At 41.1% G+C, this 288,358-nt stretch overlaps 1 pseudogene; it reads right to left on the bottom strand.

Moving 5' to 3' along the window:
• Positions 1–102,243: 102,243 nt before the first annotated feature.
• On the bottom strand, positions 102,244–112,593 carry LOC114698515 (annotated as a pseudogene).
• Between the last annotated feature and the right edge of the window lie 175,765 nt (positions 112,594–288,358).

Here is a 288,358-nt window from a genome sequence, read left to right as displayed (position 1 = left end):
CAGAAAAATACAATGAGAGAATTAGAAGAATTTCATGAGAGAAGAATGCTTCCTGGAGTCGCATATGCTGTTGTCCACAGGCGTGCATCATGAGAACCAGCTGGCTGATATCAGGAATGATTATTTTTCCTTTGTGGAAAATACAGAAAACCCTCAAGAAACAACATAAATTTGGCTCAATGTAATCACTTAGTTGCATTGATACACTTTCTACTCAGTATGTAAAGCAATCTAAAGTGAGTTCAGGCCCAGCTTTTCCACTTAATGTTAGGTCATTAGCACATCTCTGCTGTGGAAATGCACCATGAAAGGACTGAAAAGATGCTCAGTGGGTAATAATGCTTTCTATGGAAGCATGAAGACCCGAGTTCAAATCTCCAGCATTCACAGAAAAGGCTGGGCATGGCTGTGCACCTGTAAACCTAGGGCTGAGATGGAGACAGGAGAATGACTGGCAGAGCTTTGTTGGCTACTAGCTTAGCTCCAAGTTCAGTGAGAAACCTTGTCTCAAGGGAATAAGGGAGGGTGAGTGATGGAGCAGGATGCTCAACGTCATCCTCTGGCCTTTGCTTGTGTACAGGTATGCGTGTCTGCACACACACACACACACACACACACACACACACACACACACCTCTTCACAAACACGTTTAGAGGCTATATCATATTCCATACTTTAGATCTACTATATATGTTTTTTAAACCTTCACTTGTGTTATTCAGTTAAAGCATGCATGTGTTGTTGGCAAGAATTCACTCCTTGGTTCTGTCTCAGGGCCTAAGCAATGCCTTACTTAGGTTCCCAACCCACCTGCAAGAGAGTCTGATGTCCGGGCAGTGGGTCAGTGGCAGCCACCTCCAGCCTCTGTTGCTCACATCCGGTCACACACCTCCAAGGAGAGTTTTTGGCGAGACTGTCACTTGGGGGTTATTGATCTCATGGATAATTTAGCCTGCAGCCAGGGCAGCCGCAGTGAGAAAATTGCTGTCAAAATGGAGCATGTCCCTGGAGTGCTGTCTTGTCTGTGAGTCCTCAGAGACTCACAGAGGGCACAGGGAGGGAGGTCACACTGCTGTCCACTCAGTAAAAAAAATGAAAGGGGAACAAATGGCCCTCGAGAAATTACCACTCTTAATTGCTGCAAAATGGACAAAGTGCTCCACCCCCCTACAAGGTGATCAGCAACTGAAAACCATCCATTTAGTTTATAAATGAAGCAAAGGAAGATAGACATTCCATTTCGGAGGTAATAAGCCCAGAGTGCAGATTGCTTTCTGGGGGTTAAGGATGGGAGGCCTCTGCTGGCCTCCACACTGCTGACCCCTTCCCTCCTTTCGGCATTTACCTTTCCCTCCTCCCAAATGAATTACAGTCCTGAAAGACATAGTTTCGGAAAACAAAAAAATACAAGTCAAAGTAAATGCTTACTATTTCCAACATAGTCCTATACATTTGTTTTTGTCTTCTTTTATAAGAAAACTAAAGATTCTTACTTTGCTTCTTCTGGGCTTTTTGGCTAAGATCCAATGTGAAGATTCTCACAAAATTATCCGAGCCCTTCTAAGGAGTAGATTTCTTTCTTTTTTTTTTCTTTTTTCTTTTCTTTTTTTGTCTTTTCTGTTTTTGTTTTTGAAACAGAGTTCCTCTGTGTAGCACTAGCTGTCCTGGAACTCACTCTGTAGACCAGGCTGGCCTTGAACTCAGAGATCTGCTTGCCGATGCCTCCTGAGTGCTGGGATTAAACTGATTGGCAGATTAGATTCTTTGCTGGTGTTTTGAGTATTGAATCATTACCCCATTGATATCAGGATGGTAAAGTCATGTTTAAAAGACTCTACATTATTCTCTAATGAAAATCTGTGAGCATTCACTCACATGAGAGAGTACCATAGCTCTTTATGTTTTGTGCTAGAGAGAAGGCTCGATGGCTATGAGCATTTTCTGCTCCTACAGAGGCCTGGAGCTCAGTTCACAGCATCTGCAATTGGTGGTTCAAAGCCTCTTGTAGCTCCAGCTCCTGGAGATCCACTGTTCCCATGGACACACTCACCCCTGCCCCATGCACACAGAGACACACAGACACACGCACACCATTAAAAGAGCGACCGGCTTTCTTTCTTTCTTTAAAAGCCATGTATAAATATATGGTTTATATGTCAAATAACACTGTAGTAGAATAATTTGGTATCCTTTTAAACCTTTGCTACTATTATTTGCTATTTTATGTGTATGGGTGTTTTGGCCTGCATGTATGTCTGTGTACCACAAGCATGCAGTGATTGTAGAGACCAGAAGAGGCATCAGAGCCCCAGGAACTGGAGTTGTAAAAGGTGGTGAGTTGCCCTGTCTGTGCTGGGCATCAAACCCAGGTCCTCTGGAAGAGCAGCCAGTGTTCCTAACCACTGAACCATCTCTCCTTTCAGTGTTTGAAAATGACTTCTATTGACAATGCCGACAGAGGATCCAGCACCCTGACAAATAACATCTCATTTAACCCCCACTTGGAACACTGCGTCATCTCTACAGCTGATCTCTTTGTCTTTTCACAGCTAGACAAAAACAAGGCACAGAGAAGTCAATTAACTTCTGTAACATCACACAGCTAGTATATCTGGAAAAACCTAAAACCTTTCACTGTTTTTGGTGTGGATTCCTTCTTCAACTCGGGTCAATAAACATCCATTTCTTCTGTTATTTCCAGGTCCATCTGCCCATGTGGAGATTAGGAGTGTCAATGTCAGTGATTTGTGAGAGAGCTTTTGTCCTGAGCTAAGCCTTCACTGGGGAAGGGTATTGTAGTGTGTGACACATTGAAAGTGTTTTTCTTAGATTAAGGCAAGAACATAAAACACCAGAAAATTATTTTTAATTGCACTGTTCTTCCTGGTATTTGCTGCTGTAGAAGGAAATTTGAAGATAATGCTGAATATAGAGTTTTTTTTTTAAGGTTATTTAGTACCTGTTGTTGCTCAAGGCCCATGTATAAGACATAGTAGAGAAAACCATGAGTGATAATTCATTTGAGGGGGAACGCATCCTGGTATGTTTCATTAATACACATTTCAGTATGTGTTTTAATTTGGAAATGTGTGTTGTTTTCAGGATTGTGATTTTCATCCCTAGATATTTGTGATACTTTTTTCCCCCTGAAAATTGGTGTCATCTTAGGTGGAAATAAAAAGCCAATTATGAAGGCAGCTCTTGCTGAGACTTTGCAAACACCAGCTAACTGGCTGAGGCAAAGCAGGTAAATGTGAGAGAAATCACAGGCCTCGACTCTAGCCTGGAAAACCAAAGAAGCTTGATACTATACAAGAGTGGATGGTGGACCAGGGGCTGATCCTGCTTCGACGCAGTGTGACCTTCCACAGACCCTCTGACCTGATGGAGCTCTCTCCTACTCTTCCAACATAGCTCAGGTGACAGGTAGCTTTTAAGTGAGAATGACTATCCCACGGAGCTACATTTTTACCGTAGTCTGAGGTGTATGCAGGAGCCTTTCTTCATGAACAAGGATGCTTGATTTCCCCCTTTCTTAGATTTCCCTTTGACAGTGAAAAAGAAAATGGAGTAGTGTGAACTACGTAACATTATCCTTTCTTAAAAACCCTGACTTGTTTATGTGTTGAATCTGTTCACTCCATGTTACATGTGTGATCTATATGTTTTCTGACCTGTGCATACAGGCGACATGGGAAAGCTGGAGCCCTCAGAGGAGGACATGGGCTTTGTAGTTGGACAGCAGGGGACTCAGTCTTTGAGGGCTTCTAATTTCCACTCAGCAGCATGCATAACAGCTCATCTTACAGCAGCCTCAAGGGACAGGCCTTTCCCATATCATTAGCTGCATCTCTTCTTGTAATTGAGTGTAACCTTGCTGTTTGTGTCCAAAACATAGCCCCTTAGACAGCAGTTGCAGGCAGGTGGACCTGCATAGCTTTGTTTCTCTTCTATCTTGAAAACCTTTCTTACCTACTGGACATTGCTCTGGTCCAGGGTAATAGCAGTAAGAGTATCCAGGTGGCACTGCCCACCCCCCCTACCAGAAGAAAGAGCTTACCTTGCCCCAAGGGTTGATGGGAGCTGGTGTGCAAAGACCCCAGCTTTCCCAACTTTTTTTTTTTGAAACACAATTATTTTCTTTCTTTCTTTTACATCCTGACCAGTTTTCTCTCCTTCTTCTCCTCCCAGTCCCTCCCCCTCATCTCCCCTTTGCATCCTCATCTATTCCTCCTCCATTTCTATTAATAAAAGAGCAGGCTTCTCATGGATATTAACAAAACATGGCATATCAAGTTGCAGTAAGACTAAACACCTTGCCTTGTATTAAGGCTGCATGAGGCAACCCAGTATGTGGAGTAGGGTCCCAAAAGCTGGCAAAAGAGTCAGAGACAGCCCCTGATCCCACTGTTAGGAGACCCACAAGATGACCAAGCTACACAACTGTCACATATATGCAGAGGACTTAGGATCAGTTCCATACAGGCTCCCTGGTTGTCGGTTCAGTCTCTGTGAGCTCCTATGAGCCCAGGTTACCAACTCTCAGTCTTCTTCCCATGTTTTGTGAATATCATTCTGATACTAGCCTACCATTACTAACCTCCATGCTTCCTTCTACTCACACACCAGTGTTTCTTGAGTACTAAGAAGTACTAAGCAGTAAGAGTGTCCGGGCAGTACCCCTTCCCTGCAAGAAGGAGCTTACCTTTCTCCAAGAGTTGATGGGAGCTGGTGTGCAAAGACCCCAGCACACCTCAACAAACACATCAACAAGTTGCACTGCTCAGGTCTCTTCCCTCCAGGTTAGGCATCCTGGCTCATTGGCGAGCCAGCAAGGAGCACACACACACACACACACACACACACACACACACACACACACAAACATACACACACATGTACATACACACTTATATGCACACACACACAAACACACACATACACACTCACATGTACACACATACACACACACTTTGTAGTTACTTTTTTGAATTTCCATGTTCTCTCCTATGTCTCAGTGATCACACAGCATCCTGAGATCCCAAGGAGACAGTAAGCATTCTTACTTCTCAGCACATTTTCATGTCCTGCCTGTGTTGCAGATCACACTGGCTAAGCCATAGGTTCAGGACCTGTTTCTTGGCCCTACAAAAGACTGTAACTCTGAGGGAGATGGGGCAGAGGTGAACACAAAGCAGAAAGTCAACAGATGGCACTGAGGAAATTTTGAAAATAATTTTCTCAAAAATGGGACAAAGGTCTGTTTGTTAGCATCGAGTTTCACAACACTTTGGACATGATTAGCTGAAATACCAAATTTCTTATCATCCCTTATTCCAGTGTGTGTGATGTGTGGGAGTCGCAGCAGCACTAGCATGACCCCCATGTACAGGAGCCTTTCCTATCACATTCCAGGTACTCATAAGAAACAGTAAGAGAAAAGCAGGTTAGAACTTTGGTATTGGCATTGCACTCAGCTCAACACCCCTAAGTGCCCTCAGGCATGGATCTGACCTAGGACCACTCTAACAGCTCCTTAAGGGGCTTTAATTTGATCACTGATGACACAGAACTGATATGTCCTAATGCCCCTTTTAATTAGTACCTTCCGTATATGTCTCCCATTCCAGAAAAGGGAATGGAAGACTGGAAGAGCCAGAGGATGGGGAAGCACTGTCTTTTGGACACAGCAGGACTACTGCCCTCATGAACTCACAGCAGCTGTGGCTGCCGGCACAAGACCTGCACAAGATGGAGCCATCCACATTCCAGCATGGAGTGGGTGGGGTTTGTGATCCCACCCCTGGCTGAGGCGCTTTTGGCAGCTGATGGCTGCTGGAGCAGGGAGAATCAGGTTTTGTTCCATGGTGTGGCTCTCTGTAGGTTGACCAATGGCCCCATACCCATGTGCTGGATTCGGTGAATTATTAAAAAAAAAAAAAAAGTCCAAGATATGAAGTTGATGGGGAGATGTGGTGAAAAGTGATCTGGGAGGAGGAGGAGGAAGGAGAGTGAAGGGTGGATATAGGGTCAGAGTATATTGTATACATTATAAGATGTCTCAAGAATAAACAAAGTTAAAAAAAAAACAAACAAACCAAAGCAACAAACTTGAAAATAATGTTCACTTTGATCTTTGTAGACACTCAAAAGGAAAACAAAGGCAGCGGTCTTCATTACTGCTTCATAGAGCAAAGAATTATCTCAACATTTAAATGAAAATTTAACTGCATTGGTTAAAACAGCAACAACCTAACCAATATGTTTAGTACTTCATTAACCAGGAAATTGAACTAAGAAATCTGATAAATTGATATTTTCATCGAACTAATTCATCATTTAGTTCCTTTAAGACAATTTTTTTTAAAAAAAAATTTAAATCTTAAATAACTCAGAATAGTCAGGACATTAAAGTCACCAACCATCTTTTCTGTAGTCTCTCATCCACTTGCCTAGAAGGCAAACATCCCCAAAGCTATGGGAAGTGAAACTGGAAAAGAAACTTCAGGTTCCTCCATGGACGGTAAGAGCATGAAGGAAGATTTCTATTCTGGAGCTGTTGCGCGTCTTTGAAGGTTTTTAGTGGGAGAGCAGCTTGTTCTGAACCGTAGGAGATTAATTTGACATTGGTGTCTGGAATGCATTGGATGGAAGAAACAGCCGCTCGGCATTTACTGTGTGGTCCAGGTGAGCATCGTCAGTGAGCATGTGAACGAGAATGGCGGGAGTGGAGAGGGGCCAGTGCATCAGGAAACACCCCTTGCCTGATGGGGTGATGCTGGATGGCTACCGAGATGTCTTTATCATTCTTGGCTTTATGTTTCTGAGATAGGGTCTCTGTAGAACCTGGAGTTGGCTAGGCTTGCTTGGCCAGTGTGGTGTTTTGAGTAAGAATGGCCACCACAGGCTAATATAATATATTTGAATGCTTAGTTACCAGGGACTGACACTATCCGAAAGGATTAGAAGGGGTAAGAGGTGTGGCCTTGTTGGAGGAGGAAGCGTGTCACTGAGGGTGGGCTTCGAGGTTTCAGAAGCTCCAGTCAGGCTCAGTCTGTCTCTCTCTGACTATGGATTAGGATATAGCATGCCAGCGACCTCTCCAGCACCTGCCCGTGTGCCACCACGCTCCCTGTCATGGTGATAGGCGACTGAACCCCTGAAACTGTAAGCCGGCCCCTAGTTAAATGCTTTCCTTTTATGAATTGCCCCGGTCATGGTGTCTCTCCACAGCAATAAAACCAGTGACTATTGACAACCATGCAATCCCCAGGATCTTCCTGTCTCTGCTCCCGCAGCACTGGAATTGTAGGAGCACGCCATAGCACCAGGCTTTCTATGTGGGCGCTGGGAACCCCAACTCAGTCCTTGAGGTTGCATGGCAAGCACTTTACTACCTGAGCTGTCTTCCTAGCCCCTCCCCCCCAAAGGAGGAACTACTTTAACTACACAGAGAAGTACAGAAAGTGCCAGCCATGTAGACTAAATTTGCTTAAAGTTTCTTTAAGGGATCTCATCCATCTAAAGCCAACTCGATGATCTCAAGTTCTGCTTGCTTTTGCAAAATGGTCAGGAAATTATTTCATGACTCTCATTTTATTGACAAGACACAGATTAAACAGTGCGCTCAAATGTTTCCAAGTGGTCCCAGAGTGGATGCTTGCCTAGCCCTTATATCACATCAGACAGGTTTTGGGGAAAAAAAAAAACCCAGAAGCCTAGAAATGGATAATTATATCAACTTTTAAAAATGGAAAAATTTGGATTTTAGAGTCTAAAACTATTAGCTTGATGCAGATCTAGACATGCAAATTGATTATTAAATAGTTTCTGAACACTTATAAAAGGATTCAATAAAGGTTAACATTGCTTTGTGAGTCCAAATTTTCAGAATTCTGGCTCTCCAGAGCCTGCTTGGTGTCATTTTATGCCTGAGATCACTGCACAGACTGCAGGGTCACTTCCTCAGCTCTGACTGTAAAACTCACTGCTCTGTTGGGCAGGCACCAAGGAGCTGTTTTCGTCTATTCTTGCCAAGATGAATATCATGTAGGAGTCCACATTCTTGATAGTATTCCTGCTAGGTCTGCACAGGACCCTGGTGTAGCTCATGGGACCAGCAAACACTCATCCATAATGTTGGGTAAGGTCAGGAGTAGAAGGTGCATGTGTGTTTGCACTTGTAGATAACAGAAGACATTTTTGTCAGTGAGCGCAAGTCGGGCCAATGGCTCAGTGGGTAAAGGTGCCTGCCCCCAAGCCTAACAACCTGAGTTCAATTCCCAGGGACCCACATGGTAGAAAGGGAGAGCTGACTCCTGGCAAATTGTCCTCTGACCTCCACATTGGTGCTGGTATGAAGTGCATACCTTCTCCCTCCCCAAATAAGTAAGTAAACATAATACAAAGTAAAACAAAAAGAACAAATCATGAATTATAAGAAAACATACATGCACACATGCATACTGGACACAAAATTAATTTAGATACTAGATGGGAAAGATGTTTGACCACAAGTTCTATGAAAAACTCTAAATTTAGTGTGATTTCTGTTGATGGAAGTATAATTCCTCAATCAAGGGATAATCAACTCCCATCTGTCTTGATAGGTTTCATCCTGGCTACAAGCTTTATTCAAAATTTCAGCAAGCTGAAATATGGCAGGTGAGTGAGTCAGCCTTCAGAAGGAGTGGGAAGCCAGATGGTTTGGCAATGGCTGGAGAATCTGGAGATATGTGGTCGGAATAAGTAAGGGGAGGCTGTAGGGAGGAGAATGGGGTTCTAGTATAAGACTATGTAATGGACACAACCTGGCACCTGGAAATGCAAGCCACATGGGATTTAAATATTCCAGTAGCCATACCGAACAAAGTAAAACAAAAAGCCAGATGAACTTTAAGAGTGAAATCTATCCTGTTTAATACATGCAATGCATTTCATTTTGTAAACACTAAAACATGAACGAGGTGTTTTGCACCCTCTGTGGTTGTAAAAGCATTCTCGGTCTTGTGTGTACAGATCCAATGCATGCTTCAACTCTGAGAGCTGCATTCTGCATAATCAGCAGCCAGCTACCCTTCTATGGGGAAGTGTCACTGGTTGTTGTTACCCAGAAAGTAAATGTGTCCTTTTCTGAAGAGCTGTCATAGAGGAGATGGCACTGAAGGATGAAAGCAGAGGGTTTTAAAAACAGAGTGGAGTTAATTTTCTCCGTGTTTACTTGGGTAAGAAACAAATGGCTCAGAATGTGACACTGAGAACTTCATTGTACTGGATTTCCTGAAGCAAAGACTGGGTGACCCTCACTAGAGGAAGATTCCTGTAGTGGGGAGAACTTAAAATATGAGCCTCCCAGTTTATATAACGAATATATACAAACCAGCAACTCATTCATTGTGGAGCGAGCTTGTTAGAATCCCAAGTTCAAGAGAAAGCTCAAAAGGCTCATTGCCCCAGTAAGAATGCTGAAATAAATTCACAAATGAATGCAGAATGGTCAGTGGTGTCCAAGGAGTTGAAGATAGCAATACACCAAACCAACAGGCGCTGCATTCCTCTTCGCTTCCTGTTAGGTTTCTTCTACAGAGATGTAAAATGGCCTTGTTCACAAAAGGAGGACAGAACCTAGACTGAATGGTTATCCATGGCAATCACTAACTGCCACAACTTTTCTCATCAACAGTGTGGGGGTGACGGCGGCCTGATTGGGGTGATGTCAGGCTGCAGAGTGTCTGCCTATGCCTGCACTGTGGTGACAATGTGGGGATTAATCAAGAAAGCCCGGATGAATCATATCCTCACGCAGATGATGAGTCCCTGGGACTATGAAGAGTCTCCCAGGTCACAAGTCCCAGCAGGTGTAGAGGGAGTGGGCATGCAGCTGTTCTAAAGTATAGGGCAGCACGATGAGCAGAAACACAAGTTAGGGCATCTAACTAAAAGCGGGAAATTCAAATTGGTAGGGAGGATACATCTTGACCCCTCTTTACCGGTTATGGTCAAGAAGATGTCGAAACATATAGGATCTCACCAACAACACTTATGTAGAAATCATTGCTGTGATATCCTTGTTAGTTAGGGTCCAAGGAACTTCATTTGTGGACATGTTTACCCTGAGATGATGTAGCACCTCTGGATGCCCTGGTTTGAACGCCAAGTTGTGTAAGCTCTCCCTTGTTGGGACTCACTTCGCTGTAATTTTATTGAAAGTTCGTAGGGGAGGACAGGGCCTCTGCAGACATCCGGGGAGGAGGAGTGTGTGTTCCTCATTAGTTCTCTAATTGTGTCTTTTAATGGGATTTTAAAATGCACCCAGGGAAACCATTTTAAAGACGAATTTGGTTTCTGAATCTTACTCTTATATTTGAAGTCTTGCAATGGGGTGCAGAAAAGGGCTGAAATGTGTGTCTAATGAGGATGAGGCCTTTTTACTTCTGAGTCTAATTCTGCCTTTGTAGCACGGTGGCATTGATGATGGACAAATGATACCACCTTGTGCTCTCTCTCACATGGGAACAAATGGTACCATCTCAGTCTCTCTCTCACATGGGAATACTTCCCCTAAGAAGGGTTTACACAGCCTCAAACCAAACTCAATACAGCACTGGCTGTGCAGAACCCCCAGAGGGTAATGTTTTGTGCAGTGGGAACTGCTGCTGGCCTTTGCTGCAGTTTTCAGGGCAGCCTGAGTCCTCACCCACACGTTCCACGTCTCTGCTTGTACTTGCTGAATTTTGCACACCACTTTCAGTTCTATTGTATGGTTAGCAGTTCAGCTTGAAGTACTCTCCTTGCCCTCTTAGGTGAGCTCACCGGCTCCTCAGGAGGTGGCCCCTTTGCTCCTCGTTAGGTACAGGGTACCTGCAATGTCTCATTCCTGCTTAAAAGCACCAATGGCGTCTTTGCATTGGATTTGCCGTGAAGCCCAGACTCCTTTCCTAAAGTGAGCCATTTCATCTTCCTCTTTGCCCTCCTGTTTTCCAGGCATACCTTCTCATTTGGGTCTCCTTATGCTACAAGCAACAAAAATATACAAAGTAGGATTTCAGCTGATTATGACAAAGCTAATACCTGGAAGAAGCCAAGGGCCTTCCAGAGGTCAAGTTGAGGCTCAAGGAGCCTTGGTGATATTTGGCTTTTGATTATTGAAAGACCCTAACTCTTCAGGCTTACACCCCCAAGCCCCAGGAAATGAGAAACTAAAAATCTAGTTCCAAGGGTAAGCTGACTCAGCCATTGTTCAATCTCCCCTGCAACCATATAACAATGTAAAAAGATTTCTGTTAAGAGATGTGCTCAACTGTGACTGGGATAGTTGCAGGTGTTCCAGGAAGGACCACTGTGACCTTTGTGTAAACTCCACTCCCGCCCTGATACCCCCCTTGAGGTTTCAGGAAGAATGTACATGTGGACGTGACTGCACCCACTCTGTGATCAGGCCATGAAATTGTATGGGAATTGTAATCTTGTGGGTTTTGTGGGTTTTTCCTTTATAAGCACCTATGTGGCTACAGTAAGATGGGACTCTTGCTCTCAGGACAAGAGTTTGCCCATCTGTACAGATGCTTAAATAAAATCCTCATGCTGTTGCATCAACTGGACTGGAGTCTGGGTTCTTGGGGCACCCACTCCGAGACCCCCAGATTTTGGGGTCCAACAATTATTAGCTATTTCCTGCTGTTTCTTGTGTGCTATTGTAGTTTTTCCATCATTTATTGGGCACCATTTCCCCTCTTCTAAAGGAATTTTTAGATATAACCTGTGCGCTGACAGCTATGCACAGCCAGAACCCCAGTTCAAGCCTCCCTGTAATTATCGTCATTGACATCATCTGGCCAGGTTCATCCCCAGACGGAGGTAAGTACTTTATCAGAGATACCTCTGTACTCTCTAAGGACAGACTTAAGCATCCAGACTAACCGTTTGAGAAGGCCTGCCAGATGTGCCAATTAAGCTTAACTTCCTCCTTCCCCAAATCTTACCTCTAGTTCCAGACCTCCCTTTAACTATCACCAGAGGCATCTAGCTGTACACAGGTTGCCTAGTGACTGAGCACACTTTCCCCCACCCCGCAGAAAAATGGCAGATAGCTTGCACGGATAGGATCCACAGGAAAAAAGAAGGCAGTTTTATTTTCTCCCATTGACCTAGCAACTTATAAATTCTTAACATTTCCTACCAATTACATTTAAGACGGTAGTTGAGCACATAGATTCCCTCTTCTTGGATATTACCCAAATTTAGCCGTTAGTTAATTCATTTCCCCATTAGTCACTTCCCTTTTGGGTTGCAAATGATAATTAACAATTACTGCCTCTCTGTGTGATTCTTATCACCCCCCCGCTTGACCCTGGAAGCCTGGTTTTGCACTGCCAAGGGATGACTGCTTGTAAGTGTATAAATATACTGGGACTCCCAGGGCATGGGAGGACCGAGAAGAAGACTTGGAAGAATAAATGACTGGATTAAGAGCTCGGTGTGCTGAGATTCTATTTCCCGAAAACAGTCCTCACCGTTTGTAGTTCTCTCTCCTGAGCCCCTGGGATGTGTAATATTAAGGTTGGTTCCCTCTAATATTATGCAAGATCCTAAGACAAGTGCTTTCTTATTGTAGCAGTTTTGTACTGGAATATTCTTCCCTGTTCCTTGGATGTCTGTTTCTCTGTGTTTCTGTCTTAGTTTAAAATGTACATTCTCCAGGAAAGTGTACCCCACTCACCCACCTGATGTGACCCATTTATGTTCTATCTTGTTTTTACTCAGCCCTTATATTTTCTATGGTTTGTTTGAAATACACTTTATATTTTATGAGTAAATCATCTATATCTATATAGAGGTTTTTTTTTTTTAATTTAAAAAAAGCCTGATTCCTACCTCCTTATTGCCCATTCCATCTCTCTCTCTGTACCAATAGCAACTACTGCCTGGAGATGCCAGACTTAGCTTAGTACAGGGAAGATGAAAGCAGGATGTAGGATACAGAGAGTTTTAAATTAGCCAAAGGTTCACAATAAAGTTGAGGAGAAATCAGTGAGATTGCCAATGTAACTTCCCTTCCTCTATGCATCGGCAACTTCCTAGTCTATCAGTGTCTCCCACCAGAGTGGCTCATTTGTGACAGTTAATGAACCTACATTTGGCATGCCATTATCACCCTAGTGTGCATAACGGCTCGCTCTTGGTGTACGTTCTGTGGATTTTGGCAAATATTCAATGACATGTATCAATCATTATAGAACCACAGGGAATCATTTTATTGCCCTAAAACTTCTCTAGGTCTTTTCTGTATTACAAAAGGGAAAATTTAAAACTTCTACCAGTAACTGAAAATTTCCACTAAGGTAAATAAGTAATTGTGTGAGTGAATGAATATGTGACTCATAATGTGGTTATAATGCCACTGTATAATGTGGTTCACTCAGACAAGGCTGATTCCATGATGTGTAGATATTGAGACAGTTTTTGTGACTTGGCTTCTGAATGAATGTCTGATTAGAAAGCCCACATAGGAGGAAGCGTCCACTGTGAGAGAAGACACAGTTTCCATCATGGTGTATACAATTCTGAGGTGTTCCCCACCCTCTTCTTTTGCAGTGGAATCAACTTCTATGCAAGGCAATGTGAAAACGGTCTAGTCTAGATACACAATAGTGTGACTAGAAGGGAGAGAGTCACCCATTGTCAAGTGGGCACATAAAATATGGAATGAACAAGTTTTAGTGCAAAGATCATGGAGACAGTCCCCAGTCTTTCAAATTAAAATCTTTTGGTTAAGTAAGTCAAATATATTAAAACATGTCAATAGAGCATCAATCTATTTAAAGCATCTGTCAAACTTGTTCTGGTTGTAAGGATTCAGGAACAGATGAATGAACCTTTTATTATGGCCCCCTGGTCTGATGGAGTGATCGACACACACGTAGTTAATTGGTAGAGTGTGCATTTAAAAATACTGACAATGTGGAAAAACAGCATGAGCTGCCCCAAGAAGTTTTTGGCCCAAGCAGGCTCTTTATATGGTGTGGATATATAAAGATTTCCATTCATTTAGAGTAGAGAGCATTCCTGTCCATGAATAAAATTTAGTATCATCACTACTGGATACTCAGTGTCCGTGTGAACACAAATACGCTACAGCTCTTCAAGTACGCAGGTATCTAAGAGGGGCGTTAAAATGGCTAACAGTTAGAAAAATGGCTGAACTTAGTGTGGAAACCATGAGAAATGATACAGAACAACTGAGCCATTAGAACAGATGTCAGACAGTAGAAATGAAGTGAACGTCTATGGTGATGAAGTGTAACAGATGAAACGAAGTGAGAAAGATGTAAGAACAAGACACAAAGGACTACATCAACAGAGGCACCAGCTGGGAGCCTCTTTGACCAAAGGAACAGCACAAAATAGTAAAAACATACTTCAGTTCGAACCAGGTAGTAAATTCTATTTTAAAAGTAGTGCTTTTTCAGGCTGAGGTAACTTTTGGTTTGACATATCCCTAATAGCTAAAAGATGACAGTGTTAAATGATTTTCTAACATTTACTACCAAGCTGTGGCTACAAAAGTTTTGACTAAGTAGTTAGTATATACTTTCATGGATTTGTATTGAGTCATAGATAACCTGTTTTTCAAGTGTTTGCTGAAGCTATTTACTGGAAAATGAATAGGTAGCATTTATTTAGGCTGTTTAAGAAAATCATGTTATTTTAAGTAGAAATATAGACATTCCTATTAATTCCTTGAAAATATTTTAAGTCGTAACCTGTAAATTAATGTGTAGACGCTGAATCTAAAGGTAAATTTATGTCAAGATAACCTGACACTTGTGATTGGAGCCCTAAATTGAGTGATTAGTTATGGTTTGGGTTATTATAGTAACTGTTAAAGAGAAATGAAGAGGATTTGGAGTCTGAATGCTACATTTTTCCTCCCCAGGTGAATTAGATGAAAACGGTGATGAATTTCAATTTCAATTTCCATGACTGTTGATAGAATTCTGACTCTTGGTTTCACACTCTTGCTCTAACTCATTATGGATGCATAGGCATGCCTTTCCTCATGCTTTAGGCATCTTTTAGTTCTTGCACTAGCCATGGCAATACTATGCTGGTCTAAGAAACCACACCAAGATTAAAAAAAAAAAAAGAAAGCCTCAGTGGTTTGAATCCGGTTTACGTTTACTTCTCACTCACCATGCATCTCCAAAAGATGCCAGCAGGAGGCTCTACTTATCTCTCGACCTGGTCAATAGGAGCTCCATGGACAGACAGCTTCAGTGGTAGTTCCCATTGACCACAACAGCTGTTGCCCATAGTAGGCATGGATGCTTCCATTTATGTGGAAGCCAGAGGCAGGCAGATGAATCTAGCTGGGAGGCTGTGAAGATTATTCATTGGTAGGAAAAAAATGTCTGATTTATGTAAAGTGGGTAGTGCATATATATAATATTATGACATATATTATATTTATTTATAATATATAATATATTATATTTATTTATAATATATAATATATTATATTTATTTATAATATATAATATATTATATTTATATATAATATATAATTAAAATGTGTGGCTCCTTTAATATTGTGAGATGTTTTATCAGGAATTATTTTTCTTCATTTTAGTAAGCCTAAAGATGGCCTCACCTCAGAGTGAGGACAGAATCACAGACTCGTTCCAAACATGTTGCCCATAGCTGCTGGGTGCTTCAATGATGGAGATGGAATCAATGTAGAATTGTTAAGGTGGGGTGGGGTTGAGGGAACACATTATCTCACTGATGGGACATTTGATTAAATTTGATTTAAACTCTTCAAGTTGTTGCTTTGAATACTTGAGAATGCTCTAGACAGCCAGGAAAGGTAATTATCCTAGTCAGCGTGAGACAATGTACGGCCTGCCCTTTAAAATGGTTTCTTTGCCATATTTGGTTTATCTAATTACACTGTAAAAGCAAACTGGAACTTGTTTTGGGTGTCCATTACCAGGCTTTATGTAGGCACACCTAGGAAAGGGCTTATTGTTGCTTTGTAACTTTCCACAGTTAAAACAATGTAACCATTTAACCAGCTTTTTCTTAAAGTAGGTGCAAAGAACTGATGAGTCTGGGGAGAAAGGATGGCGTTTCTCAGAATGTTCACACTCAGGCGAGAGCAATAGCACACTAATTCCACAAGTAAATAGTGATAGAGACAGCCCTGATATTGCCCTCGGAGGATTTGTGAAATGGACACTTTAATTCTGGAGACATCTTTTAACTTTCTCGCTCATTAAGCACCCTGTTCCCCAGAAGACAGGAGACGTTCAGTTCCTGAGAACTATGTCTACATGGAGATGAGACATCTGTTGCTTTTAGCAGACTGATGTCTTAGTGAGACTTACGCGCTGTGTAGACTCTTATTTTAAGATGGCGCTAGCTGGATAAGATCATTTGACGTGGCATTAAGTTTTACTCACCCGGTAAGGTGCAATTAACACATATTCATGTTTGCTTTCCTTTCGTCTTCTCTCATCTTTGCTGAGCACAATGTCTTCCTTTGTTCTGCACAAGGAATGAGTGGTTTCTTGTTGGGCTGTGGGTAGACGGTCCTTGCCTGAGCTCCATGCCATGTTATTAATCACTTTTTCTTAGAACTGTTGCATATCAGATGCAAATGTTCTGAGTGTCTCATCACATAGTATATCTTTCTAAACTCTTTTAGAAAAGAAGAGTTCTTCATATTGACCCATTATGCACTTTGTAGGCAATAATTTTCTTTACTGTACCATGTTTAGGGGTGTTGGTGGTACTTGGGGCTGAGTCCAGCAACTTGGCCATGCTAAGCATATATCCTACCACTTAAGTAACAGCACCTATGGATTTCAATAGACATCCCATGATATAGACTTTGATATGTCATCACTTTCTCTTACTTATTTTAATTTGGCTTAAAGTTTTGTGATAATATTTTAAAACACACTGAACGTGCTATTTTACTGTCCTACATGGACAACTTTAATAGTTGTTTAAACATTTAATAAAATACAAGCCCCCACATCTGTAATTGCAGTTTTTGGAAGACCAGTGGTTCGTGAAGCAATTTGCACTTCAGCCATCAATCAGGAAGATTCCTCGTTTAACTCTAGGGACTGTAGAAACAGATGATGGCTTGACCCAGAGACTCCAGTGCAGCCCATTTACCACTTCCATCTACATACATGATTAAAAGCCTCATCAATCTCCAAGGCATTGCAGAGAAAAGTTTTAAAACCCCAGGACCTCATGCGTGAAATGCTTGAATATTTTCAGCCTCATATATTTTAGTTTTGTAGAGAATATTAATGTGGCACTACAGAGGAACTTCAGATTGGAAGGAACATGGAGACCTTTCCAGCCATTTTTATTTAAATTGTAGTTCCTTGTGATTGTAAAGTTTTAGTTTTTTTTTTTTTTTTTTTTTTTTTTTTTTTTTTTTTTTCCTGGTTGATAGCAGTATTGTCTCACCATTTGGAACAGGAATTGGTACACGGTCAAAGACATGAGGGGAAGGTCTGAGGGAAATGGGATGGGATGTTAAGCTGGGGTTTTCCTCGTAGTTCAGACATGACTTAACACTCCAGTCATCCCAGACGTTCTCCCCACTGTATCTGGCTGTCTGATACAGGTTTTAGGAATCAACTTTGGGCGCTGCTTCAGAAAGTCTTCTGAAACTTTCAAGACTGGTTTGCTGTTTGTAATTACATTAAACCATTAAAACAAAATGATTTCGCGCTGCCCCCAATCTTTCACAGTTCATCTCACTTAGATTATAATGGCTTACTTCCTTGGTATATGCTTCCTTAGGCAAAAAGAGCATCCTACTCACCAATGCCAAGTCCTTGGTTGTTAGGACAATTGTTCAGTGAAGAATTGTTGTGCAGCTTAGAGGAACGGACTAGCTGCCTGTGCTGGGCTGCAGTGCATTCTGGGTGCTGTAACCATTAAAAGTGGTAGATGCACTGAAGAAAGAAAATATGGCTGGAGAGTCAGTTGAGAACAGTTGGAAAGGAGTTTTTCCTCCTTGTGAATTCATATGCAGAACAGTGGAAAATATTATTAACCAAAAATCAGCCTTTTGACTGAGATCGAATTCTCGTTGTCAATGGCTTCTGTGTCTGTGTGATGTTGGACAAGGCTTCTAGTCACTCTGACAAACAGCTTCCATCTTTGTTAGAAGCAAACCCTTCATTCGACTCCCAGCCTTTCTTAGGGTGGTCCTCCTCCTCAATGTTATTACTGCATAAAAGGCAACTTGTGACATACAGGCAATGTGAGATACCATGTATGGTGGACTGAATAAGAATGGTCCCCATAGGCTCCTATATTTCAATGTTAAGTTACCAGGAAGTGATATTATTGGAGAATAATTAGGAAGTATGACCTTGTTGAAGGAAGTGTGTCACTGGGGGTGGGCTTTGAGGTTCCAAAACCCCATGCCAGGCCCAGTGTCTCTCTCTGCCTGCAGATCAGGATATTGCTCTCAGCTTCTACTACAACACCTGTCTGCATGCCCTCATAGTCCCTGCCATGATGATAATGAATTAAAACTCTAAAACTATAAGCAAGCTCCCAGTTAAATACTTTTTCATAAGAGTTACTTTGGTCATAGTGTCTTTTCACAGCAATAGAACAGTGACTAAGATACCATGAAAAACCAAACTTTTGAATTATAGGCATAGATGAGAGAGAATCCCAAGTCAATGGCATAGACCAGATCCTCAGCAAGACCATAGAAGAAAAACTTCTCCAAACTAAATTAAAACATATACATACAAATACAAGAAGAACATAGAATACCAAACAGAAAAGACCAGAAAATAAAATCCCTATGGTATATCAAGGTTAAAACACCAAGTATATATAGTAAAGAAAATTTATTGAAAGAAAAATATGCAAGTCACATATAAAGGAAAACTCATCACAATAACAGCTGATTTCTCAATGGAAATGTTGAAAGCCATAGAGCTTGGGACAATGCTGTCCAAGTTCTAAAAGGCTTTGATGCCCAGCCTAGATTAATATACCCAGAAAAACTATCCACCATAATTGAAAGAAAATGAATAAATTTTCACAATACAAACAACCAAAGAGTTTATATCCAACAAACCAAATGTGAAGGAAATATAGCAACTAATATTTCAGACTGAAGACTGGAATAAGAATACCAGAGAGACCATGGATATCATAAATAACACCAAGAATCAATAATACAATGACCACAATGAACACACACATTTCAATAATAACTTTGAGTATCAGTGGCCTCAATTATCCAACCAAAGGACACAAGCTTATAGAATGGATAAAGAATACAAATATACCCATCTTTGTCTATAAGAAACACATCAGAGCTTTGAAGATAGGCACTGTCTTAGAATAAAAGGGGGGGGGGACAAAAATACTTCAATCAAATGGGATCAGGAAGCAAACAGGCATTTCTATCCTAGTATCTGAAGAATAGACTTCAAACTAAAATTAATAAGAGATGAAGAGGAACACTTCATTCTAAACAGTTAACCAGAGACATCACTATCCTAAACATACATGTTGTGAACTCTGGGGCATCTAATTTCATTAAAAATCTACCACTGGATATAAAGACACAGATTAACATCAGTGTATTATTATGAGGTGATTTTAATACCCACTTTCTTTAATAAACAGGATAAATGGGCAAAAAACAGAAATATCCAAATTAATTGATACCATACATCAAATGGACTTAAATGATGGATACAGAATCTTCTATCCAAATGCTAAAGAATATACATTCCACTCAGCAGCACAGGGAAGCTTTTTTTAAAATAGATCACATCCTGGGACACACAACAAATTTTTACAAATTCAAAATTATTGAAATCACTCCTTATCTGACCTATCCGACCACAGTGCAATGAATTTTAAAACTGAAGGCACAAAAAAAAGTATGCAAACTCATGGAGATTAAGCAACTCATTACTGAATGATGAATGAGCCAAAGAAGAAATCAAGAAAGAAACAAAAAACCTCCTGGAACTAAATGAAAATGAAAACAAAACACAACAAAACCTCTGGGACACACTCAAAACATGATGGAAAATTACAGTTCTGAATGCCTACATTAAAATATCAGAAAGAGCATACATAGACAGCATAAGGGTGAAACTCAAAAAAACTGGAAACACAAGAACAAACTAAAATCAGAGCCAGATAGAAACAATGAAAATCAGAGCAGAAATCAACAAAGCAGGAACAACAACGAAACAATACAAACAACAAATCTAAGAGCTGGTTCTTTGAGGAGATAAAATTGACAGACCCTTGACTCAAGTAATGAAAATAAAGAAAAGACCCAAATTAACAGAATCAGAAATGAACAGAGAAACATTACAAGAGACACCAAAGAAATTCAGAATATTATAAGGGAATATAAAAAAGGTACTCTACTATGCTGTGGAATATTTGTTTAATGATGCAAAGATATGTTGCATTCTTTTATGTTGCCTGTGTTGAACTCTGTAAAGCTGTGTTACTTTGTCTAAAATACCTGGTTGGTCTAATAAAGAGCTGAACAGCCAATAGCTAGGCAGGAGAGGGATAGGTGGGACTACCAGGCAGAGAGAATAAATAGGGAAAGAAGAAGAGGGAGGAGCGAGAAAAAGGAGAAGGAGAGGAGGACACCAGGGGCCAACCACCCAGTCACACAGCTAGTCACAGAGTAATAAGTAAAGAAAGATATATAGAATAGGGAGAGGTAAAAGTCCAGAGGCAAAAGGTAGACTGAGTAATTTAAGAAAAGCTGGCTAAAAATAAGTAGCTGAGGCCGGGCATTCATGAGTAAGAATAAGACTCTGTGTATTTACTTGGAAGGTGGGTTGCAGGCCTCCAAAGAGCAAAGAGTAAGACAAACAAACAAACAAACAACAACAACAACAACAACAAACCCAACTACACCATTAAGATGGAAAACCTAAAAGAAATGGATGACTCTCTAGATTTCTAGATGTGGTTGAATGGCCAAAATTAAAGCAAGAAGAATTCAACAGCCTAAACAGACCTGTAACAAATTCGGAGACTGGACAGTAATAAAAAGCCTTCCAGCAAAAAAAAAAAAAAAAAAGGTCCAGGGCCAGATGGACTCACAGCAGAATTCTACCAGACTTTCAGAGATTTATAGCCAGGACTTCTGAAATGTACTCAAAAGAATCAAAACAGAAGGAGACCCTCCAAACTTCTACAAAGATATATCATTTTAATACCCAATTCAGGTAAAGCCACATGAACAATAATGTCAAAAGAAAACTACAGGCCAGTATCCCTGATGGACATAGACTCAAAAATGCCCCATAACATACCTGCAAACAGAATATGGACATATATCTCTATTGGGGGAGCAGTAGAGGGCGATAGAAGTTACAAGTGATCTCATTAGGGAAATAAGAAAGGGGAGGAGGATGGTAAATATTGAAGAAAAAAAGAGGATTAAATAACAGTAGGGATATCTGAAAAATCATTGGAAATCACAGTACTAACTATTTGTCTAAAAATGCACCCAGAATACAGGTAAGTCTGTGTGTAAATATGCATATATAGTTTAATGAAAATTTCTTATCTAGGTTGATGGTGTTCCCTCCAAGAGTTAAAGCCTAGTCAACAAAAACCCTAATACCAGACACAAGGAGTCCTCTTCCGAGCTGTTTTTCAAGGTATCCAAGAGGCTCCCAAAGTATTCTGGGCTGTTGCTATTGTCCTTGGTTGTCCCCAACACCCAAGGTGGAAGGGAAGTCTCTTTTGTCGAAGACACCATGAACTTCAGGAACAGTCCTCACAGACCTCTGATCTGGAACTGACCTGAATGTCTCCCCACTCCCCACTGACTTTCATGGTACCAGAAGGTCACATGCAAATTTCCACAGAAGGGAAGCAACCAACAGTCCTACCCAGCTATGAAGCCCATGAACCACATCATCAGCCAGCATGGCATGCATACTTTGATGGTTGCGAACAGCTCCATAGTTGGACTTGAGACTGACTCAACAAGAGGAATACCATGCCTACTACTGGGAACCTAGCCAACTCCCCAGTGCTGGTGAAGTCATGCACATTGGAGGAGAATCTACAATCACCATTTTACTAGACCAGCATAATTCCTAACTACACTCTAAATATTTGCCCTCATACCTGCAGATATGGTATAGTCCTCACACATCAAGATAAACCACTCATTACAACAAATGGAGACCCGTTACAGAAAACCATATCCAATCAAAATGCAGAGATGTGGAGCTCAGTCCCTGGGGATACATCTAAGACTCAGGGAACATTTTGGAAGTGGGGGCAGAAAGACTTTAAGAGCCAGAGGATCAGGGAGTCGGATATGAGTCTGTCTCCTAGTAATGTCAGAAAGCTACACCCATGAAGTCTCAACAAAATGACTGCTCAAACATGAGCTGAGCTGTGATGACACCAACAGACGTGCCAAAGTGGACAATAGAAAGACCATGAGGCCTCAACCCTACACAAAGAACTACAGGCAACTAAGAAATTCTGAGACTGGGAGAAATAGCCTTCCCTGAGGAAGAACACAGCAATTGATTATCTAATACTGAACGGTCAGCTTCCACACATACATACAATATTACATAGACCGAGCAGGTTATATCTATATATAAAACAATTAATGAAAAGGAGACCATGAATTTGAAAGAGTGTAGGGAGGGGCACATGGGAGTATTTGGAGGAGAAAAGGGAAGGGAGAAATGATGTAATTATAATCTCATAGTAAAATGATCAAATATACTCAGAATATAATTTGAAGCACTATTATTGTGTGTCTCTTTGATTTATCATGTTGTTACTATAAAGGTCTATGTTTAAGTGCAACATTGTCATACAAGAGAATGCTTCGTAATCTTTAACACCCTTCTGTGGAGGGATAGATAATAAAATAGGAATGAGGACACAGAGTTCACTTTAGCAAGTTATTAAAAAAGATTATGAAGTAAAATCATCTCTATAAGAGTATCATTTGGTTAAGTGGAGCCAAATGATCACAAAGACAGGTAAGTAGGTTAGTGTTCACTGTTTGCTGGTGTCATCTAGGTGATGTCTAGATTTTGGTTTTATTTTTCATTTCGGTAACTTTATTTTCTAGGTTTTCATGTTTCCTGGGGCGTTAAGCAGAAATCAGTAAATATTTATATTTAATGGAGGCTTTTATAGATGAAGTTGTTAAATTTATCCATATTCAGCTTCATCTACTGATTCTGGGAGAATCAGCAATCTCTATTAATAAGTGGGTAGGTTTGCAAAGATGGCATGATAGAAAACAGTGTATTGAAGTCAGTGGCAATTGTATCTTGTGTTCCTCCTCTGGCATCAGAGTGCTCATCAGAGGTAAAGAACACACACTGTACCATATGCATATGAGGTCTTGCCAGACTTCCCCAAACCAGTGAAGCATAATGTTCATTTTTTTTTTTTTAAAGACAGGGTTTCTCTGTATATTCCTGACTGTCCTGGAACTAACTCTGCAGACCAGGCTGGCCTTCAACTCAGAGATTCATCTGTTTCTGCCTCCCAAGTGGCTGGGATTAAAGGCGTGAGCCACCACCTTGCTCCTAAATGAGTGCACAATTTGAAAGACGAGTCTCCGTTTTTCCTTATTGAAGTATCCCAGTTGGTTGAAAATTTAGCCATTTATTATTTATCTTCCCCGAGTTTGAGTATCTGGTGACTTTTGGTCATAATCAAATTAAACAAGGGAGCATGCTTTTTTCCTCACAGGCAGTTTTTGTCTCTTATTGTTTCTTGATTTTGGGGAAATCTGTGTTCTTCCAGGTCAGTTTTCTACATGATTTTGGCAAGTGATCACTGTAAGTGATTTTTACTTTTCAACATGAAAATGAACGAGCATTCATTTTCCTTTATCGACTGAAAGCCAACCAGGCTGATAATGAAGCCATGATGTTCCTACTTGTGTTCTCTTCTTTCATGTAGTGATATACATCTATTAGAAATGTGCATATGAATATATAGATGCTCCTATTAGCAATGTGCACATGAGAGTGTAGATACATCTATTAGAAATGTACATATAAATGTGTAGATATGTCTGTTGGAAATATGCATAGGAATGTATCAATATATGAACAGGTACATTTATGAATGTATAGAGGTATGTCTATTATAAGGGCATATATATGTATGTATATATATATATATATATATATATCTATTATAAATGTGACTATGAATGAGTACTTTAGCCAGCATGGCTAAAGCCATCTGATTTGCTCTATGGTCCCTCCCTTGCTGACTGTTCTATATCTTATGAATAGAAGCAGTGTCCTTTAACTTGTAGGTGTAATTCAGTCTGTGACACAAATGTTCTCATTTCTGTAGTCCTTGACCTGTTCTTGAGTTCACAGAGTCCAGCCATAGCACAGAGTCCATCCATGATGCCCTAGGCAAGGGCCCTGTCTTTGCCACAGTCAAGAGATGGTTAGGAAAAAGGAATATCTTTCCTATTGGTCTCCTCTCGGGGAACCACTTTTGGGGTTCAGTGAGTGAGCTTTAGCTTTTATCCTGTGTTAGAATTCCCAAATCTGCTATTTGGATCACCTATGGCTTAGTGTTCAAGAAGCTGAATGCCCACAGACGGACTTTCAGTGTCTCGTAATGTCATTGTTGACACATTGTGTGTGACATGGAGTTTGGTGCACTCAGAGAACTTGATTTATTCAGTCATTTCATTTGTGTATTCCGAAAACAAGGACACTAATGCAGAACACACTTCAGAACTTTGAGTTGCCTCTGAAGTCGAGAGTGAGTATCTCTTTTCATTATTATTCACTCACAGATAAACTGTTCGACTTGCAAGGAACTCTGATCTGTTTTACCATGTTCAAATAATGCAGAATAATGTTGTCTCCAGAGGCTGGCGAGCCTGACAACTTGAGTACTATTCCTAGACCCCCATGATGAAGGGAGGGAGGGAATTGACTCCTGCACATTTTCCACACATGTGTCATGGCATGAACACACACACACACACACACACACCCCACCCAAATAAGTTACACTCAAAACAGAACAATTTCATGTGTTGACTTTTCCCTTGAACAAGTGTGTAAAGAAAATCAGATGATTCCACTATAAAATTCCAGCTTTTGCAGTACAGAGTTTACCCCAGTTTGATACAGGACCTGGAGTCAGGCAGACTAAGGAAGGAATCTCCCTGCCGTGGCTTTCTTTCCAGATAACAGCTACACTTGGGATTTTTCAGAGCTCTTTCCATCTGGCTAGCAATCTGGGGATTGGCAGGAGCAACTTCAGGTTTGATAGTTCACTAAAATGGCTCAGGGGTCAGGGAAGTGCAGACGTTAAAGTCTGGTTTATTATAGCAAGAGAACACAAACTAAGACATGCAAGGCAACAAGTCTGAGAGAGTTCGGCATATGAGGCACGATCATTAATTTTTGATATGTTAAATTTGACATGGTTATTAAACATATAAGGCTGGATATACATCTCACCTAAAGGGAGTAATCTGAACCAGAGATAAGCAAATAGTAAATACCTTACACCTCCGCACATTTTCACACTCATGGGCAGAGTGAACGTGTACCAGCCTGCACTCATAGGATGCAGCCTCACTGTCACCTACCCTCCCCCCACCTTGACCATGAATAAGTCACTTAACCCTTTCAGTTCTCAGTGTCTTCCTCCTTATATTTAACATAGCAACTATAGTAACTGAAGCACAGGGCTGTCTCCAGGATGAAATGAGTGAAGTTATGGGTAGACATTTTGGGAGGAGGATCAGCTCCACGGCCAGTGTGTTTTGAGTGATATTATTGTCACTGTTCTGTTAAATGCTTCCTCATTAAAACCTCAAAGCAACTTGAGAATGTTGCTGTCTTGCAACTTTGCATGAATAAATATCACCCAATCTCCCAGAAAACCCTTTGCTTGTCATTTTTATCTATGTATAATGTGTTTTCCTAGTTAAATTTCCATAGAAAGAAAGCTGTTTGACGTTGAGTGCAGCCATTGTATCACAAAAATTATCAGAGCAAAGAATTTCAAATACATCCAAGTAATCTTCAGTAAACTTTTGCTTCCCATTCATGTAGCTCCACGAATCGCCTCTTAGGAAAGGGACTGTGGAACAGTGGTGGGTGAGACAAAGAGGAAGGTGACATTTGCTTTGGTGTGTTTTACAAGGAAGGGATGCCTTGAGACCTGATTCTGTTCTCTTTGGCTCAGGTTTCGAGAGATTGATGCACTAGAGGACTCCGTGAATTTCAGAATTTCCTCTAGGAATAGAGACTTGAGGATTCTCAGGTTGTGTGCTGGGCTATTCTGTGAAATAGGAGTCAATGGGACTGGGTTTCATGTCCCTCATTGTCCATCAACCCAGTAACATCTATTTTTTTATCTTTGTCATTGCTGGTTGAAAACAAGGTTCTTGAGCTACAAAATGGTCTGAAAATCACGAAAGGAAGTGCCCCCCTGACCACATTACACCTACTGTTACTGTGATTTAGGCATCACTAGGATTAAAGCATGAAAGTACCTGGGATGGGGTGATGGGGTCAGGCAAAGAGAAGTGTTGCATCACAATCACTTTGCTCAGGTATTGGAGCACTTATCAGCATGCTTCCACTATACAGCCACACAAGCAGTGCGGGCCTTTGAGACATGCAGTAGTGCTTGCTTTAAATTTGGGCTTTATTAACCAGAAAAATTAAGAGAGATCATTGCTAGGATGGGGGGTTGGGGAGCAATAGAGAGGGGGATAGCAGGGCATGAGAAATCTGATCAGGAGAATGTGGAAGAGGGGGATCCTTGGAAAGGGGGAAGGGAGGTTAATACAGAAGGTGGCAGGGGAGGGTGGGGTAAAGGGGACTGGTAGGATACTGCTGGGGATGTCTTTCTGTATGCTGTGAATGTGTTGCTCTGATTGGTTGATAAATAAAATGCTGACTGGCCAGTAGCCAGGTAGGAAGTATAGTATAGGTGGGATAAGGAGAGGGGAGAATTCTAGTATGATATTTTATTTATTTACTTGAGAAATTTATAGATGCATACAATGTATTCCATTGTATCCACTCCCCATTTCTTCTCCAACTATCCCCAGGTCCTTCATCCCTTGTCCCCTCTAAACTTCACGTTCCTATTTTTTTGAACCAATTGGGTCCAATCAGTGCTTCCCATAAACACATGGGTGTGGGACCTGAGGTGTGGTTAAACTATCGGGGATCATATCTCTGAAGAAAATCTGCTTCCCCTCCCCTGGCGGTCATCAACTCTCACTAACTAGGGGTGGAGACTCTTGTACCCACCCCCAGCAAACAGTGTCTTCTGGATAGGACAGGACATTGTGTTCATGAACACACCATTGTTGTGGTTGCCTTCACATGATCTGAACAAGATCAAGCCAGGCAACATTCCAGCGTGGGTGGTGGATTGCATATCACCATTCTTAAATATTTAGGGAATATGTGGTCATCCAATTTAGATCCTTCCAACTCCTGTTATGACTTTGCGATTTCACTGCTTTTTTTTTTTGCTTGGCTTCTTTCTGGCCCAAGACCCTATTCTTCATGCTGTAATGGAAGTCTTCCACATGGAGGCTGCAGACAAATGTATTGTCAGGGAAAGAATGAGGAAGACAGAGCCATCTCATGCTCTCATTCTGTTTGTTACCATCAAGAATTACTTTACTGTGGTCCCCTGCCTCTTCTCCTCTCTTGAGCATAGTGTCATGAGAGCAGAGACCCTCTACTCTTGTGCTTGCCATATCCTCAGAATCTAGAAGCCAGACGGATGTTCTTCAATGCTCAATACATTAAGGAGGGGCTAGTGTAAGACATTTTTTATGAAGAAAAATTTTTTGATGTGTTCCAATCAACATCCTGTAGACAGGAGAATTATGGTTGCAATTGGAACAAAAAATCATATCAAATGGAATGAAGATCCTATTTTTTCTTACTTTGCCAATGAAATGATAGAGCTTGGCAAGGATCACCAACCCTGCTAATGTTACAAAGACCATCAGGTGACTTAATATGACTTTCCTGATGCATTCACACACCTATAGAGTAGGTGTTCTTGCCCCAGATTTAACCTGACTCAAGTAAGTTTCCAAATTTAACTAGCCGTTTGCAGGAAACATGGCACCCAATTAGGTCACACAGCAACATTGCGGTTGAATTGGCAAATCTAGAGTGACGGGGCCTTCTAGAGGATAAATGGCCATGATTTTATGCCTATGGGTGCACTAACTCACACAGGACAGGGGACATTGACAGATGTCTTCTTATATAACTCTCAGCCTCCTTTGCTTGAGAAAAGGTTTCTTACTGAAGCTGGAGCTAGCTAGGCTGGCTGGCCGGGAAACCCCAAGACCCCTCCTTACCTTTGCCTAGATGCCCTCCATCTCCTAAGTGCTGGGATTACAGATGTGCACAGCTACTTGTACGTAGGTAATGGAGAGCCAACCTCCTGCTTGAGACCTCACACACTGGACCATCTCTCCAGCCCTCAATTCTATGCCTTTAATAAGTAAATTGAAATGGACAGAAAGAAAAAGGACATGGTGTAGTAAAGGAAGTTAGGGGGCACCACAATTGACTACATTGTGGATTTTTGTTCCCATCAGGAAAAAGTCACTTATTTAATGTTTATAAATTCGCTATAATTTTTGTTATATTTTAATGGCTATATAAGAATATCAAAACTGTATAGATAATGTGATTTTTTTTCCCCTTTGAAACAAAATTTCTTCGGCTGTCCTGGAACTCACTTTATAGACCAGATTGGTCTCTGCCTCTGCCTCCCGAGTGCTGGGATTAAAGGTGGCACCACCACCACCCAGCTTAATGGGGTGTTTTAAAAAATCTTTCTGGGTGGTGGCGCACGCCTTTAATCCCAGCACTAGGGAGGCAGAGGCAGGCAGATCACTGTGAGTTTGAGGCCAGCCTGGGCTACAGAGTGAGTTCCAGGAAAGGCACAAAGCTACACAGAGAAACCCTGTCTTGAAAAACCAAAAAAGAAAAAGAAAAAAAAAAACCTTTATTTTTTGGGGGCACATGTATAGCAGCATATTTGTGGAAGTCAGAGGGCAACTAGTCAGAGTCAGCCTTCTCCTTCCACTATGTGGGTCCCAGGGATTGAATTGAGGCCATCAAGCTTGGCAACAGGAGCCTTTACTCACTGGCCCCTAATGTGGTGTTTGTTTGTTTGGTTTTTTTTTTTTTGGACTCACATATAAACTGTAGTGTTTATACCAGGTGATGTGTATGTCCTCTCACATTTATCTTTTTCGGTGGTCAAAAATCCTTTCTTCTGTGAGATCAGCTTATTTAGATTCCCAATATATAGGAGAACCAGCTGAGCTTGCTGGACAATGCAAGGTCTATCTTTTTCAATCAACTCATGACTTCCATTCCCACTCCTGTAGCAAATGCCTGGATACTCTTGCTTTTCTATGGAAAAACAAGCCAACAGGAGGAGTTAACTTAAAATATCTTGAGAAGAAAAGGGAACATTGTTGCCAGTTATTGCACACTTTTAAATCAGCGTTGGAATGAGGAAGGCTGTGCTTGTGAGGGTTTTACGTTGTGAACAGGCTTCAAAGCAACAGAGGAAACAGTTTGAGCTTGGCCTTGGACAAATGCAGAAATATGAACATTTTGTCACTGTAAAGTCTTTCTAAATCTTAGTAACATTTTCCCTTTAGTTTAGTAGGGGGCTGGAGAGATGGCTCAATGCTTTGGAGTGTTTGTTGCTCTTGCAGAGGACCCAAGTTCAGTTCCCAGCACCTATCACATCGATCAGCCGGTTAACTCCAACTCCAAGGGATCTAGCACCCTCTTCTGGCCTCCATGGGTACCCACACATGTGTGGCATATGCACACATATACAAACATACATATAAATAAAAGCAAAATAAATCTTTAAAAAGTCTACTTTGGTAATTCCAGCTTTCTTTTTGTATGGAACATAATTTTCAAGCTTTATTTTCAACTTTGCTTTATAAACATATTTCTACTCATCCAGTTTTCCCCATCTTACCTCTTTATAGGATTAAATTGATTTTTATGCCAAATACTCATCAATATATTAGAATTTAGATATATCATTCTAACAAGTATTTTGTCAATTACCTTATAATCTTTTAATCTTATTGTATTCCTTTTGGATTCATTTTCTTTTAACATATGGGAAGTCATACATTTTTTTATTCATCTTAGTGGTCAGACTAAATGTCATGATGTAAACTCTTAGTTTATCAAAGACTATTATAAATTCATGACTTTACCTCCTTCTTAAACACAGCTGCCTTTTAACACAACCCACTTCTGTTTGCCCTCCCTGACGGCTTGCTAAGATGAAGACCTTGAACCTTTTTTCAGTTAGAAAAACCTGGTTTCACTACTCTCATTTTTTAAAGAATTCACCCCTGGATACAGAATTCTAGTACAAGCGTTCTTCCTCCCTCGTCATGTTAAGAGAGTTACAACTTAACTCTCCTGCTGCATTTTGTATGTGAAGACAGTTCAGCCACTTTAAAACGTTTAAAAAGAGGTCTTGTCATGGATGATCTCCAATTTTAGTCCGTTCTGAATTATGTGGTAAGTTATAGTCAGCCTGGGGTACAGAGTGAGCTTCTATCTCATATATGTAGGTATAATGTTTTTTAAAATTTTTTAATGTTTCTATGTGTATAGGTGTTTTGTCTATGTACCATGTGCATGCCTTAACCTTCAGAGGCCAGAGAAGTGTGTCAGATCCCCTGGAACTGGAGTTGCAGATAGTTTGTGAACCACCATGTAGGTGCTGGGAATTGAACTTGGGTCCTCTGGAAGAGTAACTAATGCTCTCAACCATCTCTCCTCCAGCTCCACTAAACAAAACAAAACAAAACAAAAAACAAACAAACAAACAACAATAACAACAACAAAAAACCCTGTTCTCCTTTTCTCTTTGGTGTTAGCAATTTGGAGAGGATAAATTTAAATTTTCTTTTCTTTGTATTTCTTTTCCTTGGAGTTTTCAGAGCTTCTTAGATACATGGATTGGCATCATTGGATATTCAAGAAAATTATTGGTAATTGTTTGCATTTTTTTCTGCCTCATTTTAAACTGACTCCTCTCTGGAAAGCCAATTATAGTTAAATAAGACCACTTGATATTCTAGAGATTTTAAATGGTTTTCTAACTTAATTGTTCATTTTCTATGTTTTACTTCTGATAATTAAAAAATATTTATTTTATTTTAAATTATGTGTATATATGTGTATGTGAATGTAGGTGGAATACTTATGGAGTCCAGAAGAGGGCGTCAGATCAATGAAACTTGTGTGGGTATGCACATGTAGGTGTGGTGCTCCTAAAGTCCAGATGAAGGTGTTAGATCCCTGAAACTGAAATTATATGTAGCGGTGAACCCCTTTTCTGAAGTTCAGGGTCTTCTCCACATGTTTGTCTTTATTTTACTAGCTATATCATTCTATATTATATATATATATAATATATATATATATAATCTAGATATATATTATATATATGATATATATCATATATATATATATGATGTCTTCATTAAAAAAGGCAAAACAAAGTGATTATTTCATTTTCGTGCTTCCTTGTTTGTATTCCATCTATTCCCCATGTAACAACAGTTCCTTACTCTGATTTAATCAATGTGTTGTTTTTAAATCCCATGTTAAAGTCTTTATGATGCTTTTATTTCATGTACCAACATCCTCTGGAGCCACTTTGCTTTTAGATGACCCACTGTTTTGTCTGGTTTTCAATCCTAGTAAGGACAGATCGCAGAACTTCTTGTGTTTAGGTAGGCATTTTTTTTTTTTTTTAAATTTTAAATTTGGGTTTTGAGAAAGGGTTTCTGTTGTAGAATATTATTTTAAGGTGTGTTACTTTTGTTTATGTTGCATTTGTTTAACTCTGTGAAGCTGTGTTACCGTGCCTGTCTAAAACACCTGATGGTCTAATAAAGAACTGAATGGCCAATAGTGAGGCAGGAGAAAGGATAGGCGGGGTTTGCAGACAGAGAGAATAAATAAAAGGAGAAATCTGAGAGGAAAAAGAAGTAGGCAGAAAAGGAGGGGGACTCCAGGGCCCAGTCACCCAGCTACACAGCAAGCCATGAAGTAGGAGTAAGATTTACAGAAGTAAGAGAACGGGAAAAGCCCAGAGGCAAAAGGTAGATGGGATAAGTCCCTTGGCTATCAGATTATTGAAACAGTGGATCCCAAGAAATTAGAATTTCCACAGGAATCTCATGCTGAGAGCCTGTGGTCAGCTAAAGCTAGTTTGTCTCTCAGAAAAACACTTCATACTGTTGTAATAATATTTCAGATGACCTTGCAGGGCAGACCTCACTGAAACAGTGGTGGGTCAGTGATGGGCAAGACTATACAATGACTAGGACTGCTTAGTGATGCACACCTCTTGCCCTTATTTGAAGATGAACTTGGGGCTGGTATGAGTGGGTATCACTGGACCTTTTCCTCTTTTGAGAGTGGCCACACTGAATGCATCTCTGCTTTTTACTGTTACCTGTTTCTTTAATTGGCTAATCGAGATCAGGTGGTTTACTCTACATTGTTTGGCTGCCAGGGCCTGGGCTCTGACCCTAACAGCTCCAGCAACTCCTACTTCGGAATATCTTACTGTTTCCTCAGGTAGTTGAGTACTTGCCTAATATCTTTACATCCACTTCTAAATACTGTTTATTGAAAACCACAAATATACTATTTGGCTCATTATTGGATTCAAAAGCTAGCTTTTAAAAAAAGCTTAAATTAACTCGGAGGATCTGCTGATGTTGTAATATCGGCTTTTCAGATAATGATAACTGTAGCTAGAATTTTGAAAGAGACCAGAACTATCAATTCTCATTTTCACTGATGTTGAAATTTTATGTTGCCTTCTTTTTTCTGTTATTCTTTGAACATCAGCCTGCCTAAAGTCTTTGAAAAGAAGTAATGAAGGTCTTTGTATGTAGAAAAACCTATTCTTGCTCACAAATGTGTTTCCAGAATAGGCTAACTGTGATTTTCTGCTAGTAGGAGTAAATAGTCAATTCTTCAGAGAAATTGTTTTGTTTTGTGGTTCATTTTAAATTTATTTCCTTTACAGACAATGGTTTTCAGCCCGAGAAAAACGATCTGTTTCTGCCCTCATGCTGGCTGGTCTCCCTCCTCTCCACTGTACCACTGTGCGTATGTGTCAAGGCAGGTTAGCACTTTAGTGTTTCCAGGGTGTCCTGGCAGTGTCCAGGGTGTTAATGAAACATCGGTGGCTTCTGGAGAGAAGCTTGATGTCTTAAGTATGTTTCTTCAATGCCTCAGAAGACCTGCCAGGAAAGGTTGGTAGAGTATTTCGAAAGTCCTGGGTCAGAGAGCTGAGGGTCAATGCTTTTTGCTGACTAGTCTTCAAGATGAAGTCTGATGTGTGGGCAGGAAATCTGGCTGCTCAAGACAGGCCTTCTTGCTCCACAAATTGTTCCATAATTGGGTTGGATACATTCTTGTTACCAGACTGCTAGTGAATCTACATCTCATTGTGTTGTCTGAGCACTGAGGAATCCTGGAGGATGGGCTTCACCCTGACTGTGGGTAGAATCTCCTCTGGTTGCTTGTGGCTCTTCACCATGACTGTGGGGAGAGTCATGGTTAGAAATATTGTGGTTGTTTGTGGTTCTTTGTGGTTGTTTGTGGTTCTTCACCTTGCCTGTGGGTAGAGTCTCCTGTGGTTGTTTGTGGTTCTTCACCCTGCCTGTGGGTAGAGTCTCCTGTGGTTGTTTTTGAGTGAACTCCTCATGAGTGTATTGTAGTAGCTCTCTATTTTCTGTAGTGTATTACTGCTTTCTTGATGGTACATATATTCCTGTTATTAATGATGTTGTTGTTATGCTGGGGATGGAATTCATAACATTGTGCTTGATGGTCAAATCTTTGGCACTGAGGTACTTTGAAGGGAAGATGCTGTTGAATACATTGTACCTGTGGATGTAGATAGATGAACTTAATACTGACTTTGAATACAGTTTTGAAAGAATTAAGCTTAAAGGTAGTATATGGGGACTATGTATGGAACAGAAATGAAATAGTCCCCAAACCCATTCTCATCTGGTGGGTTATGAAGGAGAATAACTAGGGTGCAACAGGAAGGTAGTATCTGATGAGTGATATACAAAAAGGAAGGGACCCAGGCCACCAAAGAGACATGTGGCCTTATGTATATTTTTTTTCATGGTGTGTCTTAACGAGGTGCTAATATATTTCTAATACATTAGGAACCACTATCAGTAGTAACTTTAGGAATATTTATTTTAATTTGTGTGTGTATGGGGTGGGGAGGGGTGGTGAACATGAGTATAGGTTTTCTCTGAGGTCAGAAATGGATTGGATCCTCTGGAGCTGGTGTTATAGGAGGTTGTGAGCCACTCAATGTGGGTGCTAGGAACCCTGCAAGACAGGCTCTTAACCACTGAGACATCTCTCCAGTCCCTGGTAATGTTTTCATCATAGAAATCAATGGTTAAAATGATTTAAGATTTAAAAATACTAGTGTATTTAAGGACCATTGTAGTTACTCCATACTCCCTCACATAATAGCATGGCATTTGCAGGTTGGTGATTGGGACATTGGTGTCTGTGAACCATACCCATACCAGTACCATGATTTTAGTAACAGATAATAGTGATTGATCATCTTCTCTCATCACTCTGCTTGTATATGTGTGTGTGTGTGTGTGTGTGTGTGTGTGTGTGTGTGTGTGTGTGTGTGTGTGTTTAAACCTCCTGTCTTATTAGCAAAGCAATGAGAAGTAGGCATTCCAATGGACTTCATTTTACAAATGAGGTCATCAGATACTAGAGCTAAATACTCATCCATAGCTATATACTAGGTGGCAGGGGTTGGTTTCCTGTGCCTGGCTCGTTTTGCTGAATGCCCTTGATGTTCAGAGATGTTATCCCAAATGACAGGACCTTGCCTTTTCATGGTTGACCAGTTCTTCATTGTATCTATGCAGCATCTTTCCTTTATGAATTTGTTTGATGACTGAATTCATTTGCTCTCATATCTTGGCTATTGGCAACAGCTTGACAATAGATATGGGTGTGCAGCTGTGTCTCTTGTGATCGTTAGCTTTCACAGTCAACTTCATATAACCTAGAGTCACCTGGGAAGAACCTGTCAGTGAAGGATTGTCTACATTGGGTTGGCCTGTAAACATGTTTTTAGGGCATTGATGTAATTAAATTAATTGATGTAGGAAGACCTAGCCCACTGTGGGCAGCGCTATTCCCTAGGCCGGGGGTGCTATATTTGTGTAAGAAGAGAAACAGAGCAAAAAGCAAGCACATGAGTGTGCATGTATTTGTTTTCTTCTCTGTTCAAGACCATGGGTGTAATACACCTGGCTGTCTCAAGATTCTGCTGCCGTGACCTCCTCATGGAGATGGACTGTAACCTGGAAGCGTGAGCTAAAAGGCACCTGTTGTCCCCTAAATGGCTTGTTACCACACAATTTTATCACAGCAACCTATGTGAAACTAGGACATCTTTGAAATACTGGTTTAATTTCTTTTGGTAAATGCTCAGCATTTACCCTTATATTGGATGACTTCGTCATAGAGTCGTGAATATTTTCTTTGGGAAACTTCAATACTATTTTTCAAAACATGTTCACAGCCTCACAAACATGCTTCTGTACAACAAGAGACATAAATGGTAGAGCAGAGAGATTCCAACTGAAAGAACAGCAGAAAATATTTACAATCCTTTGTCTCATAAGGGGCTAAATGTGCAGAGGGAGGTAGATTCACTGTAAGCTTGATAAAAGGTAGGCACTAAACCTAAAAAGACATGTCTCGAAGGAAGATGTATGAATGGACAACCTGTATAGGGAAAAATGTCCCATGTCCTTAATTGGCAGGGGACGAAATCAAAACCACAAGACATCCTCACCTCACCAGGTCAGAATGCTACCACCTTCTCTCTCTCTGTGTCCTCTGGAGAGAAGAGCTACCTTTAATTCCCAGTGTCGTAGATAATGTGTCCTGTGTCAAAATGCTGAATTATCCACATAGGTTCAGGGCTCCCACCCAGGACAATTGAGGATTTGGGGTGACTGGTCACAGAGACCACACTCATCTCTGTATTCCAGGAGGGCACCTGTCCCACAGCTGGTGCCTTTCCTTTCAAATAATCCTTAACCCTCAGAGCAGAGGAAGATGATGAAATGTCTGTATTGTAATGCTTCAACTGTGCAGTAAAAAGGGTGATTTTCCCCCTGTAAAAGCTGAACTTTTCATAATGGCATGTATAAAACACCAGGAAGAACCCAGCTATTATTACAATAAACTCTAACATGATGGCAGTACATATGTATTTCTTCAGACTTACAAAAAGGCCCTGGGGGAGACTAAATGCAGGTCCAAGTATTGTAAAAAATGAGATTCATTTGAGAGAATTTGCTTCTCATAGTCTTTCATTTGAAACCCACCAGCATTACAGTGTCACAGAAAAATGAAAGAATGATGTGTGCACACAATACTGGTGACTAGCATCCTTTACTTCTTTTACTAATAAATAGCCAGATGTTTATTTAAAAATCCCCTTTGCATTTAGTCTGGAACAAATGGCTTTTTGTGATAATTCCTACATGCAAAGCCTTTCAATGTGACTATTGTCTGGCAACTAATGACCCTAAATGAGTTTCTCTAAATCTCAGGGGTCCTCAGAGCCCTCCAACTAGGTTGTCCCCACTGCTCCTGTTCTGATACGATAAGACATCGACACAGAGACAACAAAGCCATGCACAGGACACAGCATTTCCTACCGACTGTCTCATTTAAGGAGAACAATGCATGTCTCCAGGAGAATCCTTCAATGAATGACCCCCTTGGCCTTCAAAGCTCCTCTCCACGTGGAATTTCCAATCAGCTGAAATGAAAAGAATCAGGTGGTCTAACTTCATAACAAAAATTCTAGTTTATTATTACTTTAAAAAAAAAATAGTCCCAGGCTGACCTGGGACTTCCTATGTAGCTGAAGAGGACTTGAACTCTGGATCTTCCCTGCCTCTGCCTTCCAATGGCTGGGGTTATATGCTTATGCCACTGGCATGCCTGGTTCGTGTGGTCCTGGGGATTGAAGCATGCTTGGGAAGCTGTGCACCAACTGAGTACTCCATCTCCTGCTCAGGTCATTTGATGCTGATGCTGAGCTCATTGAGAATGGGCACAGAGGAGAAGGCTGTCTGCCCTTAGTGAAGATGGTCCTCTCTTACTCTTAGACAACAAAATAAATAATTCGAGACTCTTGGAGAGTCTAGAAGAGGACAAACACTTGTCATTATCCCTTTACTATCAACGTCCATTAGAAGATGGAAGAACGGGCTATTGAGAATACCCACAGGACTTAGCCAGAAAGAGTGTATTAATTTCCTCACAAAGCCCTAGGCCCTTGACCATGTTCTGGCTTGTTTGAAAATGTCAGGTTCAGTTGAACACGTTTTCTTTCAAATGCTCGAGTCATTCTGTGAGTGCTGCCTTAACATTCTGTTCCAGTTAATTGCCTTAAGTCAGATGGTGAAGAGGAAAAGCTTTGATTGCTTTCCTTTCTAACTAAAAATGGGCATAATGAGGTGTACTTAGGATAGTAGACCATTTGCCGTCTCAGTGATAAATGCACACGTCCCAGGATGCTCCTCCTTTGAACTCGCAGGTTTTTCACTCAGTGAAGGCCATGGAGCAAATTTATCATGAAGCACAACAGACTTTATTCATTTAAAAAACGATTACACTTATTTGTTTATTGTGTGTGTGGTTATGTATGTATGTGGATGCATGTGTATGACAGCACACGTGTAGAGCTCAGGACAACCCGTGGAATCAATTCTTTCACTCCACCATTCATGTTCTGGGGATGGAGTTGAGTTGCCAGGCTTAGTGGCAAGTGTCTTTATCTGCTGAGTCAGTTTGCTCGCCCACAATGTCCTGATTTAGGGTGTGACTATATAAGGATGCTACCGGCGTCTGAGCAACTTGCCTAGAGTCAGAAACCTAGTAAAGGATACTCATGAGCTGTTCTGACAGTTGCTCAGATGAGTCTCAAGTATGGATCGTTCCTGGTTTGTTAGACAAGTCCTTAGATATGCTCCTCCTGATGGTATTTGGTGTGGGTTTGCTCATGTCTCTCCTTTTGGTTTTAGCACATCATCTTCTGTCCTTTTTGTCTTATAAAAAAGGGAACCCTTTTCGGTTCCCTCTGACTTCAGTTCATAGATATAAAACACGTATGAGCTGACAATTCCTAGAAAAAGCCACTTGAGTGCTCGAAAGTTTCCAAGACTGACTGGATTGGCCCATCAGGAGCTCTGTGATTGTGAGATTGAAATGCTGCTGATCTGGAGCCAAATCATCTTGATTTATCTTTAGCCCAACCACAGGCATTCACTTCCCACATCTCTGTTTGACCTAATTTCATTGTGAAGATAAGGGGGCTCCTCAAGGTTTCCTAAAAAATTTATTTGTGTGTGTGTGTGTGTGTGTGTGTGTGTGTGTGTGTTTGTGTGTGCACGCACGCATGCTGTGGCTTGCATGTGGAGGCCAGAGGATAACTAGCAGGAGCTGATTCTCTCATTCCACCATTGAACTCAGGTTGTTAGCCTCAGTGGCACGTACCCTTACCTGCCGAGCTATACCTCACCCAGGTAATTTTCTTGAAATGTACTAACTCTCACCATTTTGGAATGTACTAGTTTCTACCAATTCAGAAGCAAAATTGTCGTCTGTTAGCATCTGAGGCTTACAGCCTATGGTTCTCTTTCTCCGCTTCGATGCAACTGCTTACCCAGTGTTCTCTCTGAGAATTTAAAAATTGCCTGATGTATGACAAGTTTGGTTCTAGTGCTGTCTGGGTACAGCCGGGCAAGCAACACTTTGCAGTGTCACATTCCTTGCTTTAGCATGTGGATGAAGTTTTATTGAAAGTTCTACAAATCAGAGACATAGCCTTTGTTTGCACTTTCTTTTTTTTTAAGTTACAAGTTTGTTGTATCCTTTTTCCCTCAAATCAGTTCCACCTTTTTCTTTACATTGCAACATCAATGAAATACCAGAGTTAAAATTTACTCTGAAGACATGCCCAGGGACTCCAAAAGGCCACAAGAGGATTTCAACTAAAATACAAAAGCCACAGAGAGGTCTCCTGACAACCCACCAAGGGGAAAAAAACCAAAACCCTCTGCCTCGTTCACCACCACACTAGCCTTCTGTGTTTGTATATCAACCCTGGCTCTTCATTTTGAAGGGGAAATTAAATGTAAGTTACTTGTGACATTACATAAGTAGGCTCGAGAACTTATTGGTTATAGCATTGACCAACTCAGGCACCCTCTGTGCACCCATGTTCCACCATTTTTTTCTACTCATATAAAGTGAGGAGGGATGGGTAGAGTACTTCCCTAGCATGCAGGAGGCTGACCTTTGGTTGCATCAATGGCACTACCTAAAGAAACTGGAGGCAGGAGGATCAGAAGTTCAATACCATCCTTGCCTATTTAACGAGTTTGAGGTCAGCCTAGAAGACACAAGATCCTACACAAAGGAAATTAGTAGTAACAAGATAGAATGCTGTGCAGAAAACCACAAGCATCGGCTATGCAGAATTAAGCATAATGAGGCACTAGACCAAGGGAACCTACAGAGGTAGCCAGCATCTAAGCCACCCGGCAGATTGCTGTCTGGGTGATTAATTTTAACTGCATACCAGAATGTTCCGAGGTGTCATGAGCTCTGTGGGCTTTTAGCAGAAAGACTGGTGTGTAGTTTCTTATTATGGCTTCAATGTCATGGTGAACAATCTCCCCTTAAGACAAATTTTTTGAACTTTGGGTATTTGAGTAAGGATATTGAGCTTTTTAATCTCAAAAGTGCCTTGGCACCTCACATGGTTCACAGAGAGTTGAGGCTGGATGCTTCTGGAAGGCACTTCTCTACGGTGTCTTGACAATGAGCCTTTGATCTTTGGGAGTACAAGACCAAATCGAGACTTGTCATAAAATTATGAATAGCACTGGGATTAGAATGTGGGCTTTGTCTAGAAGAGCTTTTCACCTGCTGTGTATCTGTAAAGCAAAAGTCTTTCGGATATAAAATTGTTTGAGATACCATTGAGTAAGATTTTCCTCCAATTCTTTGACCAAAAGCCTCTCTAGCTTTTCCTCTTGGTTCTAAAGCTCTCTTTAAATGCAATTCTGTGTGACCTTTTGAAGGGCTAATCTGAGTCCCAGCAGCATTGCCGGCCTCTCATTCAGGTGACCCACAAAGATGGTCTGTGGCATACTGAATGATCTCTCATGATCGTGTTGGTCCAAGAGATTCTGTGGAGTTCAGTGCTGGGAGATGTCAGTCATGGTATAACCATGGGGGTGGGGTGGTTAGTATTTTAAATGCATTTTTCTTTTAGGGTTAACAACAACTTTCTTTTTAGGAGAAATTGCAGAATTGATGCCTAATGGGACAGAGAGCAAGCAAAGGTGTTTTTGGTTTTTGCTTCGTTCTGTTTTCTAGAAGCAGCTGATGTTCCAGTGCTTGTTGACATGAGGCATGAGCCAGTTCTGCTGACCTACTCATCTCCTGGGGTTCTATTAGCTGGGATGTAGACATGAGCTTGGCCAGGGGACTTCACCTATCTAGTAATTAGGAGACTGACTGCCATGGAAACAGCCACTCATTTCTATCTGAAGACCTAGCTTTCACCAGGTTACAAAAAAGCAGCTTCTAGATGTTTTAAGCCCCAACAAATGCAATTTTGAAGAAATCTTATATTTTTTTTGTGGGAATTGAGGTTAAAGTTCCTTCAATTTTCAAGGCCTTTCAGAAATCTTCTGAATATGATGCTCGTTATGAACAGCTCAATGAGAACTCTCAGATGAATGCATTGTTGGAGGTTATGAAGTAGCAGTGAACTCATGGACCTACAGACATCAGGCTGAGTCTTTGGTGATTGTCTATTTGGCTGATGCATTTAGGCAAAGACTAGATACAAAGCAAGAAGCCTATGGAGCCATCTACAGAAGTGGCAGATTTGTTGAGGTTGCATGAGACTAGGCTGCCATCTATTTTCTTCATCTTGTGTCTGTGGAACTGTAAGCTCATGAGGACATTATGTGGAGAAGGTAGACATTTGCCCACAAACTGTTCATCATGGGGGTGGTGGTGGTGGTGCATAATGCATCTGGGCAGCTGTGCTAGTTGCTGTGACTTGTCAAGATATCTGGGTCACAGTAGTCAAACCACTGAATATGTGATGAGAGGGCCATGAAAAGGTAGGCGTTTGACTAAGTGAAATCCCAAATGTGGATCGGATCTAGTGACAAATTGAAAGGCATTAAGGCACTTGGGATATGGGGAGACACCCTCCAATCTCTTTGCTGAAATTATCCATTACTGACTCTCTCACTGATGTGTGGCCTGCTTCCTCAAACCCCATCTCTTTCTCTTTCCCGAGGGTTAGCACGATGTGGCTGCCAAACCAAATGGAGAGAAACCATGTCGTTATATAGGCTGGAAATTCTACTGCTGTTTCTCTAATTCAATTTCCCATCACTTTACCTTTATCTACTCTGAGAACAGATTTCCTGGTCAGTATCCAGGGTATTAAAGGTTCATATCTAGGCATACAACCTCGGGTGCCTCAGCATTGTTGCAGCGTGACACGTGTGAACTTGAAGTTAATGGGCTGGTTTCTTTGTTTAGTTCTTATTCTGCCAGATGAGGATTCCTTGGAGGGCAATTTAGACCCTCTGCAGAACTATTCACTGTTTACTTTCGCAGACGGTAGCCACTCTGGCTTCCATAGGCTTTTGCATCTTATACATTTAATTAAGTCACTGCCATGGGCTCTTCTGTCTTTGGCTTTCTTTTCCAGAGCAGGTCCGGAGATCCCCTCTCACAGTTGCGTATTGGTTACCCAGGTCACAGGACTGGCGGGGGGGGGGGGGGGGTGTCACAGCTTTGCAGTCACAGCTCCCTAAGGCATTTGTGTACTTGTACTTGGCCCCTCCCCCTACTGCTTTTTTTGCCCTGTCTCTGCTCTTATTCTTGTTTTAAGTAGAGCAGGAAAAACTCACATGTGAAGAAACAGCATTCGTTCATGTCATGATCCAAGCAAATTTGGTTTTGACTAGAGAATAATTTGTTTCATATTAATTTGCGACTGATGAGGAAGTGAGGATTATAAATTTTGGACAAAGATTCCCATTGAGATTTTTTTTTCTAATCTGTATCTGGTGATAATCTTATCTACCAGGCATAATTTGTTTTGTTTTTTTTTAGCTACAGTTACAAATGATTGAAATCTGGAGATTAAATGTCAGCGTTGGTTGGCTGCCCAATACAAATGGTTTTTATATGCTGAGAACCTAGACACTAACGTGTATTAGAGGTAATGGATGATTTTATTTTAAAATATTTATGATTTTAATATTACCTGTGATAAAAGGCCCCCCCCCATTGAGCTGTGGCTAGGTAAAATTTCATTAAAAGTGTAAGTGCTGTATTTTCTCTGTAGAAAAGCTGAGAGGTTAAACCTTATTAAACTCTCAGTAAAATGTCATAGAAATTTAGCTGCACCACAAATCTAGTGATGCTGTGAGCCCCATTATGGGGCACCGGTGTACAGACAATGCTTGAATTGGTAAACACTATAACCAATAGGTTCTCATGCTTGGCTATGTAATGCTACAAATACCTTATAGCTAATTTTCCTTTAAAGTGAGCAGCCTGAGTTGAAAGAAACATATAAACAGAGCAACCTCAGCTGAGGAGGTTGCAGGGGTGAATGAAGTGGTGGATTTTCCTCAGTGCGTGGTTATGAGACCTCTGTGTAGGTTTTGAATTTTGGTTGAAATCCCTTCTGTGGCCTTTTGGAGTCCTTTGCTGTATCTCTGGTGGGATCCTGGAGAAGTCACACAAAAGACTATCATCCACGTATGCAATCAGCAAGAGCATTTAATTTCAGCATGCTGGTACCTGCCATCCCACAGGAAGGCAAAAAGGCGAAGACCCTGAGAGGAGCCCACAGGCTTCTTTTAAGCACAGCCAAAGGGAGGTCCTAGAGCAGTTAGGTAGTATAAGATGGTGTCCCTTCCCTAAGATGGAGTCTGTATTGCCTTCACAACTCCTATAAACCTGTGGTGAAAAAACCACACCATCTGGTGATCTGCCAAGAGACCCACATGATTTGACAAGCCTTTGCGTCAGTTCTCTAGCAGGACAAATGTCTAGCTTGCCACTTGAAAAGCCAAACTCTGCTTCCCTGATGTCATTTCCTGTCCTGACAAAAAGCCTTTCAGGATTCCACAGCCCTTTGCCCAAGCAGTAGTCTCTACTGTGTCAGAAAGTCTTCCTCAGAGCTCCTCCCCTACAAGCCCAGAACCTCAGATACTGCATAGTCAGAGGAACTCTGGTCCAGCAGCAGGCCTGAGCAGGTCCTGAACCAGTACCCCCAACCTAGGAAATGGGCAGCCGACTATTCCAGCCTCAACAGGGTGGTCTAGGACCCTAAGCTTCTGCACCACTGCCGGCACTGTGACATGTACTCTGTAGACAATATCCTTCACACTATTCACATGGGATGCCATGGGTAGGAAGATCCTTTTCAACGTAATATATGTGGATACAGATGTTAAAACAAGTATGATTTTGCCTGTTTTGCAATATGGATGCATAACTAGGACTGAACACAGTCAACACTGTTCTCAATTGGTTTGGCTTTTGAGGGGCTTGTAGTTTGGGTTTTGGTTTTGACGTAACCCCCCAAGAGAAAGCTACAGGCTACCAGGCTTTAGGAAGCCAATTAATATGTTGAGTGCTCCAGCAGGCTGATCAAGAGCAGACTTAGACCTGGGAAAGACTCTTGATGCTGAGACAAGGGGGAACAGGAGTTTTAAACTCAAAAGGCTGTAGGCATGTCACACCTGGTGCAGGCCAGGGGTTCTTTACAATGTAACCCCTGCTCTTTCTCAGCAGCACACACAGCAATCCCTCCTAAGGAACCAAACTGTTTTTAAACATCAGAACCCTTTCTCATCAGGGAAGGGGGGCCCTTTGGGTTATGTAAAACACTTTATCAAGTGAAAAGCCATTTGTTTTCAGGAAAATATGGCTCTCAAGGTGCCCTGACCCTTCCTACACCATTTGTTTGCAGGCAAATGTGACTCCTAAGTGGAGGAGGTGCTGGGACAGGGCAACCTGACCTCTTCTAAGTCATTTCAGTTTTGATCATCCTTGATCATTTATCTGCTAATTTAAAAATTACACATTCTATTCATAAAATATAAATTTGATAGTGAAAGAAGGTTTTGTTAGCTTTTCATAAAAGTCTAGTCAGGGTTATTTATGCATTAGACAGTTAGATACATTGGTACATTTTTCATTTAGACCTGTGAGAGTTGAAATACAATTATCTTACCAGGTGTTCAGTTTTCTTTTTTTTTTTTTTTTTTTTTTTTTTGGTTTTTTTCGAGACAGGGTTTCTCTGTGTAGCTTTGCGCCTTTCCTGGAACTCACTTGGTAGCCCAGGCTGGCCTCGAACTCACAGAGATCCGCCTGCCTCTGCCTCCCGAGTGCTGGGATTAAAGGCGTGCGCCACCACCGCCCGGCGGTGTTCAGTTTTCTATACTTCTTGTCCATAGTCTCCCAGGGTTATCTGTACTCCTGCTGCTTCAGTATATACATTGCAACTATATATATATATATATATATATATATATATATATATATATATATGCAAAAAAACCACACACACACATATAATTTCAGTATGGTAGAATAAGCTTTTTTCTCTTGTGAAATTTGTGTCATAGTTTGGGTTACTCTGGCTATGATGAAAGAGCATAGCAAAAGTAAGGTGGGGAAGATTTTGTTTGGCAGGCACTTCCACATACATGCACATACATGCACATACATCACTCAGGACAGGAACTCAAACAGGGCAGGAACCTGGGGGCAGGAGCTGTTGCACAGGCCATGGAGGGGTGCTGCTTACTGACTTGCTCAGCCTACTTTCTTACAGAACCCAGCACCACCAGCCCAGGGATGACCCCACCCACAATGGACTGGGCTCTCCCCCACTGATCACTAATTGAAAAAAATGCTTTACAGGCTTGCCCACAGCCCCACTGTTTATAGACACGCTCTCAGTTGGGATTCTCTCCTTTCAGATGACTCTAGCCTGTGTTAAACTGACATAAAATTAGCCAGTGCATGGGGCTGCAGAGATGGCTCAGCAGTTAAGAGCACTGGCTGCTCTTCCAGAGGTCCTGAGTTCAATTCTCAGCAACCACATGGTGGCTCACAGCTATCTACAATGGGACCTGATGCCCTCTTCTGGCATGCGGGCATATAGGTAGACAGAGCTCTCACACGTTAAAAAACAAAATAAAAAAATTAGCCAGTGAAATCTGTTACAACCTATTTCAGTGTTTATAAAGCAAGTGCCTATAAATATGTCTAAACTAAAGCATTATTTTTATTCCTGTAAATTAAGGCAAGTCAAGTGGTTTCATTTCAACCTAGAACAGTGCTGTTATCTTGGGGTAATAAATATTTTTCTTCATGTGAAAAACATAAATCTTTTTTTTCAAATTTAAATTATGAAAATGAAAGTCCTAAAAGTTGAAATTCTGGTTTAAGTTGAAAATTGTGTTTGATATTTAAAATACATTTATGGGATGTCTAGTCCAAATATGTTAGATTTTCATTGATTTTTTTTTTTCTGTTTCCAAGTAATGTTTTAAAGCTACAGGTAAATACGCTAGTGTGCTAGATGCCTTTTTCCATCTGAATCTTTCATCTAAATTCTGCATCCTGATATTATTAGTGTCAGGTAAGATAGATAACCATATTCATCATCTTATTCTTCCTAGACTTTGGTGACCACAGAGGAAGAGGAATTCATCCATCTTATTAAGACACTTCAAAAAATAAAATCTCCAAAGTTTCCTTTGGAAAATTTTGCCTTCTGTCCATTTAGTGCCCATAATTTCCAAGAAGATGGGTATAGAAAACACAGGAGAATGTGACAGTGAGGAAGTGGATATAAAAGTGACTATATGCCCAAACAGATCACAGTGTCCCCTCCAGAGGAGGCCCAGTGAGATTCTTTCTGTGTGTTCTGATGGCAATTCTTGTTGGCAGTTTTTGGTCTCCATGGGCAATGGCAATGGAGTGTGGCTTTCACCACAGCGGGAGAGGACAGGAAGGGAGAGTTGACATAAGCCACATTCAAACACGACATTTAATTTGTTTATGAAAGTATGACTTGCTAAATGAATTTGGAGTAGTCCATTCAAGTAGGAAGCTGGGGTGTGTGTATGTGTGTGTGTGTGCATGTGTGTGTATGTGTCCGTGTGTGTGTGCATGTGTGTGTATGTGTCTGTGTCCATGTGTGCATGTGTGTATGTGTCTGTGTCCGTGTCTGTGTCCATGTGTGTGTGTGTTGTATAATAGTTAGCTTTTTCTGAAGAGAACTTGGCAAACTGATAACACATTGTTACTTACTGTTGGTTTCTATGTACTTTGTGAAAATTTCATTTTTGAAATTCGGTTACTATCTTGTAATTACTGCTCATTGGCTTCTTAAAGAAATATCCTGCTAAGCATTTGTTAACCGAAAATGACGTCTTACAGTGAAGAAGAGGTAAGTATTAAGGTATCCACCCATTAAACCCCAAGTGCCCTCCCTCCCTGCTCTAGGAAGCCATTCAGGGGGTACCCATGCTTGCATAACCAGTCTTGGCCCATCCTGACTGCACTGTTTACAGTGTAGCACCAAAGACACAACCTCCAAAGGTGAACTCTCTGTGACCCTAGCTCTCTAGTCGTTTTGGTCTGTTGCTTAAATCACTCACAAGTTCCATTACTTTTAGTACCACACTTTCCAAATACATAACCTGACTTACCAGTTTCCAGAAACAAAATAAAACAAACAAACAAACAAAAAAAAAACAGCAACAGGTTGTCATTTGGAAACTTTGCTTTTTTTAAAGTTTTATTTAGCTGAAAGGAATATTCCCAAATAAACAATGAAAACTGTCCCAGAAGAAGAAGTCCAGAGTGCTATTGCATGCCTTTAGTTCTCACTGCTTGGGAAGCTGAGGCAGGAACATTGCTAGAGCCCAGGAGTTCTCTGCCAGGCTGGGAACCCTTGCAAGGTGAACAGGAAAGAACCCCCCTTAAGCCAGCTTATTACTGATACATTCTGGGCTGAACAGTGACATGTGTATTTACCTAACAACTAAAGATGAATGTTTTAATGGGGTTGGGGATTTAGCTCAGTGGTAGAGTGCTTGCCTAGCAAGCGCAAGGCCCTGGGTTCGGTTCTTAGTCCTGAAATTAAAAAAAAAAGATTAAAAAAAAGATGAATGTTTTAAAGGTACATTTCATTTTAAATATTGAAAATACTTTTCATAATTACAAACTATAAAAAAAAATCCCAATTTTCCAATAACTTAAAGAGCACAGTTGGTGATCTCTGTGAGTTCGAGGCCAGCCTGGTCTACAAAGTGATTTCAAGGACAGCCAGGGCTGTTACACAGAAAAAACGCTGTCTCAAAAAACCAAAAAAAAGAAAAAAAAAAAAAAAGAAAAAAGAAAAAAAGAAAATGGTCCTAGTTGTGAGTGGCACTATTAGGAGGTGTGGCTTTGTTGAGTAGGTGTGGCCTTGTTGGAGGAAGTTGGGGATGGCTTTGAGGTCTCCTATGCTCAAGCTACACTCAGTGTGATACACAGTTGCTTTCTGCTGCCTGAAGATATAAGAACTCTCAGCTACCTTTCCAGCATCATGTCTGCCTGTCTGCTGCCTTGCTTCCCCTCATGATAATGGACTAAACCTCTGAACTGTAAGCCAGCCCCAATTAAATGTTTTCCTTTATGAGAGTTGCCATTGTCATGGTGTAATAGAAACCCAAACTAAGATAGTGTGCCAAAGATGTTGATGTGTAAAGCTACAAACACTTCTAAATGGGTGGGAATTTCGGATTTGCCTAAATATTCTGAGTTAAAATCTATACTACAAAAATTGTTAGATTCTTTCCTTACACACTAAATAGGTTCCTTATTTTAACCAAGTGCTTTATAGAAATGAGTTTTTAAAAGTTTAATATGAACTATTTATGAACTATTTCAATTAACAGCCAGTGTTCTGAAACTAAGTTTATTTTTGTACTGTGAACATGTTTAGATTTTTAAAGTTGGCAATTTATCTATACTAATACATTTTTAAAAAGAAACTGTGAAGAGATTAATAAGTTTGCTTCAGATTTTGCTAATGTAGCTACAACTTCTTGAAGGCTAGACTTATACTTTGAAATTTTTTCATTGGGTGTTTTGTTCTAGAACTGTGTTTGCCATTAATCTGCAAAATTGTTTGACAAAGGGAATAAATCCAAAAATGAAAGCAAATAACAGAGACAACTCTAAGTTCTGCAAAATGTTTATCAAATGAATGAACTGTTAGAAAATTTTAAACTCCCTGATAAAGACCCTTTTGTTAGTCTTAGGGGGTATATGTTTTCTAGTACTTGTTTTTGTTGATACTTAGGTAGGTATATGGACCTGTTTTGTGTGCAAAGCATAAATATTGCATTATAGTTGTAAGATATATGATACCATTTGGGCATCAAGAAAGCAGTTTAATGCTAAGTAATTTTATCTAACATGCAGATCCTATTGTGATTACTGCTTTTCTTTTTTAATATATAAGTAAAACATAATGACCTCAATTTTTCTTTTTTTGAAAGATAGAATCAAATTAATTTTTTAGTAAGTGTATGCTATGTAAAAAATGTTAATGGCAAAAAATAAAAATTGATGCAGAAGCTTGAAAGATGGCTCAGTGGTTAAGAGTATTTGTTGCTCTTGCACCGAACTGGATTGTGGTTTCCAGAACCCCCGTTGGGAAGCTCACAGTCACCTGTAACTCCAGCTTCATGGGATCCAACACCCTCTTCTGGCCTCCCTGAGCACTTCACACACACACACACAGACACAGACACACAGACACACACACACACACACACACACACACACACACACACACACACACACACACACGAGAGACAGAGAGAGTGTGTGCAAAGGTTTGTAGTTTTGGTTTAAATTGCTAATTGTCTTCAAAGTGTGTGCCCTGGCCAGTATCCATAGTCTCCTAGATATTGTTTCTCTACTTGTGAGCTATAGTATATAGTAGGAAATATAGCCTTGTATTTCTTAAGGTAAGTTGCCTGAAAATTACCAGTATTTCAAGTCATTGCTAATATGATAGGTGATGAAGTTAATCTTGTTTTAATTTTAATCTTTTTAATTAAGTGGAAGCATTTTTTAAGAAAGATATATGTGCTGAGGTCTAATTTATAGATGGTAAGATTCATGCTTTTTAGAAGTTCAGGTTAGTGAATTTTGACAAGTGTGTTTCCTGTAACCAGGACCATGATCAGATACCTCAGTAATTTGCTTCTAGATGTTCCTGCTGCTGCTGAAAGCAGTCTGTTGGCCTAGTCCCTTTCCAAACACCTTGAGGGACATTCATCTAGAATGTCCATCTCTCCAAAATGCATTTCTCTTCACTCTATAATTTCCCACACCCTGGTGACCTTATCAGCGCACTGTCTTCTGCGCTAGTTAGCTTTTGTTTACTTGACACAAGCTAGGGTCACCTGAGAAGGCACCTCACGTGAGAGAATACGTCCATCAAATTGGTCTGTAGGCAAGTCTATGAGTTATTTACTTGACAGATGGCTGATGTAGGAGGGGCCGGTTCCCTGTGGGTGGTACCATCACTGAGCAAGTGGTCCATGGGGTTTATAAGAAAGTAAGACATCAAGTAGCACTCCTCTGTGGTCTCTGCTTCAGTTCCCAACTCCAGGTTCCTGCCTGGAGTTCCTGGCCCGATTTCCCTCAGTGATGGACTATGAAATAGGAGTGTAAGAGGAAAGAAACCCTTTCTAACCCAGGTTTGGTCATGGTATCCTATCACAGAAGTAGAAACTAGACTGAGACATGGTCTTTAATGGTTTTGTGTTTTATGTAGCCTTTTCAGTTGATCTTGGCAGGTGACTTGGTATGTTAACAAATAGACCTTGCTTTTCCTCTTCATTACAGCAGCCCCCTGTACCAAGATTTCATACTGGGATGGCGATGATGATAGAACAGTTCCCAGTATTTGACCAACTGAGAAAACACATGGCTGCCTCAGGGCTGCCTGTCCCTCCCTGGGTGGTCACCTGAGGGACCTAGTGATAGAGACTCTTGCATCGGGTAGTTGGGTAGTTCCCTCGCTGGAGCACAGGCTTCCTGGGCTGTAGTGACAGGGATACCCAGGTGAGTTCTTATCCCTATGCTCCTAGGTTGTGGCCAACACTTTGTTCCATGGCATCCCGGTCAGAACTAGTCTCATGGTTCTGCCCAAATGAAAAAGGATGGGAATACAGCTACCATAGGAGCCAATGATTGTGGAATGTCTACAGGTTTGCACATAGAAGTTCTGTCATTTTTAAACATTTATTTCATTTTTCTTTTTGAGAATCATTTCCACATCACCCTCTCTTACTCCAATTTCTCCCATGTCCCGCCTACTCTCTCTCAAATTATTAACCTTTTTTCTTTAGTTATTGTTGTTAAATTATATATATGTATGTATATGTGCATATGTTCACATGTGTGTGTATATGTGTATATAGACCTATTGAGTCTTTAGTATTGCTTATATGTATACATGTTTAGGGGTGATCACTTGGGATTGGATAACCTATTAGGGGCTCACCCTATGGAAGACTGATTCTTTTTTTAAATGAATGAATGAATGAATTAATTAATTATGTATACAGTGTTCTGCCTGCATGTATGACTGCAGGCCAGAAGATGGCACCAGATCTCATTACGGATGGTTGTGAACCACCATGTGGTTGCTGGGAATTGAACTCAGGACCTCTGGAAGAGTAGTCAGTGCTCTTAACCTCTGAGCCATCTCTCCAGCCCGGAAGACTGATTCTTTCTCAGCAGCCATTAATTGCCTGTAGCTCTTCATTTAGGGGTGGGGCCTTGTAAGAGTTCCCCTATCAACACTGATGTATCCACTGGTACTATCATTGGGCAGTATCTTTTTTTGTTGTTGTTGTTTGTTTTTTGAGAAAGGGTTTCTCTCTGTAGCCCTGGCTGTCCTGGGTCCTCGAACCTGGAGATCTGCTTCCTCTGCCTCCCAAGTGCTGAGGTTAAAGGCATGCACCACCACCACCCAGTATGTGCAGTCTAGTTTATGTGGCTGTGATGCTAAGATTCTAAGGGTACAGCTCTCTGTCCTTTGGACTGGTTATTAGTGACTTGTTTTTATGATGAGGAGCCTGTGGACTGTATACGTCTGGGATGCGTGGGCTGTGCTCAGCCTGCTGCACAATGGGAATTTGAATTTAGCATGCTTCTTACCCTCCAGTCTCTTTGTTGCTCCTTCATACACAAATCAACCGTGCAGTAGTGGGCTGCTAAATTAAATAGCTAGTATATGTTATAGTAGATGGCTCAGTCTTACTTAAAACTGACTAGTGAAAAATGTCAAAAAGCAATCTGTCACCCATAGGATGGGTTTATTCTGTTGTGGGGGTACATTCAAGGACAAATTACTTGCTCTGGCTTTAGTTAATCAGAATTTATCCTGATGTCTACAACTACAAAAAATGAGAATTACTTTTAATTAGAAAGGGTTTGTGGACTGGAAATATGGAGAATAAAATATAAGATGTGACTAAAGCCAGCGTATCCTCTGTAGGTAATTGTGGCCTATTTTACAGGGATTTTTATTGTAAGTAGTATGGTACAACAACAGCTGTGAGTTGTAGTGGTATTTGCTCCGCCCATGACCTTCGGCTATACAGCCAGAAGGAGGTCATGTTTCTTGTCTTCCAAGGAGAGAGGGGTCATGTGTTTCCTCCTTCTTCTTCTTCTTCTTCTTCTTCTTCTTCTTCTTCTTCTTCTTCTTCTTCTTCTTCTTCTTCTTCTTCTTCTTCTTAACCCTAGCATGATCGGACACCAGACAGCACTGAACCCGGGTCCTCTGGAACATCAGTCAGTGCTCTTAACCACTGAGCCACCTCTCTCCTCTCCTTTTAAGAGGACATGTAGGAAGGCAAGAAGCACTGCCTCCTTCTGGCTGTATAGCCCAAGGTCATGGGCAGAGCGAATACCATTACAACGAGTGACCCATTACACTCTTGTAATGACATAAACACTAAGAGACTTGGGCCTTCGATATGCCTTGCCAGAAGATATATTCCATCTGACAGAGTACACAGAGTAAAGGAGGAGACTACGACTTAAACACGACCCTAAGGAACCGCTTTCTCCTTTCCCCCCCTGGTGTTGAGAGATGTGTTCTGGCAGCTGAACAGGTGACGTTAGAGTTTGCTTTGCTGTTTTGAAGTGCTTTTTATGTAGAAGGTTAATTATCATTTCACCTGAGTTTGCAACATGAAATTGGGACTTAGGATGACATCATTGGGGGTGATAAGAACAAGGGAGGAGGTATTCTGTCATGCATCGGGTGCTAAACCAAGTAGCTTTTGGTGTGGTCTCTAACAAAGTTAAGTCCAGGGATTGGAGAGTTGGCTTTTGAAAGTGCTTTCTGCACAAACATGGGGACCTGGGTTTTGATCTGTGTTGCCCATGTAAAAAGCCAGGCTCAGCTGTATATGTCTGTCTCCCAGTGCTGAGAAGGCAGATACTGCCAGCCAGACTGCCTACATGTGTGCTTCAGGGTCAGGGAGATACCATGTTCAAAAAATGAGGTAGAGTGTAGCTAGCTGAAGAAAACAATCAACACAGACCTCTCGCCTGTAAATGCATACAGGCACATGTACACACACACACACACACAGATATACACACACAGACACGCACAGATATACACACACAGACACGCACACACAGACACACACACACACACACACACAGACACACAGAGACACACACCCCTAGACAAATCCAGTACTCCAACAATAGTCTCAGAATCCTATAGCCTCAACATATTTGTGCCTACAAGGGTACAGAAGTGTCTGGTGAAGGTTGATGAAGTCAGGTTTAAAGAAATTCAGGAAGGTTCTGTAGAATTTAATCAAGTGTCAAAAGAGTCCTTGGGGAAGAAGAATGGAAAATCATTGCTATTGTGGCCCTTCCGGGCCGATGTGGCAAATTGCTTTATAGCTTAGGAATTACCTAACCTGAAGGGAAGAGAGGCTGTGATTTTCATTTTGCTAACTCTTTATTTACAAACATCTTGGCAGATGTCATATCTGGAGATGATTTTTAGCCTTGTTCTTTTGTTCCGTTCTTTGGAGAGGTCACCACAGAAGACTGCTGTCAATAGAGAGAGATTCATCTTTTGAGCCGAGCTTGAACTTGCCTGCTCTTGCTGCAAGCAGACATTGATCGCAGCCTGAAGTACTCACCCCTTCTCCTGTAAGGTCCGGCAGCCATTGTTCTCTGCTGTTAACGAGACCAAGTTCTGTTCTCTTTCTCATGCAAGGCTCTCAGTGACACACAATTCTGCACAGTGGATTTTTCTGTATCATCTTGTCTTGTGAAATCCCCACTCTGTCGTCTTTAATCATTGGACTATTACCAAGTATCACAGTTTAAATTTTATGGTGGGTTGGTGGATCTTATTAAAGCTTTCTTTGGAAGTGGCCAGTAGTGACTTCCACCCTTATTTCTTTAGCCAAATCAACAATCTCAGGCTCTGCTTTATTTCAGACAAGGAAGGAAATTTCATCCCTGCTGTGTTTTCCAAATAAGAGATCTAGAAACTGTCCCAGGACAAGTTCCCTAGTACTGATACTTTCCTAAGGCATACGCAAATTTGAGGACTTTTTAAGTAGACCGTTGACACCCTCTAATCTTACAGGATTATTTTTAAAGCCAATCTGACATGAAAAAAACAATAGTGTTAACCAGGAAGATTATTCAAACTCTGTAAAATGTGCAGATTGTCAGGTCTGTCCTTGTGAGCATAAAGATCCTAATGAAGACAGCCTGGGATCATTTGTTTCTTTTCTCCAATATTTTAGATTGATAAAGTTCAGATACGCCGACAGCTTCAAGTGATTTAATATTGAAAGAACATTCCTCGATCAGCTAGGTTCTACCAATGAGCATTTTCTCTACTTACTTCATCATATATCTACCATCTATCCATCTGTCTGCCTGTCCATCATGCTGTCTTACCTTTTGATGAATTTCGAAGTAAGTTCCAGACATCAGTTCACATCCTCTTACACACTTCAGCACACTTGCATTAAGCAGATTCTCATGGTTGGTTCTGGTCATTTCCACTGGGACATAGAAAGACATCAACATTCCATTCAGTGGCTTTTGATAGATGCTTTATCTACCCATAGCACTTTTTCAAGATTCCAAAAGTAGCTACCACCCTGAATATCCCTTTCTCATTTGTAGTAAATTATCTTTCTGCTCCACATTCTCCTCTTCAAAAAAAATCAGTTTTTTCCCCATAAACTTTGTTTTTGCCTTGTTGAGAATTTTGTACAAATTCTGTGATTTAGCACTTTTGTATGAGGCTTAGCATGCTTTGAGACTCAACTATTGTGTTCAGAGCATGCTAGTTTCTTTTTCTTATTGCACAGCATTCCACTGCACACCAGACTCTTCATTATTAACACACTCCTGGGTTCTTGCCAGATTTTAACTCTTTGAAAATGGCTTCCAACTCATTCTTGTTAAGAAAATATCTAGGCCAGCCTGGTCTACAAAGTGAGTTCCAGAACAGCCAGGACTGTTACACAGAGAGATCCTGTCTGGAAAATAAAATAAAATAAAAGGATTCTTTTGGCATATTTTCTTTTTTTTTCCCTTGAGAAAATATCTGCGATTTGGAACTAGGTATGATACATGCCTGTAATTCTGACACTTGGTGGGTAGAATAAGGAAGGTTTTCTTTGGAATGACCACTTCAGCTACATAGTAAGACCCTGTCACAAATGAAACAAATGAACAACTAAAAAAAAAGAGCAAACTAAACTAAGAGACATCTAAAATGAAGATTTCTGGGTCATGGGTAGGCCTTTATACTCACCGGGAATCTTCAGAGAAGCTGAACCCATGGATATAGGAGCTAGTGCTTGTCCATGTGTGGGCACATGCACACACATGTGATTGTAAGAGGGATTTTATTAGATTGGTTTAGAAGAACAGAGGCTGGGTCCTCCCACGGTAGTTATTTATGGGCTGCATGTCTGGGGAGAGCAGCAGCTACTCTGTCCTGAAAGATTGGGCCAGTGATGTATGCAGTCCCCCTCTGAGGCTGAGGACCTGGGAGTTCCCTGCAGTGTCACCGATGCAGGGTTACATCCAGAAGCTGAATGTTCTGGAGTCCAGTGTTGACTAGCCGTGGCAGCAGCCCAGACTGCACCTGCTTAGGAAGAGTCCAGTGCAGGCTCGGACATGCTTTCCCATCTTCTGCTTTGGATTGCCTCTAGGCTCCCAGCCCACTGGAGAGTGCCACCCGCCTTCGGAGCCGATCTTCCCAAATCCGTCCTCTCACCTACATGCATGGCGGTCGTTTGTGGGACAACCTCATAGACCCACCCAGAAGTGTGCTTTGCTGATTCTCTCAGTGTGTGTATCTGGCCAAATGAACAACCCAGAATAACCATCATGTCTATGCATATTTGTGTGTGTGTGTGTGTGTGTGTGTGTGTGTGTGTGTGTGTACCTGTACAGGTTTGTGTGTACACGTGTGTGTGTCTGCTAGGTTTATATTGTACTGAAATTCCACTCCCAGTATGAACATTCTCTTTACCCACTGTCTCCCCTACATTAAGTGCTGCCAGTCATCTGATTTCTAGCAGTTCTTGTGGGTCTATGTAGGGAGACTGCTGTGGTTCCACTTTTCTGGGAGCTGACATGAGTGTTCCCACACTTCTTTCTGTATCTACTGGACACATTGTATCTCCTTTTGAGAAACATTTACTTTATTTCTTACTTTATTTTGCTAGAATATGGTACACGCCTTTAATCCCAGCACTCGGGAGGCAGAGGCAGGTGGATCTCTGTGAGTTCAAGGCCAGCCTGGTCTATAGAGTGAGATCCAGGTCAGGCACCAAAACCACACAGAGAGACCCTGTCTCAAAAAACTAAAAAAAAAAAAAAAAAAAAAAAAAAAAGAAGAAGAAGAAAGAAAGAAAGAAAAAAAATAAGAAATTTGTTCTACAAGCATTTTCTTTCTAGGAGGGATGTCAGCAATGAAGCTTCTCTTGGTATTTTTGGGAAAACAAAATCTTTTACATTTCAGTTACGGCTTTTTAAAGAGGACTCATCCAGTCTCAAGACACAGATATATCCTGCATTTTCTTCTCGAGTTCTTCTTTTTGTAAAATAATAAATTTAGCTTTCACATTTCGGCTGATAGCTTACCTTAGATGATTTGTATGTGTGCAGTATGAGCCAGGGCTTAATGGCCATTTGCTGTTTCCTTGTCAAGTTGTCGTGTTACACCGCTGACTAAAACTCCCTTCCTCCAGCATTGCTGTGACAACTCTAGGTTTTTGGATGTTGCATGGCAGCCGGTCTGTAGTCTAGTACCTCATTGTGCTGTGTCTTCTGACTTCACAGGCATTCTCAAAGCGAGGAGGCCTAAGTCCTTCAGCTTCTCTTGACCATTTTAAAAATTATTGTGGTTTCAGAAGGCTCATGGTCACCAGACAGAAATTAAAATTCTTTGTCACTGCAAGCAAATGATGCAATATCTTTGTTGGTTTCTGCACAAGATCTTGTTAGAAGGGGGGTCGTGAGATGGCTCAGCAGGAAAGGCATGTGTTGTGATTTCTGATAGCCCGATCCCCAGGACCCACGTGGCGGAATGAGAGAACCAGTTCCCACAAGTTGTCCTCTGACCCCGATGTGGTATGCTGTGGCATATGCTTCAGGCTCCCCCAAAACATAAATATAATTTTTTAAAAAAGTAAGGAGATTAAAGGAATCACATCATGGATTATGAAGAATCCACAGGAAAGTTTGGGGAGTAGCGATATCTGAACAATAGGAGCTTCTGGATCCATGCCCACAGTGTCTTTCTAGTCACTGAGATTCTTTGAGAATTCGGTTCAGACGATGGTCTGTTGCACGTGACCTCAGGTTATTGCAGTGTCTGGCTTGTGCACCCCCCTGCACCCCAATAGTCCAGTTCCTAGGACTTCATTTGAGCTGCTTCAAATCTGCCGCATGTGTTCATTCTTCAGGGACCAATAGTGGCGTAGACAGAGGGTACGCCTGGAATTTCAGTATCCTCTCTGGCTTCATCTTCTCTCTGCCTTCTCTCCCCACTGTGGAGTGGCTGTGGAACCTTGAAGTCCTAACCCCTGGTTCTCAAGGGCAGCAGGGGACTCGTGTCCTCCTGGCAAGACAGCCACTGAATATGGGTATGGCAGAGACAGGGCTCCTCTCAGGCTGCAAGTGCTGAATAGGGATTCAGTCATTGCTGGCCCTGCTTCAACTGTCAGCTCTGGAGAATATGCCTGCTTTTGTTTATTCTCTAACAGACTCAGACAACTTAAAACAGACTACTAGAATTAGTAGTCGCCATCTGTGGGACAGTCAGACCTGTAGGGTTTTATTAGTAGAAGCCAGTTCATCTGGTTCAGACATCTGAGTTCTCGTAATACATAAATGGATTCCTTAACTCTTGACTTTAGCATCAAGAAACAGATTGATTGTGACATATTAAACAGAAGTACTATCCAGGGAGGCGATGCACACCCTGTTATCCCAGCATTTGAAAAGACAAGGCAAAAGGATTGTGAATTCAAAGGTAACCTAGACTATATGATGAGATTATTTTTTAAACAAATAAACAAGCAAGCAAGCAAACAAACAAACAAAAACAAATGAACAAGTAGACCTACTGACTGACAGACAGACAGACAGGCAGACAGACAACAGACAGATAGGAGCATTCCCCCAAACCCTCAAAACCCCCAGTTCAGAAATTCCAGAGCCCTGTGTTCTTTTTTTTAAAATAGATATTTACATATCCTGTAATACAGAGTTCTGTGCTTCATTGACTCCAGAATCCAGTGAAGCCCTCAGCTGGAGGCACCTATGGAAGCGTTCTCTCTGGTTCTTCATTTCCTTCCTTAAGCTTTCTGTGTCTACCTTTGGTCCACAGCTGCTCTTCTGGATCATCTCACCTGCATTATTTGCATACATGATTTCAAGGATCTTGGTTTTTTCCCCCCCTTGCTGTAAATTGGAGTTGTACACAGGTGGAAGTCTTAAGGAACCGTGCTTATGGACTATTTCCTTTTCTATGAATTGTATCACAGCTTACGTTTCTGAGACTTATACGCTGCAAGGCACCTGATGTCCTCTGTCTGTGTGGCTTTCCTCCTCCACATCTCCTCATTTCCTATCATTGTTCTTTCTGACACCACTCTATTCCTGACATCCTGGGAGAAGAAATGAGAATTTACTTCAAGCATGACCTCACAGTGACTCTTGTCATATTCCTCTCATCATGGCCTCAGCTACTTTACACACTGCAAAGACAAACACCTTTTTTGGTGGCAAGTGTTTTAGGAGTGTATTGTATATTTATTTTCTAAATATTATGGGCGGAGGGCGTTTGTTCCTAAAGCAATTCATATTTTTTTTGTATTTCAAAAAAAACTTTAATCTAGTTAAATTGCTCAGAAAAGACTTTGAACTTTAGAAGTACACTATCAATCTAATGGATTGCTTCCTGGAAGAGAGATTTTGATGAAATAAATCTTGAGTGAGAATTGGAAGGAGTTTTTGTTGCTCTACACGGTGATTCTCATATCACTGTATGCCCTGCATTTCTGTAAGGCACATGCAGCCTCCCAGGTTACTAGATACGGGCAGGTGTATCTGTGCATCTGGTGTCGATGGAGAACTTGGAGCATATAGAAATTCAGTGAAGGGTTCAAGAGATTTAAAATTCTGGCGCATTGCATGGCTTTCCCAGGGACTTGGGAATAAACTTCTGCTCACCTCAAACTGTTGGGTACCCACAAGCGACCTAAAAAAGGACTCCACTCAAAGCTAGCTTATAGCCAGTGAGCCCACTGCTGTTAGTTCCAGGTATGTGGGTGACTCAACAGAGATGCACATCGAAAGCCCACCCTAGTGTGGTTAGCTCAGGACCACAGACTCCCTAGAGCCCTCAGCAGGTCTTGCAGGCAGCTGCCCAGAGTCTTTTCCTCTAGAGCAGATGTTCACTACTCATACAACCATGGAGAAGACCCAATTGAGTCTGAAGTCTTATGAGTCTTTCAGTCCTGTCCCTTCTGCAGCTTCTTGAGTTCTACTAACCTGCCATCTTCCTCTAGGCGGGAATAGTTTTTAATTCAGATGGACTAGCTATACAGTTTCATGTCTGCTTGTTTTAGCTTCCCTTTCCTCCTCTAGAAAGGTGGGATGTTCCTTGTCATGCTATCAAAATAACGAAGTGATATAATTATGTGCCTGGTCCCTATGGTACTTGAATTCACACAAAGATAAAATCCAGTAATTGGTAGAAGAGGTGGATTGTAGCTCCCTGCTCTGAATTAGTGTTCATGGATGCACGTGCTGAGATCCCAGTGGGACCTTTGCTAGTGGTCCTTATTGTGCTGGGTACCACAGGCACTTTGGATTCAGTGGACTCAACTCCACCAAAGAGGAAACTACTGGATCCAATTTTTTTTAAGTTATAATTTCATTTTTATGTTATTTGTGCCTTTGTGTGTGTGTGTGTGTGTGTGTGTGTGCACGCATGTGTGTGTGTGCGCGCGCGCATGTGTGTGTGTGTGTGTGTGTGTGTGTGTGTGTGTGTGCGCGCATGTGTGTGTGTACATGCCATTTATGTGTAGGTACCTGCAGAGATTAGAAGAGGGTGTCAGATCTCCTGGAGCTGGAGTTACAGGCAGTTGTGAGCTGCTCGGCAGGAGTGTTAGGAACTGAACTCGGGTCCTCTAGAGAGCAGCAAACGTTCTTTATCACTGAGCCGGCTCCCTCAGCGCCAGACCTTATGCTCTTCAGGTGTTGTCTACTAACAGTGTTGCAACACAGAAGACATAGAAGAGGTGCAGGTAGCTATTAAACAAATGTACCCCCCACCCCCCACCCTCCACCCTCCAGGTTCTTGTTTTCCAAAGTCTCTTTGCTGTGCTTGTGTTCTTCTTTGGTTTTAGTATTCCAGACCACTAGGAGGGTAAGAGACTGCTACAGGTTAGATAACTGCCTTTGACCAGCGGGTGTTTCCTGTGATTGGAGAGGCATTAGCCGAACCTCTTGATTTATGCCTGCAGTGTTTTGTGGAATTATGGAGGGGGTCCTCTCAGATGTCAGCATAAACTTTTCTTGCCCATCTTGATTGTGTGGGTCAAGCTCTTAGACCACATCTGCACATGCTTGTTTGCCACGGCTCTGTGTTGCCAGGATCCTGCGGTTGTGTGAGCAATGGCTTCTGATTTGACGCTCATTCTACAACGTTCTGTTTATTCTACTCTTTAATACCGAAGGACCATCTTTAGCCACAGAACAAACCCCACACATTTGAAATGCTTATTCCTAGCTTTGCCTATGTTTCCCAGGGTTATGCTCTTCATTCTAGTCCCTCAGTTTAAATACTACAAACAATGATTGGATTATTGAACAGAAAGTACTAGCAATAGGCACTATAGTAAGTGCTGGTGCTAGGTATCAGACATTGAACTAAGTGCTAACATTAGGAACTAGACATTGGATTAGCTGCTAACATTAGGTGCTAGGCATTGTGATAAGTGCTAGCTTTAGATTCTATACACTGTGATAAGTACTCAAACAAGGTGTTAGACATTGTGCTGAGTGCTTACATTGTATACTAGACATCATGCTAAGTGCTAACTCTAGGTGCTAGACATTTCACTAATTTCTCAAACAAGGTGCCAGATAGTATGCTAAGTGTTAGCACTAGGTGCTACACATTATGCTCAGTGCTCAAACTAGGTACGAGACGTTGTACTAGGTGCTAATACTAGGTGATAGACATTGTGCTAAGTGCTAACACTAGGTACTAGACATTATACTAGGGGCTAAAACTGGGCCTCAGTGCTATGCTTCCTTATGAAGTAGGTTTGATTATTATCTGCACAGCACACAGAGACCATCACTTTAGAGGAGTCATTTAAGGCAAGACTCCGTGTGGTTATTCCTGGAAAGAAGAGACACGAAGCAGTTAAGGGGAGCTGGTGGTGGTCCAAATCTGCTTTCTGCTTGTCTGGGCTGTGCCACCGAATGCGTCAGTGAGGAGTGTGTGGGCCAGCGTGGAAGCCGTTATCTGTGCGAGGCAGTGGCAGTCTTATTTGTTTCATTTGGGGCGAAAATTGACAGAGCAAGAGACAGGTTGGTTCTAGAACGTGACATGAGCTCTGAAAATGCAATGACTTTCTATCACCCACACCTTTCCATAACAGAGGATGGAAATGGGCTGTCATTGCTGATGTATGGGACATTATCACCGTGCCATATAGTGGCTGTGTGATCCACAGTGGTGTAATTTACTTCTTCATAGTTTCACAAGGAATCACTTGACTTCTGGGTTGCCACTAATTAAAATGGAGCCGCAGTGGAAATTATTCTGCAGGCAATTTGTCTGTTATGTGTCAAACTGGAGGTACAGACTCTGAAAACAGGCCCTTTAATGTTACTCTTCTAGAACCATCTCCCAGTGTAATGTTCTTAATGGCGTGATTTTAGCGGAAGGAATATTTATGTGTACCTTCAAAGTTAAGAGTTATTTTGATGGCATGAAAACTTTTGAAAAGCCTTGACAGTATTTTATCAAATGTTTCCAAGATTTGTATTTTCTTAAAGGAAAGCTCATAGGTCATGCCATAGCAAGCTGTCTGAAAGACCTCTGGGTAATATGTGTCACGTGACACTCCTTGCAGACCTGAAGCTCCAGTCAGAAATCTGAGGCCACAGGGACCATCTGATTTAATGCTCTGTGGAAACAGTAGCCTGAACACTATATAGAGCTAAATATCAGGAACCTGCTAGGTGTATAGTAGCCTGAACACTATGTATAATTAAATATCAGGAACCTGCTAAGAATGTCTACAGTAGCAGTTCTCAACCTGTTGGTTGAGAACATTTACATTACATCAGATATTTACATTATGATTACATTACATTACATCAGAACATTTATATTATGTTACATCAGACATTTACATTACAATTCATAACAGTAGCAAAACTGCAGTGTGGTGGTATTGTGTTCCCCAAAATATTGTGTACCCTAAGAAACTTATCTGGGGTCAAAGAACAGAACAGCCACTAGATACAGAGGCTAGAAAATGGTGGCACACATACCTTTAATCCTAGCATCCCAGAGGCAGAAATCCCTCTGGATCTCTGTGAGTTAAAGGCCACAATGGAAACAGCCAGGCATGGTGACACACCCCTTTAATCCCAAGAAGTAATGGCAGAAAGTAGAAAGATATATAAGGCATGAAGACCAGAAACTAGAAGCATTTTGGCTGGTTAAGCTTTTAGGCTTTTGAGCAGCACAGTTCTGCTGAGATTCATTCTGGATGAAGACTGAGAGGCTTCCAGTCTGAAGAAACAGGCTCAGTTGAGGAACTGGCGAGGTGAGGTAGCGGTGGCTTGTTCTGCTTCTCTGATCTTGCAGCATTCACCCCAGTAACTGGCCCCAGGTTTGATTTTATTGGTAAGAACTTTTAAGATTCCTGCTACACTGCAGATATGAAATAGCCACAAGAATAATTTTATGGTTGAGGGGTCGCCACAACATGAGGAACTCTATTAAAGCGTCGCAGCACTAGGAAGATTGAGAACCACTGTCTATAGCATGCTTGGCTTTGTGTAATTTTTTGTATGATTAGAAAAGAAATATAAACTACAAATGTGTTTTACTTAGAAAACATGAGTAATGTGTTTTTTTCAATGTTAAGATGTGCACACAGGTTTATAAATTGAGCAGTTCTAAATATCTAAATAAAAAGATTCCCTGTGTCTCCTGCCCCTTCATGCCAACCATTCTTAACTCCACAGGCTATTTTTTTTTTTTTTAGTGCATGATGCCACATTTCTGAAAGATTCTCTTCCATCTTCTCATTTGCTTTACTAATTTTAGATGTGTTGCTTTTTCTCCTCCACCCATGTCATACGTGTAGAGTTTTAGGATGAACAAATGTCCTTGCCAATACTGATTATCTTTGACCTACAACAATATAGTGTTCTGTAGCTAAGCATTTAAGATGGTGTCTTAGCTAGGGTTTCTATTGCTGCAAAGAGACACCATAATCACAGCAGCTCTTATAAAGGAAAACATTTAATTGGGGATGGCTTACAGCTTCAGAGGTTCAGTCCATTATTGCCATGGCAGGAGGCATCACCATGCAGGTAGACATGGTCTTGGGGAATTCTACATTTGGATTCACAGGCAGCAGAAGGAGACTGAATACCACACTGGCCATAGCTTGAGCATAAGAGACCTGAAAGCCTGCCTCTACAGTGACACACTTGCTCTAACAATGCCACATCTACTCCAACAAGGTCATATCTCCTAATAGTGCCACTCCTTATGGGCCAAGTATTCAAACACATGAATCTATGGGGCCCATACCTAGTCAAACCACCACAGATGTACTTAATAATTTCTCTTGCAGAGTGTTTGAGCCAATAGCTACCTCATATATTCTGTAAGTTTCAAAAGCGTTCCTGAACTTTTCCAAACTATAGTTACAGCTGCTAGAGTACCCGTCATTTTCATGCTCTCCTTTATTGGAGGACTGCCCTTCATAACTTTTTTCTTCATGCTCCTGCTCCAGTCTTTGGTAAAAAGACGCTCTTTAAAGATTATTTATTTTTTAAAACTCTGTGGTGTGTGTGTGTGTGTGTGTGTGTGTGTGTGTGTGTGTGTGTGTGTATGTGTGTGTGCATGTGTATGTCTGTGTGTATTTATACACATGAGTGCAGTGCCTGTAGAGGCCCAAAAAGGAAACTGGATCTCATGGAGCTGGAGTTACAGGTAGTTTGAAGTGCCCCATATGGGTCCTAGGAATTGAATTCAGGTCCTCCATAAGAGCAGTATGCATTCTTTTTTTTTTTTTTTTTTTTTTTTTTTTGGTTTTTCGAGACAGGGTTTCTCTATGTAGCTTTGTGCCTTTCCTGGAACTCACTTGGTAGCCCAGGCTGGCCTTGAACTCACAGAGATCCGCCTGGCTCTGCCTCCCAAGTGCTGGGATTAAAGGCGTGCACCACCACCGCCCGGCCGCAGTATGCATTCTTACATGTGAGCCTCTCCTCTCTGTCTTATGAGGTTCTTTAAGATGTCTTTTTTTTTTTTTTGCTTCTTATGCATCTTTGTTTCTTAAAAAATATTTATAGGTAATAAATTCTCTTTAGATCTTCTTTGAAATATCTTCACCCTGCTTTCTTCTTTTAATGGTAAGTTGTACTGGATTTAGAATTATTTTTAGATGTTTATCTCTTTTTAAGTGTGCTGTGTGCGTGTGCGCGCGCGCGCGTGCGCGCGCGCTTGTGTGTATTGATATGTGCACATGAAGTGCTCAAAGAGGCTAGGAGAGGGTGCTAGGCCATCTGCAGCTGATGTTACAGGCAGTTGTGAGCCACGCAACATGCATATGAGAACTGAACTGAGGTCTTCTGCAAGAGCAGCCAGTGCTCTTAACTGCTGATCTGTCTTTCCAGCACCCCCACCCATCACAATCTGGAATTCTGGAAGCCAAAGATACTCTAATTGTCTTTGTCCAAAGACTGATTGTTTCGAGCTCTGTGTAGTAGTTCTCTTATCCCTATCAAGTCAGGTGGATTAAAGTCCCACACTGTGTTATCCACAGGTACCATAATCATAGAGTGAGCAACAGGAACGACAATCCATGAGTAGGTCCAAGTTGGGTAAGTTTTAGAATTATGGATTTTCATATTTGATCTTTGGTGGTATTTGCAAACTTTCATATCTCTTCATAGTTTTCCTGCTATGTGTCATATTTTGTATTTAAATGGGAAATGTTTTCTCTGAGGCTAGCAATAAAACCCAGTTAGTGTCTCCACATGAGGTATTCATCCCTGTTCTGTTTTATGAATCTCTTCTCCTTGTCGAGAAAAAAGACCTACCTGTGCTCCCGAGGAGCCACATTTTCATTTCAAACAGTTCAATGCTGTGTTTAATAATCTCACAACTGGAAGTGATGTGTAAGGCAATAACAATCCTCCAGTTTCACGAACTGTGAGATGTGACTATGGCAGCAGGTTGTAGCCACTGCTGAATGGGTTCCCACTGACACAGAATGCTATTCAAACGAACCAAGGCAATACTGTGCAAATGAACCGCTGGAACAAGGGTAGACAGACTTTTGTTTCACTCTTTAAGATCTTTATAGACAAAATCTGAAGAAATATATTCAAAGCAGTAGAATCAGTTATTGGTGGAGCCTGTTGCTGCTCCAAACACCAGGTTCAGAAATGAGTATCAGAGATAAGAACTCAGCTGTCTCCCACAACGAGGCAGGGAGGATGATAGATCCCTCAAACCTATGTAGCAGGAGGCTCAGGAGAAACCAGACACATGAGAAGGAGACAGAACTAACGCTGTCCTCTCACTGAAGCTCAGCCTCGGACCATTTGGCCTGACAAAATGGCTCTGTAGGTAGAGGTGCTGGCCACCAAGCCTGACAACCTGAGTTGGGGTGTACATGGTAGAAGGAGAGAACGGAATACCTCAAATTGTCCTCTGACTTCCACACATATGGTGGTATGGCACATGCATACACACACAAGATACACACATAAAATTGTAACTAAAAAAAAAAAAAAAGAATTAAATTACTAATTTTCTTGCTGCACGTTAACACTCTGCTAAGTTGGTGTTTGACCAGGAGTGTACAGATTCCATTCATTGTGCAATAAAACATAAAAATGCTATCTGCTGCAATCATGTTACACATGGGAGTATTAACATCCTGACTCTGGTGTGGCATGAATCTTAAATGGTTTTATTAAAAAATCAAACCTGAGGCCAGTTATTGGGGTGAATGCTGGAAGATCAGAGAAGCAGAACAAGCCACAGCCACCTCACCTCGCCAATTCCTCAGCTGATCTTTTTTCCTCCGACTGGAAGCCTCTCAGTCCTCATCCAAAATGAATCTCAGCTGAACTGCTGCTAGAAGCCTAAAAGCTTAATCAGCCAAATGCTTCTAGTTCCTGGTCCTCACGCCTTATATATTTTTCTGCTATCTGCCATCACTCCCTGGGATTAAAGGCTCACTTCGTGGGATTAAAGGCGTGTGTCACCATGCCTGGCTGTTTGCAGTGTGACCTTGATCTCTGCCTCTGGAATGCTAGGATTAAAGATGGGAGTGCCACCATTTTCTGGCCTCTATGTCTGTCTAGTGGCTTTTCTGCTCTCTGACCCCAGATAAGTTTATTAGGGTGCACAATATATTTTGGGGAACATAATATCACCACACTCTGGAGTTGCAAATGTAGCCTTAATTACCTTCTTTTAAATGTTACATATGTATGTATGTATGTATGTATGTATGTATGTATTCATAAAGGCAAGGTTCTATGTAGGCCTGGCCTCAAACTTCTGACTCTCCTGCTTCCACCTCCTGAGGGTTAGCATTATAAACTTGAGTTACCTCATTTACTTTTATGCAGGGCTAGGGATTGAGCCCAGGGATTCTCCCAGGCTGAGCAAGTGTCTACCAACAGAGCCCCAACTCAGTCCTATGGCTCTTCCCTTATTGCTCCTTTTTGCTCTTTCTAAAGTAACATCTCTCTCCTCTGTTTCAACGCTTTTCTGTCCTGGACCTACACTTTCTCTCTCTCTCTCTCTCTCTCTCTCTCTCTCTCTCTCTCTCTCTCTCTCTCTCTCTCCTCTCTTTCTCTCTCAGGTAACAAGCTCTGTTTGTTTTGGTTTTTTGACAGGCATGGGTAATCTAACTATGCATTTAACTTTCTTGCGAATCACACAAAGATAAATTGTAGATGTCTTGTCACATATTGGTTCCTGCACTGTTTGCTGAGCAGTTGATCTAGAGAAACACAATAACAATGTAAACACTTCATCTATTGATTATATATAATGTATAATATAGGTATTATTATATATTATAATAGGTTACAGAATGTGTTGTGGTGTGGAATTAGCTTTTATAGTTGGAGAACAAGGGAATCCCTGCTTTCTCTTCAGCTATAAGGAAGTTGCCGCGGTTACATTAATGAAAGAATATGCTAATTTAGAAGATGGCTATGCCCTAGGGCTTTGGCTAGGCCCTGCAATAAGACCTTAGTGTTTAACTGATTGCAATTTCACACAACAGTTACTTACTGACAAAGCTTGAGCCACATGCAACGTTAGCATTTTATTGGACAAATATGTGGGTTTTTACTAACAGGCTCAGTCCACCAGTAAAGTGTCCCATAGCACAATGTTAGAAGCTAAGGGGTTGATCAAAGATCCATTCATCAGAGTATTGTTCTGTTTCCCAATAATTATCACTATTCTTTAGTTGCAGCTTATTTCCCATAGTTAAGTTCAACAAATATATTTCTATCAAGTCAACTCATATTAGGGAGTGTATATCTCTTGTGCCCTTTTGATGGGAGCGTCTCTCATCCCTACTCATCCCAGACAATTACTAATCTCATTGCTACCATTTTGCCTCCTCCAGAAGTCCCCATAAGCAGAATCCCTGTATAATCACTTGTGTAATCCTTGTAAATGATCCTTGCCTCTTTTACTTGGCTTAACATGCATGTGTTTTCCCACGTTACTTCAGTAACCATGTTTATTTATTCATGATTATCTGCATTCCTCTCACTGCCGAGGTGTATCGAAATGAGTGAAAAAAAAAAAAAACACAAACACATGCATCCATGCCCTTTGTGGGAGATACTTTTAGTTTTTTTTTTTTTTTTTGTTGTTGTTGTTATTGTCCATTAAGACCAAGTTGGTAAGGACATCTGTGTACAAGTGTTTGCACTAACACATTACTTTAATATACCTCTAGTAAATATACAGAGTGATTTTGCTGCTTAAAGTGAGTGTAATTTTAACCTTGTATTGAATAAACCACTAAGCCATTTAGTTGGCCTTACTCAGATCATCAATACATGGAAATCTGGTTTCTCCCTTTCCCTAGTTGTCAGTAATTGCCAGTCCTTAACTCTAGCCCTGTGTCAGGTAGAAGACATATCTCAGTGTTGCTAACTAATGCTTTATGGAGGATAATTAGCCAGGATCATTTCTCATAGGCTAAGTAACAATTTTCAGTGTGTGTTTATGGAGTATGCTCAGATGTTTAGTCCTGTTCTTATGTTTTTTTCTCTTATTATTATCATCTAGATTTTTTTAACATATATGTTGGAAAAAGCCTTGGTTCTTATATTTAGGATATTTTATCCCCAAGGAGCTTGCTGTTTCATTTCCCTAATGGTATATTAGAAAAAGGTTTTATGGTTTGCAAAATGACTCAATCGGTAGAATCCTTGCAATGTGAACATAAGGGCCCATGTTCCACCTCTGGCACACAAGTAAAAAGCTGGGTAGGATGATTCATGCTTCTGTTACTTGGATTTTGTTGCTGCAACAAATATATGAGACAGTTTAAAGGGATTACCTTAGCTACTGATTTCAGAGGTATCAGTTCATCAGCAGCTGGCTCTCTTGTGTTTGGCTCAGGTGTTGAGATGGAATATCACAGCAGAAGGCTGTGAGGTCAAAGGTGACCAGAAAGCAGAGTGGGATTGAGGGACGACGAAGAACCTACACAAGCCCACCACCTGCCATCGACTTCAAGATAACCTCCACCCCAAAGCTTTCACATCTCAAAATATCATTACCAGCTATGGACTGCGCTTGTAACACAGGAGCCTGTGGGGGGCTTTTCAGATCCACACCTTAACAGTCCTTCATGAATGAAGTGGAAGCTCTCTCAGAACTCATGTTGCTCTTTTGTGTTCATGGGATGAGTGCAAATTTGTAGTAGGCTCCTCTGGTGTAGTCCCTGAGCAATGGGTTCCTCTCCTGAGAAGTCTCCACAGTTTTGAAGAACCTTAGAGTCCTACACAGGGTCTCCAGCCTTAGATTCCTGCACTGAGTCTCCAAAGCCTTAAAGTCCTGCACTGAGTCTCCAGAGTCTTAGAGTCCTGCACTGAGTCTCCAGAGCCTTAGAGTCCTGCACTTGGTTTCCAGAGCCTTAGAGTCCTGCACTGAGTCTCCAGCCTTAGAGTCCTGCACTGAGTCTCCAGCCTTAGAGTCTTGCCCTGGGTCTCCAGAGTCTTGGAGTTATGCACTGAGTCTCCAGCCTTAGAGTCCTGCACTGGGTCTCCAGAGTCTTGGAGTCTTGCACTGGGTCTCCAGAGCCTTAGAGTCCTGCACTGAGTCTCCAGAGCCTTAGAGTCCTGCACTGGGTCTCCAGAGTCTTGGAGTCCTGCACTGGGTCTCCAGAGTCTTAGAGTCCTGCACTGGGTCTCCAGAGTCTTAGAGTCCTGCACTATGTCTCCAGAGTCTTAGAGTCCTGCATTGGGTCTCCAGAATCTTGGAGTCCTGCACTGGGTCTCCAGAGTCTTAGAGTCCAACACTGGGTCTACAGCTTCTGTGGCAAGACCACACAGGGAGACTTTTGAGGCTGTGCCTGAAAGTGTCCCTTCATCACCTAAGCTCACCCTCCATTGAAGAGAGATAAAGATCCACTCTGACTTATGAGTTCTATCTCAGTAACAACCAATGCAATTGGAAAATATGACTGAGATCATCTGTATAAGCCTACTTAAATTGCCATTTAAGAAATGAATGCCCGTAGTAGCATTCTCCATACTATTCATGGTCCAAGTTTCCGTTAAATAAAAACTTGAAAAATTAAAGAATTACACGTTTTCAAAATCCAATAAGCAAAGGACAGATGTAGACTTACCATTTTTGGAAGGCAAACTCACACAATGTTCAGTGTAGCCATTGGCTTGCATTGTAGAACATTGTCTGGGTACACTGTGGGCGTTGGCTTCCAATAACGAGAGCAGCTTTGCTCACCTGCACTCATGGGACTGCCAAAAGATTTGCCTTTTATTCCCTCATGAGATGGGGAGAGTCGTAAGACCCTCACTAGCAAGCTCCCCATCACTCCTTTCTTCCTGCATGTGATCTCAGGAGACACTAGAGTGGCCATGAGGAGGAGAATAACTGAAGTGGGGGTTCCATTTATGCATCTTCCCTCTAAGTCTCAAGCATGAGGGATCGGGACCTTTTGGTGATGCAGTTTGTTTTAGCGACAAGTGTTCTCCTTCCTGTAAATCAGCCCAAGAAACATGTTGGTTCGCTACGCTGGAATTGGATCTATCCATTGCTTTATTGTGTCTTGACCTCCCTGTTGGGGTGAAGATGTGTAGATTCCCCAGGAGCAGTCACATAAGAGCTCAAGAGTTGGAGGAAATCATCAGCATGATGGACCAGAGTTGAGTGAAACATGTTTATGGAGCTATGCATGCTTTTTTTCTAAATGCTGTGATTTCTGTTCTATTTAACTTAGACGAACCCATGAAAAACTAGCCTTGTGTTTTAATACTTGCAAAATACAATTTCAGTATTATACCATGATTTTTATATGCTGTATAAGAGATTTCATGAATCCAATATTTTACAAAATATTACCTTCTGTCTTTGTTAACTTACTTTTGGTTCCTGAATAAAATTTCAGTTTGGTTGGCATAATCTCACATTTGTCTCAATATTACTAGTTAAGTGAGTGCTTTACTGTTCTATCATTAACTGATCTTCAGTGTCTTTTGGAAGGCACCTTCTACAATGGTGACAATGCTTCCTTGCATACTTTTAAAATTTCCAAGTTTGTAGTTAAAAAAAATCGAGCTATGCATTGCATACAGATTTGGTACCCATAAACATGAATTCCTTAATAGCAATAATGAATATATTCATAGGAATATCTCAGTTTTCTTTTAATTAATAAGCTTGAAAGTTTCTGAGCAGAAACCAATAAAAGCAAATTTAGACTTCACGTTTTTTTTATTATTTTGTTATTTCGACTTAATCATGTGCTTATTTATTGTGCTTTTGTGAGAATTGGTTATTAACTAGCAATCCAAATTGAGAGTGATAAAAATTGGCTTCTAATTAAGAATTAAAAATTTAGGCCCATACTTAATGTTGCTGTGTGCATATTTACACATTAGAAAGAGCATCGATTTCTAAAGCTCATTAAAATTTCATGTTGAAATCCTACTAGCAACTTTTATTTCCTATGAATGTTTTTATTTATTTATCAAATAATCCAATTGTCCTTCAGAGCTTGTTAGTCTTGAGTCTCCAACCACCACTTGGGGGATGTGCTTTGCAGATGCATTTCTTGACATTGCTTTGTTGTTCTCCCCTGAGATCTTTTGCCCTTGTGTCTCCTTGTAGGGTTGGGAAGATGAAACACCTGTAGCAATCAGCACTGTGGCAATACCACCCACTCTTTATTCTTTTTAACTTAAAATTGCATCTATTTATGTATTTTGGGGCCAGCCCGGGCTGGGGGTGGGGGGGATTGCCAGAGTTGGTTCTCTCCTTCCACTGTGTGGATTCTGGGGACTGAACCCAGGCTGTCGGGTTTGGTGGTACAAAACCATCCGTTTTTTTTTTTTTTTTTTTTTTTTTTTTAAATAACCTAGATCTGCAAGTTCATGAAGTCCTTCTGCTTTACACAAATCTTCTCTATGTGAAGATGAATTTGGAGTTAGGTCTGGAGGGTTACAGGGGGGCGTGGCAGCTGGACACTTGTCAGGTCTCTGAGGGAAGTACAGGATAAGGAACAGATACATTGTACAAGATCAGCACCGATTCCAGCACCAATACCACTTCTCGAACAGCTTTGGTGGCACAGATTTCTGTCTAGCTCATGATTCTGGAAGGGAGTTGACTGGTTCCATTTTTCCTCAAAGTCAAGACTGAACCAACAATGTATGCCAGATGATTTTGGAAAGAAGTTACCTGTTTTTGAAAGGGAAGTCATAGAGGACCAGTCAATTTGTAGAAAGGGATGGGAGAATCGGGACACCTGCTGTGGTGTTCTGAGTTCCAGAGTTCCAGGCTGTTGTGGGGTCTTCTCTCCCTCCTCATTTGGATTTTTCTGAGGCAATCAGCATCCTGAAGATAAAAATGTTCCCTATTTTAGCTTATTCAAGATGAATATCTGCTGTGTAACCTGGTACCACTCTCCTTTTCAAAATAGTGAATTCAGGATCTTCTTGAGGACATTACCTAATATCTCATGTTCAAATAAAAACTTGGGATCGATCCTCCCAGGCACTCACTAGCTCCTTCCCTTTATTCTAAGAACATTGGGGAAACAGTCTTGACTCCAGAAATTCTGTTAAAGGCTTGCTTTTTCAGTAAGAGCCAGAGGTTTCCACTTGACCCATTTGTCTTTGATGTGGCCTTTTCCTCAGCTACATAACCTGTTTGCCATCTTTCAATGAGTGTAGTTAAAAGAAAAATAACTAATCATAAAGAATATGTTCTAAGCTTACTTGGAAGCCAATAGTTTTTATAACGTAAGGTCATATGTCTATTTCAGTCACAAATCAAGAGGAATCGTGTTTCACACTGTGACCCAGCTATGTAGAAACACTTTACTGTTTTTAGATTTACCCCTCTTATGTGTATAAAGGTTTTGCTTGTATGTATGAATTTGCATCACATGTATGTCTGGTGCCTACAGAGATCAGAAGAAGACATTAGGTCTCATGGGATCAAAGCCAAAGATGTTTGTGAGTCACCATGTGGATGCTGGGAACCAAACTCGGGTCCTCTACAATAACAGTAAATGCTCTTAACCACTGAGTCATCTCTCCAGCTTTCAGGAATATTTTAAAAAGAATCTTTACCTTTTTCCCTTTTCCTTAACAAGGAAGACTCTCTGATCCCCTCTCAGGGAAAGTTCTGGAATTGTCTGTGGTGGAAAGTGCATTAGGTCGGAAATTGTAATTGTAAACAGGATGAGATGTATCCAAGCATCTTGTTTTCTTCATGGAGTTAGGTGACGTTACATGCCTCAGACCTGTGTGTCATATATGATATTTACATATATAAAAGGAAGACTTCTGGACTTGTCATCACTCTCTCTGCCATAACCAAAGAAAAAGGAAACAGAATCATTGACATAAGAGATATTTTATTGATGGTGATTCATTTAAGAGCCAAGCATTAAGAAAAAAAATTTTTTTTTCTGATTTTTGGTTTTAACAAATACTCAGTTTAGTAACTGATTTTTACCAGCAGAACAAGAGTACTGTCAGGGAGGTAGAAGTTGATCCTTAGTGAGAGAGGAGTGATTGGCTGCATACCTGTTAGGGGCATCGCTGGGTGATGGCTCTGATCCCTGATATGTCAGTCACTGACTGACCTTTTCGGTGTCTTCCAGACTCTGAGCTGACTTCATCCTTCCCGTGGACAGAGCTGCAGTACCGCTGTCGGGCTCCAGACTTGTCTTCAGACTTGGTGAACTGGGCAGATGCTTAATTCCTTTGCACAAGGCTTTGAATCAACTAAGCCACTCACTCTTCTCACCTTTCTGGCTCTTTCCAGAAAGGCTTATACTCGTGTGTGTGCATGTGCGTGTGCGTGCGTGCATGCGTGCGTGCGTGCGTGCATGTGTGTGTGTGTGTGTGTGTGTGTACTTACCTTTTACTTACCTCTGTGGAGAGCAGTTATAGGTCAGACGTTGACACGAGGTATCTTCCTCAAGTCTCTTACTGGGTCTGGAGCCAGTTGGCCATCGAGGCTCCAGAATCTGCTGGGCTCTTTAGGTCAGGCTAGTTGGCCATGGAGGCTCCAGAATCTGCTGGGCTCTATACCCCCAGCACTGGAACTATAGATTTGGACCACATCCCTAACTTTTACATGGGTTCTGGGGACTCAAACTTCAGTGCTTCTGTTGGTGCAGCAAACACTTTCCCCACTGAGACATCTCCCCACCCAAACCGTTGCCCCTTTGTCCTCATGGACGTGGCAACAGAGAGCTTTGTAAGGCCAGCGAACATGGTGGAAACAGCCTCCCAGCAGACAACTTCAGTGAGACAGCTCAACTCTGTTCCAGAGTGAGGGGAGATATAAAGGATGGGCACAGAGGCTGGGCACAGAGGCTGGGACGTCACCTAATTTGCATTAAACAGCATGTCCTGATCCTAAGGCTCCTAGTACAAACCTAATTACCATATGGGCAGCAGGGGGAAAACTTCTGCAGGGAACTGTGTCAAGGGCCACACTAGAGACAAGTCAGGTATCCCGACTTAGGAACATCCTCCAGATAAGGTCAGGTAGAGAAGCAGGAAGCCCTCCACGCTGGGCATGGGGAGGGGGCAGGGAACCTCCATATTACTGAGCTCAGAGGGCTTCCAGGCATGGTAGACTGCAACCTCGGAACATCAGGGCCTCCCAACAGCTTTTGGCATTTCTTAGCTGCTGCCTCTTGTGGGAAGCTCTTCCTGAGAACTCAGACCTAAAATGTTGGTGCAGATGGGTGATGGCATCTCTGTGTGATGTCCCTTTTCCCCCAGTGTCACTCTACTGGGTACATTTGTGTCTTCTGTGCCCTCAAAGTTCTTAATTCGTTCCTTTTGACTACAAGCACTGATACAGTGGCCTAGCATAGAAAAGACACAGAATTTAAAAACACAGATTGGTTTTGTTGATGGTGTGTTAGGACAATATCACCAGGTCATTTTCCTAAAACCTGTGGCCGGGGGACACATGCCACCTCAGGTTTTAGTTGATATTGGTAACTGCTATCTCTAGACGTTGGTGGAGCCACCAGCGATGCAGAATGTGGCTTCTGCATCAATAGGACAATATCCTGCACTGCAAAAGGGAAGGCAGGTGTAAACTATCTGTAAAGGTTTTCTCACAGCAGGACTTCTTGGATGTATTTATTGTTTTTCTTCTGGCATGGATACTTAACCAGTGCAACAAGTTTTACTCTATCATGTCCTCAGGGAAGGGTTGAAAAGTTGGTGATTCAAACCATTTAGAACGAGGGGCTTCCCTCAGTTTATGTGCCTGATATAAATATGAACTGGACAGTGAATTTTGACCTCACAGGTGCTATGATGAGCCTAACTATTCGTGGAGCAAATTGCTCCTGACTCTTCGGAAGTCAGAACAAGGATCAGATTGCAACAAACTCACATAAAATATAATAGTAGTCCGTAGGTGAATGTGATTTAAAAAATATATATATTTATTTTATCTTACGTGCATGCATGTTTGGGTGTATGTACCTATGTGATTATGTGCACAAATGTGTGTGCAGGTGTCGATGGGGGACCAGAAGAAGATATCAGATCCCTTGGAGCTTGAGTGAAACTAGCATTTGTGAGCAGTCTGATATGAGTGCTGGGACTTGAACCTCAATCCTCATGACTAGTCAAAAATCACTGTTATTCACTGAGTCATCTCTCCAGCACCCACTGAGCTTGATTTTACAGCAAAGTAATCTTTTATAATTTAATACATATCTACTTAAAATAATTGCCCCTGCTTAAATACAAAATTGTCAACACCACATTGATAATGTTTTACGGATGGAATAAGCATCCATCAAGTTTAGCAGTTGCTACTGCCTTTGAGGCCCAGAGACTACACATACAAATCCCCACAGCTACCACAATCAATCAAACACAGCATCCCCTCAAGGTAAAGATCAGTTCTAATCAAATCTAAGAACAATCTGCTCCTCTCCATTTGTGAGCACTCACAGTTTTTGACTGGTAGCATCATTTCCAATTGTAAAACATGAATAAAGAACATAAAGAGGATGAGATTTATCAAGGTGGATGCCACCTTTGAATCTGAGATGTCCCTGTGGGATCACGTTTTGAATGCTTGCTCCAAGTTGGTTGTGCTATTTGGGAGAAGTTCTAGAGTCTAGTAAGTGGGATCCAACGAGTATGTGGGGGTCAGCCTTTGGAAGTTAGAGTGTTTCAGCCTGCTTTCTCTACTTCTGATCCTCCCTCCTAACAACACAGACTGAGCCACTCCTACCACCATGCCATCCTCTCTGTGATGGGCTGGAATTTTCCAAGACAGAAAGCCAGAAGCAGTCCTTCCTCTTGTGAGTTGATTCATTCAAGTCTTTTTCACAGTGATAAAAATGTAACCAATACAGTGAATTTTTATTCATAGAGTTTTCCTACAATGAATACTTTGGTTTGTTTACATTAGAGCACGAACATTTTTAAGGCAGAGACTTTTTTTTAAAAATCATGTTCAAATACAAAAATCTACAAATCTCAGAACAGTAGCTGGCACACAGACGCTTACAGAAGAGGAGATAAAGGACAGTCCACTCAAGCTGAAAACCAGCCTCTATTTCCCAAAGGCATTAAGATATCCTCAACTTGGTTTCCTAGGGTAATAACCAAGAGTGTCTCAAATCCAGATATTTATATAGTTTTTTCGATTAAGAACTCTATAAAACATCAAAACTGTGTTGCCAGGATGCCTCAGGGGGCATGAGTGGCAAACCTAGTGACCTGAGTTTGCTTCCTGGAGCTCAAATTCTCTATCAAAGGGGAAAATGAACACTCTCCACTGTCCTCCATATGCATGTCTTGATGCAAGTCCACCCCTGCTCAATACATAAGTAAACATTAAAAAATGAAAAAAAAACTCTTTAATGCTTAAGATTAGTTAACTATGATTTATGATGTCTAGTTAATGCTTTAAGGCAGTAAATTAAAAAATACGGTCCTTAATATTATTGAATTGCTAAACCATGATATTTCTGAGTCAAAAATAACACCCAAGGCAATTTTATGTCCACTTTATATCAAATGTGAATTAATCATCAGCATGTTGGCACATTCTAAGGTTTTTAGCTTCTAAAATGCCAGTACCAGAACAAAATTAATCTTAATTGAGGTTTCTCATGAATCTCAATGAACCCTCAACTTACTGCTCCATTGAATTTTTGACTGAAATACCAACAGTTTTTAATGTTTACTTTCTGTGGACAGTGTGTCATGAATGGAAGTATCCATTCATTGCCTCAGTGTCTTAATGCTCTTTATCACACCCAAGGAGAATATTGATATTCTGTATACAAACTGCTGGTCAATGAAATGGGTAGTGGCACCACATTTTAAAACCTTTGGAGTGCTTATAAACTATTATGTTGGTTCTCTTTATATAATTCAGTATGTGCTTGGTATTGGCAGAAAGCTATATTTACCAGCACTCATGAACATCTGAGAGTTGTTCTTCAGGGTCATAACTAAAGTTGTCGGGGGTGGGGAGGGAAGGAGGGAGGGAAAAAGGGAGAGAGAAACAGAGAAACGGGGGTAGGGGCCAGATAGAGAGACACATGGAAGAAACAGACCCGGCATCATTAGGCTTGGATGATTCAAGAAGCGACAAGAAACCAGATGACCACTTTGGGAAAACAAAGACCACGTTGCTCACAGCTGTCTTCAGTGTTCACTGTACCAGCGAGCTCTCCACCTTTCCTGTCAGTCTGTGTTCTGGGGATCATTGCATAGACAGTGCACACAAGTTTCCCTTGGTGGCTCCTCAGAAACTTGCATGTTCCCTCTGCTCATTACTCCTCCTACTTGGGACCAGAATTTCCAGATTAGTCCTTGTGTGCACAGATGGGGGTGTGTCTGTTAGACAATGTGCACCGATTCATGAGGGCATTTGTGGCCAGATGGTAGAGCCTCTGACAGAAGGGTATGTGCGACCATGTGTGGAAAAGGAGTTGCAGTGAAATCTCCTTGGTATTTTCTTCATGTTCAGAACTTTAACGAAGGTGGCAGCAGCTTGTATGTGGCTCATGGGGCTGGTGGGTGAGCGAACAGATGCTCAAATTCCAGACTCCCTGGCACAAGTTCTGGCTTTGGGAATAAGAATGGGCCAAGAAGGCAGCAGCTTCCACTGTGCAAGCCAGGGAGAACATTCTGGATTTCCATTCTAATAGCCCCAGGAGCAATGTATATTATTTATGTTTCTATTTTTATATATTTAGAGTCCGTTCCTTGGTTGATGTTTCTCTATTCGTGGACACTTTTTGGCAATTATAATGATGGTGAAGGGAGGTGGGAAGAACACACATTTCTTTGTAAAAATGATTTGCATGTATTATTTCTTACATTAATCTGATACATTTATGAGACCTCAGAATTCCCACAGCTAGTCGAATACAGCTCCCCCTGCCTCCTCTCATGCACAGACATGAAACACATACACTTTTCTGGAGGGCATGATACTGAGGTTTAAATTGAGGACTTTTCCAAGTGTGTCATCACTGAGCTGTATCCCCAGCCTTCTCCCTTATCCACCCTCCCCTTTTTTTTGTTAAGTTTGAAATAAAGTTGCACTAAATTGCTGAGGTTGGCCTTGAACTCACTATCCTCCTGCTTCAGCTTTTGAGTAGGTGAAATGACCATCCAGGCCACCTAGCCTGGCTCTTTTTTTTAAATTTAATTTAATTTTATAATACAATTCAGTTCTACGTATCAGCCATGGATTCCCTTGTTCTCCCCCCTCCCGCCCCTTTCCCCCAGGCAGCCCCCCCATTCCCACCTCCTCCAGGGCAAAGCCTCCCCCGAGGACTGAGATCAACCTGGTAGACTAATATTTTGAACAAGCATTCCATATAAAAATCTTAGTTTACAAAGCTAAAAATTTTTTTCTTGTGAAAAGATGCATTCAGATGTGGGGGCTGATAAATCATCTTTCCTTTGGCATTCATCAAATGGTTCATCTTGTTTTAAGTTGAATCTTAAATTGTGGGGGTGTTTCATCTTGTGACATACTGTCTACAGAGGGCAAGATGCCTTAAAATATTTCAAAGAAGTCCATAAGCCTCTTACTTGACGTTGAGATTCATAGAGTGATTGCGAACTTTGGTTTTGGCTTGGTGGAGTGTATTTAAAGTTTTGCTTTTCATGCTTGGGCTTTGGGCAAGTTGCTTCAAAAGCCTTAGTTTCTTTTCTTGTGAAATGGCTCTGATACCCACCTCATTAGCTTGTAAGCTTATATATGGTCATAGGCTGTGTTAAGTAAAATACACATGAAGCCAGGCAGTGGGTAGCCTTACAAGGTTCTGAGCTTTCAATGATCTGAAATGTCTCTGGAATGCATCAGCTATATGCACACTGACTTGCTTAGTGATATGCCAAGGTCCTTACACAAAGAAAACAGCCCAGGTACTTGAAAAAAAAAGTAGGAAGCTTCTCATGTCACAATTACCCAACCCATCTCTGTTGGATTTGTGTGTGAGCCATGGACTCTGATTAAGTTTACTATTCAGACTTTTGTAGACTAAATGGGAGTCCAGGAATTTCAGAACAGTGAGTGCTTTGAAAGTTATATTCACCATGGATTCTGGTTCTAGCCCTACATTTCAGCATCCTTTAGTCATTGCTTATTATCATTGACCTTGTTCTTTTAGCTAGGTTGTAGTGGTGCATGCTTTTAACCTTAGTACTCGAGAGGCAGAGGCAGGCAGACCTCTGAGGCCAGCCTGGTCAACAAAGGGAGTTTAGGACAGCCAAGGCTACTCAGAAAAACCCTGTCTTGAAGCAACAACAGAAACAGCAACAACAATTTAGCAATTATCTTTTTTTTTTTTTTTAAAAAAATTATACACATTGCAAAATAACTATCTGTTCATTTTCCTGGTGATGACATTTTCCAATCTACAAGTAACCCAAGTAGGATACCGACACTGGTACAATGTTTTGCTCTTATTCTGATTTCTTGCTTTGTACTGTACTTACTGGTGTGTAAAGTGTGAGCACATTTAGTCTGGTGTGATTTTATCCCTTGGGTAGGTTCACACATCTACACTCACAATTAAGGCAGTTTTGAAGGCAGCCCCTTCATATTACCCTTCTGTATCTGCCTCCTTCGCACACTTTTCTGCCGCTGTCCCGACATTAACATGTATCCTTTTTATTTCTTTGTCTTGCTGTGTAGCAGCTGGAAGCTCCGGTACTGTGATAGAAGATGTGATGATGTGGATATTTATCTCTTGGATGGGCCAGCCTCCCTAGTCGAGCACCAATCCCTCATGAACAACTTCAAGTCAACCCCTGATCATTTGTGCTTCTAAGATGGCTGGCTCAGGAGTGGTCACCTATTTTATGGTGGACATCAAGAGTGCCTCACTCACTCTCTCCATCATCATGGCAGCTATTTCTCCTCATTTCTGGAACTGCCCCACACTAACAATGTTAAAGCACCATTTTATGTGGTCTCTTCCATCTTTTCTTTGACATATCAAGGTTTTGGAGGACTAGCTTCTGACTTCTTCTGACTTCCGTTCAGGATGAATTGTTTCTTTGTTGATTACAAAATAGTTTATGAACTCAGCTTCAAAGTTATTTCATATAGATGGTGAGAATGATTGTTCGGAGGAAACACCCCCTGGGATGCTTTTGCCTTTGCTCTTGTCTTTTATCTTAGGAGCTTCATTTATTTAGTTGCTGTTCACAATTAAAAAAAGATCTATTGGCTTGGTGATACCATCTGTGCATAGACGTGGGTTTCAAGCTGGTGTCTTTTCATACAGGAGAATTGTTCTCCCCTTGTCTTGTCAAGAACAGATCAAACCTCTTTTTATTTGGGCTCCCCCAAAGACCCCAAGGGTAAGTATTCAAATGTGGCTTACTGCAAAGTTATCTCAGAGAACACCACTGGAGGAATGGAAAAGCAAGACAGAAAATGAAAGAAAACCAAAAGAAGCTGATCCTCAATCAGTTTTCCATGGTGCATAGCCAGACCGTGGTCCTGCTGGGCATAGGATTACACCAGGAGAAATAATGGTCAGAAGTTTAGGCAACTTCTTGTTTGCACTGGTTAAAACTTCCAAAGGTGGCCCTGTCCTTTCCCCATTAACCCACAGTGCCCCAGATCTATACCAACTCCTCAGAAAATCCTTTCTGTTAATTCCCTGCTGTTTGTATTGTGAAGAAATGGACCTGATATTGAAAGCATCTTTTGTTTTATTCTTTTTTTTTTCATTTTCTTTCTAGTGTGTCAGGAGGTTTTGTATTTTCTGTATGTTCCTTGTAGTCTTTCCACTGTCCAACTTCCCAATGCACTTGGAGCTGAAACCCAGAGCTGATGGTCCCCATGGCCTGCTCCTCTTCTCTGAGAAGCTTCTAAAGCCCACCTGCACCCACTGCCAGATGACTGCCCTGTGATCTGCTCCATCAGCAAGCCCCTTCTGCTTCTTCACTTCCTTTCCTCCCTGGAGATGAATTATTGCTCTTTGCTGACCTAGGCTGTTATTTTGTGGAAATGGGAAAATGACCCCCCCTTTTTTTTCACTAATGACATGGATTAATGTGGAAATCCTGCACATTTATTCAAATCATTGATGATGGAGATTGCTCTTCTGTTTTTGCTTTGTACCACCAGCCTCCTTTTACATATGTGTTTTAAGCAGTGTCTATCTATGGAATAATTCTCCCCACCCCAAGTTATAACATCACAGAAGTTTTAATTGATTCATTTTTTACTGTAGTCTGAAAAGGCTATAACAATTTATATTTATGCCAGCGATGTATTCTGGTGAAAAGATTTATCTGTGTTATAAATATCAGTCAGAAATTTAAGTAGTTTTTACTCTGAGCATTAATATTTTAATTCCCCAGGTCTTCGGCAAAAAGAAAAAATTTGGCATTCATTTAAAAAGAAAATAAATTGTATAATAATAATAAAACCAAAGTGGGAGGACTGAGCAATAAATCTGCAAACTTTGTGTCTGGCGATCCCAGAAAGTTCAGAATAGATGTTCTGTCACTGACACCTAGCCCACAGGAGGAGGAACAGGGAATTCTTTCCTTCTGACTAAAGCCCACTCCATGCAGGCAGAGTCATTATTTCTCAGCTACTGAGGGGCAGAGGGGCTGGACGAGCAGAGGGACTCTTCAGGGAGCTGTCACCCGGGCTCATAGCTGTATGGAGACAGAGTGTGATCGTTAGGGTAGGCTCGTGAGATCAGGTGAAATGGGCACTCCTCTGATAAATGATGTCACTCTTCCTTGAGTTTGCAGGGTTCTGGCAGTGTGGACTGACTAAAAAGGTTTCTCTCAAACTAGTCCGGTTATTCTGTTGAAATGATCTTCTCCCAAGTTTACTGATGTTGGCTACTCCCAGGCAATCTTGTGTGTGAACTGAAAAATGAAACTATCAAGCGGATGGCAGTCTGACTTCATTCCTTTAAAGTACAATTCCCTAATATTTATTTTGTTCATATAAAATAGACTCTCTAGGAGAAATTTTACAATGCTTAGGTTTCTTATGTTAGCCATCCACCTTAATTTTTAAGACTGTGTCTCTTATTAGCCTGAAAGTTGTCAAATGGGCTAGGCTGGCTGGCCAGTGAGCTCCAGGGATCTGCCTGTGCCTGCCTTTCCAGGGCTGGGATCACAGGCATACATCACCATGCTTGGCTTTTTTAAGTTCTGGGAGTCATCTGAGGTCCTTGTGTTTGCAAGGCATGTGTCTTGTTCACTGAGCTGTTTCCCTAGCCACTTTCTGTTTTATGTGTCTTTTAGGAGATGGGTGGTAGATTCCAGATTATAGAAACTGAGACCCTTCTACAGGGCTGTCTGAACCTGCTTGCCTTACTTCAGTCAAATTCAGCCTTCACTGAGCTCATTTCTTCTTTTAACAAGCACAAGCTCTTTTTGCACCAACCTGTTATGGTCATTATTTTGCATATTCCTTACCACATTTCATACCATCAGTTATAATTTTCTAGGTGAATACATGAATTGGTATTAAATGTTTTGTAGACACTTTATCCTTAAAATGATTACTATGAGGTTTTGTAACTAGTCAGTTTTAAAAAAAAAAGCATGCTAATTGGGTAATTGAAATGTTCCAGGTGGCATTTCTCAAAGAAGCAATGTGGGATTTCTCTAACAAGAAGAAACAGCTCTGTTAGAAAGCCTCAGGATAAATAGATCCTTGCCACCCAGGTTATAAACGGCGTATCTTGTAGTAACTTACACAAGACGACAGTTGGCTGATCTCTGAGTGTACTAATGGGAGGAAGGACAGAGGTATCCACTCTTTACACACCTCCCTCACTGAGTGTTTATTGCACTAGTTGCCACTCTAAGCTCTGATGTTAAAATGATCAACAGCTCCTGTTCTATTTCTTCCATATTCGTGACAGAAGAAGCAAAATGAAACAATAATCTGATAAGGCTGGATGATTGAAATGGAGCAAGTGCTCAAAAAAGAACATGAGTGATGTCACCAGGCAGAAAGTCCAGTAGAGACCAAGACTTTGACTTCCTTTCAAAGGGTCCATCTAAGCAAGCTTCTTCAGAAGTGTTTGAGCCAAGATCTGAAGGATGGGTGTGAACTAGACAGAGAGAGGAGCGTGAGTAACACCTAGAAATGATGAGCGAGCCAAGCCAAAGAAGACCATGGCAAAGGGCTAAGAGCTGGGTGACAGACAAGTTGGGGCAAGTGAACAGAGGAGGCGTGTGGGTCGGAGCCCAGAGCTAGAGTCTGGTATGTGATTAGATTCTTGAGGATGAGTGACAGTCAAACCAGGCAGGCCTGCTGTTTTGATGGCTATTGATTTACTAGTGTCAAATGCTTTGGTGTTTTCAAAGTGTGCTTAATTTTCTGATACTATGTGATGCCAGTGGTGGGAAGCTACAGTCAACAGAGTCAAAGAGAGAGTCAAGGGGCATTTTGAGGCTCCATGGATAGTTAGGAGAGGAAACTAGAAACCAAATACTCTGAGCTCTGGTCCCAGGGATCTGTCCCTGGGTCTGACAACTTGTGTATGTTTTTCATTTCTGTGTTTTCTCTCTTGACCTAAGTTTGTTATTGATAGTTGGTCAATGTGGCATATAAAACAGTTAGCAGGTACGTGGAGCTATCACAAGATTTAAATCCCCATCTTCATATCTGGTGCTTCTTGTTCCCTTTTTCACCTAATAGGGAAGAGGCCATGGAGCTCTATTCATAGCCTCTAAGTCCAACCCTTTATGAACATAGACTTGTGCAGAGCTCTATCAAGTTGTGATGCTGTTTTCAATACAAATGTTAAACTGTGCTCATAAAAACTATGAGCTTTGTTTTTGAATATTGATTAACTCAAAGTAATTCATTTTATAGGGATTTATATAGATGGGTCTTTGGTGGTGCCTCCAAATCATACTCTATAAATTATCATCTTCCAAAAAAGATGGAATTTTTGGGAGACATGCTGGAAAAGGATTTGACAAGCACAATCTGCTACATCCGCACTCTCTTTTTGAACATAAAGAATTCCCTAAATTCCACTTGAAAAAAAAAATGTCACATTGGAGTGTTGTTTCCAATGTGGCTTGTTTAGAGAAATTGTTTACTCCCTTGATAGCAAGAAAGGATTCTACATAGCATCATTCCAAACTCCTGTATATTCATATACCACAAATCCTAATTTGCTTATATAGAATGCACATTCTCATTTTAAAAATTAATGCTTGGAGTACAAGACTGAGCAACGGCCCTAGCTCTTGTTTAAAATATTTTTTATTAAATTTGTTCTTCAAAAATTTCATGCATGTATACAGTACATTCTGACCACTCTTTTTAAAAAAGTAGTATTCTGATTACTCTTACCCCCAACCCTTTTTTTATAATCTCCCTTCTACCCTTGCCAACTCCTCCCCCCAAATCCTATTCCCACATTAATTTCTTTGTTTTGTTTCATTTTCACTTGTGACCAACTGGGTTTAACCAGGGCCATTTGTGTGACTATGGATTTTGAATTATCCATTGGAGCCTGTTGAGTTCCTTAGGGGCACACAATTGAAGAGAATGACTACCGTGCCCCAAAATTTCCTCAGTAGTCAACAGTTCAGCAGAGTAAGGCCCTGTGAGCCCCTTTCCAATCCATGATTGATTGACAGGCCCATTTGTATGTGGGCCCAGGACAGGAAGCTGTCGCTCCTGTGAGTCCATGACTGCTGTGTCGTGCTCAGAAGATGGCAATTCATAGCCCTTTCCTGAATCTTCCAGCTTTTACATTCTGCCATCTCTTTTGTGATGTTCTCTGAACTGTGTGTGTGTGTGTGTGTGTGTGTGTGTGTGTGTGTGTATTATAAATGCCTTGTCTAGAGTTGAACATCCAACATTTCAATTATTCTCAGTACCTTGACCAATGGATTTATTAGACTCTGGTAGTAAGTTCCCTATAGGGCCCAAGACTTAGTCAGCCATGAGTTTTTGACTGGGTGTACAGTATTGAGCATGGGTTTCCTGCTCCTGAGCTGATCTTAAGTCCAGCTAGAGAGCAGTTGGTTAAATGGCTTGCCCCATGATCATGCCACTGTTGTACTACTCAGCACATCTTACCTGGCAGTCGATCTTGCAGTTTGTAGAGACAACAGCTGGATAGGATCATTATTGTGCTCTTGGTTTTATAGAGAAGATCTTATGGTGCTTCTTAGGCTGGACTTGACCTTGTCATGTAGTCCAGGCTGGTCTGTTTACTGATATTCCTCTGCCTCTGCCTCCCAAGCACCAGGATTACAGGTGTCAGGGGCTGCACCTGGCTCGTTCTTTTCTTTGGAATTATGCAGTCTTTAATCACTGAACCATTTCATCTTTTTCTTTACATTCTGATAATTCTACCCCATCCCCCAAAGGAGTCTCACAGGTGTTCCACAAAGAGAGCTCTGATGCTGATGACTTCTTGGGATCTCTATTACCACTATAAGTCAATGTGGTAATTTTCCCACAGGGTTCTTATTCTATATAATTTCAAGAAAATATGAAATGTGAACAGTAAAATTCTAGGGGCGATACAACTTTTTATTCTGTGTTTGTAGTATAAAGGTTATGTTGACTGAAATGTTCACGTATAAACCAAGGTATGAGACATCTGTATCATAAAACCAGCACCAATCTGAAGAAGATAGTATGGTTCTGTGGTAAGAGATACAGAGGAAGGAATAAACTGCAGAGTGACACAGAATGCCCATGTGAAAGCCTTTACTAGGCTTCATTTCTCGAGCCTTATGAAAAAGTCCCTGTGTATCTATCATCTGCTGTGACAGGCAAAACAAGCAATGGAGTGGCTTAGGAAATACTGCATGACACATCGGAGGAAGGGTCGTGTCATAGATGGGCTTCTGAAAGTCATGATTTAGTCAGAGATTGGGGAGGTAATGATTTAAAGATGTTCCCTTAAAGATCCCTGCATGGATTGAGGGCATCAGGAAGGAATGGAGAGAGAGGAGTCCTTTCTTATGTAGGTCTTCAGGGCTCACCACTAAGTCCTCCTGCAAAGGGAGTTAGCCCTCACAGCAACAGTCAGTCCTTGCTTACTGGGTGTATGGAGTGTAGTCACAGCTACATGGGTTTCCAGGCCAGGAAGTTTCCATCATCCAAAGCCAAGCCTCCAAGAATAGTGGCAGATGAAAACAGCGTCACCATGCACAGCAACTGGTGTAGAGGGCCTAAGCACCCACCCAAGCCTAGCACCAACATCAGCTGACGAAGTGTGTGGAAGAACCAGTGGGTGTGTGTGAGGGATCCCACTGTTTGGGATTAGAGAAGAGTTGGCTTAGGGAAATGCACTCCACCGCTTATGTCAGTGGTGAGTGTAACAAGGCAGGGTGGGGGACTGGGTTTGGAAATGAATTTGTGGAGTCCCATATCAGCGTGTGTCCAGTAGCAGTCTGATTGACTACCCTGCAGAGGTATTTGTCTTCAGGGTGGGTGGCTCACTTGATCTCCAAGTTCTTCCTTACATTTGACTTCTATGGTGTGGTACAGCCCCCTCCAAGTTTTTTTGTATTAGTGAGCAAAACTTTACCAATCGTCAAAACTTTATCACAGCATGATTTCTCAATAACACTGTATTATAACTGTATTACTAATGAGTAAAACAAAATTAATTAAATGATAAAAGTGTTTTCTACAACCTTCAGTCACTTAGAATTTTCCTGGAATCTTGGCTGAAAATATTATCCAATACGTTTGGAATCTATAGGGAAAGGTAAGGACACTTAGGGATGAGCTAAGGACCATACTCAGAGTGGAGTTAATGGCTGCTCAGTATGGTGGACATTGAATAACTTCTCAGGGTAAGCCAGCTTTTAAAATGTTCTCCTGTCTCCTCTCCTCTTCTCTCTTTTCCCCTCCCCTTCCCTTTTCTCCTTCTCTCCCTCCCTCCTTCTCTCCCTCCCTCCTTCTCTCCCTCCCTCCTTCTCTCCGTCCCTCAGTCTGCCCCTCCCTCCCTCCATTCCTTCTGCTAAAATTACATACTCCTATATAGTCCTTCAATCTCATGTAGATATTTCCAATTAGCCTCTGAACCATCTTCTAGCATGACTTCCTCCTGAGCTAGTGGCTTCCCAAGGGGAGGTGGTTGTTTGGAAATCAGCAGCTTGGCTGTGACTGCTAGTTTGGACCTTCCCTGTCTTGCTGGAGCAGCTCTTTTGATGAGGCAGCCCTGGGATGGGGCCTTGGGAGTTTTCCCTGACATCTCAGCCTCCCGTGGTCTATTTACTGCTGTCACCTGGCAACTCTAAGGGGCTTTAGCTGGGCTTCTGTGTCAATCAGTGAGAGTGAATTTTGTTTCTGGTAATTAAACTCCCGACTCACAAAGCTTCAGATTGAAATGTATTAATTAGCTGCAAGGTACAGAGTCTGGTTAGTTCTTTTAACTTGAAGAGTGGAGAAGCCGTTTTTCTTTGAAAGTTAAGCTATTTGGACTTTCTTCCCCCGCTGGGTGGAAATGCTATATAGTGAAGTTTCTGTCTGATGTATGATTTGGAAAGGACTCCAAAATCATGGAAAAGGTGAAGTTATTTGAGAAGTACCTGATTGGTTAAAGAAAATATTTGTTTTAAAAATCTTATTGTATTTTGTGTGCTCCATGAAAATAATTAATCTTTTTTTTGTGAAAGTAACATTCCAATTAGAGAATTTTTAGAAATCAAGTTGCCCATTGACTCTCCTTTCCAGCTCCAGCCAGGCCTTGCTTTGAGTTTACAAAACCTCCAGCTAGTGAAAACAGACTACAGACACTTCCACACATGTCACAGACTTCAAGCCAGTGACTTTTCATGTAAAGGGATTGTCTTTTGCTGCTATTGTCCTTGTTGGATGCCTTTATGCTGGGCACACCCTGGTGCCTACGCTTTCTCTCTCTCTCTCTCTCTCTCTCTCTCTCTCTCTCTCTCTCTCTCTCTCTGTGAATTAGCTGTCAAGTACAAATCTCTCTCCTTTCCCCTACAGCATTTCACAGCTCAGGTCTGACAAATTCAGAAAGGGACACTGTAACTTGTTAATACATTATTATTTATTGCTACCAAATCATCCAGAATATTCTCAGCAATAGATGAAAAGCATTCCCAAGGGAAGATTTTTAATATGGTATCAGTTCCAATGTTATTCCACAATGGATAATCATACATGCCCATACAGCAAAGCTTTAAACAAGGGCTTCTGATATAGTGAAACATGACAATGGCTAAGGGGTGCCTTTCTGCTTTCTCTTATAGTCTCTGATTTTGCTTTTATGGGTTTTCTATGTGTGCAAATGTGTGCGTCTCAGCGTCTGGATGTGTTTCTTATGTTTTTCCTTTGGTTCTTTTTTTCTGTTTGTTTGTTTTTTAATTATTATTATTATTATTATTATTATTATTATTATTATATGCCTGTTTGTTTTCTAATGAGAGAGATAAAGACAGCGTGTGGATTTGGGTGGGTGGGCAAGTGGAGAGGATCTTGGAGGACTTAGGAACTGGAATCAAGAATATGTTGTATTAAAAAAAATCTATTTTCAATAAAAAAAAGGTTGAAAAATTATTTGCAGTCTTTAAGTGACATACTGAATGTCCCTAGAGAATGTCATTTAGAATTACAACATTAATGCAAGTCTGTACACTTGGTGAGACTTTGCCAATAGCTTCCTTTGGTCTCAGGAGTGTGTGGTTTCTTCTCTCCTGGGGGTGATGATAACACCTGTCCATGCTCTGAATCTTCAAAAGATGAAGTTCTTTATGTTACTGAAGGGTTAATCACCTACCCAAGTTGGAAACCACAGGCTGCCACAGCCTTTTCCTGCGAGAAGGCCAGGTACTGTAGACACAATTTCATCTAGGACATAAAAATGTTTCCTAAAACTCTGAACTCAATGCCATGTCTGAGGCACTGGGAACAGACACCATGGTTGATGTTGTATCCCATAGCTAACTCACTTAGGGTCCTTAGGAATGATGAAACATAAAATAGGAGATTCTTTCAGGGACAAAAGGAAAGCAGTTAGTAAAACCTTTTTTTTTTCAAATTGTTTTGTGCATGATTTGCATATCAGTTTCATATTCACTAGAGAGATTTGAAAATAAGGTGCTGCTAGTATAATTTATTTGTGTCAACAGTGATTTAGTGAATAAATTAACTTTAATAATTAAACATTACTATTTTTGAGGTGCTGGGTTTGAACTTAGGGCCTTATAAATACTGTGCAAATACTATACTACTGAAGTACCTTCCAACATAAATATTATATTTTTTTTTAGTGATGATAACATTTAAGAGAATTTCATTTGGGGCATATAGAGTATTTTGAAGTGTGTGTGTGTGTGTGTGTGTGTGTGTGTGTGTGTGTGTTTGTGTGTGTCTATGGGAGCCAGAGGTGGATATCAGGTTTCTTCCTTGATTGCACTGGGCCTCTAGTTTTTGAGACAGGATCTCTAGCTGAACCTGGGGCTAGTTGATTGGGATAGACTGGCAGGGCCACAAGCCCCAGGGGTTCTTTGTGTTCACAGCTGTGAACCTTTATGCCTGTTTTTTTATGTGGCCTCTGGGGGGATTGAACTTAGGTCCTCATCTTGTTCTGCAAGCACTTAACTAACTAAGTCATTGCCCCCCTCCTCCCCACACAGTTATTTTGAACTTTTAACGGCACATTTGTGATTGTCTTATAGTTGGCTGTCTATAACTCTTTGATGTAGAGCAAGATAGCATTACCTCTGTCAATAATAATCAAACAATAATCATCGAGACTGACTTGACACTGGAGTTCTGTGACAGAAGAAAATGAGTGAGAGAAATAATCAATGTGGAGTTTTCAGAGGCCTCACATCTACCTACTACTAACTGCTTTTTAACAAAGAAACCCTCTGGTACAGACTATACATATTTGAAGATCCACAATGTATTTATATACACAGGCAACTTAACTAATAAGCATCTATGAAATATGAGGCATGTTCATATGTAAGGTAGATTGCCTTAGAGATACAGAATTGAATGCCCCAAGGTTGTGCCTCTCTGGGGAAAATGCATGTCCTGCCCAGTGTATCATTGCTGGTGATGGAAAGCATGCCTCTTGTCATGATTGACTGAGGAGCAAATACACTTTGCAAACCAGGAATGTACATCTGCTATTGAACTTCATTAGTAGAATTCAGATTCACCTAATTCTGAAAACCAGGGAAATTTGAATCTTACTGAAATACAGTTATGGATTTTTGTCCCAGCCCAAGTGGTAATGTGTGTTCTGGCTTCATTCTGTTGCTGTCATAAAATTCTCTGACCAAAAGTAACACAGGTGGAAAGGGTTTGTTTGGTTCACATTTCCAGATCACAGTTCATCATCGAGAGAAGTCTGGGCAGAACTCAAAGGAGAATCCTGGAGGGAGGATTCATGGAGGAGCACTGCTTGCGGGCTCGTGTTCTGGTTTGCTTGCAGGTCCATGCTTAGCTTATTTTCTTACACCACCTAGAACCACCTGGGTGGGGGGTGGTATTGCCTACAGTGGGCTGGGCCCTTTTGCATCAATTAAAAAATAAGACAATCCCCACAGATATTACAGGCCAATGTAATGTAGGAAATTCCTCAAAGGGCTTTATCTCAGGTGCCTGTAGGTGTGGTGGTATTGTGTTCCTCAAAATATTGTGCACCCTAATAAACTTATCTGGGGTCAGAGAACAGAACAGCCACTAGATACAGAGGCTAGAAAATGGTGGCACTCACACCTTTAATCCTAGCATCCCAGAGGCAGAAATCCCTCTGGATCTCTGTGAGTTCAAGGCCACATTGGAAACAGCCAGGCATGGTGACATATGCCTTTAATCCCAAGAAGTGAGCCTTTAATCCCAGGGAGTGATGGCAGAAAGCAGAAAGATATACAAGGCGTGAAGACCAGAAACTAGAAGCATTTGGCTGGTTAAGCATTTAGGCTTTCTAGAAGGAGTTCAGCTGAGATTCATTTGGATAAGGACTCAGAGGCTTCCAGTCTGAGGAAACAGGATCAGCTGAGGAACTGGCAAGGTGAGGTGGCTGTGGTTTGTTCTGCTTCTCTGATCTTCCAGCATTCACCCCAATACCTGGGTCAGGTTTGATTTCATTAATAAGACCTGTTAAGATTCATGCTACATGTAGGCTGTACCAAGTTGACAGTTAAAACTAGCCCGGTCACCTATGATTGTCACATTTTGGGTATACCACAGTTTAATGAGGATACTTCTGCAGGGCTTGATCATTCAAACAGTCTGAAGTGACTACACAGACACTTAAAGAATTTGATGATTAAATGAAAGTTCCCAACAGGGAGGCTTTGTACTCTCTGCAGACTTAATCACAACTGAGCCTTTGGTTCTTAACAATTATAAATGGATTTTATTAGACCTAGTGCCACTCAGGCCTCAGATTCAAATCTTAGCTCTGTCTCATTTAGACCACCTTAGACTTTGTTGGACACAGGGGCATATTTTAAGAGTATCCTTTGTCGGGCTGGAGAGATGGCTCAGAGGTTAAGAGCACCGACTGCTCTTCCAGAGGCCCTGAGTTCAATTCCCAGCACCCACACGGTGGCTCACAACCATCTGTAATGAGATCTGGCACCCCCTTCTGTATAAATAATAAATAAATAAATCTTTAAAAAAATAAAGATTGTATATAAAAAAAGAGTATCCTTTGTCAATTTGAAGGTTGATGGGCCACACTGAGGTTTAGAGCCTGGACTTGGGTCTCCCCATGATGTGAAAATGATGCCAGCCAGCCATACAAGTGTCACAGTTGTGTTAATAAGGGACAACACAGAGTTGGCCCCCACAGTGGGCTGGGGACATATCTCTGTGCCCATAGGACAGAATAAAAAGAACAATTAAGGCCTGCAGATAAGTTTAGCAAGCGTCATCCAGTCCTTAGGAAGGAAGTAGACCAGAGGATGGCTGAGACCTTGTCTGAAAGCCATTTTTGTGCTGAGTGTGACCAAGAGAGAAGAACCCAAGAAGTCTGATTAGCTGCATGTTGGAAATCCATATGGTCCATGGTTTAGGAGCCATGTGAGACTCATGGGCTACTCTTGCCTCAAGCCTAGTGTGTCACTTAATGGAACATGTCAAGGTTCTTCTCAAGGCTTTCTGTCTAAATACCAGCTTCCCAGATAGAGGTAGCCTCCTATATTTTTATATCACCAGTTAGTCCACTAACTATTACATTCTTGTGTCTCAGGAACTTCTGATCACTAGATCAGAAACTAGAGGCACTTGGCATAATGATAACAATTACTTAGTGCTTACCACATGGCAAGTGTTGGGAAAGATTTGTATGTGGGGCCTCATTGAATTCCTGACCACAATTTTATGAGATGTGTCACATATTGATTAAGTAAGCCACTTTGAAGAAGATAAGACCAACAGAGTCTTCATTAACAAGACCCATTAATAAAGAGATTATTGGTAAGGTTTCAAGGAAGAGAAAACAGCCAATGTACAGATAGAGGAATAAAGCTAGAGGTAAGGGAATCCCAGAATATAAGGCATCATACAAAGAGAATGGCCAATGTCTACCTCTGTGCTGGGACTGAGAAGACAGTTCTCTGTGGGGACCAGAAACTATCAGCTCACACATTCACCAAGGGAATGACTGGGATAGCTTTGAGAAACTACAGCATCAGCTGAGTTGGGCTTGTAACACCTCACAGGTGCATAAGGAGGGTCCCTCTTCCCAGTGGACAATGTGACACCTTCAAGATGGGGTGCTTGGCTTGTCAAAGCTTGATGCCTGCTAGAATAGACAGACTGAAAGATGCTCATAAAATTGGATCGTTCACTAAGACAGAAATCTTTGATGGCTCCGCTGATATTTAATTTAACAAGCTAATTGAGGGATAATTCAAGCTTGCATTTTACCATCCAAATCGTTAAGGCAAAAGAAATGAAAGGTGGCGTCTGATTTGAGATGTGAAAGTCATGGGCAATGGGATGAGCAAGCAGCCTTCTTTTCAGATGTTTGGCAAAGAGAACCCAGAAATGATAGTTTACAGGTTTGGCTCTGTTAAAGAGCAACAGTCTTTAAACAATGTGGATTAAAATGTATCACAATTTACATGAATAACTGATTAAATTTTGAAAAAACAATAAATCCTTGATTTTCTCCCTGTTTTGAAGAAAAACATGTGGAAATGTGTCTAGGGTAAAATTATTGTGTATCATGTGAAAAATCTTACATTTGGGCTTTTATGTGTGTCTCAACATCATCTGAGCTAATTACAGACCATGTAAAATTTAAAGAAGTCTGCACCTTTTACTTATTTACATATATATATATATATATATATATATATATATATATATATATATTTAAACTCTGTGTATGTATGAGTCTCATTGTGTACATGAGTTCAGGTGCGTGAAGAGGCCAGTAGAGGGTGTTGGAATCCCATCCCTGGATCTGGAGGTACAGGTGGCTGTGACCTGCCTGATATGGGTGGTGGGAACGAAACTTGGGTCCTCAGTAAGAGAAGTCGATGCTCTTGAACACTGAGCCAACTTTCCACGTCCCTGCCTCCTTCATTATAGCTTTTCATGGATTACTTTCAGGGGGCCCTCTTTGGTTAGATTGCAACGTTCTTGAAGGCAGAGAACCTACCATCTTTTTGTTTTTCCTCATGGTTCTGCAGAGTCTAGACTCAAGATGGTATAATAATTTTGTTAAGCCAGCATGACTTCTACTGGAGATTGTGAAAGTATCACTTTGTCACTGGGATAAAAGATGAGTGGTGGGAAAGTATGCAGAACCCTGTAGGACCTCAGCTTGTTTTTGTGAATCAAGTGCTTTTGGAACACAACCATTCCTCATTTCCTACTGTGCCTTCTGCTGTAAGAAGCAGAGTTGGCTAGATGCAACAAAAACTGTCTGGGCCTCAAAGATATAAGCAGCTCTTTGCACGGGAGGGTTGTTCATCCCTGGAACAGTCTCTTCCACTTTGTGTAGTGATGTTTTAGAAACAAGTTATCCAAGTGCCTATGGACTAAATGAGCATCCAGTTAGTGCTTCAATTATTACATCTTTGTATTTTCAGCTACCTGATTATGAGGTGCAGTACAAAGACCCAACTTCATTATATTTGCACATAATTTTTTTGCCTCTGCCATTTCCTAGGTAACCCATCTGCTCATCACTAGTGTGTATGCAACATTCATGCTATGACCAGGTAGCAAAAGAGTCAATAATTCTTAACATGTGTAAAGCTTTTCATGTATAAAAACATTTGCTTGATATTTTATAAGTTAATACTGTTTTTAGACACAGTCATTCTGAACTGTGTAGACTTCTATCACCTCTGTATAGACAAAGAAATAAGGAGTTATAACAAGTTATAGAACTTGTTCAAGACCACACAGTTAAAATAGTGGGGAAGAGAAATTTTCACCATTTCAGAGAGATAAAAATGGCAGTTATTAAATGCATATTGAAAAAGACTTGAGTGTTGAGCTGAGAACCTAAAACTTTTATACATATTTTGCTCATGACTTATATTTTATTATGTTATCGTTTATTATGTCTGGGGTTCAGACACATTATAAACATGAAGCCATTTAAATTTCAGGAGAACATTAGAATGTAGTTATGATCATAACTAGTTTTTTGATAATAAGGAACCCTGATATGAGTACCCAGTTTCCTCCTATCCACATGGTGAAGTGTTCCACACCTGGCTTTTTACACTTTCGTTGATTCCTTTCCGCAGAAATGTAAATACTATGAAAATGGGCATCCTGCTGAACTTCAGGGGGACAGAGAGCCTCAGAAAAATCACCAAATCAAGCAGTAACCATCAAAATATGTTTGACATTCCTCAGCACTCCCGCGTATAAAATGGGGCATTTGACTTAGAGAAGTGTGTGCATGCTCATATGGTATAATCTTGTGGATGTGAGAATGGGTTTTATAATCTAGAAATTTTCTGAAATCTATAACCATAAACACAGGATGGAAAAGTTAGTTGTTTATTAAAAGGCTTAATTATGGACATTTTAGTCTATAAAATCAACGTACCTTTGCTTCCCGTCTCCTTGATTTTTAAAAGAATAGCCATGAGTTATCTGTTTAAAAGTATCTAGAACACTTCTTAGTCTAAATTCTACTTTGTTTGAGCTTACATGTGCCAAATATAATAACATGGAATGTTAAGCTTTACCAGAAAAAAAAATTATTGTGGATTCTTCAGCATAGGGTTGACTTCAGGCATGAAGTAAAGCATTTTCTTCCAGACTTCCTGTGACTGGGCACAGAGGGATCTCTTGTTTCTGTCTCCATCAATGAGTATTATGTTAGGAAAAGCACCACTCTGGGATTGTCACAGTTCCCTGGGGGCAAAAAACAGGGGGAGTGAAAATATTTACATTTTCTCATTGGTTATTCCTTTACTCTGGGGCTGAAGTTTTCTCCAGGAATGGAATGGTATTGTCTGTGTCCAAATGGTGACTGCAATCAAGTCTCAAACCTCACGACTTTAGAAAAATCTTGGGGAGCATTAGTGAGGGAACACTTTTTAGAGACAATTTATTTCAGACAACCTGTTAGGTTTTGTACCATTTGTGACTCACGACCTCTTGGGAGCCAAAACCAAAATCAGTTTTAAATGGTTGGCCTCACTTAAAATTGGGTTTGAAGAAGATGATTTACCGGGTCGCTGGCTAAGGACCAGCTTGAAAATCTCTTTGCTAACACTCTGGTACCCTGCTCTGCCATGAGCGGTGCTGGGATGGGCTGAGGTGACATAAACGGAAAAGAGTTTCTGAAATGCTGACTGTTTCTCGTGACTCCGAAAACATCGAGGTTTTGTATTTTTTCCAAAAATGTTACCTACTGTTGAGTTCACCACCAGGAAATGAATGGTGAGCACACTTACAAGTATGCAGATACCTATCATCCTTTGCGTTTTTTATGCCAACAGAGCTCTGATGAAGAGGAATCATGTAAAAATGGCATCTTTAGTAAATAAGGAATAAGAACTCTAAATTTATGTTTATTTTTTTTCATTTTTATGCCCATATTTTTTATTGGATAAGCGGAAAATATCCAAACGACTGCATTCAATAAACCATTTAAATAATAGCTAATTTTAGAATCAGTCCTAAGAAAACCTTAAAGCTCATGCATTAGTGTGGGGGCATGGAGTATCACCAGAAAGTGAATGGCCCCTTCAATAGCTTTAAAAATATTATTAAAATTCACAACCCTGACTATAGCTCATCTGTTCAAGGACATTCTTTCCTTTAAGTAATGACATAACACATAATTGTACTTGTTTTTGTGCTCTCTGGTGGAACATTTATTTATCATTTGACCCAAGAGAATATTTGTATCCAGAGGACTGATAGACAGGCTCATACCAATCTCTCTGCATTTTATGCAGAACCACCAGTGCAGCGAACCCAGAGTATGTGGAAGGCTTGGTACTTCATGGTAATAATTCATAGCGTTTTTTTGTTACTGAGCCAGTAGCTGATACAGGCTGCATGCTGATCAAGAGACAAAGAGATAGAAATTTGCCCAACATTTACGAATGGGAACCAGGAAACCTTAGTGGCAGATGACTGTGACATTGGGTTTTGCTTTCTCCTTTTCTGAATGCATCCATTTGCATCCATTGTCTGGCTGCTTAATAATAGCTTTGTGAATTGTAAGTGTCTGTGGAATCCTAGAACCTTCTGGACAAACAGATCCTAAAGTCTCTCTTGCTAGGCTCTCACAGAACCCTTAAGTTTCCTCTTCAGCATAAGAGTCACTCACTCACTGCACAGCCTGTACATTCCTTTCCAACCATGGGAGCTATATCAGCCAACTCGTAGCTAATACAGACCACCCTCTAAGTCTTGTTTTTGGGTGTGCAGATATAATGGGTATATCATCTTGTCGCATAAGCTGCTATGAGGATAAAATTAAGTGTGGCATATAAGATAATACAGAATACACTCTGATGTGAAGCCTCCTGAGAAGTGCCAGATTCCCGGCTCCCAGTGTGCTCAGTGGGGTGATTATTCACACCCACCTGTTCTTCCTTTGCATGCAGGTTATAGCACTCTAACTTAGTGGCATTAGGCTTGCCTGTGGGATGAATTTATTCCTTGGTGACCTAGATCACATCTGGGTAAAAGCTTTAAGAACCCATATTTGATCCCAAGATTTCTAGGTTATTTCTGTGGTGTCGAATTTACGTCTAACACACCGGTGCTAGCAAGTGTTTTGAGGGTAACTACTAGACTAGATGTTAAAACCCACTGACTGTTTGAGGAGTGGATTGTTGGCATGGATGTGTTAGGTTACAGGTGCTTTTTCTGTGGTGGTGAAGAATTTACATACAACCCACTGATGGAACACTGCTGCTGTTGGCCTGGAGAATGATTGCTCTGAGGGCCACTCCTTCAAGATGTCACAGGAGACCTTGAAGGTGGACATTAGCACACTCAAATGAGGTGATTCTCATTTTGATGTGTGTGGAAGGTTGTCCGTGGGTTAGCTTCTTGCTTGTGTATCCTAAAGTTACAATCCCTTTCCCTCAAAAAAAGTCCAACTAGCCTTGCTATTCTGCTGTGAGAAAAAATGAAGCCAGTGATTCCTGCTTCCTAGAATAAGTGACCTAGTTTCTCCTCTGGGTACCAGATATCACATAGACCCATCACTGGAACCATTGCATATTTGGTTTAAGTTTGTAACCGATAATCAAAAGGTGGATAATATAGTTATATGTACAAAATAATATTTCAACAATATGAAAATAGGGAATAGAGAAATACACAGAAGTTGGGAAATCATGATTGGAAATACATGCAGAAAGAGAGAACTAAAGTATAAATATGCTACAACCTAAGTAGTCTGATCTGTTTAAAGTTGATAGCAATAGAGATAGGGCTTGAGGTACAGTATTCATTGTCACCAAGGCTACTCACAGAAGAAAAGAAAATGCTTACCTATTCCAAGAGTTGAAACAAGGGAGGATAAAGTCTCATAAAGTGATACATTTTCACACCTTTACTTGTGTAGAGTTTGGAGAAATTGCGTAATGAAAGGCATGGCAGGGCTAGAGAGATGGCTTGGGGGTTAAGAGCACTTGTTGCTCTTACAGAAGACTTGGGTTTGATTCCCAGTGCCCACACAGCAGCTCACAACCATATGTAACTTCAGTTCCAGGGGATGTGACACCCTCTTCTGGCCTCCATAAGAACTGTACACAAATGGTACATAGACATGTAGATAAAACACCCATATATGAAATAAAATTAAAAAAATATAAAGGCATGGTAATATGAACAGGTTAGTAAGTGTTTTTGGGGTAGCTACTGGACATAGAGGTGGGAATAGTAAAAGCCACTAACGTTTTAGGAGTAGATTGTTGGCTCAGGTGTGAGAGAGATTGTGGGTATTTCATTATAAAATCTTTTCTGTCTTGCAATTCAGGTTGACACATGACCGTACTGTTCTTCAAAAGGTCATCTACTGTAAGACAAATTCTTGTTGATATGGACAGTTAAACACTTAGAGTTCACAGCTTAGTGTAAACTGCAAAATGAACACACAAGACTTTTAATAGAGGTAGAGGAATACTGGCAGAAAACATGTTGTACTGGTAATGGAGTCCCAACCTGCTAGCACACAGTCACCTGAGGTAACATTCTAACCTCATTCTAATGACTGGTCATTGACCGAACGACTTCATTTGTCATTGAGATCTTTGCATGTCTTTAGAGATTGCCAATAATAATACAAATAAATCAGAAGGATGAGGAATCATCTAGCCAAGACCTTCTAGAAGATGAAAACCAGTCTGCAACTGGGTGTCAACACTTAGATATGTTGCTTTTACTGAAGCCTTTGCTTTCTGTGTTTTGAGACCTGGTCTCTCTGAAGCCCAGCCTGGCTTTGAACTCATGACCTTCCTGTCTTCATTGTCCAAGTGCTGAGATCATTATTGGTATGCTCCATGGTGTCTGTCTCTGTGGTTGTTTAACATCAGAACTGCATACATACATATTGGAGCCTGAGGTGATCTGCTGCTATCAACTGCTTGTGGTCTAAGGGACACGTACACATGCTTAGTTGGTCTCACAGTCTCGGGGGGGGGGTACATTCAGTGCTTTCAAAGAGCTGCAGTGGCCTCAGAATTTATGTGTCTTTTACAGTGGAGTAGGTAGTAATTCTTCATTAAGATGTTGCACAAGAGGGTTAAAAACACTATTAAGATGATGACCTACATAAAATTACATTAAATTGTCCCTTGTTGAGTTGACTGTGTTTGCTATTACTTTTTCTTATAACAATGCCTGGCCAATGGAGGAAAAAAAAAAGCCCAGTTTTCATTTCATATTCCATTTAGCTCTCAGTATTCCAAACTTAATGTTTTCTTTTGTTCAGTGGAAAGTAAGTTTCCATATATGTAAAGAAATGTTGCTTTTAAGCTTGAACGGGGTGTTAAAAAAAAAAAAACCCTCCAAGAGAGTCTGGAAAGGTTACATAGAGGGCACTTTGGGTCTAGCAGAGTTCATGGACAGTGACAGGAAGACAGCATTGGTGACTGTTTAGAGTAGATTCATGGATGTCTTTACATAAGCCAATCTGTACATCTACAAAACCAATTAAAACCAGTCGTTGATCCAAGGTCTCATTTGGTTCTAAAATTTTAGGGTTTGTCAAGAAAATAGACTCTTTTGGTCCCAGGCACTTCAAGGAGACCCAGGCAGCCATACAGACGTGGCCAAGTCTAAGCACCACACTGTATATAACCCATCCTGAGAGGTACAGAAATGGCACCAAGAAACCCTGGTCACAAAGATACGATTCTCTTAAGGAGGCTGACCCTGGGTTCCTGGGGACAAGAAACCCCAGTCACAAAGGTACAATTCTCTTAAGGAGGCCGATACTGGGTTCCTGGGGAACATGTGCAGAACAGGAAAGGCCTGAAGAAGGCACAGGCAAATAATTAGAAGGCAGAATGCACGTGCAGGGAGACTATTGAGGTCCTTGTGAAGCCTAAGGCAGTTAAGTCCAGGATGCATAAGGATCCTAATGGTAACTGTCTTGCTTTCATGGCTCACCCTAAGCCTGAGAAGCAGCTTCAAGGCTACATGGCGGAGGGTGGCAGGCTCTGCCAACCAAAGCCCAAGGTTCAAACCAAGGCAGAAGCCTCAGCTCCAGTTCAGGCTCTCAAGGTGCCCTGTGAAGGCCCCATAGAAAAGGTTTCTGTCTATCAACATGAAGACAGATGGACAGGTTTGATACACCTACACCCTATTTGCACATGGTTGATGCCCTGTGCTATTTTTACAAATAAACTTGAGGCAAGATCTGTTTAAAAAAAGAGAAAAGAGACAGTTGTAATGAAGATGATTCTCAACACATTGCTTCTGATGATCAGTGCAGGCTGCAGAGATGGGCCTTGCCTTGCTTGTGTCTCTCCGTGAACTCAGAGGTCAAGTGTGGCCACAATGCATCACTGATAGAACTTTCTAGCTATCATTAAAGCTCCCAGCAAATCTGGACAATGCTGAATTGGCATAGATATAGAATCCTGGGGACATTTAGTAACCTGTGGGGTCATTTTGTTAAGTACTTCTAGTACTGTCATATTTACCTTGATACTAGGGGAAAGAGAGAAGTTACATCTAGTCCTCTCTGTATTTTAAAGGTCACAGAGATCAAAGCAAGGTCAGCCATATTGCCAGCATGGAAAATACCACCCATTCCACTGGAGTAGCTGGGACTGAATGAGTACAATGACAGACAGCAGAGTGTGGCTCCCAAGAGTCTGTGGAAGAGAACACTGAACATATGAAGACATGCCTGGGACCATTATTACTGCGTCCCTGTGTTCCTATGTCTTTAGTCATCACCTTATTCATGCCAGTTCCACAGCAAAGTCTCCCCCACCTCCTCCTTTCTCCCTCTTCTTAACATGCAGTTCCCTTGCCTTATTTCATTCCCCGGGAAAGAATGAGTATATGTAACCTCCAGAATAAGGCATCTAAATTCAACCATTCATTTGCTCCTCTGACCTTTATTTCATTAAAAAACAAATGATTTGGGATGAATAAAAACTTCCCACAGCGATTTGTTTTAGAAAACACTCATAACGGCTGTATGAGAGAGATGATTCACAATAGCAAATACAAGTTATGAATCAACAAGCCAGAAGGTGACTTTCAGCCAAAGAAGACCAGAAATTAGGTTTGCCCTGACACAGTGAAAATGCCATCCAAATGTGCAGTGGCATTTGTACACATCGTAAAGGTGGTTGTCCTGCGTCTAAGCCCTGCAAAGGTTAGATTTCAGATGTCATCGTCAAGATTAAGAGAATTAGTAGTGACAGCGCACAGGCTGGGTTTAAAGGAACTCAGTTTAGAATTGAGAAAATTGAGATTTGAGAAAAGATTACAGGAAGAGGGCATGCAATTATCAGGATGAAATCTGCTGTGAACAAATGTGTACATACACGATTGTGACAGTGGTCCATATGTAGGGCTGTAGTGTGACATTGTGCATTGTGACAGATTACTTAGGACTGTGGTGTAGGCTGTAGTGTGATACTGGTCATATGTAATGCTGTAGTGTGGATTGTAGTGTGATAGTGGTTTCTATGTGGGACTCTGGTGTAGAGTGCGCTGTGACCATAGCCTATGTAAAGGGCTGTGGTGTGGACTGCAGTGTGACAGTGGTCTATATGTATGGCTGAGGCATGGATTTCCATGCAACTGTGGCCTGTATGCAGGGCTGTGGTTTAGACTGCAATGTAGCAGTGATATGGACTACCTTCTGACAGTGGTCTTTATTGGACTGTGGTACAGACTTCAGTGTGAAAGTGGTACATATGTCGAGATATGGTGTAGACTGATGTGAGAGAGTGGTTTATATTTAGAACTGTGGTACGGACTGCGATTTGACAGTAGTCCATGACTAGGGCTGTGGTGTAGAATCCAGTGTGACAGTAGTCTATATCCATGCCCGTGGTATGGACCACACTGCTGTGACAATGGTCTGTATGCTATGATGTGAATGGACATCATTGTGACATCATTGGCCCATATGTAGGGATGTGGTATGGACCACAAGTGTGAGAGTGGGTTTGTATGTCAGGCTATGATGTGGACTAGAGTGTGACAGTGGTCTATGTTGGGGCTGTGATGTGGATCACAGCGTGGCAGTGGTCTATATGTAGAGCTATGGTGTAGAACACAGTGTGACATCAGTTTAAATGCATAGCTGTGGTGTGAACTACAGTGTGATAGGGATCTATATGTAAGACTGTGGGGTGAACTTCAGCGTGATGCCACTGTCTACCTGTAGTGCTCTGGTTTGACCTGCAGTATGACATTCATCTAATATGTAGGGCTGAAGTACGCATGTACCACCAAAAGTGTATACGGTTAACCAGGAAAGGTCTTAGGGGTTGCTCTGTGTTCATATCATTGCTTCAGTTATGTGCAAGCACTTGAGTGAAAACATACAAATGAGCTGAATGTATCATGGAATGCACTAGCAATTAGGGTTGAAACTGTCCCCAAACTGTTTTTATGAATGGTGAACAGATTTTGATGTCTTAGCTCAAAGGACTGTGTTGACAAAGGGTGGACATAGATGAATGAGGCAGAATCAAGAGGCTGGGAATAGAGCCACATATTATTGTCCACTGATTTTCATTAATGTTGACAAAGCGATTCCATGTGGAGAATATTACTTTACACATTTGGGGGAAAATCAGTATCAACTTCTGCCTTATTCAGGGTACAAATAATAAGCCCAAATTAACTATTGACAGAAATGTAAAAGCAAAATTAAAGTCCTATAGAAGGAGCAAGAGCCTCTTCTCACTCTTTGGTAAGCTGGTATTAGAGGCTGGGATACTGGGATGAGTTGGGGGAAGGAAAGTTGGGGGAGACCTTTGTGATCCACTGGGGATATGGTCAGAGAGGAAATGGGGGGCTGCAGCAGGTTTTCTGCTACAGAGCTGGGGATGGGACTGGGAGATTGGCTCTGGAGGAACAGAAAGAGAGGAAACCTCGTTAGAATCACCGTCGTCTATTTTAGGAAGTTTCCACTGCACTAGGTTTCCATATCATCCTTTAAATGTCCCTCATTTCCCATGGTCTCTCCTGGCTTTCCCTCCCTTAACCCTATATCCCCACTCTCCACCCACATATCCCCTCCCCCCATCCTCTTGTTTCAATCCCCCCCACCATTCCACCTGTAAGAGCTATTAATTCTATTGTAGTTTATTATTATTATTATTATTATTATTATTATTATTATTATTATTATTTTAGTTTTTGAGGCAGGATTTCTCTGAGTAGCTCTGGCTGTCCCGGAACTCACTCTGTAGACCAGGCTGGCCTCAAACTCACAGAACTCCTCCTACCTCTGCCTCCCAAGTGCTGGGATTAAAAGTGTGTGCCACTGTCTCCTGGCAGTAAAATCTATTCTGTTTCCCCCTCCCAGGGAGATCCATGTATCCCACCCATTCCCTTTCTCTATACATAACCTCTCTCAGTCTGTGGATTGTAGGCTAGTTATCATTTATTTACTGTATGTGACTAATAATATTCACATGTAAGTGAGTAGATTTGGTAAGCATTTTTTTAAGGTAGGACAAAGTCACAAACTGAAAGAGAAAGCAGTGCTGAATAGGGAATAATAGCAACTATCAACTTCTGTTCTAAGATGTGAAAGATGCAAGTCACAACTTGGGGACAACTTTTTGAGCATGTATACTTGTAAAAGGAGTTGTATGCAAAACACACAAGGTTTATATAAAATTTAGTGATTTGAAGTAAGAAGGACATGGAACTAAAATAGGGGGCCAAGATTTTGCCAGCCACCTCATAAAAAGAGCTATATATTTAGTGAATATATAGAAAAGTAATTAGCCCAAGGGACTATGCAGATTTAAACCGCAGTAGATGTCTGCTGTTCAAGCAAAGGAAAGTTGGGGCTTGAAGAAATGGCTCAGTGGTTAAGACCACTGGCTCCTCTTGCAGTGGGCCCAGGTCCGATCCCCAGTATCTACACAGTGGCTCACATGAACTGTAATTAAAGTTACAGGGGACCTGATGCTCTTTTCTGGCCTCCATAGGCACCAGGCACACAGATGGTACAAGCAAACACTCATGCACACAAAATAAAATTTAAAATATAAGGTGGTTACAGTATAGGAGGATTTTAGGGATAGTCTATATTTTCATAGAAGTTGTTCCATAGTTAAAAGAATTGTCAGTAGTCATTGAATGGTATACTTAAGATGAAAGCATTTGGGTATATAGATTGGGTAAGTTATTCCTGTTTAAGATGGGTTTTAGAAACATGAAGCTTATCAATTATATATGGGAAAAGGAGTGTTTTCTCTTTCTTTTTGCTTTTGTTTTTGAGACAGGTGTCTTGTAGGCCAGGTTGAACTTGAACTTGCTCTGTAGTCAAGGATTCATCTCTTTACCTCCTACCACCTGTGGTTGCTGCTGAGGCAGGGACTCATGTAGCCCAGGCTGGTCTCAAAATCTCAATATAGCTAAGGATAATCTTTAATGTCAGATCTCCCCACCTGTACCTCCAAAGTGCTTGGATTACAGGTGTGCACCTCCTCCAGACTTGGTTTATGTTGTGGCTAAAATGGAACCCAGAGAAGGCACTATGCCAACTGAGCTACCCCTATAGACCACGTGTATGGTTTTCCTCAAGGTGTTAAGGTTATCTCAGTCTAGTCTTAAGTCTAGAGCTGGAAAAGCATCCAGAAGTAGGGCTTTGGTGGTTGGTCAAAAAGGAAGTGATGAAAGCTAAGTATAATATAGTCAAATTGGAGGATATGCTATGGTAAATGTTTTCTGACTTGAAATTCCTCAGACAATGGTACAGGCAATTTACAGAGAATTTGAGATGTCCATAAATGGAGTTTGTTATCAAAAAGGATGGATTGAATCTGGATGTAATACCAGTCAACACATTTGCTCCATCTGTTATCATGGGCAACTTGTGACAAACTACAGATTTTAGAGCTTTTTGCCTAATGATTTCAGATCTCAGGCAAGGATTTTTCTAAACAATTTTCTGGTGATTCTGATGAGCAGCCAGGCTTGGGAAACATTTTATGGATAATCACAGAGCGTTAAGAAACATTGCTGAGGTGAGGTAATAGAATGAGGGATGGAGAGATGGCTACACAAGATGCAGCCTATCCAATGAGACCAACCTATTTCTGAGTTAAACTTCACTAGTGGAGACTTTACAAAACTCTATGAAAAGAGACCAAGTCTCCTAGGTTGTATAGTTCTCTTACTTCATTGCTGGGATGCTCCTCAGATTACATCCACATCACATGAGATAGTGAGAGGTGACACCCTCTCAGGTGGGTTTAAGAAACGGTCACTATATTAAATCACCAATGCCCAGAGTCTCATCTGAGTTCATTTAAAACACAGAAGATCAGTGTGTCAAATACGTTTTCACTGACAAAAAAAAAAAAATCCAGATTAAAAAGTAAAAACACAGTGTTCATAGATCTGAAAAAAAATCTATTTTGAAAAAATTACATCATTAAAATTTATCAGGAACAATTATATGTTATCAAACACTCTGATAGGCTAAACACAAATCTAAGATCATGCCACATTTGAGATGAAAAAAAATCTGATAAGATCAACGTACTTGCTGACCCCAATCTTCATGGAAAGATAAATTAGGTAAGAGGCCAGTGGGCAGCTCTTGCTAACAGACACAACCTGCTTATAAACCTCAGTTGAGTAAAGGCAGCGCCAAACCCCTTGAATATAATTGACTTTCTATCATTGTGGCATGGAGGCTAAAATGTCCTTAACATCAGGAAATGTATTTTGAAGAAGACTAAACTATTTTATCTATAATTTAAGAACTCTCCCTCTCTGTACTTTATGCCTTAAATCTCAAACTCCAAAGTCTTAGAAGTTCTTTAAATGCTGAAATTTGGTTTTAAATATATTTCCATAAAATCACCAAGGCCTGGGACTACTTGTTAAAGGATTATGTCAGTGTTCATTTTGGCTTTTGCTCTGGAAAATAAAATGCTCAGTATCTTTGGAACAGGTAATATTCTGGGGCTCCAAAATACAGAGAAAAAGAAAGGCTGACCTGGGTGGGAAGTTTTTTTTTTTTTTTTAATAGTTGTCAATTTTGATTCCTGTATTGGCTATTGGCTTTCTCTAGTAAGACTATTGGGGCAGACAGTAGCCTCCACTTTACTCACTGAAGAGGAGACTGGCCTCCTGTCTTAGTTAGGCTTTTTATTGCTGTGAAGAGACACCATGACCACAGCAACTTTTACAAAGAAAACATTTATTTAGGTGGCATAAAGTTCAGAGGTTCAGTCCATTATCATCATGGTGGGACATGGCAGCAAGCAGGCAGACATGGTGCTGGTGAAGGAGCTAAGAATTCTACATCTTTGATCTACAGGCAACAAGAAGTAAGCTCAGACACTGGGTATGACTTGAGCAAATATGAGACCTCAAATCTCTCCCCCACAGTGACACACTTCCTTCAACAAGGCCATACCTATTCCAACAAAGCCACACTTCCTAATAGTACCACTCCCAATGATCTTATGGGGGGCAGTTACATTTAAATTACCACATTCCACTCTCTGGCCCCCATAAGCTTGTAACCACATCATAATGCAAAATGCATTTAGTCCAACTTCAAAATTTCCCATAGTCTATCACAGTCTCAAAAATAGTTTAAAGTCCAAAATTCAAAATCTCTTCTGAGAGTCATAAAATCTCTTAACTATAATCCCTTATAAAATCAAAATAAAAAAGCAGATAATATACTTCCAACATATAAAGGCATAGGATATATACATCACCATTCCAAAATGTAACGAAGGGAGCATAGTGAAGGAAATACTGGACCAAAGCAAGACCAAAAAGCAGCTGGACAAACTCCATACTCTGCATCTCTATGACTGATGTCAAAAAATTCTTCAGATCTCCAACTCCATTCAGCTTTTTGACTGCAGCATACTTCTTTCTTTTGTGTGGTTCCACTCCCTGTTAGCAGCTTTCCTTGACAGGTATCCCACAGCTTTGGCATCTCCAACATCTTGGGGTCTCCAAGGCAATCCAGGCTTCAACTGCATAGCCTCACATAATGGACTTCCTAGGCCTCCATTCAGGGACACCCCTGATACATACCTGGCCCTGGGGCCTTTCCTTGGTTGCAGAGGCAAATTCCATAGCCCCGTTCTTTAATCATTAACTCCAGAACCACATGGCTGAAGCTGCCAAGTTCTACTTCTTACAGGGGCTGGAACATGGCCCCCTCATTCAATTACATCTTCACCAATTTTATGTTTTCAGTGGTTTCCTTCACTGCCTGAGCTTGGCTGTCCCAAAACCAAAACCAGATCTGTAGACCAGGCTGACCTCAAATTCAGAGATCCACTAGTCTCTGCCTTCCAAGTATTGGGATTAAAGGAATGCACCACTCCACCCTACTTTAAGCTTTTTTTTAAAAATTCATTTCACAACTTGGAAAATTAGCTTAGTGAGATCTTGCCCTGAGGTCACAGCTCCCTTCATTCCATTTCTTAATCTGTTTATCTCCTTGAACAGAGAAATTAGCTCCATTCCACTTCCGGCTGCTCCTTTTCTCCTTAAATTGTACCTTTTGTATTTTTCCTTTCTCAGTTTGCTCTTTTTTATCATAAATCTGTAGAAGAGTGACTAGCAATAGCTATACAACCAAGTCAATACTAGACTGTTTTGAAATTTCCTCTGCCAAAAGAATTAATCCAAATCTCTTTACTTTAGCCTGAGGCAGACTCTTCAGACAAGGGCAAAAAGCAGCCACATTCTTCACCAACAAATCATAAGAATGGTCTCTAGGCAACACATTAATATTCTTCTCCTTCAAAACATCTTGGGCCAGGCCCTCATAGTTCAAATAACTCTCAGCATCACTGTCTTCCATGCTCCTACTAGTATATTAAATAGCACTTAAAGCATTCCAGTGCTTTCTTAATGCCAAGCTCCCAAAGTTCACATTACTCTTAACAAATCATGGTCAGGACTATCACAATAATACTCCAGTCCCTGGCACCAACTTCTGTCTTAGTTAAGGTTTTTATTGCTGTGAAGAGATATCATGACCATGGCAACTCTTATAAAGGAAAACATTTACTTGTTTCATTTCATTATCATCATGGTGGGACATAGTGGCATGCGGGCAGACATAGTGCTGGAGACGGAGCTGAGAATTCTACATCTTTGATATACAGGCAACAGGAAGTGAACTGAGACACTGGGCATAGCTTGAGCATATATGAGACCCTAAAGCTCACCTCTACAGTGACACATTTCCTCCAACAAGGCCATTGTTGTAGAATATTATTTTAAGATGTGTTACTTTTGTTTATGTTGCATTTGTTTAACTCTGTGAAGCTGTGTTACTGTGCCTGCCTAAAACACCTGATGGTCTAATAAAGAACTGAATGGCCAATAGCAAGGCCAGAGAAAGGATAGGCAGGGCTGGCAGGCAGAGAGAATATATAGAAGGAGAAATCTGGGAGTGAAAGAAAAGGGAAGAAAGGGAAGAAGCCAGAAAAGGAGGAGGACTCTAGGGGCCAGTCACTCAGCTACACAGCAAACCATTGAGTAAGAGTAAGATTTCAGAAGTAGGAAAAAGAAAAAACCCAGAGGCAAAAGGTAGACAGGATAATTTAAGCTAAGGAAAGCTGGCTAGCAACAAGCCAAGATAAAGGCCAGGCATTTACATGTAATAATAAGTCTCTCAGTGTGTGATTTAATTGGGAGCTAGGTGACACCCCCCCCCCAAGAGCAGGAACAAACAACAACAGGCCATACCTACTCCAACAAAGCCACACCTTCCAATAGTGCCACTCCCCATGAGCATATGGGGGTCAGTTACATCCAAGCTAGCACATCTCCTAATAGTGCTGACTGTCCTATTGCTGAGAAGCTTCAAGAAATCTAAGATGGTTCTTATAGGGAGCCTTTCTTTGAATGCCACCGTATGGCCTACATTTGTGAGGAACCACTGTGGTGACATTTTGAACAAATAAAATTTGCCTAAAAGATCAGAAAGGCAGAACAAGCCTCAGTCACCACCTCTTACCTCATTAACTCCTCAGGCTGAAGGGGCAGAGTTCCTGTTTCCTCCCACCTTATATTCTTTTCTCTGTCCACACATATCACTTTCTGTTTCAACCTATCTAGTGCTGGGATTAAAGGTGTGTGCCACCACTGCCTGGCCTTCATGTTTAATCTGGTGGCTTGTTCTGTCCTCTGATCTTCAGGCAGGTTTTATTTCTTAGATTACAAAGAATATATCACCACAAACCACAGTTCTAGTTGTTATCCCAGAAAGCGTTGCATTTTCTACATGCTCCTATTGCGTGGGCTTCCACTTTCCTGTTCCTTTCACTCTATTCCTCCCTCTCACCTGCAAGATCAGATTCTAACTCATCCTGACCAGGGTCCCTGTCATCTGCTGCTGCTCACTTTCTTCAGTCTTATGCCCCGTCACTGCTGGATTTCTCTTTGAGGCACCAACCACGCTGCCTAGGACTTGCCAAACTCAGCATGCTCTTTTCCAGTGGCATGTTCTCCTAAGTGGTCTGTCCTCTTCAGCTGTCACTTGCTCTGAAAGCTACTCTTAATCCAAGTAGAGAAGGAAGATGTCCCTTTTGCCATCTGAAGATACTTCTGTCTGAGGTAGATTTTGACATTGCTTTCATGATATTATACACTCTGACTTCACTATTCTCATGGCCTTGGTTATCATTGCATTAAGCACACAGTAGATGTGTAATAGATGTCTGGATTCATCTCTTACACCAAATATTAGAACAGACCTGAATGCACAGGTCTTCTGGTAATTCCAACATGTCCTGCTGTGCTGGTTAATTTTATATTAACTAGACATAGTCTAGAGTCACCTGAGAGGAAGGAACCCCAACTGAGAATATGCCTTTCTAAGATTGGGCTGTAGGCGAGCCTGTAGAGCTTTTTCTTAGTGATTGATGTAGGACAGACAGAACATTGAGGGTGGAATCATCTCTGGGCTGGTGGTCCTGGGTTTTATGAGAAAGCAAGCCGAGTAAGCAGCACCCCTCCATGGCCTCTACATCAGCCCTTATCTCCAGGTTCTGGCCCTGTTTGAGTTTCTCTCTTGACTTCCTTTAGTGATGGATTATGAATGTGGACCCATAAGCCAAACAAACCCTTCTCTCCCTAACTTACTTTTGGTCATGATGTATAATCATAGCAGTAGTAACCCAAACTAGAACAGCATAGTGGAGTATTCCTGTGACAGACTTGGCCATGGGAGGACTGTGGGAAGACTTTGGACCTTGGGTCTAGCTCAGTAGGCTGTTTTGTAGGAGCTTGAAAGATACGAATGTTGAGAGCAGTGCAGAGGATAGAGGCTTGTCTTGTGAAGTTTCAGAGGGAAGCAAAGACTCTACATTTGAGTTAAGAATCTGTGATACCTGGTCAGTTAGGGCTGAAGAATCTACTGTGTTTAACAAGAGACCAGGACCAATGAAGAACCTTTGCTTTATTGAGACAATTAATGCTGGTCAGCTGCAGCTAAGAAATTAGTGGCAATTAAGAAGAGACCAGCATCTCTGAGGTGAAATCTTCTGGGAGTGTTTCCTCAGAGTCAGCACACAGAGCATATTCCAGAGATGGTCAAGGTTGTACCCTGCTCTGGCAGCTGAATGTGGTCACATGTAAGAATCTCCCAGGTAGTGCTGGTTTTGAAGGCATTAAGGGGTCATGGAGAGCAGCTGAGACTTAGCACTGTGAGAAGCCAGGAGAGGCCATTGGTGAAGGTGCAGCCTTAATAGCAGCTGCAGGCCAGGATTAAAAGGGCCATGCAGAGAAGCTGTGGCTTGGCACCACAAAGAGAGCCCAGGAAAAGTGAATGGCGAAAGTGTAGCTCAGTTGCATGCAGCAAGAGACCCCAGTGTTTTGGAGATGCCAGTACCGTGGATGGTCATGAGCAGCAGCTGCAGTGTTGGAGTGAGGCCTGCCTGAATTTAGAGGATAAACTGTGTGTGCTGTAGAAGGTGGAGCTGGAAGGAAGAAAGAAAGAAAATTTTGAAAATGCACAGAAACATGCACAAATAGACTGTCTGTGTACCGAAGCCCTACAAATATTTTCCATACTTGAAGATGAACCCTCTATACCTATCAAAAACATATCACAATATACTCTTAAGTAGAACTCCAGAACTGAGGTAGCCTCTGACTCTAGTTTTAGAATTTCTCTTTCAAGTTCACCTTGGCTATTGTGTCGATACTGCCAAGCAAACGTCTATTTCAGCACATCTGCTGTGAGGGCAGCAGGGTCAGTAGCATCCACTGGCTTAGGCTTTTTGTCTTCCTCTGATCTCTTGACTGACCATAGCTTTACACTGTTCATATCTCAAGGATATTTGGCATGTCAGGCTTCTTTGGGAGGCTCTTAGCCAAAGTCTTTCCAGCACTGAGTTTTTGCTCTCTTCTCTCTTTAAAATCAGATCAAAACAGACATACTTTGGTGGAGCTGCAATGGAGGGGGATGGGAGGGAGGTGGTGATGTGAGAGACAGAGGTGGAAGAATCTAAGTGACCTGCGCTGGGCCTTGGTTGCTCCTGCCGGGTTGCAACCTTGGCAATCTGAGGTCTAAGGGCAGCAAGCTCATTCTGTAGTGTGGAGATCTTCTGCAAAGCCTCCTCAATGGCCAGGGTCATCTTTGGAGGAGGCTCATCTTGAGGCAAGTTTGGGAAGGAAATGTGCCTGCTTGGGAGCTTCTCAAAGCAAGGAAGGCCGTCCTCAAGGGTAGGCTCAGACCTGACCTCTGGTCTGAGTCTATTGAACATGCTCTTCTTTCTGTGACTGCCCATCTAACATTAGCAAAAGATGCCACCACATTCTCTGCTGGGTGGATGAGACTCTATTCTGTTACATGGCTGGTAGGCTAAAACAACTCTTGAATACTGAGTTAGAAATAATTTGGTACCAGTTTTCCTTATCATACTTTGAGATGAAGAGGTGAACCGTATGGTTTTCCAGAGCAAAGTACTGACTGCATGCTGACCCCAACTCGCTGAAATAACTACTATCCTCATCAGGTATTTAATTCAGCCCAGCATTTTGAGTCTTCCCAACTTGTGTTTCAAGTACTCCAGGCATTCATAGAAGCACATAGTCCATAGAGCCTACTCTGCTGCCATAATGTTCCTATTAATATGAGATCTTGGGGATGAATAATAAAGGAAAGTATTGCTTAAGTGATATATTCCTTTGTCAAGTTGACAAGAGGTCAGTCGTGCTGGCTAGTTTTATGTCATCTTGACACAAGCTAAGGTCATGGCAGAGGAGGGAGCATCAATTGAGAAAATGATCTAGTTATATGCAGGCCTGTAGGGCATTTCTTAATTAGTGATTCTAAGCCATGGAAGGCAAGCCAGTAAGCAGCACCCCTCCATGGCCTCTGCATCAGTTTCTGTCTCCAGGTCCCAGCCCTGCTTGAGTTCCTGGCAGGACTTCTGTCAGTGATGGACTATGATTCAGAAGTATAAGCCAAAATAAAGCTTTTCCTCCCCAACTTGCTTTCATTCATGGTGTTTCATCATAGCAATTGTAACCCTAACTAGGACACATGCATATGGGAATGAATACAATTTGGAGTAGAATGATCTCTGAAGTTTCTCCAGTTCCACCCAGCCCTGCGGTCCTGAAGCAGCTTATAAAATAATCACTCAGAGGCTTATATTAATTACAAACTATATGGTCAATGGCTTCAGTTACTTGCTCGCTAGCCCTATCATCTTAAATCAACTCATTTCTATTAATCTATGTTTTGCCACATGGCTGTGGCATTACCAGTCTGCTGGCTTGTTGCTCCTTGGGTGGCGGGCTCCTCCTTTCTCTCCCTCCTCTCCTTTCTCCTCTCTTTATATCTGCTTGGATTTCCCACCTGCTTCTAAGCTGCCTTGCCATAGGCCAATGCAGCTTTATTTACCAACCAATCAGAGCAACACATTCACAGCATACAGAAAGACACCCGCCAGCAGATCTCTTCAACTCTTAAGGCTTATTATTTTTTATTATAATTATTTTTTTGTCCCTTGGGCTGTGAGCCAGAGCTGAGCTGGGTCATATGCCTCTGACTCACAAGTTTAGGCTTGTTGTTGGGAACTTGATGCCTTCTTGGCATCCTCATCTCTACTGTTTCTTTGTTTCTCCTTCTGTTTCTTGGTCTTTGACATATTTCTGATCTTTGTTCTTATGGTATCAGATGCTAGCTCTTTTCTGTTATGATTCTAACTCTGATCCGTTTAGTTCTGTCTCCTTATGCTGTCTATATCCCAGAAAGACGATTTCCTCTCATTCTGGGTAGATATCACTTCTTCATAGGCAAAGTTCAGCACAAAAATCCTAACAGATGCACTGACTCTAGCCAGTATGCTGGGATAGGATGCTGGAGCAGTAACCAGGAGAGCATGAGGGCTGCGGAATCAGGTACTCACAGTGAAAGGACAGCACAGCTACTAGGCAAAGCAGAACAGGCAGATCAAATCCAGGGTGTGTACAGGTCCCATGATCAGAGTCTCCACCAGGGGAAAAGTCAAAAAGGAAGATGCAGCTGGAACTGGAATAACATCAAGGTGAGAAGCTCACAGTGTGGTGGCCCAGGTCAAGTACACAACTGGTCCCTTTGGGTGTGGTGGGTACTTTACTCTTCATTGCTGGCGGAGTGATGAACAAGGTAGGATATGAGCTGTCAATTTGGGGTGGGGGGAGACAACAATTTTTTTTGGGGATACAATAAATGTAACCCTTTGTAATAATAGTCATGATGGGGAATTACAGGAGGTGGGAAGGCAGCGAGACGTAGCCTTCTGCGCTGCCTGGTGTAAATGCTCCGGCCTGATATTTTAGGGTACATCATATTTAGGGTACATTCCCTTCCATCTCAGGCCTGCTTCCTCATTCCCATGGCTGCCAGGGACATCATCTCGTCCTGAGTGCCGCCGTCCCTGCTAGCTGTGCCGCACTGATGTCACAGCTCTGCCTGCTGCTGCTTAGTGATTCTCTTATTTACTGCACGTTCCCCTCCTAATGCATCATCTGAGTGGCTGCTCCAGCCCTGTCCCTTCCAATCAGCCTCAAATCTTAGTCTTCGCTCATGACCTTGCCTTTGATTTTCCTGAGAAAACTGAGGGCATTGTGCGAGAACGCCTCCACTCTGCACACCTGGCCCAAACACCATCTCTGCTGCCTCTCGATGGCTCCTGAACTTTTGACTAATGTCCCGTCCTTCACTCCTCTTGACTCAGATAAAAGGCAGCCTTCGTTCTTCCGAGTGCTGGCCTGCTTTTCTGTGCGCTAACTCACTCACGCCTTCCTCCTCTCAAACTCCTTCAAGTGACTTTTCGCCTCTGACTTTCTCTCCTTTCTAAGTAACGATGGCGAGATGAAAAAAAAAATCAGCTCAAAAAAACCTGGTGTGTGTGTGTGTGTGTGTGTGTGTGTGTGTGTGTGTGTGTACGCATATGTGTGTGTTGGGGGGCACAGAGGTCCTTGTACTCACTTTGTACCCATTCTTAGGGGAGATGTCACATGTCCTTTGTAGCCTGTTGACCTCTATGCTACCGATAGGACAGATTCGATTCCAGGCCTTTTAGGTATAGAATGCTCCCTCATGGTCACATGCAGTTTGTAAAGGGGTTTCTATGTAGTCACACCTTAAACTTCATTGTACACTTAGAATTGGACTGATTGTTGCCTAGAAACCTTTTCCCAAATTATACTGTGTTTTAAATATGCTGACAATGAACCACCTGGCATTAGACTCCTCGAAGCGGATCCAGGTTGATGAAAACCCAGTCTGCACTGGGTTTTCCTTCTTATCTCTTCATATGGTTCACACCTTCCTCTGTCCAACCCCTACAGTGACCCTTTAGGTGGGTATATAGGCTGGTGTGCCTGTGTGTACGGGTACAAGGGCATGTGTATGCACGTGCATGTTTGTGTGCATGTGTTTAGAGGTCAGAGGTCAAACTTTGGTATCATTGCTCAGGAGGCATCCACCTTGTGTTTTAAGAAAGGGTCTCTCCATGTGACCTGGGACTTGTTGGTGAGGCTGGGCTCTGTTTTTCTTTGTGCTGGGATAAAAAACTTTGTACCACCATGTCTGGCTTTTTAGTGTGGGTTCCAGAAAAATCACACTCTGGTCCACTTTACTGACTAAGCCATCTTCTCAGCCTCCCCTCCCCCCAAGAAGCTTTTATCTATATCCTGGTCTCAGTCTCTTTTATCTTTTTTTTTTTTTTTTTTTTTTTAAATATAGGGTTTCTCTATAGCTCTGGCTGTCCTGGAGCTCACTTCTGTAGATCAGACTGGCCTAGAACTCAGAAGTTCACCTGCATCTGTCCCCTGAGTGCTGGGATTAAAGATGTGTGCTGCCACCACCCTTTATCTTTTAAAGTATAATTTCCTGGGTGAACCCCACAGGAGAGGGCAGGGAAAGGACTGGAGGAGCAAGAGGGGTTGAGGACCCCATGAGAACACAGCCCACAGAATCAACTAAGGACTCATAGTGGCTCACAGAGACTGAAGTGACAGACACAGACCCTATATGGGTCTGAACTAGGTCCTCTGAATATGGTTGTGCATCTTGGTGTTCTTGTGGGACTCCTAACAATTGGAGTGGGGGTGTCTATGGCTCTTGCCTGCACTTGGGACCCTTTTATTCCTACTGGGTTGCCTTGTTCAGCCTTGATAGGAGAATATATACCTAGTCTAATTGTAACTTGTTAAGCCATGTTCAGTGGATATCCCTGGCAGGCCTGCTCTTTTCTTTGAAGGGAAACAGAGGAGGAGTGGATTGGGGGGGGCAGACTGGGAGGGGTGGAGGGAGGGGAAACTGCTGTCAGGATGTAATATATGAAAGAAGGATAAAAGAAAAAAGGATGATTTTCTTCTTTCAAAGAACATGTATATGAAGAAACACCTCATTTTTATTTAGGGACTCGTCAATAACTTAGGACAGGTTATGTGATATTTGTGTATCTCACTTGCTCCTATTTCTTCCCAGAATTGTTTTTCTTTTTCTTCTATTGAGATAATCATTACTGGTCTTAGTACCTTCAGCTTCCCAGGCTTCCTGACAGTCACCTCCAGGCAAATCTCAAGTCTCCTGGTTTACTGCAGGTGTTCAGGTTACTTGAGGTCAAGTTCTGGTTTTACTAAGCATCCCTTGAGTGCAGCTGGTGAACCTGCACCCAGGCTTCCTTGCCTGTAGGTAACAGAGCAGTAATAGTACCAGTGGGCAGCTGGTAATTGTTGTGGTTCATAGGCGTTACAGCTGGGAAGGATGGTTGGTTGCTTCTCTCCTCTGGAAGCTTATATGGTGTCTTCTGGTACCATGCAAACAAGTCCTCAGGGAGGAGACTTTCAGATCAGACCAAAGACTGGGCCCTGTGTCTGAGATGCATGGCGTCTGCAGCAACAGAAACTTACCTTATTCCTCTTGGGGGGCACAATCAATGACAATTGCAAAAGCCTATAATGTTTTGGGGATCCCTTGGACAACTTGACCAACTCAAAAGAGGTCTTCTCGTGTCTGGTGTTGGGGTTTTTGTGAGATGGTCCAAGGCTCCTATGGAAGCATTGTCAGCCTAGATGAGAAAACTTTACTTGAACTATTTATGGATATTTATACACTCACTTACATGTATTATGGGTATTTTGGGGTAGATAGTTAACAGCTTATTCCTTATGACTTTTTCAGACATCTTACTTTCACCGTCTTTACTCTTTGGGCAAATGAAGTCCTTTCTTATACATATTTCATGTACAGTACTGCCTAGTTTTCTTCCCAGTGTTTCTGTTTCAGGTGTCCAGTTCAAGGCTCTCATCCATTTGGAGTTAGTTCTTGTACATGGGGCCAGATTACAGGCCTAATTTCATTCTTCTACGAGTGGAAGTCCAGCTTTCTCAGAATTATTTGTTGAAGATGATTTCTTTTCTACAGCATATCTTTTTGCCGTCTTTGTTAAATATTAAATGGCTGACATTACATGTACTCACGGGTCTTTGATTTTGTTCAGTTGATCTACATGGCTGTTTTTGTGTCAATGGCACATTGTTTTTAATACTGTGGCTCTATAATGTATCTTGAGATCTGGAGTGGTGATGCCTCCCGCATTGTCTTTTTGTTCAGGATTGCTTTGGCTATTAGGGTTCTTTTGTGGTTCCATGTGAATTCTGGAATTGTTTTTTCTGATCTCTGTGAAGAATGAGATGGGGATTTTGATTGGGATTGTATTGAATCTATAAGTAGCTTTTGGTAAAATGATGATTTCCACAATATTCATTCTTCCAATCAATGACAATGAGCTGTTTTTTCATTTTCTGGTATTTGTCTCTTTCTTAAGAGGTTTAATATGTTCAGTGTAAAGATTCCTCACCCTCCTTAGTTATGTTTATTTCTAGCTATTTTATTTCTTTGAGGCTATTGTGAATTGGTGTGAGGACATTTAAAAGAGTGGCCAAAACTCGAATAAATATTTTCTGTCAGCTTTTAGACAATTTTTTCACCTTATTCTGTTCTTTGTGTTGATAGTTGTTAGAAATTTCTGTACGGTCAACTTGCTAATAATGTGTTTCTCACAGGATGGGCTGCCAAGTGTGGAGTTAGTAAATCAGAGTGAGCCAAGCTGAAGGTAATAATTAAGTTTCTATTCATGTGTTGCAACAGTGCAGGCAAGAGGCAGAAAGAGAGGCAGTAGTTGTTCACTATTCTATTCTCCTAAGGACTGGCGTGATTGAGGCTTGATGAACACTTCCAAGGATGCTTATATCAGTTGTTCTCAACCTGTGGGTTGATACTCCATTGAGGGGGGTCTAATGACCTTTCACAGGGGTACCTAAGACCATTGGAAAATACAGATATTTACACTGCAATTCATAACAGTAGCAAAATTACAGTTTTGAAGTAGCAACAAAAGTAATTTGATGTTTAGGGGTCACCACACCATGAAGAACTGTATTAAAGGGTCAAAGCATTAGGAAGGTTGAGAACCTTCTACTTTATATGAACGGCCCTCATGGTGGTCTCACCTCTATACCTTACATTAGAGAGATTTGATAAAATTACATACATAATGCATATAGTTGGGTATATTGACATAGGTATATACTGTGAACTATTTGCCACTAGTAAACTCAGCAGCAAACTTGTCACTCCAATGATCCTTTATTGGTACTGAGATCATTTTGTAGAAATGTCCTTAATAAATTTCAATTACATAGTATGTTACTGTCAGCTATTGTCACTATAGTCAGTCATAGCCTGTACATTAGGTCTCGGGACTTAATCTACACCAGAACCTTCATTTACCTGCATTTCTCCCAACCTCCTTGGCAACCAACATTCAACTCCACTTCTAAGTTTATAATGGGCATATTTAAAGTGCTCACCATTACTAGTCATCAGGAGGTACAAATCACAAGCAGTGAGGAACCCTTTAAAAATGTTATAGTGGCTATCGTCATAGAGACATAATGCAGGGATATGAAGAGAAAGAACTACTGTATACCTTGCTGGAAGTGTAAAATTCTACAGCCATTAAGGGAAATATCAGGGAGAGTCTTATGAGTGTGGAAGCCCATTTTCAGGTTCCTTGTGGCTTTACCCACCCACCAGGTCCACATAGAGAGGATGATTAGGACCACAGGCATGAGTGCAGGTGTCTGAGATGGTCTGCACTTGGCTGTGCTGAGGGGAGGTCTTTTGCTCCACCCCTTGGCATCTCTATAAATACTCTGGGACAGAGACAGGGCTCACTGGAATAAGTTGAGCCCTCTTGAGACTGTCCTTTATTTTCTATCTGTTTATCTCCACAATCTAAATCCTTCTATCTGATATTTCTTGCTGCTCACACTCAAGAAAACTCTGGGGAACTGTGGGGTTGGTGGGTAAACGCCCCGCACACAAGATTAAAAGCAAAACTGTTTCATGCTCATTTATCTAAATGAAATAAATCTCTGTCTTGGAAAGGTCCCTCCACGCCCATGTTCATCCAGCACTGTTCACAACAGACAAGATCTGGAAACTCTAAATATGTGGTGGGTAAACAAATAAAGAAAATGCAGTGCGCAGACAGTGGAATGACATTGAAGAGGAAGAGCTGGGGACCCGCCATGTGCTGCACTGTGGATGAACTGGAGGGCATTGTGCTGCATGAAGTGACCAGTAGACACACAAACACACTGTGACCTCACTGCTGGAATCTAAAGTAGTCATACCCTTGTGCTTTTATGAACCCCAGGCATCAGAGAAGGAAGGGGAGAAAGCTTGGGCCAGAGAAGAGCTGGTAGCAGAGACAGCAGGATTTTCACTGTGGAGTTCTTCCCTGTTCTCCTTCGACCTCATAAGGATTATCAGTCTTAGAAATGCTTATGTAGCCCTGGAGGGATGGTTCAATGCTCTTGCTGCACACACATGAGGACTTGAATTTGAATCTGGAGCATCCGTGTGAGAAGACACATGTTTCTGTAACCCCAGTGCTTGAGGGAGGGAAGAAATAGGAGAAGGATCATTGGGGTTCTGTGCCTATCAGCCTTCCTCCAGGCCTCACTAGTGAGAGACCTTGCCTCCAAAGTTTGCTCTCCCACTTTGAGAACCCATCGTGACTGCCTGTCACATGATGCTATAACTCTCTGAATAGTCAGGAGAATGAAGGATTCACCTCCCCTTCAGGGCTCCATCATATGGCTCACATCATGATACTCTGTCTTACAAGTATGAGAACCAAAGGGTTTACTTCTCCTTCCAGGACCTCAAGGGTGCCCATCACAGCTGCCCATGATATGATGTTAATTACTATCCCAATGACGCTCTTTGGAAGGCTGATTTGTGTTGGTTGCTTTTCCGCTGCACCTATGACATCTTTTATAATTTATCTAACAATTCTTAAAAAATAACAACCCTTTTGTTTTTGATTAGGTGTCTGTGTGTGGATATGTACATGTGAGTTCGGGTACCCATGGACGGAGGTGTTGGATTCCTCCTGGAGCTGGAGCCTTGCTGATTGTCTGCTGTCCAATGTGGATGCTGGAAACTTAACTTGGGTCCTGCGTTAGAGCATGACACACTTGTACTGCTGAGCCATCTCTTTAAGTCACTATTATCTAACATTTCTGACCCACTTTTTTGGGCTTTCACGAATAAGCCATGGTATGTTAAGCTTGTGACAAATTATGTAGTTTTCATTCAAATCTAAGGTATTATGGTTATGATTGCTCCATTAGCTTCGAGAGCTGACTGTTCAGCTGGTGGCAATGTTCCATTGAAAGGAACAGCTGAGTTAATTGGTGTATCACTACTTTTTGTCCTAGACTTTTGTCTCATTCACTGTTCCATACTTCTTGAACTTATAGTATTAGTTCCTTGACCCGTCCAGCAGGCCAGGTTATTCGAGGGTCTTGAGGAGGGACCACCTGTGAATCAATGGGGGGCGAGAGGGAAAGGAGACCAGGCGCGTGAAGAAAGAGAGTCAGTCTGAGTTGCGTCAAGGTCTCAGTTTATTGACTGGGTGTTAGAGCTTATAAACAGGGCTTCAGGTAGGGAGGGGGAGCAGGAGTGAGGAGAGGACAAAGAAAATTCCTAAGGAGGGTCAGCAGGAGGTCGCTTTGGTCCCAGGCCCCTGCAGCTAGCTGATTTAAAGAGGTTTATTAAATCCTACATTCCTAGGTTAGACTAAAAGCCTCTTATTTACACGAGGCTTGATAAATCGTGGCAGGTAACACAAGGTTCAAGACACAGCTGTCCAGAGTCGGTCTCCAACAGTTCCCCCTCTTTTCTCAAAAATGGACCAAGTCCATGTGATCGGGGTTGCGGATGTCCGAGAGAGCCTCTGTCTTAGGCTATACAGGGGGACTCCCACGCATGGCAGGTGCCATGTTGAGCCGGTCTCAACGACCTCTGTACGCTGTTGTCTCCTGCGTGGGCCCTGTACTATTCCCGTCATTGAGTACTCTCTAGCAAGACCGTGGGGGACGTTAGGGCTTTAGGACACTGAATCTGAGTCCTTGATGGGGCTCCTGGCTGGCCTCCTAGGAATCTACTCTGTGATAATGAATCGAGACGTGTCGTGGTAAGGCCAAATTAATCTGATTTTTGATAAACCGAGTCAACTGCTGAAAGGCCCAGGGACCAAAGGTAATGAGAAGGAGACGGAAAATAATCAGGGGTCCAGGATGGTGGGGATCAGGGTAGAAAGCCAAGGGGATTCTTTAAAGCTTCTATATAGAAGGGCAAACCCTGCTCCTAAGAGCAAGAGCCGCATCTTACTGCAGCCCCATAAAGGCTAATAAAGGAAAAACCCACAAGATTACAATTCGCATACAATTTCGTTTCACAAGATCATGGTCTGGGTACAGAGTGATCACAGGCGGGTAATTTGTGTCAACAGGTACATTTTTCCTGAAACCTCAAGGGGGGGGGTATCAAGGCGGGAGTGGAGTTTACACAAAGTTCACAGTGGTCCTTCCTGGAACACCTGTAACTATCCCAGTCACAGTTGAGCACATCTCTTAACAGAAATCTCTTTACATAGTTATATGGTTGCAGGGGAGATTGAACAATGGCTAAGTCAGATTGCTCTTGGAACTAGATTTTTAGTTTCTCATTTCCTGGTGCTTGAAGTTTTTTCTTTTCCTGAGGCTTGGGGGTGTAAGCCTGAAGGGCTAGGGTCTTTCATTCCCCCATTTTCTTTTTGGCAAATTTTAATCTTAAAATTATGGCATTACATTTGGTAACTCATGGCCTATTTTAGTAACTCATGGCCTGTAATGGCCATGCATAGTTTATGTGCAATTAGCCATCTTGTCTCTATGCCAGGGAGTTTTTTTGACCCAGCATTTCAGCCTCTTTTGAACAAGGAATTGGGACGACGTATTCTCTTCTGGAACTGCTTCAAGCTGGCATTGGGGCGTCATTATCAGGGCCCCTCCCCCAAAAGGCTGAAAAGCTGGTCAAAGACTGGGCAGGGGGCATTTGTCAGTAGCATGTAGCTGCCTGACCCCATAGGGACAGAGAAGAATCATGTTAGCTGGGCTGGTCCACATTAGCCTTTAGCATGTCTGGAGGCCACAGTCATCTGGAGCAGTGGAGTCAGCAACTGAAACTTGGAGGTGTCTGCCAGCCAAGTAGAAATCTGTTGAGACAGATTTAAACTAGGAACAGAGGTTAAAATTTGTGAACTTATTTGGAACCCTTAGATTTATACCCTTAGTAATGGGAAAAACAGTGATCCCAAGACCAGCAGAGAGGAAAAATACCATCTTTAGGAATACTTATCTGGGGTCCTTTTGACCTCTGTGAAGTGGGTCTATGTTTTTATGACTCTTTTAATCCTTTGAGGCCTACTTACAAAATGACATAAAAGTTTTAGATACATTAGTATTACCAATCTGTACTGAAATCCATATTATAGACAAAGCAGATAATGGGTATCTGTAAAACAGCAGAAGTAGACTTATACCTTTGAGTCCCAACAAGAAATACAGATTTGGGCATTTTTCTTCTGTCCAGAAAGCCAGGTATAAATTGGACAGAGATTTTAAGCCTGGTGAAAAGCACTTTTAGGTTTACATTTAGACATATCTAGATGACATCTAAAACAAATCCAAAATGTTGAGCTTGTGACTGAACAGTAAGTGGTCATTGCTCTATCAGCTCATCAGGACTCCTAAATGTTAAGCTCTAAACCATAGAACAGTAGAGTAATCTGAAACATATCTTATTTTAGACTCATATCTGAACCTTTATGATTTATTAAAATTTTTACATCTTAGAACATTTTTTTAAAGTGAGCTTGCAAGCTAGCTATGGCCTTGCAGAAAGATCTGGTTGTCTGATGCTGCCATGCTGACAAAGTTAGAGCTAGCCTAGCCATCAAAGATCTGAGAAGGATAAACTATATCTGAGTGCAGACCAAGAAGCATCCAATCCTATAAATTACAGTGATCAATCCCTACCCAGGTCTCTATAGCGTTGGAGGTACCAGTCAGAATAACATCAATCTTCTACCACCATCAAGCCCATAAGGCAGAGTACCTTTTCTGTGGAATAGGGACACGGAAGACTGACAGTGTCCTACTACTTGTCCATAGTCTGGGCTGGGTCCTGGAGGCAGGCGTTGCATTGGGGCATCTTGCCCTGTGGTCAGTGTCGTTCGCAATTCAGGTGGCATCTTCTTGTCATTCCATATCTTCTTTGGAGACCTTGGGAGTCATTGCTAGGAGCTGGGGAGCTAGGAGTCTCTGTTTCTGATAGTAAGTTTTTAATCAAATAATTTAAATGTCATATTCATCAGATCATTGACAGGTTTGAGGACCATTATCTATTAAATGTATCTGAGCCAAACAAATCTAGGCCTAATCTTGAAAATATCTCTAAGTTTGGTAATAATGACCAGGCTAATTTGTTCTCTTATAGATATATTAGTCAAATATACCTCTCAGTTTGTTTTTATTTAAATAGAACCGTTTATGCTTTAAACTAGTATCTGGATAGCCAGATGACTAGTATTAACTTGTATTCCTTAACACAAAGGACATGCATGCAAACTCAGACATTCAAAACCAAACATACATGTGGCCACATTTTCATTCATACCTGCAGAATAGACAGACATTTTTAAAACTATCACCCTTTGGAGTCTCCATGTAACAGCAGAATAACAAGAGAAAGAAATCTGAAACATGTTTACTTAAACTTTAAAGTTAGACCTTAAAGTTTCATTATTTTTTTTTTCAAACCCTCATGACATGCTTAAGCCTTTAAATTTTTACATCTTAAACTGTTTCCTCATATCAAAAATCATTTATCTAAACTTTTATCTTAACCAACAATAATTTGAAACCAATTTTCTTAAATGATGGCAAGTATTTGTAACACATTGAACTCAAATGACCAAAACCCATGTAAATTTTTATTTTTCCTGTGGAAACAAAAGCATAATTTCCCCAGTATCTTGAACTGGTAATTTAATATTTCTTTTTCAAGCAATATCAGTGTTATGCCCAGATCAAGTCCCCAAAGAAGCCATCAGAGACCTTAGGTACAGAATGCAAAAGCAAGGTTTATACAAATGAAGTTTACAAGCCTTGGCAGGGGGGCTAGTTCCAAACTTCTCACACACACAGCAGGGAGGTTGGAAGGAGCACATGCCTTTCTTTGTGAGGCTAATACAGACCACATAATTCATCTCCCACCGCCCGCGTCCCTCTTTAGGTTCATATCAGTAGTTTTTCATGTTATCTTTATTTCTCATTTGTTTAGCAACCGTGTTTAGGAGTTTTATGAGCTGTCTCCCGGGTTTGGGGAGTTTGGGGAGTTTGGGATGTTTTATGACCACTTAGTCTCTGTCAGATGGTCATATATCCTAACTCTGTGTTTTCTTAAGTTTCTGTAGTTGATAAAGCCACCTGGAAAAAGGCGTCTAAGTTCTTATCTACATTTAAGAATCCTGGTTTTAGCTTCTTTTTGTCTGTAGGGGATAAAGTTGGGGGGGTGGTTACTGAGGTTTCACAATCAGGACAGAAAAGGGTTAACAAGAGAAATTCCTGGCTGGCAGAAGAGACTTTGAAGTTATCACAGTAAAGGAAGGGAGGGGGAGCAGTGGTCATAAAGTATGTCCTTGGCTGCCAGTGTTCCTGAAAAAAAGTTTTTGTTAACTCCTCTGACTAAAGTCAGATTCTCTGTTCAGTGTTCACACAGTTTTGTCAGTTGCAGGCAGCCATTGTCCTGTCCAGAGCAAGACATGAGAATCTTAGCCCGCCTGTACCCAGAGCACGCACCCCCACCTTCGTGAGAGCAGCCAGCTGCCTGCAGTCCTGATAGCAAGAGAGCTAGGGTGGGAGGGAGGTGGCCCTCGCTGTGCCTCTCTCTTCTCCCCTGGAAAGTAAGGGAGATGAGTAGCAGAAACAGATGACATTTACACAGACAATCCAAGAACCGGCACATCAGCACTGAGATGATGATGGCCTCACTCACAGCAAGCAAGCCCTCGATTGCGGCTCGCACATCCTTCTGGTGGGCTCGGCAAAGGTCTAGTGGAGAAGAAGGGGACTGTCCCATAGCGTCCGTCACAGTCAAGTCAACAATGAGAACAGTTAACACACTACACACAAGACCAAGGCCACACGAAAGAAAAACTTTGCCCCAATGAGGCAACCAACAAAGCTCCAAGAACAATGACAGCCTGATGTGCTCTGTGTAGAGTGACCCTCCAGTCTCAATCACACCAAAAAAAATCCAGACTCAAGGATCTCTGTCCTTGATCAAACAGACATCAGGGGCTTTCACATCCCTGTCATTCAGACATGTACCTTATTTCTTGGAAGAGAAACAGAGTGTAAAGTAACAATGACCACAATAAAACATACAAAAACCCCCACAAAATGTCTCTAACAATTTCCCGGAACAAAATACAAAGTGGCACTTCCTCCCACCATGGGGAAAGGTACCCAAAGATGCTCCTCTCCTGAGCACTCCCTGGAGGAGATTCCTAAAATCAAATGGTCACCTCTGAGGTGGCCCCAAATGGCTCGGGACTAGGGGGTCCCTTGCCCAAATCAGGGAATGAGACGTCTCTCTTTCCCTCCCAGGATCACTGTCCGGACACGTCTGTCCCAGTGAGAGCCTGCAAAGTACAAATCAGTCGACCGGCACAAAACTTAACGAGACAAGACAGAGACAGAGACAAGACAGAGAGCACTCTTACCGGTAGATGTCAATAAACCTCTGGACCCTTGAGGGTCCCGGTGGGGTCTTTTGGTCTTTTGTTCAATGTGATTTGTGACAACCTCACTCTTACCGTCTTCTGGGATGGACACATCGTTTAATAGGTCCTCAGCAAGTGCCAGAATATGTGACACCCTACTATTCTTTTCTGAATCCTTTAAAACATCTCTGATTACTCCATAGAAACTAAAGAATGCATCGGGGACGTTCTTTCCGTCCTTAAGCAAGTTATTGATATCCTTTCCAACTTTATTCCACATCAAAGTGTGGATGCCCGGGCCATTAATAACCAGCCAGGGACATTTTTCTTCCACAAAACAGAAAAACTTAATTAAATCTTTTTTTTTTTTTCTTTTTGACTCTTATTCCCCTCTCCCTGAAATCTTCATTTCCTAAATGAAGAGAGCCTCTTTAGAGAGTGCTTTACCCATTGATTGTTGGACGGCACTTACCTCAAGGCTGCCCGCGGCGCACGAGTGATGCTGTTGGGGCACCTCTACCCTAGTGAGTCTGGCCAGACCACGTTTTCTCTTTGCCGTCCAGTAGTGAGCCGCCTTGCCTCGAGCCCCACGTTCGGGCGCCACTTGACCCGTCCAGCAGGCCAGGTTATTCGAGGGTCTTGAGGAGGGACCACCTGTGAATCAATGGGGGGCGAGAGGGAAAGGAGACCAGGCGCGTGAAGAAAGAGAGTCAGTCTGAGTTGCGTCAAGGTCTCAGTTTATTGACTGGGTGTTAGAGCTTATAAACAGGGCTTCAGGTAGGGAGGGGGAGCAGGAGTGAGGAGAGGACAAAGAAAATTCCTAAGGAGGGTCAGCAGGAGGTCGCTTTGGTCCCAGGCCCCTGCAGCTAGCTGATTTAAAGAGGTTTATTAAATCCTACATTCCTAGGTTAGACTAAAAGCCTCTTATTTACACGAGGCTTGATAAATCGTGGCAGGTAACACAAGGTTCAAGACACAGCTGTCCAGAGTCGGTCCCCAACAGTTCCTTTCTTCATGTTCTACTGATTTTCATTTTAAAGAGTGACTGTGACAGAACTGACTTTTGCAAGAAGGTGGTATAAGCAAGACAATTCCGGAAACCCTTGAACACAAAGAATGAAGTGGTCTATTTCGGTCCTCAAATGATGTGCTTATTTAGAAGCACAGGAATGATTTTCATTAAAGAAAATGATTTTCCCCAGGAGGAATCTCCTTTGTTAGGGAAACAAGAAGAGTTGGCCTTGAGGATCTGGGGATTTATCATATTTGTTGTATATGTATAGATTATATTTGTATAACTTATGACTTCAAGAATAGGAAAACATTTATGAAGAAAGTGTGGCTATTGCTGATATTTCATCTTATAAAATCATTTCCTATTTGACTTAAGCCCTGATTTATTATGGAATCAATCATCCATGCATTGGTGCTACTTTAAAAGTTTAAAAATAGTACTTGAACACACAAAGAACACAGGCATACATTTATTACTTGAATACCCCCTTCTTCCAAAAATGATGGGAGAATCTTAGGTTGAGACACTGCTTAAAATCCTCAATATTCATAAATAATTTTCACTGAAAAATTAGAGGTGATGCACATTTGAAACAATCCTCATAACACCTGAAAGATGTGTGAGATGTTTTTGGGATGGCACAGCTGTGTTTCATAATATAAGAAACTTTTGTTCTTCATAAACCAATTGGAAGTGGCCAGTGTTTTTATAACAGGAAAATAGTCTGTGAATATTTAATGATAAATATATTCTTCCTCAGGATTAAGAATCTTGTTTTTACTGAAAATAAATTGCATTCATTTTTAAAACAAGCATTAAAGACTTCCCATATTTTGTTTAAACTATCAAGATATTTCTAGAAGCTGATTGCTACTCCCTGAGAGAAAAAAAAATCAGGCAAAGTTGAGAATATTTTGTAACAAAAAAGTCTTTGGTATGTTGCATGCATAATTGGTCAAGGTACTGAGTATAAATAATTCAGTGCTCAGCTGTGGCTGGTCATCTTTGTTGACCTCCCACAAATCAAGGCTCAGGAAACTTCACTGAGGAAGGAGGAGAAAGAATTTAAGTGACAGAGGATGGGGAGGAGAGCTGTGAAGTGCTCTTTGGACATGATATAGGTGTTGCACATATGAACTCACAATAGCTGTGGTTAAGCAAACAAGGCCTGCTTAAGGTGAAGCCAGTCTAAATTCCAATGTGGAATGAGGCAAGGGTTCCTCATCTCTACCTCTGTTGGAAGAGTATTAGCAGAGTGGGGGAGAGCACTTTCCTTTGAAGGTGTGACTGCTGATACAATCAGCAGTGTGCTCATGCCCCCAAGGATGGCCCCTCAAATACCTCACGTGCACACGGGTAACATTAATTACACGAGGGGGTTATTAATAACACACAAGGAAAGAAAAAGATGACATGAAGCTAGGAGGGGAGGTAGGGAACGAGTACCAAGGGGAGTTGGAGGGAGGCCCAGGTGGGTAGGTATGATCCAGACAATTTGTATAAAAGAATGGAACTTTCAAAGAAAAAAAATGACCATGCTTTTAAAAAGTAGGTGCGATTTGTATATAGTTTAATGACTATCAATCATTAAACACACAATAGACACAAATGAGGTACTTTAGGAAATAGTGTGAATTTACCATGTACACAAGTGTTATGCTATGGAGACGATGAATCCTTGTATAGAGAGTGAGCACCTAAAAGGTAAATATAGGGAACTTATGTGATTCAGCTTTCTATTGTCTATTTGTCACCCCGATAAACCCAGATTTTTGTCTATCTTGGATGTGCAGCAGCCCCACGGAAGGTGACTGGTTAGAAAATCATAACTCTTACTTAAAATTCATATCCAGCAGCGGTGGCTTGGTAAATCCTACTCCACATTGTTAGTCCTCTAATCTCCCGCTTTCCTAGGAAAATGCTTTGCACACCCTTCTCTCGAATCTTTCATGCTTCCCTTTCCATCCTCACACATATAAAGCATTCCCCTGCGTAATTTTATCCAAGATCAACCATGCTGATAGCAAATAAGATAAAAACGGTCTGTTCCTACATGAAGAGCTCAGTGTCCTGCTCCTCAGAACCAGAGCCATGTTTTCAGGTTCTGAATTGGTTTTCATCCCAGTGGCCCTTTTAATCAGAAGCTCAGAGATCAGTCACAGAGGACATAGAGCTTTGAGACACCTGTGCCAACACCTGTGGACAGCAGGGGTCACAGTTGCCACAGCTTAGCAGCAGGACATCACTATGCACAAAATATCCAGCCTGTTTTGCCTTTGTGTTTAGATTTATAGGATAATGACTCTAGAAACCAGGTTTGGCTTGAGAATGCTCTCTGTAGCTGTATTAAAAAGTTCAAAATCTTGCCTTTTCCTTTCTGCATATTTGCATAATTGGCCTCAACATCCTTTTTCAGACACAAGAATTTTTTATTTGAAGACAGATATGTTCTGAATGATGGTATTCTTTTAATCATCATCAGACTAGAAAGGGAGTCTCATTAGGGCCTTTAACTTCTTCTAATCAATGTTCCTGAAAGCATTTTTTGAATAAATGAATTTCATATTTTACTGTGTGCTAAAAATTATTTCTCCCTTCTACAAAGAAGAAATGAATATTGTTTCCAGGTTTTCCATTTTGTATTAAGTATATAATTGCTAGGAAATTATTATTGTAGATCATTTACCAGTCATTTGGTTATAGATGTTATATGTTGTATACATTGTATATTTAACTGGCATCTTTGCATGATTTCCTGTAACACACTGGGAGAGCTTGCACAATTCAATGCAGTGTTTGATACAAAAAATTGTGTATTAGCTCAAAATACTTTTGGAGATCAAAATACCAGGTAAGTATGAATAATATATAAAGAAATGATAATAAACTACAGACAGAATATGCAACAATTATAACTTAAGCTGCTATTGATAATAGAAACTGGCCACATCTTCAGAAGATCTGCTTTTGATAGAATATATTAAAGTTCATCATACTCAAACATACCCACTCCAGCCCTAAAAATAAACTCCCAAACTGGAGACAACACTGTATTTTTGCAAATAAACATCTCAGAAATGACAATTAAAAAAATAAATCATGACATAGCTATAGAACAGGTTACTATACAGCAGTGAGAAGAGACCACTTCAGGAGAAAAAAAATCTATGAATTTTATGTGATGCTGTCTGAAAGAAGGCAAACAAAAAAGGGAACATGCCATGCATCTGTGTAAACATCAAGACCAGGAAAAAGTGTCCAATGATTTGAGAAGTCAGTCATGGCTTGTGTTTGTAGGGAAGTTTCAGGCTTTCTGGAATGTTCTCTGATCAGGTAAGATACTGGCTGTGCACTAGACTGCACAGAAGCTTGGTTTGTGGAAAGTGAACAGGTGATGCCTTTGTGAACTGGGCCCTTTCAATACATGCACTGTACTTTTTAAAATAAAGTTAAAACACCTAGAAGGCACTGAAGGAAGAGTTTATTATTGGCAGAGATGGTTGGAAGGTCTCAGTACTGGACAGTAGTTCTTCACGGCTCACTGTGTGACCTTCAGTGTCCATGGCCACAATTCCTGTTTCTTTGCCAGGTCTCTTCCTATTGTTCAGACTATGTATGTTATTTAAACTCACAGAGAGCTTAGGAATAAATTATGGTTGATGCATCAATTTACAAGTTCTTTACAATGAACTGTAATTAATAGTAAAAATCTAAGTCACACGTGTAGGCAAGCTATTACTGTCAAAGCAGTAACTGGAAGCAGCTTTGGTGCGTGGGGCGTGAGTGGAGGCAGGGGAATGGTAATGTTGAGTTTTTCTATGAAATATGCTGATGCTTAATGATTTCTTTTGTTTGCATTCAGTCTTTGTCTCCAGATCCTGCGCTAGCATTTCCCAAAGTCTCTGAGCATGCCATGGAAACAACACTTGCTCTTGATTCTCAGCATTTCTTGCTTCCTATTCTCAGGCTGACCATCTTTCTTCTGGGTATAAACACCTTTCCTGCGCCATTGCTGGAAGAAGGCCATACAGATGTGCAGATTCAAGTCACCTGCAGGTGTGGAACCTTCGTTCTGCTTGTCTGAGATGGCAACAGGTCACCGTGTCTGACGTTTGGAGAGTTTCAGCCTTTTTTTTTTTCTGTCATGAATCTATTGATAATCTTTTCATGCAGACAATGAATAGTATCCTCTGGCTTTGGGGGTATCCGAGGCTACTCTAGTCCCATTCTTCAAGGCCATTCTGAGCCCTCAGGAATCTCTGCAGTTTCTGAGGTATAGTTAGTCATTTTTATTTCTTTGCAACACAGATTTGTACAACTGAAAAATATTAAAACAACACAAATTTCCCTTTTCAGCTTTATTGATATGAATCATGTGATCTGGATGAGAATAAAATCTCTTTTGCAAAAATATTTGCAAGGAAAGGAGCTCAGTTATTTACAAAGACTATTCATTTTATTCCTGGTTTTGAAATAGAAGAGTGAAAAAGAAATTGCACCCATTGTAGTGACAGCAACACAATTATTTTAACGTGAGAAACTCGAGTTTCCACTTGTGTGAATAAGCTCTTAATGATCTGAGAACCCACAAGGGAACTATCTCCTATCACCCACTCTCTTATCACCAGCTTTTAATGTGAAGTCACTCTCAGGGTTGAGACTCAGAAGGTCATCGCAGGACATGGAATCAACCTCCAACCCCTGCCCGGAGGTGTTGCTACTTTCTAAATATTTGTCAGAAGAGATTCCTTACTGCAACCCACCTGTAGACATGCATTCATGCTATCGAGCAGTCCCAGAAGGAGACCTAACCTTGCTTATAGAACTAACTGCATATAGACACAGTCAGATTCAGCAGGAGATGACAAGAGTTACAGTCATGCTCACTGACCTTGCCTCATTTTTACAAGACAAAACTAGAGCACTATTTAAAGACATATTGGAGACAAAGTCAGAAATGCAGCAAACATGGACTGCCCACAGGAAACAGAGCAGGCATGATAGTCAAGGAGATGAAATATTTGTCCTTTACAGTATTTTCTTTGGCACTTAAGGTTCTCATGGAAGTTCATGATGGTAAATAACAATTAGCAAAGGAATTTAAACATTTGGTTACTGGGATAAAAAAAACCATATTTAAAAGGTGTATAAAATATTAAACTGATTTCCTGTTGGCTTGGTCACTCAGGTTGGTGGCCATGACTAAATATAATATTGATGTTTGAGGTCAATGTACCACGAACAAATTTTCAAAATATTATTTGAAAAATATTTTATGTTTCTATGAATGCTGGATTGATAACTCCAGATGCTTTAGAAATTAATGAAGATTCATTCACTCCACTCATTCATTCATCCATTCAGTGTTATTCTAAGTTACTTGATACATGCAGGCAACACAGATGACTAAGAAATCATCTATGTGCTTTAGACGTTTATCACCTCCTAAGTGATGGAAAGTAAGTTTAGAAATAGAAAATAAAATCTAAATGAAATTACTGTTGGAACTGGTGCCTCAGTATCATGTGCTGAAAGACAGTCCTTGTTATCAGGGAAAGAAGGAGATGTTGAACTGAGTCTTGAAGGGTAGCTAATAACAGTGAAGATTTCAGTAGTAGCTAGTGGTGCTAAGGAGCACTCTGAGAGCAAGAGTCAAGTGCAGAGAGCCATGGTACTGACATGATGTGGCCACAAGAGTGAACCTGAAGGTAGTGAAGCTCAGGGCAGAGTGAAGTGAGGTAGGAGAGAGTTATGGTTATCTCATCTACCTGTCCCTCTTTCCAACCAGAAGATCTCAGAGTCAAATATTTTCAGTCAAGACCATACAACCAGATTATCTGGGTATGAGACATCCCAGGCCACTATGGTTGACCTGTAGATTTTCCCCATGACCTATGCAAGGGCAGCTGCTGAGTTGAGAGGAGGAACGGGTAATCCTAAACGGAGATAATGAGGAGATAGTTCTCATTATTGGTGTGAAGAAGGCAATCATTTCCTGGTTTTGTAAGTAGTCGGTGACCTCACCTTGTGTCAGGAGGTATGGCTTCTCAACACAGTTGGCCTATAGGATGCGAAGGATTCAGAGCAACCATGGATGAGTGTGCCTTGCTCTTTGAGTTTTTGTCATGCAATCCATTTCCCTACCACAGCTACCGCTCAGGAATGGACATCTGTTCCCACTGATTCAGTAACAAGTATTTCCTGGAGGTTGGAATTAGATAGATTGTAATGAAATCTTTGGATAAGGGCTAATGCTAGAATGCCGACAACTTCAAGCTGGCTGTAATAAGAGGTGGAGAAGAAGGGCTGAGATGGCTCCGTTGGTGGCAAAGTACTTGTCTTACAAGCACAAGGACTTGTGTTCAACTTTTAGAACCTTTGTAAAAAAGCTAGACTTGTGGCCCAGCCTTGGAATCCACAGATAGATCCCTGGTGATTGTTGGCTCCGCCAACATAGACTACCAGGTGAGATCCAGACCAGTGTGGGGGTAGGCAGAGAAGGAAGAGCCCGAGAATGATATACAATGCTGTCCTCTGACCTCAATAAGCCCATGTATACATATGTACCAGTGTACACACACACACACACACACACACACACACACACGCGCGCGCGCGCGCACACACACACACACACACACACACACACACAGAGAGAGAGAGAAAGAGAGAGAGAGAGAGAGGGAGAGAGAGAGAGAGAGAGAGAGAGAGAGAGAGAGAGAGAGAGAGAGAGAGAATAATGTTAGTAAAGCAAAGGAAGAAAAGAGAAAAGAAGTGTAAAACCTCAGTGGTACCCATCACCAACTGTTGTCTGTCTCTCTTGCCGAGTGATGACTCAACTTGTCTTGTGATGTGAGTAAGCTCATGGACATCTGCTGTATGCAACTGAAGCAGCTTTGAACACAGCATCTTTGTGATGACTATTATTTTCAAATTATGAACAACCCCTTTGCACTGCTCTAGGTCCCCTACTCTGCTTCTATTTTTGAACACAGTGAAAATTCAATTCCCAAAGTCAAGACGTGCCATTTTTTTTTTTATTTAAGAGGAAACGCTTACTTTTTCCTTCTCACTTAGCTCCACTGAGCCAGGATTTCTTCATTTAGTGACTGCAGGTCAACAGACATCATCTGAAGCATCCTAGACTCTGTCATGCAGTAGAGGGAGAGCAGCAATACCTCTGGAGCTGAGCATGGCGTCAACAAGGTCTCAACAGCTTGCCTCCCTTCCCTGGCTGCCAAGTTCCCTTCTGGTTTGAATGATCAACTTGGAAGCCTGGATGGAGCAGTTATCCTTAGCAGTTTTCTTTGCTCCTTGCTGTCAGCCCATTATCGTGAGAAGGGGCAATAGATCCTGACAGGTATGCTGAGATGAGCAATCTCTGTCAGCAGGAAAAGATAGCTGCCAACACCATGCTGGGGCAGGTGCCAGGGAAACAACTCACCCTCTGACGGGAACTTCCGTAGGATAACAAAACCTCCAAAATCTCTCTAACTGGGGAGGAATGATGTGTATGGCTAGTGTAAGAGTAAATGTGGCAGGAGGTGTGCCTTTCTCTGTCTCAGCTCCTGTCTTTTTATACACATTACTATGTCATCACGTAAGTATGTTATTTGTGCATATTATACTTATAAATCATAAGCATGGACTTAGGTTTTCATTGTCATACAAAGCAGTTGGATGAAGCACCATGTATCTTGTTCAGCAAGAATTATTGGACCTCTACCTTTTACAAGGCAAGCTTAACTACATTCTAGGAAGTGCATAAATAAACGAACAACTGGGAAAGAAGTTGATTTGGCGAAGATATTAAACATGTTCAGATTCTTCTTATTGGCCCTAAGATTTAGGAAGACCAGGGAACAATTTAATCCAGCCATTCACATGCTAGGAAGAAAGTTCTTCTAAGGGAGAGTCATGCTGGGGAGCAAGGGGGATGCCTGGTCAACATCTTACCAACTTAGCAGCTCTGCCCTTCCTTAGATAGGGCATGCCATGGGTTAATACTCTATAGCCTTTTTTTTCTGCTGAAGGAAAGAATCACCTTCAAGCCTCATTATCTTCATTACACCATCGTCAATACCTACAGATCAAGGGCTTCCTACAAGCAACTTTCATCAGAAAAAATAAAAGGCGCTTCTGTAGATTCCTGGAGCCCAGTGAGCCCCCCACAGAGCCATGAATGATCTGTGAGGATGCTTCACTCAGCAGCCCTCCTACCAGAACTGACCCCTCCTGCTCCAGCGCAGTCCCGGAGGTCAGACCTTTCATGTGTATCCAACCTGCAGCTCACAGCTGCGCACAACCCAGGATAGCTGTGAAAGCTTACTTAGAACATTATAAGAGTCTTTTGTAATTTTTTTTTTATATATAACTCAGTAGTGTAGTTCTCGAGTGTGAACTATGTAGATGATGTTGCTTTTGTTGCAATGTCAAAAGTTTGGACATGCCTACTGGATCCTGTGTACAGCTTTCCATTTTCACTGGAATCCAAAACCCAGCTCCTTCTGATTAGCTGTCTCTCTACCCCCTGCCTCATGGGGGAAGCAACAGGAAGGAGGGATTAGACTTTCAACACTGATTTCACTATTTACCCCAATTAGACCACTCTCTCATTCTCTCTTTGTAAAGCAAGAGTGAAAGTCCATTGAGCAACTGCTTAAGAAGTTGATGAAATGTAGATTGTCTAAAATGGACAGTAAGTCCCTTAAAGTTCTAGACATAAGAAAACAGGCTTACTTACATGAGACTTTTGACTTTAGGGTGCCTATTGTTATTTCATAATTAAAAACACATGGCTTGCACTCTGGAGATCAGTATGGCAGTTTCTCAGAAAATTGGGAATAAGTCTTTCTCAAGACCCAGCTATACCACTCTTGGGCATATACCCAAGGAATGCTCAATTTTACCACAAAGGACACTTGCTCAACTATGTTCATTTCAGCACTGTTCATAATAGCAAGAACCTGGAAACAACCTAGATGCCCTTTAACTGAAGAATGGATAAAGAAAATGTATATATCATATACACAATGGAATACTACTCAGCAGTAAAAAACAATGATATCAAGAAATTTGCAGTCAAATAGATGGAACTAGAAAATATCATCCTGAGTGAGGTAACCCAGACTCAGAAGGACACAGTATGTACTCACTCATAAGTGGGTACCAGATGTGAGGGAAGGGATGGCCAGACTGCAACCCACAGCTCCAGAGAGGCTAGGTAACAGGGAAAGATCCTAGGAGGGACACATGGATGATCCAGCCAAGGAGAGGTAGATAAGATCTACATGAGTGGACTGGGTATGTGCGGGGTAGCAGAGAGTGAGGAGTGGGGAATGAGAACATAGGGAAATGGGAGGGTTGAGCTGGAACAGGGACAGAGTGGGAGGGCAGGGAGGGAGATACCATGATAGATGAGGACATCATGGGAAAAGGATGAGGCAGGGTGCTCGGGAGGCTCTCAGCAACCCACAAGGATGACATCACCTTAGACTGCTAGCAGTGGTCCAGAGGGTACCTGGACTGGTCTACTCTGGTGACCGGTCTAGTGAATACCCTAGCTATCAGCATGGAGCCTTTGTCCAGTGACTGATGGAGGCAGATGAGAGATCCACAGCCAGGTGCCAGACTGAGCTCCAGGAATCTAATCGATGAGAGAGAGGAGGGATTCTGTAGGTGGAGAACGTTGAGATTATGACGGGAAGAAGTGCAGAGATGACCGGCCACACTATTGGAGGCCAATGAACTGTAGACTAGTGGCTGTGAAGCCCCCCATGGTACTGGACTGGGCCCTCTGGGTACAGAAGACGGTTGTTTGCCTCGAACTGTTTGGGGACCACCCAGGCAGGGGGATGGGGATCCGTCCCTGGTGCATAGGCAGGCTTTTGGGAATCTGGTGTGGCACCTTGCGCAGCCTTGGTGCAGTGGGAAGGGGCTTAGACTTGCCAAGGCTCAGTGTGCCAGGCTCTGCTGATTCCCCAGGGGAGACTTTGATTTGGGGGATGTGGGGATGTGGGAATGTGGGGTGGCTTGGGAGGGGGGGCTGGGAGATGGAAGGAGGGAGGAGATGGGATTTGTGGTGGTATGTAGAGTGAGCAGAAAATTTCTTAACAAAGAAAAATGAAAAAACAAAACAAAACCAAAAAACAAAACAAAACACATGGCTTGGTTGTATGATGGCTAATGAGCAGATATGCTTGAAATGTTTGTGCAAAATTCAGCCCCTGGTTCACATCCATTTAAATAACTACTCTAGGCTTTATAGAATACTCAAGATTAATCTTGTAGAGTAGACTTGCTAACATGAGATTTAAAAAATGCTGCCAGAGCATTTGAACATACCCCACGCAGTAATAGTTACAAGTACACAATGAAGTGAAAGACTGCTTTAAGGGAACATTGTGGCCCCTCACTTTTTGTCATTTAACAAAGGAAACATCTGCCTTTCATGACCAGAACAATATCTTCACTTGCTGAATACTGAAAAGCTGTAATAAGAAAATAATAATAATAAAAAACCAAGACTGTATTTCTTTTCTTGTGGCAGAAAGGGAATGTGGGTTTTTCAGAATAATGAAATTCTAAGAAGATAAATTTGGGTCAATTTAAAGTCACTTAGTCCTCACAAAGCTTTGGTTGGAATCTAATCTAACTCGGCCTGGATCTGCTGGAGATCCAGGGCTGTGACTCTTGAGAAAGTGATTTAAGAGCAGATGGGCGGCTTAGATGGGCTTCAGAATTTATTATCCAAAGAGAGGTCTGTGACTAATGGGAGAGAGATGGGCATTGCATTCATCCATCACCTTCCTTCTCCTGGGGAATTAGAATCATAACTGTGTATGTCATAGTGTCTCCGAAGGAACATGGTGTCCCCAGCTTGGAGAGTCTGGGTGATAGTGGCCTGGGCTCAGGTCTCACGAATAACCACATAGCAGTGATTTTAAGTAGATCTTTGGGTTTTAGTTTCTGTCATTTCTCTAACGATCTCTCACAATCTGGGTTGAACTGTACCTCTCTCTAATGCATTCTTATGTTAACTAATCCCCACCACCTCAGATTAAACTTCTCAGGGTCTTTAGAGACTTAATAAAGTCAAGGTGAAGTAATTAAGGACTGCCCTTAGGTTGGGAGAAAGACATGCCTTCAGAGAGCAAGGTACCCAACTGTGAAGTTGGTGCTGGCAAGCCAAGAGGAGAGGCTGGGGGCATTATTACAAACCAATGTAGCCAACACTCAAACTGGACTTCATCTCTGGACTGTGAGTCAATACCTGTCTGTCAGTTACACTGCCTAGTTCCATGGTTCTCTAGCAGCAACTCTGGGCAGCTGGCTGGACTTGGAAATACTGTGTTCTTTTAAACCTTAGTTGTCCTCATGACTGCCATGTGGGCTTCAGCGTCTTCCTTTCTGAAATGAATGTCACCATCATCATGACCTCAAGTTTGGTGTAGGGACTGAGTTAAGGTGTGAACAGCTTGTCAAAGTCCACCTGATACTTGCTCATGCTTAGTAATAGCAATTGTCCATTTGCAGAGAAGCCAGATGGTGTATATAGAGCACACAGCAGTGCATGGTATGGAGTAAATGCCAAAGACTTATTTATAATAATTTCATCATGCTAATCATCTTAGGTGGGTTGGATATTAAAAAGACTAAAAAAAATCTCATTTAAAACGAATTTTTGAAAAGTCAATATTTATAAAAGACAATAACGCAACGAGCTGACAGTTTTTGTCAATGTCATTCTGCCTGGAAGTGTTAAGAAAAATACTTGACACAATGTTTCCTTGTCTCTGAGCTCCTTTTGTGAAAGCAATACAAACCCCGTTTTAGGGAAAGGGCCACCATCTCAGACCAGCTGCTGTACTCAGTTCCAGGAAGGACCTCAGGAATGTGCCATGACAACTTGAACAGATACAGAGTATACTCTTGCAGACATTCTATCTGCGGTTTATGGCGCTTGAAGATATCTAGATAATCCTGCTGAGCAGCCCAGATAATCCTGCTCGGCAAGTTGTGGTTCCCCGCCAAAAAGTCTAACCCAATGGTTTCAAATGTGGTTTTGTGCCCAAAGTGTAGACCAATAGTTTCAAAAAATCACTTTGCTCCATATCCCTTCTACCCAATCCCAAGTTGCCAAAGCATGCAATTTACAACTTGTGGTTTTTCCCTATAAAAACTCTCTATATCTGGGCTTGCGGCCACTGCCCCATTTCTCTCCATCTGCCTGGTGGTGGCCCAGGTTAAACCTGACAATAAAAGGACCCTTATGTGCTTGCATTGGAAATCAGCTCCTTGTTGGTCTCTGGGGGTTTCCTGAAAATGGTACAACACTTTATGATCATACTTTCGTTTTTATGTATTTCTTTAAACAAACATGTCATGTTTTTACATTTCATTAGAACTTCCTAGATGCACTATTGCACTTTGAAAATGTCTTCAGTATTGTAATGTATATGAAGGTGCAGGTTTCCTTTGCTTTATCATGCTTAATTTTTCATCTGTTTTTTTTAAAATTCTGCCTTCCCGAAAGTAATATGAAAATTGAAAATATCCTCGCCTACTCTTACAGGATATCTGGTGAAATTAAAATATCAAGGCTTTCATGATTCATTAAAATGATAGTCTTTTTAATCAAGAAAAAATAATTCTCAGTGACTTCAGCTATCAAAAGAGAACTGACATTTAAGCTGTTTCAAAGCCGACAGAAGAATATTGCTTTTGGTGGTTAAAAGTAGTTCTTTCAAAAATTTCTCAGTGTTCTTAGGGAATCATGGGTCTGGAGAGGCGGCTCAGTGATTAAGAGCACTTGGCTGCTCTTGCAGAGGACCTGGCTAGGTTCCATTCCCAGCAGCAATAGCAGGTTACCCACACAGGCCTCTACTCCAGTTCTGGGGGGGATCTGATGCCCTCTTCTGGCCTTCAGGAGTTCACATCTGTACACTCAGGCATACACAAATGCATAGAATAAAGAAATCAGAACTCTCTTCTAATAAAAATTGCAATCTAAGACTTCATAGCTCAAATTCTGGGAAGTAGGTTGTGAGATAGTCAATGGGTGCTCAAGAGGGCCCCAGGTACCACTCTCAAACACAAGGGACAAGAGTGACTGCCCCTCCTCCCATTTCCTGTGCATGTGGGTGCTGGTTCCTGGCTAGGAAGCTGCCCTTGCAGTGGAAAAGAGACAATAATTTTGTGGTTTGTTTGACTGTGTACTGCTCTGATCATTTTAAACAAGGAACTTTAATCAGGCAGGGTCACAGACTTAATAGCTGTGACTCACCTCGGGTCAGTATAGGTTCAAGAGTCATGTTTCTAGGTATAAAAAAAACCAAGGAGAAGGAACCATTACTTGACCGTAAATGAAACACAGCCCCGACTGGAGCTGTGGCTGTAAACAAGGGGCGTGAGCCTGTACCAAGGTGCAATCTGGCAGGGAGGGTGTTGCGGATAAATGCCTTCACCTATTTGTTGTTCTATTTTCTGATGTCTTTCCAAGCTCCCTAGTAGACAAATGCTGGAAGTCAGGGAGCAAGGGAGTCTAGTGACACTGTCCCAGGAGGTCATCTACCTGAGGCACAAAACCAAAACAGACACATACAGACTGACCAAGGATCTGGAAAGGCAGCCCAACAGCAAGTTGTGTGCAGAAGTTTTTAATTAGTCCAAACCCTTATGAGGCCCATGAAATTGGGTGACATGTTGAATTGAGAAGTCATCATTATTACTTAAGTATCCAAAAGAGGGCATTGAATGCCTTCTTTTATTCTGGGTAATAAATTTGATCCACAAAATTAATCTCTGTACCTTCTGTTCAAATGTTAGTTTCTTCATGGGCTATTGAATATAATGCAATGTCTGCTGTAGCTTAGTGCTGTGATGACCCCACAGTTGTATACTCTGCGGAGAATCATTCCGGGTAGACACAGAAAGCCACTGGTATCAGATCTACCACCATCTGTGCATGAAGTTGGAGGCAACAGATGATAAAAACAATCCTTTGTTGAGGAAAGAGATGGACATGCTGTTGAATGACGGATTGAGCAGCAATATTGCATTCATGGTTTCTGTTTTCTTAGTCATCATATCAGATTTATCATTCTGGTCTTGGTGGCTTGGCATGGAACTGCTGGGAACACTTAAAGCTAACCATCCATATGGTGAGTGGTTACGAGTGGGACTCTAGAGTCCCATTGTGACTACTTAACTTGCAGCTCAGCTAGCTGGTGGTGCTGATTTGGGCAGTACTCATCAGTCTACAGTTTCTGATTCATTAAATAGATTTGATACTATTGCCCTCATGATATTCAATAACTATGCAAATGTAAAAACACTTAATACAATGCTTGGTGCATGAAATAATTATTCTTTAGTTTGGATTGTGGTGACTGAGTTCCACAGACTGGATGGCTTATAAACAATAGACATTTACTCCTTGACGTTCTGGAGGCTGACAGTCTGATATCAGGGTGCCAGCAATGGTGGTATGAAGGTAAAGCTCCTCTTGGGGGTGGCAGAATGCTGACTTCTTGAAGTCTCACTTGGGGAGTATAGGGCATGATAGCTTCCTGTCCACTTCTTATGAGGATGCTAATAGCCACGAGGGCACCACACCCATGACTTTATCATTTCCCAATGAACTTAGGATTTCAACACAGGAACAGCCTGTTCATTGCAAATGATAACCTCAAGATTGAACTGGGTTTATCACTTAGATGGAACCTCTCATCAGTACCATTAGAGTTAACATTTGGCCTATGTTAGCTATAAGGATATCTTCATGAATATGAGATTATATAGGTAATAGAGAACAGAACCTGTCTTTGTGACATCATGGAGTACAGTAGGAGGAAGAGAGAAAAACCAGGGGAGGAGGGGAAGGAAAGGGAATATTTCCCAATTAAAGAATAATAGCTACAGTTATTCACAAGTTGACTTAATTGACCTCTCAATTAAAGGGTAGAGACAGTAATTTTAATTACAATATTATCGATGTTTTAAGGTGTGAGACAAATTGGAACTTTTCTGGGAATAGGTGCAGAGATGGCCGAGTAGGAAAGAGCGGGGCATGGAAATTCTTTTGCTGTAGGCCAGGCAGCTTAGATTGAAGGACTGGTTCCATAGTTACCCATTCTTCCAGTAAGTCATCTTTCTGAAATTCAGCTTTCTTTCATGTGCACATTGAATTGTTCAGAAGTAGCACTTCTCAAATTATCTTCTGAACAAATTGATCCCATTTACTTAGTCGAGTTTGGGGTCAGTACAGTATGCCTTCCATCAGTCTTCCTTTAAAACTCTTCCCAGCTTGCAAAGCCCTCCTGTTCTGCAGGCGGCCTCTTCACTCTGGCAGCTGTTTGTCTGTGTAGAAACTTCGGTCTGGTCTATTGCCATTGGTCTAGTTTTTCTCTGGCTGTTTGTGTTTTTAGGTCATATATGAAATAAATCTTTGCTAAGCCCAGTGTCCTCCATTGCTCCTGTGTTTTCTGCTGCAGACCCATAGTTATGGGTCCTACAATTAAGTCTTTTGATTTTGAGCTGATTTCATCTATGATAAGAGTTTGGGACTTGTCTTATTCTTCTGAATATCAAGGTCCTGTTTCGTCAGCGCTATTTGAAGAAACTGTCCTTTCTACAGTGTATATTCTTGATGCTTTTGTACAAAGATAGTTGGCTGTAAATACATGGCCTTTTTTCTGGCTCTCTATTATGCTTTATTGGTTTATTTGTGCATTTTTGTGCCAGTGCCATGTTTTAAAAATTATTTCCTTAATTTTTGAGATTATGATATAATTACATTATTTCCCTCTCCCCCTTACTCCTTCCAAATCCTCTCCTTTGTCCCTCCTTGCTGTCTTTTAAAATTCTCCATGGGTTTTTGAGTCAGGTGGTATATTATGGACTTCTTTTTGGTGTGAGAGAGGACCTGGCAGGAGCAAACAACCTAAGGGAGAAGAGCCCTGTTTTGGCTCATGGTTCAGAGCGATCAATCAGAGAAACCCTGGGGGGGGGGGTAAGACTGGCTTTTGTTTGTGGGGAGTTTACAGCAGGGATTGTCACATCCTGGTGGAACCAGAAGTTAGGAGCTAGGCTGGGGTGGGCCTGGTCTGAAATGCTCAAGACCTTCCCCTGTGTTTTATGTTTGCCAACTAAGTTCCATGTCCAGAAAGGTCCAAAGCTTCTCAAAGCAGCATCACTGGATGGCGACTAGCCTGTGGGGCATGTTGCACATACATATCTGAAAGATACTGCTAGGTCACAAGATACCTCTAGTTACTTTGTTGTTGTAGAGTATTGATTACTTTAGCTACTTGGGTGTCTTTTAGGGTTTCATAAAAACCAGTATGTCAAAGAGATTGCCTGAATTTCATGTCTACTGTAGCATGACTCATAGTAAACAAGACGCAGAATTGGCAGAAGTGCCAATCAACAGATAACATGAGAAGGAAACGTTGATGTGTACAGACACATATACAGTGGGATATTAGAATGAAATGCTGTCATTTCTGACAACATCTATAGGTGATAAGTAAAATAAGCCAGTCATAGAAATGTATTTACTTGTGACTGCATTCATATGAAAATCTGAAAAGCAGATCTTATAGAAATAAAGAACAGAACAGTGTCATCAGAGCCTAGGGTACAGGGCGAGGAGGATTTCAGGACAGTTTAATGAATAGGCACAGAGTTTCAGGGAGATAGAATGTTCCCTGGTGCTCTATACCACAACAGAGTGTAGCTAGAGTTTTTCTGGTCCTGCCTGGCCCACAGTCAGGACAAATCTCTCTCATCCACCAGTCCCACAGCTGCTCAGACCCAACCAAGTAAACATATAGAGACTTATATTATTTATAAACTGTATGGCCGTGGCAGGCTTCTAGCTAGCTGTTCTTATACCTTAAATTAACCCATTTCTATTAATCTATAAGTTGCCACATGGCTCGTGGCCTACAGGTATCTTAATATCTTCTCATGGCGGCGTCTGGCAGCATCTCTCTGCCTCAGCCTTCCACTTCCCAGAATTCTCTTCTCTGCTTGTCTTGCCTATACTTCCTGCCTGGCTACTGGCCAATCAGCATTTTATTTATACAGAGTGATATCCACAGCACTTCCCCTTTTCTTTTTTTTTTTTTCAAAAAGGAAGGTTTTAACTTTCACATAGTAAAATTACAGATAACAAAACAATTATCAAGCAAGAATTACAGTTATAATAGTCTATTTATAATAACTAGTCTATTTGTATTTGGCAAAATTAAAGAAGATATCCTATCTATCTTGTATTTGTAAGTTTAAGATTTTATATCTAACTTAAATTTTATCATAACTAAAGAAAATTATAACTATGTAGTCTTCAACTACACTAAGGACCTCAGAAAGATATAATATTACCTGAGAAATGGGAGAAGGATGCAAGCAACTTTCGGGAGTCTTGTAGGGTAGACAGAGACAGCTGGCAGCCTGGACAGTCACCTAATGTTCCTTTGTAAAATTGGGGCATCTGTCTTCAGCCCACAGGCCTCAAGTCTCTCAGTCATTTCTCTCTGTGTCCTGTAGAATTTCTGGCAGTTTCCTCTGCAAATCAGGAACCTGAAGAACCATTTCACTAAGCAAAGTTCAGTAGTCACCTTCATATGGGTCCTGCATGTCCAGTTGATCAATCAGTCCAGGCAAGAACAGTTTCTTGCCCAGATGCTATTTTTGCCAAGAAGAAGATAAACTCTATATGGAGTGTCTTCGATGCCCATCATCCTCTCTGAAGTAAATTGGTGCTGCCAGGACCAGACATGTCTCACTGTCCAGAAAGTCTAAATTTTTAAAATATTTTAAATGCCATATTCTGTAGGTCTTTGACATGTTTGAACATTACCTACCTAATTGAATTATATCTATGCATACCTAGAAAACAACATGACTATAAGTTTGACTATCATAGAAGACTAATTATTAATCTGTATTTCCCAATTATCCATTACAATTTAAATGAGTTACATAAACATAATGCCTCAAATGAGAATAGAAATATATATACAGTATAACAAAATTAGGTTTAAAGTTTTATCAATAAGCTAAAATCCATAGCAATGCAAAGAGAATTATCACCTGAAGCTGAGAAAGAATTGGCCTTGGTAGAAAAGAAAGTACATGAAGGACACATGGATTGTATTGATCCAAACCTGGATTGCATTTTGGTTATTTTACCTTGTAGGCATTCTCCTACAGGAATATTAATGCAGAGGGAAGATATTATATTGGAATGAATATTTTTACCAAATAAACCAAATAAAAAATTAAAAACTTATGTGGAAAAAATCTCTGACTTGATTTGGAAAGCAAAATTGAGACTTTGTCAATTAGCAGGAATTGACCCAGCAGAAATTGTCATACCTTTAACTAAGGAGGACATTGAAAAATTATGGACAGAAAGTGAACCTTGGCAAAGAGCTTGCAGTAACTTTTTGGGAGAAATTAACAGCAAATATCCCAAAAGCAATAGAATTGATCTTATAAAGAGAGCTGATTGGATTTTGTCTTGAATTGTATGGGAAAAACCCATATCTGGAGTTTGTACATTTTATACAGATGCAAACAAACAAGGAAAGGCAGGTTACAAATCAGAAAATTTAAGTAAAGTGGTTCAAAGTCCTTATAATTCAGTTCAAAAATCAGAACTGTATGCTATTCTGTTGGTATTAATGGATTTTTCAGAACCTCTCAACATAGTAACTGACTCTCAGTATGCTGAAAGAGTGGTGTTACATATTGAGACTGCAGAATTTATCCCTGATGCGTCAGAATTAACTTCACTATTCAATTACAAGATACAATCAGGAAAAGGAGTCATCCTTTATATATAACTCACATCCAATCCCATACTGGTCTTCCAGGCCCTCTAGCACAAGGTAATGATGAGATTGATAAATTATTGATAGGAAATTGATAGGCCTCAGAATTTCATAAAAAAAAATCATGTCAAGAGTAAAGGTTTAAAAAAGAATTTTTCCATAACCTGGCAATAAGCCAAGGAAATTGTAAGGAAATGTCCTACTTGTTCTTTTTACAATCAGACACCATTACCAGCAGGATGTAACCCAAAGGGTACTCAGAGGAATGGAATCTGGCAGTACCAATCTACTTCAGAGAAAATATGGGCATTGAAGAAACTGCATATGGAGTTAACTTTCATTGTGGCAAAAGTTTGCCACTGGACAACAAAGTATCCTCGAATCAACTGCTGACAAACAGGACAGAATGGACAGACAGGACATGAAACAAAGGACTACAAAACAAGTGTGGTTGTGGTTTAACAAAAGGCATCTTCTGAGGCCAGGACAATATGGCACCATCCTTGAAGTGGCCTTCGCAATCCGGAAAAGGTACAATGCCCTTTTCTTTGAAGGTAGCTGAACAGGCAGTGGGCCGATGGCTTCTGATGTGCAGTGGAACAGCAGCTGAAACAGTTATTCTTGAAGAGTAACTAAGCTCACACCTCTCAGTGGTAGACTGGCAGTTAATAGAGGGATGTGGAGAAGAATGGGATGCTGAGATGAAGCGAGAGAGAGAGAGAGAGAGAGAGAGAGAGAGAGAGAGAGAGAGAGAGAGAGAGAGAGAGGAATGGACAACTGAATTAAAAAAACATCAACAATTTCCAGAATTTAAAATCCTGAATCATGACATGACACTAGTGGAATTCAGGTGTTTCTGGTACATGGATTGCTCTCACCAAATGTTGAACTGTTGACCTTGTGTACACCCTACTTCACAAATTAGTCTGTCAGATATGCTAAGCCTATAGGCTGAAGATGATGTCCCAACACGGCGGAGAAACCTCTGGTGGCTGCCCAGGCAGCTGGCTGTTTCTGTCAACTCACATTTTTTTTTTTTGGAAACTGCTTATGTGCACTTCCTGTTTTTATTTTTGTTAGGTAATATTTCCTTCTTGGGTCTCTGAGGGAGTTGAAGATTAGTTAGTTAGAGTTGAAGATTAGATAGTTATAGTTAAATTTAGATAGTTATAGTTTTCCTTGTGAAGAATTTTAGAAAAGAAACTCACTAAACAGTAAGTGTATAAATTTGAAAGATGTTATAAGATAGTTCTGTTAGTAATATAAGTCAGTATGGAAAGTGAATCAGGTATATTTTGTACTTATCAAAATAGGATAGATAACGGAATTGTTTTCTCTGAATTTGTCAAATGCAAATGTATTAGACATTGTTTAGGTATTTATTGCTTATATATATGGTATATAGTTATTGTACTTTTGTATATAGTTTTTCATATATTAGTTATAACTTTTTTCCTTTTTTCTTTTTATTAAAATAGAAAAGGGGAAATATGGTAATATTTTATTTGTACTGAAATGTCATTTTATTTGTATGCTAATAAATAAAGTTGCCTGGGGGTCAGAGCTAATAGCAAGGCATAGCAGAAGCCAGGAGGTGGTGGCACACACCTTTAATCCAGATCACATGACAGGCAGATGTCTGTGTGTTCAAGGACACAGCCAGCATGGAGACACACGCCTTTAATCCCAATACCAACCATAGAAGACCTGGAGTTCTGTATAGACAGGCAGTGATGAGGCAGTCATGTGGTTGGGTTTACAACCAATGAGAAGGCAGAACAGAAGGTCAATAAAAAGATAGACACACAGGAAGTAGGTCTCTTTGGGAGGGGAAGGACAGCAGCGGCAGGAAGGGTAAGAAGGCGGTTTTAAGTCTCATCTCTCAGCCACTGCTCTGACCTCTTGGGCTTTTAACTCTGCATTTGGCTTTGTGTTTCTTATTTAATAAGACTGTTCATCTACAACAGAGTGACAGCAGTTAATACTAAGCTGTCATTTATTGATTATATATTGACTCATTGTACCTTTTTTTTTTTCTCAACAATGTTTCTCTGTGTGGCTTTGGAGCCTGTCCTGGAACTCACTCTGTAGACCAGGCTGGCCTTGAACTCACAGAGATCTGCCTGCCTCTGCCTCCTGAGTGCCAGGATTAAAGGCATGCACCACCACCGTCCAGCTGTCTCACTATACCTTTAAAATTAGCTAGAGGTGTGAAAATTTTAGAGAATGTGTTTGTTAGTTGCTCTAATGTGATCCTTATATAATGTGTATATATATCAATCACATTATACCATAAATATTGATAATTAGTATAAATGAAAATTTCTTTAATTTCATTATGACAAAGAAATAAAAAATATTAGAAAAAAAGAAAGGGTCACTTTCTTTTTATTTTACTCCATTCTTTTAAGTGGATTTCTCCACAAAACCTTTTTCTATTAATATTCTATAAAACTATAATAAGTTATTTGAGAATTTCCATCATTTCCATCTTTTAGATCCAGTTTTTGAACTTGAGTTTTACAATGTGAATTCTGGTTTTCATAAACTCAGACTTAAAAACTGACAGATTAAATGTTCTTGCTTCCTTTCTGTATGTAAGGAGTCAGAACAACTCCTGAGCAATTGATTTTCTTCCTTCCTGAGACATAAAGGAAAATAAAAAGACAATTAGATTGGATTCTATGGAGAGAAGCTGAACTGCTTTTCAGTTGTTCTAAGGCATACTGCATGGAATTCTTAGAAGACTATAGATTATTGAATGTGTCTGTGTTTGAATAAATTATCTTCAGTGGACATAGAACACATTCAATAGCTGCGTTTGTGTTTAGTATTTGTGTAATGTTTTTAAAATATATATTCTTTAAACTGCAGCTTTACCTTTTCTGGTGTGGGTACATAAGGAGAAGAGAATTGTTGCCACTTTAGATGGAAACAGATCTGTCCATTGGTCATTTGAGAATGGCTCTTGTATTTAGAAACTGTAGTTTAAATCATTCCTACTAATAATTGATCCTAGGTTTGGAGGCAAAATCTTATTATGAAAGGGAATAAGTTCATGGTACTAGACTTTTTTTTCCCTAACAAGTAGTAGAATAGTTTGAGATAATTGATCTAAGGTGGGTATACTGGTAGGCTCCTACAATCCTGGTACTTGGGAAGCTGAGGCAGGCAGACAATGGGTTCAAGACCAGCCGGGGTGGCTATATAGTAAGACCCTGCCCTAAAATCCCAGCAAAACAGAAAATACATAACTTATTTATAGTTTTTATTCCATTGATGAATTTGCAACAAGCCCTATTGATTTAGTCAGACTCCAGTTTTCTTCCACTGCCTTGACACCTAGAGATGTCAGCAGGCATAGGCTGGAACTAAGGGTGTCACATGCATTTGCAAGGAGGCTGTTTACATGTCTGCTTTCAGAATTACTCTAGAACTCGGCCTCTACAAATTTCAATGTTCCGTTCTGTGCAAATGCACGAAGCAACTGACAGCTTTCTTTGAGATTGCTCCTGCTGTCTCAACTGCAGAAGCATTCCTTGATGTTGCTTCAGCCCCACCGTGGAGCATACTTCTGGCTCTGTTGGTTGTCATCTCATCACTCAGGGAAGATACAGCGTTTTGTACTACTCGTTTAAAAGACAAGTAAATACTAAAGGCTGCTTCTGGACATTCACAATCAGGATAATAATAACAACGCGATAATCACTAGGTATTGCATGCCTCCTGGTTTAGAGAAGTGATATATACATACACTATCTTGAATTATTTCAGCATCGAGTGAAATAGACAATGTTATCATCTACAGACTCAGAGAGAAAAGGTAATTTTCCTAAAGTTTATCAGAGAGTCAATGACTAAGCCATGGTTCCCATCCAGGGCTGCCTAGTGTTGTCCTTTTATTGCTGTCAGCCAAATTACACCACAATTACGAAGCACAGCCTCACCCACCGGTCCAGATCACAAGGCTCAGCAAGTGACATGGGCTAGAGATTCTCTCATGAGCATTTGGAAAGAATACCTACCTCAGGACAGGGTGTACTGTGAATGCCAGTGGTATCAATGCAGTTCCTACATCTGAAGGTTTTATATATATATATATTGCAATTTGTAGGGACCAAGTATGTGTGTATATATGTTCCTTCAGTAGAACTGAAACATTCAACTTTAACACAAGTGCTGGCAAAACTCTCTACCTTCTTCTTCAATTCTGTAACTCTTTTGCTTTGAATATTTTGGAACTGAGTTATCAAGGGCATATGAATTTGTAATTTTTATATTTCTGATGTATTAGCCACTTTTTCCATACTGAACTGTTTCTTGACATGCTGCTTAGCTCCTACTGTAGTATTGATACAAAGTATACAGCTCATTCATGGCTATAGTTTGCAGGTTTTTTCTTTTCATTTACTTCCTACCATTTTTTGTGTACTTTGGAGATAGCAAATTATCTTAGTCTTTATCTTATTTGACAGTCTCTGCCTTTTGAATAGGATATTTTTCATTCATATATATTGATATATATGGATACATACACAAATGTTTATATATATATATATATATATCCTTGCTGTCCTGGAACTTGCTTTGTAGACCAGACTGTCCTTGAACTCACAGAGATCCATCCACCTACCTCTGCCTACCAAGTGCTGGGATTTAAGATGTGCACCACCACCGCTCAGCATTCATTCATATTTAATGTAAATGTTGTTGCTATCTTTGGATTTAAATTTCTCCTTTTAATTTTATGCATATTCCATGTTAATGTTTTCCTTTTCTGTTTAACAAATATTTGTCTCTGTACCATTTTATTCTTCTGTTGGATTTTAAAGATTTTGTTTGAGTTGTGAGCTAGTGATTGTGCTATGGATTATGGTATATATATATATATATATATATATATATATATATATATATATCAAGTCTCATTAGAATCTTCTCTGGTTAATCACTGATGTGATTTTTTTGGTAAAATATGTCAATTCTACCCTGTTATAGCTCCATTTCTTCCCTTGTCTTTTGTAGTAATGTATAGTATGTGCTATCAATATCTCTGCTATAAATATAATTTAATTGTGCTATAATTATTGCATTATATAAACCTTAGGATTTTTTAAAGAGCAACTAAAAGGGGAAAAATACATCTGTATATTTTATACTTACATATTTTCCACTTATAGTCTGTTTCTTTTCCTGTAGCTTGATGTTATTCTGTACTGTCATTTACTTTTAGCTCAAAAACTTTTCTTGGTGTTTTCTGTAATGTAGATATGATAGGAATGAATTATCTCCATTTTTTATTTATGTATGGCTGTCTTTGTTTCACCTTCATACTTGAAGGATAGTTTTAATTTGTTGACAGATTTTTTTTTCCTCCAGCATTTTGAATTTGTCATTCCTCCACCTTTTAGCTTCCAGTTTTCTAATGAGGAGTCAGTTATTAATCACACTGCTGTTCCCCGCCATGCCACGAGAGCTTTTTCTCTTGCAGCTTTCACAATTTTCTCTGTCTTTCGCTCTTAACAGCTTGACTGTGGGGTTGTCTACAGATATATTCTTTGGTGTGTGTTGACTGAGATTACTTCAAATTTGTGCATATTTAATTTTTTTATTAAAGCTAATAATTATAATACACAATTAAATAATAATTAAAGCTAATAATCCAGCAATTATTACTTTTTCTTTTTTTTAATTTTTTTTTGTTCTTGGCATACTGGTTTGTTTCTGAGGAAAGGTTTTAGTACACAGCCTGAGTTCGACTTGAACTCAAAATCCTGCCATAGCTTCCTGAGGATTGACAAACGTGGGTAACTGTACTCGGCTCCAGCCATTGTTTCTTTAAAGAAAATTTATTTCTTTTTTCCTTTCATTCTGGGGTTACTATCTCATTCACACTGGCCCTTTTGGATTTTTCCCATAGTCCTCTGAACTTCTGTTCAATGTCCCTCAAACTTCTCTCCTTCCTGTTTCTCGGACTGGGCAATTGTTTTGGGTAAATCTGCATCAATGGGAAGTTAAAAATTGAGTTTCACTAATGGAACCTGCAATTTTTTTTTTTTTTTTTTTTTTTTACTTCTCTGTTATTACACTTCTTTTTGGAACTCAGTCAGGCACATTAGTTTGTAGATTCCCTAGGAACCTGACTGCCACACCTGCCAGGGAAGCAGGTCAGCAATTTTCAGACCTTTACTCTCCCTCTTCTTGTACACACCCAACCTCCAAGTCTCATCCCCGCCTCTGTAGCAGACTACCGGTTGGCCACTCCTCCCTCTCTGCCCTCATTCAGAGGACCTAGCAGATAGATCCTGGTGGAACAGTCTGCTTTACTACCTCCTGTGGACCCCCGGAGCCCTCTCCCTTCTAGCCTATCTCCATCACAAAGTGTCAGCTCCAATACCAAAAAACACGTTCTAACCAGAACCCCCAGTGGCCACACCTGGCAGGGTCTCAGAAGCATTCCATACCAGGCAACCCAGCCCTCATACCCTCCTAAGAACCAAAGAGGGCAACAGAAACCAAGGAGCAGAACATGCAGTCAACAAAGACAAGACCAGATATCAGCACTTAGACTTGTAATATCTCAAACCCACCTACCTAGACACCAGCATAAAAACAAAATTAGTAACAGCCAGGACAATATGTTTCCATTAAATCTCAGCATCCCTATTAAAGTAGGCCCCGAGAAATGCAATAAAGCTGAATCTCAAGGCAAGGACTTCAAGATAGCCTTTATGAATATGTTAGAGGCCCTTGAAGATGAACTAAATAAATGCTGTAAAGAAATCTGTGAAAACACAAACAGTGGAATAAAATGAAGAATACAATACAAGACTTGCAAGTAGAAGTAGAATAAATAAAGAAAACCCAAACTGAAGGAAAACTGGAAATGAAATTTTAGGAACTCAAACAGGAATCTCAGAGGCAAGCCTCACCAACAGAATACAAGAGATGGAAGAGAGAATCTCAGTCTCTGAAGACAGGATAGAAGAAATGGATATCTCGGTCAAAGAAAATGCTAAATCTAAAAACACCCAGGCACAAAACATCTAGGAAATTTGGGCCATCATGAAAGGACCAAATATAAAAATGGTAGGAATAGAGGAAGAAGAAGAAACCCAGGTCAAAGGCACAGAAAATATTTTCAACAAAAATCATAGAAGAAAATTTCCCCAACCTAAAGAAAGAGGTACTTACAAAAGCTATACAGAACACCAAATAGATCAGAAAAGAATTTCCCCATGTCATAAAATAATCAAAACACTAAATGTAGTATACAAAGAAAGAATATTAAAAACTGCAAGGAAAAAAGACCAAATCATATATAAATGCAGACCTATTAGAATGACAACTGACATTTCAATGGAGACTTTACAACCCAATGGAACCTGGACAGATATTCTACAAGCCCTTGAGAGACACAGACCACACAACTTGTTACAAACATACTGAGTGAAATGTTAGTATATTGATTGATTTTGACTATTAACTGGATACAACCTAGATTCATGTTGGAAGGCCTCCTGGCTGGTCAGAGCTTGCAGTCCATCATGGCCTGGCAGCATTTCCCAAAAGCTTGGTGACATGGAGACTCCTTCCCTCCCCAGTGAAATTTCCTATTCTCTACCTGCTCTCATCTGGAGAATGTCCCTGGGCCTGGAGGACTGACCTTATCTGAAAGCTGTCTCTAAGCCAGATGCTTGATTTATCTTTAACTTGACCCTTGGCACAGATTCCTGCAAGAAGACTTTTGCTAGGAGCTCTGCCATAGACCTACTGCCACTTAGGAGGCCTTGTGATAGGAGCATGCCACTTAATGCAAATTAGGGTTTGTCCCAAGGCTCCCCAATCATATATATATATATATATATATATATATATATATATATATATATATATATATATATATATATATATATATATTTATTCCTTATACTCTGGAATAGAGCTGAGCTGATTCAGCAAAGTCTGTCTCCCAGAGGGCTGTCTCCATCATACCCACAACCATCCAAACCCTGTTCCCTGCTTCTGCTCCCTCCACCCTCGTGGACCAGTGCAGCCAATGATCCTAGGGAAAAAGCAGAGCCACAGACTCACTTGAGAGGAGTTTCAGTTGAGGAATTGTCTAGGTCAGGTTCGCCTATGGACAAACCTGTGGAGATTGCCTTGGTTGGCAGATATAGGGAGACCCAGCCCATTGTGGGAGGTACCATTTCCTAGGCAGGCACCCTGGACAGGATAAGAGAGAACAAAGCTATTAGCAGTCAAGAAACTGTTACACACATTCTCTTTTCTTTTGACTATGGGTTTGATGTTGACTAGCTGCTCGAGTTCCTGCCCTGATTGTCCCTCAGTGACAGACTGAGACTTGGAGTTGTAAGTAAATGACCTCTTCCTCTCCTCAGTTGCCTTTTTTTTTTTTTCTTTCTCGAGACAGGGTTTCTCTGTGTAGCTTTGTGCCTTTCCTGGAACTTACTCTGTAGTCCAGGCTGGCCTCAAACTCACAGAGATACTCCTGCCTCTGCCTCCCGAGTGCTGGGATTAAAGGCATGCACCACCACTGCCCAGCCAAGGGCAAGGAGGGTTTTTTGTTTTTTGTTTTAATCACAATAGTTACCTCAGATGGGGTTCTCAGTATAACCCTGGGCTACTATCATCTCTTCAAAACTGTGTTAGCCGTCGTGGGTGAATAGCGCCAATGGAGATTTCCTTGAGGAATGTTCACCACATTTATTAAGTGGGGACAGGAAGCCAGTGAGCAGAGTAGCATTTCAATTTAGTCATTTCCAAAAGGAACCATTGGAGCACTTGTAAGTTTATTTTGTTGTTGTGACAATACTGTCATCTGCCAAATCCTGACTCAACGCCAGTGCTAACAGACCTGAGTTCTCGTCAGCTGTGTGACTCAACGCCAGTGCTAACAGACCTGAGTTCTCGTCAGCTGTGTGACTCAACGCCAGTGCTAACAGACCTGAGTTCTCGTCAGCCGTGTGACTCAACGCCAGTGCTAACAGATCTGAGTTCTCGTCAGCTGTGTGACTCAACGCCAGTGCTAACAGATCTGAGTTCTCATCAGCTGTGTGACTCAAAGCCAGTGCTAACAGATCTGAGTTCTCGTCAGCTGTGTGACTCAACGCCAATGCTAACAGACCTGAGTTCTTGTCAGCTGTGTGACTCAATGCCAATGCATATATGTGTGTGTGTGTGTGTGTGTGTGTGTATAGTCTGTTCAGTCCGTATAGTGTTACTGATGTGTATGTTTTTAGGATGACCATTGGCATTGGATAACCAACTGGTGTGCTGTTCCATGAGGAGGACTCTTTGACCTCGTCTCAACATTCCTTAGTGGTCTGTGGTTCTTTCTCTAGGTTTGAGGCTGTGTGGGAAAGCCATATATTTTTAACGGTACCAAGTTTCTGAATCTTTTATTAGAGTTTAAAAAAAAAACACTTAGTGTGAATTCCCTTAAGTAGAAAGCCCTCAGTAACTCTAATTAGAGCAATTGGGTTTTTACTCTGTTCAGATTCCCTCAGAAGGCTTAATCAATCTCTATGCACAGTGCCCTATAAAGTTAACACATGATATGTGTGTCAAAGGCCGTGGGAAAGATGTCTCCCCTGAGAATGACTGACTTCTCACAGGATGAGTTCAAACCAATGTGGATCAAAGGCAAGCCCAAGTTTTTCCTTAGTTCCTGTGTCTTAGACGCTTCTGTCCTACCTAAAATAAATATTGGCAATATTTCAGCACACCCAGGCTGTGGGTCATCAAAAAATGCATTAGGCATATGGGATGCTTTCATTTTTTTTTTAAAAAATATGTTTTAGTAGTTCTTTGAGAATTTTTCATATAACATATTTTGATCCTATTGCAATTCTTCAAATCTTGTCAGAGAATTATCTTAAACATTTTCAAGACCACTCTCTTAGGTTGCCATAAAAAATCAGAAAAATTACGTCTTTTCAACTAACATTACATTCAATATTAGAATATGATTACAAATAGTATTATTGTTTATATATAGCAGCAACTCTTCATGATCTCACTGATAAATCCATTTCCTTCTGCAGATGCTGCACAGGGCAGCTGTGATCCTCTTGGGTCACTGACTGGCTATTTGAAGTGTACTCCACTCGGGGTATCAGTATGTGTCACGTCACAGAACCTTTATCTTCGTGTTAGTGCATATGCGAATAGGAGTGAGGGGATCCAGATGCTGGATATCGGGCACAGATCCGCTCCTGTCATTTGCCAGGAAGTCTTCATAACTGTACCCCACAGCTGAGAAATGACTTGCTCTGATTATCTCTAACAGTAATTGTCAGCGATTTATAAGACTTCCATCTGATTTTCCTCTTTCTATTCATACGTGACTAGAGGGAAGGATTCTGAAATTTCTGTTTTCCATTACTTAAAGTGTTCTGAAATCTGACCATGAATGGGATCTCAAACTTCTTTTATGAGTTGTTTGAGTGTCAGACATGGATATCTGTGTCCTGCTCTGTTATCACCCTTGTCTTATTCTCTTGGTGTACAGTCTCTCACTGCACCTGGGGCTGACTGTTTCAGATAGAGGTTCTATCCAGCAAGCCCCAGAAATCCTCTGTCTCTGCTCACTCCCATCCTCTGCAGTACCAGGGTTGCGAATACTGTGCAATCATGCCCAGTTTTTTTTTTTTTTTTTATATGTGTGCTGGGGATCCAACTCAGGTCTTTGTGCTTGCAGAGAAAACATTCTGATTCACCAGACAACTTCATATTTCTCACTGTGCCTACTATTTCTCATGCAAGGATGCTGGGAGGTCATTGCCTATAGCTTTCTATAGACCAATGTTGTTTATCACAAACATTCTCTCTGAGTGCTGTGATAAGTGTGGGTAAAGTAGTGAACAGGGCTTATCTCTGACCTCAGATACATCTTGGTAACACTGATTATTTCTCTGAAGAGGGTTGCCACCTGTCTTTACAATTCCTTCTGTATTCTGTTGACCTTCCCTGGATGAGTCCTTCTGAAAACCACACCATATACCATTTTTATTTATTTATTTTTTTGTGTGTATTACATGCAGATTGAGCATTGCCATATGCAAAGCACTGTGCAAAGACATTTTGGGGACATCATCTCATTAGTGCTCCTAACACCAGGAACTATCATATTTGTTCATACAGTGATGCTTTAAAGTACTGAGTACGTTATTTCAGGCCATAGGGTTGCACCCGATGGACCTGGAACTCCAGTCTCCTGCCATTTCATGCTGGAACTCAACAGTTGGGTGTTACACTAAGTTGACTCCTGCGCTGTTCTCTTTGTTGCAGGAATTCTCATTACTACTGTGCACATGGGTGATAAGGTAGGAGAAATACGTTACGCAGAATGTTAAAAGCACAGCGTTTTCAAAATATGCCTCTCAGGTCTTCCTCCCCAGAGATTCTGATCTGCCCTCTGGTGTGGGATCTGTGGTTAGATTGAAAAGGCTTCCCCAGGGCTCTGCTTCATCTTCTCTTGCTGAGAGCCATGAAGACATGGTTGCATTTGCTGCATTCTGGGAGTTTCACTTTTGCTCCCCACTCCCAGCTGTTGTATTTCCAGTTGAGACACCTTGTTGGTTTCTGCCTCGTTCTTTCTTCCCTTTTCTGCCACCTGAAGCTATTTCTCAGCCTTATATTGGATGGGAGCATCATTGCTTCTTACATGACCCTGGCATCTTTTCACCCATCTCACACTCAGCATCCTTGTGGCTTCTGATCATAGTATGAAATGGGTCCCTACAGTTTCAGTGTTTCTTCCCTTCGTGCTTCATATAAGTGTTGGTAGGAGGTCAGTCATTTTAGCATGGTCAGTTTAGGGCTCATTGGCTTCAGAAAACAGGTTCTAGAACATGTATGGCTGGCAACCTATACTTTGGATCAGACACTTCCAAGGGGGAAACTTGAGAGCTATGTAAATATCTGATGGGGAAACAGCAGGAAGAATTATATGCTGACTTTGAAAAGTATGTGTCTCTGATACCATTTAATCAAATCTAGAAATGAATGAGACAAATAGAATTCCAAAGAAATTTAGAATGGAACTGTGAGTTGCCTTAGTGGCAAAGGTGCCTGCCACCAAGCCTGATGCCCCGAGTTCAGTCTCTGAGATCTTCTATAGTGTTGTCCTTCTCATGACCGTGACAATTAACTGGGAGTATGAAAACTAATTTTTACTGGCCACATACAGTTCTCAGAACCAGAAAATTGGTTATTATGGATTTACTTTCGTCCACTGAAATACCTCCACTGTGTCATCATCCCTATCCTCAACCTTCCAGCCCACTCTAGACAATCTACTCATATTTCATGATATTAACCCCAAACAGGCCATTTAATGAATGCTTTGCATGAGGTAGAATCCTTTCAATTCCTCTTCCAAGGCTCAGGGTGTCTCACTCCTCCATCCATCAATTTATCTGTTGTCAGCTACACTTTCTCCAGGAGAACACTCATTACCCTTCGGGAGGAAAGGGTAAAATGCCGATTTGCCTTCAGATGTCAAGAGTCCAGGCTTCCATTCAGATCAGCGACTTTGAGATGATTGCAGGTGTGTAAACCACAATTTATTGCCACTTTCGAAAATATAATCTGACAAAAGGGGCATGAAGTCACTTATCACAAAATATGCAATCAATTACGTCTATCTGCCTATCCGTCTAGTCAACAGACTTTCAGGCAAATTCTCTCAGCTTGTTTCTCAGGATACAAAACTGAACCTCCACTATAAATGAACTATTGCATGTGTTGCCAGTGAGTTCTACCTTATCATAGAAATAAGGAAATAACGATGCACTGGAAAAATGCATCTTGAGACCTGCTTTCATTGGGTCATCCATAATGAACCCAATCAGAGGACAATGAGTTTAGGCTGCTTGACATTGATTCTAGCTAATACAGTCATTCATAGATGAGAGAAAGTAGCATGGACCTTGGTAATTAGGGGCAGATTAGCGGAGAAGTTGGACTGTATAGGAACCTTGAGGAATGTTTAGTAATTTGATCAATGAAGGCAGAGAGGGAGAAATCATTCTAACTGAGAGGAAGTGAAAAAGAGATTCTCCCTCTCCTAGCTCTTTTTTTTTTTTTTTTTTTGGTGGTTTTTTGAGATAGGATTTCTCTATGAAACAGCCCTGGCTGTCCTGGAACTCACACTGTCAACTAGACTTGGCCTCGAACTCGCAGAGATCTTCCTGCCTCTGTCTCCCAAGTGGTGGGTTTAAAGGCATGTGCCGCCACCACCGCCCAGCTTCCCTCCCTTAATTCTAAGGTTGTTTTTCAGGTTTTAGCGTAACTATCTTACATGTTGTCTTTGATGCTGTCATCATGCCTGGGTATGAGAAGCAGGGTCAGCCTGAGACCAGCTCTTTCATTTAGATCCTCATTTGTGACAGTATTGGAAAGCTACTTGTTTGGGCATTTAAAATTATATTAATCATGGAGAGAAGATACAGGAACTTAGGAGGGTACACTGTCACATGACCAACCCACTTTTATATGAGCAAAGGAAATATTCCATAAAGGCAGAATCCATTTTTTTTATATTTATTTATTTATTTATTTATTTATTTATTTATTTATTTATGTTTGGGGTTTTCTGAGTTCCTAACTCCTTGTTTATTAGACTCCAACCAGGCTGTAGGAGGTTCTTGGTGTGTGGTACTGAGTAGATGAAGTGGGTTAGAGATTAGAATTCCCATCGATTATTAGAAGGAGATTCTTTCTGGGTTCAAAGGAAATGGGGCCCTAGGAACCCACAGTAAGGATTCTATTGGACAACAAAAGGACACGGTGCTGAGAAATGGTTCCATTTTGTAAGACCAGAGACTGTTAGTAACTGGTAAGAAAGGAATCACCTTATGGGATCTGGGTATCTTTGAAGCATCCAGGGCTAACCCACATTGAAACATGAGATGAGGGCCTTAAACCAAGTACTACAAATATTCTTGATTTTGTATTTTCCAAGAGAACAGAAATCCATGCCCATGTTGTAGCCAAGACAGGACATATCTTCATGATATCAACTCCTTTTTGGTTTAAATTTTACTGACACTCCACCCTTTCCTCAGTAACACAGCAACCCTGACTCTTTCCATGACCAGTGAGCCTCCTCAATGCCTCAACTCGGTGTTTGAAGTACCCTCCCTTGCTTCATCAAAAAACAAACAAACAAACAAAAAACAAAAACAACAACAACAAAACCCCAAGTTGTTTAAAGTGTAAGTCTTTTTTTTCTAGGCTCTCTCTCATCTAGGTATCATCAATTGTTAATATTTTATATTAAGAATTTTAGGAAAAAGTGCCTCCCTTTGTTGATTTGCAGTGTTGGGCATCATACCTCATGCATGTCAGCCAAGCTCCCCTCATCCAGTAGTGACTATTTTTAAACATGATCTATACTGTTTCTTTCAACTAAGTGTTAGACTTTACCCAGTAATATTTGTTTTAAATACTCTTGATTTAAGAAGCACATGCACTCAAGGATGGAGAGATGGCTCAAGGTTAATGGTGTGACTTCTTTTCGCAGAGGCTTAATTCCAAGCACCCACATGTGGCAGCCCACAGCAACAGCAAACTCCAGCTTCACAAGGTCCAGTGCCACTAGCCTTTAAGGGAATCTGAACCCACATGCACATATACACATGCACATATGCATAATTCAACATAAAATAAATAAAAAAGGCATACTATTTCTATGGAGGTTTTTTCTTTCTCCTTCCTTCCTTCCTTCCTTCCTTCCTTCCTTCCTTCCTTCCTTCCTTCCTTCCTTCCTTCCTTCCTTCCTTCCTTCCTCTCTCTCTCTGTCTCTGTCTCTGTCTCTGTCTCTCTCTCTCTCTTCCTTCCTTCCTTCCTCCCTCCCTTCCTTCCTTCCTTCATTTTTTCTTTCTTTTCCTGGCATGCTCTAATTGGCTATACCTTCTAGACTATTATAATCTCTAATGAAGTTTACTTACCAGATAAGCTCAAGCCCTCAGTTTGCAGGAATGTGATATCTTTGTCATACTAGTGATTAAGGATATAAAAATCAGACAACTCCCCACTTCCACAAGGCAACTTTGTCTCTTTTTGGTGGGTATATACTAAGATCCTAACAATGTCTACACTACATTAAATGTTGTGTGCCCTGGGCAGCGCACAGCAGCACACACCCGCTCACACACCCACACCCAACACATCCACACCCACATCCCACCCTAACCCACATTCACAACCACACCCCCACCCACATCCACACACCCACCCACACCCACACACCCCTACACATTTGCTCTGAAGGGTCCAAGAGGGCAGAAACCAAAGCATTTGAAGGAACAATGTAGGAGAAGCTATAGAGATCACCAAGCTTTCTCCTTACAACCTGGCATATGGCACTCGAAGCCTGGCATGCTCTAATTGGCTATACCTTCTGAACTATTATAATCTCTAATGAAGTTTACTTACCAGATAAGCTCAAACCCCCAGTTTGCTATTAACATATGTATAGAACGATCAGTTCTTTTCCTGGAACTTGCTCATTAGATCAAGAAACTACTTAAGAGAAATGGAATCCCAGCTTGTGGTGAGAGCAGGTGTTTTCCCAATACCCGTGATCTTCCCCAGAATTTTATACCTCTTGACAGGGACTGATGATAAATGTTAGAAAAAAAAAAAAAACAGTGGCCTATGAATGGGGCAAAATTATCACTTCCAGAGTAAGGAAGGGAGATGCTGCTATAAATGGTTGAATAACAAGATAGACAGGGGAATCTGCCTGGGTTAGAGTTATCTAAACACATGTAACTGTTTTATTGTCTTAACTCATAGACACTGGTGTTCTTTCTTGTGTATTATACCCATTAGCATAAATTATTCTGCCAGATACAATGGCTATGTTTTTAGTTACTCTTCTCATTTGTTGAGACAAATTTATGAATCAAACAACTTTAGGGAGGGAGGATTTAACAGGGGAGATAGTCTGCTATGATGGGAAAGGCATAGGTAGCATCAGGAGGCTGAGGTATGTGGCCACATTACATGGATAGTTAGGAAGCAGAGTGGACAGGAAGTAGGTGAGCTGTAAAACCACAAGGCATACCCACAGCTACCCACATCCTTCAGTGAGACGATTTCCTGAAGGTTCTACGACTTTCCCAAATATCACCACCAATTAGGAACCAAATGGTCAAACATTTTAGTCTGTGTTTCACATGTAAAATGACATTATTCAGAGTGTTCAGAGTGGGACACCTGTCTTTCCCAGTGGTGCTATTCATTTTGGGAAGTCTGCCTACTGCCCAGTCAGAAGGAATGACTGATGGCTGAGCCTGCTAGTTGGGTTAGTGTTCTGGTCGGAGTGCTCTTCACTCCCTTCAGGATGCTTGTATTTGACCTCTTGCCTCACTATGAATTCCTTCATTTTTAACTGGGATATGGTCTCAAAAAGACCCAGTAAAAAATTCTTGCAAGATATTCCCAGTGACTGATTCCATGAGAGATTCTTATGCTTTGATCATTACATTGACTAGCATGTTTTACTTGTGCGGTGTCTAAGACTGAGGCTTTACAATACCTTCCCCAGGAAAGTTTTTGACGAAATGTACTCTTTTGCAAAGCTACTTTATCCTAACTCAAGTGAATTGAAACTGATGTAAGAAATTATGAGAAATAACCGTGAGGGACCTGACCTATTGCTTCTCTGAGGTGGGAGATGTCATTAGGGAAGGCCATTGCCCTCTGAGGAACTCAGAGCATCTCTCCTAAGCTGTAGACATTTGGGATTGTTCTGGGATGTCCTGTACTCCATATCTGGGGCTCTTTTTATTCAAGTTTGTCCCCACCCTGTTACATCAGGGCACTGGGAAGACAGAATTATCCAAGTTGTAGGAAATCATCTAATTCCTATGGGCATATGATTACTGATGAATTGTTGGAGAATTATTAACATTAAATAAGCCCTTTGCCCACGAATCATTTTTAGGACACTAAGTTCTTTTGAATGTAATCTGACATCAGACAGGACAGCTAGATGGCTCTGTCTCACCTGGCTTTTGCATGCCAGTTGAGCTTATGATCTTATGTGGTTGTTTATGAATACTTTTCTTTTCTGAACAGATCAGAAGCCTCACAAGTGACCCACTAGGGAGATTTCTGTCTAGTTTTGCACTGAAGCAAGAAGGTCAAAGAGAAGGCATTGGTCTCCACAGCTTGCGGGTAAATGCAGAAGATGAGGCCCTGTCTTCTCCCATTGCAGCTCTTGTGTCTCTCTCTCTCCCACCCCCATAACATGGTTGATGGGATATATGTCATTCTGTATCTTCCCTTTCAAGGTCAGCATGTCAATAGCTGACCAAAGATAAGATTGTCTCCCACTCCAGAAAGCCAAGTCAAAGTTAGACTGTATGTAAAATGGTACAGGATCTGGATCTAGGAATACACCCCAGGTTAACGCTTTTGCAGTTTGGATGATCACCATGGCTTCAAGTAAGAATTTAATACACTGGCTTCTGAAGGTAAAGGCTGCCTGCAGTTAGTGACTGAGTTCCATGGCAGTTTCTTTGTTTTATCTCCCCTGATATACAGGAGCAGACATAAAGCATGTTATCCCCTCTCCTTAGATTTTCTGTATTTTTATAGTGCTCCATTAGACTACTTTATCACAAAGTTTTGTGGAGTGTTTTGATCATGACATTCACCATTCGGAAATTTTTTGTTACGCTGAAATCAGTTGAGACAGCTGAGGGCCCCGAGGAGAGACTCCATCAGTGAAGTACACATTGTTGGTATTTAAGAAGTTTTGAATTTAAAAGTAAGCAAAATGATCTGAAGATTGTTTTCAAAATGTGCTTGTTATTAGCCTCATATTGTATTTGTAAAATGCAATTTTGTATTGAACTTGACGTTAATTTCAGCTTCCACAAAATAATTGCCATTTCAGACAGTTGGAACCCCATATTCAGTGCTAATTGACTTACAAATTGATAATAGTATTTAGTAAACTGGGAATAGGAGAGATGAGGAAAACATCCATATTTCTTAGAATCATGCCTGGTTCATATTAGGCTGTCAGTGGACATGTTTTGATAGATAGGCTGAGTGAATTCATCTTGTAAAGCAAATATCCGCAAAACACCAGTAGTGTAAAACAATTATGAGAAAGGCTAATGGTCCAGGGAACGGATGTTCCAAATGAGAGCTTTAGCTATCACCTGGTTCAGAGAAGATGAAGGGCACTTCAAGGATGATGAAATTATGTTATGAGATGGTTCCTGCAAGTGGAAGCCTGTGCCCCTTGCCTTCTAGTGGACTTGACCTACAGGAAGCATCAAAAGTGAAAGAGGCAGGGTTTGTGGAGGATGTGGAGGGAGCAGTTATTCTTTGCCAGGTCATGGGGTCACGGGCTGTGATGATTGTTTTGTCCTATTTTCCTCAGGTATAGAAGCTTCCGTCTTGGAGATCCTTGACATTCTTCTCCAGGGTCTAGTCTGATGAGTCTGTCTGACCCTCTTCTCCACTGACACTCCCCAACCCACCAGATCTAGATTTTGTCCCACATCCAGTGCCCCAGCCTAGTCTAGCCAATCTTGCCTCTACCACAACCAACATCTGGGCTTCTACCAGGATCTGCCTTGCCTGAACCCAAGCCAAAGTGCCCCCACCTCCCCATGCCACACCCAGCCTCCCCACCCAGCCAGTTCTGCCACCACACTCCAGGCTTGAGGCAAGTCACACAATCTTCCCAGCCCTCTCTGTCCACCCGATTTCATTCCACTTTAACCATTTCCAACCTATAGGGCCAGGCTACCTGTACATTCTCTTTTCTGCTCCAACCTTGTCTGTCCTTATAAGACACAGAACTAACAGAAGAAGTCCACATGCCTGGATCTTATCACAAAAATACAAACAATATGAAAGGTCAACCCAGTATCATTCTCTCTCCTCTGAAACCTATCTGTCCTATAGAAATGTTTGCCAATGAGAACTAACCAGATGAACCCCAGGACACAGAATTTAAAAGAACAGTCATGAACTTCAATGAAGAATTTAAGGAATATAAAGAAGACACAAAGAAACATCTCAATGAAATCAAGAGAATGAAAGCCTGAGTGATGGCTAATAAAAGAACAAACATAATGCTAAGGGAAATGACAAAGACAGTCAGGATGTGAACATGGAATTCAATAAAGAGATGAAGTCAGGACTTAAGCCAAAATGAAGATGGAATTATAAAACCCAATAACCCAGCTAGAAAACTCAAAAGGAAATGATAATAGAATGACTCAAGCAGAAGACAGAATATAAGGATTTGGAGAAAAAGTAGAAAATCTATACCAAGTAAGCAAAGATTATAAAAAATAAATTATGCTGGGCAGTGGTGGTGCATGCCTTTAATCACAGCACTTGGGAAGCAGAGCCACGCAGATCTCTGTGAGTTTGAGGCCAGCCTGGGCTACCAAGTGAGTTCCAGGAAAGGCACAAAGCTACACAGAGAAACCCTGTCTCGAAAAACCAAACCAAACCAAACCAAACCAAACCAAACCAAACCAAACCAAACCAAACAAACAAACAGAAAGGAAAGACAAAGCCTTTGAATTATAGGCAAAGATGAAGGAGAAGAATTCCAAGTCAATGGCATAGACCAGAGATTCAACAAGATCATAGAAGAAAACTCCCCCAAAGTAAGGAAAGACACACCCATACAGAAACAAGAATCACAAAGAACACCAGATAGATCAGACCAGAAAACAGAATTGCCATAATATATCATAGCTAAAACACTAAGCATACATATCAAAGAAAGTGTATTGAAAGCTGCAAGAGAAAAAAAAAAAAACAAAAGAAAACAGAAGTCACATATAAAGGAAAATCCATCAGAGTGACAACTGAGTTCATGATGTAGACTTTGAAGCCAGAAGAGCCTAGAGCAATACATTCCAAACCCTACACGACTATGATAGTAAGCCCAGACTAATATACCCAACAAAAAGAACAACCGATAACAAATGCCTGAGAGATTTCAGGAAAAGGGAATCGTCATTTACTGTTGGTGAGATTGCAAACTGGTGCTGCCCCTGTGAGAATTAGTATGGAGAATTTTCAAAAAGCTAAACATAAATCTATCCTGTAGCTGAGTTATAGCCCCTCCTTGACACATTCCCGAAGAACTTGACATCCTACTCCGTAGATACTTTTGCAGTCATGTTTATTGCTGCTCTATTATCAATAGCTAGGGAATGTAAACAACCTAAATGTCCTTTAATTAACGATGAATACTAAAAATGTGGTATATATGCGCTGTGAAATACTAATCAGTTATAAAGAAAAATGAAATCATAAAGTTTGCAGGTAAAATGTATGGAACTAGAAAAGATCATATGAATGAGGGTACTCAGAACCAGAAAGACGAAATTTTTCACCATCTCTCATGGGAAGCTCTTAGCTATAAATCTGCAAAAATGAGTGAGTACATATCCTTTAATGACTACAGAAGCCAGGGAAGTAAAGAGAGACCATTGCTGGGGTAGAGGGGTGGGGGAGTAATGGAGAAGGGAAGGATAGGATAAAAGTGATCAGATTTGAGAAATAGGAAAAATGGATCAGGCTTTAAGATTGAGGAGGGAGATAAATACAGATGAAGAAGGTAAAATAGGATGTCTGAAAAAGTCACAAGGAATCATACTATTAACTACTTAAAAGTGCCCAAATACCTATACAACTGTATATATATGTGTGTGTGTGTGTGTGTGTGTGTGTGTGTGTGTGTGTGTGTGTGTGTGTCTGTGTGTAGTTTATATGAAATTTTCTTATTTGAGCTTATAAGGGTCCCCACAAGAGCTATAAACCATCTATCAAAAACCCCACTGTTGTTCAAATTGCTAAATGGTTTTATTTATTTATTTTTTTTTAAATAAAAACCCAGAGTCTGATATTAGGGTGAATGTTGAAAGATCAGAGAGACAAAGGAACAAGCCACCTCTTACCTCTAGGACTCTTCAGCCTGGTCAGCTTTCCTCAGTCAAAAGACTTTAGTTCCTGTCTCCTCACGCCTTATATACCTTTCTCAGCCCACCCATTTCCTGTCTCAGCTTTCCTAGTGCTGGAATTAAAGGCTTGTGACTCCCAAGTATTGAGATGTGGGCCCTGGCCCCGGACTATGAGTGGCTGCCACCTTGCTTGTGGACCTTGACCAGATGTCCTCCCTATTCAGATCCCCTGCTGGTTTCCTTCTCACCTAACAATCACCAGAGGTTCTTTCTTTGTGTATCCTGCATTTGGTGTAAACAGCTTAGATACAAGAATGTAGAACATTGGGTAGCGAACTTCTGCCCTCTGGGGATCCTCTATTGTGCTGTAAGCCTGTATTTAAGGTTTCTTTCCTCTTTCAATAAAGGGCATTTGGCATTCGGTGAATGACTCCCTGTCTCTTGTCTCTATTTTTAATCCACAGCCCCTCCCTTGGATATGGTGAACGGGGCGTTATGGCAACATTGGGATTAAATGTGTGTGCCACCACTTCCTGGCTCTGTTTCTCTTCTAGACTGGGTCAATCTCATGTAGTTCAGGGTGGCTTTGAACTCACAAGAGACCCAGACAGATCTCTGCCTTCCGTGTGCTAGGATTAAAGGTGTGTGCCACCACTGCCTGGCTTCTATGCTTATTCTAGTGGCTTGTTCTGTTCTCTGATCTTCAGGCAAATTTATTAGGGTACACAATATATCACAACACTTCACCACCAGGCATGAGAAGCTCTCTTTTAAATTGTTGATCACAGATATTTTGAGAAACTCCCCAAACATTACAGGTCATTCTTATTGCCCTTTGTTGCCCCCCAGAGGTATAAAATAAGAGTTATTGCTCTTACTGAAGACACCATACATTTCAGACACCGGACCCAGAGGCCTCTGCTGTAAAATTGACCTCTTCTGCAAGAACTAGCTTTCATTGTACCAGACAGTGCCATGCAAGTTTCCAAAGAAGGGAAACAACTAGTGATCCTACCATGTTACAATGCCTATGAACTACAACAACATCTAGCATGGCATAGTAACCCTAAGGGGGCAGTGGTGGTAACCAAGAGCTCTCTGATTGGACAACTTCAACAAGTGGAAAAATCATGCCTGGTACTAGAAACCTAGTTAAATACTTAGGGCTAATGAAGACATGGATCTTGGAGGAGAACCTACAGGCACCACTTTACTAAACCTGCATGATCCTTAACTACATTCTAAAAATTTTCCTTACACACATAGATAAGAGGAGCCTTCATCCCTCACCAAGAAAAATTCTCTTTTGCAACAGGTAGAGACCTCTACAGAAAAGCACAAGCAATTGAGATGGAAAATTGCAAATCCCGGTCCCAACAGATACATCTACAAGACAAATCCCCACCTAAGGCTCAGAGACCATTGTGGAAGAGGGGGCAGAAAAAGTGTAAGAGCCAAAGGAACAGGGAATTTGCTGTGAGACTGTGTTCCCTAGAAATGTCAGAAGCTATACCTATGACATCTCACCAACACAACCGCTTGAACATGATTTGAATAAGGAATACACCAATAGACAAATTAACATGGAAAGGGTGTGGAAGCACATTTCTTTGTGGTGAAACATCCAAAGCCCTTCTTCCTCCTAGCTTTGTAGAATCATATAGCACATTGTCATTAGCTACAGTCAGCCTGTTTTAAGCACCTCCCAAAGTGTTATTGACCACTCTGATCCTGGAAAGTCACTGGAAAACTGAAGAGGAAAAATGATGCACACCTGCTGCACCTGCTGTGAAAGAGAATGACAACCTCAGGCACAGAAGAGAGCTTGCAGTCCATTTCCCACATGCATTGCACACAGTAAACACAGGAGTTAAAATATCCATGGTGGCTGTGACTAGGTACCTACCTGCAAGGAGTTCTCATTAAAGAAACCACTACAAAGATGTATTCACAAAAATTCTAAATTAAAAAAAAAAATCACTGAACCATTTTCTGAGTAGAAGGCAATGTGAAAGAAAGTTTGCATGTAATACAAATTAAATATTGCAATACCTTCATAACGTGTGCAATTATTTTATTCCCCTGTTGGTTTTAACACAGTGCCATGTTCTTCAAACATCAGGTCATTTGCAATCCCTTTAGCACTCAATGTCTCTGTACATGGCTGCCGTTCTCCCAGAAGGATCTTTTGAAGCCCACGTTAAGCAAATGGGTGTTTCTGCTCTTCCCAGAACACACTAAATACTTGTAACAACAAGTGCAAGAAGTAGGTGGAGTAGGTCAGGACGAGGAGCAAAGGAGGAAGACGCTGACTTAGATGCGAAGGCTGAATGTGCGCTTAGTGCAATAGATACAGTTTCTCAACCCGGAACAACACTGCCAGTGGATCCAGCTAGCACAGGCTAAAAGTGGCTCGGCTAGTTTAACAGACCACTGAGCAAAATAAATACTTAGGCCGTCAATTGCAGCAGCCGGGCAATGAATTCTGTGTAAACCAAGTGAAAGTTGCCCTGAATGAAAGGTTCCCAGGGAAATCAAAGGGAATAAAGCTGCTGTTTGAACAAGATAGTAGTAAAAAGTTAGAGAGGAATTTAAATGAGTGGCTTGAGATTTAATTTACAGCATGGCCCTTGTTAAAAGCTTGTGCCTGAAACAGCATAATAGGAAGGGAATGCCCCTGGGATGGGGACTGCATTTAATTATCCAAGTAGGAAGGGGTCTCAGAAACCAAATGCAATGGGTGGATTTAGTGTGAAAAGTTGAGAGGGGAAATGAAGGGGTTGATGTAGTACTACTACCAGCTAGGGAGGAGGCTGACAGCCCCTGGCAAGTCTTTTTTTTTTCTAAAAATTATTTTATCTATCTATCTATCTATCTATCTATCTATCTATCTATCTATCTATCTATCTATCATCTATCTAATTTATTTAGTGTGCATTGGGAGGGCATTTTGTATGTGTGTGTGTGTGTGTGTGTGTGTGTGTGTGTGTGTGTGTGTAGGGCACATATGCCATGACATGGGTGTGGAGGTCCAGAGACAAGTTTGGGGAGTCAGTTTTTATCTTCTCCATGTGGGTTCTTGGGATCACACTTGTGTTAACAGGCCTGTTGGCATAAGCCTTTATCCACTGGGCCATCTTCCCACCTGATTTTAATAGAGTTTCTACATTTGCCTTATTCTCGTAGCCTCTTCTGTAATTTCTGGGTAATTTATTTATTTATTTTTTTTGTGATATATATTTTTTATTTTACAATACCATTCAGTTCTACATATCAGCCATGGGTTCCCCTATTCTCCCCCCTCCCACGCCCTCCCCTTACCCCCAGCCCACCCTCCATTCCCACCTCCTCTAGGACAAGTCCTCCCCCGAGGACTGTGATCAACTTGGTAGACTCAGTCCAGGGAGGTCCAGTCCCTTCCTCCCAGACTAAGCCAAGTGTCCCTGCATAAGTTCCTGGTTTCAAACAGCCAGTTCATGCAATGAGCACAGGACTTGGTCCCACTGCCTAGATGCCTCCCAAACTGATCAAGCCAATCAACTGTCTCACCTATTCAGAGGGCCTGATCCAGCTGGGAGCCCCTCAGCCTTTGGTTCATAGTTCATGTGTTTCCATTCATTTGGCTATTTTTTTTCAATAATTGAGTAAAACTGAAATTTATTATATGCCACAGTCGTCCTAGGGACCTCCATGCTATATATATAGCCTTTATGGTTCTATGGGTTGTGGTCTGATTGTTCATTTTATATCTAGAATCCACCAATGAGTGAGTACATACCATGACTGTCTTTCTGGGTTTGGGTTACCTCACTCAGGATGATTTTTTCTAGTTCCATCCATTTGCCTGCAAATTTCATGCTTTCATTGTTTTTCTCTGCTGAGTAGTACTCCATTGTGTATATGTACCACATTTTTTTCATCCATTCTTCCGTTGATGGGCATCTAGGTTGTTTCCAGGTTCTGGCTATTACAAATAGTGCTGCTATGAACATAGCTGAGCATGTATCTTTATGGTATGTATCAGCATTCTTTGGGTATATGCCCAAGAGTGGGATGGCTGGGTCTTGAGGTAGTTCGATTCCTAATTTTCTGAGAAACCGCCATACTGATTTCCACAGTGGTTGTACAAGTTTACATTCCCACCAACAGTGGAGGAGTGTTCCCTTTGCTCCACATCCTCTCCAACATTGGTTGTCATTGGTGTTTTTGATCTTAGCCATTCTAACAGGTGTAAGGTGGTATCTCAGAGTCGTTTTGATTTGCATTTCTCTGATGATTAAGGATGTTGAGCATTTCTTTAAATGTCTTTCAGCCATTTGTAGTTCTTGTTTTGTGAATTCTCTGTTTAGCTCTTTAGCCCATTTTTTAATTGGACTGTTCAGTGCTTTGATGTCTAGTTTCTTGAGTTCTTTATATATTGTGGAGATCAATCCTCTGTCAGATGTGGGTTGGTGAAGATCTTTTCCCAATCTGTTGGCTGTCTTTTTGTCTTATTGACTGTGTCTTTTGCCCTGCAAAAGCTTCTCAGTTTTGAGAGGTCCCATTTATTAATGGTTGTGCTCAGGGTCTGTGCTGTCGGTGTTTTATTTAGGAAATGGTCTCCAGTGCCAATGCGTTCAAGAGTGCTTCCTATTTTCTTTTCTATTAAGTTTAGTGTAACTGCATTTATGTTTAGGTCTTTGATCCACTTGGACTTGAGTTTTGTGCATGGTGACAGATATGGATCTATTTGTAATCTTTTACATATTGACATCCAGTTATGCCAGCACCATTTGTTGAAGATACTTTCTTTGTTCCATTGTATAGTTTTGGCTCCTTTGTCAAAAACCAGGTGTTCATATGTGCATGGATTAATGTCAGGGTCTTCAATTCGATTCCATTGGTCCGTATGTCGGTTTTTGTACCAGTACCAAGCTGTTTTTATTACTATAGCTCTATAGTAGAGTTTGAGATCCGGGATGGTGATGCCTCCAAGGGTTGCTTTATCGTATAGGATTCTTTTAGCTATCCTGGGTCTTTTGTTTTTCCATATAAAGTTGAGTATTTTTCTTTCCAAGTCTGTGAAGAATTGTGTTGGGATTTTGATGGGGATTGCATTGAATCTGTAGATTGCTTTTGGTAAGATTGCCATTTTTACTATGTTAATCCTACCTATCCATGAGCATGGGAGATCCTTCCATTTTCTGATATCTTCTTCAATTTCTTTCTTTAGAGATTTAAAGTTCTTATCAAAAAGGTCTTTCACTTGTTTAGTTAGTGTTATCCCAAGGTATTTTATATTATTTGTGGCTATTGTAAAGGGTGATGTTTCTCTGACTTCTTTCTCAGCCCTTTTATCATTTGTGTATAGGAGGGCTACTGATTCTTTTGAGTTGATCTTGTATCCTGCCACTTTACTGAAGGAGTTTATCAGCTGTAGAAGTTCCCTGGTAGAGTTTTTGGGGTCACTTATGTATACTATCATATCATCTGCAAATAGTGAAAGTTTGACTTCTTCCTTGCCAATTTGTATCCCTTTGATCTCCTTTTGTTGTCTTATTGCTCTAGCTAGAACTTCTAGTACTATATTGAATAAATATGGGGAGAGTGGACAGCCTTGTCTTGTTCCTGAATTTAGTGGTATCGCTTTGAGTTTCTCTCCATTTAATTTGATGTTTGCTGTTGGCTTGCTATAAATTGCTTTTATTATGTTTAGAAATGTTCCTTGTATTCCTATTCTTTCTAAGACCTTTATCATGAAGGGGTGTTGGATTTTGTCAAAGGCTTTTTCAGCATCTAGGGAGATGATCATGTGGTTTTTTTCTTTCAGTTTGTTTATATGGTGTATTACATTGACTGATTTCCGTATGTTGAACCATCCTTGCATCCCTGGGATGAATCCTACTTGGTCGTGATGGATGATTGTTTTGATGTATTCTTGGATTCGGTTTGCCAATATTTTGTTGAGTATTTTTGCATCAATGTTCATGAGGGAGATTGGTCTGTAGTTCTCTTTCTTTGTTGCATCTTTGTGTGGTTTGGGTATCAGGGTAATTGTAGCCTCATAAAAAGAGTTTGGTAGTGTTCCTTCTGTTTCTATTGTGTGGAACACTTTGAAGAGGATTGGTATTAGTTCTACTTTGAAAGTCTGGTAGAATTCTGCACTGAAACCATCTGGTCCTGGGCTTTTTTTAGTTGGGAGACTTTTGATGACTGTTTCTATTTCTTTAGGGGTTATTGGTCTATTTAAATGGTTTATCTGGTCTTGATTTAATTTTGGTATTTGGTATTTATCCAGAAAATTGTCCATTTCTTCCTGGTTTTCCATTTTTGTGGAGTACAGGTTTTTGAAGTATGATCTGATGATTCTCTGGATTTCCTCATTGTCTGTTGTTATGTCTCCCTTTTCATTTCTGATTTTGTGAATTTGGGTGCTCTCTCTTTGCCTTTTGGTTAATTTGGCTAGTGGTTTGTCTATCTTGTTGATTTTTTCAAAGAACCAACTCTTTGTTTCATTGATTTTTTGTATTGTTCTCTTGTTTTCTATTTCGTTGATTTCAGCCCTCAATTTGATTATTTCCTGGCGTCTATTTCTCCTGGGTGAGTTTGTTTCTTTTTGTTCTAGAGCTTTCAGTTGTGCTGATAATTCATTGGTATGGGATTGCTCCATCTTCTTTATGTGTGCATTTAGAGCTATGAATTTTCCTCTAAGAATTTCACTCTTTCATAGTGTCCCATAAGTTTGGGTATGTTGTACTTTCATTTTCATTGAATTCTAGGAACTCTTTAATTTCTGTCTTTATTTCTTCCTTGACCCATTGATGTTTCAGGTGGGCATTATTCAGTTTCCATGAGTTTGTGGGTTTTCTATAATTTTTGTTGTTATTGAGTTCTAACTTTAAGGCATGGTGGTCTGATAAGATACAGGAGGTTATTCCAATTTTTTTGTATCTGTTGAGATTTGTTTTGTGTCCAAGCATGTGGTCAATTTTTGAGAAGGTTCCATGGGGTGCTGAGAAGAAGGTATATTCTTTTGTGTTAGGATGGAATATTCTGTAGATATCTATTAGGTCCATTTGAGTCATAACATCTGTTAGGTCCTTTATTTCTTTGTTAAGTTTCAGTCTGGTAGATCTATCTTTTGGTGAGAGTGGTGTGTTAAAATCTCCCACTACTAATGTGTGGGGTTTGATGTGCGTTTTAAACTTTAGTAGTGTTTCTTTTATGAATGTGGGTGCTTTTGTATTTGGAGCATAAATGTTTAGAATCGAGACTTCATCTTGGTGGATTTTTCCCGTGATGAATATGTAATGTCCATCCTGGTCTCTTTTGATTGATTTTAGTTTGAAGTCTATTTTATTAGATATTAGGATAGCTACACCAGCTTGTTTCTTAGGTCCATTTGCTTGGAAAACCTTTTCCCAGCCCTTTACTCGGAGGTAGTGTCTGTCTTTGGAGTTAAGGTGTGTTTCTTGTATGCAGCATATGGATGGGTCCTGTTTTCTTATCCATTCTGTTAGCCTGTGTCTTTTTATAGGTGAGTTGAGACCATTGATATTGATGGATATTAATGACCAGTGATTGTTAATTCCTGTTATTTTTTTGGTTGTGTTGTGTTGTTCTTCTGTGGTGTATGTTGGTGTAGGATTATCTATTGCTTGATTTTTCATGGATGTGTTTAGCTTCTTTGGGTTGAATTTTCCCTTCTAGTGCTTTCTGTAGGGCTGGGTTTGTGGACAGGTATTGATTAAATCTGGTTTTATCCTGGAATATTTTGTTTACTCCGCCTATGGTGATTGAGAGTTTTGCTGGGTATAATAGTCTGGGTTGGCATCCATGGTCTCTTAGTGTCTGCATGAGGTTTGTCCATGATCTTCTAGCTTTCATAGTCTCTATTGAGTAGTCTGGTGTTATTCTGATGGGTTTGCCTTTATATGTTACTTGGTCCTTTTCCTTTGCAGCTCTTAATATTTTTTCTTTATTCTGTGTGTTTAGTGTTTTGATTATTATGTGGCGAGGGGACTTTTTTTTGGATCCAGCCTATTTGGTGTTCTGTAAGCTTCTTGTATCTTCATAGGTATTTCTTTCTTTAGGTTAGGAAAGTTTTCTTCTATGATTTTGTTGAATATATTTTCTGTGCCTTTGAGTTGGTATTCTTCTCCTTCTTCTATCCCTATTATTCTTAGGTTTGGTCTTTTCATGGTGTCCCAAATTTCCTGGACGTTTTGTGTTAGGACTTTTTTGTCTTTATTGTTTTCTTTGACTGACGAATCTATTTTCTCTATCGTGTCTTCAGCGTCAGAGATTCTCTGTTCCATCTCTTGCAATCGGTTGGTTATGCTTGTTTCTGTAGTTCCTGTTCGTTTTGTCAGGATTTCTATTTCCAGCATTCCCTCAGCATGTGTTTTCTTTATTGTCTCAAATTCATTTTTCAGATCTTGGAATGTTTCTTTCATCTGTTTAATTGCTTTTTCTTGGCTTGATTTGATTTCTTCCCATTTTTTGTTCGTTTTTTCTTCCATTTCTTTAAGGGAGTTTTTTATTTCCTCTTTAATGGAGTTTTTCATTTCCTCTTTAAGGGAAGTTTTTATTTCCTCTTTAAGGGAGTTTTTTATTTCCTCTTTAAGGAAAGTTTTTATTTCCTCTTTAAGGTAGTTTTTCAATTCCTCTTTAAGGAAAGTTTTTATTTCCTCATTGAGGGAATGTTTTATTTCTTCTTTAAGGGCCTCTATCATCTTCTTAATGTCATTTTTAGGGTTGATTTCTTCTGTTTCTTCTGTCATGGTATGTTTAGGTCTTGCAGGTGTAGAATCACTAGGTTCTGATGTTGCCATATAGGTCTTTATGTTGTTGCCTGTATTTTTGCACTGGCGTCTACTCATCTCTTCCTCTGTGAGGTGCAGGTGGTGTCTGTGTCTGAGAGTGCCTCTCTTGTTCTAATTTTTAGTCTTGGTTTAGTAGTGGTTCTTGGTTAAATTGGTGCTATTGGGCTATTTCTTCAGGGACAGCTGATTTCGATCGGTGAATTATATACTTATGATTCTGGTGATCTGGTTTGGTGTCTGGGTAGCGCCTTCTTCTGTGTTCCCAGGTCACGTTTTGTTCATTTGTCAACTCCTCAGCTGATCTTGTTTCTTCAGACTTTAAACTGTAGGCATCTGAATCCTCTCCCAGATGGGTTTCAGCTGAGCAGGGTAGTCTCACCAACACCTCCAAGTTGTTGGGTTTCACAGGATCAGCAGCTGGGCCCTGGGTTGTCCTCAGACGGAGTGTTCAGATTCGTTCTGGTTCTGTCCCACCGATATAGTTTCTTCCCCAGATGTTGGGGTTAGGGGCGTCCCTGTTCCAAGCTGCGTCTGCTTGTCTCCGTCCCTGGGCCTGTTTACTTTTGCAGTCCGCCGCCGGGCCTGTATGTCCCTGTCAGCTGCCGCTGGGTCTGTCTGCCTCTGGAGGCTGCCACCGGGCCTGAATGTCTCTGCAGGCTGCAGCCGGGACTGAATATCCCTGTCGGCTGCCGCCGGGACTGAATATCCCTGTCGGCTGCCGCCGCTGGGCACGTCTACCTCAGCGGGCTGCTGCTGGGCCCGTCTACCTCCACGGGCCGCTGCCGCAGGCCTACCTGCGTCTGCTTGTCTCTACTGCCGGGCCTGTCTACCTCTGTGGACCGCCGCTGGGCCTGAATGTCTCTGCCGGCTGCCGCCGGGCCTGAATGTCTCTGCCGGCGGGCCTGGATGTCCCTGTCGGCCGCTGCCGCCAGGTCCGTTTACCTCAGCAGGCCGCCGCTGGGCCCGTCTGCCTCTGTGGGCTGCCGCTGGGCCTGAATGTCTCTGCCGGCTGCCGCCGGGTCTGAATATCCCTGTCGGCTGCCGCCGCTGGGCCCGTCTACCTCCACGGGCCCCCGCCGCAGGCCTACCTGCGTCTGCTTGTCTCTACCGCCGGGCCTGTCTACCTCTGTGGGCCGCCGCTGGGCCTGAATGTCTCTGCCGGCTGCCGCCGGGCCTGGATGTCCCTGTCGGTTGCCGCCGCTGGGCACGTCTACCTCAGCGGGCTGCTGCTGGGCCCGTCTACCTCCACGGGCCGCCGCCGCAGGCCTACCTGCGTCTGCTTGTCTCTGCCGCCGCCGCCGGGCCTGTCTACCTCTGTGGGCCGCCGCTGGGCCTGGATGTCCCTGTCGGCCGCTGCCGCCGGGTCCGTTTACCTCAGCAGGCCGCCGCTGGGCCCGTCTGCCTCTGTGGGCTGCCGCTGGGCCTGAATGTCTCTGCCGGCTGCCGCGGGGTCTGAATATCCCTGTCGGCTGCCGCCGCTGGGCCCGTCTACCTCCACGGGCCCCCGCCGCAGGCCTACCTGCGTCTGCTTGTCTCTACCGCCGGGCCTGTCTACCTCTGTGGGCCGCCGCTGGGCCTGAATGTCTCTGCCGGCTGCCGCCAGGTCTGAATATCCCTGTCGGCTGCCGCCGCTGGGCCCGTCTACCTCCACGGGCCCCCGCCGCAGGCCTACCTGCGTCTGCTTGTCTCTGCCGCTGGGCCTGTCTCCTGGGTAATTTAATACTCAGAGAGAATGAAGCTAGTTGCTAATTGATTCTTAGCTCCTGCCCTTTGGCATTTCGTGTGGCTTTTTAGTCCTTAACTCTGTCAGAGAAAGAACACTGCCTGAATAGCAGAGGAAGGAGAAGTGGGATTTGAAGTGCTAGAGCCAACAGGTGCCTTTCTGAAAAAAACTGGCTCACCAGCGTTCGTTCTTAAGAACATAACTGAAGTGGGAAGATCAAAGAGAAGCTAATTGATGTCAACTGGATATTCAAGTTTAAAAATGGAAAGCTCCTCACCCAGATCAATAAAACAGCTGATGGCCAATGTTTGAATAGTTATGAGTTTTGAAGAAGTCCTTGCTTGAAGTTTCGACCTTAAGGTTTAGATTAATTTTGGAGTGAAGAGACACATTTGAAGCTATGATATTTCATTTTTTTTTTCTTTTGGTATAGACTTAGTAAAAAGATAGGGGCACTGTTGTTAAAGGAACAAAAGAAAATCCCACTTCTCTACTGCGTTTTACTCCCAAACAATACCATTCCATCTCTTATCTCCCCAAATCAGAGTCACCTCATTAATTTTCAGTCTGACCTAATTTTTTTTCCAAGGTAGAATTTTTTTTCATCTCCCTCTCTTAATTACAGAGTTGGAACGTGCCTACCCAAAGCTATTTGAAGGGTGCGCAAAGCTGAGCTCTTCTACGAAGCCTTTAGAGAAAACAATACCTTCACTGCCCAGGCTAAAATTGGGCAGGAAAATGCCTGCTGTGAAGTTTTTGGTGATATTAAAGGCATTACCATAAGTCTTTATTATTTATTTATTTATTTCAAATTGTGCATTCACTGCTGTGAAGAAGGATGTTGAGGGGGCTGCTGAAGACTTTGCCTACAATAAATGCTTTTTCAAATGCGGTGTTTTAATGAAGTCTTTGAGAATTTCATATATGCTAACAATGTAGACAATATATCCTGATCACACTTGCCACGATTCCTCCATAGTGCATCCTCAATCCACTACTAACCCCTTCATGCCCTCTTTTATGACAGAATTCAATTTGTGCTGCCCATATACTCGTGAGTGTGGGGCCATCCACAGGAGCAAGGACCACCTGTCAAGGACTACACCTTTAAAGAAAACAGATTGTCCCTTCCCCCAAAAACTAGGAATGGAAGACCATGAGCCTGTCATTACTCTGTGTTGGAATATTGAAAGTTTTGAACTGATGTAGCTCTTGAGAGGCAGCCAGAGCTGCTGTGAGTTCATGAGAGCAGAGTTCCAGTCATCTGCTAAACCTCTGGCACTTAGAATCTTTGCCCCTACTCTTCTGTGGTGGTCCCTGAGCCTTGGTGGAGACATTATTAATATGTTGTTGATTTCACTTAGAGGTTATAGGAAAGTAAACTTTAAGGGAACATTGATATAGAAGTGTTGGTTAAGAGTGAATGGGGAGGATGATTTGAAGTAGAACAAACAGAAGAGCATAGGCGAGAGGCTTGAGTAACAGCTCTAGACTGGAGTGTTGGAGCATCATGGCCAAAGTCGATACTTTCATAACACACATCTCTGTCCATAATTTGAAAGGATGTTATGATGTCATCAGTGATTGTGAAAATCAGCATGGAATGAACACTAGCTATCAGAACGTCTCTGCTAAATATCGGATGTTCAGAAGTGAATGTATGTGATCCTTTACCTTGAGACGTTGAATTTTGATTGATTAGCTAGCTAGATGCTTTAAAAATGAGGATGGCACACCTTAGACCAACAGCTGTGGAGCTTACATGGGATGAACCAGGCCCTCTGTAAATGGGAGACAGTTGTGTAGCTTGGTCTGTTTGAGGGGCCCCTGGCAGTGGGATCAAGATCTATTCCTGGGGCATGAGCTAGCTTTCTGGAGCCCATTACCTATGGTGGGACACCTTGCTCAACCTTGATGCTGGAGGGAGGGGCTTGGTCCTGCCTCAAATGAATGTACCAGGCTTTGTACCTGACCCTTTTAGAGGAGTGGAATGGGGGGGGTGCAGGGAGGAATGGGAAGAGTGCTGGGAGGGGAAATTGTGGTTCGCATGTAAAATGAGATTTTTTTTAAATAAATTAAAAAAAAAAGAAAAACCCCGAGGATGACACAAAATACTACTGGTGCTACATATTAAGGATGATCAGAAGTCTGAGCAGTGTTAGAGTAGGGACCACTTAACCTATGTAGGAACATGTCACACAGCAAGTGCTGTTTTTTCCCCATGTTTTATTTTTTCTTGTTTTTCTTTTATTTTATTTTACAATACCATTCAGTTCTACATAACAGCCACAGATTCGCTTGTTCTCCCCCTTTCTGCCCCCCTCCCCTTCCCCCCCAGCCTACCCCTCATTCCCACCTCTTCCAGGGCAAAGCCTCCCCCGAGGACTGAGATCAACCTGGTAGACTCAGTCCAGGCAGGTCCAGTCCCCTCCTCCCAGATTGAGCCAAGCATCCCTGCATAAGTCCCAGATTTCAAACAGCTAACTCATGCAATGAGCACAGGACCTGGTACCACTGCCTAGATGCCTCCCAAACAGATCAAGCCAATCAACTGTCTCACCTATTCAGAGGGCAAGGACTGAGGAATCTGGATGCAGACATCCACGGCTAGGCCCCGGGTGGAGCACCGGGAGTCTAATTATCGAGAAAGAGGAGGGTTTATATGAGTGAGAATTGTTGAAGCCAATTGGATAAAGCACAGGGACAAATAGCCAAATGAATGGAAACACATGAACTATGAACCAAAGGCTGAGGGGCCCCCAACTGGATCAGGCCCTCTGAATAGGCAAGTGCTGTTTTAACTGAATCATGATGAGTTGGATTATGGTTCCAGTCTGGCATGTCCCCAATAGGCATATGTTCTGAGCCATGGTCCTCAGCTGTTAGTGTGGTCTGACAGAAGCTTAACACTGAGACAGACCTTGGGTGTTATAAGGAGTGAAAGAAGCCTTCACACACATGTTCACACATAGCACCCACTCCATGAGTACCTCTTTGTAAATTGTGGGGCATGCAAGCTAATGTTTTGGAGTAGATTAGAGCTTGCCTTTGGATGGAACAAAGCTGTTACTGATGAGTGAAATTTTCATATATGTTCATTGTTGACTTAGGTGATGGTTTCATGAGCTTAATCATGCCAAACATTATCATTGTGTACACAACTAATTTTGGAATTCATTACATGTTAATTATATCAACAAAGCTGTTTTTGGGGCTGGAGAGTTGGCTCAGCAGTTAAGGTCACTTTACTCTTGCAGAGGACTGGGATTCAGGTACCAACACCCACATGACAACTCAAAATTACCTATAACTCCAGTTCTATGGTATCTCATACCTTCTTACAGTCTCTGGGGGTATCAGCACTCATGTGCACAAGCCCACACATAAACATATAATAAACAATGGACATAAATAATAAAATCTTGAAGGGGGGGCTCCTTTTAAAAAGATATTCTTCTGGGGATGAGAAAAAAAATATGACTAAACGTCTAAAGTGAAGATGTGCTTTATGAAGATATTAAAACATGTCTTTTTATGAGCCTTTCTGTAATTGTAGATGTATAAAATTACAAAGAGACTCTGCTATTTGGAGATGTGATTTTTTTTCTTGTTCCTGTTAATACTAAATCGGACCTGATACACTACTTAAAAAGGAAAGGAGAGGTGAGGCAGGTCAGGAGGTCAAGGCATGCTAATTCAAAATCTAATTTTGATATATTTAGTGAGTATAAATGCCTTTTCTTCTGCACAAACAAGAGGCTATGGGACATTAGCAGGAACACCCCACTACTCACTGGAGCTGAACTGTGGCAGCGGATTGGCAGGGGATCAGCAGTGAGTGAAGAGAGCCTGGGTCAGAGAGGAGAAGTAGCTTGGAAATCACAGCATGTACCTTGTAAATAACTTCTCTCTATAAAATGAGCTGAAAATTGGCTAAAACCCTCGTAAAGCTGCTTTCCAGGGACATCTAAGGGGACAGGCTGCCCTGCTTTGTCATTGTGAGCTTGTTCTCAAGGTTCTCACCCTCATTATTCTAAAGCATTAAAAATACTTTTATAAATAGTTTTTTTTTAAAATCCAATGTCATGTAAGTCACTTTCTTCAGGAATCTTTGTTTTAATTTTATAGCCTTAGATGTCAATAAAATCATGACCCTTAGCACATTTAGTCCTCAGTTTTATGTAACCGACCTTCCCTCATCACTGAGGGGTTAAGGTCTATTTTGGCATTTACACTTAGTGACGTCATCTCTTCAGGTCATCTTTCAAGTTTCACAGAGTTTTTTTTTTTTTTTTTTTTTTTTTTTTTTCTTCCTTAACTTTAAGTCTTTCCTGATGGCAGTTTCCTGGTGATTGCAGCCTTATCTGCGTGTATGTTGTATGGACATCTCTGTGTATGTGATCTTTCCCTCTTCCTCTTGATGGCGTTGATGTTAATGATATTGGTGTTGGTGTTGGTGGTGAGGTATTGGTGGCCACAGTAATGATGCTGTTACTGATAGTGGTAGTGCTGGAGGTGTTGGTATTACTGTATGTGTGTGTGTGTGTGTGTGTGTGTGTGTGTGTGTGTGTGTGTGTGATGCATGTGCGTCCTCTCGACCTTCTGAGTGAAATGAGAGATTGTGCCATGTAGTACATTGACTTCTTGTTAGCAACTCAATAAAGGTGTTCATTAGGGGGAAGTACATTAAATGAGGAGAACTTTGCTTTGTATAATTATCTGAAGCATCTTTTCCCATTGATGAGGTAGGTTTGTGATTACTTTTCATTTTCAGAGGCAGTTGGGTTTTCTGGGAACAAAGATTTTTCCTTCTTTATGCTACCAGCTGTCTTCTGTCTCCCACAACTTCCTTCCTGCCTTGTACCTGTACACCAAGACCCTGTCAGGAAGGGAGCTGTTGTGTTCCCATGGGACAGCTTGATTGTCTATGGTGCTTTTGTTGTGGAAATGATGAGGACAGGTCTTGTTTCAGGTCAGAGGCTGGGAGGAACTGGACAAAAGTGGTCAGGCACACATACATTTCTTTATTACCTAGAAGCACGCTGCCGTGTCTACTTTAGATGCTACTGAGTGCTACTGAGGATTCCTGCCAGGCACGTGTTTGTCACCATTCATACAATTTAAAGACTCCATCTTTTCTGAAATGACCTTATTCCAGGGTCCTGCCTTGGCTTGGGTTCAGGTCCTGAGATGGGGAAGGGTCTTCAGCAGCGCAAGGAAAAATTCTGACCACCAGGTTGATTGCATTCAAGTGGCCCTGCATAGCTTGAACTGTCTTTATCTATACTTTAACAGAATTTTTTCTACTGGGCTTACACAAACAGCTTTATTATTGGCTCCTATTTTTGACTATTGAAGAAATACATTGTGTTGTGGGATGTTCTCAATGCTGCGAACGTGTTGCTCTGATTGGTTAATAAATAAAGTGCCGTGTAGCTTGAGTTTTTCATGCCTTGCCCACATTCAGGACAAATCTCTGCCATCCGCCAGTCCCACAGCCGCTCAGACCCAACCAAGTAAACACAGAGACTTATTTTGCTTTCAAACTGTATGGCCGTGGCAGGCTTCTTGCTAACTGTTCTTTTATCTTAAATTAACCATTTCCTTTTATCTTAAAGTAATCCATTTCTACAAATCTATACCTCGCCACGTGGCTGGTGGCTTATCAGCGTCTTCACATGCTGCTGGTCATGGCGGCGGCTGCAGCCTCTCTGGTCATTGCGGCGGCTGCAGCGTCTCCTTCTGCCTTTCTGTCCTTTTATTTCTCCTCTCTGTTAGTCCTGCCTATCTTTCCTGCCTAGCCACGGCCGATCAGGTTTTATTTATTGACCAATCAGAACAACTTGACATACAGACCATCTCCCAGCACAGCCAAGTGCAGACCATCTCAAACACCTGCACTCAGGCCCATGGTCCTAATCATCCTCTATACGGACCTGCTGGGTAACTCCACAAAGAACCCAAGAAGGGCTCCCACAGGACATACAAATCATCCCACAGCAGTGCCGATTGGCCAGTAGCCAGGCAGGAAGTACAGGCAGGACAAAGAGAGAGGAGAAGTGGAAGGCTGAGTCAGGAGTTGCTGCCAGCCACCGCCATGAGAAGCAGATGTTAAGATACTGGTAAGCCACGAGCCACATGGCAACTTATAGATTAATAGAAATGGGTTAATTTAAGATATAAGGACTAGATAGCAAGAAACCTGCCACGGCCATACAGTTTATAAGTAATATAAACTTCTGAGTGATTATTTTATAAGTGGGCTGCTGGATTGTGGAGGCTTGGTGGGACCCGGAGAGAAACTCTGCAGCTACAATATCGTATTTTAAGAAATATATCATCGTTATTACAAAAGCCCCTATTGTTCCTCTTTATGCTTCCCCACTCCCTACATAACCTTATTCTAGACATAGTGTTCAGTAGTTTTGCCTGCTTAACTAAATATTGAGCCAGACACATCCTGCTCTCACAGCATGTATGTCAACTGGCAGCTACTTGGGGTTACAAAGTTAAAAAGTAATAGACATGGGTACAATGCTTTAAGGACAACAATATTCACACACAAACTATTCTTTTGTGTCTGCAAGATATGCTTTTATAGAGTTCCCTGGTCTACAAGAGGGTCCTATGTCTCAATCTCTCCATAAAAGGCAGACTTTGATAAGGCACTCTTCCCCCATCACACTACACCAGTCTTCATCCACCAATAAAAGTTCCTATGTATGGTAAAGATGGATCTACCCATCCCACAGTTTGCATTTCCTTTTTTTCCTACTGGAGCATACCAGATCCTATCATTGATTCTTTATACTTGGTGTCCAGGGAACTTACTCTCAACAGTTGGCACTATGTGTATCTCTGAGGCTTTTTCCCTATTCTGTGTATGCATTTCTTACTCTCCTTTCCAGAACTGTGAGACATGGTTATTGTTCCAAGTACTGTTTCCTCAGATGTATTTGTCTCTATTGGGTCAGAAAAGTTCCCAGGATTAGGAGCTGTAGTTAGCAATTCCAGAAAAGAAATTTGAGAAGCATTAGCCTCATGTTGAATCTTAGGAGAAAACATCTGAGAAAGAACAGAATTTCCAGGGAAAATAACAGCATGTCACATGTGTGACTGACAGAGTGAAACTAAAAACCTCCAAAAGAAACAACACCATAATGAGAGAGAAAAGAGCCTGCAAACTGCACGAATTTTGCAAGTTCCTCTACTGTCCTGTGGTCTACTAGTCCTTACCAAGTGACATCCAAGGGTTCTTTGCCCCGAGGAAACCTGTTGGCCAGGTAGTCATATACTGATCTGAGATTAGGCTGCAGGGCTCCCAACAACCTTGTGGTTCTGTAAGCGGTGTCTGTGAATACTATGATCTGCCAAAGAGCCACACTGCTGTGGGCAGTTTGCTCTACCTCAGTATCTCAGACTATAACAGCACCCCTGTAACTCAGACTCACTAGTCCACTGGGGACAGGAGATACTTTAATTTGAAGTATAATAAAGCAAGAGCAACCCTTGCTTTATTTTATTAAGAATAAATTGCATCTTGTACATTTAGTTTCTTCTGGAATTATACAAGGCTATTCTTGGTAGAGATACCTTCTCAATGTACAGCCATCAGCCAAAACTACACTGGCACTTAAGTTGTTAGCCAATGAGAAGTGAGTGGAAAAAGAGGGGTGGGATTTTCCTTTGTGCTGCAGGCTTTAACTGGTCTGGCAGACAGTCCTCATGAGTGAATCTGCTTGACTTGCCTAGGTCTTTTGATGCACCATGGAGTGTAAGTTTGTTGTGTAAAACTCTAGTAGCAGAGAAGGAACAATGTGTTCTGAAATCTTTCTGCCCCTGGCTGAGTGATGGCATACAGGGATGGTAGGGAATAGTATTTGCCTACAGCAGTCAACAAACTAAAGGGTAGTTTACCTCATATTTTGCTCAATAAATATATCCACCGTGATTTGTCTCTAGGGTGATTTTCTAAAGGAGGTCATAGGCTTGATTTCAGCAGAAATGCAACAGGGTAAAGAGTTAGCGCATTATGCAGATAACACTTCAGTCTTCTGAATTTCTCACCAACAATTTTTTAAACTTTCTTTGTATTTATTCTTTGTGTCTTTCATATCATGCCTCCCAATCCCATCCATCCTCACACCCAGAATAGAACAATAAAATTTAAGAGAAAAAAGAAAAAAAGAAATAAAGGGAAAATCTCATCATGGAAGTGTTGTACCAATTTCGAGATATACCCTGAGACCGCCACGGGGCCGGTTTCCAATGAAAGTACATAAGGGTCCTTTTATTCAGGTTCAACCTGGGCCACCACACAGCAGATGGAAGGAAATGTGGCGACTTGGCCACACTCTGGTTCTGGGCCTGGATAGTTGCAGGATTGGTTAGCTCACCAGCTCTCCCCATCTTCAACAACAGGGTGAGCTCTCCAGCATTGCCCTGGTTAGTTCACCCCTTGCATCAATGAGCAAGGGGTGGGGCCAGTTCTCCTGTTTTTTATATCTTCAGGGTCTGTTCTCCTACATCCACACTTCAGGGCCAGCTCCATCGTGTTGTCCAGGGGAGGTGTAAAGGCTGCACTCCTGAGTGCTGCAGCTGATGAGGAGCAGGGACAACTCTCCCACTCTTATGACCTTAAGGCCAGCTCTTTAACCTGCAATAGGTGTCGATGGGTGTGTGTGTTGCAGGGGGGAAGGGCATCTCTCCCCTGCCCATGCCACCACATGACAGATGAGTAATGAGGACAGCTCTCCTATGCTCACAACTTCGGGGCTAACTTACCCATACCTCCACCAACAGGGTCAGCTCTCCTGTGCTGGCCAGGTGAGGTAAAGGGTCCACTTTCCTGAGTGCTGTAGCTAGTAAAGGGGAGGGTCCTCTTGCTTGTCTGTCACAGGCAGTAAGGGACTAGGGGTGAGGGGATGCATCTCTCCCCTATCCACACTGCTTCATGATAGAGTAGGAACAGCTTCCAATGCTCACAACCTTGGGGCTGGCTCACCCACACCTCTACCAACAGGGCTGGCTCTATTGTGCTGCCCAGGTGAGGTGCAGGGCCTGCTCTCCCGAGTGCTGCAGCTGGTCTCACCAACAATTTTAAACTGGGGACTCTCCTCTCCTCTTCCTTTTCCATACAGCAAAATATGGAAGAGACAGAGGGATTGTGACATCCAACTTAGTTTCCTTTGTGGCCACACCAGACTCCTACACTTCAGTGTCATTTACTGCTAATGAGCACCTCTGTGCATCGCGAACAGCATCTGTGTTGGGCTATGCATGTAGAAATCACCTAAAATGACTGATTGATCAATGCATACCACCCCTTGTCCCAAACTCCCTGTACACCATAATGTGATGGTATTGTGTTCCCCAAAATACTGTGCATGCTAATAAACTTATCTGAGGTCAGAGAACGGAACAGCCACAGTATTAAACACAGAAGTTAGGCAGTGGTAGCACATGCCTTTAATCCTAGCATTTCATAGGCAGAGATCTGTCTGGATCTCTGTAGGTTCAAGGATACAGCCAAGCCTGGTGAATCACACCTTTAATCCCAGAAAGTGAGCCTTTAATCCCAGGGAGTGAGAAAACAGAAAGGTACATAAGGCGTGAGGACCAGAAACTAGAAGCATTGGGTGGTTAAGCTTTCAGGCTTTGGAGCAGCAGTTCAGCTGAGATCCATTCTGGATGAGGACTCAGAGGTTTCCAGTCTGAGGAAACAGGATCTGCTGAGGAATTGGCAAGGTGAGGCAGCTGTGGCTTGTTCTATCTCTCTGATATTCCAGCGTTCACCCCAATACCTGGCTCCGTGTTTGTTTTATTAATAAGACCTTCTAACAATTCTGCTACACCATAACATGAACAATCCATTTTGACATGAATAATATGGACTATTTACCTTCATTTGTATTGCTTTGTATATGATTGTGGTGGAGAAAAACGAACATTTTTCCAGACATAATGAGGGCAAGTAGCAGATCCCAGACCTACCCCTCCCCGCCTCTGTCTGGGTTCATTACTACCAGAAGGCACTGTGTCAGTGGTTTTGCTGTAGATGGTAATTCTCCTTCTAAAGTGGAAACTAAACAATAGACAAATGCAACATAATATCAGTAAGTCAGTCATAAACATTAAGCTTTGTGATAAATTATCTTTTTATCTGTTTTAAAAAGATCTCATCATATTTCCCTAACTTACTTGGATATTTTGAATGTTTTCCTAGAGGAAAAGTGATTTCATTTCTGTTTTAACCAAGAAGTTGAAAAAAATCATATATTTAATTGTGCCTTTCATCCATATTGAAATTTAGTGTTATTGTCCAGTCTAGAAACCCTGTGGCCAGTCCTACATGATTTACACAACTGGCCTTCAACTTCTTAAATTAGTTGCTGTGGATATCACTCTGTATAAATAAAATGCTGATTGGCCAGTAGCCAGGCAGGAAGTATAGGCGGGACAAGCAGAGAAGAGAATTCTGAGAAGTGGAAGGCTGAGGCAGAGAGATGCTGCCAGCCACTGCCATGAGAAGATGTAAGATACCAGTAAGCCACAAGCCATGTGGCAACTTATAGATTAATAGAAACGAGTTGATTTAAGATAAAAGAACAGTTAGCAAGAAGCCTGCCATGGCCATACAGTTTATAAGTAATATAAGTCTCTGTGTGTTTACTTGGTTGGGTCTGAGCAGCTGTGGGACTAGTGGGTGAGGGAGATTTGTCCTGACCGTGGGCCAGGCAGGGCCAGGAAAACTTCAGCTACAATTAGTCATTTCAAGTGTCATCAAGGGAGTGACCTGGCTACTTGAGTTTGTTTTTAGTCTTCTTCTGATTTGAGATATCAGAGGGATTATGGTTCTTGCAGTCCTTGTGAGGATAGCAAGAGTCATAATCCTGTGATGGCTCAGGTTTTCCTCCTCCCCATCTCACCTCTCTCTGTGTGTGCAGCTTCACATGTGCGCGCGCGTGCGTGCGTGCGTGCGTGCGTGCGTGCGTGCGTGCGTGTGTGTGTGTGTGTGTGTGTGTGTGTGTGTGTGTGTGTGACAGAGATCAACTTTGACTGTCGTTCACAGATTCTATCCTCCTTGTCTTTTGAGACAGGGTCTCTCACTGTCCATAAACTCACCAAATAGACTAGGCTTCCTGGCCAGTAAGTCCCAGCTTCAAGTGTCCTCTTCCATGGCACTGGGATTACAAATGTGTATGACACCCTGCTTTTCTTCAACCTAACTTGTGGGAGAGTAAAACCTAGGTCCTCACAGTTGTCAGCCAAGCACTTCACTACGGAGCCATCGCTCCAGCTCTTGTTTATCTCCTCTTTGAAGTGAGGTGAATGGATTTGTGGATAGTTGACAGGGATGAGCAAGGCAGTGTGTGTAGAGCAACAGGATGCCACCTGATTCCTGTCTCTTTGATTCTTATTTGCCAGGTATTTCATAGATTTTTTTCCCTTACATTTAGACTGGTTCACATCTGTGTACTTCATGACTCATTCAAAGATTGTTTGCTTTAGAAAAACGCATTCCACAGCATTCTGGGCAAAGTGTTACAGAAATTGAGGACTAGGCATTCCTTTTGACTTAAACTGTGTTCCAATTAGTGTAAGGTAGAGCTATGAGTGCCGTGGCATTACATGCTGTCGAGGTTAAATGGTAATGGGTGGCCCCTCAGCTCTCATCACTCAAGTGCACAGTGTGAGTGTTTCTTGCCTTTTATTTGACTTGTGTGCTGTATCTGATCCGGTTAGTCTGTTTAGGTGTTTCAATGTCACAGCTCCTTCATTTCCTGTGTTAACATCCAACAGAGCTTCAGTATTCACGAAGAAGGGTTCTAATGGACTCAAAAGGAAGCAGAGCCATGGAACATTAGGTGTCTGGGATTTGGGCAGCTTCATATGGTACCAAAGTGTCATGAACTTCTGTTGGCAAGCTTCAGACTACTATCTAGAAGTTGACAAGATGGCTCAGTCGTTAAGATAACTTGCTGCTCTCTCAGAATACTGGTGTTCAGGTCCCAGAGCCCACCTCAGGCAGCTCTCAAGCATGTATAAATCTATCTTCCGTGGATCAGACTCTCTTCTGGTCTCTGCAGACACTTTCATGCATGGGTATGTGTGTGCAGCCCCCACATACACACATAAATAAAGATAATGATCTTAAAAGACAGTTGTGTCATGTATTGAACAGTAAACTATGTGGGGGTAAAAGAGTTTTCTGGAAAAGTAGCATAGGCATTGTTTAGATATTTCATCTATTACAAAAAAAATTTTCTGATTACCCATCTTATTATCTAATAATATCATTTGAATTATAGTTTGAAATAGGTGAATATTTAAATATATTCCAAAAATGTATTTGTAAGATGAAATTTACAGGAGAAATTTTCTGCTTTGCATTGCCATGGTAGCCCTCCACACTGACATTTCACATGAGCATCTGTTTTAGCTGAAATAATGAATGGTCACACTGTTTACATTCTAGTCTTCCAGGCTAGAACTAGGATGAGTAGGTAATGAGGCTTAGACACCACCCTGATCCCAGTTCATGGTAACCTGGAGAGGAAGGAGGAACAGCCTTTTCTTTCTGTAAGTCACATGAAATCATTCTACTTTCATAGCCTGGCCTTATATACCCCACCTAGCTGAAAGGAGAAATAGAAATTGACTTTTCTTTCAGTAGTTGAATACTTGGCTGAAAGAACGCGTCTGCATTTTTTCTGTAGAATGAAGAGGAGAAGAAGGCAATTGAAAATGAACTGGCCTGACACATCTTCATGAAGGTTTGGAGCAAGTGGCATTAGCATCTCAAATTCTCCAGTGGCATCCTAACCTCTCAAATTGCTCACTTAGCATCCTTCAACCTAGTTTAGGCAAATAATAAAAGAGAAGCCTTGCTCTAATGAAGATTAATCTAGCTGAGTTCCATTAGATTTGTACTTGGGAGGTTCTGAGAGAAAAACTCAAAAGATAAAGTTTCTGGGATAAAAGTTTATACGTGTTGTTGAACCTGGCATTGCTGAAATTGTAAAGCAATACATCTGTTTTTCTTTTAAAGAGAGAGAGAGTGTGTGTGTGTGTGTGTGTGTGTGTGTGTGTGTGTGTGTGTGTTTGTATCCTTGTACAGGTATCTACTTGAAGTCAGAAGGGGCGATCAGATCTCCTGAAGCTGGAGTTACAGGAGTTACAGTGGTGCTAGGAAGTGAATTAGTGTCTTCTTAATGAGCAGTATATACTTTGAACTGCTGAACTCTCTCTTGATCCTTGAAATCAATGCATTTGGGGCACATTTTTTTTTTTTTTAAATCAAGAAACATATGGCAAATACTTAAGTTATAAACTTAAAAATAAGCTTATCTTAATTTTTTTCATTTGGAGAAAGAAATTTTAATTTAAAGATCTCAAAATTTTAAGGAAGCTTTTTCTTTCTAAATGATACATAACAAAGAACAGAATTTGTACTAAATTAATGTAAATAATTTTTTTCAACAGTGATGGCTCCTTTGCCGGTAAAAATCTCAAATGAAATAGACAGTAATTAATCAGAAGTGATATTAATGAGAATGGGAAATCCTTACTTTCTAAAAAGCTATCCACGTAAGTGAGAAAAGTATTAACGTAATGCATATTGGAAATGTGCTTTGTGGGAGATTTAAGACATTATAGACTGTCACCTTAGGGAAATGGGCAATGGGATTTTAAAAGCTGGAAAATAAGTTGGCGGCTTTGTAATTTTCTGAGAACACTACGCAAGCAGCAGCAGTCATTTTAGAAGATTATTATGAACTGTGTGAACCCGGAGGGCACTCAATGATGTGGTGGTCTGTGTGTAAATGCACTGCTCATTCTGTGCGAGGTTGTTCAGCCAGCCTCAGCAGCTGTGACTGTTTCCCCTTCTGGCTGGTACAGCTCCTGTTTTGGACAAGATGGGGAAACTGGATAGGATCACCCGCAGAGTTTTCAGAGACTTTGAAAGTTAGAGAGAAGAGACCTCCAACCTTGTCTAGCAACACCCTGGATCTCATACTGGCCAGTTTTAGATGGATCAACCAAATGCCTAAAAGTGGCACAAATTTAATATACTAGAAAAATGTAAATACACATTATGGTTTATCTGGATCTGAGGATATATAACATTGATGTAATATTTTCATGCCCCCAAATTGCAGCCTAGGTTTCACTTTCCATTTATATTTCATTTTAAAAATACATGGTTTATTTATTTATTTATAATGTATGAGTACTCTATCTGCATGTACACCTTCATGCCAGAAGAGGGCATCAGATCGCACTATATATGGTTGTGAGCCGCCATGTCATTGCTGGGAACTGAACTCGAGTCCTCTGGGAGAGCAGCCAGTGCTCTTAACTGCTGAGCCATCTCTCCAGCCCCCATTCGTATTTCTTATTCAATAAGTAGATTACATGTCTAGACTAGAACCTTGACTGTGAATTTCAGCCCAAAGCTGTTTGGTCTTTTGATTTGGTAGAATGTTAGTTATTATTATTTGTAGAATCATGAGGGGAAAAAACAAAACAATAATATTGAAAGCTAACAACTTTTATTATGGTTTTAACGTGTAAAATTGAGGCAGAGTAAACTCTAGGAACTTTCCCAGAGTGAATGACAAAGGAACTTTTGCTTTAAGTGCAGGTCCATCTGGATTGTAGGCCCACATGGGTTGTGTTAAATGAGAGTTTTAAATCTAAAGGACCCTGTAAAAGATGCCATGACCATAAAAATGACTTAGTCATATGACTCAAGTGCTTATATAACAGCTTCTCTTCTGAGGTAATACAATTGTATCTCTTGTTATCCAAAATTGTTTTGTTTCTAATTGTAATTTATGCTCAAGAAACTAACCAAAGTCTTGTGATCTAAGAGGTTGCCCCACTATGGGTAGATGTGTTGGGGGAAATGTCCCCTCTGTTACCTTCCTGAGAGTCTTTATTGTTGTGAAGAAGAGTGGATTCTGTGAAATGCTTTTGTGCCATCCCCTTAGTTTTAATAAGTGAGGTTTTAATTTTAACTTAGCTAAAACTTATTTTTAGATTACCCTTGAGATTTTTTTTTTCTTGAGCCTGCTTTGTTTAGAAATATGTGGCTTCATCATCATGTATTTCTGGATTTTTACATTTAACCTTTCTATTGAATTCTAGTTTAATTCTACTGTGTTCTGTGAGTACTGTAAGATTTATATGTTTTTAAAAAGCTCTGTTAAGATGCATTTTCTGGCCTAGATGTGAGCTATTGTGAATGTTGGATATGTTTATAATATTAATGGGAGTGTTTACTTTGCATTGTGGGGATTCCAAAGCTGGAATTCTGGTTAAGGCAAGGAACCCAAGGTGCCCACCACTCCTGGTGATGTTCCACACAGCATTAGTAGAGGTATTTCCTTTTCCACAAACACAAGAAGGTGGCTGCAGACCAAACAAAACTTACAACTACTGGCTTTCCTTCCTCTTAATATATTTAAGAAAAATTAAAGGCTATAGAATGTAGGTACCCTAGAAATCAGCCCCATTCTTCACACTATAGAAAGATTTTGCATTCTTTTCAGAAAACTATTCTTAATAATCTTTTGAGTTAATGCAATAGGGTAGAAAATCACATAATCTCTCTATATAACCTATATAATTAAATTTTGCTTTCTGTATGATGCTGTAATGTGGAAATTACTGGGTTTTTGTAGCAAGGTTCAATCTGTGTGACTGGGAAATGTTTTGTGTCCATAAAGATGCTTTCTTTTTATGGACTGAGCCATGCCCTACATATTATGGTGTCAAAATGAAGATTGTAAAAAAAAAATCAAAATGTGTTGTAGCTTTAGAACTTGCCATTATTTTCAAGTTCTGAGAGCTGCCCACTCGTAGGATAAAACTGGAGTCAGCATCTAGATGTTGTAGATACAAAACCAAAATGTTTATTAACAGAAAAATATCCAGACAACATTTGTGACATTTCAAAGATGAGATTAGTAATGATATATTTCAGCATCCTCTACTTACTGTGTTTTCTTTAAGCAACTAATTTGCTCTAAAATGAACCCAATGTCTAAGGAGTGTCATAGGCATTGATCAGCCACAGAGACGCAGCACACATCCTCATCTGCAGGGGCTGTCTCGTGAGGAGGCTGCTCTGCCAACGGGCACCTTCACACCACATGCAGCCAAACAAGGAAGAGCAGAAGGAGTTAATTTATCTTTGCCCTCCATAGCAAGTATGCCATTAAGCAGAAAATGATGTAAGTCTGTATTAATTATTAAAACAACACAATGATTACAGTCCTGTCTGTAGTATTTTAACATTGTAAGTGTATTTTAAAATATTCATGGGTCATTACAAATTAATCCCTTGAACAACACTGGCAATGCAAGCAATTAATGGTGGCAGGACTAATGACTGACACATGCTGAACTTGCCCTGGATCTTGGGCTCTACCCTGAGTTTGATTGACTTCATAATTATCATATACAATGCAGCATGGCTTTGAGAAACGAGGTCACTTGCCTACTGTTGCTATTTGGTGAATGTTGTTCCGAGACCCATGCCCATCGCACTACATCGGTTTGTTCCCTTGCATGCCTTTCCTTGGGTTTTTATGGCTACGGGGAGGTGAAGAGGAGTACAAAGTACAGTGATGATATACTGGCTTACTCCGTTGCTGGCAGCTTCCTTTCTATGTCTCAGCTACTGAGGTCAATTAGAGTAAGATATTTTGAGAGGTGTTATGTTCATCCAACTTTTAAGATTAAATATGTTGCTAATAATTGCTGTGACTATCTTACTGTACCTGATTTGTAAATTAAACTCTATCCTCACTGTGTATAGGGGGAAAAACAACATAAGAGGGTATGTAGATTTTGGTATTATCAGTAGCTTTGGACAACCACTGAAGAGTTTGAAAACATTCTCCATGTAAGGTAGGCTAACTGACTCAACAACCATGGGTGATATTTGCAAATATGTACTATGGAGGAAAGAATAATTTCGTGTAGTGCATTGAAGCTATCCTGTATCTTATCTTCGTTCATTCTCATCAAGGCCTTTGTGGTTAGGAAAGCCATGCTGGCAAATAGACTATGATTTCAAGGAGAAATTGCTTCTCCAGGTAGGGTGTTGAACATGGAAGGAATGTTCTTACCACCTCTGGGAGAGATCTGGGGAGTGGTAGTGTATATAATCTGTATTAATTTCTTTCCCACTTTTTATGTGAAACAGAGCTGAGCGATCCACTCAGTTTGGGCTATGATACTCTTCTGTCCATTGTCACACTGAGGTATATTCTCACCTACTCTGCTCAGAGTGCGTTATGGTACTCCTGCCAACACTGAGACATATTTGTACATGCTTTTATCTTCCTTGGGAAGCGTTATTCCTTACAGAGTCTAGCCATCGGTCCCCTGGACCGTGCTTAAGCCTCTGATCACATCCCAAGGACCCTCTACCAGTGCTTGTTGCTGTTTCTCTGTCTCTGTTCTTTATTCCCTCCTGGTCTCAGAACCATCAGGTGATAATGCTCCTGCGCTTCTTTTCATAAAAAAAGGAAAAGCTGCTGTGGGTTCAGGGGCAGCACCAGTACACTCTCCTAATTTGCTTCTTCCCAGCAGCCCTCACACACTCCCAGACACACTATAATGGAAAACGAGAAGCCATCAGTTGGTGCAGTTTTGTAAATTGTGCTCATTTAAGTGATTACTTTAAAAAAAATCAATGCCTGTATTTCTTCCTTCCTACCATGTAGGAGCTTTAGGCACAAGTCCTCAGTGACTTCCTAAGACCTCATTCAACATGAGATTGAAATGTCATGAAAAGTAGAGATTATTTGTGTTGAGAAATGCCTTTAAAATCGAGGCATATTAAACCTTATATCCCCTTTCCCCATTTTCTCTTGCTAAATGTGTTGTTAGTGTCTGTTTGTGTACGGGGATGACCCTCATTCTTTGTACTCTTTTCACATAAACTGCTCACAGTATTCTCTTCATATGCTGTCAGTCCCCAAGCAGAGGCAGCTTGTTTTAGATGAACACTTAACAAGATCATCTTCATGAAGAAGATTATTCCCCCTCCCTCGAGTGGTTTTTACCCCCCGATTCTCCATGCTCTGTCTACAGTGTGTACATGCACCCACTCTTCTTTCAATATATGTGAATGCTTTACTTTTCAGCCTGCTGGCCTGGAAAGCCCAGGGTATGCCATAGCCCAGCATTATAAGCAATAATTATTGACAGTTCTCACATGTGTGCTTGTGTGGTGGTGCTCTGGTGCCCTCTTAGGCATCCCTTCCCCCTGCAATCATTCATTCCTCCCTCCATCATTCATTCATTTACTTTTTTTTCATGAGATACAAACTATTTTTGGTTAAGTCTATGACAATTCAGCTCTAAATAAGCCTCAGTTCTCACAGAGCTTACGTTTTAGTGTGTCCGTATAACTAAGGACAGCAGTAGACACTGGTAGAACTCTACAGTGTCATATGCACAGTCCTAAAATTATAAAAGTAAGGATCATGTTTTATTCTGCCTCAGTGGCTGACGAAGACTGATCTGAACTTGTGAAAGAAATTTATAGTTTTTATTCATCAGATTTGGATACCTTTCCTCCTTGAAATTTATTGTTTTTGAATTATGATTCCACCAACTCTTATCTCTTTACAATAACATTTGGATATAAGCATCTGAGTTTATGAAGGGAAACTTGGCTTGCTGTTTTACACCACATCTTAGGGATACAATGCTGCTTCCTTCAAAACATGCTTCAAAGATGTAGAAAGTGAAATATCCTCAAATCAAACCACTTGACTCTAATAATTGTTGGGATGGACAGATAGAAAAATGTTTATAGTAGGGGAGTCTAACTCAAAGTATTGATTTTACTTTTCTTTTTTGTCATCAAAATCACTACATGGTTCCAGTGACAGAGAAGGAACAGTGGACTGTGCTGTACTCCTGAGATATGACCTCATAGTCCTCCAGCAGGGATGAGCTACCATGTCACAGACTGTCTGGGTGTAGACCTGGTCCATCCTTTTTCTGTCTATCTTGAGAGGAACATTGCATTTTTAGCATTTGTGAAGTAGTTTTGAAATTTATTCTGAAAATATTTTTTCTCTACTTCAGAATTCTACGTTAACACTGAAGCCAGAGTATACCATTTATCCAAGGAAAGCAAAGTGATGGAATTGAGGTAGCATTTTCCAGATCTGTCATTAGAACAGGGTGCTGGGCTCATGTCATGAAAAAGACCTGGGCATTTGTAGTCAAAACCACTTTTTGTCCTCAAAAAAAAAAAATGTTCCTCCGTGTTTAACATTGAGTTATATATTCATTTGCATAATTTTGCAATAGTAAAATACCACCAAGAATCAATTACCACAATTTAAACAAGACCCTCTGCCCAATAAATCAGAAATAATGAGGTGCAGTTTTAAATTGTGTAGTTTGAAAACCACAGGAGAATCCTGTGTGGTGAACTCTGACTTCTTTGGAGGAGAAAGGTCTCTGTGGTGACCATTAATAGTGTTTACTCAAGGTTCCTCTCTTCATCAGGACACCTTTTAGGCAGATGTTTGTGGGATACACAATTTTGTTTTTCTGAAAAAAAAAATCTAGGAGTCTGGCTACTGGAATTCCCCTGCCCCCCAAACATCCAAGTTAGTTAAGAGAAGTTCTGATTCCAAAATGCAGACAAATAATATAGATGAATTTTAATAGTGAAACCACTGTCTGTTTGAAAATTTAAGTTGGCATGAAAATGTATATGGATAAAATAAAGTTTTTGAACCGATGTCAGATGCATTGAAGAGGAGGAAACAGACAAGAAACAGAGAAGACGAGAGAGATCACTTTGGCCTCTTTACATTTCCTAGAGGTTAGAGGACATTTATAAATGAATATGGGGTTGGAGAGATGGTTAAGAGCACTTGTTGCTGTTGTAGAGGGGACCTGGGTTCAATTCCCAACACTCACATGGTAACTCATGGCTGTCTGTAACTACAGTTCCAGGGGACCTGACACTCTCTTTTGGCCTTTGAGGGCCACTAAATGCATGTGGTGCACATGCATGCTCTCAGGCAAACACACACACACACACACACACACACACACACACACACACGCACACGCACACGCACACGCACACGCACACACACACGCACACACTCCAAATACACATTTAAAATCATTACAGAAATGAATGTGATTGTGCTAACAGTGCTCAGGGCAGAGCTGTCTCTCATTGCCTGCTATTCTTAGACACTTGCTTTCAGAACAAAGGCTGGGCCAGTCACCTGAATGGCAATTAATACCCAGATGCAGTCTCTTTACACAATGTATGCACACATTCAGTGAAATGATTAGAGAAACAGACTTTGTAAAATCTGTCCCCGGAGCCTCCGAGAATCACACATTTCTTCCCATGCCTAGCTAGTGACAGTGATCACAAATGGAAGATACCTGAGCACACCTTGGTGGGAGTAAAGTTGTTAAGCAGTTTGGCTTTGAGTACAACCTTTTAGACAGTTGCATGGGAAGAGGAGGGTGTTGCAACATGAGAGCCCAGGTTCAACGTGACTGTTTTAATTTTGTGTGTTTCTATTCCTATGTTGCTCTGAGGATGCTTTTATTTTATTTTTTCAACTGAAAAATGAGGAAGAATAATACCACATGTGGTCATTTTGAAAATTTGAAAAACCCTATAGAATTCTGAATGCAGCATTAATTGTAACCACAAATACCGGAAACTAGACAATTCAGTGGCTGTGAGCAACCACATAACGCTATATTTTGAACTGAAGGACAGCTTAGCTGATCTCAGCTGGGCTCATTAGTGTACCTGTGCATTGACAGGATCCTGGTCTTGGCTGGGGAAACATGGTTCTGTCCCACTCGCCTCATTTTCCAGGATATATGCTCCTCTGCAGTAACAGTAGTGAAGATATGGTTGAAACCCCCAAAGCCTCTTGAGGAATAAGCTTGACAATGGTACTGTCCATCTCTGTCACATTGTGTTAGAAAGTTACATGGAAACCAAGATACTTGATCCGAGCAAATGGAGAGTCACATGAAAGGATATGGGAACATTTAGAGGAAGGAAAAGGAAGGGAGAAGTGATGTAAATATATTACAATCTCAAAAATAAAATTGATAAAAGGATATAGGAATTGGGTAACACAGATAAATGAGGAGAGAGAGAGAAAGCTGTTGGGTCCAGCAGTGCTGTGAATGGGAGAATAACATCTAGTGTTGTGTATGTAACTCAGCGGGGTGACTACAATTAGCTGAACATTTGAAAATCCCCAAGCGAGAGGATTTTGAGTGTTCTGAACACAAAGAAATGACAAATACCTGGCATGATAAATGGACTATTTCCTGGATCCAACTGTTAAGTACTTTGTAGGCACACCGAGATGCCACACTGCTCCCTGTGCATCCGACAATGACTCTGTGCCAATTAAAAAAAAAATACAAAGAAGGAAGAAAGGTGGCCATGAGAGTATGCAGTCTGCCTGAGTTAAGGGTTAGTACTTAAGTGCAAACTGCCATTCCTACAGAGCATGGATGTTCAATAAATCCGATGGTGAAATGGTTTGTCAAATGGTTTGACCACTTTCTGTGAAAAAGTGCTCTCTTGTGCTTGTCGTATCTTTCCTTCAATTGTATGTATGTATGTATGTATGTATGTATGTATGTATGTATGTATGTATACATATATTAGAAGATGTTTGTTCCTGGTATAAAAGAAAAAAGATACGGGTCTTTCAAGGCATTAAGATGACCTAAACTGGAAGGCAGACACTGGCTTATATCCTATTACTGTAGGGCTGGACTCCTTGATGTTCATAATAATCCTTATAAACCGCAGTGAGAGCATTGTTGGGTTTGTCCTCTTGGGTCCTGTTAGAAAGAAATACACATTCAAGAGATGAATTAAAATGAAGTATTTTTTAACATGCAATTCTGCAGAAAAGAACGCAGCATAGAGAAAAAGGTAGAAACGGCTGGCATGCTGATTGGATATGGTAGTGGTTCTCTTAATGTCTCCTGATCCCAAAAAATTCCGGCCCCCTTCTCCCATAGGGTAGGACTTACCCCCTTACTAATTCCCCATCCTATTGGTTTATCTATTGAATAATTTTTGACTTGAGACAGCCCCCTTTTTCTGATCTCAGAGTTCTGAGGCAGGCAGGAGCCAGCCACCAGCTACAGGATAAAAGGTCCCAGAGCCTCCTCCTTATCTGAAACTCTGGTGAATTCCAAGCACACCTCACACCGAAAATGGACCATAACAATTTATTTCTTACAGTCCTTCGTAGGAACTGGTACTAGGACTCCAACATTCAGGATCTTTGAACAAGATAAGTGGAAAATGGTCATTTTAAAGAAAGATCAGTTTGCTGGGACAAAGAAGGCAAGAGGAAAAATGATACACTATGAGCCTGGTAAAGTCCAAGGGACTAGGTCATCCGTGATTCTATAAACCAAGGTCAAAGTGTAGGAGTCTATTAGAATGAGAAACTATTTATCAGGAGAAGGGAATAGAGAGATGTGAGTTCTAAGGGTCCTCTGGCTGCCTTGGAGGGGATAATGGGGAGGGGAAAGGAGGCACAAAGGCCCATTAGGACATTGCTGCAGCAGTCTGTGCTTAGAGGGTGCTCTCGGCTGGGGGATAGGGTCAGGGAAAATACTGAGAGTGGTAAGGGAAGGAGACATTATTTGTCCCAAAGTATTTTAGAAAGTTGCGTTGATGAGATTTTTCACCCTCTGAAGGATCTTTTCACAGAAAGGGGGAAAAAAAGGGAGACTTGAAATATTTTTACTTGAAGTCATGAGAGGTGAAAGGATCTATGTAAGCATCGTACATAGGAGGCAGGAGGATTTAGGTTCAAGCAGGCACTTCAGAGAGCCCTGTGGACAGGGTACCTTGTGAATCTTTGCACCTGACCTGTGAAAGTAAAAGAGGGAGATCATGGTAATAAAACAAGAAAAGCAGTAGACGGAACCACCTCTGTAGCACACACAGGGGAGAAACTACTTGTTTCTTCTATCCAGACTGAAGGTATGTGTGTTTAAAATATGCTTGACATATAGAGTCTTCAAAAAAGCAGGTTAGCAGCTCACTAAAGCTTACACATCTGCTTGTTATAGAGGACCAGATGTTGTTTTCTATTGCTGAAGGTTACTGGGGCCCTAGTGGCTTCTTATCTATGTATCATCTAAGTATTCTACATGTTGGAGGTGTGTCAGGAGTCTGCATTCCTTATTCCTTGACCTTTCCAACTTCGAAAGGGTCCTGCCCCCTTCTTCAGAGCTGTCAGTGGCAGGGTATGCCTTTCTCACCTTGAATGTCTTGATTTCCTGTATTTCTTCCACTTTTATAGACTCTTGTGAATTTATCGAGCCTGTGTGAATACACTCAGGTCATCTCTGTTTTTTAAAGGTCTGATCAACAGCCTTTACTTCATTTGTAACTTTTATTCTTCCTATCTGTTTGAACATATTTATGGGACAGAAATTAGGACTCAGACACTGTAGTCATACTTTTATTCTATCATTGCTACTCCTAGGCATGTACTCAGGACTATGAAAGCACATGTCTGCATAAGAACTTTCACAGCATTCTGATTGAAATTAGTCAGACCATGGGTGTGTGCACTGATGGTGGGAACAGTGAGGAAATGGGACGCAGCCCTGATGGGCATGCATTAAAGATGGGAGCAGCAGGCTCATCCTTGATGGACATACATGGATGACAGGAACCAATGACTGAAAGGAATGCTGTCCCTGTGCTGTGGCTCTTACATGGAGAAGAGCTAATGCCTGGTTTTAATAGGGAAATCACAGACTGATTCATGGAGGAGCTAAGATTTAATCTGAACCTTAGAAAAAAGGAAGTCAAAAAGTTAGCAATAGAGCCAGCGATTATTTTTTTTTCCAACTCTAGTTTCATGCCAGTTTTGTTGTAAGGCTTTATTATACAAATTACTCCTTCAGTAAGTCCCTTAACAAATGTGTGACTTAGGCACAATTTCAGTAGACATTGCTTCCTCCAAGACCATAGTACACTGCCATCAACAACCAAATAAATTGTGCTTTTGGCTGTTAAGCTTTTTGCTTAAAAAGTAAATGCAGGGTAGACTATTTATTATGATGGTAGAGTCCAAACTTTCCACTGTCCATTAAAACCATTGATTTCGTCTTGTTATCAAACTTCAGGATTTGCAGATGATTGTCCGTCCTGGTGTTTGCCAGACCTTTGCTCCTGTGATGGACCAATGCCCTAGAGAAAAGGTTTAAAGGCAGAAGGGTTAATTTTGGTACATGACTCCAGAGGTCCTGTTCATTGCTGGGTAACACCAGTGTTTCTGCATCATAGTGAGGGAAAACATTATGGCTAAAGGTATTGTCTTAAGTTACGGTTTCTGTTGCTGTGAAGACACATCATGACCACGACAACTCTCATAAAGAAAACATTTAATTCAGGATGGCTTGCTTACAGTTTCAGAGGTTCAGTCCATTATGATTATGAAGCAGGGCACGGCAGCAGGCAGGCAGATGTGGTGTTGGAGCTGAGAGTCCTACATCTTGACTGACTGAGGCATATAGGAAGTTGACTGACTGTCATACTGAGGGAAGCTTAAGAAAAAGAGACCTCAAAGCCCGCCCCCACAGTGACATACTTACTTCAACAAAGCCATACCTCCTAATAGTGCCACTCCCTGTGGGGGTCATTTTCTTTCAAACACCCGCAGGTAATATGGAGCAAAATTTCTTACTTCATGATGATCAGGAAGCATAGGGTGAAGCAGGAAAGAAGGAAGAAGAAAAGAGGAGGAAGAGAAAGGTGGACGAAGGAAAGAGGAGGAGGAGGAGGGGCAGCAGCAGAAGAAGGTGGTGGAAGCACCCAGGGATAAGACACCCAACAAAGACATGCCTCCAATTACCTACCTCCTTCAACTCCCTAAAATTTCAACCACCTCCTGAAATGGTCTTAGCATCCAGGAACAAGTGAATGTGAGGGGAACACGTGAATGAATTGACACTTGAGTCACGAATCCTTGTGCCTGCCCTTGCTCTGCTCCCACTTTCTGCCTTCTCAAGAAAACAATATGTCTACTCCCTTTACTCACTGGACTCAGATGAATGTATTCATAGTTATTGCACGTTGGCTGTCTGAATGGTATAAATACTCACCTGTGTTTGTTCTGTAGCAGTGTTGACACTGGTGCGCTTCCATTCCTGTGATAAGACAACGGCATACTCTTGTCTTCCATAGACTCTCACAAAGAGTGAGTGTATGTGTACCTTGTCTAGATCTTAGACAATTATGAAGATTATGTATAAAACTCTTAGTCTGAATTTATAAATCAGGAATTGGTAATGGCTCCTTTGGTCATTCTCTCTTAACTGGCATTGGATTTGAATCCCTCACTGTATGGTAAAGAGTTATAGAACTAGAGTTGGAGAGGAAAGAGTGGCAAAAGCCTGCACTGTTGCCTTCTCTTTGAGAAAGGGAGACAGTTATTATTTCTGACGCATTGCCTCACCCTGCAGGAAACGCAGGCTGTGTGTTTGAAATCGAAATGAGTCCCAAATATTCCTCTTTGAGAGTGGCTGTAGAAAAGCCCCATCAATATGGTCTGCCTCTGTCTCAAGATGAAGGAGAAAAACCTCCTCCCTCCTCGGGTGGAGAAAAAAAAAACAGAGAGAACTTTATCCGAAAGGTTCAGCCGCTGTCGTTTATACACTGTCCAACTTTTACTGACTTAAGTCAACTTCAGCCTCTCAGCAGGACAGGGCTGGCTGCGGGATACAAATGTGAACTCCATTAATAGTATTATGAGGGATCAAGGCATTCATAATGAATTTAGTAACACAGATTCAGAAAGAGTCATTGCACATCAGGGTCCTAAAAGTTCTGTTATCTGAGTGAATTTGATCTTATTCTGAAGATCAAAGATGTTCAAGTGATGCAGGTATAGAAGTGTGTATTTACTCAAAGGCAGAACTAAATAGGGAGGAAAGAATGTGGCCCATGAAAAATTTCTACAGCTGTGTTGGAGAACTGAAGTATCTGGACCAAGAGTTAGGAATTTGCAGCAATGAGAGGCAGGAATTTGGATCTTATATAGGTCATTGAGGTTTGCTGGATTCCAGGTTAGCCAAGAAACATGAGCTTCAGGTTCCTGGAAAGACTGCCTAAAAGAACATTCTAAGCATGTTAGAGGAGGGAGCCATCTTTTGTACTCTGTATTTAGGATAGCTCCAGCATATGCACACACACTCATGCATGGGTGAATGTGTGTGCACCACACACACACACACACACACACACACACACACACACACACACAGAGAGAGAGAGAGAGAGAGAGAGAGAGAGAGAGAGAGATGCATGCACAAATCAATCAATCAGTCAATGAATCAATCAATCAATGAATCAGTGGGTCAAACGGTCAGTTAGTTCTTTAACTTTTCCTAGTCCCTGGCCTGCTCTCTTAGTGGTCTTCCAAGATGACCTTGTCTGTTTAGACTGTATTTCTATTGATGTGGCAGTTTTGGCAAGACTGAATTGTTAGTTGTAGGTCTTACTGTATTCTTCTCAGATATAACCTGGGTTCTTTATTAGGTGTTTTCCATATTTGAAAGTGCTGGTATAATCAAGGAGGAAAGCAAGCCCACACACTTGAGGCAAGAGTACCATTGTTTGCACGTTTTTTTTTTTTTTTTTTTTTTTGATTCTACTTGAGTAGCTAAGTTCAGGAGAGAAGGCACAATCCTTTTTGCCTTAATTGCATAAGCCAGGACCAAACTTTAGGACTTGGAACAGAAAGTTCAAGACCTGAAATTGTTTAACAACTCACCGTGTATTGACTCTCCTTCATTTTCCTATTATCTTTTTGGGAACATAATGCCATCTTCATGCTACGAACCACTTCAGCAATCAAGAGAAAATTGAAAGCTCCAAGTGGAAACCTACTTTAGAAGTGTCTCAGAAAGTGATCAGAAAATAATGTCGGTAATGTGTCCTGAGATTGCAAGCTCCTGCTGTAGATGGAAATCAAATAGCTGCTTTTTTCTCTCTAGGTCATTGTTTTCCATGTTGGATGCACTAGCCAACTATCCTTCAACAGAAAAAGAAATAGACTTTTTCTTAGAGTCAGAAGCAGTCAGGTTAATCACCACCAGGACCACCAGCATTACAGGATAATGGTGCTAATTCTTCCTTGGAAAAATGAAATGCTCAGATGTGATCCCGTTTCTACCATAGATTGTGGCTCCTGGCAGCAGATGGTGATGGGATGGGATGAATTAGCTGGAGAGTGATGCCTCCACCATAAGAAAACCATCTTCGAGAAAAAACCCAAAACATTAGTTTAAAATGTTGCCTGGCATATAGTAGTTTATACTGTTTAGTGAGATAGTAAAAATACTTAAATTTGTATTGTTGGAGGATATGGTAAAAATGGGACTTAGGTCACAGGCCCATGTCATGATCCAGACTTTAGCCCTTATTCACTGCATGGTCCAAGCCAATTTCTCTCACCTTAGTTACTGACTTTTTACTTATAAAACACCTACAGGGAGTCATAGGGTTGCAATGAGGATTATTATCTATCATAACATTCTTTTTCTATTCCTGGCTTTCCCCCTGACTTCCCCTCAGTTATTCTGTGAGATAAGTGTGAAGGTTTGGAGGTGTCACATGGCTTAGGAGGCAGTAGTCAGTGTAAGACAAAGACTGCAGAAGATAACATCTATCCCAGCCCCATGCAAACCAAAATGATACTTGTGATAGTTTTTTTTTTTTTCTTGGTTTTTTGAGACAGGGTTTCTCTGTGTAGCTTTGTGCCTTTCCTGGAACTCAGTGTAACTCAGGCTGGCCTCAAACTCAAAGAGATCCGCCTGCCTCTGCCTCCTGAGTGCTAGGATTAAAGGTGTGTTTTTATATCCACTCTTCCTTCAGCTTTATCCTACACAGTGATTTCTATGAGGAAGCACAGTTCTTTATCATATTGGCATTTCAGGCTTGTTATTTGCTCTGTTGTTGTTGTTATTGTTAGACTAAAGATATTCTGGCTTTGAGCTCCCTGGGAAGCATTGTCATACTTGAATTCCCTGCACCAGGTACCAAAAGGCATATTTGTCCCAGGAATAAAAGGGTCCTATCTGCCTTCTTCAAAATCATGTTCTGAGATCAATCAAATCAAACTCTCATATCACCTGTGACCTTCTTCTGGAGAGCTATTCACTGAAGTGGATTAGGTACACTTCTGTCTGAGGCTTGGTCACAAGGAGGTGAATATGGAGTGAACATCTGCCTTTTCCTTGTGTTTATGTCAGACAGTTTCTGCAGCAGTAGAGACTGTTAATGTTCAAAAACCAACACAAGTCAATGGAGCCTAGACACACCCACCCCAGCTAAAGATCGACTTCAGCTGAAGTTTATAGTGGTGGTTTTATGTTCGTTACTTGGTTTCTGTTCCTCTGGTCTGTTGTCCTCAACAGCGTCTCATAAAAAGAAACGAAGGTGAATTTTCACAAGCTCCGGTTTTTTTTTTCTTGCTAATGTTTAATAGCACTGGGAACTCAGCCTTCTCTGTATTTAGCAGCCGTCAGCAGAATTTGCAGTTTAAATTTACTTTTGTAAAGTATTGTTTAAGGCTCCTGAACATCGATGCTCCTCTTTTATTTTTGTGGCAACGTCTCCTTCCCACAAGACAATCTCTTCACAGTTGCTCAACTCACTGCCATGACTACATTGCTCAGTTTCAAGGGAACTTTCCTAGAGGCAAGGCTATTCTTACAGTAACTCCTTATGGATACAGGCTATGTTTCTCCGACTGCAAGAATGCATAAAACCTACAGGATTATTGGGTAGATACCTGGGGAAGAATAAGGGCGACAGAGGTTGGAGGGTGATAACATGTATTTCTGAAGCAGGCACTTAGTCCCTTTCACTGGAAACTTTGCAGATGTCATTCAGTTGGGTATGGATACTAGTGAAATCGAAGATCAGTTAGAAGGTGAAGTAGCACTGATGGTGAGGCGCTCAGGGAACTCAGAGGGACTAGTTGTGTGATTCGTGGTTAGGTTTTCAGCCTTCCAGCTGAGGGTGTTGTGCAACAGACTCTCCTTGACTTCAAAGGAGTCTTATCCTGGAGGCTAACACACTGTGTAACACATTTTAGGAAAACCAGGTGAGAGACTGGAGAGATGGCTTAAGAGTGGTCAAGAGTGCACACTACTCTTGCAGAGGGCCCAGATATGGTTCCTGACATGCACATGGCTCATTTAAAGCTCTGGTAGCAGGGATTCTGATGTCCACTTTTGGCCTCAGCAGGCAGTGCATATATGTGGCTACATACATACATGCAGGCAGAGCACTCACACACATTAAAAAAAAAAGCAACATATGTTAAATGAACATTCTATTTCATTCAGCTTGGTCTTTTTGCTCTTAAGGTGGAGGAGGGCTCATGTGCTCCCCCAGATAAGTACTCTTCTTGTTCCTTGTTTGTCTGTTCCCTTTTCTTGTTAGGGAGAAAAGAGACCTATTTGCCTGATACCAGGAGCAGTGTGTAAATATATTCTGAATAGAAATACCCTTGACATTTTGGCTTCTCACATATTCCTACAACTCCTGATAGATCAGCACTAGCCCCCAAATCCATAGTTTCCCTCACCCAGTTGGCAAAATCGAATCTACCAAAATCTAGTTATCAGATAGATAATTTCTGAATAACTTCTTCAATTTTTATGCTTTTTAAATATATGGAGAGTTGGTGATAAGTTTTTCAAGACAGAGTCTTAATGGAGCCATTATAGGCCTCCTATGTAGCATGGATAGCTTGAAGTTCCAATCCTCTCGTCCCTGCCCCCACCATGTTCTGGGATTACAGACATGCACTACCATACCCAAAGGATAATGTATATTGGATTATTCGGCTTTTGAAGATTTTTGAAGCTTTTCCTAAAGCTCTAGTTCTCTGTTTCTCATTTGATCTTTCTAAAACCCTCAAGGTATGTTGTATTCTTTTTCCCATCATTGCCCCCAAACCAAGCCTGAGTGGAAGAGGATGCTCATCTTGGGTAGAAGATGCAGAGTGAAGTTCAGTCCAGAAACCAACCAATTAGTGACATGTGCACTGAGTGGATTGACTCTTTGACAGATTAGCTGCCTGTGAACTGGCTTGCTCTCTGCAGCTTTGGAAATGGAGTCTGGAAAGTTGCCTACTGCTGCTTACAAGAGTGTTCTTCCCCAGTGTGAAACCAGTTTCCTGGCAAGTAAAACATCACAGGCTCAATGTAATATGGAAACTTGGACATGCTGTGCTTACTTTCAGTTAGAGAATACTAGGGTCTCCTGTTAGATGGAAACAGCATATAGAACAGTGGTTCTCAACCTGTGGGTCATGACCTCCTTTGGGCATTGAACAACCTTTCACAGGGGTCAAACATCAGATATTCTGCATATCAGATATTTCCATTATGATTCATAACACTAGCAAAATTTCAGCTATAAAGTAGCAATGAAGTAGCAATGAAGATAATTTTGTGGTTGGGGGGCTCACTACAGCATGAGGAACTGTATTAAAGGGTCACAGCATTAGGAAGGTTGAAAAACACTGACAGAATGCTGCTCCTCAAGGCACTAGTGTTATGGATATAGTGCACTAGAACGTAGCATGACTTTTGCTGGCATTTAAGAGGACACTATAAGAGAAATACTATAATCCTAGCAAAGAGGATTCTGGGGTCACTGAAAGGCGGGCTATTTTCCATTCAGAAGTTGTTTTTCTTCTCCTTGGGAAAGTAGACTCTGCTGGAGAGGTGGCAGTGCCAAACCATCTAGGAAGCAGAGTCTATCAGAAAGGCACAGCTGTCGCTTGGAGTGAGAACTCCACATACACAATCAATCAGAGTTTGCTCTGTCACAACAGCTGTGAAAGGCAGCCCTACCTGTTATGACATGAGGGCACTTCATGATGAAGGACACACACATCAGTCCTCTTTCTTCCTTCCTACAAGTAAATTACCAGCGTGATGTTAGTCACCATCTGTATGCAAATCTAAGCCCCTTTCCCTCTAGATATGTAATATATAGTCCACTCTGGGTACCATCCTCCATCAGCTCCAGGCAGCGGTTGTACAGTAGCTCTTCCTTGTCTCATTTAATTTAAACTTGGCAGGTTGAAAGACAACGTCTTCCTAACCCTGCTCCCTACCCTCTGTTGTCTCCTTGGTGGGTTGTTTATCGTTCTTGTGCTGTTCTGAGGACTTTTCTCATCTTCTCTGCAACTTATGCAGCCCTTTAGATGTTTTATATACACCCAGCACCTAGCATTTTGAATTTTAATGGTGTATTTATTCTCAGCTTACTTCTCCTATCTCCCGAAGAGTGTCTCACGAAGAGTTATGGATCTGGTCATAAAATCCAATAAAGATGTGTTCGCCAGACTGATTTATTTTTGGAGCTCTCTCCCTGTTAAATTCATAAGAGGAACCAGATTTCTGCAGATATTTGACTACTGTAGTGGAAATGATAAGCGCAAGAGCCACCTAGGCACAGATATTAAAAAGAACCACACGAGAAAAGACTCCGTCGCTCACACTAAATTGTTCTTTCTCAAAAAAAAAAAAAAAAAAAAAAAAAAAAAGAGGCAATGGCTTAAGTAGAAGAATGACTTATAAAGCATGTTAAATCACCAGGCAGGAGAAAAGTTGGGTTTTATGATTCAGGATAATTAGTTTGGAGAACTAGATAGCATAGCTAAATAGACTTGTGAGAACTCACAAGCAAGTTAATTTTATTTTCAGTTTCCAAAGTCAAAGCAGGTATTTTACAAAAGCAGTCTTTGGGATTTAGTTGGCTATTATGATAAAACACGTTCTTGCCAGCCAGAGCCTAAGAAAGCACCATGGTGTGTTCTGATTCACTATCTGGTTCTAGGAAGAACTTCAAAAGGAGGGATGAGACTGTCTCCGATTTCCTCCAGCCTCTTTCCGGGTCACTGTGTTTCCACAGACTTCATCGTGCCCCACCCCCAAAGTCAGAGTTGGATTTATGTTTTCCTAGTTCTAGGCATGTCTCAAAGCCCACATTTCTTACAACCAGCTTCGAGTAGCACCAACTTCTCCCCCTTTTATTTCACCTTCTCTGTTCACACTCTGGACCTCACCCCTGCCGCCTTCTTGGTCACATGCTCGTTTCCAGGAGGTTATTGTTCCTCACATGTCTCTACCCTTACCGAATTCTGTCAGACATGAGGATTTTTTTCTTTAAATGGGAAATGGGCTCTTCTGCTGCCCATGGCGAGCACTGAGGTACTTCCCTTAACCAGATGTTCTGTGTCCTTTTCTCCTGTTCCAAAGGCTTCAAGGGCATGACACTGGACATAATCTTTGCTTGTCAAATTATTTTCCAAATTATTCTGGGCTGGGCCAGAATAATGAGGGGCACCATATAAATAACTGGTCTTGTCAATCTTTTACATTGTTCACAAAACAAAATGTTAGCATGATTTTTCCCCCTTTGGTCTCAATCAAACCCCTATTGTTTCATTAGAGGTTGCTTTGGCCATTGGTCCTGCATGATCCATTGTCAGGACACTGAATTTAATCGTCTTTCTTGCTTTTAGTTACACAGTGATGAGGACCTGGCCCATGAGCCTCCAGTTCCTCCAGGTTTCCTATGGACCCAAAACTCAATTCTGTGAAGTCCTTCCTATAACCATTGTGACATGAAAACCAGAATTCTTTCCTTTTAAAAGGAAATTCTTTATTAAAATACTCTAAAACCTTTGTAGTTTATTGCTACCCCCCCCCCCCATTAATGAGGGCATGAAAATGTGGCTTTTCACAAATGTCCTTGTGTTTTGAAATTTTAGTACAATTTATTCACCATCCTTTGGAATTGATGTTTATTTATTCATAGAGAAATCTGAATCTAATTTAATTATGATGGCATTATAAATGCCAGAAACATGGTATGATGTTTTTAAAAGTATTTGGGCATTTTCTTTTCAAATATTCTCTAGTTAGGAGAGCTTTGTTCATCAGAATTTTGATGACAAGGACACAAGGGACAGAAGGCTATGAAGGGACTTACGTGTGACTGCACAGAAAGCCAATGGCTTATAACAACACTTTACTTAATCAGTGGGGCTGGAGAGATGGCTCAACTGGATGAGCACTTGTTGCTCTTGTAGAGAATTTTTGGTTTCCAGCACCCACACAGCAACTCACAATCTTCTCTAACTCCAGTGACAGGGATATGATACCTTCTTCTGGCTTCCACAGGCTCCTGCATAGATGTAGTGCACATACATACATACAGGCAAAACACTCATACACTTAAAAAGATAAGAAAATCTTTTAAATGATTTACCACAGACATTGTGAGTTGGTGTTTCTTTGAGGGGACACACCCAACCCTTTGAAGATTTAATACATAATCAAGATCTCAAGTGCTCAGCTTCTTGTAGTAATTATATGAAGACTGAAGATAACAGCTCTCTTGTTACCTAAACACATGTGTAAAACATACTAATCATCTATATCTATTCTCTAATCACATAATTATTAATCATCCACTATGTATATACATTTTATGTGTTTGAAACTGGGACCATATATACTAAAAATCCCCTTCAAAATTGGAGGAAATTAGTTTTGAGAGCATCTAAAAAGCCAGTTTTGTATAAATTTAGCTCATCCATTTTTTTTTTTTTGAGTTTCTGGTGATTTTGCTATTTTCATTTAAAAGCTCATCTTGACAGTTGATTAAAATGCTGTCTGACAGCTCAGTTCTGGATGGTGCCCTTTGTACCATGCTAGACAGTGTATGAGCTTTGACTGCTCAGTTCTGGATGGTGCCCTTTGTACCATGTTAGACAGTGTGCTAGTTTGCTTGCCTTTCTCCGTGTTTCATATTTCAATTGTCAATTCCCAATTATTTGATTCTTCTTGCTCTGACTTACGATTTCAATTTTCCTCCTTTTATTAGCTTTGTTTCAGATTATCTATTCTATTTTATCTTGGCTTTTGTTCTCTTTTTTTGATGAGTATTTCTTTGAAACATCCCCAAGATCAAGGCAATAACACTTGACTTGATAGCACAGAGAGTGGTTAGAAGCCTATTTCTTTTTGAAAAATAGTCATTTCTAGAAAGTATTGTTCATGACAAAGAAAACCAGAGCTAGGCAGAAGTTAAAATGGCAGAGAAAAATTTTATTGGGTACTATTGCAATAAGGGAATGCAGGCCATGGTACAGAATGGAATCCAGTCTCAATATACTAGGGATAATGGGGGCTTTAAGGCCAAGGGATAAAAGTTGGTGGATGGAAAATTGTTGAAATGAGACATCAAATCTGGGGGATGAGTCTAGCTGTATCAACCTAACAGAATTCCCAGTAAAGGCAGCCAGGTTGACCAGATGGCAAAAGTAATGAATGAGATTTTTGACTTTGAGGATTGGGGAGGGGGTGGTTGTGACAACTTACTTTTGCAACATTATTTTCTATGTCTGGATTTTTCAAATTACACACATATGACTACTTCATATTCAGATTCCCGACTGAAGTTTGGCCAAGTCAAGAGTCTTTATTATTACTTTTTGTTGAGACATACTTACTCTCCTTTGAGGCTCTAACATATGATAATTTGATATTCAGTGTATAAAGGTCACATGGGGAATATTTGCCACTCCTGCCATCTTTGCTCTTCAGTGATTTATTTTCTGACCTTGGATTAAATATATTTCAGATCTCTTATGTTAAGCTGAGGAAATAAATTTCTGATTTGTTAATCATTGCATGTTGACCCAATTCTACTGACAGGGATAAGTTTTATAAATGCTGTGAGTTTTAAAGAAATAGATGTAATTATATTTTGTGTCATCTTGGAACACAATTTAAAATGACTAACTCAAATTATTGTGTTTTAATTTCTCAAAAATGTTAGATCCAAAAATGGTAAAAATGATTAAAAGAAGGTCCATGGCAAGATATACCAACTTTATCTCATCTATCAGTAGTAGTAACTATTGATAAAATCATTTCTTCAAATTTGTATTGACTTTTTATTGGATGACTAGTTTAGAAACAAAAGATAATTGCTTTCATATCCATCCTAAACTGGCCTGCCTGCTTCATAGATACCAACTGAAATTCTTATCACGACTGATGCTACAAATTAAAAAGAAAACACACAAAATGTCTTAAAATATATGTTTGACACTAAAGACTTATCCACAAGCTGTATTCAAAGGGTATTATTCTTCGAAAATATGTAGCCTTAACTGTGTATGAGGGGGCTTTTTCAGAAGATCGAGTGCTGCCAGTCTCGGTGCGGTATTTATTTTTAAATTGAGTTCCTGTTACGTGGAGGCCACTGTTCCATGCTGATTGTGGTCACATTTGTCTTCTGATAACTACCACAGTGGCATTTTAATGTAAACATTGGTTTGGTGTGTACAGTTCAGAAAAATGGTTCTGTACTGTATGGAAGTGGAGAGACCTTTGAAACTGAGCCCTGCTTTTTCTTCAGCTCCTCTTGCCCACTGTCCCATCATGAGCTAAAGTTTTCATTGTTATCTTCCATTTTCTTCTGCCCTGGTTTTCTCATTCCTTCTATGCAACCTCTACAGCTTTGAGTTATTTAATATGAACACAATGTGAAGTCATCTTGTCCCATCTTATTTTCACTCATGAGCAGAATGTGCTTTGAAGGAGCCTGACTCTTCTTTCAAGTCTGGCTTCTGAATCCGTGCAGTTGCTAAGGATTTTTTTCTTTCTTGTTTCTATAGTTCTTTGTCAACCTGAGAGGCCATGTCAGCTTTAGATGGTGAGTCTTGATGTGTAGAGAAATATCTGGGCTTTCACATATTGGTCCAGAAACACCAGGTCCAGTTTCATACCTTTGTCCAAGGTTTTTCCCTTGTCCTGAGTCCTGATTCCTACTCAGATCTTTGACATTCACTTTCTATAACAAGAACTGTCTAGACTGAAGGCTATTATCTCTTCTCCCATGTCTTCCTCAGGCATCAGTTGGCTGTGAAGATTTAAGTCTTTTTGCCTTGGGATTTTGTTTGTTCACAGTCTTCATGGCTACACCTAGATATTATAGTCAAGTGTTCTTTTCTATTAGACTATTACTATACTTATATCTTCTCCTAAGCTCATTTCTAATTGTAACTTTATTTACAAGACCATATTATAAAACACATTTCTCACTTGTTATTTAATGAATACACATTGCCCAATTTCCCTTGAGAAAACTGCTTTGTGGAATCATCTTGAATTCCACATCAAAATAATAGCATTGTTATTAAAGACAGACAAAACTTGTGGAATACACTTTACCTTCTCTACTAACAATGAATATCTCTATATGGACTTATGTTCATGTGGAATCATTCTGTTAAGTTTGAGACTCATGAGATAAGCAGGAGAATAGTGTATCACCATAAAGCAAACAGATACCAATCTACAAAGATCTTGGGGCAGCTTAGGAGCTTCTTGGGCATTATTTGGAACAAAGGAAGAAGAAATACACGGTGAGTAACAGATGGGCATGGTTCAGGAAACATGAGCCCAAGACCAGTGCTGGAAGAACATTATGTCTGCTCCATGCACAGCTCTATAATTATTTGAATGATAGATTTACCAGCCCCAGATAATTTTAAACAAGATTCTCCAATTGAGCAGCTGTTTGGGCAGCTTAAAAATAAATTTTCTTTGTGTCATATGAGAAAATAAAGATGTGGAGGTTAATAAAATGTTAAGAATGTTCCAATATGAGCTTTTTAAGCTCTTCTGATCCTTATCTATTCTCAAAACATCGTTGTAAGGTAGTAAGAGCAAACTTTATCCCCATTTTATAGTTAGTGAAGCAGACATAGAAGTAAAAGACCCTGTGAGACAGAAAAGAGAATGGAGATATGTTAAGAACCAAGAGATGGAGAAGCAGGTCATGAAAAGCTGCCATGCAGACATGACATTGGCACTTCAACCATGAATGCACAGTAGCAATGGACTGAGCCTCCATCTTTCCATCATGGACAGAGGAGGCACCTCTGAGACCCTGTCCCTTCCTTTAGGGGCTAATGACTGTTAATGGTCATTCTTGTAGTGAGGTGGTATCATTTTTTTATTGATGCCACCAATGATAGAGTAGTTGAAGAACAAGGGGTCAGAGGGAAAAGAAGGGGGCACTAGATAGTGATATGGGGTGAATATAATCACACACATATATAATCATAAATTGTATATAATATAAAACTGCCAAAATAAAAGGTCTTCAGGTAAAACAACATTCTCCTAGGTTAATATGTGTTAGAGTCTACTCAGCTTAGCCACAAATCTTAATGGCGTGTATACAAACCTACAGATGAGAGTGTGCATATAAATGGGCTTTTATCAGAGCTGTCTCCTTTCAGAACTGCTAGACAGGAGATAGCGATCAATTCAGTCACTGACCTGGTAGAAGAGGTGGGATGTGGGAAACCCCTAAGCCTCTGCATTTGTGACTCTTAGGAAAGGAGAAGTATCAGTGTTGACGAATTCCTCTACAAGGGAGAGTCTGCTTCCTATAGAGTCCTTCCCTTATTATTGAGGTCACAGTTGTTCCTGGCTCAGGATTGAGTTGACAGATTGGCCTCATTGTTTCCGGTAAGTCTTGCTTTGGATGCATCATCATCATTATCACTTGAAGGGAAGTGCCTTTGGTCCCACTTGACCAATGTAGAACACTGGCATTATTACATTTAGTTATCTGGATTTTAAACCCTTCCAAGAACATCAACACTTTATCTTTTTTTTTTTTTAATGTTTGGACTTTATTTTTTTTAATTAAGAATTTTTTCATTCATTTTACACACCAAAGATCCCCCCTTTCTCTCCTCACAACCCCTCAGCCACCCCCTCGCAACCTACCCTCTACTCCCCCACACAAGAAGGCAAGGCCTCCCATGGGGAGTCACATACAGTAGAGGCAAGTTCAAGCCCTTCTTCCTGCCTCAAGGCTGCACGAGGTGTCCCATCATAGGTAGTGGGCTCCAAAAGCCCCTCATGCACTAGGGATGGATTCTGATCCTACTGCCAGGGAGTCCCCCAAGCAGATCAAGCTACACAACTGTCTTGCCATGCAGAGAGCCTAGTCCAGTCCCATGTAGGCTCCACAGCCGTTGATTCAACTTTCATGAGTTCCCACTAGTCTGATGTAGTTATCTCTGCAGGTTTTCCCATCATGATCCTGATGTACTTGCTCATAGAATCCCTCATGCTCAGAACTCCTACTGGACTCCTGGAGCTCTGCCTGTTGTTTGGCTATGTATCTCTGCATCTGATTCCATCAGTTACTTGAGAAAAGCTCTGTGATGACAGTTAGGGTATTCACCAAACTGATCACTGGGGTTTGCCAGTTCAGTTCAGGTACTCTCTCCATTATTTCTAGTAGTCCAAGCTGGGGTCATCCTTGAGGATTCCTGGCAACTTCCCTAGCACTTGGTTTCTCTCTATCCCCATGGTATCACCTTCTATCATGGTATCTCTTTCATTGCTTTCCCACTCCATCTCTGTTCCAGCTTGACCACCCTTATGTTCTCATCCCCTACCCCCTACCCTCCATTGCCCACCCCTCATCCCCAGTTTATTCGTGGAGATCTCATCTATTTCCCCTCCTCAGGGAAATACATGCATTCTTCTTTGGGTCCTCCTTGTTAGCTAGCTTCTCTGAAGCTGTGGGTTGTGGTCTGGTTATCCTTTGTTTTAAATCTAGTATCCACTTATGAGTGGGTACATACCATGCTTGTCCTTCTGAGTCTGGGTTACCTCACTCAGGATGATATTTTCTAGATACATCCATTTGCCTGCAAATTTCATGATGCCATTGTTTCTCTGCTGAGTAGTACTCCATTGTGTGTACATACCACATTTTCTTAATCCATTCTTCAGTTGAGGGGCATCTAGGTTTTTTCCAGGTTCTAGCTATTATGAAAAATGCTGCTATGAATGTAGTTGAACATGTGTCCCTGTGGTATGATTGAGCATTACTTGGGTATATGCCCAAGAGTGGTGTAGCTGGGTCTTGAGGAAGATTGGTTCCCAATTTTCTGAGAAACTGCCACACTGATTTCCAAAGCAACTGTACAAGTTTGCACTCCCACCAACAATGGAAGAGTGTTCCCCTTGCTCCACATCCTCTCCAACAAAATCTGTCTGCAGTGCTTTTGATCATAGCCTTTCTGACAGGTGTAAGATGGTATCTCAGAGTTATTCTGATTTGCATTTCCCTGAAAACTAAGGATGCTGAGCAATTCCTCAAATATCTTTTGGCCATTTGAAATTCTTCCTTTGAGATTTTTCTGTTTAGCTCTATAGCCCATTTTTTAATTGCATTGTTTGGTATTTGATGTCTAGTTTGAGTTCTTTATATATTTTGGAGATCAGCCCTCTGTCAGATGTGGGGTTGGTGAAGATCTTTTCCCATTCTGTAGGCTGTCGTTTTGTCTTATTTATTGTGTCCTTTGCCTTACAGAAGCTTCTCAGTTTCAGGAGGTCCCATTTATTAATTGTTGCTCTCAGTGCCTGTGCTACTGGTATTATATTTAGGAAGTGGTCTCCTGCACCAATGCATTCAAGACTACTTCCTACTTTCTCTTCTATCAGGTTCAGTGTAACTGGTTTTATATTGAGGTCTTTGATCCACTTGGACTTGAGTTTTGTGCATGGCGACAGATATGGATCTATTTGCAATCTTCTACATGTTGATGTCCAGTTATGCCAGCACCATTTGTTGAAGATTCTTTCTTTTTTTCCCCATTGTACAGTTTTGGCTTCTTTGTCAAAAATCAAAACATCAACTCTTAAAATGAAGATGCAGTTAGAGACCTCCCTTATGACTACTGGGTCCCCTTTGTTCCTCATTTGCCCCACATTTTTGGAATCCTGATTAGGCAGAAAAACTCTCAAAGGCTACCTCAGCAAGAGTGTGAGGAAGGAGACCTTTTTTCTGGCTGTGCAAAAAAAAAAGTGGGTTTTAATATACTCATGATAATTTGGGGGCAGTGAAGGCTTAGTATGGTCACTTTAGATTTAGGTATTTTATATAGTCAATTATCAGTAATTCTATTTTGTATTCTAGTTAGCATGTACATTATATTTATATAATAAACACAAATTTACTTATCTAAAGAGAAACCATCCTTTATACATTTCTTAAGACTTTCTAAAGCTAAATATAAGAAAATTGAAGATTTTAAATGACTGTAAACCACTTTTATTGTCAATTTTAACATTTTTTTGACAAAATAACTCTAACCCCTATTCAGAATAGGTATAATTATGCTTTCTTCCTCCAAAGTGGGAAGATTCTGAGCTGGCATTTCTGTATGAGATGCCTCTGTGAAGAATTAATTGTGTCAAGGATTGTAAGTCAGTCTCTTCATAAGTCCTTTTGCTTTTCTGTGTCAGTTTTGATGACCTTAATTGTTTCTTTTTAAGTGGTATTTTGATGGATTAGTGACTTGTCATTATTTATTAATGGCAATGAATCTTTGAATGCCAGAAACTGAATTGTACTTGAAAGTCATTTGGGGTTGCTGTCTCAGTCACACAGCATGGTAACAGCCATGTGTATACAGTACATGATTAACTGCATGTATGCTGTTTTAAAATGTTTCTATGTACATTTGGAGCAAATAGATGACATTTTACATGTTTTTCCTCTGTCAACGTTTTCAGTTTCCATTGACAGAACATTTCTAGAAATGTTAAAGTACATATCAGAAAATATTAAGAAAAAAAAAAAAACCCAAAACCCAAAACTGAGAGGATCTTGTTCATTACTTAAAAAAAAAAAAAAAAAAAAAAAAAACCTCAAGCAATTTTAAGAGTGAAAACTGAAGTGGAGAGAAGTTGTGCATAATGCTTTCTGTAAGTTTTTTTAGGTCAAAGGCTACAGAAGAGTGTGGGTACTGCTGCCAGCTTCTCATTATTCTTACCGGACTGAGATCGGTTTGTGAAATACCAGGAGAGGAGAGAGATGAGGAGAGCTCAGATAGCAGACTGGAACCTTCTGGCACTAACTGGTTTTATTCCATGCAAACTTTAGTTATTCAAGGATTGGAAGCATCTCTCCTTTTTCTGGCATGCCATTGCACTAAACCCTTTTGTATTTAGGGACATTAATGTACCTACATGTATATGTGTGTACAGTGTGTGCACGCATGTGCATGCGTGTCCGTGCGTGTGCGTGTCCGTGTGTGTGCGTGTGTTTGCGCATGCATGCGCTTTGGGATGTGCAGGTGCATGCATGGCATGGCATATGTGTGTAGGTCAGACCCCGGCTTTCTTCTTTGTTTTAAACAGGGTCTTCTGTTGTTAGCTTCCACTGTGGCAGACTCCCTGGCTCATGAACTTCCAGGGACTGCCCTTCCCCCATCTCCATTTTTTTGTAGGGATACTGGGATGACAGATGTGTGCTACTGAGTCTGGCTTTACATGGATTCTGGGGATGCAAACTCAGGTTCTCAAATGTGTGTGGCAAGCACTTTACCTATGGAGCCACCCCCAGCCTCTGTTTAGTGACATCTTAAAGAACTGTAGATTTCTGAAGGTGCTTGAACCTGCTTATCTGCAATAACGCAGTCATGTTTAGAGAAAAAAGTTTTTTTGTTTGTTCTTTGTCTTTTTTTTTTTTTTTTTTAAAGAAATGAGTAACTGTCCTGTCTGCTTTAAAGTTGAAACTTGGTACCAGTTATTTGTAGGGATGGGGCTGGTTTTGCTTCTATGAGAGTCATAGTGAAGCCCGGTGATGCAGAGTTTGGGATTTGAAATTTGCATTTGAAGCTTGGTTTAATCCCCTAGCAGCCAATTGAGACTGGATAGCTTTCTAGTACTTCTGTCTTTCCATCTGTGAAGAGAGTGGGGGTGGGAGAGGAAGGGAGGTGAGGGGAAGTGAAGGAAGAATGAATGAATGGAATTCATTAAGGAAAAGGGAGTGGCTTGGATAAATCCTGTGGGGTCTGATCAAAATTATATGTACCAGATACAATATGTATTTAGTAGATGTAAATATGACTATGCATGTATAATACATAGAAATATACACCTAAATATGCAATTTGTAGCACTGGGAGAGCCTAGAAATAATAAAATCCTAGTACCAATGAGTATAGCTAGAGTTCATAATTTGTTTTCTGAATTCTGCTCCCTAATAAATACTCTCAAATTTCTGTAGAGAAATGGGTAGCTCAGGACTGAATCACAGAGAGTATGAGAGAACCCCAACACATCTTACACCAAAGAAGCAAGCAGTCTCCCAAGAGTAGCAAGAGGAAGTGAAGAGACAAAGGATGCAGCTTAAATGATCCATTGCTAGCCAAATAAGAATACTCTAATAACACAAATAAAAACAAAACCTGACACCGACCAGCAGAGCAGAAGTGAGCGAGGCATAAATCTTTGTTTGTATCACCATCTGGCTTTCCACAGAAATGGTAAAACCATGCATTGTAGAAGGGGCAGTTATCAATAACACATAGAAAACTGGATGTCCATATTCAGGAGAAGAAAACTAGATCCCATCTCTTATGGTTATAAAAATAAACTCAATTGTTAGAAGACAATGTGAGAACAGAAACTAAAAAACTGATTGAAAAAACCTGTAGGAGTACTTGAGGAAATTATGGTTGGTGAGACATACTTTTTTTGGGGGGAGGGGCGGGACAAGAAACCAAAGTGACAGGAAAATAAAAGAAGAAATGGATAAATGGGATTTTACCCAACTACAAATCTTATCATTAAAGGAAAAAACCAACAGAGTGAGAAAACAAGTTGCAAAATGGGAGAAAGTATTTACCTCGATCTGTGTGTGTGTGTGTGTGTGTGTGTGTGTGTGTGTGTGTGTGTGTGACAAAGGATTACTATATCAAATATGTAAGAAAAAGTACAACTTGTTAGCAACGTCAAATCAGATGATTAAAGATGAGGCAATACATCTAATGGACATTCCAGAAAAGAAAATATACAAGTATCTAATTGGCTTGAGAAATAATGCTAAACACAACCTGTCCTGGGAAAATGCAAATCAAAACCACACTGAGCTATCTCACAGGGTGACAGTACCTGTGAGATTGTGTACAAAAAGGGACCCTCAAACACCGTTGATCTCAATGTAAATTAGCACAGCCATTATTAAAACTAGTTATGGGAATTCTTTTAAGAATTTAAATACACTGCCATGTGATCTAGTCTCTAGGCCTATATTCAAAGGAAATTAAATTGATATGTATGTAAAAGAGGCCTTGGCACTCCCATTTACAACAAACAGGAGATGGAAACATCTTTTGTGTTCATTCAGTGGGGTGTGTGTGGGGGTGTTGGATGATGAAGAAAACATGGTAGATAGAAAACATGAAATAGTATTTATCCTTTCAGACAAATCCAAGACAGCTGGCAGCCTGGACAGTCACCTAATGTTTCTCAGCATTGTTGGTGCATATAAATTGGCTACAGGCCTAGAGTATCTGACAGACCATTTTAGAAGCAGGAATTCTGAGAGACCATCTTACCCTGTCTTGGCAGAGTACAGTGGTCGCTTTCCTTGTGTCCCGCTTGTCCAGAAAGGACAGCATTATATTTGTACTGTCAGCCGTCAAGGCAAGGGCAGTTCTTTGCCCAGTAGGCCATTTTGTGCCAAAAAGACAAACTTCCAAATGGAAATGTCTTAGAAGCCCAACATTCTCTCGGGATCAATTCGTGCAGCCAAGAGCAATTGTGTCTCACGTCAACAGAATTCTAAGTTATTTAAATGCCATATTCTCTAGGTCTATGAAGTGTTTGAAGATTACCTATCTATCTGAAATATATCTATGTATACCTAGAAGACTTAACTAACATGGCTACAGATATGATTATCATAGATGACTAATTATTAACCTATTTTTTAATTATCCATTACAATTTTAAATGAGTTACATAAACATAATACCTCAAATAAGAATAGAAATATATATATACATATATATATATACAGTATAACAAAATTAACTTTAAGTTTGTATCAATAATCTAAAATTTATACCAATGTAAAACATTTTAAACATAAACTAAAATCTATACCAATGTAAAACATTTTAAACAAGTTGTTCTTTAAAAGTAGGTTCATTAATCTACCCTTTAATCTTATCATCTCTATATCCTCCTGTATATCTATATCATGTCCCCTTTTCTTTTTTTAGAAAGAGATCACATTTATAATCAACCTGTTTTAAATAAAAATATTGGTTTTTCTCTGTCCCACACCAGAGGGCTCTTCTGATTTGGGACACAAGAATCTCTTAACCATTTTTTTTTTAAAGCAATATGTCTGGGTTTAGAGGGGGAGTGAGCCAATTCCACCTCTAAAGCCAGCTTGGTATATTTGGGAATTTGGGCGTAGCATCTCTTACTACTTCCTGCTGGAGGGGGGTGCTGTATCTTATGGGGATACAAAGAAAATTTTAGGCCTATGGGGTAGTCCGTGAGGCTGTATTGTGTGAACCAGTTGCCTTGAAACCGCTCTGGATGTTGGATCATCTGGGCCATGGTGTCATCGGAGACCTTTCAGGGGGTCTTGGCTGGTGAAACCTGATGTATCTTAATCTGGAACAAATCCACAGCCTCTGGCTTTCTGTGGAAACAAAAGCAGAATCTCTTTTCCAAAGCAACATATCCTTAAATCCAAATTTTGAAGTGAAGGTACCTTTAAAATATACATTTTGGCATAACTCAACAGTTTTTGTAATCAAATGTTTTTCTTCAGTTGTGAATATCAAAGACAACATAATCCAGATTCTCTGTGTGGTAGCCATCTTTACGTGGCTTATTTTTTATATTACCTTAGCCTATTGCTTTAAACTGTAGTATTGTAAGACTGAAACGGCGCTGTGGCTGCTGGCTCCGCCCATTTTAGGTTACCAACATGGCGTTTTCCGCCAGTTCTGTGAGTCATCAAGTTTCAGAAAGTCTACGCTTTTATCAAAGCAGTGTGTAGCCCAGAAACCTCTTTTTTTTTTTTTTTTTTTTTTTTTTTTTTTTTTTTTTTTTTTTTTTAATACTAGTAAAGACTAAATCTACCACACAGCGTACTGTGCCGATGGCAGACGCCTCATTCCAGCCATACTGCCGGTCAAATGCACACGCGCCAGGAACCCGCCAGTGTTCAAACCCGCATTTTGCGGCATCTAGCTGCCCGTATGAGACAAGAAGCAGGAACCTGGTTTTGGCTCTGTTTAGAATTGGTTATTAAATATTCTTAGGTTTAAGGTGGAAACTCGAGCCGTTGGGCGCCATTTGTAGCTAGAGTTTTCCTGCCTTGCCCACAGTCAGGGCAAATCTTTGTCACCCGCCAGTCCCACAGCCGCTCAGACCCAACCAAGTAAACACAGAGACTTATATTACTTACAAACTGTATGGCCGTGGCAGGCTTCTTGCTAACTGTTCTTATATCTTAAATTAACCCATTTCCATAAATCTATACCTTGCCATGTGGCTGGTGGCTTACCGGCATCTTCACATGCTGCTGGTCATGGCGGCGGCTGCAGTGTCTCCCCCTCAGCCTTCTGTTTCCCAGAATTCTCCTATCTCCTTGTCCCACCTACTTCCTGCCTGGCCACCTACTTCCTGCCTGGTCACTGGCCATCAGTGTTTTATTTATATAGAACAATATCCACAGCAAATTCCTGTCATTTGCAACATCAGGAATGGATAACTGTGTTAAGTGAAATAAGCTAGGCACAGAAAGACACATTCATGTGACTTCACTTACATGTGAATGTAAAGAATTGATCTTCTACAAAGTTGAGTGTGGATTGGTCATTACCACAGTTATCAGAACCTGGGGATGGAATGTGGGAATAGGAGAAGTTGAGCATCAGGTACCAAGTTATAGCTTAGAGGGGAGTAAGAAGTGTTGTAGCATCAAGGATAAGTAGAATGATATGTACTTACATATGTACATTTCTGCATTTTTGCACCAAAAATTTCAAAATACTACAAAAGGCAGTAGAATGTGCTTGCTGTAAAGACATGGTAAGTTTGTCTTGACTTTAGTTACATGGCATGCACGTACATATGTTCAATTTTAATACTTATGTATATGTTAAAATTATTTAACTAAAAATAAACCAAGATATGGCTAATTGAAAAAAAAGACAACTCATGATCCCATATTTGCATCAATAAATAAATATATAATCAGTGAGGTAAAAGGAGAAAGTTAACAACATTAGGCTGTGGAAACAGGACTCAAAATGAGCCATTTTACAAACAGCATAGTAATAATTCTTTCTTACAAGTATGACTGAGAGCACTAAATATAGTGTTTAAAAATAGAATTAGGGGCTGCTGAGATGGTTCACTGGGTAGAGGTGCTTGCTGTTAAGCTTGATGACCCAAATTTGATCCCTGGAACCCACACAGTAGAAGTAGAGAGCTAATTCCTTCAGGTTGTCCCCTGATCTCACAAATAAGCTGTGCATGACACGATCTCTTCCTAGCCAAATAAATAAATGAAGCAAAGCTATTTCAAAATATGTAGTAAAATATAAGGTATATTTGCATGTCCCCAAATTATACCCATAAGAGATTTATTCACTAGGAAGTAATAAAGTATTTTCTACTGTGAGAAGAACTGACAGATGCAGCATGAAAATCTTCAAGAGTGGGACAGATTAGTGTTGTAAGAAGTCAACATAACATCACTTCATTTTCGTCTAAACCCGATAACATGCCTTTACTTATAAAGAAGCCTCAGCAAATCCAGCTTAAGAGATTGTCTTTAAAAATATTTATGTGTTGCTCAACTATGTTCTCAGTAGCATTATTCAAAATAGCCAGAACCTGGAAACAACCCAGATGCCCCTCAACCAAAGAATTAAGAAAATGTGGCACATATACACAATGGAGTACTACTCAGCAGTGAAAAACAATGACAGTGAAAAACATCATGAAATTTGCAGGCAAATGGATGGAACTAGAAAATATCATCCTGAGTGAGGTAACCCAGACTCAGAAGGACAAACATGGTATGTACTCACTCATAAGTAGATAATAGATTTAAAGCAAAGGATAACCAGACCACATCCCACAGATTCAGAGAAGGTAGCTAACAAGGAGGACACAAGGAGGACCCAAAGAGGACCGCATGGACCTCCCTGGGGAGGGGAAATAGATGAGATCTCCATGAATAAACTGGGGATGAGGGGGGCAATAGAGGGGAAGGGATGGGTATGAGAACATGAGGGAACAGGATGGTGGAGCTGGAATAGGGATGGAGTGGGAGAGCAATGAAAGATGCCATGATAGAGAGAGACATCATGGGGATAAGGAGAAATTTGGTGCTAGGGAAGTTGCCAGAAATTCCCAAGGATGACCCTAGCTTAGACTACTAACAATAGTGGAGAGGATGCCAGAACTGGCCTACCCCAGTGATCAGATCAGTGAATACCCTAACTGTCATCATAGAGCCTACATCCAGTAACTGATGGAAGCAGATGCAGAGAGCTACAGTCAAATACCAGGTGGAGCTCCAGGAGTCCAGTCAAAGAGGGAGAAGAGGAATTCTATGAGCAAGGGCTGATTTACCCTGAAAGCAAGGAAAATGCCCTGAGAAATCTTCTGGATAATGTCATTATAGGAGCCATTGAAATTGTACCTGTGGCTGTTCCTGAGACACTTAAGTTTGGTTTCATCTTGAGATGCCCACACCAATGCCTGGGTGTGTGGTGCCTTTTCTCCTGATGGTCCTTCTTTTTGTTAATTCCTGGGCTTAAATCTAGTTAAAAATCTCTTTTCAATCAAGTACAGATCAGCTTCATACTGATTCATTCTAAATTTCTCTTCTGTGGTGAGGTAGACAATCCTGGCTTCACCTGAGTAGAGAGAAGAGAACTCTCCAGGCTGCTCAGGTACAGTGTGAAGATGTGCCTTGAGCCTGGGCCCTGAAGTCACTGCTGGCTGCAGGAGTATCCCACTAGCATTGAATAAGTGTTCTTCTCTTCCCATATCCTTACCACTATCTGTTGTCATTTGCTTTATGAGTGATGTTTACATAATTTATATATCAACTAGTCTCTTTTGCCTTACAGTAGTGAGTTCTGGTAGAGATGATCTCTATACGACTTAAGGGAGTGAATTCTAGAAATTTCTCATGTATTTAGCATATTGTATAAACTGCCCTGTATAAATTGCAAACTGTTTTCTCATAAAGACAAAGTCTGTCTAGTTTTCACTTGGATAAAGCCAACTGGTCCATCCAGAGAGTCCCGCAGTCCATTGCCTGGTGACTTGAGGGTAAGGCAAATATGACAAACGGTACTGCCAAGGTCCCTCATGTAAGGTATGGTTATTGTTGTGAACTGGAGTTTCCAGGGGGGAAAAGCTTATATTGCAGATTCTACTAGGATTGTTGATTAATTAGAACTTCCTGATTGTGGAGAGTTAGAAAGTGGCAGATACAGAATCAAATTACCTCAGGCTATCTCAAGTGCAAAGGACTAAAGATTGCCCACTTCTGTATCTGACTTAAGAGCCCTTCCATGATCACATCAAACCTTTGGGATGTATTCGGCGACCACTGGTTGCCCCCGACCCCCAAAATGAAGACTGTTGCCAGATAATTTCTAAGCTATCTAAGGTGTTTGTGTCTTCCCACAGTGTCTGAATTGGTTGAATAAAAGTAAATTCACAAGTTTCAATGGCAGCAATTTGCTGGGTAATCTCTCCCACCTGGCTGCGGTGAATGATGGTTCTCTCATTCCGGTTTTAATGGCTGACATTAACTCGCACATCACACAGCACACGGTAAATGTCTCTATACCTGCGGGTACATGTGTGTTTACAGAATGAATACAAGTTAAAGAGGCTGCCGAAGAGCTCGAAAGAGCTCAGAAATGGGCCCAATCTCCGTTTCACACAATGCAGAGTATCTTAGAGTAAGGCACAGCCTCATTTCGACACCCCACTTTGCCGAAACTTGTCTATCTGATGTTCCCACCGGTGAATTTAAAAAAGACTCCATTTGTGACCCATTTTTCTCCTGTGCCTGTTGAGGCTCCTGGAACTACATTCTATCAATGACAATTAAAACGTGAAGGACAATATTTGTGGCAGCTCAGTTCTAAGTGGGCTACTTGGGGCAATTTGAATCTACGTTCTCAGGCTGTGGTCATTCATGTTTTGAATCAGAATAAACTGTTAGTTCCTTTGAGGTAGGAGCTGTGTTTAGTGCTGAAATTGCCTATATCGAGGACATTGATATCTGTTTATATCTTCATAGCTTCTTCCTGGTTTTGTATGCTCTTATAGGATTTGCTACCAAAGACCTCACATTTAGATTGAATGATTTTTTTCAGTAATATTTTTCAATCATATTTTCCTATCACTGGTTTAAATAAAACTTTATTTAGTTTATGCCAGGCCAGTCAGCTGGCTCATCCGGCAAAGGTGCTTACTGATGAAGCCTGGCAACCGGAGTTCGGTTCCTAGAACCCACAAAATGCCAGGTGTGGTGGTGTGCATCTGTAATCCTAGCACTCCTGCCCTGAGATGGGAGGTGGGGACAGGAAAGCCACCAGTAGGCTCACAAGCCAGCGAGACTGGGTTAGGCAGAGTGACAAAAAAGAAGAGAGACCCTGCCTCAAGAAGGTGCAAGCAGGGGACCAATTACAGACAGTTGATCTCTGACCTCCACACAAGATGCACACACAGACATTAATCACAAAATATAAACATTCCTATCAATAATAGCTAATTTTTAGTTCTTAGTAATGTTTAGTTTCAGATAAGACACAGGTGATAGGCACGGTGCATTTGCGAAGTCACCAGCTGGTATAAAGGATCCACTGTGCGTCTTTCTCTAGTAGCTATTTTGCCTACCTGACTACCTGTAGAAGCGTAGCTGAGTCCATCAAAATAGAAAAAAATAAAAGCATAAAGGTCATTAACAGCTCATTTATGTCCTGGTTAGTTTTTGTCAACTTGATACAAACTAAAGTTATCTGGGAAGAAGGAACCTCAATAAAGAAAATGTCTTCACCAGGTTGGCCTTTGAATAAGCCTGTGGGGCATTTTCTTTATTACAGATTGATGTAGGAGGGTCTGTGGGGGGCCTGCCCCCACTTTTTCCCCCAGGGTACTCTTGAGCAGGGAGAAATGGGGAATATATAGATAGAAATATAGAGGAGAGAGACAGTTAGAAACACAGGATAGCCTTGGGAGGGCCTGAGTCAAAACTCACCAGCCCCTTCTGTCTCTACTAAAGAGCTTTTCAAGGAATGCCAAGGGGTGGGTCAAAAGACCTTCCTCCAGCACAGGCAAGTGCAGACCATTCCTAACACCTGGTGATCATGCACATGGTCAAGCCATCCCCTAATGCACCCCTGCTACATAAAGTAAGCACAGATTTCACTAGGGAGCTTTTGGAGGCTCCTACAAGGGCTTAGCTCACTGTATGTGGTGCTACCCTGGGCGGGTGGTCCTGGGTTGTATAATAAAGCAGACTGAGCAAGCCACGAAGAACAAGTCAATAAGCAATGTTCCTCAATGGTCCCTATTTCAGTTCGTGCACTGTCTTCCCTCAGTGATGGAGTGTAACCTGAGTGTTGTAAACTGAAATGAATCATCATTTTCTCCCCAAGCTGCATTTGGTCATGTTTTATTACAACAGTAGAAACTCTGACTAAGCCACTCCCCTAATTCAAAAGACAAAAGAACCATTCAATTGTATTTTAGAATACTATGATGATGTTGATGATGATGTGCTGTGGATATCGCTCTATATAAATAAAACACTAATGGCCAGTGACAAGATAGTATAGGCGGGACAAGGAGAGAGGAGAATTGGGGAAACAGGAAGAAGGGAAGGGAGACACTGCAGCCACCACCAGGACAAGCAACATGTAAAGACGCTGGTAAGCCACAAGCCATGTGGCAAGGTATAGATTTATAAAAATGGGTTGATTTAAGATAAAAGAACAGTTAGCAAGAAGCCTGCCACGGCCAAACAGTTTATAAGTAATATAAGCGTCTGAGTGATTATTTTATATGTGGATTGTGGGACTGTGGGGCTTGGTGGAACCTGGAGAGAAGCCCTCCAGCAACAATGATGTAAGTTCCTTTGTAGTCAGTAGCACTTTCATCATGGAGCTACCATTAGATTATTTACACACAATGCTGTTGGCATTTCCATCCGTTGTAATAACTTTAAACGACAACCTCCTTGAGTGAGAATTACTCTGATTCATTGGCAGGCTCTTTGGAGCTACAGTGCCACTTGATTACCCATCTCTTTGCTTCTGTATCAGCACATATTGGAAGGAAATTGTTGTACAACGGAGAGCCTGAAAAAATGGGGACAAACTAAATTCATATGATTTGTAGGCTACCAACTCCATCATACCATGGGTTCTATCAGGCAGAATCGATGAATGTCTTTTTCCCAGAAAGATGAATAGATTTGATGGTAGGTTAACTACTAGCAAAGCCCTAACATTTAGTCCCAGTATTTAGCTGAAATCTTAAATGTGGCTTCAGTTTTTAGCCTCAGACTCAAAGAAGACTGAATTACTTGATGGTTGCAATGTTTCTGATCTCATTGGCCTTGTAAATGCTAAAGGATGACATGATTAGACAGTTCAGCATCAAACTCAATGAGTAGATTGTGAGCGTTGTTGGAGGGCTTCTCTCCAGGTTCCACCAAGCCCTGCAGTCCCACAATCCACGTATAAAATAATCACTCAGACGCTTATATTACTTATAAACTGTATGGCCGTTGCAGGCTTCTTGCTAACTGTTCTTATATCTTAAATTAACCCATTTCTATAAACCTATACATTGCCATGTCGCTTGTGGCTTACCGGTGTCTTTACATGCTGCTTATCCTGGCAGTGGCTGCAGTGTCTCTCCCTCCTTCTTCCTGTTTCCCCAATTCTCCTCTCTCCTTGTCCTGCCTATACTTCCTATCTGGTCACTGGCCATCAGTGTATTATTTATATAAAGCGATATCCACAGCATGTGAGCACAAAGTTATTAATCTTACTATTCACTTTCAATAAATAAGAAGCTATGGTTGTAAAGTAAAAATGATTTTATCATCACAACAGTTTAATTATGCAATAATTGATGATGATTATGAAATGGGTACAATTTATATTCAGAATAATTATTAGTTATATATGGTTATGTATTTTTATTATGACTGTCAAGATAAAACATGTTAATAAGACAACTTCATGAAGGATATCTTCTTGAGCTAGCCATTCACAATTTATCAAAAATTTAAAACTATAGACAGTAACTAAGAGATTAATTTATATTGCAATTATAAATTGAAGTTGCATGGTCTATTAATATGTTAAACAGTAAACACATGATATATAAGAACAGCTTTAAGCTTTTCCATTTTCTTTGTAAAATTTATTCATTGAGAATTTCATATATATATATATATTTGCACACACACAATGTATTACAATCATATCATCTCCTTACTTTCCAATATAACTCTCCATAGACCCTGTCCAACACTCTAAGTCCCATTTTCAAGTCCCTAAAAATGCAGTAGTGGCACTCCTATTGTGGCAATAACCAATAGCTGTCTGTACTGGATAGTTTTATGTCAACTTGACTCAAACTAGAGTCATCTGAAAGGAAAGAACATGAGCCTCAACTGAGAAAATGTCTCCGTAGGATCCGGTTGTAGGACATGTTCTTAATTAGTGATTGATGGGGGAGGGCCCAGCTCATTGTGGGTGGTGCCATCCCTGGGCTGCTGGTCCTGGGTTCTATAAGAAAGCAGACTGAGCAAGCCATGGGAAGTAGGCTAGTAAGCATCACTCCTCCATGACCTCTGCATCAGCTTTTGCCTCTAGGTTCCTGCCTTCTTTGAGTTCCTGTCCTGACTTCCTTCAGTAATTAACAGTGATATAAAATATATGCCAAAATAAACCCTTTCCCTCCTCAACTTGCTTTTTTTTTTGGTTATGGTATTTCATCAGTAATAAAAACTCTAAATCAGACACTGTCTAAATGGATTTAAAGCCCACCCAACAGGAGGAAAATCATGCCCAGATTAGAAACTTAGCCTCCTACCCAGGAACAGTGAAGTCATGTAGGTCTTAGATGAGAGCCTACTGTGCCACCATTTTACTAGCTCCCCATAATTTCTGATTGCTTTCAAAATGTATCTTTATACCTACAGTCAAATGGAGCTCTTACCTATCATCAAAGAAGTGTCTCTTTACAGCAAACGAAGATCATTAAGGAAGGTGTGGGTGAGGGCACGGTGAAACCACTCCATGGGTGCATGGGAAGAAAAGGTTTATTGTAAACATGGAAGCGCCATGTGGCTATCTCTCCCAAGGAGAGAGGGTATCCAGAAGCACTTGGGGGAGCTCAGAGCTGCCATGAGGGCTACCTCTCGGGGGCAGAGAGAAGAGCAAGTGGTATAGATATGGAAGGAAGGAAGCTGCAAGCTAGGACAGCCTAGAAGTTTGGGGCCAGAAGAGGATAGTGGCTTTGATACATGCACCACAGGTACATGTTACCAAAAGATCCCGGGGGCTAGCATAGGCTTTAGAATCTCTGGACTATGTTCTTAGCAGATGGTTAGCAAACACCAACCCTAGAACTAAGAGTGTCAGATAGTATCTGGAACAAATAGACTTACTTGCTCTGTGCCAACCTAACCACCCTGTCTCTGAACTGCGGTCAGTCATAATTAGCCCAAAGTGAACTCTCTCCTGCCCTTTGGAGTAGGGGCTTCGTTTTGTATCGATAAACTTCATGAATGTGATTAGAGAGGCTGGGGTCTGAAGCATAGAAGGAGACGTAAGGATAACCACACATGGTTCCATTGGTCTAAACCACAGACTGTTATCAAGGAATGGAGAGCAGTTTCGGATAACAGTGGTGAGCATGAATAACAACATGATTAAGGCACCACAGATCCCAAAGGGCACCCCAACTAGAAAGTTCTTTTGCAAGATGTCTACTTAAAAAAAAAAAGAGTCTTCTGAGATTCTACAGAGGTTTCTCTCTATGTATTTAATATTTGCCTTCACAGATCTCCTGTCAACGAGTCTATTTTGGTTTTGCCTTGGCTGTGGCCTCAGCTATGCAGGAAACTGTTAATTGGCGTTGAGTTCTCACTTTCCTGTTACTACCAACTCACAGTTGCTGCTTGTCAAAGCTTGTCAGCGATTCCATCTACCCCACAGAAACCAGCTTTTCCTTCTTAAGACTACCTGGGAATCTCTTCAGATTTGCCCCTAGATTGCTCTTCCAGAATTACCTTCGGTAGTATCCTGCATGAAACCTCTGCGCCAGCAAAATCATGTTATCGTTTCCATTCTCAGCCAATATGGACACCATTTCCCTATCTTTGTTTTTATACTTAATTCAGTTTTAGATTTCAAAAATTTATATACTTTTCAAATATTCTTATTTGCTAGGTCTTTCTGTCACACCCACATGAGGCATGGAAGAATGCCATTCAGCGATGCTCAGATTAAGAATCCTTTATTGCCAGTGGTTAAGAGCAGGCTCACACCAAGGATGATTTTAGACCCTTGGAGTGAGGCAGGGTAGGGTTTATAGAGCCCTAAATGACAATCACATCATACCTGGGCAGACTGGGTGGTAGAAGTTTCCCCCGTTTCTATTAACAAAGGTTTCAAAAGTGATAGTTGATTCGAACAGTGGACGTCCTGGACCTGCAAGGGCAGCTGGATGAGAATGTTCTGCTTGGCTAGATGTGGTTAACAGGCTGGGGAGCAGCTGGGCAAAGGATACAAAATGGAGCCAGCTAAAGAAAACTGGAACCACTTTGGTCAGTTTATTCTGACTGACTTTGTTCATGAAGCTTTTCCTGATTTTATAATGGGGTTCATTTGCAGACTGAATGACACCTCTTGGATTAATGTAGCTGCCAATCTCTTAGAGCAAATTGCTGGCTCCAGAGGGACAAGAAGGTGTGCCAGCATCCATCGGTATCCACGTGGATGTGTACACACACACTTGTGAGCATGTGTGCAGACTCCAGCTCTTCTCTGCTTTTTCTTTATTGGGTCTCAACAGTGTTCACTGAAGCTGAGAAGCTGGGAAGGGATAGTAGGAAGTGGGCAGGTAGAGAGAAGGAGAAGGGCATGCCCTGCTTTCCCATCAGCTTTCCTGTCCATTGAAACTGTGATGAGATTGTATTCCAGTCACGTAAGGCACGTGCCTGAAAGCGTGTCTCCAGCAATTTCCAACATCGTTACACTCTATGAAGATTCCATTATCAATATCTGTGCAAACGTTATGTTGGCTTAGTAGAAAAATACTTTCCACATCTTTAATGTTTCTCTCTCAGCTGTGGAATGGCTGGCCCCATATTGTTACAACACAGACAATACACAGTTTCCATGTTTGCAGTTGTGTTAGGGATTTGTGCTCCATAAAATAACCTTGGTTTGTTGGCTATTTATTTTTTAGTCTAGTAACAATACAGACTTCCAATGAAAACCACTCTTCTCCCAAATGTAATCTATGTACCTCAAACATACTGACAACCTACTCACCCCAACTTCACATGACCATGTGGTCCAGACCTCCCCAACAGGAACACCACATCTCCTGAGGCAATGTGGGTCCCAGGAGTCTCAGTACTGTTGTTGGAAACTTAACCTTTCTACTCTAAGTGCAATAGCATCATAGGACATATCTGAGATCATCTATATTTCCTGTTTTCCACTTTTGATCACTCTTGCCTTTGAAAAGGTGTCATGGAGGAAACGAGAACAGACCTTAGGGCAGACACCCAGTATCTTCAGCGCCTGCATTGTGTTTTAACTGTGTTTGAATGTGAGACACTCATTTACCTTTTTTGCTACTTTTTTTTCTTAGATCCCTGAAACTTCAGTAAGCTGATGTCTATAAGGATAAAATTTAAGTTAAAAAAAACCACAACAAAACTCCTTAGATGCATCAATTCATGACAAAGCACAATTCATTCATTTAATGACTGAATGAACTACTTCACAATAACCTCTATCTAGTACCTTAACAATAATTTTCTCATAAATTTACAGTAGTAGTTACCATAGCAGAATGATCCCCAGGAGATAGAGAATAACATGAAGACCACAGGGCTCTCTGTAATTAGGTACTTCCACACAACCTTTGCTTTGTCTGTTACTGTATCTATAGTTCTTATCAGGATGCTGGACACAAGTTAAGAGTTTGATAAATGAATGTCTGAATCAGTCATGTGTTGTATGCTGCCAGCTTCACAGAAAGTCCCAGGAGAGAGGGGGCTGTTAGAGAAAACTAGAGCTTAGGAAATGTTATCATCACAATGTGTGTGTGTGTGTGTATGTGTGTGTGTGTGTGTGTGTGTGTGTGTCTGTGTGTGTGTGTGTGTACAGGGAGAGATAAAGAAAGAAGAGAGGTGAGAAGTGAAGGATCAGAGGGAAGAGAGGGAAGGAGAAAGGATTCTGTATTGACCTGCACAGTATGAGCAGCTCAGGCAATTCCCACAAAGGAAATGAAGCCATATCTTTGGTGTGTTGACTTGCCTTGGGCCATGCCCATCACTGTATCCTCTAGGGCCATTTGATGACTTAAGGAAAAGCTGAGGCTAACTTACTATAGTGGGGAAGAATAAATATGCACTCATTAAACTTCCATGCTGTGGAAGGTGGGATCAATTTGGACAATCTGTTATTTTATTTGAAAGTACAATGTAATCAAGTAAGAGAGTAAAGGGAATAAATAAAGTGGGGTCTGAATAAGGAGAGACTTAATTTAAAAAGACAACAACAATGGAAAGAAATCTCAGATCTCAGCCACTGCAAACATGCTGGAATCAAACAGCCAAGGATTTGCGTATACAACCGGGTAGTAAGCAGAGGGAACATGTACTGTAAGGAACATCAGGCAGCAAAGGGTGCTGACCAGATAGCACCTTCCTTCTGAATAGCCTGGCAGTGACCAGATAGTACCTTCCTTCTGAATAGCCTGGCAGTGGCCATGACCCTGAATGCTGCAGATTCTCTGGGTGAGCATTTATAGGGACACACATTGCACTTAGTTCTAGATATGGCAACATATTCAGGGACCAGTTGGGTAGAAGGAAGCTGGACTGGAGCTCTGTCAAAAAAGAGAAGAGGTTAAGAAGTGGACAATGGCTAGTATGGATGTTTTCAAATACCAATATTGCCAATAGATTTGGAGAAACCTACATCTTGACATGTTTGCTATGAATAGATCATATGTGTGAAATTCATGTGTGAAATTGGACTGGTTCATGTGACTCAGCAAAAGAAGGCCCTCTTTTATGTAAGACTCAGAACCTAGTGTCTATCAACAATGATACCATGCAGTAATAAATCCCTCATTACATTGACCCATGGATTAGATCAATGCCTTCGTGATCTAGTCACCTTTCATTTGAGCCACTGCTGAGGACCAAGCCTCAACGTTTGCATCACTGAGGGACACTTTATATCCAAATCATAATTGTTTTCACTGATCCAAGTCACACAAAGGCCATGAACAGAGATATGATTTTTTTTTTTCTGAAAGATTGGCTGTCAGTATCTGAATGTTCAATGCATGTAGTAGTCTATAGTGCCAACAATCAGTTAAGATCTGGGTAGATTCTCATCAGATTAGGAAATAGGTAGGCTAGGATCACGGGCAGTGTTCTCATTCCAGGGCCACAACCTGACACTCAAGAATGGATCCCAGACAAGGCCTGTCCACCTTCTCTCCTGGAGAAAGCAGTTCAAAAAGTATGGATCACTAAAGCTCCTTGCTTTACAGAGCATGGCAAGGGTTCTTTGTGTAGAGAATTTCCTTTAGACCTTGCATTTTCTCTACAGCCCTCTAACCCTCATGGGGTAAAGGGGATCATTTACAAATCCCTGCCAAGTCTCTGACTTCTACTGCTGTCCATAGCATTATTTTGAAAAACTAAATCCCTAACAGGAAATTATTATTTCATTTTCAAGAAATGGCATAAAGAATAAAATTCCAGTTCACCATTTAATGACACTTTCTGTCAGTTTTCCTTCCCATTTTCATTTAGAATGAGAATGATGGTGGTTTCTCTCTGAAAACATGAGTCTAATATTCATGGGAAATATATTGAAACTGTGTCTAAGTTGGACATAAACCATAATGAGAGAGCCAATGACCTGAAATCTAATTGTTCATTTGTGTGTAAGTGAGGGGCTGCTAGTGAAGGACATGGAAAGCTATAAAAACCTGAATGGACTCTAAATTTTCTTTGAGACTAGTTTGCATTAATTTATTATCCCATGATTCTTAAACTTTTTCTTTATAGCCTCAACATTTGGTGAACAGTTGTATCTTTTATTTCCATTCGCACTTCCTGGAAGCAGGTCCAGAGAAGACATCTAGTACCTGCCATGTCATTGTCCAAATAATCCAATCAGGACTAACATTAGTTTTAATTTTTATCTGAGATCATTTTCTATTTTGAGAAATTAAGTTTTCTATATCAAATTCATGTTTTCCTTTGCTTTTACATTAATTGATTTTACTTTGTTCTTTTAGTTATCATGCTCTTGAGTTGATGAATTCATTTAATTTTTAATTATTTTTCTTCCTGACCATATTTTGTCAGAAGTAGTCAAGTGGTTAAAAAGCAGAAAGGAGGAAGGAGGGTGTCTTCCTGTCAGTCACTGCTATTCTGAGATAGACAAGTTATTCATTTGCCTAAATGCTGCTTATATCCTTGGATCATATCGACTTACTCCAGACTTCTCTGACTTACTCTGCATATTCAATTATAACTGATCTCCACTACTTGTTCAATCTTTTTGTTGGTGGAAACAGTCACACATGGTCTAATTCTTGAGTCTGGACTAGAAATCCCTAAGGAAAAAAAATACTAAGAATGAGTAGAATTTATGGAGATTTCTTGACAGTGTGTCTGGGATATCTATATATACCCATCATCTGTCTACCCATCCATCCATCCATCCATCCATCCATCCATCCATCCATCCATCGTCTACCCATCCATCCATATATCTCCCTACCTATCTATCTACCTACTTACCTATCAGGAATATGACCATTCTTTATTATTTGACTCTGAAAGACCAGGAATTAATGTTAAATACTAACTCATCAGCAGGTGTGCAAAGGCATTGAGTACTTCTAATTTTTTTTTTTTTTTGGCTCCTCATTATAAGCTCTGTGTGGTCAAATCCTGAATGTACAAGCCTTGTGTCTAGCAACCAAATCGAAATACATTCTCTGCCACTTACAACCATATAACTTGGGTGATTGTCTTTAACTTTCCTTGGTTTTTATAAACATTTCGTGCATCATGGGCTCAAATTACATTTTTAGTGTGTAGCACTTGCGAACACCCCAAAAATGTTTGCTTTATGTGTTATATGTCAGGCTCTGTAGGCTCTGTAAGGACTCTAAATGTCTGTATTTCAGCTACTTTCCTCATCACCTCGACCAGCTACTCGTAATAAATTACTTAAAAGGGCTTAAAGGATGAAAGATTTTGGTTTATTTATTTTAGCTTAAGCTTCCAGGATTTTCAGTCCATCATGGAGGGATGGCATTGTGGGACAGAACTGTTCATCTTAGTTCCTAGTTCCTATTTCCTGTTCTTGTCTTCTATGTTGAGATACATGCATCTGGTGAAATGCAAAGCTCCACCTCTTTTATGGCAATGGACTGCTCACAAAGAGGTTCTTCTCCTGCAGATGTGTCTTGGAATATAAGTTTTTATGTCATGTTGAGTTTGTTTCTAGCTGAGTCCTGTAGTATAATCTTCTTGTCACTTCTTTGACTAGGACTAGTGAGTGTGGGTAGAGTGTGTGCTGGATCAGGTTTGGAAAGACCTACTATGTCTGTAGGTCATACTAGGGATACTCTAGCAATTCAATCTGTGTGGTGTAGGGAGTGGTGTTTGTGAGGTATACCCCTTCAATGGGAGTGGTGGCTTCTATTAGGCAGTGTGGCTTTTCCCCAGGTACTATGGATGTCCTGTATTGGCTGCTCCAGTTGTGGTAAGGGATCTAAGGTACTTCACTGATTGGACATGAATGTTAGACAAGGGTTTCATGGGAGTCAGCCTCACATCTTTAATCTCACACCATAGTCTTGAAAACAATGTGTCATCATACAGGAAGCAGAGTGACAATGCTGTGATTCCATGTGGAGGCAGAAGTGAGAAGTTGCATGATTTCCTCTTGCCATTGCCGACATGACCATGTAGGACTGGGACTTCAGGTACCACAACTATAGGTGCCTGGAGATGATGTGATAGCAGAAGGATTTTTCTCCTTTACATTTTTCTAGTTTCAGTGTGTTGGTTTGAATGAAAATGGCGTCCATAGCATCATATACCACTGCATGCCTAGTTCCCAGCTGATGAACTGTTCAGAAGGAATTGCAGATGCAACCTTGTTGGGAGAGGGGTGTCCCTGGGAGTGTCCTTAGAGGTTTCAAAAACCCAAATCAGGCCCAGTGGTCTCTATTCCTGCTGCCTGTGGATCAGGATGTAAAGCTCTTAGCTACTGCTCCAGGCCATGCCTGTCTGCTTCCCACTAGGATGGTCATGGACTAATCCTCTGAAACTATAAGTAAGCTCCCAAAGAAATGTTCTCTTTTATAATAGTTGCCTTGGTCTTAGTGTCTCTTTACAGCAATAGAACCATAAAAGGTGAAATTCCTTTTAACTGAGGTGTTCACAAGATTGTGAGAGAGTAGGAGGGAGCCATTACTGGGCAGGTTCTCTCCAGAGTTTCACTGACTGCCTTGCCTTGGGGATGAGGCTACAGTTAGGTCTCAGCACCATAGCTTGAAACCACCCTCTTTGGTGGCGTCTTAGTCGGGCTTTCTATTACTATGAAGAGACACCATGACCACAGCAACTCTTATAAGGAAAACATTTAATTGGGGTGGCTCACTTACAGTTTCAGAGGTTTAGTCCATTATCATCATGGTGGGAAGCATGGTGACATGAAGACAGACATGGTGCTGGTTACATCTTGATCAGAAGGCAATAGGAAGTGGACTGAGTTGTCGGGGTAGGGGGTTGGGGGTGGGGTCATGCGAGGGGACCAACAGGCAGCATTCAAATTCAGGGAACATGGCTGGGCAGTTGGCAAAGCCATACTTGAGTGAGTCTTGGAGAAGCAAAGCCAGGACATGACTCCATGTCATGAGGGCCTCATGCTGTCATTGAGCACAGCTCTGATTATTGGCTTCGAAGTCACTATATCCCTCATAATCTATGGGTTCTATGAAAACTCTCGGGATTTCTACCCCCTCACTGTGCAGTGTTACTGATACTTACAATAATAGTGATTGACTTTTACCAAGCATTGCTATTGGGGCAGATTAATGATTCAACCACCAACCTTAGAAAGAAGTTGACATGTAGAATTGTTAGTAAGGTTAGGTTGAGGTACTTTTGTTAATGGCTTTGAGGTAGAAAATCTTAGGGATCAATTTAAAGTTTATCAAGACACACTTTTAATAGTTTAACAAGGAACTCATTGAGGCTAGGGAACAGGAACAATGGCAGCCTGGCTATTGCTGGCTGATGAATTTTTCTTGCTAGGGTGGGTTGGTGATCAAAGGTAATGATCAATTCCTTTTACCAATTTCTGCCCTCAGCTTCCTGATATAAAAAAAAACTGTTGATGAGTGGGTGGGTTGTGCACCCTGAGGATTTAAAGTAGAGCTTATTAGTTGTTTTTTCATATATAAAAGTTTAGATTTTGTGATTCTTTTAAGTTTTTTTTATAAGATCACCTCTTGAGATAAATAGTAAAGTGATTAATCTTTTCTTTGTAACTGCAAAACTTAGTCTGCCAGCAAAAGAACCGGCTGAGACATATACCTTGCTTGCTTATACTCTGTTAATCTATAACAAGTTGCTTGGGTATGAATATATGTGGGTTCTTGGGACACACAGGTTATTTTTCACCTGTAATATATAAAATGTTTAGTCATGTGAGGAATATGGAAAACATGCTTTTTTCTCACTTGTATTCATTGTAATCAGTCACTTGACAAATAGAATGTAACCACACTGTAATTTTTATATTGCTTGAAAGATTTTGCTAGAGTATATGCTGGTGGTCATGTCAGAGGAGCAGCAGATGGAAATTGAAGTTCAAAGTGTCAGTCCACCAGGAGGTGAATCCCTGATGGGTGATTCTCAGATAGGCAAGGCCCCAAGACCTCAGACCCCAGAATGTCTTCTGCTTCTGCTGTACCTTTACATGCTTGCTGCTTCCGTCTTTTGCTGGTATCTGGCAGGGTGTAAATGGGGGAGATGCCCACTGCCCGTAATGTATGTAGTGTGCTTATCTCATGGAAACAACCAATTCTACTGGGCATTTTTTTTAAACCTGTGGACTACTATGAAGATGATTTATTACTAAACTGTACTGTCTAATTGATAACAATAATGTTAGTTTAAATAGAGTTTTGATGATAAAAAATGAAACAAGGAAGTGTCACACAGCCAGAACACATGAGTTTCTATTGAGGAGGTGTACAGACTGTGGCTTAGGCTAATGATTAAGAAATAGAATTGAGTCCCAGTAGCCCAGCTAGTTTAAATTCTTCAAATCTTAATGTTGGGAGATGTGTTCACAGGTTTTGGAATGCATCGCAGCTAAAACAAAGCTTTGAAAACATCTTAAAGTTGGATTCAATGTTTTTGTTAAATAACTTTGAGGTGAAAAACCCAAAAAGACAATATAAAGTTTTAGAAAGGCACATAGTTGAATGACAGACTTATTAAGGTCAGGGATCCTTATTTCAAATGGTCTTATTAATAAAAACAAACCTGGAGCCAGGTATTGGGGGTGAACCCTGAAAGATCAGAGAGACAGAACAGGCCACAGCTAACCTCACCTCGTCAACTTCTCAGTCGATCCTGTTTCCTTAAACTGGAAGACTCTGTGTCCTCATCCGGAATGAATCTCAGCTGTATTGCTGCTAAAAGCCTGAAGAGAAAATCTTCACAACAATTTCTCCCCACCATTTGTCTTGCCAAATTTTTCCAAACTGACCTTTGCTGATGTTTTCTTGTAACACCAATTTCAAATGGTCTTATTAATAAAAACAAATCCAGAGCCAGGTATTCGGGTGAATGCTGAAAGATCAGAGAGACTAAACAGGCCACAGCTAACCTTACCTCACCAGCTTCTCAGCCCGGGGGATAAGAACAAAATAGCCTAATTATCATTAGCTGACATGCCTTTCTTGCTGGGATTGGTTGATGACCAAAGATGATGATTAATTCCTTATACTCACTTCTGCCCTCAATCTTTTGATATTAAAAAACAAAACCTATTGATGAATGGGTATGCACCCTAAATATTTAAAGTAGTGCTAACTGATTCTTTCTCATATATGAAAGTTTAGGCAAAACAAAACAACAACAAAAAACAAAACAAAACAAACAAACAAACAAAATGCCGGGCGGTGGTGGCGCACACCTTTAATCCCAGCACTCAGGAGGCAGAGCCAGGCGGATCTCTGTGAGTTCGAGGCCAGCCTGGGCTACCAAGTGAGTCCCAGGAAAGGCGCAAAGCTACACAGAGAAACCCTGTCTTGAAAAACCAAAAAAAAAAAAAAAAAAAAAAAAAGTTTAGGTTTGTGATTCCTTTAAGATTACTTATAAGTTTACCTTTCAAGACAAGTAATGAAGTGATTGGTCCTTTCTTTGTAACTGCAAACCTTGGCCTGCCAGGAAAGGAATATCTTGCTTACTTATACTTGGTGAATGTATAACAAGTTGCTTGGGTATGAATGTACATGGGTTCTTGAGATAATTTGTTTTTCACCAGTAATATGTAAAAATGTTTAATGATGTAACGGATATGGAAAACATGCTGTTTTTTACTTGTCTTTACCATAATCATTCACCTGAAAAACAGAATGTAACCACAGTGTAATTTTTTATTGTCTGAAAGGTTTGGGCTGGGTTATATAGTCTGTAAGGGAAAGAATGAGAGAGTTAAAATGAGTTAGGAGGAAAACATCAAGAATGAGAGAAGAAAATCACTAGGAAAACAAAGAATAGAGAATGTAAAAGAGGAATAAATAAAAAGTCTGGAGGAAACCGCCAAGAAAGTGTGTGTCTTCTCCCTTACCCCCTCAGATGAAAAAGTGTTATTACCTGCCAACTTCTTGGACTCCCTTTGAGCCCCGCACTGCTGGGTGCTGGTCTGCCATGCAGCAATAGGTGTATACGCTGTAAGGGAAGAAATAAAGTTAGCTAGAAGGAAAAAATTAAAAATAGTCAGAAGGGAAACATCAGGGTAGAAAAAGAGAACAGAAAAGGAATAGAGGAGAACAAATAACAGAAAACAAAACAAAACAAAACAAAATGAAGAACTAAGCTTTGGCCCCTGTAGTTTGCCTACTCTGCATCTCCTCTGCATTTTCTCTGTCCTGCTGAAGGCTTGGTATTCATCAGCACCCTAAGTGAGATCCTGACATGTTGGAGATGTGTGTGTGTGTGTGTGTGTGTGTGTGTGTGTGTGTGTGTGTGTGTGTACCTGTTTCCCTTTTCTGCTGGCTCCAGAGAGTTAAGTTTTACTCCCTCCGATAGAAAAGTCAACTTAGTGGTTATTTTGTCGACTCTGTGGATCCCCGCCAATCACTGAGCTGCTAAAGGCTGGTCTTCATGGCAGCAAGTGTCTCACCGAGTAAAGCTTGATTAAAGGAAACCTCACAGCCCACTCCCACAGTGACACACTTCCTCCATCAAGGCCACACCTACTCGAACAAGGCCACATCTCCTAATAGTGCCACTCCCTGTGAGATGATGGGGGCCAATGACCATCATACCCCCACAGGTGGGGAGCAGTGGGAAGTTGGAGCCTTCTCTTTGATATTACTCACAGTACCCTGGTAGGAACTGTACATTCTCTTTCATCTGTCTTGGCACCCATGTGAATCTGCATGTGTCTGTCCATAACCCGAGAATCAAGACAGCAGTGTCCTTGTGTCCAGGTACTTGAGCATGACACCTTCTGCTCCTTCACCTCAGAGCGGCTCCCTAGAGCTGAGTGAAGGTTTGTGTCGGTCACACCACTGAGCCATATCTTGCTCCTAAGGCAGGTATGTGTCTGCACAGGCACCTGCTGTTCACCGTTCTGGTTCTTCTCAGTAAAGGAGTGAGTGAATGCCAGGTGCTCTATTTAGCTAACTTGAGCACTTACCATCTTTTAATTTCATATGTCTTATAAAATGTTTTTTCCTCTCTTTTTCAATTGTATAAGCTGGAGACAGTGATAATATTTTATACATGGAACAAACAAAAAATTAGAATTAACGGAAAAACACAGGCTCTGGGATGATATTGGTCTCCCTAGGGTATCAAGTGAAGTTTGAGTTTATAATTATTTTATGCCTTAGGGACACAGAATTTTCACTAGACATCTGGATTTCAAAAACAAAGCTAGTGAATGGTTGAAAAGAACCCTTTCTGAACTAAGATGCATCATCCTTCTTTAAGCTACATTGACGCTAACTGCAGAGTGGACTGAGAAAGTTACATGGACTAAGAGCTCAATGAAACTGATGTTTGGTTCATTTGTTTTTCCCTGTCTTCTCAGTTTGACATAACCATGATCACAGGTGCATGCTGATAAAATTTGTACTTTTCTGTCACTGCTAAATGGTCAGCTCATTTACCCTTGATTTAATGGTCAAGCCAGCCCATGCTCCCCTGCCTATACAGAAACATTGGTAAGTAAGTGGAAATCATAACATTGTTGAGTGTCCCTGTTTAGAATCAGCTCTGGCTGCACTGAGATGTAAGAGTCCCCCAGGCTGAGAGCTAGGAAGTTATGTTTTGTAGATGATTAGAGACTAATCGAGTTGGTATTTTTCCTCTCATAAATAAAACACCAAATGTCCTCCCTTGCAACCTATCCCTTTGAGAAAATTCCAGGAATAGGACGGATGGTATAGCTAGTACCTGATGCCATGTCTTCTCTGCAGAAATGTCAAACCCAGAAACTCCAAGGAGCTGACTGTTCAGTCTCAATGAGTTTATCACTAGTGATTAGAATGTACAAATTGAAGAGGTGCATACCTAGGGAGCCATTTAGCTCAGTTCTCTAAATTATAGAGATGAGAAGAAATAAAACCCAGCGAGGATAATTAAATGAGCATGCAATTACTGAATATTGTCTAAGCCAGGCATCGTGACGTGTCTTTTGTATCCCATATGTGTAGCAACTGTATAAAATGGTTTGAGCTATAATTTAGTTTTAAATTTTCCATAAATTGCATGGATGGTAGGAGCTAGAAACTGATTTCACTTCCCCCAAATTTTCCTTTTCTGTTTTGAGATGAAATACTTTGCTTAAGGACTAAACAGGTATATCCCATCTGTCTAGTTGATTCTTTTTTTTATTTTGCTGTACTATTTGATGGTGGTAAGTTATTAGTACAAGATCAATGTACTAACTACTTCTACCATGGATCAAACAAAACATTTTATGAAGAAAAACACTTGTAAAGAATTTACCAGTGGCACACAAATAACACTTAAAAAGATTTATTTTTTTTACTCTTAATTGTATGTATGTGGGGGTAGTAGATAACAAGTGAACATGGGTGCTCATGGAGACCAAAAGAGAACATCACATTCCCTGGAGTTGGAGCTATAGGCATTTGTGAGCTACCAGAGGCAAGTACTCTAAACCATTGAGCCATCTCTCCTATCCTAGAATTGAGGATAAACTGCTAGATATCTGAGAGATGTATACAGACACATGGGATATTCCAATTTATGTTTATGTTTGCAAAGTATATATGTATATATACTTTAAAACCTGTTGCATTTTATAGGTGTTAACTTAGCATGCTATTTTCTCTAAAATCATCACATACATATATAATCTTAGCAGGAAGATATTGCACATATAACTTTATCTGAAGCCTGTAGCTAGAGTTTTCCTGCCTTGCCCACAGTCAGGACAAATCTTTGTCACCCGCCAGTCCCACAGTCGCTCAGACCCAACCAAGTAAACACAGAGACTTATATTGCTTACAAACTGTATGGCCATGGCAGGCTTCTTGCTAACTGTTCTTACGGCTTAAATTAATCCATTTCCATAAATCTATACCTTGCCACGTGACTCGTGGCTTACGGGCATCTTCACACGGTGATTGTCATGGCGGCGGCTGGCAGTGACTCTGTCCACCTTCCTGTTCTTTCTTTTCTCCTCTCTGTTAGTCCAGCCTATACTTCCTGCCTAGCCACTGGCCAATCAGTGTTTTATTTATTGACCAATCAGAGTAATTTGACATACAGACCATCCCATAGCAGAAGCCTTTATCTATTATGGCATAAGTTTTTGGTGTTAGTGTGTAGGGTAGTAATTGGCGGTTGTGTCATGTCAACAGGACTGGAATGCACCTCAGGGGTCTTGGCTGATTTTATATATTACAGCAATGTTGTCCAGGTATTTTTTCCATGGGTACCAAAATCCTTCGGCTATACATAAAGCCCTGGAATGCTTACTTTGAGTGTTCCTCAAACTACAGGACAAAATAGCTTACAAGACACAGAAGTCAACTGGTCATTAGGTACTTGACATAGACTTGTAAGACAGAGTATGTCAGCTCTGCTAGACTGGATATGGAGGCCCCAGGCTGATGTTGATAATATTCCTGGAACACTTCCCACCTTACATATTGAAGCTGTCGATTCTCAGAGAGTCTTCCTTTTGGCCCTGCTTGTTTTACCCTGCTCTGCCTCCTCAACCACTTCTCTTCCCCATTTTGCCACAAAGGTGGTGACATTGCAAGTGCAAAGTCCCAAAGTCACAGAACTCAAGACCGAGCAAGGTAAATTCAGACAAGAAACACACCCACTAACTGTCTTTTACCATTATCTGCCTTACAGTTCTTCAAAGGTGTGAAAGGAAGAAGGGCATCACAATATGCAGCCTCTCAGGTTTGTTAAATCTGTTTGCTTCCCTCCCTCCCTCTCTCCCTCCCTCCCTCCTTCCCTCCCTCCCTCCCTCCTTCCTTCCCTCCTCTCTCTTTCTTGCTTTTTATTCTCCCTTTCCCTCACTTCCCTCCATCTTTTGTTGTCTCCTTCTTCCCCTCTTTCTTTTCCTCCCCTTTTCTTCTTCTCTTCCCTTCCTGTTCTGGGGACTGAACCCAGGGCCTTGTGTGTGTTAGGTAACCATTGTATCATGGAGTTAAATATCCACCTCCTTAAGGGCATATGTCTCTCCCCGCCCCCAACTAATATAGTTCTTCTCTTCTTTTGTATCCAACAAATTTAAACAGGAATTTTTTAGGCATATATTACTTTCTATAATTCAAAGGCTGTGAGCTCCTTCCCTTAGAGGAATATTTGTGTCCCAGTGACTTCTTTTTGGTCCGAGCATTCAACACAGGGTCCTGACTGTACAATAGTCAGTTAACGCTGCTTGTAGTTCAGTTCCTGACAGTAACAGTGCCCCCTCAGAGGCACAGAGTATGAGCAAGTGGGTCACAGCCAAACTCCTATGAAGAGAGTGATCCTTGGAGCCAAAGGACTCAGACAGATACCAGAAAACCAAAGCCTCCTGTAAACTACACTGAAGAACTTGGACTTGGTTGGAAGGTCCTGAGGATTTTTCTAAGGGACAGTCACCTGGGAGCCTATGTTGAGGGAGAATCATGCTGTGCAGTCATCACAAACCTGGTGCAGATTAATAAATCAGATTTACAATTGTAGGGTTAGTAGAGAGAGACCTCTTGGCAAATGAAAATGCTTTTGAATTATTAATATTATTTTAATTCTCAGTGCATGAAGTGAAGAATGCTTGCTCTGAGGGTTTATTATGTTTAAATTCCTGAATTTATGTGAATGAAATTATCTGTACTAGAAAGGAGTGTGAGCTATCAGAAGGGAGGTGTTTTTGAGAACACTATGAGTCAACGGGAAGCCTACGATGATTGACAGGGGCAGCGGATAGGAAGAAACAGGCTCCGATGTCAGCGAAGCAACTGGATGAAGCGGGGACACAAAGGAAAACTGACATGAGAGATTAGTTACAAAAGGACCTGGTGAGTCTTCATGCTCTCCACTGGTAGTGGGTCAGGCTTGGTTGAAAGGACAGAATGAGGCCTAGGAGGTGTGAATGAGAGAACAGGCTGTGAGGACCCAGAGTAGGTTTTAATCCCACCAATGGATCTACTCTCTTCAACATAATTGACAGATGGCAGTAGGCGATTATACAACTAAAAAAGAGAGTAATATCCCCCTTTACTCATGAGGTCATGGCACAGAATAGTGAGCCCACGATAGGAAATGTCTCTGCCACACTGGAGCTTATGCTCTCCCAAGGATGGCACAGTTTCATAACATCTGTCAGTGTCTTCATTACTTTTCTATTATCATGGCAAAACACCATGACCAAAGCAGCTTATAAAAGAAAACATTTAATTGGGGGCTTGCTTAAAGAGCATCATGGTAGGATGCAAGGCGGCCAGCTGCTGGTTGTGGAGCATAGCTGGGAGCCTAGATGTTGAGGCAGCAACCATGAGCAGAGAGAGAAACGGGAATGGCAGGGGCCCATTGACACCTCAAAGCCCACCCCCAATGACACACCCCTTCCAACAAGGCCACACCTACTGATCCTTTTCAAATACTTCCACTAACTTCAGATCAATCATTTAAACACCTGAACTCTGGGGGTGGGGGGCATTCTCATGTAAACCACCACAGTCACATATGAAAATCAGGGCCAGAGAGAAGGCTCAGTAGCAGGTGCTTGCCATCAAGGCTGAGGACCTGAGTTTGAATGCTGGGATCCACATGATGGAAGGAGAGAACCAACTCCTTCCAGTTGTCCTCTGAGTTCCCCATATACCCTGTGGCATGTGTCAACCCTCTGTAAAAAAGATGTACATAGCTCTGTGAACAAAGTTCAACCCGCTCCGAATGAACTAACAAGAATAACAGTAGCAGCGTATTGCTTTTACACTTTTCTTTGGCAGCAGGATGGGGGAAGATGCTTCTACACTGCCCATACCAAGAAGGAGGTCCATGGACCACAAGCAATAATATAGCTATGTTCTACATTGATGAGGAGGCTTTCACATCAACAGCACAGATGTAACATCAGCAGCTCCAGATTACAGAGCAGAGGGGCCATGCAAATGCCAGAGGAAATGGATGATTTCATGATGGCTCAGCTTCAGTTTACCAAGAACATGAATTCCCTTCCACCTTTAGCTGGTCCTCTTGATTCAGGTTAATTGCTGCCAAAGCATTTCTCATTAACATGTGAAAAGGAGTCTGAATTGCTTCTGAGTTCCTCAAATCTGCCTGTGAGTATTTACTTTATAATCTGAAGAGTACATGCATGTGTGCGTGTATGTCTGTATGAGTGCGGTGGCTTCACTCATACCGCACTGTTCACCCATTTCAAGTGCTGTACACAATTCAGTGGTCTTGTGATTCAGAGTTGTGCAGAGTACAACTCTCTTATCTTTGATGACAGTACTGCACAGTCTGCTTGACCCCAGGCATGGTGGGATCATTCACTGTCATCGTGGTCTATGAGGCATTCTACTCTGTAGGACCAGGGCGTAGTGCTCTGCTGAATGTGCAGACATGTGGTACTTTCGTTCCCAAGGCTCAATCTTTGGCTCTTCAAGTTTCCAGGCCACAGACACATTGATGACATAGGACTTGGCTCTTAGCATCATGCTTTGTACTTGTACCAGCCCTTCCGTTGCATGAGCCCAGAGGTTCCCTTTCTGAAAGCAGAATTTCTTGTGTCTTTTTGCTTTGTGCAAACAGTACCACCACTGTTCTGAATGGTAACAGAATCTTGTGAGGTTAACATGGTGCTGTTTTCACACTTTCCCTTCTTCATGGCTTTGACAGTTTTTCCTTTTGCTTGAAAGGGCCGTCTAAGATGTATCCTGTTTAGTATGCAATTTTGAGTTTAAAATGACTGCTTCCCTATTGCCTCACCTGGCTTTCTTGCAGCAAGCTAATGTTATCTTGTTTTCCCTGAAGGACGGCCTTTTTGCACCAGTATCCTTGGCCATCATGGTGCAGATTCATTTGAGGTCTCATCTGACTGAAGGGCCTGGGTTGGATCAAGGTTTTCCAAGTTTCTCACCATTTGCAGGGACCGGGAGATGGAAAGATTCTGTGGGAACTCAGTGCTGTGCTCTCTTTCTTGCGGAGGACAGAAAGCATAGGTTTGAATATGGATCCCAGTTTTCTACTCTAACATCCCATTTCCTTCCTGGAACCTGGGTGTCTTTATCACATTTTATCCCAGGGAAGCTTCAGTGGGTATGCCCATGCTTTTTGATTTTGCATCACAGGGAAGCTTCAGTGGGTATGCCCACGCCTTTTGATTTTGCACGTTTTGCATTCAGTGTTTTGTTGCGAAGCCTGCAGCTCATTGGCACGGGGTCCTGTGCCTTCAACTTGAGGATGACCAAGTTCTATAGTGAAGCTTCAGGCTGTGACTTAATCTTGAACCAGGAGACAGTTAAGGTCTTTGATGGTAAACACAAAGGCTAGATCCAGGCAGCTTCCAGCTTTGCCATTGCAATTCGGAGGGTGCTGGTCAAGCACTTAGAGTCTGATTACAGGTTAGATATATGAGTATTATTGTGCTTCTTCCTGCTGAAGCTGGCTCCATGCCAGTTTCTGATTGTCTTTGTCAATACTTAGTCACTTGTTTCTCTCTCTCTCTCTCTCTCTCTCTCTCTCTCTCTCTCTCTCTCTCTCTCCACTGAGAGTATAAAATGGATTCCTTTCCATCTATTCCATATTGCAATAATGCCTGGTGGGAAATGGACATACGTGGAACTTTTCCCCCAAAGGTAACAGGCTCACCTGCTACATCCAGAACAGTATGTCATTGGGCCTGGTCTTCTGGACTGCTCCATATGTATTTCTCTTATAAGACAAACATCCCAGCACCTCTTCCCTCCTCCGCCCCAGGACCAGAGGATCCTGGGATCTCAGCTCACTCTTCTCCCTAAAATAGAGACAAAGATTTTTGTGTTTTGAGACAAAGAGTTTTGGGTTTTCCAACCCTGACTTTTTGTGTTCTTCTTAGATTCTGGGGCTAGAGTGAAAATGTAAAGTTAACTTTTCTGTGTCTGTCATGAGCCAGAAGCAACTGAAAGGAATTAAAAGTGTCAGAACTGTTGCTTTGAGGAGGGGTCCAGCATTCTGACTTGTATTAGAATTTCATTATCAAGTCTATGTCTGTTTGTGCTTCTGCTGTAACAGTTCCCCAGCTTAACTCCATTCTTAAACAGATGTCTTTTGGTGAGTGGGAAAATGGCCGAGTAAAAGAAAATTGAAAGTACAACTTATGGATGTACTTTAAAACATTTTTATGTAGAAGGGTGTTATGACTCACAAAAAATATCAAAGTCTGTTAAGGAAGGAAAATTGTTGGAGAAAGCAGAAGGAAGAAATGGGAAGCACATTGGTCATTTTTCTTGAAAGGCAGAGGCAAGGAAAATATCCCATCAGGCCATCAGTTAGCCTAATGAATGAAAAGGAAGAGGCTTTGTTATACATTACAATTGGCCTTTTAGGGAATTTGTGTCTTATGCCTCTAATCTTGATTTCTCAAAAGTTGGAAAAATAGTTTAGGTTCAGTTTTCTCACACATGACATGAGCATGATTGACTCCATCTTGATTTTTAGACTATTTTGGAGGCTTAGTGGAGAGGTGTAATTCAAAACAATGCCCTGTGGTTTTAATATAACTTGGTATGCCTTCTTTGCTGTATCTGTCAAGAGATGTTGTTGTTGTTATTGTGTGTGTGTGTTTGTGTGTTTATGAAAATGTTTTTAACTGAGTGGGGAAACACCCATAGCAAACATATATTAGCACTCCCTGTCCCATAAAAATCATAAAATAAAAAATATAATTATAGTACAGATATATTAATAGGATCATTGTATGCCTTTTAGAACACTTTTGTACATGGAATATCTAATTGAATTATTAATGATGTAGGACATAATGACTTTACATATCTCAGAGAGCAGACAAGAAAGTTGTTGAGGTTTCTTGATGATTATGATAAACAAATTCATAGAAAAAATAGAAAAAAGTAGATTGTATGGAGTTAAAACATGAAACAAAACTTAAGATTCCAACTGGATATTGAGTGGGTGGGTTCATATCCAAGAGGAGAACTTGAGCTATCTACTGCCTTCTGGATCACAAAATAAACAAATACACTAAAATCATAAATAAATCAATTAGATATTACTCTTTGGAGCAGGGGAGAGAGGGGGTGGGGTCTGCTCTTACTCCTTCTCATACAGACATACTCCCATCATAATATTTCTGTCCTTATGACCTAATCTAAACTCAATTACCTCCCAAAGGCTCCATCTCCAAGAATAATTATACGAGATATAAACAATTTAGCCCAAAGCATACAATATCTAATAAAAATCTTCATTTGCAGTAAACTTATTAATGCTGGTGCAATAGCTCATACTGGAAACTTCCTAGACAAAGGCTAGCTTAGGTGGATCCAGGGAATGTGGAGACACAGCCTGACTGCCTCATTGGAGTTCATTAAGGCTGTGAGCATAGACCAGATAAAGTTGACATCAATTGTGGGAAAAGCATTCATAGTTGCATGCTATTTGCTAGACCTACTCTCACTCAGTTTCTCCTCTCAGTATATGATTTCTGCGGGCGAATTCGATCAGAAAAGGTATAAAATTTTGCTTTTCCCAGAGAGTAATCTGCATAACCATTCTGGCATATGGGAAGTGATATTTCAGGACATGGAGAACAACCTTGTGTACAGGGACATTCACACTCTTGAAGAGTGAGCACAAGAATGGCCTGGGTAAACAGAAGCAAGGCCCCAAGCTGATGAGTGCTTTGTGTTGGTTGTGGGAGGATTAGGGATGGAGATCTGTCCAAATATCCCAGTGCTAAGGATGACATTTGTGAAACAGATCTGCATTGCAATCGGGATGTTGAAAGGTTTGCAACCAATGGCTGCCAGGACTTTCAATTGAAATGTTGGAAGATAAGCCTGCCCCTAATGATTTTGAAGATTTATTCTAACTAAGAAGGATCTGAAGTAATTCACCTCTACCAACATTTGATGGTCAGAGAGTAGGTTTAATTGAGACACAAACTGACTGGCCAGCCAAGTGGTCTAAGAAGTAGTAGAGCCCTGTATGTGTTTTGGGGGGTAGCCTCCTGGGGTGTTCCATCACAGTTGTACCAGGATGACAGAGAGTCTGGGACTGACGTCTCTACAAACACTTCTGTTTCCCGAGAAACATAGATGTATCTCCCTTGTGTTCTCTATACCCAAGACCTGCACAGGACATCTTCCATTCATACAAAGCCACGCATATGTTAGCCCTCCTAGCAAACTGAATGGTTCATAGTTTGCCTGCTTGACAGTATCATCTGAAAGACAAGCCTCCAGGCACACCTGTGAGGGATTGTTTTGGAGGTTAGTCTCTGGGCATGCTTTTCAGGAACTATTCTAACTAGGTTAATTGATATGAGAAGACCCACCTTAGAGGAGCGTGGTGATACTAATCCCGGGGCCTTGGTCATGGACTAGCTAAAAAGGAGGAAGCTAATTTAGCAGGAGGATTTATGGGTCTTTTCTTTCTAACAGAATATACCATGTGATCAGCTGCTTCAAAGTTCTCCTGCCAGGACTTCCCCATTGTCACAGATGGTACCCTGAAAGTATGAGACAGAATACACCATTTATCCCTTAAATTGCTTTTTTCAGGGTATTTTTGTTACACAGACATAAAAAGTAAGACTGTGACACCATCACAATTTTATGAAGTAAAGGATAGTACAGCAGCATAGATTTAGGAGAAAAGAGCAAAAACTAATATTTAATTCATTTTGGGTTGTATGACTCCTGATTCGCCATGTTGGTCAATGTTGTTGGTTCTTCCCAAATCCTGTTTTCTATCTTTATCCCATTTACATAATCAATGTAGGACTTGTAAAACTCATTTACATAATAAATGTATGACATGCATTTACTTAGACATTCAAAACACCCCTGCTTAATCAGTATGTGTCATACAAACTCTTCTAGGCCCATATTTTAAAATAAGTATTTATTTATTTTTAAAGATTTGTTTATTTTTATTTTATGTGTTTGGATGTTTTTTCCTGGCATGCATAATCTGTGCACCATGACATGTAGTACCCACAGAGGCCAGAAGAGGATGCCACATTCCCTGGAGCTTAACAGAAGGTTGTGAGCAGCTATGTCGGCTCTGGGAACCAAACCCCAGGTCTCCGCAAGATCATCAAGTACCCTTAACCACTGATTCATCTCTTCAGTCCATGAGCCCATAAGTTTTACTCTGATTTTTTGTCCTGGCTAATTAATGGACCTGACCTTATGCTTTTTTTAATTTATAAGGAATGAGGATCAGACAAATTCAGTTTATACTAAGGCACTCACTTGTTTTCAAATACTGTATCAGAAAACAAAAAAATTAAATTATGATAGATTCATTTTTGTAAATCATAGGCCACAAATTGATTGTTCCCCATATTCTTTACAATTCAGCATTGTCTCTCTTATGAGGGATATAACACTGTGACAAATGATATGATTGGTTTTCATTGTTGGCACAGAGTCTTTTTTCAGTGACTAATCTGGCTTAGTTTGACACATTATGAATTAGCAGTAATCACTCTCAATTAGCATGTAGAGTGCATCATGTAGAAATACATTGCATTGAATATGAACGCTACATTTTATGTGGCTGACATAGTCTTGTGTCTCCGTGGCGAAGCAGGACTAAGCCATTCTTTTTAAACGATTGTCTTTCCCCAGGAAAATGAATCATATTTAAATGCAAATTCAGTTTTATGAAGCTTAGAAAATATAATTTTTGACACACAGAAATTTGAAAAAAGGACGAAATGAGCTGCTACAAGAGCAGAAATAATCCTTCAAGTCTTAATTAGAGAAAAAGGTATGTTAGCTCTGAAAATGTCATAGTTATGACAAAATCAGAAAGAAGCGAATTGTAGGACAGGGGAAGAATAGGAAAAGCATGCTATCGTCAAGTTTAGATGAAAGGAAGACAGTTCTTGATTCAGAAGTAGGGAGGGGATGTTGACATGCTGGTGACATTTGGCAAAGGTTCTTCTGCAGCCTCATTCATTGTTTCTAGAAATTTGTCTCTGAACTCAGGAACTTCCTTTAGAAAAGTAGATGCCTTCCTTGATTAGATTAAAATATCTTTGGTTAAGAATTTGACTTGCAATGACATATGTAAGAGCCTGGCTTATAAAAGGGCTGATTAACAACCACCAGCTGATATTTCTATCACACACTGGAGATAGTTCTCAGTGTGTCCATGGTGCACTTAACTGCAGCTACCCAGTGTAGAAGATGAAGAGGAAATACTTTTATGTTTCTGTAGAGTTGGGGTGTTTTGATATAACCCGTGAAACCTAGGCTCTTATTACCAAATACAAGCCATGACAGGTCAAGTTGTAACTGTGTTAGTGAGAAAAGATCAGACATTTTCCCCATCCCCAAGGCATGCACAGATCTGTCATGAAGACCTCCATAGGCCAGAGTTGGAAGCATTGGCTTCTGTGGCCATTGGACATGCAAGTCGTCTGTATCACAAGAGTGAAAAACAGTTTTGGTATGCTTTGTATTTATGAGAGCAGACATATTCTCCCTCACTTGCGAAGGGAAGATGAGGTAGTTTTCTCTTATTCTTCTTTTTGAGAATATAAGAGCCAACCTTCCATATAGTCAACATTGCTGCTATTTAGTTATTTTGGTTAAGAACTAAAATATGTAAATCCAGTTTATAATAGGAAGACTGGGCTGAGGTGGGGACATCTTGAGCCTGGGCTGTAGAGTGAGACCCTGTTTAAACAGACAGACAAAATCAAATAGTCCCCAAAACAAATGTCAAAACAATTACAAAAGCAATCAAACAACAGAGTAGGTATACAAGGAGCTAGGCAGTCATGATGGTTATGATTGTGAGACACAATAACTTATCTTTGATCCAGAACATACTAGTTCAGTATAAAGTTCATAAAGGTAAATGTTAGAGTGGTGCCTCCTAATTTTATGTCAACTTGACACAATCAAGGGAGGGACTATCAGAGAGGAGGGATCCTCAACTGAGAAAATACCTCCATAAGATCCAGCTATAGGCAAGTTTGTAGGGAATTCTCTTCATTAGTGATTGATGGGTGGGGGTTCATCCCATTGTAGGTGGTACCACCCCTGGGCTGTAAGAAAGCAGGTTGAACAAGCCACAAAGGGCAAGCCAGTAAGCAGCACTCTTCCATGACCCTTGTATCAGTTCCTGCCTCAAGATTCCTTCCCTGTTTGAATTCCTGTCCTTACTTCCTTTGATGATGAAGAGTGATGTGGAAGCATAGGCCGAATAAACCCTTTCCTCTCCAAGTTGCTTTGGTCATGGTACTTCATCACAGCAATAATAATCCTGACTAAGATGAGAACCAAGCAAAGGGTCATACAGAAGAGATCACAAAGAGCACACTACTATCTAGATCAAGAATAGTCAGCAAGGTTGATGGAATTAAACCATTGAAAAACACCCCTTTTAAGCATATTATATACAATGGAACCTTAACAGGACATGATTTTACAATATTTATAGACAATACAAAAGACTAACATTTCATTTGTTTACCTGTATCCGGGATCAAATTGAACATGGCTTACTGTAATCTTCACAGGGACTGGAATGCTTACTGACCTGGGTCTCTCTCATATCTTATGGCTGTGATCTTTCTTTTAGTCTAAATTTGAGTCTAAATTTTTCTGAGACTAACTTTATTGCTGATATTGGATTTCTAGTGTTTTATAGACTTTGCACTTTAACAGCTGAATCTGTTTAAAGGGGTGCAAAAGTTATGTTGAATCCCTGTTTGTTTATCTCTGAGCATGTGTTCTCATGAATAGGAGATCCAGATAGATCCTACCAGAAAACAACAGTCCATAAAACCACATCTCTGGTCCTCAATGGCCATGTCTTGGATTTTTTACTAAGGACTGCTCACTGGCAGCTGAAAACAGGTCTAATAAGATCTGACTGCTGTGGACTATGTCTTCAACAAGTGCAGTTTGGTGTTTTCAAAGAGCCAGAAGAATGGATTTAAAATGAGAATTTAAAAGTTCAAACGAATGCTGGCTTCAGTGCAGCAAGCGGAGTTGGAGGCTGTGTTCTGTGCACGTAGTGACTGCTATTTGACAGAATTGAAGTACATTTCCAAGATCACACGGCTAGGATCCAGTTTCACTTTTCAGTTCTGTGCTAAGAAATCCTATTAACAAAATATTGAAAATTTATCTAAAACCCGTGACTTCAAAGCGTTCCTTTGACCACAACATAAAGTTATTTAGGCAATGTGTCAAATGTACTTCACAGGATGTGTCTGAATCAAATGAAAAATTAAAAACCACGCATACATATTCACAAGCCTTGCTAGCCCCCAACTTGCAGCATTCTCTAAAGCAGGGGTATTAATGCACACTTTTGAATTTATGAGAAACAGAGTCAGAGCCAACAGATGGTGCTTCATAATTTCTATTTTTCGTGATAGGGATATTTAATTCCGCTCTCTGTACTGGACACTTTCTCCTATTGGAGCTTATCTTTCTAGCATGAAAGGGTCTGTGGGCTCTTCAGTTGCCAGGACTTCTGGAAAATACAGCCAATTGGCTGAGAGATTCAGTGAATGAAATTCTGGTGGGTACTTCCATACACCTTTCAGCTGATCGTATTTGCTGATGCTGGAACTCAGCATCTTGGGAAATGTCCAGCTGCACTCTTCCTATTTCTCGGTGCTTAAGCCCTTAATTGTTTTGACCAATGTTGTGGGACTTTTTAAAATTTGTAAACCGTTGAGACTTTTGGTATGGAAGGTAGTTTGAGCAGACACATGTATGCCAGTTCTGTTGAAACAACATGAACATGCCGGGGGTTTTAGAAATGTGTTTAGACAAAAACAGAGGTGTATTAGGAAAAGAGAACAGAGCCTAAACTTGGATATTCAGAAAAAGAGGAACCCTAACCTGTCAGTGGGTAAAGTCAATTTTTTTCTGCCAAAGTCTCCTCCAAAGACCCAGAAATTAGTAAACTTTGGGAACTCTAGGAAGGGTAAAGGTGAGAGCAATGCTTAGTGGGTTATTCAAGGTGTGTTTACAAAGACTTTGGATTCATAATTTCTCTATACTCAGAAACTTTGGTGTCTACTATCTCTGCTTCTGTGGAACATAGATAGAAGGGCTCCAAACTGGGGGTTGGAGGGCCAATTTGGAGGTGCACATAAAATACTGAAAGGAAATGAAGTGGAAGTTTATACAATGAACATGGAAATCCTATGTCCTTGCTTGTTTCTGGAATGTGAGAAGAAAATAGCATTTTAAAAATCATTTTTAGTAGAAGAGTAAAATAAGTTCATAGGAGATTATGTCATTTCAAGAAGAAAAACCTTCCCAAGAGAGAGGAATTCTATAAAAGACAGATACTGAATCAGAGCTCACAATCACTATAAGCCACTTTGGGCTTAGAGTGCAATCTACTTTGAATGCACTTAGAAGATTGTCAGATACTTGATGAGTCACAAAAATGGAGGCTAAAGATTTAAATCGTCATCAGCAACAAGTAAGTAGAAATAAAAAGCCGGGAGAAGAGGCCCTTAAGGACATACCAAGTGAGAGGTTGCTTGACCATGGGGTTGACTTCTCATTGGCTGGTTGAGTGGTGTCTGAGTCTAGGAAGGGTTAACTTCTTACACTCATGTTCTGGAGAGTTCTAGAGAGTCTACCACTGCAGACATAAGCCTTTATTTTTGCTTTCTCTTAAAAGAAAAAAAAAACTGGATTTTCTGTGAATATGTGTGTGTGTGTGTGTGTGTGTGTGTACACGTGAATATGTGTATATGAGCATGCTTGCATGTGTACTCATGTAGGTATATGCATGTGTGTATGTGCCCATGAGCATGTACAAATGTGTATGCATGCATGTGTGTTTAAAAATATATTTTTTATATTTGTTTATTTCATTTTATGCATAATAGTGTTTTGCCTGCATGCGTGTCTGGTGCATGCCTGGCAACTACAGAGTTCAGAAGAAGGCCCTGGAACTGGGGTTGTAGATGGTTGTGAGCTACTATGTGGGTGATGGGAACCAACTTTGCAGAGGCTTGGGACACATTCAGAAGAAAAATATCCATTCCTGACTAGATGGGAATGCTGAATTCATCATGCACTGAAGTGAGTGTGTATGATTTGTCTCTTCAGGCCAATCACCAGCAAGTGCAGCTTGGTTCTCTGCTGCATCTTTCATAGGTAGTGATTCCCCCTCCTGAGTTTTCTCCAACTTAGCTGTCAGAAGAAATGACACTCAAGGACCTGCTGATACCCCCATGGTGTTTATGAAATCCCTCAGCTGGTCTTAGCTTACCAAGGCTCACTAATACTTTCCATACCATGTAGTTAGTGTATATCTTCCAGACTACCCATAAAACTGCTCTCACCACTCCTTGCTCAGAAGGAAAACACCTCCCTCTTCTGTGGTTATGAGGCATTCCTGGTAGTCTTTATGATTTTCATTTCATGAATCCAGGACTTATTCCCACAGCTCTCAGGGGATTGATTATGATTATGTAGAGTACATTTTGCTTCATGGTGTCAACTAGAACTGAAAGGCTTATTCACTCTTCAGTGATAGTCAAGGAGGGATACAAGTGGTTGTGTGAAGCAGGAAATCAAAACATGCTTTGAATTCTCCGATTACATTATAGCTGCTAACAATTCACAGGGGGTCATGGGGTGGACTTTGAGAGTTCTAGTTTGGGTGTAGTTCCTGTTCTTGTTGATGTTGTGGCATTGACAATTCTTGATGGAAAAAAGTAAGATAGACAGTGATGTCCGTGTTGTATCCATTGCATATAACAGGGTTACAGGGAACAGTTCCATTTGCTGGTCTTAAAAAAAATCATCATATTTTATCTTAAGATAAATAATGTGGACATACCACCTGGGGTCTCTAGCCATGGCCCATGGTGTAACAACAGCAATATCTCTGTGCCATGCCTTGCAGCTGGCGGGGACAGGACTCAACCAAGAACTACCCAGTGCCTCTGGTGCCAGGCAGAGGGACACCATTATAGTATGTACAGGGTTGGGAGGTGGAAGAGAAAGAGGTGGAGTGGTTCATGGGCTGAGGAGAGAGGCAGATCTGAAGAGGTGATGGTGGTGAGGAACAGGCTGATATGAATGGCCTGCTTACTAACTGAGTCCAAGGTGATGTTCTGGCCTGGGTTATTGCCAAGGGACAATCTTGGCCCAAGGCTCTGATGCAGCTGAGGGGGCCTGAGTTGACGTCTGTGGTTCTTGTTGCCACTGAGTCCTGTGGTCTGGGCCACCACCTGGGGCCATATTGGTGTCTTAGGGCCATGTTGCTGTGGGGTCCATGCCAATTTGAGTGTTCTGCACTGCCACCTGAGATCATGGTGACATCCAGGCCCAGGCTGCTGCTGCTGACCATGTCTGGGTCCCTGGTCCTACTGTCAGGGTCTGTGTTGATGTCCATTGGCCCATGATGCCACCAAAGGCCACATAGATGCCAGGGTCTAGGCCACAACCTATTACCATGTTGGTGTCCTAGGGCTGTGCCATGCTGAGGCCATGCTGATTTGAATGGCCAGCATATCACCATGGTGTCATCTGGGCCAGAGCTGTTGCCAAGGCCATGTCTGGGTCATGGCCTTACCACAGCCAGGGTCTGTTTTGATGTCCATAGCTCCTGATACCATCGAAAGCCACGCTCATTCCAGGGGTCTGTGTTGTCACCTGTACCGTGGTGACATCGAGGCCTAGGCTGCTGCCTAGGACCACGTCTGTGTCTGTGGTCCTACCACAGCTGTGGTCTGCATGATTTCCATGGCCCCTGTTGGCACCAAAAGCCACATGGATGCCCAGAGTCTAGGTCACAACCTGTGTTCATGTGGTTTCCCCCCTCCCCAACCATGTGTGTTGAAATCCGAGGACTGTACTGAGCTGGCCTCACCCTCACCGGCCCTGGGATAGCTGGCCCTGCCCCTTGCTGGATACTGCAGCAACTGGGAAAGATGGCCCCACCCCTCACCATGGGCATACACCTCCTCTGAGCAGTGCACCAGAGCTGATCCTGCTGTTAGGGATGCAGGTGAGCTGGACCTGAGGGCGTGAGAGCAGGAGAGATGACTCTGGACTCCCCATCTTTGTCTGCCATGTTGTGGCATAGGGGAGAGACAGATGCCCCCTTCCCTCCTTGCTGCCTGTCTCAGGCAAGAGAGCTGGCTCCAGAGTCACAAGAGCTGGACAACTAGCCCTGCCCCTCACCAGCTGCAGCACATAGGAGAGCGGACCCTGCCCACCCCCAGGATAGCACTCTAGAGCTAACTCTGTTGTCTGGAGGTGCAGGTGAGCCAGCCCTGAGGGCATGAGAGTAGGAGAGCTGACAACCCCCGCCCCATACCCTCCATAGTAATCAAGAGAGAGAGCCATGCACCTCGACTGGGCAAAGCAGTGGAGCTGGCCCTGATGGTGTGAGTGTGGGTGAGCCTGATCCAAGGGCCTGGGAGCAGGAAAGGTGGCCCCATTCCATTCTGCAGGTTGCCTTGAGTGGGCTGGCCAAGGCAGTGCTGGAGAGTTCACCCAGTTGGTGATGAGAGGGGTAAAGCTGGCAGTCTGACCCACCCAGCTACCACCCAGGCCCAGAACCAGACCTATGAGTTAGCCCACCTCAACATCCACCTCATCAATGAACTGCTGGAGTATGTAAATCGGATGAACCGAACCTACAGATCCAGAACTTCAGGACCTCCACAACGCAGGACAACGACAGGATATCCAAGAGGAGCCCAGCGAGAGCCCATTATCAGAAGTGTAGCAGAAGCCAGATGCTTTGAACCAGACCAATGACTCATAGCAACGAACACTTATAAGCAAAGATGAATGGACTAAAGGGTGAACTGTATGAAACAGGGCCACACTACAGCTTCTGCAATGAGATGCTTCTCCTTTTTTTTTTTTTTTTTTTTCTTGTCTCTGTTTTTCTTGTTTGCTTTGTTTGGTTTTTGTTTTTTCTTTTAAATTTTGTTTTGTTGTTTGGGGGGAGGTTACAAGGGCAGATGTGGGGGAAGGGGAGGGGGAGATACATGATGGGAAATCAGCAAAGAATCAATCCAAGTTACAAAAAAAAAAAAAAAAATGGACAAAAGAACAGGACAACATTGGCTCCAGTTGGTGTGCTTGTTGCCATGGTAACAGACCGCCCAAAGTGTTTGTCATTCAACAATGTTATTGTGCATATTGGGGTATCCCATCCCCAAGCATGTCCTTTCTATTTGGAAGATGAGAAACTGAAAATAAGACGGCACAACCGTCATGTCCTTTTTCCCCAACAGTTGTGTGTGTATCTTTCTTATTAAGTTATAGTTTCCTTAATGATAAAAGAAGGACACTGCTTTCCGTGTCTTGGGTTTTGTCATAGGGGTTAATTTTGTGCATAATATAAAGAAAAGATCTTTTAGACAGAAAATGAATGTTCGTAATTCCAAGCAAACTCGATTTGAGATTATTCCCTCACGTAAATAACTCTCGTATTTCACACTAAAATTCAATGTGTTTTATGGAGATTTAATGTATTTTAATGTTTCCATTTCAAAAGCCACAGATCTTACAGTTATTTTCTCAGTTTGACCATGTTACACTGAGTGGTTTTCTCTGACTCCCTGCTAATCTATTTATATCCTTTCCCCCTGTGGTTTGAAGTTGTGGAAGAAGCCCTTAGCTTACCTTTCTGGGAATGATTAAGTTACACTAATGGACTAATGGCAGCTAAGTTCCTGCAAACGTTGTCAACATCGTTCCGTAATTGTTAGTTTAATACTGTTTGTTGGCTTAAACTGGAGTAGCCTAATCACTCCCCAAATCTCAGGCACAAAAATCATTTCAGGAAATACTCAGGTAAATGAGCCCCTGCACCAGGGTAATAAACATCAGTAAGATTAAGTAATTATATTTACGCTAAAGTTCCAAATGGGGGAAATTACATGGGGTTTTAATAGCATTTGTACACTATAGTCCTATCTACAAAAAAATAAATTTGGAAAGAAATAATAAAAAGATATCATAAAAATAAGCAGATTGAAAGAAACAAAAAATTGAAATCCCTTTGCTGGGTTTTTGTTTGGTCAGCGTGTTTTATCACAGCAACAGAAAGCAAACCAGAACAGGGCCTTAAAAAACTGCAACCTTACTAATTTGATTTTGATTGATGCCCTTGTAATACCCACTGGCCTCTGAAAAGTCCAATATTAATAGTCATCATCTCCAATCACATCGATGCCTCATGGCTCTTAGGACCTTGTGTTGTGTCTCCACAGGTTTTCTATCAAGATTTGGCTGCCATTTTCAATTTCTTAGCGCCCCCCCTCTCCCCTCATCTTCCTCCCTCTCCTTCTCCCCTCCCTCTTTTGGCCTGTAACTTCCATGTAGTAGACACTGGCCTTGAACTCTTGGTCCTCCACCTCCCAAGGACTGAGATCACAGGTGGGAGCCGCCATGTTTCTCAGGGTTTCTCATTAGATAATGGTTCCACCCATTTCTCAGTCAGTTTGGGTTTTCTCTTCTGGCCACCACTGTGCCATCTTCCTTCACTAATACAGTGTGAGATCCAGGGCAGGAGTCCAGTGCAGATAGGAAAGAAAGTGACTTCCACAGTCTCATGACATCTTTGCTGAACACTTAAGTGTTCAGGAATACATTGGGGAAAAGAAATAATTCAGAAAAAAACCAACAACAACCCTATATTCTTGATGTTTTCAGATCTTGTCTATTTTGTATGTAGGGTCTGAATTTGGGTTTAGTTAACCAGCATTGCGGATTCAAAGGGCTCTGGTCTTCTAACAGACAAGTTGTGTTTATCTGTTTAATTCATTTAAAAAGACCAGTTTTTGCTTGTGTGCTTTACAAGATGACGAAGGTCTGCAGGTTTCTGAGTAAACTGTGGTCATAAGGTCTGCTTTATATGGCATGTTCAACAGAAAAGGACAAAATAGCAGCACTTCCTGTTGGTTTTTGTTTCTTTTACCTTTTGAAAGAAATCTATGAGTAATGCTTATGAGTAATCATGCCTGACTAGATCTGTGCATCCGAATTCAACACTCACTCAGTCAAGGCTGAGTTCACCAAGTTATGTGGGCTGGAACATGAATGTCCAAATAGTTCAGAATAGGTTCTTGTATTTCTTTTTGATCTGAAAAGTCTAATATATGTTAAGTGATTCAATTTGTATTGGATTTCAACTATTTCTTCAGAAATGAGAACAGAGATATAAAGGTACGAGAATGGGTGACTGATGGGTTAGGAATATTTCCAAGGAGCTTGAGATGACAATATTTCACTATATAATTAAAACTTATATTCTAATATATGAAAGCAACATCTGAATAATGAATAAGTCTGGAGTCTTTTTTTTTTAATCAAACAACCATTGTTTAATAATGCTGCATGCATGCAGTCTACAGAAATGCACGAATAAAAACATACATGGTGCTGATCTCATTTCCATTGCAAATTCCAATCTGCATGGAGTTAACAGGCAGGATTATTTGGAGGCAGGTGGGCTTTTCCTTGGATATCTTCTTTGAGTTTAGTTGTTTAATTAGGTTTGCTTCAAAGCTAAATAGGTCTCCCAAGAGGTGTTCAAATTAGCCAGTGAGGGGGAGAAATGAGAGAAAATTCCAAGTGTATGAAGGTAGACTTGTTCAGCTAATGGCCATGTAGATTTAAGACACCTGGGTAGAGCCCATGTGCAATGGTTTAGGCAAATTTTTTGAGCTGTTAGAAGGTTATGGCTGGGAGGGATCAAACAAACAGAAAACAACCAGCCTGCAAAGCACGGGTTCCATTAGGCAGCTGCTGTGCTTCGGGCCGCTTGCCGGCTTCTTATTTAATCTCTAACAATTCCTTGAGGGAGATGCTGTGGTCACCTTCATCTTTTAATCTTTCAGCTGAGCAAACAAAGATTTTTTTTTTTGAAGGGAAATAACTCTCCCAAGGTAATTGGAGAAGCCACAGGTTGTATTTCAACTGGGCTCCGTGGTATTTTTCTGTTAAGCAACTCTGATATTCTCAAGTTAGAGATGCATGTTTTAGAGCATCGGTGAGCTCCTTAATAGTCTAACAGCTCAATGGTGGGGGAGCTGGAGCTTTCATTGAGCTGTCTTAGAAAGTCCAACAGAAATAAGTCAAGGTGTATATACTGAGAAGTGTTTGATTAAGGCTCTCACACAATATTAAAATGCATCAGAGCAGGGTGAGAGTTCACACCAGTTTGCAGAGCTGGGCAGGCTGCCAGCTTCTCCAAGATCGATTCCTCTCACAGAAATGCTTACAAAATGCCCCTATTAGGAAGTCTTTCTGCAAATAGGCGGCAGTGCACCACTGCCACCTCTAGGTGGCGACCTCCGTCTTTGCTAGGATATGTACTAGGTCTTGCCCTGATAGCCCTTGGTCGGGTCAAGATCACTTGCACCCTTGTCTGTCTTCTTAAGTATCTTCAGGGCTTTCCTCCCATTCCTTTGAAGACAATCAAATAATAATAATAAAAGGACAAGGAATTGGCAGGAATTTTGGTTGGTCTTCTATTCTTTATGAAATTTTTTAATAAGCAGATAAAACTTAACCAAGTTTTTAAGTGAGAAGAATTGAATGAGACCTGTTTAGATGAACTTCATCTGTACATTAAAAAAAAAGATTGGGTGAAGCAATACTGTTCTAGTTGACCTGTTTCTCTTCCATGGATGCTCACATACAGAACAGGCTCTTCAAATTATCTCCCCAGCAAACGCTAAGTTTAAAAAAAATTCAGCATAATTATGTGTCAATGACTGTGAAATCATATCTCTAAGAACTTGGAAAATTCATAGGAAAACATTGGTTTAATTATAAATACATTCAAGAACATAACAACAAATTTTAACAGCCTGAGTCTTTATTTAGCCACATTAACATTATATGACAGAGTTTTATGTTGTTATAACTTTGAACAGATCCACAATAGTCCTTAGAAGCTATTGCTGTCTTCCTTGCTTTTAAAGATGGAATATTATGATTACTTTGGCAATTATGGAGCATAAATGCAATACGTCTCAGAAACTGAAGCATTTTTAGCCCTTCCCATCATTTTCTCTATTTTCTTTTTTTTCCTCCATAATTTATTGCCCTGTTTTTTGTTACATAATATTTTTATTGATTATTTGGGAATTTCAGATAATGTATCCTGATCACACTCACCTCCCAGTCCTCCCAGATCCATTACCCCACCCTTGTGACCCTCTCTCCACAAAAAAAGATAAAAAAAAAAAAACCATCAAGTCCAATTTGTGTTGTCCATGTAGTCACTGGAACATGATCAAACTCCCTTAAAGGAAATTGACTTCTTCCTCGCTCCCACCCCAGCAGGTGACATCTCTTGTGGAGAGCTATACTTCTCCATCATCACAATTTTTAAGAGTTTTCTTTGAGGCCGGGTGGTGGTGGTGCACGCCTTTAATCCCAGCATTCGGAAGGCAGAGCCAGGAGGATCTCTGTGAGTTCAAGGCAAGCCTGGTATGTAGAGCAAGATCCAGGACAGGCACCAAAACTACGCAGAGAAACTCTGTCAAAAATTCTCTTTGATGGCTTTCTGTCTAGGCTGTTACTTTTTTTGGAGGGAGGGTAGAGGTGGGAGTTTTCAGAGAATCCTTTTATGTCTCTCTTTCTCAACTGTGAGTCTGCAGTCATGGATATCACTGCAGAAGGAGCTTCCCTGTCCCTTATAGTCAGTAGGAACACAGGTCATGGACTTCTACATGGTATCTGGTGACAGCACAGACCACAGACATCCACCTGGCCTCTAGTGACAGCATGTGCCATGGACCTCAGCATGGTCTCAGATAGCAGTATGGGCTATGGACACCAACATGGCTTCAGGGGCAGCACAGACCACGGACATTTAGATGGCCTTTGAGGGTAACACAGGTCACAGACATCAACACATCCAGAGGGTCCCCAGCTGCAGCAGGACCATGGTACTCAGACATGGTCGCAGGTGGCAGCACAGATCACAGACATCAACATGGCCTCGTGTGGCAGTATGGGCCTTGCATATCAACATGGCCACTCGGTGGTAGCTCAGTCCTCAGACACCTCCATGATTCAGTCTCTCTCTACTATATATGTACCAGTCCATTTCTCCATTCCCACCCCTCCATTGCAAAGTCATTTTGTCACAGTGGCATTGGAAACTACAGTGTGCCACTCAGTTTACTTTTTGCCCACACAGTTCTACGTGCAAATACACATTGCCAAGAGTCATTGGTCTGGCTCAAAGCCTCTGGTCTCTGAAGCACCATAAATACTGGCCATTGCTGAGACTTCTTCGATCATAGCCATGCTTCAGGTTTTCATCTTCGGTGGCAATGACGTGCTCCTGGAACTGGTGGATCTGGTTTTGTAGTACCAGTGCCTCTTCATAGTCCAGCAACTCATAGATGTCGGGGTTGACTTACCTCTGTGAACTTGGGCATGCCTTTTAGACATTCTGAGTCTCAGTTTCCTCATTTTTAAAAGGAAGTTGTCAGTTACTCATATGTCTGTTGGGAGGTTTAGATAGGTTAATGTCAATAAATACTTTAAATATTGCATGGAATATGAAAGCATGATATAGGGGCATTCATTATTATTATTTTATAATTAGTATTAGGCTCTTGACAAAACTGTTACATTATTTTCCTTTAATTTTTACAGAGCATCAGACAATAAAATTTTAGACAAGAAAATTCTTGCTTTCAAGACTAAAATATTTGAAATATTTAGTAAGTTCAAGATTGACTCTAAAAGACTCATGTTCAAGGCAGTTGTGTAGTCAAAGTTTGCCTAGAACCTCATGGTTTTTCTCTGAAAAGAATGAAATTCAAAATCATCTAGGAGTGTTTACATTTTATTTTGAAGCTTTAATTGTTTTTTTTTTCTGTCTACATTTCCAGGAAATTATAAAAAGAGATTATAATTTGGATTTCATAATTGGACTGAAAATGTCATGATTGCTTATGGTCACACACAAATATATTGATAGAAAATGGAGATTTTCTTCTGCCACTAGAGGTAGAGAGTGGAGAGGAGGTCATGCCTGGAAGCTGGGAAGCTTGCCTATGACTCTGAAACTTCATTAGCCTTCCCATTGTAGAGGCCCATGGTGATATATTGTGTACCCTAATAAACTTGTCTGAGGATCAGAGGACAAAGCCAGCCACTAGATTAGACATAGAGGCCAGATAGTGGTGGCACACACTCTTAATCCTATCAATGGGGAGGCAAAGATCCATGTGGATCTCTGTGAGTTTAAGGCCACACTGGAAACAGAGCCAGGAAGTGGTAGCTCACACCTTTAATTCCAGTACTGGGAAGCACACATGCCTTTAATCCCAGGAAGTGATGGCAGGGTGGAGAAAGGTATATAAGGCGTGAGGAAACAGGAACTAAAGCAGTTCAGCTTAGACCCTATTGGGTGAGGACTCAGAGGCTTTCTGTCTGAGGATTCATGGAAACAGGATCAGCCGAGGAGTTGGTGAGGTGAGGTTGGCTGTGACTTGCTCTGCTTCTCTGATCTTTCAGCGTTCACCCTGATATCTGACCCTGTTTTTTTTTCATTATTATAAAACCTTTTTAAGATTTCAAATGTGTTACAGAGGCCAGAAAGAAGAGCCTGAACAGATCTGAAGATGATGGTGTGTTAAGGGCAGCAGCAGCAGAAAGCAGTTCAGATCCACAGGAGAGATAACTGTGTTTAACATTGTCAGTTTTAAGGAAGAGTAATTAATTAATCGGAATCATCATTATGATATGCAGGCTCATCCCTCCATGAAACCAATAATGGTTATTTATAGTATCTCAATATCATAGGCTATATTTTTTGTGTGCCCCAAAACCCATGTGCTAATCCCTGATGCCCCTATACCTCAGAACATGATTGTGTTTGGGGCAATGCTCATTAGAGAAGAGAACAAGTTCAAAAGGAAATCAGGAGACTCTCACCCAACATGATTAGCACCCTCAGAAGTAAAGGGGTTACTGGTAAGTGATGGAGGTTAAAGAGAGAGAGGGACAATTTTCACAGGGATCCTGGTACTTAGTGGCTGCTCAGGCTGCTCTTGCTACAGCAGATGGTCTCACACCCATGCACATACAGGCAACACTATATTATCAGTCTTGGAACAAATTATGTGTAGATAACACTATTTCGTTAATTAAATCACAAGATTCCCCTCATGTCACACATCTCATTGCTTGTCCTTCATACAGTGTTGAGTATTTGAGACATAATAGATATCTGTTGTAGAAATATCTATTAGAGTGAGGATTATGAGGAAATTTCACATTTCAGCATTAGTGATGAATAGCAAGTGACTTCTCTCTACCCTGGAGGTACTGGAGTTTAGGAGGTAGCATATGAGTTTTGGAGATGCATACGACAGCCCATAATATTAAGATATTTAGACAGTCAGTGGAGTGGGGCACCAGTCTAAAGAGCCTAGTAACCAAAGAAATGATTTTAACTGTTGAGGTTTTGACTCTCACTGATGTTTGCTCATTGTTACTATCATTGCCTTGAACCAATGGTCAATAATAACAAGAAAAACATAATCTTTACTAAGAAGGAAAAAAATGCACCCATGCATGTACCATATTTTAAACACAGGAGTTTTCTAGTAAAGAGCAATACAATTTATTGTTGTAAGATTAATTTTTATTTAGTTTTAACTGTGTGTGCGTGTGCCCATGCATGCTGGTATCTGCAGAAGCCAGAAACGGGCATCAGTTCCCTAGAGCTGGAGTTACAGGCGGTTGTAAAGTGCTTGACATGGATCTTAGGATCCAGACCTGTGTCTGCTGCAAAGCAAGTCTTGTAATTGCTGAGCCCTCTCTCCAGCCCCATAATTTATGTTTCGGACAGGACATATTGCAGCACTTGGGTCATAGTGCCCTTCTTCAAACAGGCCAAACACTAGTGTATGCTACGTTTGCATGTGCCTTTCAGTCTGTGAAAAGGAACCAACTCTTTTTGTAGCTTGCCAAAAGGTCTATTTCCAAGGAGAGGGTAAGGAGTCTAGTCTTGAAACATTCTGTGATCAAGAGATGTAGGCAAACTGGAGCAACAGAGAAGATCACCCAGGAAGTTTAAGTTGAAGAAAGAAGAACAGTAATGACTAATTCAGGAACAGACTCAAATATGTGTATATATGTATGTGCGTGTGTGTATTGCTTAGGATCTCCTTATTATCAGAATTTTAGACATTCTATTAACTAGTTACTGAAATCTTACCAATTCAGTTATGAATGGATTTTTATCACAATCAATGGCAAAACAGGCCTGGATTTGATTCATCAACATGTCTTCTAAACTTTGCTACTAACAGTGACTTAGATACCAGGGTCAAGAATACACAGAATTGGCTGCCGGTCCCCCGTCTCCGAGCTTGCGGACTCGTGGACAGGCGTCCTGAGTGCGAAGAGGCCGGACTCGGAGTCGTCGCCTTGAGCCTTGCATCTGAGAACCTCCAGCTACTTTGTATAACCACTGTCACGGAAGCTGTATGGTTTTCAGCGTCTTTGTAAGTGTTAAGAAAAGTGTTTGGACAGGCCCGGCGGCGGAGACAAGCAGACGCAGGTAGGCCTGTGGCGGCGGCCCTTGGAGGTAGACGGGCCCAGCGGCGGCCCGCTGAGGTAAACGGGCCCGGCGGCAGCGGCCGACAGGGACATTCAGGCCCTGCTGCAGCCGGCAGAGACATTCAGGCCCAGCGGTGGCCCACAGAGGTAGACAGGCCCGGCGGCAGAGACAAGCAGACACAGGTAGGCCTGCGGCGGCGGCGGCCCGCGGAGGTAGACGGGCCCAGCAGCAGCCCGCTGAGGTAGACGGACCCAGCGGCGGCAGCCGACAGGGATATTCAGGCCAGGCGGCAGCCGGCAGAGACATTCAGGCCCAGCGGCGGCCCACAGAGGTAGACAGGCCCGGCGATGGAGACAAGCAGACGCAGGTAGGCCTGTGGCGGCGGCCCGTGGAGGTAGATGGGCCCAGCGGCGGCCCACTGAGGTAAACGGGCGGGGCAGCAGCGGCCGACAGGGACATTCAGTCCCAGCTGCAGCGGCCGACAGGGACATTCAGGCCCGGGGGCGGCCCCCAGAGGCAGACAGACCCAGCGGCAGCTGACAGGGACATACAGGCCCGGCAGCGGACCGCAGAGGTAGACAGGCCCAGGAATGGAGACAAGCAGACGCAGCTTGGAACAGGGACGCCCCTAACCCCAACATCTGGGGAAGAAGCTATCTCCGTGGGTCAGAACCAGAACGAATCTGAACACTTCTTCTGAGGACAACCCAGGGCCCAGCTGCTGATCCTGTGAAACCCAACAACTTGGAGGTGTTGGTGAGACTACCCTGCTCAGCTGAAACCCATCTGGGAGAGGATTCAGATGCCTACAGTTTAAAGTCTGAAGAAACAAGATCAGCTGAGGAGTTGACAAATGAACAAAACGTGACCTGGGAACACAGAAGAAGGCGCTACCCAGACACCAAACCAGATCACCAGAATCATAAGTATATAATTCACCGATCAAAATCAGCTGCCCCTGAAGAAATAGCCCAATAGCACCAATTTAACCAAGAACCACTACTAAACCAAGACTAAAAATTAGAACAAGAGAGGCACTCTCAGACACAGACACCACCTGCACCTCACAGAGGAAGAGATGAGTAGACACCAGTGCAAAAATACAGGCAACAACATAAAGACCTATATGGCAACATCAGAACCTAGTGAATCTACACCTGCAAGACCTAAACATACCATGACAGAAGAAACAGAAGAAATCAACCCTAAAAATGACATTAAGAAGATGATAGAGGCCCTTAAAGAAGAAATAAAACATTCCCTCAATGAGGAAATAAAAACTTTCCTTAAAGAGGAATTGAAAAACTACCTTAAAGAGGAAATAAAAACTTTCCTTAAAGAGGAAATAAAAAACTCCCTTAAAGAGGAAATAAAATCTTCCCTTAAAGAGGAAATGAAAAACTCCATTAAAGAGGAAATAAAAAACTCCCTTAAAGAAATGGAAGAAAAAACGAACAAAAAATGGGAAGAAATCAAATCAAGCCAAGAAAAAGCAATTAAACAGATGAAAGAAACATTCCAAGATCTGAAAAATGAATTTGAGACAATAAAGAAAACACATGCTGAGGGAATGCTGGAAATAGAAATCCTGACAAAACGAACAGGAACTACAGAAACAAGCATAACCAGCCGATTGCAAGAGATGGAACAGAGAATCTCTGACACTGAAGACACAATAGAGAAAATAGATTCGTCAGTCAAAGAAAACAATAAAGACAAAAAAGTCCTAACACAAAACGTCCAGGAAATTTGGGACACCATGAAAAGACCAAACCTAAGAATAATAGGGATAGAAGAAGGAGAAGAATACCAACTCAAAGGCACAGAAAATATATTCAACAAAATCATAGAAGAAAACTTTCCCAACCTAAAGAAAGAAATACCTATGAAGATACAAGAAGCTTACAGAACACCGAATAGGCTGGATCCAAAAAAAAAGTCCCCTCGCCACATAATAATCAAAATACTAAACACACAGAATAAAGAAAAAATATTAAGAGCTGCAAAGGAAAAGGACCAAGTAACATATAAAGGCAAACCCATCAGAATAACACCAGACTACTCAATAGAGACTATGAAAGCTAGAAGATCATGGACAAACCTCATGCAGACACCAAGAGACCACGGATGCCAACCCAGACTATTATACCCAGCAAAACTCTCAATCACCATAGGCGGAGTAAACAAAATATTCCAGGATAAAACCAGATTTAATCAATACCTGTCCACAAACCCAGCCCTACAGAAAGCACTAGAAGGGAAAATTCAACCCAAAGAAGCTAAACACATCCATGAAAAATCAAGCAATAGATAATCCTACACCAACATACACCACAGAAGGACAACACAACACAACCAAAAAAATAACAGGAATTAACAATCACTGGTCATTAATATCCATCAATATCAATGGTCTCAACTCACCTATAAAAAGACACAGGCTAACAGAATGGATAAAAAAACAGGACCCATCCATATGCTGCATACAAGAAACACACCTTAACTCCAAAGACAGACACTACCTCCAAGTAAAAGGCTGGGAAAAGGTTTTCCAAGCAAATGGACCTAAGAAACAAGCTGGTGTAGCTATCCTAATATCTAATAAAATAGACTTCAAACTAAAATCAATCAAAAGAGACCAGGATGGACATTACATATTCATCACGGGAAAAATCCACCAAGATGAAGTCTCGATTCTAAACATTTATGCTCCAAATACAAAAGCACCCACATTCATAAAAGAAACACTACTAAAGTTTAAAATGCACATCAAACCCCACACATTAGTAGTGGGAGATTTTAACACACCACTCTCACCAAAAGATAGATCTACCAGACTGAAACTTAACAAAGAAATAAAGGACCTAACAGATGTTATGACTCAAATGGACCTAATAGATATCTACAGAATATTCCATCCTAACACAAAAGAATATACCTTCTTCTCAGCACCCCATGGAACCTTCTCAAAAATTGACCACATGCTTGGACACAAAACAAATCTCAACAGATACAAAAAAATTGGAATAACCTCCTGTATCTTATCAGACCACCATGCCTTAAAGTTAGAACTCAATAACAACAAAAATTATAGAAAACCCACAAACTCATGGAAACTGAATAATGCCCACCTGAAACATCAATGGGTCAAGGAAGAAATAAAGACGGAAATTAAAGAGTTCCTAGAATTCAATGAAAATGAAAGTACAACATACCCAAACTTATGGGACACTATGAAAGCAGTGCTAAGAGGAAAATTCATAGCTCTAAATGCACACATAAAGAAGATGGAGCAATCCCATACCAATGAATTAACAGCACAACTGAAAGCTCTAGAACAAAAAGAAACAAACTCACCCAGGAGAAATAGACGCCAGGAAATAATCAAATTGAGGGCTGAAATCAACGAAATAGAAAACAAGAGAACAATACAAAAAATCAATGAAACAAAGAGTTGGTTCTTTGAAAAAATCAACAAGATAGACAAACCACTAGCCAAATTAACCAAAAGGCAAAGAGAGAGCACCCAAATTCACAAAATCAGAAATGAAAAGGGAGACATAACAACAGACAATGAGGAAATCCAGAGAATCATCAGATCATACTTCAAAAACCTGTACTCCACAAAAATGGAAAACCAGGAAGAAATGGACAATTTTCTGGATAAATACCAAATACCAAAATTAAATCAAGACCAGATAAACCATTTAAATAGACCAATAACCCCTAAAGAAATAGAAACAGTCATCAAAAGTCTCCCAACTAAAAAAAGCCCAGGACCAGATGGTTTCAGTGCAGAATTCTACCAGACTTTCAAAGAAGAACTAATACCAATCCTCTTCAAAGTGTTCCACACAATAGAAACAGAAGGAACACTACCAAACTCTTTTTATGAGGCTACAATTACCCTGATACCCAAACCACACAAAGATGCAACAAAGAAAGAGAACTACAGACCAATCTCCCTCATGAACATTGATGCAAAAATACTCAACAAAATATTGGCAAACCGAATCCAAGAATACATCAAAACAATCATCCATCACGACCAAGTAGGATTCATCCCAGGGATGCAAGGATGGTTCAACATACGGAAATCAGTCAATGTAATACACCATATAAACAAACTGAAAGAAAAAAACCACATGATCATCTCCCTAGATGCTGAAAAAGCCTTTGACAAAATCCAACACCCCTTCATGATAAAGGTCTTAGAAAGAATAGGAATACAAGGAACATTTCTAAGCATAATAAAAGCAATTTATAGCAAGCCAACAGCAAACATCAAATTAAACGGAGAGAAACTCAAAGCGATACCACTAAATTCAGGAACAAGACAAGGCTGTCCACTCTCCCCATATTTATTCAATATAGTACTAGAAGTTCTAGCTAGAGCAATAAGACAACAAAAGGAGATCAAAGGGATACAAATTGGCAAGGAAGAAGTCAAACTTTCACTATTTGCAGATGATATGATAGTATACATAAGTGACCCCAAAAACTCTACCAGGGAACTCCTACAGCTGATAAACTCCTTCAGTAAAGTGGCAGGATACAAGATCAACTCAAAAAAATCAGTAGCCCTCCTATACACAAATGATAAAAGGGCTGAGAAAGAAGTCAGAGAAACATCACCCTTTACAATAGCCACAAATAATATAAAATACCTTGGGATAACACTAACTAAACAAGTGAAAGACCCTTTTGATAAGAACTTTAAATCTCTAAAGAAAGAAATTGAAGAAGATATCAGAAAATGGAAGGATCTCCCATGCTCATGGATAGGTAGGATTAACATAGTAAAAATGGCAATCTTACCAAAAGCAATCTACAGATTCAATGCAATCCCCATCAAAATCCCAACACAATTCTTCACAGACTTGGAATGAAAAATACTCAACTTTATATGGAAAAACAAAAGACCCAGGATAGCTAAAAGAATCCTATACGATAAAGCAACCCTTGGAGGCATCACCATCCCGGACCTCAAACTCTACTATAGAGCTATAGTAATAAAAACAGCTTGGTACTGGTATAAAAACCGACATACGGACCAATGGAATCGAATTGAAGACCCTGACATTAATCCATGCACATATGAACACCTGGTTTTTGACAAAGGAGCCAAAACTATACAATGGAACAAAGAAAGTATCTTCAACAAATGGTGCTGGCATAACTGGATGTCAATATGTAAAAGATTACAAATAGATCCATATCTGTCACCATGCACAAAACTCAAGTCCAAGTGGATCAAAGACCTAAACATAAATCCAGTTACGCTAAACTTAATAGAAAAGAAAATAGGAAGCACTCTTGAACGCATTGGCACCGGAGACCATTTCCTAAATAAAACACCGACAGCACAGACCCTGAGCACAACCATTAATAAATGGGACCTCTCAAAACTGAGAAGCTTTTGCAGGGCAAAAGATACAGTCAATAAGACAAAAAGACAGCCAACAGATTGGGAAAAGATCTTCACCAACCCCACATCTGACAGAGGATGATCTCTACAATATATAAAGAACTCAAGAAACTAGACATCAAAGCACTGAACAGTCCAATTAAAAAATGGGCTAAAGAGCTAAACAGAGAATTCACAAAACAAGAACTACAAATGGCTGAAAGACATTTAAAGAAATGCTCAACATCCTTAATCATCAGAGAAATGCAAATCAAAACGACTCTGAGATACCACCTTACACCTGTTAGAATGGCTAAGATCAAAAACACCAATGACAACCAATGTTAGAGAGGATGTGGAGCAAAGGGAACACTCCTCCACTGTTGGTGGGAATGTAAACTTGTACAACCACTGTGGAAATCAGTATGGCGGTTTCTCAGAAAATTAGGAATCGAACTACCTCAAGACCCAGCCATACCACTCTTGGGCATATACCCAAAGAATGCTGATTCATACCATAAAGATACATGCTCAGCTATGTTCATAGCAGCACTATTTGTAATAGCCAGAACCTGGAAACAACCTAGATGCCCATCAATGGAAGAATGGATGGAAAAAATGTGGTACATATACACAATGGAGTACTACTCAGCAGAGAAAAACAATGAAAGCATGAAATTTGCAGGCAAATGGATGGAACTAGAAAAAATCATCCTGAGTGAGGTAACCCAAACTCAGAAAGACAGTTATGGTATGTACTCACTCATTGGTGGATTCTAGATATAAAATGAACAATCAGACCACAACCCATAGAACCATAGAGGCTATATATATAGCATGGAGGTCCCTAGGACAACTGTGGCATATAATAAATTTCAGTTTTACTCAATTATTGAAAAAAATAGCCAAATGAATGGAAACACATGAACTATGAACCAAAGGCTGAGGGGCTCCCAGCTGGATCAGGCCCTCTGAATAGGTGAGACAGTTGATTGGCTTGATCAGTTTGGGAGGCATCTAGGCAGTGGGACCAAGTCCTGTGCTCATTCCATGAGTTGGCTGTCTGAAACCTGGAACTTATGCAGGGACTCTTGGCTTAGTCTGGGAGGAAGGGACTGGACCTCCCTGGACTGAGTCTACCAAGTTGATCACAGTCCTCGGGGGAGGACTTGTCCTGGAGGAGGTGGGAATGGAGGGTGGGCTGGGGGTAAGGGGAGGGCGTGGGAGGGGGGAGAATAGGGGAACCCATGGCTGATATGTAGAACTGAATGATATTGTAAAATAAAAAATATATATCAAATAAAAAAAAAAGAATACACAGAATTGGTTGAAATCCTTTAAACTTCGAACAAGTTATTCTTCTCACCAAGCCTCAGTTTCCATACTTGTGAGATATGAAGGAGACTAATAACCTTTCTAAATAATTGTTGAAGAAATTAAATGAGATGATTCAGAACAGCTGTGTTTCAGATGACTCACTCGTCAGTCAAGAATTCAATACAATTTTACATTTCAATTTTTTTATTATGAATGTACAAACTGTGCTATTGGCATTCTGTTTCCACAGATCTTCTGAAAAATAGATCATTTATACTATTCAGTCGTCAAGATTATTGTCTAGTAACTGTTTTATGGCAGAGTTTGGCTGGGCTCTATACATCAAGGTAATTTATCATATATTAGAGCACAATAAAATTTCAGCATGTTAAATCAGACTGAGAGTTCTAGTTTCAATAATTCTATGATGATATAGATGACTTTTCCGTGTGACATTTTCCCCTCAGGTAAAAGATGGTGTTAATAATGCTTCCAAAGTACTTTTAATTTCACCTCTATTAGAGATGGTCAACTCTGTCTAGAGTACAATTTGAAATTTAAGAGCCTGAGGAGAGGGTGAAGGGCTTCAAAATGCCATGCTGCTCCTGCAAAACCCAGACTTAGTAAAACTACTATGATAACTCACACTAATTGTGACTATCTGCCTTGGGTCGCACAAGACTGGCCTATTTAATAGTCAGGGAAGGGGTGGGGGACTGTCAGAACCTGTCTCATAACGTGTTGTGTGGTATTTTGAATGTTTTCTGACAAATAAAGCTTGCTTGGAGTCGGAGAGCTGAGCTAGCCACTAGCTGACCATAGAGATCTGGAGGACTGTAGACAGAGAAGGAGACAGGAAGTAGTAAGGTGGGGCTGAAAGAGGATCTTGGCCCTTTTTGGATGGAGGAATGGAAGAGGTAGGAAGCAACGGGTGGCTGCTCCCTATTCTATGATCTTTCAGGTTCTTACCCCAATATTTGATTCCTGGTTTTTTTTATTGATAAGATTAATTAGATTAATGCTTCACTAACCTCTGAATTACAGGCTATGGATAGATTTTGGGAGAGGAGAATCACTGTCCTTACTTGTGTTCTTTATGCTGAGCCCACCAGGCTTTAACAGACAGCTCCAAAGCCCCAGTCACACAGATGACCCTGGTCAATCTTGGTGGGTCAGGATAGAAAATGAATAGGAATGAATCTGGGAGAAATTTGAGGGAGAAGGAGAGGGTAGACAGAGGTTGTATGAAGGTGGAGGATTAGAGTGACTAGTATTCAAGGCTAGTAATGTGGAATTATATTCCACATTATAATAAATAATATTAATAATAATAAACACAGGGTTAATATGAAGAAAAATTTAATATAAATAAAATAATATAAAAATAAAAATATATAGAATCATATTACTATTTATATAAAAACCCTATAAACCATGTAAGTCTGTGTATAAATACACATATAAAGTTCACAGGGAATTTTCTCACTCAGACTGACAATACTCCCTCCAAAAGCCAAAGGGCATCTAAAAAACAAACAAACAAACAAACAAACAAACAACAGCAACAATAAAACAAAAGACAGACACCACCACCAGTCATGAGAAGTGCTATTTTGAATTGTTGTTCAGGGCTGTTCATGATACTCCCAAAGCATTGCAGGCTATTGCTACTGCCCTTGGTTCCCAAGCCAAGAAATGGTAGGTTAGTCCCTATTGCTGAAGATACCAGGCACTTCAAACATAGGACCCAGAGGCTCCTGAGGTGGAACTGACCTGAATCCCTTTTCCCTGAGGAGTAGATTTTATGGTACCCAAAGTTACCATGGAAGCTCCCAAAGGAAGGAAGCAACAAACTATCCCTCTCAGATATTATACCTATAAACCACTAGAGTGATCAGAATGGCAGGATAATTATAAGGGTGCAGTAGAGGCACATATACCTTGGCAGTAACCAACAAGCTCTCTCATTGGACTTAGACCTGCTCAACAAGAGCGAAGCTGTGCCTAGTACTGGGAACCTAGCCAACTACCTAGGGCTAGTGAAGTCATGGATCTTGGATGAGAACCTACAACCACCACTTTACTAAAACAACACAATTCTTAACTGCTTTCTAAATATATTTTTTTTGTACTCATGGATAAGTATAAGCTTCATTCCTCATCAAGAAAACTTCTCTTTGCAACAGATCAAGACCATTAGAGCAAACCACAATCAATCCTAATGCGAAGTGGTGGAGCGTAGTCCCAATGGATAAATATACAAAATACTCCTGCACTTAAGACTCAGGGACCAGAAGATTAGGGAGTTTGCTGTGAGATGGTAATGTCAGCAGCTACACCCATAAAATCTTACCAAAAGGACTGTTCAAATATGAGCTGAATAAGGACAATAGACATGCCAAGCTGGCTTGGGAGGAAATGCTAGGAGATGTAAAATCTACTCAGAGAGCTGCAGGCAGATTAGAAATGCTGAGAGTGGGAGAAATAACCTTCCCCAGGGGAGAACATTCCAATTGTTTATCTCATACCAAGATGTGTAACATTATACAGACTGAGCAGGTTATAAATAAGAATATGCTCATGTATACACACATATATGAACATATTTCTTTGTGAATGTGTGTGTGTGTGTGTGTGTGTGTGTGTGTGTGTGTGAAGGCAACAATAATTAAAAGAGAGGCCACGAATTTGAAGGAGAGCAGCAAGGAGGACTATTCAGAAGGGCTTGGAGGGACACAAGGAAAGGGGAAATGATATAGTTGGAATCTCACAAGTAAAAGGAATAATTAAAAATAGATACATAAAAAGAAACATCAGAAACAAGTGAAGTATGTTTTCTTAGGGATTTATTAACTAATCCTGAAAAGGCTTGTGGATGATTTTGGAATATGGAGATATTCAATGTGAAAGGGGTTGCCTTAAATGAATTAATGGATTCTACACATGAAAGAATCATAATTTATTCTATAAAATTTAGATAAGTCAGATGGATGACCAAAATAGAAATCTCCTTAATTCTACTATACGGTAAACTATTTTTCCCCACAACATTGTTGTGCCCTGGAAGATTAAGTAAAGAGTCAAGAAACTAAGAACTTGAGACCCTCATTTGCTTCCCCCTTTCCATTTTCTTCTGTGACAATGATGGGCCAGGCCAGTCTGATTTGAGATCGATGAGTTTGTGGAAGAATTCCATGAGTCCACTCCTCCTAGATGTCCCTGAGGTATATCACTCAACTGTCCCAGGGATATCACCCTACTCTTCTTGATGCAATATCAGTATGGTGTCCACCCCATCTGTGTAGTGTCTGACTGCTCACGGGTGTGGATCCTATGTTAGAAGTCTTGATCCATGCTTGTACAAATGTAACAATACTTTATAGCATTCTGAATCATTTAGTTGTATGATGCATGTGTAAAAATGAAGTCTTTCCCCTTTCCTTCAATACCACCCTAATGGTATCATAATATAACTGCCTCCAAGGTCTTGCACATGCTTTTAAAGTAAAGGAATTGCAGTTATCTGGGGCACAATAAAACAGGATACAGTTTTATTGTGACTTAGTGCTCTCATGAGCAATGAAGGGGAGAATAAACATTTTCAAACTTTATACCTCCTTTAATTGCCCCCCCTGTTGAGTTTTCTTATTGAGTCTCCACATGGGTATTTATAGTACAGTTACATTTATGCCTTGATGGTAAGCTCCTCTTGAAGCCAATGGTCAAATTTGTCAGAAATATGGGAGGGTAGTTTTATGTCTAAAATATTGGACATTATGCAACTAAAAAAATATTACATGATAATAGGAGATGGATATAGTTTGAATATTAATAATGTACATTAATACTAGCATGTGCTTATCAGGAAAACCTTTTCAAATTATTATGGCAAAACTATATTCATAGTAGTCACCAGCTCATGAGCTCAGAACTCTAGATCATCTAACTGTCAAATCAACAACTTAAATTTCAAGTCAAAGTTCAAATCTTCTATTACTTGTGTGAAATCTCTGATCATCCCCCAGAACAGTTCTACTAGCTCATACACATCACACAATATACTTAGTTCATAAAAAATCTTCATAAATAAGTAAGGTGAAAAATTAAAATGAGCCTATACAAATCCCTCTTCAAGCGCAATCACCACACCATCTTTCAAAGCCTAATATCTCATTAGTTTCATAGGGCAGATTCTGAAACAGATTTAAGGGAAAGTGTGCAAATTAGGTTGACATTTATGTATAGATCAAGCACTTCATCTCAAGAATAATAGACTTAAATTTTGTATCTTTTTTTGTAAATTTTTGAGATTATAATATAATTACAACATTTCTCCTTCCCTGTCATCCCTCAAAAGCCTCCCATATGCAAATCCCTGCTCTCCTTCAAATTCATGGCTTCCCTTTTCACTAATTGTTATTGCATGCATATGTAATTATGTATATGAGTATATATTTCTAAATACAACCAGTTCATTCTCTATAATGTTACATGCATCATGTTTTCAGGGCTGACCATTTGGCAAAAGACAACTAATGGGTGTGCTCTTTCCTGGGGAAGACCACCTCCCCTGCTCCCGGCTTTGCCCAGTTGCCTGTGGTTCTTTGTGTAGGGTTAAGATCTCATGGACTTTTCCCTGTCCAGTTTGGCACATTCATTGGTGTTACTGCTTTTCAGCTCGTGTTTGGGCAGTCATGTTGGTGAGACTTTATGGGTATAGTTTCTGATGTTGCTAGGAGACACACTCACAGCAAACTCTCTGATGGTCTCGCTCTTCCAGTCTTTCTACACCCCCTTGTCTGCAATGACCCCTGAGCTTTAGGTGTGGGAATGTTTTGTAAATGTATCCATTGGAATAGGACTCCACAACACTGCATTACAATTGGTTGTGGTTTTCCCTAATAGACTTTGTTGGAAGAGAAGTTTTCTTGATGAAGGGTGAGGACCACCCTGTTGTTTTTAAGGAAACCCTTCTGGACCTTTGAAATTGGACTGATTTTGTAGTTTTGGAAAAATCATTAACCAATACTCCAGTGATTCTTTTTGAAAAAATATCTGCATTTCCTAAGGGATCCCAATAATCACGAGGAAGGGTTGGAAGCAGGCCTTCTTCCCTACTGTATGCACAGTGAGCACAGGATGGGTGCACAGCAGGGCCACCTAATTGCCTCTGAAGAGAAGGTGCTATCTTATTGCTTTGACACCTTATTTATTTAACTGTCTTCAATGCAAGTCAAAGCCTTTGGATCCCAGGCATCACAACCTTCTTCCTCTCTTCTCTGTCTACTTGGGTGGCTGGTGGCACCTTGACAAACCAAGGGATCATCCATTCCCATCTCTTTTTTTCGAGGCTTGTCTTCCTTCCTCAGTCTGTTGAGCTCCTTCCTCTCTTTCCTACCTCGTTCAGCTTCTTCAGCTCTCATGTTGGTGACTTGATGAGACTTTTGCCCCCTTAACCGTATGGAACTTTCTGAAAAAAAAATGCCAACAACTGATATTTACCCCTTTGCTGAAAAACATCTTACAGCTTCCTGTCCACTCACATTGAAGTCTAAACTCCTGTACATGTTTAGAAATCACCGCTGAAGCTAGTTCCTGCATTTCTTCTCAGACTAATGCTTGACCCGATCTCTCTTTCTCTCCTTCTTCTCCATGAAGCCAGGCCATGATCTTCCAGATTCTGAGGTCTTTGCATTCACTTTACCAACCCTTACTTTTGTCTTTATGCTATTAATCATTAATTTATGTCACTCCCAGGTCAAGGGCAGGCACTTCATTTGTATGTATTTACCCTCCGTTTTAACTCAACATTTCATTTTAATGGCAAACTCTTTGTATCTCATTGCACTGTGAGATCATTACAGCTGAGGCCACATCTATCTTAATTAGTAAAATGCATGCTAGACACTTAACCATTTAATCCAACAGTCAGGAAATGGATTGGGTAGAGTCTGCGGATGCTATCATGCTGGGTTGTTTTATTTTCTACCTTGGAGGTTACATACTGTCTATAAGACTATTGCATTTACTAAGCATTTTAAGCATTATGTTACCCTTCTTGAGTTACCATATATAATACAAAACCAGGGGTCCCATTGTGTGTCTTAAGCTATACATGTATTTTCTCATGGCTCTGAGGGTTGGAAAATCCAAGTTCAAGATGTCAGCAAATTCAGTTTTTGTTTTGTGATTGTTATGTTATATGTGATATAAAACAGATTTGAACTCAAAATTGTCTCAAGTGATACACAAAGACATTGTCCAAAATAAAATAGTTCACTCCTTCATGAAGATACAATGATTATATATATATATATATATATGTATATATATATATATATATATATACCTGCTGTGTTTATTAGCTATGTATTTTATTTGTTCTGTGAATAAACTATTCCAATACAATTATTAAATATGGAAAACTAATGGGAAGAATCTAACAGTTAACAGAATACTTGGAATATTTGTTTATTACAGAACAGAGTTCATGGACATTCTGACTTGAAAAACAAACAACAAGATTTCATATTTCTCTTTGACTAGATCGTGGACATATCTTATGAACAATAGGCTACAACATGTTTGGGAGCATTCCTGCAGGGGATTTGAAGCTCAGAGCACAATCCTGTCTTGCTTTCAGATTAGTTCTTTAGTTGTCAGCGAGTAAGCATCCTCTTCTTTCTACCGTTTTTCAGAGGTCTACACTGAGACTCTAGACACAATGAGTAGTCAAGTTGATACTTTCCATGGCTCTGTAAAAACTCACTTGATCAACTCTGGGATACCACCTTACACCTGTCAGAATGGCTAAGATCAAAAACACTGAAGACACTTCATGCTGGAGAGGATGTGGAACTAGGGGAACTGTCCTCCACTGCTGGTGGGAATGCAAGCTTGTACAACCACTTTGGAAATCAATATTGTGCTTTCTTAGAAAATTGGGAATCAATCTCCCCCAAGATCCAGCTATACCACTCTTGGGCACATACCCAAGAAATGCTCAATCATACCACAAGAGCACTTGCTCAGCTATGTTCATATCAGCATTGTTTGTAATAGCCAAAACCTGGAAACAACCTAGATGCCCTTCAACTGAAGAATGGATAAATAAATTGTGGCACATATACACAATGGAATACTACTCAGCAGAGAAAAACAATGACATAAAGAGGTTTGTAGGCAAATGGATGGATCTAGAAAAAATCATCCTGAGTGAGGTAACCCAGACCCAGAAAGACAAATATAGTATGTACTCACTCATAGGAGGATGCTAGATGTGGAACAAGGATGACTGGACTGCTACTCACATCACCAGTGAGGCTACCTGGAAAACAGGACCCCAAGAAAGACACGGAGAAATGGATGAGATCTGCATGAACAGCCTGGACATGAGTGGGAGCAATGAAGGGCGAGGGTCGAGGGAAAGAGAGCGGGAGATCCTAGCTAGATCAAGAAAAGAGAGGGAGAACACGGAATAGGAGACCATGGTAAATGAAGACCACATGAGAAAAGGAAGAAACAAAGAGCTAAAGAGGCCCACTGAAATCCACAAAGACACCCCCACAAAAGACTGCTGACAATGGTCGAGAGACAGCCGGAACTGACCTACTATGGTGATGGGATGGCCAAACACTCTAATAGTTGTGCCAGAAACCCCATCCAAGGACTGAGGAAGCTGGATGCAGACATCCATGGCTAGGCCCCAAGTGGAGCGCTGGGAGTCTAATTAGTGAGAAAGAGGAGGGTTTATATGAGCGAGAATTGTTGAAACCAAGGTTGGATAAAGCACAGGGACAAATAGCCAAACCAATGGAAACACATGAACTATGAACCAGGGGCTGGGGGGGGGGCCCAACTGGATCAGGCCCTCTGAATAGGTGATAGAGTTGATTGGCTTGATCTGTTTGGGAGGCATCTAGGCAGTGGTACCAGGTCCTGGGTTTGTTGCATCAGTTGGCTGTTTGAAACCTGGGACTTATGCAGGGACGCTTGGCTCAATCTGGGAGGAGGGGACTGGACCTGCCTGGACTGAGTCTATCAGGTTGATCCTAGTCCTCGGGGGAGACCTTGATCTGGAGGAGGTGGGAATGGGGGATGTGCTGGGGGGAAAGGGAGGGTGGCAGGAAGGGAGAGAACAAGGGAATCTGTAGCTATTGTGTAGAACTGAATAGTATTGTAAAATAAAATTAAAAAAAAAAAGAAAAATAGTAAGGTGAATAAAATGATGTATTCAGGTTAGGTAAAAGGTCACTAGAATGATGTGAAGACTAAACTATTTTATATGCCAGAGAAAACAATAAATGTTTTTTTTTTTTTTTAAAAAAAAACTCACTTGATTACAGCACCATAAATTCATCTTAGTGGTTAAAATACAAAAGAATATTTTAAAAAATTTTATCTTTGACAGAGGTTTTTATTTTCCCAAAGTACATATGACAATAAAAATATTAACTATGTTAAGTTCACTTTTGGTTATTTCATAATTCACTTCTAACAAGGTAGCAAGTTCCTTTGAAAGGAGGACTCTGTTTCTAGTAGATAGGTATGTTTGACTCAGGTAGGCACTGATACTCAGAAACATTACTCCATGAGAGGTGGTTTTGAAAGTGTGTTGTGTTGAATTTCTACTCTATCCCATTGCTGTAGTACTATCCTCCCATGGAAAGCTGTCCTCTTCATAAAACCAGATCTGTCTGCTTCCACATGATTATCCCAGCTGGGTTTATTGAGTGTTGACATTCCTTCATAGAAGGGTAGGCCAGGGAGGGCCATGGAACTTTCTCATGAGTATTTAGTCACTCCTCCCAGCCAATTATATATAATTCTGTACTAATTTCACATGGCCTTGTGGTCTTGGGAAGGACCAGAGTGTATTATAGGCTGAGGAAGTCTGGGAGGAGGTAACTCCCTTATATGTAGCTATGGGGAAGCCACCATCTATAGTGGGTGGATGATCTCCAGTGTGGGCTGCTTTGGGGTTACACACTTGCCTTCGAACCATCCTTCATCTAGTCTCTGTTAAGGAAACCCAGTAAACTCCTTGTCTTTAAAATATCCCCAGGATGGATGGTTTGTAACACAAATCTAATTCTAACTACAATGATATAGGAATGCAGCTTTTGTTATTTATTTCCCATGCTGGGATGGGCTCTCTGGTGATGTAACTGTTTCTGTTTTCTTGAGATACAGTCCCATTAACACAGGCTGGCCTTGAGCTCACTATATAGCTGAGGCTGTTCTTGAACTCCCGATTCTCCTGTGTCTATCCCCAGAGTGCTGGGATATGCCACCCCCACTGCATATCTTATTTATATTTTTTACCTAAATTGTTAATTTCAGTTCAAATGATATGAGTATCTTCTATGCCATTAGCAATTTTTTTAAAATGTAATTTTGTCATTTGATTTCATTGTGGGCTTGGGAAGACAGACTTTTTGTCTGTATCTAACTTATGCAATAACAAACACAATACTGAACTAAATATCCTTGCATGTAGAGGCTTTCCCCTAAATTGTATTATATCCTAAGTGTAGAACTTTACATATGAAATAACTAAGTTATAGGACTGCATTAAACAGAAGTTATTTAAAGTGGGCGAAAGACTGCAGTTGCATTGCTATTGACTTGAAGTCTAAAGGGCTAGGCATGAATTGGTCCACAAAGATACCCCCACAATAGACTGCTGGCAATGGTCGAGAGACAGCCGGAACTGACCTACTATGGTGATGGGATGGCCAAACACTCTAATAGTCATGCTAGAAACCCCATCCAACGACTGAGGGATCTGGATGCAGAGATCCATGGCTAGGCCCTGGGTGGAGCTCCAGGAGTCTAATTAGTGAGAAAGAGGAGGGTTTATATGAGTGAGAATTGTTGAAACCAAGGTTGGATAAAGCACAGGGACAAATAGCCAAACCAATGGAAACACATGAACTATGAACCAGGGGCTGGGGGGGGGGGGCCCAACTGGATCAGGCCCTCTGAATAGGTGAGAGAGTTGATTGGCTTGACCTGTTTGGAAGGCATCTAGGCAGTGGTACCGGGTCCTGTGCTCATTGCATGAGTTGGCTGTTTGAAACCTGGGGCTTATGCAGGGACGCTTGGCTCAATCTGGGAGGAGGGGACTGGACCTGCCTGGACTGAGTCTACCAGGTTGATCTCAGTCCTTGGGGGAGGCTTTGCCCTGGAGGAGGTGGGAATGGGGGTTGGGCTGGGGGAAGGGGAGGGGGGCAGGAGGGGAAAGAACAAGGGAATCCGTGGCTGATATGTAGAACTGAATGGTATTGTAAAATAAAATAGAAGGAAAAAAAAAAAGTGACCAGCTGGGCGGTGGTGGCACACACCTGTAATCCCAGCACTTGGGAGGCAGAGCCAAGTGGATCTCTGTGAGTTCGAGGCCAGCCTGGTCTACAGAGCTAGTCCAGGACAGGCTGCAAAGCTACAGAGAAACCCTGTCTCGAAAAAACAAAAAACAAAAACCAAAAACCAAAAAAAAAAAAAAAAAAAAAAAAGAAAAAAAAAAGTGACTTCAGTGGTACTGATTGGACCTTAAATTTATCTTATTTTAAAGAAATCCACACTGCTGCTTTTTCTACTTTTCTACTTCTTCGTCCCTCTCTTCCCTCTCCCTTCTCTTGTTTATCTTATAAGCAGGAAGGCATGTGTGCACAGGCACATAAGCACACGTGATATCTAATATGATAGGCACTCAAAGTGTTTGGGGCATACCAACATTCTGAACTAAAAATCATGGTCCCAACTCTATCTTATCTCCACAGATTAACAGTTAAGCAGATCTAGATTAAAAACCATGTTGGCAAGAAAATGAGGGAAAATGGGAACAATATGTAATGGAACCAACATACTGGCTTAAAATCACTTTGCTAAAATGAATGCCTGACAGCAACAGAGGGATTGCTTTCACTAGTAAGGTGAACCAATGGGTAGGGGAAAGTAAGAGTTAAAAAGAGAGAAAGCGGCCAGCAGTTGTCTTCTATAAAGGACAAACTGTCAGACAAAAGATGTCTCACTTGACCATCTAAGCCAAGAGTTCATGTTTGGCCTGGACACACACTTGTCTCTGCCTCTGTGCTGGGTGGACATGAGCAGGGAGGCTGCCTTTGATACACCAGCTTTTGCAACTTTGTTGCATTGTAAATGAGGCGGGGCTCAATTCGCTGAACACTGAAAATCCCATCTTTTGAGATGATGGAATTTTGGAACCCGAGGGCTTCCATTCTTCTTCTCCTCATCCTGTCAGACAGCCCCACTGACAGTTAAATCATTCGCCACAAGGCAGCTTTGTTACATCAAATTGTGAGTCCGCACGTTCATCCTTCCTTCAACTCTCTCCTCTGACGATCTATTTAATAGAAGAAAGAGGATGTGATGTCTACTAAAAAAATTAGCCTGCAGTTTTATTTTTTCTCTTTTACTTCTTTCTTTGAGTTTTTTGTACAATACATCTGGATCATATTCACCCCTCTTCTCATTCCTCATAGATCTTTCCCTACTATAACAATCACTTGGAATGTAAAAAACATAATGAATTTTTGGTTGTATGTGATAGTTACATTAGGTGTAATTATGATCTGGTTATTTTTTTTCATTTGGAAATTAAGTGTGACATAAAGAGATATGGTTGTGTATGGAGTTGGCAAAGGATGGACTTGTGATGGCTAATCTTGGTTGTTAACTTGAGTACATCTAAATTAACTAAAATCCAAGCAGCTGGGCACCCTTGGAAGAGATTTTTCTTGTTTGGATCATTTGAGGTCAGAAGACCCACCCCAAAATGGGCCATACCTTTCGTTTGCAACCTATGTGAAGTGACAGGGAAGAAAGGAGCATTAGCTTCTCACCTGCTTGCCCTCACTGGCAATGGTAAGTTCATTCATCCTGTTGTTGAGGCATTCCTTCACTGGTAGCAGGACCTACTTCTTTGGGATTTCAATGTCTTCTGAAGACCAGCTGAGCCCTCCAACCTTGTGGACTGAAAAACTGTTGGGTTCTTGGACTCTCTGTCAGGAGACAACCACTGTCCAATTGTACTAATCAGACCACAGCCTGTAGCCCACTGTATTATATCCCCTTTTAATATATACATATCAAGTTTATAAATTTATAAAATATATAAATAAATATATTCATTCTTGCAGTTTTGTTCCTCTAGAGAACCCC

This window comes from Peromyscus leucopus, chromosome 16_21 (assembly GCF_004664715.2).
Source record: "Peromyscus leucopus breed LL Stock chromosome 16_21, UCI_PerLeu_2.1, whole genome shotgun sequence".
NCBI lineage: Eukaryota > Metazoa > Chordata > Mammalia > Rodentia > Cricetidae > Peromyscus > Peromyscus leucopus.
Note: the sequence above shows the minus strand (reverse complement) of the source record. Positions and strands in the feature narration are given on the sequence as shown.